Genomic DNA, 259,765 nt, shown 5'->3' with positions numbered 1-259,765 from the left:
ATGACTGGCCTCGGAGGGCAGGGCCAGGGCTCTTATCAGAACGAGGTAAGCTTCCTTTTCTCTTAAAGGTGAGAAAAGCTTCCTACCACACCCAGCCTCCTAACAGGAATAGGCTGCCCTGCAGGGATGAGTTCTCCATCCCAGGAGGCATTCAAGCAGAAGTTTGAATCTGCTTGAATCTGGGTGACAATAATAGCAAACTCTCATTCAGGGTTCATTGGGTACCAGGCACTGTTCTAAGCTTCGCATCTATTAACACATTTAAATCTCACCTCTGTGTGGTGTCTTCCTGTGGGGTCGGTAGTGTCAGCACCTTCATTTTATAGATGAAGAAACTGAGACACAGAGAGGCTGCATAACTTGTCCATCATCACACAGCTAATAAACTAGGGGAGGGGTTATTCTTTGAATCCAGGCAAGCGGGCTCCAAAGTTGTAATGGTGACTACTTTGACATTGCTAGAGGTTCTCCAGGCTATTTGAAAATCTGACCTTCAATGACAGTTTTTAAGAACTCATCCCTCTCGCGCTCTCTCCCACATCCAGCTCCTTGGTCTGTGCTGGGCGCTGCTGGGCAAAAATCCACAGAAGAAAGGTTTAAAATTATCCAAATTGCTTAAAAATTATCCAAATTGCCAAGATGCTTAAAAAGTGGGAAGCAGGACGCTGGGACTAAATCCTACAGAGCAGGAGTCTGGAAGTGATAGGGAAAGGGGACTCCGTTATATCTATACGTTTTTAAAAATTGTAGTAAAATATACATAACAAAATGTACCATCTTAGCCATGTTTAAGTGTATAGTTCTGTGGCATTAATACAGTCATAATACTGCACCACCATCACCGCCATCCACCTCCAGAATTTTTTCATCTCTCCAAATTGAAATTCTGTGCCCACAAAACACGAACTCCCCAATCTCCCCTCCCCCTGGCCCCTGCAGCCACCAAGCTACTTTCTGTCTCTATAAATTTGACTACTCTAGGAACCTCATATGAGAAGATGCATACAATATTTGTCCTTTTGCGTCTGGTTTATTTCATTTAGCATAATGTCCTCAAAGTTCAACCACTTTGTAGCATGTGTCAGAATTTTCTTCTTTTTTAAGACGGGATAATATTCCATTGTATGGATATGCCTCATCCAGTCATCCATAGATGGACACTTGGGTTGTTTCCACCTTTTGGTTATTGTGAGTAATACTGCCATAAACAGGGGTGTACAATTGTCTTTTTGAGTCCCTGCTTTTAATTCTTTGGGTTACAGATGAGAAGTGGAATTGCTGTTTCGTATTATACTCATACTTTGGAAGTCCCAGTGCTGGAGGCTGGGGCAGGAACAAAGGATAATGTTTCCTGGCTTCAGGTGGGTCCTGAGGCAAGGGGGTGCTGGGGAGGAGGGATGGGATCAGGTGTTGCCCCCAAGAAAGGCCTGGGCTGAACCCTAAGCTGGAAAGGAAGGGGCGGAGTGCTAATGTCTTGAGTGAGGAGGGCATATCCTGCTCCTTTCTGAGCCTCTTCTAGAACTTGGGTTAGAGATCTAGCTCTGGCACAAATAGTGCTGTGTGACATTCCTTTATTAAGCACCCCTCTCTGGTCCTGATGCCTGTGAAAAGAGGGAGCTGGGCCAGAACAGTAGGTTTGGCTTGTTTGTTTTTAGTCTGAGATGCGTTGTTTGTTTCAGGGCCTTGGGACTCTTCCTTCAAACAGATATCAAAATGCTGGTTGTCCCCATGTCTCTTCCTCGACACCCCTCCTCTGTGAGGCAGCAGAACACGAGCCCACCCTGTTTCACGGTCCTGCCCCTCTGCCCTGTTAGGGGAACGTGGAAGGGAGTCTGCCTCACCCCAGCCCACACTGGCCTGGCCCTCTGGGGCTGCTGGACCCACACTGGCAGTGTCTCCCCGCCCAGACCCTCAGGTGTGTCCTTGGAGGCCACAGGGTCCGTGGAACAGAGCTCACCAGACTCCTCACTCTGCCAATGGGAACACTGTTTCCGAGTCCAGGTTCTTCTGACACCACCTGACAAAACTCACCCAGCCCAGGAGACCCCACTGGGTAGTCACCTGGAGCTCAGCTGCTCTGAGTGACCCTGTCGGAGAGAGTAATTTGAAGCTGGGACATAGCATACAGGGGGTCATGGCAGGAAGGGCTGACTGGGGCAAAGCCAAGCCCATGGGGCCCTCTTGTCCATGGGGTGGGAAGAGCAGGGTGGTGTGGATTCTCACAACTGCCTCTCAGGTGAGCCCTAGGTGGTGGGGGCTCAGTGCATCCAAGGATGGCCAGGTAACCAACTCAGGGGAAGTAGATGCAGAGGCTGCCAGGTATGAAAGGCCTAGTTGGGGTAGGAGCCCTGACTTTGGGACCTCGCTCACTTGCGTTCAAATCCTGGCTGCGAGGACAGTGTCCCTGTGCTTCACTTTCCTCCCTGTAACAACAGGATGCTAGCTGCTCCCTAGGCTGTCGTAACAATGAAATGAAATCTGTAAAAATGCTCAGCGTGGTGCCTGCACAGTGGGCAATGGTGCATGACGGGGGTGTGATTATTACGGGTGTAAAGACAGAGCCAGCAGATAGGCCAGAGGAATTCAGGTTCCACTGTTGATGTTCCAGCTTCTCTGCAGTGTGACTTGGGCCTCTGGAAGGACCACTGCCTTAGTGAGGGAGGAGAGCTGCTCCAGGGCTGGGGTCCTAAAACTCCCCCCTTTAGAAAGGGCTCTAGAGGCACTATGTTATCACCACCAGGAACTGAAATAGCCAGAGCCTAATGGCCCAAGTCCCATCTCTCTCTGTCTTTGATTTTCCTAAAAGGAAATGGCTCCCTGGATGGTCTGAGAATTCTCTCTCCACCTCCCACCATGCTAGCATAACTTCTTGTAGTTCATTTCCCGTCCTCAGTGGATGTTTCCTGGAAGAACTCTGTTGTGCTTATTTGATGGCTGTTCTGTTTCTGCCTGTTCTGTTCTTTTCCTGTCTCCTCTGGGGGCACTGGTTCATCTCGCGCAAGGTTTAAAAATTCATGATTCTTGCGGAAGATGAAACGAGATGGAGCAAAAAACAAGCCCAGCCCTCCAATGGGATGGAGATATTCTTGGCAGTGATCAGCAAGAAAGCTAGGGCATGGGGTCAAGAGAGTGTGTTCTGGACGCACCGAGATCTGGGTTCGAATCTGCAGCCCTACCTTTACGAGGTCGGTAGTCCCAGAATTCCTTAACTTCTCGAAGCCTGTTTCCTTAGCTGTGTGATGTGATCACAGCAGAAGTGAAGTTAGGCTGAGGATTCAGAAAAGACAATATTTACATATTTAGTACCCAGCTTGGCATAGAGAAAGCAGTCATAAGTATGTATGATGATTTTACATTTCTCAGCCTGTCTTGCAGTTAGAGGACTGTGTGGCCAGTTCTGGGCAATAAGCTGTGTGAGAAATTGAGGAGCAGTACTCCCAGTCTGGGGCATTGGGCGTAGCTGTGGGTTTTCCATTCTCAGTGGGTGGGGACCCCGTGTTGGGATGGAAGAACCAAAAGGTGGAAGCAGTCTGGATCACTGAGTCACCACATGGACATCAGCTGCCCTGAAGAGCTGCCTTTCCTTCATCAGACAGGGATGTGCTCGAGAGAGAAACCTTGCTGCTTCAAGCCCCTAGAGTCTGGGAGTTTGTCTGTTAACGCAGAACTGAAGATGTGAGGACTTCTTGGGAAAGAGGTTTGGATGTGATTCTCCAGTCAGGGCTCTCCAGAGAAACAGAACCAATAGAGAGAGAGAGAGAGAGAGAGAGAGAGAGAGAGAGAGAGAGAGAGAGAGAGAAAGAGAGATTCATTATAAGGAATTGGCTTATGTCATTATAGAGGCGGGCAAGTCCCAAGATCTGCAGGGTGAGTCAGTAAGCTGGAGACCCAGAAGAGCTGATGGTTTAATTCTAGTCTGTGTCTGAAGGCCTGAGAACCAGGAGAGCTGATGGTATAGAGCCCGTCTGAAGATAAATAGGCTTGAGACCCAGGAAGAGCCAACATTTCAGTATGAATCCAAAGGAAGGAAAAGAGCCAACGACTCAATTTGAAATCATGCAGGCAGGAAGAATTCTCTCGTATTTGGGGAAGGGTCAGTCTTTTTGTTTTATTCAGGCCCTCAACTGACTGGATGAGACCCACGCACTTTAGGAAGGGCAACCTCCTTTACTCAGTCTACTGATTTAAATGTTCATCTCATCCAAAAATACCCTCACAGAAACACCCAGAATAATGTTTGACCAAATATCTGAGCACCCTGTGGCCCAGTCAAGGTGACACATAAAATTAACCATTACATTCCATCATATGGAAAGCAGATAGATAAGAGACCTACTGAAGTTTTGAGAGAATAGTATTGCCAGAGAAACCATGAGCCTGGTTTCTAAAAAGCTTGCAGCTGAATGGAAAATGGATTAAAAACTTAAATGTAAGTCCTAAAACTATAAAACTCCTAGAAGAAAACATAGGGGAAAAGCTCCCCATCATTGATGTTGGCAATGATTTTGTGGATGTGACATCAAAAGGGCAAGCAATAAAAGCAAAACTAAACAAGTGGGACTAGATCAAACAACAACAACAACAAAAGCTTCTGCGCAGCAAGAGAAGCAATCAACAAAATGAAAAGCCAACCTATGGAATGGGAAAAGAATATTTGCAAATCATGTATCAGAGAAGGGGTTCATATCCAAAATATCTAAGGAACTCATACAACTCAATAGCAAAAAGACAAATAGCCCAGTTTAAAAATGGGCGAAGGATGTTAATAGACATTTCCCCAAAGAATATATATACAAATGGCCAACAGGTACATGAAAAGGTGCTCAACATCCCTAATCGTCATCAGGAAAATGCAAATCAAACCCACAGTGAGGAATCACGTCTTATCTGTTAGCACGTCTATTATCAAAAAGATAAGAGATAAGCAGAGGATGTGGAGAAAAGGGAACCCCTGTGCACAGTTGGTGGGAATATAAATTTGTGCAGCCACGATGGAAAACAGTATGGAGGTTCCTCAAAACATTAAAAATAGAACTACCATATGATCCAACAATCCCACTTCTGTGTATATGTCCAAAGGAAATGAAATCACCGTCTTGAAGAGATACCTGCACTCCCACATTCATTGCAGCATTGTTCACAATAGCCAAGACATGGAAACAACCTAAGTGTTTGTTGATGGATGAATGGATAAAGCAGTATATTTTGGAATGGAATATTATTCAGTCATAAAAAGAAGGAAATCCTGCCAATTGCAACAACATGGGTGAACCTTGAGGGCATTATGCTAAGTGAAATAAGTTAGAAAGAGAAAGACAAATATTATATGGTCTCATTTATATGTGGAATTAAAAAAATAATGAAATTCATAGAAACAGAGTCAATTGGTAGTGGCCAGAGGTGGGGGTGGGGTGGGGGGATGGGTGAAGGTGGTCAAAGGGTACAAACTTCCAGTTATAAGATAAGTAAGTTCTGGGATCTAATGTACAGCAGGGTGACTATAGTTAACAATACCGTGTTGTATACTTGAAAGTTGCTAAGAGAGGAGATCTTAAAAATTCTCACTAAACACACACACACACACACACACACACACACACACACACACAGGTATCTACGTGAGATGATGGATGTATTAACTAACTGTACCGTAGTAATCATTTTGCAATATAGACATATATCAAATCATGTTGTACCCCATAAACTTACACAATGTTTTATGTCATTTATATCTCAATAAAGCTGAAAAAAGAGAAGCAAAAAAATTTTAATTTAAAAATTAAAATCTGGAAAAAGAAACAAAAAGGCCTGTGACTATTTGAGACTGGAAACTTCCACAAGCAGGAAGTAGGCTGAGAAATCCACACAACCCCAATGTGAGCAAGAAATACATTTGTGCTGTTTGGATCCACCGAGATCTGGGGCGAGTTGTTATCGCAGCACAACTTTGCCCACTCTAACTTTTAAGCCTTATCATTTTTAAACATCATTATATTATTTTATTTCAAAATTGAGTGCAAAAGTCTCAACATGACAGAAAATCTGCCATCCTCCCTTCCGAGCCTCACCTCTAACGCTTTCCCCCAGGTGCCCTGTGCTCCAGCCTTACCAGTCAACCATTTGAGACTCTCGGGACAAGCCCCGCCTGTACTGTCCCACCTCCTGGCATTTGCCCAGGCACTTCCCCCTGCCTGGAATGCCTTTTCCCAGCCGCAGCTCAGATCTGAATAAGTCACGAAATGCCTCAAGGAGCTCATTCGCAAGCTGAAGCAGAGGGTTTTGTTTTCACAGATGAAGGCCATTTTATTCAGCGGTATCTTGTGTGTTACCACAACCAGAGAGCAAGACAGATAACGAGGGCTAGTTGTGTGTGTGTAAGGGAGGGCGTGCAGAGGGGAAAGAGAGATCAGAGTCTGCGGCTGCTGCACTCTGGCAGTGGCCCAGAGGAAGAGGTGATTTGGAGGACTGGCAGGAGGCCCCAAAGTGCCGTGTATGGTCCCCAAAGGGGGCACATCCCTGATGTTTTAGGAGGGATGTAAACACACAGGTGTTTAGCAATCTGTGTGCTTAAATGATTTAGTGATGGAAACAGTACATTTCTTATGCTAAGGCAATACTGCAGCGGGCCTGGGAGGACCGGTGTGGAACCGGGCTGCCTGGCTTCTTGTCCCACCTCCCCCACTCACCAGCTGAATGACCTGAGGCAAGTGGCATAGCTTTTTGGCACCCCAGCTCCCCAGTTAAAATGGGATGATCAAAGTGCTTCTACCTTTCTTTATGACAAGTAAATGAGCTAAATTAGACGTGCCTCGCCCATAAGCTCATGAGTCTATTATTAGTCTCAGGATAAACCTAAAAGAAACGGTTTTGGCTGTCTTCCTGACACTGACCAGGGCACCAAGCACCTGACCACGAGAACCTCCTGCCACATGGCCAACGGACAGCGTTGGTGGTAGAGATCACGGGTGTGGGTGTTCACACACATGTCGACACAACAAACATTCCTTCTGGATGTTGACAACCATTTTTTATGTGACGAACTGATAAATAATTATATCAGAGAAATCAGTTAAAATCTTTTGCTCTCTCCACCTACATACATATGGCTGTTGGCATTCTCAATGCTGGATAATATCACAGTTTTAAAAAAGAATTGCTTTTTGATGGAGGACTTCGTCTTCATTTCAGATATAAATGACATTAAACCAAACATCCTTTCACGACAGACTAGTCCTAACCAGTTCCATTTTTCTCAGTGAGGAATTTACTTTTAAATATGAATTTGTGTAACTCAATTAGAATACTTGTATTTGAACTTAATCTTCATTTAAATATTTTACTTATAATTTTTAAAATTTAATAACATTGTTGTTTTGTTTGTTTCCACAGTTACAGATGTAATTTTTGACAAAAACACCACAGCAATACAATGGAAAAAGATGTATTTTTAATAAATGGTGATGGAATAACCAGGTATCTACATGGGAAAAACAAAGAACTTCAAACCTTACCTCACATCATACCTAAAAATTAATTAAAGATATAAAGATACCTTCATGACTTGAAAATAAAGTCTTCTTAAACAGGTCACAAAAAGAAATAACCTTTTTTTTTTTAAAAGCTTGGAAATTGAACTTCACCAAAATTAAAACTTCAGCTCTTCAAAAGATACCGTTAAGAAAATGAATACACAAACCATAGACTGGGTAAAGATATTTTCAAACATTTGTCTGGCAAAGGACTGGTATGCAGGATATATAAAGAACTCCTACAATTAATAATAAAATGACAACCAAATTTTAAAATGGGCAAAAGACTTGAACAGCTATTCCACAAAAGAAGATATATGAATGGCCAATAGGCACATGAAAAAATATTCAACATCATTAATCATCAGGGAAATGCAAATTAAAACCACAGTGAGGCACTGTACATACCCACCAGACTGACTAAAATTTGGACTGACAACACCAAATGCTGACAAGGTTGTGGGTCAACTAGATCTCTCCTACATTGGTGGTGGGAATGTAATTGGTACATCTACTTTGGAAAACGTTCTGGCAGTTGCTTTCAAACTAGACATATACCTACCTGTGAACTCGGACTAATCCTATTTCTAGGTATTTGCTAAGAGAAATAAAAACATTTGTTCACAAAAAGACTTGTTTGCAGTATCTTCATTCATAATAGCCCAATACTGGAAACAGCTCAGGTGCCCATCAATAATAGGAGAATGGATAGAGGAAATGTGGTAGAGTTATACAATGGAATAAGCAATAAATAGGCACACATACTGATGTGTGCAATGATGTGAATTAATCTCAAAAAACATTATGCTGAGCGAAAGCAGGCACACACAAAAAAGTACATACGATATGATTCCATTTACATGAAATTCTAGAACAGACAAAATTAATCTATGGTGGGAAAAAAAAAATCAGAGATATGGTTGCCTGGGCATGTGGGGCAGTGTATTATGGGGAGGGACTGGAATGGAGCACGAGGGAACTTTCTAGGGTGATGGTAATTTCTGGATCTTGATAGGAATTTGGTTGTCAAAGTGTACATCTTTTTGGTCAAAAATCAGCAAACGTGCACTTTCTACACCTGAAACTAATATAATATTGTATGTCAATTGTAATTGAAAAATAAAATAAAAATGTTTTTCAAATATGTGTGCATTTCATTTTATGTACATTTTAGAGCAAAAGAAAAAAGCTTTATATAAATATCAAACTCTAGTTAATGACTTCTGAAGTACTTAGGTGAAACATTCTGATGTCTAATTTTCTTTAAAATGCATCAAAAAGAAGATGGATTGATGGGTGGAGAGAAGGATGGAAAGATGGACAGATATGCAACAAATCAAAGAAAGTAACAAATTAAGTGGTGGATATAAGGTTGTTCACTAAAACTTGACATAGTTGTATGTTTGAAATTTCTGATCATAAAACATTAGAAAAAATTCAGTAGCATTCTATGTATTTGTTTTTATAGTTACCTTTTTAATTTTGGCAAGTGACACTATTGATACAATTTTTCCATTTATAGTGGTGGTGAAAAGTTTCCTTTTAAAATTCATTTGTTTAAGTAAAAAAGGGACTCAGCTTAAGGAAGACAGTAAGTAAATATCAGTATAGATGGCACATGAATATGGCAAAGTTCACGATGACAGGAAGTAAACGGGATTGGTCTGGGACAAGTGGGTGTTGGAAATACCCAAGTTCTAAGGGAACCCGGACTTAAACCTAGTCTTGCTGCTTCCTAGCTGTGTGAGCGTGGCAAGGCTCTCTGGATTTCAGTTTCCTCATGTAGAAATGGGATAATGCAGCCTCCTCTGAAGGGAGGTGAGTATGAATGAGACAGAGCAGGGAAAGCACAGCTTATTGGGTGGTCACAGTAAGTGTTACCTCCCTCCTTGCACATGAGAAAGGCAGAGAACATTGCTATTTGGGACAACAGTCTGAGGACACAGTGGGGCAGGGAGCGTGTGTGCGTGTGTTGGGGAGAGACTCTAAGAAGGCCACCAGGGGAGAAAGCAGAGAGAGAGCTGGTATGGAGCGCCCACACGGACACAATTCCGTGATTGCTGCTTCTGCAGCCCATCTTCCTTGTGGGAAACGAGAAGCTTACCCTCCGCCGTGGTGGGTGGACTTTTGGGTCCATTTCCTGAAGAACGCCTGGGTTTGGGACTTTGCTGCTTTTAACATCCCAGGTCTTCCAGAGGCCTGGGCAGAGAACCAAGAGCTCTCCATTTTCCACATTTTCCACAGTGAGACAGACCTAATTCATTAAAACCTGGCTCCCTCATCCAAGGGCATCCAGCCACCTGGAAAGCTGGGGACCAATCCTTCAAGCACTCTGAACTGTTGGGATTGGGGTGAGGGGATGATCTCAGCACAGCAGGAGGCCCAAGAAACCTCTGATTCCTGCAGACCCACAGTTCTTGCTGTTGGGAAGTTGTGCTTTGAGCTCTGCAATCGAATTGACGTATCAATTTTTATTTTTACTCATCTCTTCAATAATTAGCAACACCTTGTGTGCGCCAAGCAACGTGCCAGGCGCTAGGGATATAAAGGTGAACAAAAAATAGATCTAGTCCTCGTCCTCATGGTGAGTCCAGTGGGGAGACAGGCATTAATCAGAGAATCACCAGATGGATTTGAAATGGAGAGGTTAGGGAAGGCTTCTCTGAGGAACTGGCCACCTGAGCTGAGATATGAAAGACAATGGGGTAAAGAGAGAAAGGGAGGAAAGAGCATTGTAGGCAGAGGGAACCACAAGTGCAAAGGCCCTGGGGTGAGAGGCGTTGTGGAGAGGACGAGGTTAAACGGCATCGTAGAGGTTGGAGCACAGAAGCCAAGAGTTTGCCCAAGGTGTTTTCTTTGTACTGCAGTAAGATGCACTGGTGATACAAGACGCGCGACTCAGGATAGAATTGGCCAGGATGAAGAACTGAATAAGGCATGAAATGCCCCCGTCTTGACACAGTAAAGATTCATGTCTCACTGACACAGTTTGAAAGAGTTTAGGTGACCGTCCTCCTTTGTGTAGCCACCCCATCAGGAACATGTGGCTTGGACATCGGGAGCAGGGTAACCGCAGGCTGGGGATCGCTTAGGATGTTTCTAAGTACTAGGCCTAAAAGTGGCTTTCGTTACGTTCGCGCACATTCTGCTGGCCAGTCTCAATCACACAGCACCAGCCTTATTACAAGGGATGCTGTCCTCCCACAGGCTCAGGAAGAACCGGTGTGGCGGGCAGATGCTATTGTCGCTGTCACTCCACCCTTCCGTTTGCCAAACCAGCAAGTGTTTCTTCTCACTCATGGTACACACCGTCCTCAAGGGACACCATCCAAAGTCCTGTCCAGCCCTGCATCTGGCTCAAAGCCCGGGGTCTCTGGGGACCCTGGTGCCGCAGTCTCTTCTCATCCAATGAGGCTCTTCTTGAACTAGTTCATGAGAGGCTCCCTCATGAACTAAAAAGACAAGGAAGGTGCACCCCTCGCCCCGCCCCATGCAGCCGTGGAACGGGAGAGAACTGCAGGGAACCTCCTTCATGGACTCTGGTTCTGCTCCCAGGAGAGACTGTCCCATCCGCTTTCACCCTGGCCCTGGCTCTTCTCTCCAGGAGCTTCCCCCTTGGCCATCTTTGGCCACATCTGAAATGGGCATGGCAGAGCATGCCCTCCTTGGGGGTGGCACACGCTCCCTCCTGCTGGTGGGCGGTTGGAGGTCCAAAGGTTGTTTTATAGTTGAAAACTGTCGAGGACTTTAATTTGTGAGGGGGAGGGGAGCCCCGGCTCCTGGTTCCCTTGGCAATGCAATTCTTTGCAGACTTAGTTGGCTTCTAACCGATTTGTTTCTAGTCAGTTCTATGTGCCACTAGCCACGCCACCCAAAGTCTCTTCCTAGACATAATTCCTGAGCCTAACTTGTTTTGCTGGTTCTCCTCCATACTTCTCCCTTTCTCCTTCATGGCTATTTAGAAAAATAAATAGGAGGCATGCCTTTTGAGGGTCCTATGTCAGTTTCTTTGTTCACTTCTGCCCAACTGCTAAGCCAGTGTCACCATACGGGAGTTACTCAATTTCTTCATTGACAAAATGAAGATAACAGTACAACCTGCTTCATGGGACTGCCGTAGAAACTGAGCGAGTCGATGCATGTACAGTGTTAGCCCAATGTGTGTCTAGAATAAGCACTGAGTAAATGTTAGCTGTTAACGGCCGCTGTTCAAATAGTGGAAGAGGAATTACATGTGTCCATATGAGACTGATATACTAAGTTCACAAGAGTCTGAGATGCTAAGCAGCCACATTTTTAAAAACATTAAAGTGAGAGGTTCACCTGTCCAAGAGACAGAGGACTCACTTGTACTGGCCAGTTATTATTATTTTTCTCTGTAAGCAAACCTACCTGGGAAAGCCCAATTACCATCTGTATCAGTTATCAATTGCTACAATAATGCTGCCTAACAAATCATCCCAAAACTCGGTGGCTTAAAATAATAAGCATTTATCTAGCTTACGAGTCTGGGTTTGCAATTTGGACTGGGCTTGGCTGGGTTATTCTTCTGGTCTTGACTGGGCTCACTTACCTGTCAGCTGCCCGTGGCTGAGGTGCCCGGGGTAACTTGGACATATGTCTCTCATCCTCCTGAAGGCTAACCTGGGCAGGTTTTCAGGTGGGGGCAAAGGTACGAGAGCTAGGGCAAGCCCAGGTGTGCAAGCGCTTTTCAAGGCTCTGTTTGCTTCGTGATTACTGACAGCCCATTGGCCAAACCAGGTCCTTGGTTCACCCCAGAGTCACAGGGGAGGACCCTGAAAAGTTACATAGCAAAGGGCGTGGATACAGGAACTAAGAATCTACCAGAGAATCATAAGGTTGGTTGGTGAGGGTGAATTCAGGACAAGGTAAACTGTTTCTAAGATATTAAACTAGGTGTCTCAGAGCTCCATGGCCCTCCTGTGGGGACAGGCCTGCCACAAGGCTGGATGTCCTGCATCCTGCACTTGGGTCAGTGCCTGGGCTACACCGACCAATGTCATTTCTCTTCTCTTCACTTATCCCTCCTTCAGAGGCCCTTCGGGACACGGGCTATATCCCATTCATCTCTGTGTCTCTTGGCACTGGGCCTAGCACATAATGTTAGTATAGACAACCTCTGCTTGTGACTCAATGAAGTCAAGAGTGAAAGAATAAACAATGAATTCCTCAAGGACAGACAAGACACATGCTTCTCTGATCCCCATATCTGGTGAAGACCATTACAGTGTATCTTTCAAATTAGATTTCTGAGTACCACTTTTCCTATTTCGACCAAGCTGACTGCCTGTTTCTACTTGTGTTAGAAGCACAGTATCTAGTGCAACATACACTGAAACCTCTTCCCTCTGGGTGACTGACAAGTGGGTGGGAGCTCAGAGAAACAGGGAAGTGAGGGCCTCTTCACAAGGAGCCTGGCATCAGAGCCTCTGTCTTGTCAGCAAAATGCTGGAGCCAGTGGCTGCGACACAGGTTGGGCAACTCATCCTGGGCCACTGGAATGGGCTTCCCAGAGCCTTCCCGAACAGCTCCACCCAGCTCTCAGAGCCAGCCTTCAACATGGAGGGAAAGGACAGACCGTGATGGGAGAGCCAGGAAGCCTCCAACCTCATCTCTGTGGCTCAGGGTAAGAACGAAACCCTTGAAGCAGGACATAGTTGGAGCCCTGCCATTTGGCTCTCCTCACCCAACCCCAAATCCAAAGGAAGTCTCTCTGAACTCTATCACCTGAAGAGATAGGTTCCACTTGTCCTGCTTGGAGGGTTCAGGTGGTTAAGGCTGGGGCTGGTGGTTAAGATGGTGACATCATCTCTGTGAGGATGGTCCTAGGGGTCCTACAGGGGACCAAGAGAGGGTCTCTGCAAAGTCCTCCACACGGTGGCTCTCCATGGACCAAGAAAATGTCCAGGATGAGAAGTCAGTGGCAGAATAATGACGATGGCTCCCACGTTTTGAGGCAGGGTAGCATATGTTGCCTAAGCACTGCCTGGCTCCTAGTTGCACCCCTTCCCATCTGTGACTTAGAGCAAGTAGCTGACTCTCAGCAAGCCTCACTTTCCTCCTCTGTGGAAGGGGAATGATCATTGGGCCCATCCCCTTTTCCGGTTGTGAGCACTGAATGACACAATCCATGTAAAGCTCAGTGCAGGGCACACCATAAGCAAACACTGTTAACCATTGTTACCACCGAGTGTTAATAGGGCGCTGAGCACTTTACACGCATGACTTCACTTAGCCCTTACACCCACACGAGGTGAGGTGCTTTTTCTTTCCGATGCAGATGAGACACAGCAGTGTGGAGAGATTAAATAATGTGACCAAGGTCACCCTGCTGACCAATGGTGGAGCCAGGAATCTAACGTTGGTCTGATTCCCAAGCAGCGCCCTTAATTGCTCTGTCCACATGTGGGGCATATGTCCCAGGGCATCACCAAACGTGAACATTTCACATGGTAACTAACTAAACTGAAATCCACTGGGAAATAAAATGTGTATCTTGATGTTATAATTTGCTTTTTAAAGTGACGTGCTGTGATGGGTAGATGTGTTCAATTGCCCTTTCTAAAGAGAACAGTCTCCTCCTTGGCAGGAGTATCTGGATTCAGGCAAGACGTGGGACCCAGCAGGAGACTTGGACTCTCCTTCTGTGGTTATAGGCTACACGGTGGTCGGTTTCTCTACACGTCTTCTCCTCTGAAGCCTGATGTTACCTTGGATAGCTTCCGCTTTTCTGCCGTCCATCCGAAGATGTCTGACTGCTAATAGACATTTGTTTCTTAAGCGCAAAAAGCACTATTTGCCTTAGGCTACCTGTCCCAATGCCATTTTACCCAAGTGGGGAAGAGTGTGACACCACTCAGAGGGTTCACTGGGAAAGTGAGGTGTCACAAGGTGGCTTAACTGGAATTTGATCAGCATCAACTTGACAGCTGCAGGATGGCAAGTCCACCATCCTCTGACGCGACAGGCTGTGCTAAGAGGGCTGTCAGCTCAGTCTCCCAGACCCATTTACGGCTGCTCAAGCTTCCGTATCGTGGAATCTTCCTGTCTAGCCACAATAGCAGCAGATGGACTGAAGGATAAAAGTGAGACTCAGCTTTCCCAGAGGAACTCTTTTCCCTGGTGATGTTGAAAATAGGAGCCAGGTTTGTTGCGGTGCTGCCCTGGCTGGAGCTGGAGAGACAGGCCAGATGACGTCCAGATAATGCCCAAAGCCCACAAGCGGTGCCTCTACAATGACCCGCAACAGACACGCTCCATCGAATGCACAGAGCTCGGGCAAAAGGTATTGGATTTATGGATTTTGAAGACTTAAAATGGTTTAAGTGAGGAAACGATGGGAAGAGAGTGGCTTTTACTAACCCAGTTTGATGCATCACATGGGAGCCTGGAGATAGCATTCTTGAGACCACTTCAGCTGGGTCAGGGCAGGGCCAGATGCTCACCCGCCTGGCAGCGGCTCTGAATGAGGTCAGTGAGCTGGGAGGTGTCCAACCGAGAGGAATCCATCTAGCTTCTGCCCATCACGGGCCCTTGGGGGGCTGCTGGCCCTTGCTATATGTTTATTAATTTTTTTTTTTAAATGCACTGTGGCCGGCCTAGTTTTTCTTAATGCCTAACAAAGGGAAAAACTGTTCACATAGCACCCCTGGGTCTGACACTGAGCAGCTGAAGTTAGCACGATTCTTCACTTTCAGAGATGACACAAGCCAGCAGCCTGGGAAGAAAACAATTCCTTTAGAAGCATGCCATCCCCAGGTGAAAGTGGCAGCAGTTGAACATTATGTTAAATAAAACAAAAATCAGCTTAAGGAGAGATCAAACCCCAGGGGGACTAAAATCCTAACTGCATACTTGGCTACTGGGGTTTGTTGCATAAGTGTCTAGGATGGATGAGCAAGCCGCTGCCCAATTCATGCACCCTTCTTACAGTCCAGATATATCTCTCTCTATAAACTCTGCCTGTTTAACATCCGCCCCACGGTACATCAAATGAGGCCCCCTGAGAGAACGGCCAGTCTGCGGTAAGCTCCCAGGGTGACATCTATCTTCTCGTCTGACCTGGTTCTGCCTTCTAAATCCCATTCCCATTGCTTGCTTAGGTGAATGCCATAGATTTTGCCATCAAAGGTCTCATCACCAGTGTCTTTCCTCTCGTCTTCACTGGCTGGTAAGACACCCTGTGGTTCTTTCATAGGCTCGGCTTTTCATCTGCAGACGAGACTGCCCTGCACATAGCTCTGGTGACCTTCCTGAGACACCAGGCAATTTGCTGGGAGACAGGTTTTAAGTCTCAGACTGAGGCCATGACCAAACGCTGACATCTACTATCTCCTGAGAGCTTGCTGTGTGCTGGGGACCATGTGAGAACTTCGCATACTTTATCCCTTCTCAGCTGATTCTCGCAGTTGGGTAAGACAGGGAGTGTCACTCATTTTATAGATGAGGAAACTGAGGCTCAGGCCAATTCACTTATCCAGCAAGTAAGAGGCAGGGCTAGGATTTGAACCTGTAACTAGTGCCTGTACTGCTTCCTCACTCACGAGAGCGACCCTGCATGACCGAGTGCTTACTTGGGGAAGCATTTGGCAGCTCCCTCCCTGCCTGCTATGAGATGCACAGGTCATATCTCAGAGCTGTCAAGTTTCTTTGCTGTAACTTTTCAAAGCATAGATTTATACTAAGTTTCCACCAGTAAGGTAGCGTGTTCCAGGAGAAAGTGCACAAGCTGTGGAGGCAGATTGAACTAAACAAGATTCTGGCTTTTTGACAGAATAGCTACTTGACCTTGGACAAGTGACTCTCTGTGCCCTCCTTTCTCATCTACAAAATAGGCATAACACCACGTGTCTGCAGGACTGCTGTGAAGCTTTAATGAGATCATGTAAGTAAAGGCTGGCCCTTGTGTCTTTTCTCCTTAGCCAGAGACACTCAAGAGCAGGCAGAGCCATGAGGAGATGCCATGGGAACCCCACAACACTGGAAACACTGGAAACATGGACTTCCTCCCTGCATGCTGCTGTTACAATCACCAGCCATCTGCTTATCAGTTCTGGCCTGCCTGCCTCAGGTCAACACCTGTAGATGGTGCCGGCCACTCTGGGTGATGGCCATTCTGACAGGACACAGCTCCGAGGGCAAACGCTCTCCATTGAGGCCGCCCCAGCAACACAGAAGTCTTCTAGCCCTAGAGCTAAACACTTTCAACTAATTCATTCTAACGTTGTATTTCTTATGCTATTTTGTCAACAAAAATAATTGTGAAAACTGTAGAAATACAGAAAACGTTTGCTACAGTACTGCATGGAAATAAAACTTATGATGGTAACCTTGTAAAACTCTATAATATTATAAACATATGACTATGGATCATACAAACAGACAAAATTAAATAATTGTGTGAGGGTTGAGAAATTGCGATTCTCCTTTTTAAAGCATGCTTTAATATTCAATTATTGTTCAGTTTACAAAGTGAACATTTCGGAGAAACTCTGATGAGGAGGATGCTGACTCTCAAGCGGATACACATATCATTACTAACTGCTGCCCTTACTCTGCCTGCCGTGCCATTGAGCGATTCCATTCAGGGGGCTTAGATCAGTTTCGTTGGCAGAAAGAACCCTCCCGGGCTGGCGGGGGGAATTCCACTTGGACAAAGCCCTGAGCCGCTCGGGAAGCTTTCCACACAGCACCCACAGCAGGCTGCCTCTATTGACGAGGCCGCTTCTGGCTGCAGCAATGAGTGAGGCCAGTCGCTTCCCCGCAGTGCCCTCCTGTGGCAGAGGCCTGCCAGAGAGACAGCCAGGCTACTGACAAACGCTTCTGAGGCCTAGAATTGAACAAAAGTGTCAGAATGAGACACAATGAACATTTACATGGCCCAGGGGAGAGGTGGGCCCATCATTTGAGGCAGGACAAATGGTCCGGGTGGGCTGAATGTCTAAGGAAAGGCAGGAATTCAAGGTCAGCATCCATCATAAGCAGGTAGGGTCCACGGACCGAACCCCCATGGCAGGCAGTGGTGCACAGCTCAACGTGGCTTTTCAAAGAGGTATTCGAGATCTGGGGCACGCAGTCGCTGCTCTTTGTTTTTGTTTTTAGCGAAGTCTCTCAGTAGTGCCATTACTTCATTTTCAAATATTTCTGGGGCTGGTTTTGCTTCTGTGAGAGAAGAATTGGCAGAAAGAATTATGTCAGTCAGTCAATAGCCAGACATAAGGATCTTGAAACCCGAAACTCTGGCCTTGGCTAAGAGCCTCAGTAGATAATACAGATGGTCTCCATTCTTCCTCTAAATATACACGATAGCCCATACCCGGAGGGGGCAAACGACGGCAGCCTGTACCTGCAAATCGTTTTACTGGAACAGCTGCTCCCACTGGTTTACATCTCATCCATGGCTGCTTTTGTGCTATGATGGCAGAGCTGAGCAGGTGCAGCAAAGACCATATGGCAGCAAGACTAGAATATTTACAGAATGTCTCTTTTTACTAGAATATTTATAGAATATCTGGTCTTTTATGAACAGGTTTGCTGACTTCTAGCCTGTCCGATCTTAGCTGTACTACTTTGCTCTGCTTTTGGAATTTCAGTTGTTTTCTGGGTATTGTGTTTCCTCTTCTAATCTATAAAGTTCCTAAGGCAAAGGCCCTTGGTTGTAAGTGAGAGGAACTAATAACTCTAGTAAACTTAAGCAAAAAGGAATGTATTGGAAGGCTGCTAGAGGCACACAAAAGTGACATGAAGCTGGAGAACCAGATCTGAAGGGACAAGGACACCAAAAGGACAGAAGAGAGAATGCTAGACCCAGTCTAGTAGCAGAGTCTGACAGTATGCTGCTCACCTCCAACCTCTCTTTTCACCCTGAGACATTCACTCAAGACTCAAATTACAAGCAGGGCCTCCCACTGGGAAAGCTTAGGTCATGTGCTCTGGAATTACCCTCCTATCAAGACTAAATACAACGGTAGGAGAGGAACTCTTCTAAACAAAGTTTGATTCCCCCTCACTCAGCATAGGACTTAGCAGCCAGTGGGCCTACCATTTGTTTTGTGGTGATCATCAAAATAAGGGGAAGGAGATTCAGGCTTCTGTCTGGGAGGCGGAAAGTTGAAAAGCACACTGCACTCATCCTAACAACACAAAGCCAGTTAAACTACAAACACCATGAGTTTCCTTGAAGTCATCAGAGAGCCGAGGTCACACAGCAAACTAGACTAAAACCGAAGGAAAGAGAGGTCTCTCAAGGGGGAAATTGCACATGAGCACTTGCTCACCTGAGACAGGGCATGGGAAAAAGAGACACTGGGCACCATACAAGCAGGTAAGAAGAATACAGTTAAAATTTTTAATGAACTGCTAAAAGCCAAGTGTGGGCTAGCCACAGACACAGGGGAGTTCACACCCGCCTACAGGTTCTTCTCAACAAACCACGACTGAATATGCCCCACACAAAGACTGGGTTCAGCGCAGAAGGCGGAGAAAGCCTCCCTCAGTGATGCAGGCCAGGAGAAGGGGAGTAGCCAGACTGGACAGAAAGCATAAAGCCCAGCCTGGCCCTGCCCTCTACAGAACAAAAGCCTCAAGTGACTGGGAGTAGATCAGCAAATCCTGTCTCCTACAGGGCACACGAGGTCCCACTTGGGCTGATGAGAGGGTAAAAGAAAAAAAAAAAATCCTCTCCCCTGGGGGATGAGCAGGGTCACTGAGAAAGCCCACCTACAGCGCCAAGGGCCACAGGGACTGAAGCTGGATCAGGATAATGAAGAAGGCCCTCCCAACCTCCCCGCCCCCAAACTAACTAGCACTTTCTGGTAGAAAGCAACCAGAATCTACCACTGGGAGAGGGCAAACACAAGAAAAGAGATTCCCTTTGAGGTACAGAAATACGGAGAAGGCTAAAGCTGAGGGTAAAACAAGAACATTGAGAAATACCCTCTGGAAACTCAGCCCCCACCCTAAGCACATGGCAACAGTAAAGGCTGGTGGTGCACTGAAGGGAACCAAAGCAGTAACAAATCCAAGGTGAGCTTAATTCCTAACTAGATTGACTTGATCCCCACACTAACAGCCTAGCAGAAACATGCCCTTTCCTAGGCATAAATACTATTTAGCTAGCCCTTATTGTCATACTCATGATGTCTAACATTCAATCAAAAATTATGAGACACACATACATAAAAGAAGAAAAAAAACCCCAACACACTGTGAAGGGACAAAGCAATCAACAGAAATAGATGAAAAAATGACCCAGATGTCAGAACTATTTGGGAATTTAAAGTAACTATGACTAATGTTAAAGACTCTAACAGAAAAACTAGATGAAATGTATGAACAGATGAGGAATTCCAGCAGAGTTAGAAACTGTAAAAGTCAAATGGAAATATTAAAAATAAATACAGTGGCAAATAAGCAGAATGATGACCTTTCAACAGGCCCATCATGAGATCTGACAAAGTCAAGGAAAGAATTAGTGAACTGAAGGTAGGGCAACAGATATTACCCAACACAAATTACTCAAACTGATACATTAAAAGAGTGAAAGACACAAAACAGAGAATCCAAAAGCTGTAAAAAAAATTAACAGTCTAATCTAAGTGTAATTGGATCCAACATGCCCAGAGAACTCCAAGCAGGGTAAATACCAAAAATAAACATCTAGACACATCATATTCAAACAACTAAACACCAAAGATGAAATGTTGAAAACATTCAGAAAGAAAAGATACATTACAGACAAAGGAACAAAGATGCAACAAAGCTGAGAGAATTTATAATAGCAGAACTGCACTGCAAGAAACATTAAAGGAAATTTTTCAGGCAGAAGGAATATGATACCAGATAGAAACATGTATCTACATAAAGACATGAAGATCTCCAAAGGCATTAAAAATGAAGGTAAATATAAAATACAATGTACTTAGTACATTATAATACAAATGTTATATATTATGTTATACACATTTATATATACTGTATATTTACAAATATAGTTTTTTTCTTATTTTAAATTGCTCTAAAGATAACTGTCTAAAGTAAAACTATACAAATGTAATATAGGCTCACAGCTTACGTAAAAATAAAAAGTATGATAATAGCACAAAAATTGGGAGGAAGGAACTGGAGTATACTATTATAAAGTTCTTACATAATACATGAAGCAGTATAATATTACTTGAAGGTAGACTGTGATTAATTAAAGATGTATACTGCAAACCCTGGGGCAGTCACTAAAACAATTATAAAGAGAGGTATAAATAATAAACTAATAGTGGAGGTAAAATGAAATTTAAAATACTCAATTAAAAACCCATGGAAATAGAGGAGTAAAGGAACAAAGAACAGATGGAAGAAATAGGAAACAAATAAAAAGATGATAGATTTTAATGTGACCACATTGATAATTAATTCTTTGTAAATGGTCAAAACACATCAATGAAAAGATAGACTGTAAGATTGGATCAAGAAAAAATAAAGACTACATGTGCTGTCTACAAGAAGTTCAATTTAAAGACAGGTTGAAATTAAAGAACGGTGTGGTAGGCAGACCTCTAAGTTGGCCCCAGTGTATCCCCCTCCCCGCTGTACAAGCCTTGTATAATCCTCAGGACTGTGAATATGATGGTTTTCACTCCCATGATTAGGCTATGTTATCTGACACAGTTGGCCTTTGGACAGGGAAATTATCCAGGTGTTTCTGACCTACTTATAAAAGCAGTGCTTTCTCCAGCAGATGACAGAAGGGGAAATGAGAGAGATTTCAAGCACAAGAAGAATCCCACGTCAGGGAGGAGCCCCAGTGCTGAGACAGAGCGAGCCACATGGCAAGGGTCTGAGGGCTTCTGGGAGCTGAAAGAGATCGCAGCGAGCAAGGCAATGGAGTTCTCCGTCTTACAGCTGTAAGGAAATGAGTTTTCCTAACCGCCTGAATGAGCTTCCAGACAGAAAAGTAGACAGCTGACTCTGATTTCAGACTGAGATCTGGTCATATCTTCTGACCTACAGAGCAATGAGCTAATAAAAGGGTGTTTAAAGTCACTAAGTTTGTGGTTATTTATTCCATAATTATAGAAAAGTAAAATAGATGGAAAAACACATACCATGCAAACACTAACTGAAAGAAAGTTGGAGTGTCTAAATTACTATCAGACACTTCGGAACAAGGAATATTATCAGCAATGAAGATTGACATTATATGATGATAAAGGAATCAATTAATTAAGAAGATAAATAACTCTAAATATGTCTTCATATAATAGTAGAGCTTTAAAATATAATAAGCAAAAACTGAAAGAATTGAAAGGGGTAATAAACAAATCCACAATCACAGTTGGAGAATTCAACACTCTCTTATTAATTGACAGAGCAAGCACAGGGAATATCAGTCGGAATGTAGAAAACATAAAGAACAATATTAACCAATTTGATTTGTATTTGATCTGTTGACATTTATAAAACACTTTACCCACAAGTTATGTTCAAATAAATGCACATAGAACATTTATTAAGATATCCAAATTTCAGGCCATAAAACAAATTTTGAGAAATTTAGGAGAACTAAAATTATACAACATATATTCTGTGCTGACAAGGGAATCAATAATAGAAAAATATCTGGAAAGTCTGGAAATATTTGAAACTTAAACATACTTCTAAATAACTCATGGGTCAAAGAAATTTCTCACAAGAGAAATTAGAAAGTATTCTGAATTGAATGAAAAGGAAAGCATCACACAACCAAATTTACAACATGAAGCTAAAGCAGTGCTTAGAGGGGAAATTTAAATGCTTATAGAGAAAACAAAGAAGGTTTCAAGTCAATCAGATCAGCTTCCACCTTAAAAACTAGAGAAAGAATAAATTAAGCCCAACACAAGCTGAAGAAAGGAAATAATAAAGAGCACAAGTTAACGCACTTGAAAACAGAAAGAGAAAATCAATGAAACCAAAAGCTGCTTCTTTGAAAAGATAAATAAAATTGATAAACTTCTGGTCAGATTGATCAAGAAAAAAAAAGAGGAGTGACCAGTTAGCTCAGTTGGGTAGAGCATGGTGCTAACACCTAACACCAAGGTTGCCAGTTTGATCCCCGCATGAGCTGTGCATTCCTTTAAAAAAAAAAAAAAAAAAAAAAAAAAAAAAAAAGAGCCCTACAGTTTATCAATATTAGAAATAAAGGAGGGAACCTCACCCCAGCTCTTCAGACATTAAAATAAAAAGGGCATGGTACAAACAACTTTATGTCCAGATTCAACAACTTACGTGATATGGGCAAATTTATTGAATGACACAAGCTAACAAATCTCATCCAAGAAAAAATAGATAACTTGAATTGTTCCACATCTATTAAAAGCTTTATTTGACTTTACAGTTAAAAACTTCCAACAAAAAAATGTCCCAGATCCAAATGGCTTCAGTAGAAAATTCTGTCAAATATTTAAGGAAGAAATAATACCAATTCTCTACAAACTCTTCCTGAAAATGGAAGAGGAGAGAGCACTTCACAACTCATTTTATGAAGCCAGCATTACCCCGATCAAAACCAGAACCAGATGATAATATTCCAAGAAAACTGCACACCAATAACACCCTCAAGAAGACAAATACAAGATCTTCTCCAAAATATTAGTTAGAATCAAATCAAGCAACACATATCATGACCATGTGGTGCTTATCCTAAAAATGCAAGGTTGGCTCAATATTTGAAAATCAATCAATCAAAAACTCATTATATCAATAAATCAAGGGGGGAAAAAATCACATCAAGGGGGAAAAATCACATCACTAAAGAAATTGTTATCTCTAGAGATTCCTAAAAAGCACTTGACAAAATTCTACATCTATTTATTATTAAACACTCAACATACTAGAAACAGAAAGAAATTTTCTCAACCTGGTAAAAGGTATTTACAACTTACCTACAGCTAACTTTACATTTAATGGTACAAGACTGAGTACTTCTCCCCAATACTGGGAACAAGGCAAGGATGTCTGCTCTCACTGCTGCTATTCAACATTATACAGGAAGTCCTAGACAGTGTAATAAGGCAAGAAAAAGATTTAAAGGCATACATACTGGAAAAGAAAAAACCACCTGTGTTCACAGACGACACAACTGTCTACATAGAAAATCTCAGAGAATCCATAAAAAAGCTTCTAAAACTAAGTGAGTTTAGCCAGGTCACAGTATACAAAGTCAATACAGAAAAATCAATTGCACTTCTGCATTCTACCAACAATGGGAAATTGAAAAAAATTTTTTAAGTACTATTGACAATAGCACCAAAATATTTAAAATACCTAGGTATAAATCTAGCAAAATATGCTGAAAATTATAAAATGCTGATTGTAGCAGGCTGACTTCTAGGATGGCCAATAATCTCCACCTCCTGCAATCACGCCTTGGGTGAGTCCCTCTCTGACTCAGGCTGGACCTAATGACTTGATTCTAACCAACAGTATATGGCAAAGATGATGGAATGTCACTGAGGTGCTTAGGTTACAAAACACATCTTGCGGGTAAACTCTATTGCCTTCTTGGTTTGTACATTTTGAGAAGCAAGCTGCCATGTGGGAGAGGCCCTTGTGACAAAGAACAGCAGGCAGTCTCTAGGCAACAGCCAGTAAGGACTGAAGAGCCCATGAGGAACTAACACCAGAGAGCTTGAAGCAGATCCTCCCCTAGTTGAGCCTTCAGATGAGACCCATACCCTGGGCTGACACCTTCATTACAACCTCGTGACAGACTGAAGCACACAGGAGCCAGCTAAGCCATGTCTGGATTCTAGAAACACAGAAACTATGAGATAATAAATGTGGGTTGTATTAGCCAGTAAGTTTTGGGGTAATCTGTTATGCAGCAATAGACAATACACTGATGAAAGAAAGAAGACCTAAATAAATGGAGATATAACACGTTCCTAGATTAGACAATTCTAAATTGCTAAAAGAATCTTCCCAAATTCATCTATTGATTTAATACAACTCCAATCAAAATCCAAGTAGGATTTCTTTTCTTGAGAAACTGAACAGCTGATTCTAAAACTACAAAATTCCTAGAACAAAACAGAAAAAAATCTTTGTGACTTTAGATCACGCAACTTCTTAGATACAATACCAAAAGCACAATCCATTATCACATTTTGTAGCTGGAACCTACAGAATGGCTTCTACTTTATCATACAGATATTGAGTGGAAACAGAAAAATAGAAGACCCAGAGAGTGTGACAGAAATAGATGAGATATCCCCTAATATACATTCTCTCATTTTTCCTTAATAACAGAATCTTCAATTTAGACACATAGAATAGACTATATTATTTCTTCTTTATGGTGAGGTGTAGCCATGTGACTAAACCGTAGCTAGTGGGAAATGAGTGGAAGTATGATGTTTAGCTTCCTGAGAAGGACCCATAAAGAATAGGGTGTGCTCTTCTATACACTTTTTTCTTGGCTGAAATATGGATATAGCAGATGGGGTTTTGGGGTAATCTGTTATGCAGCAATAGATGGGGCAGAGGTTCAGCAGACATCTTGGACCAGGAGGTAGACAACACATGCTGAGGATGAAGGAGCAGCAAGGTTTCTGAAACCCCTCTACACGCCTACCCTGGACTTCTATTATGAGAAAGAGAAATATAGTTTTGTCTTGCTTAAGCCATTATTGTCTTGGATTTTTTTGTTACTCACAGCCAAAGCTAATCCTAACTATACATAGTGAGTATTCATTCCTCAAAGGCAGTGTCAGAATGAGACTACTGAAGAACTCTTGCTCTGCAGACTATAGAGCTGTCTATAATGGGTTCCACTCCATTCCCAGCCTAGTTTTTCTTCAATCTTCTCTCCGAGACTGTGAGCTTCCCATACAATTTCACTAAATTCCCTTTTTGCTCAAGTTACACAGAATAGGTTTCTCTTGCTTGCAAACAAAGAACCTTAACTAATAAAACAAATTTTGCACACTTTGGAAAAATTTGATGAGTGTTTGGGTTAAGGGTCTACTGTATGAATAAAAGAAAAAAATTGCCTAGGATATAATTTTAGACTCAAAATAGGCCCACGTCATCCTACTTTTCCCATTATGCTGCTTATCATGCCCAGTACCTGTAGCCCAGTAGTAAATATCCCAGTCATTGCTAGGCTCATTAATCAGGCGATCATAGAGGTTCAGCTGTTTCTCTGTCATGTGGTGCAGATATTCTTTAGCAAAGAGGCTAAAAACAAGAAAGAGAAAGAAGTTGAAATGCTGTCTCTAGTCAAAGAGAAGTGTCACCAACACCCCTGTCCCCTACCTAAGCAGAATGCAGTTTTCCAGCATTCCCCTCTTTCTGCTCTCATAGAGCAGGCGGGCTCTTTTGGTTTCTATGGATTCATCATTTCGCTCCTGCCATGGAGGCAAAGGGATTTCAATCATATCTTTTTGGGAATCTGTTGGGCTGTCACCTTTGCAGAAGCGTCTGAATGATGTCATGCTGAGCAAAGGAGACACTGGGTGGCGCCTGGACAGAGCAAGCATCTGAAACAAAGCACAAACATCTTTTTAACAACAACAAATAACATCATTGTCATTCACTCAACACATTAGATGCTAAATGCATTCGATCTCATTTAGTCTGTAAGAACTTACGCTGCTACTGACTCCACTCTACAGTTTAGGAAGTTGGAAGCTCAGGGAAGTTAAAAAACTTGTCACCCAAATAGTAACTGCAGTTAGGATCAAAACCTAGCTAAAATTACAAACGTGTTCTTAATCAGTGACCTTCCAGAAATAATCCAGCAGAAATATTTTCTCCTTCCTTTGCAGTCCCTTAAAATTTTTACAGTATGGTTTGTATTCTAGTCACTAGCCTGTGTCAAAATCTGAGCATACAGTGATGGTATGGGTCCTAATCCCTCAAGGACTCCTAGAGAAAGGCAAAAACTATCAAGATGTGATGAGAAGGTGGTGATACAAGCAAGACGACAGAGCAGGAAGCACCACATTCTCCTTCACCCACAGAGACACCAACTCCACAATATACTCGGGACACTATAGAAGCCTGGGGGCTGAGAACAGAGCTGGAAGGCTTGTGGCACCTTGAGAAGCTGCAGTAGTACAGACGCCAGAAGGAGTAAGAATTTATGAGCTCCCGACAAAAGAAGCCAGCAAATTCCTCTAATTAGGAATTGACATGCACAAATCCAGAGAAGACATATCTACTCAAAAGAATTGGGAAGCCCCCAGAATCTCTAGCAGGGCTGCCTGGTGAAGATCTTCCTTTGAATAAAGCCAGTCCAAAAACACTAGGAGAGGTGGCTGTTTTATCAAATGCGTGGATCCCAACAAAAAATTGTACAGGACACAAAGAAACAAGGAAACATGGCCTAATCAAAGGAACAAAACAAATCTCCAGAAATCGACCCTAAAGAAACAGAGGTATATGAATTACCTGACAAAGAATTCAAAATAACTGCCATCAAGATGTTCAATGAGGTCAGAAAAACAATGCATGAACAAAATGAAAATACCAATAAAGGTAAATATTAAAAAGAACCCAATGGAAAATATGAACTGAAGAATACAATAACTGAATTTAAAAATTCACTATTGGGGTTAAACAGCAGACTTGATCAAGCAGAAGAAAGAATGAGTGAACTCGAAGACAAGTCATTTGAAATTACCCATCAGAAGAAGGAAAAGAAAAAAGAATGAAAAACAGTGAAATACACCCAAGAGACTTATGGGACATCATCAAGCACACACTACACACATTCTGGGAGTCCTAGAAGAAGAGAGAGAAAGGAGCAGAAAGCTCATTTGACGAAATAATGGCCCAAACTTCCCAAATCGAGGGAAATGAGTGGAAATTAAAATTCAAGACGCCCAAAGGACCTAAAGCATATTAGACAGCAACACAAAAGCATATAAAAGCATAAAGCTCACTGGTAAAGGTAAATATGACAAATATAGAATACTGTAATATTGTAACAATGGTGCATAAATCACTTTTAATTCTGGTATAGAAGTTAAAACACAAAGACTTTTTAAAAAAACACACCTATAAAATGTTAATGGATACACAATATAAAAATATGTAATTGTGATATCAATAACATAAAGTGAGAAGGAGTAAAAGAGCAGAGTTTTTGTATGAGATTGAAGTTAAACGGTTATCAGCTTAAAATAGTTATTATGTTGTATGTAAGCCCCACAGTAACCACAAAGGAAATACCTATACAAGATACACAATAGAAAGTCAGAAAGGAATCAAAGTATGCTTCTACCAAAAAAAAAAAAAATCAACGAAACACAAGAAATCACATCAAGGGAGGAAAAGAGGGACACAAGCTCCAAGACATGAAGAAAACAATTAACAAAATGGCAACAGTAAGTCCTTTCCTACCAGTAATTATTTTAAATGTAAATATATTAAACTCCCCAACCAAAATAGAGTGGCTCAATAGACAAAACAAAAAACAAAAACAAGATTCAAGTATATGCTGTTAAAAGAGACTCACTTGAGCTGTACGGCTACACACAGGTTGAAAGTGAAAGGATGAAAAAAGATATTCCATGCAAATGGTAACCAACAGTGAGCAGATGCCTCTACTCATATCAGGCTTTCAGTCAAAAACTGTTACAAGAGATAAAGAAGGATATTATGTAATAATTAAAGGGTCAATCAGCCAAGAAGATATAACAATTATAAATATATATGCAACCAATATCAGAGCACCCAAATATATGAAGCAAACACTGACAGAACTGAAGAGAGAAATGGCAACACAATAATAGATTTCAATACCTAATTTCAACAATGGATAGAACATCCAGACAGAAGATCAGTAAGGAAATAGAGAACTTGAACAACACTATAGATCCAATGAACCAAACAGATATATACAGAACATTCCACCCAACAGCAGCGAGAATATACATTATTCTCAAGCACACTGGGAACATCCTCCAGGATAGATCACATGTTAGGTTATACAACAAGTTTAAGAATATCGAAATTGTATGAGATCTTTTCTGACTACAACGGAATGAAACTAGAAGTCAACAGCAGAAGGCAAATGGGAAAATTCACAAATATGTGAAAATTAAACAACACGCTCACAAACAACCAATGGTTCAAATGAACCAAAGAAGAAATCAAAAGGGACATTGGAAAATATCTTGAGACAATAGACACAACATGCAAAATAGCATGAGAAGCAGCAAAAAGCAATAGTAAGAAAAGTTTACAGTAGTAAACACCTACATTTAAAAAAAAAAGGAAAAGAAAGAAAGATCTTATGATGCGATGGGAACTCATGATAGGTATTAGAGAAGATTTAAGAGGAGGCTGACTTAAAAACAGACAGAAGAGGCGCCCAGAGGCGGTGGGGCCAGCTCCACCCGGGAAACAGGTGAAATCCGTACTGGTTCTTACAGGAAGACTGATCGTTCCACGATACTACAATACAGGCAGCTAGTGGGCTCTGGAAAGGGTGAAAGCGACTTGAATCTCCTAATTTGCAAGCTCGACCTCTCCTTGGGTCTGTCCTTGCCTTAGGCTGTCAGGCAGTTGGACCGCTCCTCGCGGTCTCCAGGACTGCGGAGGAAGACGAGACTCAGTTCCCACTGTGACCCGCCCAGGACCCTACGACATCCATTCTCACCCGCGCCAGAGTCGGGAATCCGAGCGCCACTGCCATTTTTCCCGACCTGTACCGGAAGCCTGCGGCCCAGCCACTTCCGGGATCTCCCGGACGCCGACCCTGCGGAAGATACGCCCTAAGCCGGAAGATGCGTGCCTGCGTAGGGCGGAAGTGGCTTTGCGTGTGACGCCAGTGGCGGGGTAGGGGGGAAGGCGGGACCTGGGGGCCGAGAGCGGTTCGCGCGCTTCGGGCCTAGTTCGGACTCGCCGCCTCCGCCGCCATATTCCCGGTAACGGGGGCGCGCGGCCGGGGGCCGGCTGGGCCGGAAGAGGGCTCGGGGCCGGCGCTGAGGCGGGGAGGGGGTCGGTTGAGTTTGGGGCAGCCGGAGTCGGCGGGCGGGGGTTGGCGCGGGCCTTTGTGGGAGGGGGCCGAGGGCGCTGGGCCGGGTCTGTGGGGAGGGAGCGGGGCGGGCCTAGCTGGGGGCGAGGACTGGGCTTGGATGTGGAACAGGATCTCCGGGACTCGCGGGGATTCTAGCCGGGGCCGCCCCGGGGCCTAGGCAGGTGCGTTGGGCTGGGGTTGCGGGCTTCGCCTCGGGCGTTCTTAACGACGCGGTGCGAGGGCCTCTAGGAGCAGAGGCCTGGGGTTTCCCGTCGCGCCACGGCCCCAGCGGCGTAGCTCGGGTCGGGCCCGAGGGTGATGGGCAGCGAGCCCCGCGAGCCCCGGCGGCCTGGGAGAGCGAGGGGCGGCGCGAGCCGGGGGCGGGGCGGAGCGGGTGGGGCAGAGCTTGGGCTGCCGGGGAGGCTGCGTCTCTGGAGACGGGAGGTTGGCGACCATTGCCCTCCTTCCAACCCGGGCCCTTCATGCCATCTAACTCTTGCCTCTCCGCAGTGGCATCTTTCTTACGTTGTCCGTTCTCCGGGCCCGCGATCTGCCTTCCGGAGCCATGTCAGAAGGAGTGGACTTGATTGATATATATGCCGACGAGGAGTTCAATCAGGTGAGGGGTCATCGGGAGTATTGGGATTTTCCAGGATCAGCCAAGGAATCACTTCCAGCAGACTTGCAGTGGTTCCCAGCTATGCTAGCTAGCCCGTGAGGATTTGCTAGGCCTGAACACGCCTCATCGGGTCTAAAATTGTTCCTCTAGTACAGATTTTCAAGACTTCTGACCATTCCGCTTTATGTTACTATAAGCCTCCAGGCTTAATTTTAAAGGCTTTGATTTAAGAGCAAATAAAAATCAGGTTTAATAGAATGGTGAATCAACCTGTGGAGCTTGCTGCCCCAGGAAGCCAGAGTTGGATGTTTGTCTCCTCAAAAACTAACCACACTTAAAAATCAGAAATATGTTTGCTGTGGTTGTCACGAGGATAAGGTTGATACCTGTTGCTTTGTGATTCTGTCAAACTGCGGCTGGAAAAATGTAGTCAGTCCCCTCTCCCATTAGATAGTGCGAAGTCACACTGTAAAAGATACTTTAACGTTTAATTTTAGCTCCATTACAATTGTTTTGCATTTTCCTTTGATAAGTAGCTTAAGTCCAGTCTTAAGTCCATAGGCATTTTGGTATAATGCATTGTATTGATGAATCTAATTGGGCGTTGTGAGGAGAGGTAAAGGTTTTGGACAAACCAGTTAAAAAGCAGGTATAGGGGTGGCTGGTTAGCTCAGTTGGTTAGAGTGTGGTGCTACTAACACCAAAGTTGCTGGTTCAATCCCCACATGGGCCACTGTGAGCTGCACCCTCCTTAAAAAAAAAAAAGCAGGTACAGATCCACTCACATACCCTGAAATGGATCTGTTGGTCCCTTTGTGTTATGTCAAGGAATGTTATACAGTGATTTCCCTTGAAACAATAATCTCATATACAATTCAATTCTGAGTTCTTGTCAAATCTCAAGAATGTTTCAAAGTTTCTATTTAAACTGATTAATGTCTTGCCTGGATTGTTTTCAACACTGTTCTACTTGAGTAAGCTGGTTTTTCCCATTGGCATCTTTTATTGGGTACCCATAAGGACCTGCAAAGAGGATAAAAAGAATAAAGAAGAAAAGAGCACTGTTCGGACCCTGACTTTGATCTGAGGCAACAGAGGAGGTTGAAATACATGTAATTTTTTTTCACTTGGCATAAGTTTACATTTAAAAAGATTTTTAATACATTATGCCTTTTTAACATGGAATTTTTAAAACATGATAATAGCGAGAGTAGTGTCAAGACCTTGTACCCATTATACAGCTTCACTAGTTATACTTTTTTTTTTTAAGTTCTTTTTTTTTAATTGGGGAAGGGGAACAGGACTTTATTCAGGAACAGTGTGTACTTCCAGGACTTTTTTCCAAGTCAACTTGTCGTCCTTTCAATCTTACTTGTGGAGGGTGCTGTTCAGCTTCAGGTTGTCGTCTTTTCAGTCTTAGTTGTGGAGGGCACAGCCCAGCCCCAGGTCCAGCTGCTGTTGCTAGTCGCCAGGGGTGCAGCCCACCATCCCCTGCGGGAGTCGAACTCGGCAACCTTGTGGTTGAGAGCCTACTGGCCCATGTGGGAATCGAACCGTCAGCCTTTGGAATTAGGAGCAAGGAGCTCCAACCGCCTGAGCCATCGCGCTGGCCCCACCAGTAATACTTTTTAATAGTCATTTTCCCATGTTTCCTCAGGTAAACTGAAGTCACCTACATGTGGCTGCTGATTGGTTTAAAAATAGGAATTTTTTTTTTTTTTTTTTTAAAGATTTTACTGGGGAAGGGGAACAGGACTTTATTGGGGAACAGTGTGCACTTTCAGGACTTTTCTCCAAGTCAAGTTGTTGTCCTTTCAATCTTAGTTGTGGAGGGTTCTGTTCAGCTTCAAGTTGTTCTTTCAGTCTTAGTTGTGGAGGGCGCAGCTCAGCTCCAGGTCCAGTTGCCGTTGCTAGTTGCAGGGGGCGCAGCCCACCATCCCTTGCGGGAGTCGAACCGTCAACCTTGTGGTTGAGAGGATGCGCTCCAACCAACTGAGCCATCTGGGAGCTCAGCGGCAGCTCAGCTCAAGGTGCCGTGTTCAATTTTAGTTGCAGGGGGCGCTGCCCACCATCCCTTGCGGGAGTCGAGGCATTGAACTGGCAACCTTGTGGTTGAGAGCCCACGCTCCAACCAACTGAGCCATCCGGGAGGCAGCTCAGCTCAAGGTGCCGTGTTCAATCTTAGTTGCAGGGGCAGAGCCTACCATCCCTTGCGGGACTCGAGGAATTGAACTGGCAACCTTGTGGTTGGGAGCCCACTGGCCCATGTGGGAATCGAACCGGCAGCCTTCGGAGTTAGGAACACGGAGCTCTAACAGCCTGAGCCACCGGGCTGGCCCAAAATAGGAAATTTTTTTATTTTTAATTTCAAAGAAGTCAGATAATCACTTATGGATAAAAAGAAAGGTTTAGTATATTAGTTACAAACCATTGCTTTCCTCAGTTACTTTGAATCAAACTTGTACTACTTTTAACAAGTTATGGTTTGTTTTTTAAATACAAGATAACAAGGAAAGAGGAAGGCTCCCTTTATGGAGGAGTCAGAGTGGAGTTGGCTCTCTTCCGTGGGTGGATAACAGTGCTGCTGTGTCCATGGGGAAATGAGCAGAACAAAGCCCTTAACCACAGGAATAGTTACATTTGGTCTGAGAAAATGAGATTTCATAACTTCTCGAGCAGTGTAAGTTGTAGGTCATCGACAAGACACAGGCCTTGTCCAGTGGTCCCTGCTGTGTCAGTAGAAGTCATTGGCCTCAACAGTTTTTGTTCTCTGGTCACTTTTGTTAAAAAGGACTTTTTAAAGGGAGGCCAAAGATGGTGTGAGAGAACTAGTAGATATGTGTGCCAAACAGTATTTGATGCTTGGCAGGTTGAAGAAAGTGTAGATTTTGAATGTCATGTCTTGTGGATGGTCAAGGTGGGGTGTTTTTTCCTCCCATAAATAAGTTAATTTTTGGCAAAGCTGGTTTTAATGTAATTTGGGAGCTGCTAAAGAAATAAAAACTCTGTCTGGCTAGGATTGTTAGAAGCAGACTTAGACTGAAGGCGACCAGTGCGGATAGTGTTTCTGAATGTTTTAAGAATGTTATTGATTCACCCCAAGCTGACCCACGCACAAAAACTCTGTCACATGTACTTTGCTCCCCAGGGAAAATGAACAGAGTTCCTAGATGGGACCCTATGGTGCTGACGCCCTGGTCTCTTCCAGCGTGGGCTGCAAAAGCCTCTTTTGCACAGCTGCTTCACTTCTGCGGCATTGGGAGTCTTGAGACTCACAGCTGCTCTCATGGGCTGGGGAAAACTCTGGGAAAATGACTGAGAGCTGCCTTTCTCCTGAGTGTTTTGTCTCTGTTCCTTGTATGAAGACAGGCAGGCGCTTTGCACAGTATACTCAGTTCTCTTCCTTACTTCCATCAACAAACATTTATTGAGCTACTTCTGTTAGCTAGGCACCATGTTGGGACTAGTGAGGTAACAGGGAAGATAAAAAACCAAATGGGAATCCCTGTGCTCAAAAGAGGTGGTGTTCCTGGTGGTTGAGGGCAATGAGCAGTGACAGGAAAGGAGGAGATGAGCTGACAGTTGTGGAAATGGTGATTATAAAGCCAAAAATTGTTAGCTTTGGTTACAGTTAAGACAATGGTATCAAGTAGGTTGCTTTGAGAAAAGTAAATCCTAGGCTTTATTACTCCCCTCAGATATCAGGGAAAGGGGTTTGGAATGTGGGAACATTGAGCATACAGGTGAGGAAGTTCTTATTTAAATTTAAAATTCTGCAAGTTCTTTTTTGTTAACCAAGAAGTTTCATAAGACAAGCGCAGTTCTCCCTATACTACTAAACGCAAAATTCTTCCTGAGATGTTCATACAGTATTAGATACGTACTTCCTTTTTTTGCTTCCTGGAGTGTAACCTACAATGCATGTAAAACATTGTATTATTCACTTAATGTATAGAATTAGGTTGTGCTTTAAACTAATCCATCACTGCATAAATCATCAGCTTATTTGGTTAATCAGAGAAACCTCAGGCCCTTATCTGTTTTTCTGTTTCACCAGCTGAAGAAGTAAAATGAATTGTTGTTGCTAGCAGATTTAAATCCAAAGACAACTTGATACATTGTTTCTTCAGTAGAGTCCTCAGCAGGCCTCCCCTGTGTATCAGAACAGTTCCCACCAAGGACTGTGAACTGAGGTTCTATGGCCCAGAGAAACCGTTTGAATATTATGACAGTTTTGAACTCTTTGAATCCTTTTGTGTTTCTTAAAATGATAAGGTAATCCATACAACAGGGTCTTCCAGGATTGAGTCTGTCATTCTCTAAGGTACCCTGAAGAAGCCAGTTGTTCGTCTAGGCTCACAGTGCGGGGGATTTCCTGCTGGTAGTATCTGTTCGCTGAGCTGTCCACATTTGCATGTTAGTTCATTACCCAATTATCAATAGTAATTTTTGTACAACTTTTAGACACACATCTCTGAATCACTGATACTGCATGGAAGGAATCCCAATTTGGTTCCATTGACTATCCAAGGTGGTGTGTTTCTTTATTCCCTTTAAGTTCCACTTCAAAATCCTTGATTTAAAAAACAAACAAAAAACTTGGTGTGAAGTAGGATTAAAGCATTGGACAGGATCAAGTGGTTTCTAAGCTGTTTCTCTATCTTGAACCACGAGGGCAAATCACCATAGCTAGTACACAAATAAATAAATAAGCGACTTATCTAGAATTGGGGCTGTTTGAAACGTTAGGGCTATGAAATTTTACACACAAAATGTCACGTTACTAACCCTAGCTGTCTTCACCTTATTCAGTTTATTAGCTACCCTGCACTCTGCAATGTTAGCTTCTCTCCCTGTTCTTCACACACACACACACACACCCACACCCACACCCATTTTTGTGCAATACCCTTATTTATATATTTGCCTACCTAGAACAGTGTCCCTGTGCTTATTTGCCTCACTGATTCCTTTTCTTGATTTGAAGTTACCCCTAAAACGTTTACTCTCTTTTGCAATTCTCTTTCTGTTATTTTTACAAGGTTTAAACTCCTCTCCTGTGGGGTTTCTTAGCATATTCGTGATATTTGAAATATTTACATGCCTCAGGAAGTGGAATCCTTCCCCTCAAACAATCTAAAAGTGTTATCTTTGTGTGACTTCTTCCATTGTACTTCAGATAAGCTGAGAAAGTAAAAGATTGTTTCCAAAAGTTTGTAATGGTATGTACATCTAAGAATGAATTTTGTAGTGTACCTCGTCTAGTCTCCCTTCACTCAGCAGTTCTTGGGATGGTGTTTCAGGGAGAAAGTCATAGGAGCTTCCTGTCCTGACTTGCATTAGGGGAAGTGCCTCTCTGTCTTCAGGGAACTAGATATAAGTTACCTGACATAGGTTCTTCCTTTATTCACCTTTGTAAGAAGACAGCGGTGACCTGAATGAGCTGTAGTTCGTTCAGCTAAAACACTTTAAACTTTTCCCTGTATCTGTCATTTTGGCAGCAGCATCCTTAGCACAGTTTGAATGTTAGAATTGTTACCTGAAAAAAAATACTTGTCTAAGATAATGACATTGTAAAATCTGAAACACTGAGGTCTCTTGATAGTAGTTCTTGTGGTGTTAGGATTTTGGTATATAGTGTTAGCTTGGGCTGCTATAACAAAACACCAAAAACGGAGTGGCTTATGAACAACAAATTTATTTCTCATAGTTCTGGAGGCTGGAAGGCTGAAGGCAGGTTTGGATTCTGATGAGGGCCCTCGTCCGGGTTGTAGATCACTAACTTCTTTTGTCCGTACATGCTGGAGAGCGGAGCAGAGCACACACATTGCGGGGTAGGGTGGGGATGGGGAACCCACAGACATTCAGTTCATAACAGTAATACATCACGTGGGTAAAAAGTATGTTTTGCATATCATCCAGAATACACATTTATATTGTAAATGCTTACTGTGACACAGCTTATGAAATAGGTGATTCTCCTGTTTTCTGACCCTTATATTTTAGAGAACTTTCCATTGTTTTTGTGTATCGTTGAATGTCTGTGGCATTGCTCAAAGATGTCTCTTACATGGGTGTCATGGTAATGTATTGGATCTGCGTGTCACTTGAGAAATAGAACTTATTAAGGGAAAATCCCCGAGAGTTATTCCCTTCCCTTTTTTTCTTTATGTTTCTTTGATGGTTATTAGAAAAATGGAATTGTGTACCATGAGTTTTAGAGCTTCCCTAAATCATTTGTGTGAATCAAATAATTTAAACCAAAACCAGTAACTCCCATTCTTTTATGCATTTTGATTCCCATTTTAACATGCTTTCCCCCTGCTTTCTATTTCTAAATAAATATACCCTGTTTTTTATTAAGTAGAATAGTAAGTTTTGTGTAACTCGATTTTGAAAATAGCGTAAGACGTTGAAGTTAAATTTTCGTTAATGGATCTTAGTCTTTTGAAGCTCACCTCGTTGAGAACAATAGCAAGTGCATCTCTGTGTTCCTAGTTTGCATTGTTTAATCATTGTGTACCTTTTAATTCTCACAGGTGGCTAGAGCTAGAAACATTGGTAGACAATTAACAGCATCTAGGGAGAAAAACCTACATAAGCATAATTAAGTGAAATAGTTTTAAATGAGGAAGTTTTCTTGCCTAGTTTCCTAGAGTAGGACAAAGAAATTTTGTACGTTGTTTTATACAGTGTTTAACTGGATTCTAAGTGAACTAGAGCGAACTAAAATGAACAAAATGAAAGGTTTGCAAACCCACCTCTGCCAACCCCTCATTTCTTAGGACCCAGAGTTCAACAATACAGATCAGATTGACCTGTATGATGACGTGTTGACAGCCACCTCACAGCCCTCTGATGACAGAAGCAGCAGCACTGAGCCACCTCCTCCTGTGCGCCAGGAGCCATCTCCCAAGCCCAATAACAAGACCCCTGCAATTCTATACACCTACAGTGGCCTGCGTAATAGGCGCGCTGCTGTTTATGTGGGCAGCTTCTCCTGGGTGAGCAGGGGCAGCCACAAAGGTCTGTGGGTGGGCTGGAGGGAGAGCGCTGGGAGGTGATGGCATTTTCAGAAACCACTGTTGCACTGTTTTGTGCTCTGATGGGGTTGGATTTCTTTTTCCTGGGATCAGGTTGGATTGATCTCTGAAAGAGAACTATCCTGAGGACGATCTGATGCCGAAGAAAGCAATGATTAAGTGGGTAGTTGCTTTTTCTGCCATCTTGTTACCACCCCTGACCCTGGGGCTTTATGTCTAGCAGGGTCATCTGTGGGATGAGATTTCAGAGTGAACACCTTGAACTCTTGGTGGTCATTAGATGGTCCTGTGATAATGATGGGTGACAGGGATCAAAGACCTTGATAGCTCTAGTACTTGGGGTAGGTGGTGATTGTTGTTCTGCAAGTTATTGTGTGACATGTTTTTGGGCTGGTGGTGGGAGGTTTTTCCAAATTAGGAAATGTATATACTGAGGGGAGAGTTTCTGACATTGGGCAACTCTAGTCTATGAGATCTGTAATTAAAAGGTGCTGGTGTTTGAACTGATGACCAGCTGGCCCAAATGGCAAAGTTAAAATAGATTTTAGTCTTCTCAATCTCTAAAGATGGAGTTTGGGTCAGGGGGTGGATGGTTTGGAATTCTGTATGGGTGAGGACAATAAGAAAAGCCTGTACTAATTGAAATATTGATGGGCTTTTGGGTTTCCTGTGGGAGGTTATGGGTATGATTAGAATCCTAGGTTTGGGACATTCTGGGCTGGGGGGAGGGGTTGCTCTTGACATTTCTTCCTTTTCCATCTTGCCGGCCCCAGTGGACCACAGACCAGCAGCTGATCCAGGCTATTCGCTCTATAGGAGTCTATGACGTGGTGGAATTGAAATTTGCAGAGAATCGAGCAAATGGCCAGTCCAAAGGGTGAGGTCTGGATTTGAGAACCCCTTTTAGTTTGTAACAGAGCTGCACTGTATTTTGGCCCTAGATTTTAATCCCTCCCGCCCCTGGCCCAGTTGACTGCTTTGGTTTATGCCAACTGCCTTAGAATGGGGACCTAGCTGCAGTATAGTAGAACAAGATCCCCTGAGGGCAAAGAAAGCTGATTTCTAATTCCAAATTAATAGGAAGATTATAGGCTGACACCTTTTTGTTGGTAGGTGTGTGTGTGTGTTTAATAATAGCAAGATAGCTTTTGCTTTGCCAGTTTTCACTAACAGTGGAAGAGAATTTCTTTGTTCCTCTCTCAGTTGTCTAGATCTCACTTGTTTTTTTCTTCTTCAAGGTACGCTGAGGTGGTGGTAGCCTCTGAAAACTCTGTCCACAAGTTGTTGGAACTCCTGCCAGGAAAAGTTCTTAATGGGGAAAAAGTGGACGTGAGGCCAGCCACCAGGCAGAACCTGTCACAGTTTGAGGCACAGGCTCGGAAACGTGAGTGCGTCCGAGTCCCAAGAGGGGGTACGTGGAGACCATCTGTATGAAGGGGGGAAGGTGTGGGTTTGTGTTCTGTGGTGTAGGCACAGCCTACAATGTGGAGGAGGTGGAGGGAGGGTGTTGGTGGCAGCTCGGTCAATAGGTTGGTCACAAAATGAGGCTCGTGTACAAGAAAGAGCACTGTGCTGGGAGTCAGGTAGGTTCCGGTTATAGTTGGGTTCTGCCACTAAGTCGTATAACCTGGGGCAAGTGGCTTTACTGCTTAGGGCTTATTTCCTCATCTGAGCAAGATATATGATGTTCAAAGTTTCTGGCAACTCTAAATTGTGTTTCTATCTAAAAAATCAGTGTATAGTGAATGGGCTTAATTGTAAGACATGCTTCTCTAAAATTATAAGCAGCCACCCTAAAATGTAAGTAAGGTGTGTAAAGATGGCTGTAATTTTGTCATAAACATAGATTGGAAAGGTGCTCTGTGAAGAGTTGACCAAAAGGAGTGCTGGAGAAGAAGAATTTAAGTGTTTCTCCCGCATTGTCCAGGGTGCCCTTTCAACCACTGGATATTTTAGTCTACTCGGCAGGTATTTCTCAGTAGTAAAGAAAGTTGCACCGGACTACCTTAGCTCCACGATAGGATCCTTTAAGGTCACCTTCCTCCCTTTATTCTGACTCTACTCACCAAGCCATCTTCTGATACTGATTTGGTTTCCCAACTAGGCTCTCCTACTGGGAAGAGAATGCACTGACCAGCTGACACAAGTTTTCCGTCTGCTTGGCAGTTATGTTTCTCATTGTAAATTAATAAATTGGCATTCTGGTTTATGAATCAGTCTCTTGTGAGTTTGGTTAGCATGAATCAATTTCCTAAGGTTTGATCACCCTGGATAAACTGTTAAAATTGAGTTTCTGAACCTGTAAAACCTGAGGACCAGACCTTGGATTGTCCTGACCTCACAAGGTGCAGCCACTCTGCAGCGCCCTGCCTGAAACAGCCAACTGCCTTTCCTCTTCTTTTACTACAGGGGGGGTGTCGGGGGGTGGCAAACGTCCTGCTCTCAAAATAGTGCCTTGTATTGATTGGGTGGTCCACTGGGACCTTGTATTGATTGATTGAAGGTGGAAATATGGCCACTTCTCTCTTGCATAGGAACAGCTATTCCTTTAACTAGATTGAGAGCCTAGATGGATGTGGTGTGAGCTCCCATTGCTCTGGGTTAGAACGTACACTTCTTCCTTGACAACTTGAATTTTGAAGTCCCTTCTGTTTCAGAATCTTGCTATAATTCAGCCCTCTTCAGACTTTCCTAAGGTGCATAATTTTACCGTTGCATCAGGGGTGACATTCCTAACTCCATTCCTTGCTGAAATGGTGGTGACTGAGTGGTGTTTTTCTGCTATGTCATGTTGATGGACTTGGCCTCTGTTAATTCACGAAGTACCGCTGGTGGGCTTCCCTTTGCTTAAAAATGGTTGCTACTCTTGGGATGTGTAGCCATAGATACAAAATAGAAGCCTTGTAGATGTGGGAACAGTAGCCAGGAAGGGGCTAACTTTCGTAGATCACACTTGTTAATTGTTTTTCCTTCAATTTGAGAGATCCTGGAGGAAAGCAAGTTGCCATGTGTTTGAGACATGAAAAGCAAGAGAAGTGCTGTGATACACACTGGTGATACACTACGGTAGAGAAACTCGTTGCCAGGGTGATTCAGTCCACCTTATATTTTAGTCAGGAGTTGGGGTTTGCTAACAAGTTTTAGTTTAAGGAGCACTCCTCTCTCTCTACATTTGCCTACTGACAGCATCTTTCTGCCTCCAAGACTCCCCAGGCTGTGTGATCATGTTCTTTTGTTGGGTTCCACATTAACCAGGTTTAGAGGAGACTGTGAAATTGGAGAGAGGGAACAAATTTAACCAAGTGACGAGTGTCAGAGCCCTGTTCCCAGCTGTGCACAAACGTGTTTGGAGTCCCTGTTGGCAGAACAAACACCGTGCCGGTTTGCTGTGATGCTGTTCCTGGTGTTCTGCCCTAGGGGGTTGAGCATTGGGGCCATTGAAATGTAGTGGGAGTTCCCAGATTGGCGGCATGTTTTGTACCAAGCTCTGGCTAGGAGTCCCTGCTGTCAGCTGTGTGCCATCTGCTCATTTCTGTAGGCAGATCTTTTCTTGGCTTATCTCCCATTTTCTCTTTACCTCTCAACCTACAATCTTCTACTCTTTCTTGTGTACCTCTTCTCTGTCCCAGTTAACCAGTTTTGGTATGTGAGTGGAGGAAGTGTCATCCATCCCCTGCCCTTCCCTCTCGTCCCCCAAATTCCCTACCCAAAGTGCCTTGGCCAGGAGAAAATTCCAAGTGTACAGCAGGATAGAGACGGTCACCTGGTACCCGTCTGAGGAGAGAGACCCTGAGCGCTTATCGGGGGACATGGGATTTCAGATGCGCATGAATCCTGCTGAACATTAGTGAACGTACTTCAACACTGTCATTTCTCTTGGGTTATTAGGATCCTTTTGCACTGAAAAATAGAAAAGAAATCTGAGAGTAAATAAAACTCTGAAGCACAGAGTTCTGGATAAAGAGTGTTCTTTGACATACAGAATTTAGGGTGGTACTGCTTTCTGGGTTTGTGTCTTAACTAAGTTGCCTCTGACCTTTTTCTCTGAGGCCAAAGAAAAGATGGTTTTACCTTCTTTTTCAGCCGCCTGTCACCTTCCTCAGTATGGTGTCAGATGACTTACTGAAGGATGAGCTGGTCCTGTGGGTATGTCTAAAGCCTGGGCGGTAACAGCAGTTCCTTTTTGCTTCATAGGAATACCTCCACGGGCCCACTCCCGAGATTCTAGTGATTCTGCTGATGGACGGGCCACACCCTCTGAGAACCTTGTATCCTCATCTTCCCGTGTGGATAAGCCCCCCAGTGTGCTGCCCTACTTCAATCGCCCTCCTTCAGCCCTTCCCTTGATGGGCCTGCCCCCACCCCCAATTCCACCACCTCCACCTCTCTCCTCAAGCTTTGGGGTCCCTCCTCCTCCTCCTGGCATTCACTACCAGCATCTCATGCCCCCTCCTCCTCGATTACCTCCTCATCTGGCTGTACCTCCCCCTGGGGCCATCCCACCTGCCCTTCACCTCAATCCAGCCTTCTTCCCTCCACCAAATGCTACAGTGGGGCCTCCACCAGATACATACATGAAGGCCTCAGCACCCTATAACCACCATGGAAGGTAAGAACTATCTTGTTCCTTTCAGATCTGAGCCAGGTATAGTAGGGTAGACAGCGTAAAGCATTTTGTTCACCCGAGGAAGTGAGCGAGCACTGAATTCTTATATTTTCCCTGTGGAAATTATTTGCCATAGTGTTGAGTCCTGGGAAATACTTATCTGTTAGATGATATTTTTATTTGGTGTCTTGTTTGCATCTCAACCTCTTGACCCAAACCATATCCATATATCCCTTTGTAAGGAGCTTGATTAAATTGAGTGCCATAGTGGCTGTTAGGGAGCCTGTAAGTGACTAGCAGCGTTGGGTCATGCCAAAATTAAATACAGGAGAAATTCTGTCCTTGCAGAGAACATGAACACATAAAACGTGAACAGGCTAAGAACCACTTAAGGCATCACACAGGAGAGCGTAATTAAATAGCAGGGTATTATAGAGTATGGTAAAGACAATAGGGTGTGGGCAATCAGGAACGATATTATCTCTCTGCAGCCGAGATTCGGGCCCTCCGCCATCTACAGTGAGTGAAGCAGAGTTTGAAGAGATCATGAAGCGAAACAGAGCGATTTCCAGCAGTGCCATTTCCAAAGCGGTATCTGGAGCCAGTGCAGGTAACTCACCCTTACCTTTGTTACCTTTTCCTTGCCTTTAGTTTTTACATTTTTCCGTGTTTTGCCATTTCCATTGGCAAAAAATCCAACAAGATAAAATTGGAGCACTGTTCGATTTTCAAGAGTGGCATGTTTTTAAAAACAATATGTAACCTAATTTCTTGGCTTATGGGATGCTCTAGTGCTGTTATTTAGACTGTGTCTACACCTGCCCCATGAAAGCCAACTTAGTGCCTAGAATATAAAGAACTAATACCATCTTATTGTAGTATTTATTGTAGAATGAAATTCCTGCCTCATGGAGATCTTGACCTCAGTGGGGCTAGTGTCTGTGCAGTGGATCCAGTGCCACATGTAGACTCTGGGTTTTTAGGACTAATGACTCAAATAGATGATGGTTTGACATGGAATCTAGTTGCATTTGGGGGTCTAGGGAGAGCTGGTGGCCTCGTGTGGCTTATCCTAGAAAGAGGCAAGTCTGTTGGCGTCATCTTAAGGCATAATATGCTTTTACAGCTAACTTTTGCCCGGCTGTCAGTGTTAAGTGGACATAACCAGAAGCCATGACTCTTGACAGCCCCGAGCACAGAATCTTTGGTTCCTGAGAGAAGAAAATAAAGGAAGCTGCAGGGTTCTCGTCCAAATTTCACATCATGACATTAATCATTCACTTACTTTCCATGAGTTTCCCACGTAAATGTAAATATAGATTGTCAGGTCTCCTAAGAAATAAGGTAACCCTGAGTATGATCATCTTTTTTCCGTAATTTCCCATCTTTGACTATAAAATTTGAACCCACAAGGTAGGTTAAAGATAGGAAGTGTGTATATTCTCTTTTTTTTCCTTTAGAAAACCTTCACTGGCATCTGAATAAGTCTTTTTTAAATTAAAAGGCAATCTGTGCTCATTATAAGAAGTCAAATACATAGCGGACTATAATGAAAATAATCACTGTTCCTCACCAATTCCTTCACACTGAGATAATCAAAAACTGAATCTCTATCTCCCTCCATTTTCTTGTTTTAGTCACTCAAACCACAAATGTTTATTGAGTCCTTATACAATAGGCAGAACTTCCCCCGCCGGGAGAGCTGGCATCCTGGTGTTCCTGGACCCACAGGACCGTGGTTCCTCCACAGTTTCTATTTCATTCTTACTGCTTTGCCCAGAAGCAGCTGCCAGTCCTCGTCACTAGACCCTGGTCTGGTGTCATGCTTTCCTTGCGTTATTCTGTCCTTAATGCTTCTGACTTAGCTTAGAAAAGCGTTGTGCAAGTTACCAACCCTGTGGCCACTGTCCCTGGGCCGGCATTGCTCAGGTTACGGAAGGAGGCGCTAGTTCTTGATGGCAGCATAATTTAAATAAACCAAATGTTTAAATATACATATGTGTATGTATATGTATGCTTTGTACACATTTTAGATGTACATTACATATATATACACATCTGATTATAGATTTAAAATAATTTAGATAGAAATATTCAATGTGAATAAATGAAAGGTCCTCTACACATGGACCACCTACAAGTTTACCTTTCACAATTTAGTGTCTATCCAGGTTTTTTTTCTGTGTATATAGCATACGTACAATTTTGATGGCTTTTACAAAAATGAAATACTGTGTTGTATTTCAAAAAAATATTTAAAACATTAATATATTCTGGACATCTATTATATCAGTGTATAATAGCACCTAATGTTGAACACTTACTGTGTGCCTGGCACTGTGCTAAGTGCTTTACATGGATTACTTTGTTTACATACAGATATACCTCATGCTTTTTAACAACCAGATAGTATTCTGTAGAACTAATGTTCTGTAATTTATATAGCCAGACCCTATTGGAGGAACTTGAAGCTGTTTCTAATTCTTTAATACAACAAACCGCTGAAACAAGCACTGTTAAACATACATAGTTGTGAACAGAAGTGTAACATTTTTAGAATTCCTGGGTCAAAAAGTTTGCACATTGTTTGTCTTAATGGATGTTGTCAAATAACTCTCAGATGATGCACCAGTTTATACAGCCACTAGCAATATCTGAAAACATCTGATTCCAGACCATGTAAATATATGTGCATCCCGTTTTAAACCTCCCACTCCTGCCTCCTCCATTTTCCCGTGGTTCTGTGGGGCAGCTAGTTCCTCTTGGTGTGGGTCCTTCTGAGTTCTCCTTTGGTCCAGTTAGTTTACTGCCTCTGCTCATCCTTGGCCTTTCCCATCCATCCCCTGTCAGGGGATTACAGTGACGCGATTGAGACGCTGCTCACAGCCATTGCTGTTATCAAACAGTCCCGGGTCGCCAATGATGAGCGTTGCCGTGTCCTCGTCTCCTCTCTTAAGGACTGTCTTCATGGCATTGAAGCCAAGTCCTACAGTGTGGGTGCCAGCGGGAGCTCGTCCAGGTAAGTTGACTGCTTCAGCAGCCTACCCCCCCTGAGCAGCACTGTTCCGGGATTGGCAGGGTAGGAAAGGAGCCCAGAGTATCTGGCAGAGACCGCGCTGAAAGAGCAGACTTAGCCCTCATGTCTTCAAGGGGAAGAAATTAACCAAACATTTACATTGATACATGTTATAATGTCTGGAATCTGTGTTGGGTGAGGCAGTGGGCTTATTTAACAAGAGACAAACTGGTATAGCTAAGAACATGGGCTTTGGAGCCACACATTCTTGGGTTTGAGTCCCAGTTCTGCTCCTGATTACCTGTATGACCTTGACTATGGAATTACTGAACTTTCCAAGCCTCATTTATCTCATTTTTTAAAAAAGGACAGTGGTAGTACTGATCTTACAGACCTGTTGTAAAGATTAGGTGAGATAATGCACGTAAAGCTCTTAGCACTGTGCCTGATACATTAGTAAGATCCCAACAAATTTAACTGTTCTTATTTTCCCAGAAAAGACTAGTCTGCAGAGCTAACATACTCAGACAGTGGGTCCATGATAGAGTAGTGGAGGGCTGATTTAGACAAATAACTAGAAGACACCAAAACACAACACTTTAGGAAAGAAGGTGATAGGCCCTTTGAGTGTGGCTGAAGGATCTTTCTAATAGGAAAAGACATCGGTCCCGAGAGAGGTCACCTAGCCGGTCCCGAGAGAGCAGCAGGAGGCACCGGGACCTGCTTCACAATGAAGATCGGCATGATGATTATTTCCAAGAAAGGAACCGAGAGCACGAGAGACACCGGGATAGAGAACGGGACCGGCATCACTGAGGAAGGTGGGATGAAGCCCCGTTCCTGGCTGGCGGCTGATCTTTTGTGAAAGAAAAATTACTGATAGTGAAGATTTTTCTCTCTTTTTGAAGCAAATAAAGGGGATGGGAGGACTTTTGATTCAGGAGGGCAGATTTTCTGCTTGTTTGTCAGGATTCTTTCCGTGAGATGGACCTGAGATTAAGCTATTTTTGTTTGTGTCTTGGCTGCTTTCCCCTGGTGTCTGAGACAGCAGGGCACGATGGCTGAGGGCAAGTGCCATGTCTGCAGGCAGTGCCAGTGGGAGTCCAGCCCCTCCAGCTGCACCACTTCTGCTCCTCAGCTCCTCACTTTGTAAACGGGTAATGAAAGCAGCTGTCTCATTAGATGGCTGAGTAGTCAGTGAGATAATCCATAGGCGTTTAGTACTCGTAGTACCTGTCACATAGTAAGTTCTCAGTAAGTGATAGCCACGTGATCATTGTTGTTATATTTTAAACCCACCAGACTTTCAAGTTACAAAGTGAGAAAGTTGACCAAGACAGAAATTGAAGACCATTGCCTAGTTGTTCATTTTCAAGGTGCAACATTAATAATTTTAAGACTTAAAGCTATTAAAAAGATTTTGAAAATCAGGGTGCTTTAGTCAGAGGAGAAGGCTGATCTGAAAAAAAAAAAATCTCTAATAGCATGAGAAACGGTGTGCAGGAAACTTCAATGGAAGGATATATTTGTTTTGGGAAAAAAGCTTATTGACAGCAAATTTATTTATTTTTTTAAAAGCAAAACAAAAGCAGGAGAGTTGTGGGGTGGGGAGCATATTAACTCAGGTAATTGAAAAATTGAGTTAGGCTTTGCTGGATCCAGGGGTTCCAGCTCTATTTTCATTCTCAGACGGGCTCCAGGTTACATCCCACCAGCTCGGCAATCCCAACTGAAAGAAAGCTTCCAGCAGATCTTTCTAGTATGTAAGAAAGCAAGAATGGTTGTTGACTTTGTTTCTATGGAGATCTTTAAGCATAGTCTAGACTCTGGCTAGGACGGTCTGTTTGTGGTTCCTGAAGGGTGCTGTACGATCCAGGTGACTTTGGGGTCTCTTCTCAATTCTGTGGTTTCACATCAAGTGCGTGATGAAGGTGTCCTGGTTATATGCTGATACATCGTAATTGAGAAGGAAGGTGAGGAGTAGGAATGGTTCTGGTTAGTATCTTGGGGGTGGGTAGATGGACGATTGAAGAAGGGAACGGAAACCCTCCCTACCACCTGAAATCCTCGAGCAGTAAGTAGCTGGACTATAAACAGTTGGAAAACTGCAGTATTTTGTTTAGTGACAACCTACTAACAGATAAGAAAGGAGTCTTGCCCTCTACTGTGTTGTTTGGCATTAACTTAAGCAGAATTACAGCTGGGAATTTTGTCATCTTCTGTAGGTGGCAGAAAAGTAGAAAAATGAAAAGTAACATTTTTTACCCGCCTCCCTTCTCTGTTCTTAAACCATTCATTCCACAAAATCTTAGAGTGCTTGATGTTGAAATTTAGGATACCCCACATAAAATCAGTTAGGTTGTGGGTTCTAGATACTTCTTTCTAGATTTTGCAACAGGGTGAGTTTTGGGAGGTGCCCATGTATCAGAAAAGCAGCCCCCACGGGAGGTAGAGCCCACAAACAGCTCTGACCCAATTCAGTCTCGGGAGTGGGCAGGAGGGTAGGCGTTAGAGGGTCTTTGATCTGGTCTCATTCCTTCTGCAGCATAGCAGCATTTCGCTTCTCATGTTGGAGCGAGCGCAGTTGCTAGTGTTGCTTGTGGGTCTGGTGTCACCACCCTTGCCCAGTCCTGCAGTCCACAGTGTGTCCTTTGGAGCTGACGAGGACAAGAGTGACCAGGGAGATGTTACTTGGTCCATGCAGAGCACAAGTTATAGTCTCAGGCCGCATTCACTTTAGTAGTTAGAACACGTAACTGCATGTCACCGTTCCTGGTGGCTTTGCTTGTAACAAACAGCCTTTTGGCAGAAAAATTGTGGGATCCTCTGATCATTAATACCTTGGGGGGACTGAACATGTGAATCTGAGACTTTTGCTGTCATTTTGTTTCATTTCTTCTACCTGTATAATGGGACTGTTTCTTACATTGTGAGGATGATTCAATTTGGATAACTGAAAAATCCTATAACCTAGTACTTCCCAGACAACAGTCGTTTTGGCTGGTGCAGGCCTATGATAAGATGAGGAAGATGAATTGTAAGGCAGGTTTTCCAAGTCCCTAATTTTTCCTATGTTGGTTATTCCATTCAAATAATAATTTTATTCAAAAGAACTGAATCAGACACCCTAAAAATGTCAATTTCTCACATTCTCATCCTAAGGACTCTTAATTCCATCTACAGTTACCAAGTTGTAACTTAGGAGATTTCAAGTTAGGGAGCTGGTGCATGGGCCTCATTTATCTTAAGAGCATTGTAAGCTCTATGTACAATACCTTTCAGTTAGAAAATACTATTCCTATTGTATGAATGAGTGTTCTGTCCAGAGTCAGCAATAGAGATCAGTAATCGTTTTTGTCCACTGTTCCCTCAGGATAGGCACCGCCTCTGGGGCCTGAAGTCTGGTCCACTGTAGGAGCCTTTGGCTTCTGTCTGCATTCAGACTTTACCACAAAATGTAGCCAGAACCTTTAAGAATTGGGTGCTATAGTTTATTTCTTTTGATGCACTAGTTATCCTCTGTGTTTTTGTCTTAGGACCAGTTCCCAAAGTACAACTCTTTCAGGGTATGTGCACGTGTGCTTTGGAGTTTGAGGGTATTCTTAAATAATTGGTGGTTTTTACTTTTTGTAGTTCTTGGCTATTGTCTCATTATTTTATGATCTTACCCTACTTGAAATACAGTCATTCTCAACTTATTCCTAACATCCTGGTCCAATGAAAACTAAGCTTTCTGCTCCCTTTTGATCCAGTGTAAAGATTCAGAACCCTAACTGGTGTGAAATTGAGAAGGCGCTGAGGGCTTCAGTTTTCCTTATAGAAAGTGAGACACATGCCTTCCTGCCTAATAGGTGTTTAGGGAGGCCAGCAGGCAGAGGCCATAACCGAGTCTGAGGATCCCACGCTAATATAATGCCATTCCGGAGTGTGGAAGGATCACACAGCTTTTTCTCTTTTTTTTTTTGGTCTTTTTTCTTGGCTAGCTCCTCCAGGTTACAGAAGTGCATAAATAAAGGGTGAGCATTTGTGTACAGGCTGTATTGCCAGTTTGGGCATTAGTAGAAATCCTAAACCTGTATTTAATCCCCCTTTTCCCATTTAGCTGTTCATTCTATTTTATATGGTCAATCTAACCAAATCACCCCCCACAGATTGATGTTGCAACAATAGAACAAGGGCTGAGTGAACTGGGGACCTTAAGTTGGGTAGAGATGTGACAAGTGGCTTAACAGTGCCTTCTGTTCAGCAAAAGTTCTTAACTGTGCTTTGACCCTGTTTCCCCGAAAATAAGACCTAGCCGGACAATCAGCTCTAATGCGTCTTCACCAGCTTGGTGTTAGGATACTAGGTCCCTCACCCACAGCTGTCATCTGGGAAAGGACTTAAAATCTCTTGAGTTGTAGTATAACTTAGAACATCTCTGGCTCTGTGTGTGTGTGTGCACATACGTGTACTCATAAGAATGCTGTTTGGAATCTGGTTTAACCAGGGCTTCTTTCAAAGAAGAGAAAGGTTTAGGAGTTCCCTGTGTAAGTACATGCTTCCTGCCAGGGCCTCTTGGATATTTTGGGTTAATGGAGTTGGTTACGTACACGTGTTTTCTCACCGTTGTACCTCGCATTTCCAGATTTCCCCCTCCCCTTAAGGTAAGCTACGACTTGTTCAGAATAGATTTTATGAAATAGTATTTAAACTCACCTTGCTCCCTTATAGCAACTTCTCCTGAAATGTTGTAGTTTCCATACTTTTCCAGCCAAAGTCTCCTTTTCAGTCAAACTGCTTTGAGACTTCATTTCATTGTCTGTTTTCCCGCCCTAACGTATGATGTCACTGCTTTTTTCTCTCTGCTCACTGTAGCTTTCCCTCCAACCATTCCCCTCACTACTCACAGTGCCAGACACTCCCAGACAATCCTGCTTTCTTTCTTTTACTTTCCCAGGCTTGTATTCTCTCTCTGTCTACATCCCCTACTTCATAGGTTATACTTTAGAAAATGCCAGTGTAATTCATTTAAGCCCCTGTTAACCAGAAAGTAACCTCTAATTTGTATTCTCTTCTTCTCTTCTGATGTTCTCATTACAGGAGTCTGGTTGGAAGCAAATGTTTTTTTAATGGACTTGCATCTCCTCACCTTGATCAGGACTAAAGGACGGAGGCCGCTCCACCCCTTCCCTTTCCTCTAAATCCTTAACCCCCTCCAGACACCCAGGGAATCCCCTCTGCCCTATAGGATTGAAGACTTCTTGGCAGCCCTCCCTACCCCACACCTCCGTTTGCCAGAGGAAAGAACCTAAAGACTTCGTGTGGTGGTGGTGGGGGTGGGTAGCAGACAGGAAGAAAATTTGTCCAGGCCCCTGGTCTCCAGAGAGAATGGTGCTTTGTCCAAGGAAACGTATATGAGTTTCTGATTCACCAGGAGCAGTTCAGTGGTGAGGATGATGGGAAGATTTCCTTCCCAAAGAAAATGGATCCTCTGTTTGAGATCTATCTAGGAGAAAGACTGGGTGTGCCAAAATATGCCCAGGGTCCTGCCCGCAGCACTAGGTTTGATGGGGCGAAGAGGGTCCAAACCCCTTGCTAACATACCACTTCTTTGTTTAACTCCTTTACCTTCCCAGCCCTTTGAGGGGGGACCGCGAGAAAAGAAATTACCTTACGAAAAGCTTCTGTTATTCTTGCTTTTCCCTCTTACATATTGACGGTTAGTTTCCCTGACCTCCCAGAGGGCTGAACCCTTCCAGCTCTCTGCCGCCCAGTTGCCTCAGTGGGCTTGCCCCTCCTAAGCAGAGAAGGCCTGTGAAGTTGCTTTCTGCTGGGGAGCCCGGCAGAGCCAGTTACCACCCTCTGCTGCTTCGTGCTTGGTTGCCTCTTGCAATAACCAGCTCTACTAGGTGTTCCTTTTCCCTGGGGCTTTGCCGTTTCACAAGTGGAGTCCTTCCCCCAAGGAGGCTGCTTCCTTGTTTTAGAGGAAGGTAGTGCCATTGGGAGGGTGGGGACATAGGACCTCAGCACTGAAGAACCCTTGTGAAGTACCAGGACTAGGGAAGGAGGCAAGTTGGGCAGGATACAACCTACTTCCATAGGCTTTTCTTCTTTCAGGTTTGATGTAAGCGTGGGCTTGCATCCCCCAGGTACATACTTTTACTTATTGTGGGATAACCTAGCACTAGTAGTAGATGTAAAAGTCACAAATTTGGTGTCTTTCCACCTTTTGACTATTGACTTAATAGCTCCCTTGCTCTGCCTGGAGGTACTTTCTGCCTCTGATAAGGAGCAGGGAAGAAGTGGAGTCGGACTTGAATGAGCTCAACTCAGAGTTCTAAGGACCACCACTCTGGGGGCCATTTTCCACACAGGCATATGGAATTGCTTTTCCCGTAACCCACATTGTGATGTGGTTGTTGCTGAAGGAAGAAGCAGCAACAGGTCCTGCAGTACGCATGGGGCAATGGGTGCTGCTTGTGCATTCATCACAGGGCATGTGACAGCTAATGTGAGAAGAGACGTGGCATGTGAGGTGAGACTTGTCAGATGTAGGGTCGTTGGAGACCCTTCTGGCTCAGCGGGGAGACACTGAGTTGGACTGAACCCTTCCTCTGTTTCCTGCACGTTTCTGACATTGCCCTCAATTAGTCACTGAGGGAGTTCCCCCAGGGTTGGAGAGGCACATTCCCTTGGGACAGAGGCTATGGGTTTGTAGCTCTTCCCCTGTCCCCAACCCCATCCCCACCTCCACTTCAAAATGGCACCCTGCCCAACCGGCCAAGTGTTAAGTGATGTGCTTACCCTCGAGAGCAGCTCCGGGTGTCTTTTTAAAATGTAGAGAAAACCAAGTAAGGTGACAGTTTAAGGGAAAAATATATATAGAATACCAGAAAAGCCGTTTACCTGGAGAATTTTTTTCTCCCCATTTTTGTTTTGTTTTTACTCAATGACACATTTTTAGTTTTATTTCCTGATAGCAAAAGGAAAAAACCCACCCCCCAAAAAGGCCAAGGTCCTGTCCCCCTGTTGTCGGTGATTTGTTTGTCTTTCTGATAGGTTGAAAATTGTGTAATAAACTTGATGACGCTGTCAATCTTTTATACTGCATTGTATTTTTTTCCTTTTGTAACAAAATATTTTTAAATAATAAATGGGGTGTGAGCTATTTTATGGATTCTGCATTGAATAGATTTGTTGAGGTGTCTGGGGCATGGGCATGGGCTCATGATGCAGAGGCTGCGGGATGGTAGTGAAACCCGGAGCTCTTCGCTGGATGTGCACAAAGGACATGTACCTATGGAACACCTAGGAGACCTCTAGTGCAAACCTTTAGAAGTGCCCCTTGAGGTTTAGCTTTTCTCCTTAGCTACCTAAACAGCCTGGTTCAAGAATTCCAAGTCATCCTTTACTCGTCAAGATTCTTAAGATTTCTTCTCAGAATGAATGTCCTACCTTGTACAGTTCAGTTCCAATGCCATGAGTTGAAGAAGGGAAGAATCCTCTGCTAGGAGTTAGAAGATGCTGCTGCTGCCTGCCTACTTCCATCAATCCATCGAACCATGACGAGCCAGCAGAACCTCAGTCTCTCTCATCTGTGAGATGACAGTGGTAGCTGTTCTGCCTTCCACACAGGGATGTTTTAAGAACATTTTAAGAGAGAAATGTGAACATGTTTTGGAAACTGAACTATCTAGATATGAGGGAGTACAGAATAGAAAACAGAAGTGATCTTGGGACTCCAGAAAGCTGACTTAACAAGGTGAACAAAAAGTTACCTGATAAAAAGATGAACCAGAGACTAGATATAAAATGTGTATTGGGACCAGTAAAGGCAAAATTAGTGTAAAAAGAACCTTTAGTAGAAGGGAAATTCCCTAGAGTGGGTCTATGATGGTGTGAAACTTGAAGGGAAAAAAAATAGTTGGGAGTGCCTCACAATTTCCATCGGTGTCTAAAGTTGAGGTCCATGGTCACCTGTATCTCGTTTATCGGCCATACGTGCTAAAATGCCTGTTCTGTGCTGCATCAATGTCTGAAAAGTCTAGAAATCTACTTTGTATGCCCCAGATGATGTATAGAGTGTGAGGACTACTTCAGAAAAGTAAATACAGTCTAGTTTCCTCTAGGAGGTACCATAGTGGTGTGGAAAGGGACTAACTGGGATACCTCTAGGTTCAAACCCCATCTCGTAACTAAGCTGAATGCCTTTGGACACATGAGTTGATTAACATCCGAGTCAATTTTCTTCTGCCTCAGGATCATGTGGATTAAATATACTCTGCCAGGTACTGGATGAACATTAGCCTACAGCAGGGGTGTCCAAATGTTTTTCAACGTTTTTCACCAAGGGCCATATGCGGTAAAATACACAAACAGCCGGGCCACTCACTCGGGGTGAAGTACATATTGCCTCACCTGGTTTATTTAAGTAACCTAAATATATTTTTGGAATTTGCTGCGGGCCAATTAATGGATCATGGGCCGCAGTTGGCCCGCGGGCCGCAGTTTGGACACCACTGGCCTACAAGTTGTTGCCATGGTACAGAGCCAGAAACCTGAATCTGTGTCCTAAGTGCTTCCTGTGGAGGGCCAGACCTCAGCCACCAGAGTTGGCCATACAGTCAGTTGGCAACTCTAGCCATGAGTGTGAATATCTGAGCAGGCCTCTGCCAGCTCGTGTGACCAGGGCCTGCTCCTTTGCGCGGTCCTTTCCACTGCCCAGAATGCTGGTGCCTGCAGGTCTGAGCTATGAAGTGCCTTCCCATGGCACGCAGTGAGTACAGCCTCCGACCACGTTAACACGGGCAGACTAACCACAGATTCTCCTCCTCTGCTGCCTCAGTTTCTGTTGCATGATATTCTGCTCTGGTGTAGCTGACTGCATCTGCACACGTGGCTCCAATAAGCATCAGGGAGAAGAAACATGGAGTCATCCACAGGAAACAATGCCTTAAGCTTCCAGATAACCATGAAGTAAGTGCGAGCACTTATGTTCTAATCTCCCCATTTTTAACCATTCTCATCAAGTGGTACCTGTTTAGGAATGAAATTAACTTAATCCAGACTGACTCATAAGACAAGGTTTCTAGTTCCAACTGTTAGTAACCAGTTGTATACTTGGCTATGTTACTTCCTCCTTTCTAAGCCTGCAAAGTGGAGAGTGAGATTTAAGGTGATCTCTAAGGTCCCTTTGAATTATAAGCCACCTCTAAACTTCCAGCGGAGCTTTCCATTCATCTGTGTTGCTGGGAGGGTGACCTTAACCACTGAACATCTAAATGAAAAATGGAGGCCATGGAGAATGGGTTCCTTTCCAGTTTAATGCCAGTGATTTCTTTAAAGCAGGGTTACAGAAAGAAGCAGTGCGAGAAGCAACAAAAATAGCGTATTAATGAGGTTTGTGATTGAAATATCAGGGACATTCCTATTGGAGTTTTTGATACTGTTTCATGATTGATTAGACCCGTCTATGGTTTTTGGGTAGACCCCCCCGAAAGCAGGTAGGAGGCAAGGACACAAAAGGGATAGAAAACAAGGAAGAGCATCATTGCATCAGACAATGGAGACCTGCCTAGGACGAGGATAAGCCTGATCAGAGGAAATAAGCAGTTAAAAACAGCATGGAATGCTTAAAGGCCAATTACTTTTTGACTAAGAGCACATACTCTAGGATTCTCCTGACAGAAGGGCCATATGATTCAAGGTTTCCTAAAGTGGATTCTGTCATGGCTCCTGGTGGCTTCTTGGGGCTAAAAAAGGGGCCACTGACAAGGAAGATGAGAAAGTTTTAAAGATGGTTACTTGAAGAAGGCAATATACTCATCTAGGGCAACATTTCTCCCGCTTAAAAAAAAAAAAGTATGTGTTCCTTTCATGTTGAGAAATTTTAAATGACCAACAAATATTGGTAAGTTTAGAATATGCTGCTTCTAATTACACCTCACCCTGGAAAGGGGCTGTAGGAGGAATTACCTGTAAAAGGAACAAGGGACAAGATGCTGGCTTTGGGGCAGAGGTGAAGAATATAAGCAGTCTTTGCAGAATGACAGACCTGAAGAAGTTACAGAAGCTGGCAGTGCCTTTAGGAATTAATTCATGCTGGAACTGGGGGAAGAAAACCAGTGGGACACCTTCATTGCTGTCTTTGTGTCCCATACTGGATCACTAAGCACAGCCCGAGAACAAACCGCTGGGATAGTCTCTACCTTCTCTCGGAGTGGATGCATTTCCAGGGACAAGTGCCATAAGGAAAAGGCTGCACAACAGAAAATACATATTTATTATAAAATAATGTTTGTTTCATGATGAGAGTAGAAAAATAACACTACGAGCTACTAAAAAAGTTCTGGAGCTCAGTCTCTGGAGAATGGGATAAGAGGCTTCTGCATCACCCGGAGCACACCATCCTGGGGCTCTCCGTGCTTGTGTGACAGGTGTGGCACAGCACGTACAGGAGTATGTGGCTCAGGTCCTGCCGGAAGCCCAAGGAGCCTACATGGTCCACGCAAGATGATCTGGCCACGATGATCAGAGTGGAGAACTTGAGGTCAGCAGGGAATTGGTTCTGAGAAGGGCCAGGAAGGGACAGCCTTGCCCCTCCCTATACTGACATACAGAAGAATCTCTCAGGCTGATGGTCCTGTTTAGAAGATGGTGCCCAGGGGCCTTTGCTCAGTTTGTTGCCCAAATGTCTGTGCTGAGGAAAAGCTGCAACTTTTCCCAGGACAACTTGACCCACCATTTCTCACTGGTGTGGCCAAAGTACCAGAAGTGTGAGTGGTCTCAGCCATGAGGGCTGCTGGCTGAAATTTTTGTACTTCAAATCCTGTCCATACTGATGGCAGAAAGAAAGAAAGAAAGAAAATGTTAAAAGACCAGTAAATAAGAGCAGCTGGCCTGAATTGTTCTATATTCCAAGCCTCCTGGCCCCAAAGAACAAGGAGAATATCTTCCCTAAGTGGGTAACTGTCTACCCTAAATGGGAAAGGCAGTCCCACAGACACCCTTTTCCCCCTTGAAAGTCCTCCAGACCCCTGTGTCTTCAGAAGAACAATGACTCCCTCCCTGGGTTGGGACAGGAACCCAACCCTCAAGTGACGGTAGCAGCAGCAGTACCTGGAGAAAGCGGCCAGGGCAAGCACGTCAAGCAGCAGCTCTGAGCCACAAAAGAAGAGCAAGATGCCGTTCATGATGGCTTCCAGGTGGAGCACGTAGGTCTGCAGCAGCAGGTAATAGGAGGCCATCATGGCAGATGGGAAGGTCAAGGCCACACTAATAGCAAGTGGCATCTTTCGCTGGCAGAGGTTTCCCTTTGTACCTGTCAGACACAGCCCATGGAGTAACCTCCAAGTGGCCTGCTTTCCCTGGCCTCAGAGGACAGGTGGGTGAGATGTCACGGACTGGCAAGGCAGAGCAAATGATTCTGAATGGGGGTGTGCAGATTGGCACGTGGGGTCCCCCTGTGCTCAAAGTTAGAGGCTTTGGAGGAGTTTAGGATTGGAGTCATTCACTCCAAAGATTCTGCTTCCAGTCTGGCTCCCATTCAAGGGACGATGGGATCTTTACTGCGGGTGGGGGAGTTTTTTAATTATAAAAATAATATATCATCACTGAAAACTTTTCAACCAACATGTAGAAAATAATTTTAGAAAATATAAACTGAAAAACCCATGTTCAACCCCTGGAGATAACTATTATAAGATGTATATTGTTTCAGCTTTTTAATGCGTATACTCACATATTACTATTTGTTATTACAAAAATGGAATCATAACTGTAATACTGTTTTGCAACTTACTTTTTCCCATTTAATGTAAGTTAGACATCTTTCCACATATAACTACCCTATTCTTTTTTAATGGCGACAAACGATTTCACTGAACCAATATACCATAATTTATTTAATTAATCCTGTATTGATAGATGTCTACGTTGTCTCTAATGTTTCAGTGTTACAAAATATGTGCAAATAAACATTCTCACATAGATACCTTTGCATATCTGCAGATTTTTTTTCAGTTTTAGAAGTGAAATTGTTAGGTCTAAGAATACAAATTTTACATGGTAAAACAATTAGCAAAAAAGATGTACCGTGGTACCTCGGTTTTCGAACGTAATCCACTCTGGAAGACCGTTTGAGTTCTGAAATATTCGAAAACAGCTGACAGCTAGGCCTCAGGATCTTGCATTCAGCGGAAGCCAGGCGACATGTTCGACTTCTGAGGCGTGTTCGAAAACCGAAGCATTTACTTCCAGGTTTACGGTGTTCGTAAAAAATGTTCGTCAACAGAGACGTTCGAAAACCGAGGTACTACTGTACTAATTTATATTCCCAAAGAATCTGGGAATATAAATACCCACAGGAGTGTGGGACTATAGAGACCTGTTCCTCATGCCCATTCTCATACTGGGTATTGAAAATATTTTTAATCTGATGGGTGAAAGTGTTCTCTTGTTGTTTCAACTTACTTTTTATTAGTGAGTTTGTGCATTTTGTCATGTATATTGGTCCTCTGTAATTATTCTTACGTGAACTGCCTATTAGTGTCCTTTACAAATTTTTAAAATTAAGTTGTTTTTCCTTAATGATTTATGTGAGCCTGCTTTATTTTATCCTTTGTCATATGTGTTGCAAGTATTATTTTTGTTTCTTTTTAGTTTCAGGTGTACAAAACAATGTAATAGTTAGACATTTACACCCCTCACAAAGGGATAACCCCCTTCCCTAATCTACTACCCCTCTGATATCGTATGTAGCTGTTACAATTCCATTGACTTTATTCCCTATGCTGTGCTCCACAAAAATATGGAATGCTTCATGAATTTGCGTGTCATCCTTGCGTAGGGACCATGCTAATCTTCTCTGTATCATTCCAATTTTAGTATATGTGCTGCCGAAGCGAGCACTTCTGTTTGTTTTAACACTGTTCTCAGAGATGAGATAGTCTAACTCATGAGAGATTTGCTCTGTATTTCTGGAGATATACGAGTAAAACTTGTCCTAAAGAAATCCTTGTGTGGAGGAGACCTTAGTACTGATTTGTGCAGGCTTATACTGTCCTGGACATGGAGTTCCAACTGAACCTATTCTGCCAAGCAAACCACTGAGAGGAAGCAGCCACTCTTGTAGTAGTTAGGTAACTGGAAAGAAACTATCTAATATCTCATGCTACTGCCCACCTCTAGCCCTACAGAGCAACACACAGGTAAATCTACAGCAGTTGGAAACTTCAGAAAGGGAGTAACGGGATATGCCACCAGATCCAATCTCTTATTGTCAGCCTAGGTTATATACTTTCTCTTGTTAATCAAGTTACAGATACCAGCTCATCTCATAAGAAATAGAAATAGTCTGTGGACAACACTCACCAAAAAATAGTCGAATTGCTTCAACTCCAAGATACAGGAGGAGCATCACCACGTCCAGAACTAGATTGGCTGTTGGATATGGTAGCAGGAGACCTGTCAAAACAAAAGCATCAGTTTGCAAACAACCTATATCAGCACCCACAAGAACTCCCACACACTTGGGAATAAAGAGGACAAGACTCTTATCAGCTTTCCATGAGCTGGTTCGTAAGACGTGAGCAGGATCCGTTAACCTGCTGCAGGATACCTTAACTCAGAGTGCGACTCCCATGTCTGTTAGAGGCAGGCTTATTATTATGGGCGTTTACTCCTAACTACGAAAGTCTGTGGAGACTCCATTCTCCAAAATGGTCAGATGTACACGGGTACACAGGCTGAATGGTTCTGAGGGTCACCAATGGGCTTAAAGTAGAGTTCACAAAGAGAGTTGACAGGGGAGAAGCCCACATTTCCCAAACTCAAGAAAGTCTTGCTGAGAGGCTTCCTACTGAATCCTTCTCAAGGAAGCCATCTGATGAGAGACTTCCACCTTGCAGTGAAGAGGAGCTGCAGAAAAGAATGAAAACTAGGAAGACTCCTGGTGGGAGCTGCCTCTTGCCTGAAGTGAGGAAGGGTGGGGGTGGGGGGCCGCAAGGGTAGTCAAGCTTACCTTTATAAAGAAATATGAAGAGCTCCAGCAGGAAATAGGTGGCATAATACCACCCGTTCAGAAAGAAGAGGATTTCCAGGGGGGTGGAGGACAACCGTTTACCTGAAAGGATGAGCACAGAAAACAGGAATGGGCAGGAGAGCAGTTCAATCTCTGTTCTTTGAATGGTTCTGTGTCTGTTCTGGGGAATACACGAGGTCGCAGCCAGTGGGAAGGGCCACTTGGGGCTTTTCTGGTTGCTGATAATGAGGGTGTGTGTGTGTGTGTGTGTGTGTGTGATGTGGCGAGGGCTTCCTTCAATTCTCTCTCCCCGGAATCACCATCACACTTGACTCAGCTTAGGAGGTGAAAGTCAAGGCCCCTCTAAGATGTAACCCCGTTACTATTGGGAAGAGAAATTGGGGCACAGAGACTAACACTGGCTTCTTCGAGGTTACACAGCAAATTCATCTTTGAACCGGCCTAGAAGAGGCCCAGCCAAGGATTTGAGGGTATCTGAGATCCTCACCTCCAGACCTTCAGGCACTCAGGGTAAGTGGGACTGCAAAACCCCGCTTTGGACAGTGAGAGGTCATGTCCCTAACACCCGAGAATGGAGGGTTTAGATCGAGCTCTGGGAGAGAGGGGAGAAGGGGGGCTGAAGGGATCAGGACCAGCGACTCACACACCTCCGGAATCTCACCTCGCGGCGCCATCTTCAGTCCCCATGGAAACTGCATACGCGGCTACAGCCGCTCCCGGAGCAACGAGGTGCTACCGGAAGCGGGGACAGAGCGGCTTCGGCTTCCGGCCGCTCTGCCCGCCCGCGGCACTCAATGGTTAGTGGGGCCGGAGCTGTCTCGGTGCCGTTCACGCGTGCGCAAGAAGGGAAGCGGGCCGCAAACGCCCTTCGCTGGGATTTTGGCTCACCTAGACTTGGGGAGCACGGTTGCCGTCGCCCACAGTGTCGCCCGCAGGACCCCGGGGCAAGGGAGGCTCTCGGGCTCCCCCACCCCCAGGTTACAATGCATTGGCAGAAGTGGCCAGTTGTGGCAATGTGACCGCAAGATTGGCAAATAGGCCCTAGCCCCACGATTCTCTTCTGACAATGGTCTGAAAATGAGAAACGGTGCGCGCGACAGTGTTCTGCAAGTGCGGGGTGGGGTTTAGGGGTCATTTCTCTAGTAGGCCGTCTTTTAGGGGGGTTGGGGATTTCTGTGCTTTGGTGTTAGGTAGTTAGAAGGCACCAAATCAAGGTGCGAAGATGAAACGTGATCCACACGTGACCCGTAACAGGCTGGGGGAGTTCAGAGAACAAAGTACTCCTGGAGGGAATTGAGACAACTTTCCAAGAGATGGTCTGTACACTGGATTTTGAAGCCTGAATACGACTTGGGGCAATAAACGTGTGTTGCTGCCCGCAGGGGAGTAGAAGGAAAAAGGGTTTTGCGTGGCCTTAGGCTGTCTTGAATGTTAGCCCATTGTCAGTCAGAGGAGGACAGGAAACAGATGGCACACTCAAACCAGATAATTTGAGTAGGTGACCAACCTTTAAGGATAGTGCTGTGTGCGCCTAGCTAGTTGGGGTGGAGGTGGAGCAGTACTTGTTACTTCTAGGCATAAACGGGAGGGAGCAGAAGCAATTCCTTGAACCTGGAGAAAGTAACTTACATGTGTCTTCTCAGTTGGGGGAAAGGTGATGATGCCACTTTTAAGAAGGATAGATATATCTTGTTGGTAGGAATTTAACTACTAGGGAAGTTCAAATATGTGTAGAACAGTGCATATGAAAGCTGAGTAGCCAAAAAGGTGGATGGACTCTGTTACCTATTTTTTGCCTCTTAGCTCCACATTCACCCTTCAGTCCCTGTTCTGCGATAATGGACTGGACTAGGAGCATGTCTCCCTTGCCTTGAGCATGATGGCGAGCTTTGTCAGTAGAGGGCACTGGAGGGACATGGAAGGAAAGGACTTGTCTTCCAGGCTCCAGTGAGTTCTGGTTTGCTTTTCCTTGCTCCAGCACCATATCTATCAGCAGTGCACGGGGACATTGGGGACCTCAGGTGTTGCTCCAGCTGCACACCAAGAGCAGACATTCCCTCGGCAACCTTACAGACCTGGACCACTTTGCTGTGGCCCTCCTGTCATGGATACTGATACTCTAGGCCTTGCACCCGTGGCAACTCCCTAACTCTGTGCACCTGCCCCCTCAGCTTTGTTTACCTATGCCCTGGACATTTTTCCCTAAAGCCCTCCAGGCATGGGCACCGGGTACCCACAGCAGTGCCCCAGCTCCCCCCAGGGTCTGCGCATCAATCTTGGCTCTTCTCCCCAGAGGGTTGATTCCCATAGCCCTCTGTACCCTGTGTGGACATCACACTCTCCAGGTGTCATGCACACAGGGCACTCCAACTCTCTTGGTACCCCTACCCACATGCCTTGGTTCACCTGTGCCCTGGAGAGTCTTAATGTGGGGAGTGTGTGCTCTGGGCCTGGTGCCTGTAGGTGGTGTCTCTACACTCCTGCGCACCTGCCCAACAGCCTCTGTTTGCCTGCCTCCCAGAAGGCTGTTTCTTGCCTGGCAACTGCCTGGCAGACCAGCAAACTTGTCCACCACCCCATCGGATACCGTGAGGTCTGAACCCCAGCCTTGGGGTAGTGGACCCTGCCAAATTTGTCCTTCCTCAGGTACTCTCCCTCAGCCCTCGTGTACCTTTTTAGAGTACACCTTGTAGTTCCTCTCATAATAATTTAATGATTTTTTTAATTAAATGTGCCATGTTTAAATTACTGTGTAGTTTGTCTCCTGGTGGGACCTAGACTGAACCACCTAGCTATTTTATTATTACTGATTTCTCAATTCTGTTGTCAAAGAACATACTCTTTATTCTTTTACATTTATTTAAGTTTATTTTTAAGTTTGGTGAGAATTGTTTTATGGCCCAACATATATATATATATGGGTCAGTATTCTGTGTGCTTGAAAAAAAATTTGCATTCTACATTCATATGTATTATAAAGACATTATTAATAGGAGAAAAAGAAAAAATTAAAAATAGTCTTTATATTTACCCAGATACGATTTCTGATGTGCTCTATTCCTTTCTGAGGATCTGAATTTCGATCTCTTATCATTTCCTTTCACATCAAAGAATCCCTTTAGCATTTCTTGTAGTGCAGGATTGTTGGCAACTAATTTTTAGTTTTCTTTTATCTGAAATGTCTTTATTTCAATTTCATTCTTGAAGTATATTTTTGGTGGATATAGAATTCTGAGTTGACCTTTTTCTTTTAGCATTTTACAGGTGTTGTTTTACTCTCTTACGGCCTCTACTTTCTAGTGAGAGTCAGCTGTTAATTGTTGTCCCTCTGTGTGTGGTGTGTTGTTTTTCTCTTGCTGCTTTCATGAGTTGCTCTTCATCTTTAGCTTTCAATAATTTGACAATGATGTGCCTATGTGTGGCCTTTCTTTGTTTATCAAGGTGGGTTTGTGGAGTGTCTTAAATCTGTGAATTTCTGTCTTTCATCAAACTTGTGGCTATTGTTTCTTCAAATATTTTTTTCTGCCCTGTTTGTTCTCTTTGCTTTCTAGGACTCCAATTACATGTATGTTAGACTGATATTATTTAACTAGTCATGAGACTTTTTCAAAATCTTTTTTCCCCCTCTGTTCTCCAGCTTGGGTAATTTCTGTTGGTCTTAACTTGTTCTATTATCTCCTCTTTTGGTGTTAAATCCATCCATTTAAAATTGTTCAGCTATTGTAATTTTTATTTCTGGGGTTTCTGTTTTTCCAAAGTAATTTGTTTGTACACTGAGGTTGCCTATCTTTTTATTCACTGAGAACATATTTTCACTGCTGCCTTAACATCCTGTCTGTTAATACCAATATCGGGATCACCTCAGTGTTAGTGCCAGTTTTGAATGATAAATTGTGGAGACTCTGGTTTCTATTGTTTGTCTCCCAAGAGTGAAGGTTCTTTTATTAGGTTGGTGCAAAAGTAATTGCAATTATTTTTACCCTTTTAACCCGCAATTACTTTTGCACCAACCTAACATTTTATCAGGCAGTTAGCTTGGTTGCATACACAACGCAAACCACTTACTGGATGGCAGCTCCAGTCTGTCTTTAGCTGAGTTACCTTGAGGCTGAATTGCACGTGTGTTCCAGAACTTGGGCAGAGATGTGGGCACACAGACTTTGGGGATCCCACCCTCTCTGGCTCTTTCCTTTCTGAGATTCTCAGCCTTCTCTCCAGTGGCATGAGTTGTCCTGGCTCAGTAATCTGGTGCTGTGATTTCCCACCAGCATAGCCTACATACCACTTTGTCTGCCTGCTACCAAATTAGAAACAACAAAAAACGGGGAACTTTGTCTGCAGGATTCTCCTCTTGTTGAGTGTGGACTTCCAGCAAACTTTTGCTTTGCTTCATTCTCCAGTGTCTTCAAGTAGCTGGGGTATTTTTGTATTATGTCCAGATTTTACAGTGGTTATTTGTGGAGGACGCATTCCCATAGGATGTAATGCAGCCATTATTAGAAATCCCTAGGTAAATTTTAAGTATTTTATCTTAATTCCTGCATATTTCCTTCTGTTTCTTGAGCACATCAATCACACTTTAAACTCCTTGTCTGCTTTCTCCAATATTTGGATCACCTGTTTCTATTTTCTACTTTTACTCTAGTTTCAAATAATGTGGACCTATCTCTTGACTTGCTAGTGATTTTTATTAGATTCAGAAATTGTATATAAGAAGTTGTAGTCTTTCTAGATTTATTTTTTTCCCACTCTTGCCTCTGCTAGGCAGACGGAATGGTCTCATCATCTTTATCCACTCAGGGACTAGATGGTTTGAAGCTGCACTGAGATTTTGATAAGCCTCGGCTAAACTGTTTCATCTTGTTCCTAAAAAGGGGCCCTCCTGAGCTTTCAACTGAAAGTTCTGTGTGCTCATGAGTCCCCACACCCCTGGCGGGTCCTGAATTTTAATCATCAGCACCATTCCTACAATTCCATTTTGCTTTTCAGAGATTTGAGGCTTAGCTTTTTATAGCCTCTGTCCCTACATAGCTTCAGAATTTGGTAAACATCTTGAGAAGAAAATGAGTTCTGTGTTTAAAGCTCCTCTGGTTCCCAACTTTGTTCCTCCAACGTATAAGACCATTAAGCTCTTTTCCCTACCTGCAACCCACTGGGCAATGCTTGGATTCTTAGCCTCTTGCTCAAGTCCAGAATCAGCAAATACCCCAGGGAAAAAGCTGCTGCAAATTGTCAGCTCACCCTGTTAGGATCCTCCCTCCTTTAGAATTTTATGTCCTCCCATCTGCTTTTACTTCAGCAATTCTCTGAAGTAAAAAGATGGCTTTTATATTTTATCTTGGTTTTCGAATCCCGACTGGAGACTTGACCCAGAAGCAACTCTATCCTACCAAGTTTCTAAGCACTTTTAAAGTGTTTGTTTCCTTCCTCTGAACTTTAAAAGGGACTCTACCCAAGGGATCAATTTATATATCTTAAAAGCGTATTCCTACTGCTAAATGATAATAAAAGCAAACTGTTTTATGGCACAAACTATTTTATATCACGACTTCGTATAAAATATACATCGACAGTCAGCCCTAGGCTGGGGATTATGTGAAATGGCATAGTATTTGCATATAATTTACACAATCTTCCCATATACTTTAGATCATCTCCAGATTACTTATAATATCTAATATCTATACATGTAAATAGTTATACTGTATTGTTTAGGAATTTTGACACAAAAAAAATCTGTATGCCTTCAGTACAGACAACCATTTTAGACCTAACTACATAGTACACGTCGGCAACAATGTAATATATTTCTTTTTGAATATTTTTGATCCACAGTTGGTTGAATCTGTGAATGCAGATCCCGTGAATATGGAGAACTGACTGTATTTGAGGATTTGAAATAAATGAGCGGGGTAGGATTATGGTAACTTTTTTGGTAATGTTTCTGAAGTATTACATTGTCTATAAGAAGTATATAAATGGAGAGTGTCAAGGAGGGAAGGCAGAAGGCACTCAGTGGCTGTGAGATTCAGTAGTGGGGAGATAAACTCATAAATCTTTTTATAACTTGAATTTTGTACAATGTGAATGTATTAACTATTAAGGAAAATGTACATACACACACACATCTCAGAGACTCATAGGGCCACAGAGTGCCATCAATACTGTGAGGAAACGCATTTGGTTGTACTCATTAGCTGCAGACAGCAGAGAATATTGTAGCCCTGACTCAGTTGAGGGCACAGAAAATTGCCTGTCTTTCAGGGATTGTAATGAGCAAAGAAGATTACATTACTCCTGTGAGAGCTTCTAGGAAGATTCAAAATTGGGCTATTGTTTTTTTTTTACAAATGAAGGTATAGTGGGGTAGATGGTGACTTTGTTAGGACGTTTTCGATCACTTGTGCTGATGATAGGATATGGGGCCTTCGGCGTTCCATTTAAACATTGTACTTTTCTTTTTAAATGTCTGTTAAAATCTTGACAACATAGCTGATTACCTATAGTCTCTCTTTCCCCAGAACTTTTAGGCTTCTAAACCAGGGGTCAACATACTGAGGCATGGGGCAAATCTAGTTTGTTTTTGTGCCTTGGCTGGAATTAGCTTAGCTTTGTATCCTGAAGCTAAGAATAGATTTACATTTTTATATCATTGAAAAGAAAATTATGACACATGAAAATATGAAATTCAAATTTCAGTGTCCTAAAACAATTTTATTGGAACACAGCTGTGTTCATTCATTTACTTATCATCTATGGCTGCTTTCATACTATCACGTCGAGTTGAGTAGTTGCAACAGAGATCAGATGGCCCTCAAAATCTGAAATATTTATTATCTGGCCCTTCATAGAAAACGTTTGCCAGCGCCTGTGCTCAAATGTCTCTGAATAACAAGTTTTATAGAGCAGCTTTCCGGTGGGGCAGACTGACAAGTAATGACCTTCCTGGTACCCGTGCCTTTTGCCAGGAAACTTTGTGGTGCTTCCCCACTCTGACACTGGGTGCAGTCACATGACCTGCTTTGCCCAATGGGAGGCTAAGACAATACAAGCAGAGGCTTGAAATGGGATTACATACTGGTGCTTGTTGTCCTGCTCCTTGGCCACTGTCATGTGCACAGACCCAGGCTAGTCACGGATGTGTCATATGAACCAGGGCTGAGCAGCTCAGTCATTCCAGCTGAGGCCAGCCTCGGTTAGCCAAGAGCCAAGGATCCCAAGACCATCCCAGTTGCCTGGCTGACCCACAGCTGACCACGGACACATGAGCAAGCCCAGCAGAAATCCCCTCAACCCCAAGACTCAAGAGCCACGTACCTGTTTATTGTCATATGCCACTGAAGTCTGGTGGTGCTTTGTTACTCATTATTCTGGCAATAGAAAACTGATGCTATGGGCACATGAATTTAAAACTGTTCTTTTGCCAAAACAGGCTACGGAACATTTTTATTTTGACTCTTCTGGGGACAGTTTAGGGCTCTGACATGGGGACGGAGTCTGAATAAAGCACAGAAGTCTGGAACTCCAGGGGTGGGGGTGGGGCATCAGATTATATCTTGAATTTTTGCAAAAATATCTTAGTACTCGTAATGGGATTCAATAAATATCTGTACTTGCTCTGCAGCTCCATCTGCCCACTAGACCAAGGAGATGCTAAGGCTAGGCCCTGGCATGCCTCGTAACCATGAAGAGAGACAGCTAGACAGATAGACTCCACCATTTATGGAAAAGAATTCAATTTATTTCCTGTTTATAAAATGTTAAAAAAAATGCCGTGGGTACAAAATCTAAATGTCCGGTGTGTGATCAGTCAGGAGCACAGAAATATCCCTCTTTGTATCGTTCGGTCATCCGTGTGTATTGCAAAGAAAGCAGGTGCTGGGAGCTCCTCCTGTACCAGACTAAGTGGGAACTCTCCAAAGGTAATGCCACAGAGCCCGTGAGGAAGGGGGGACAGAAAGGAGGGGGCAGAACTGAGGTAAGAAGCCAGGAAGGGATTATGTACGTACTGCAGTCTGTATTGGGAACACTTTAATTTACAAGAGGGAGGATCTTCCTTTTTGGCTGCTGAACACAACTGGCCTGAGCCTGTCCTAGGAAAGTCAAGCTGCTTCCTGTGCATGGGGCCCAGCACGCCCCCTGCACATGTGGCTTCTGTCAGGAAGGAAAGGCATCCATCAGTGTGGCACAAAGCGGTCACCTTCGGACTTGCATGAACTCCTTGCGCAGCCAGAGAGAGTCCTGGTAGAAACGAGGGTCGCCCAGTCTCACCGCCGTCCGTTTGTACAGGTAATAGTAGAACACTGCCGCTGTGGGTAACGAGCAGACAGGAAGCCTCAGAGACGCTCCGAGTACCCGTGTGAGGTATGAGCATAACCTGAGGAGGCTGGGGGCCCTACCTCATGCCTTCCCAGTGACTCCCAACAACAGCAGAGGGCAGTAACCTCTCCTGCTCTTGGTGTGGCTGTTCCACCCAGCCCATGCCAGCAAGCCGGGCTCAAGGCCCTCACTGCCAGAGCCAGAGGTGGGCCCAAAGTGAGGCCTGAGGTTCTCTGGTCCTTACCTAGTCTCTGGAATACAAATAGCGTTTGAAGTCCATCTGTCCAGACAAAGCGGTTCGAGTCTTTCCAGCGTAAGTTCTGAAGGAGACACAAGTAGACAGGGAGGTGTTACGTAATGGCCCTGTAAGGTCCTGACGTCTCCCACTTGGTTAGCTGCGCAGATGCCACCTGGTTTAAAATCAGGCTAATCTCACCCTCTTTCTTTCCACAGCCCCAAGTCGTGTTTCTCAGAGGTACCTGAAGATCCTTTTGCTGCAAAGGGAATATCCTTTTAGCCCTGATGGAGGAAGTTTGAACTAAGCTATTTATTCCCTTTCACTCCACAGCCTTGGCCAAAGAGAAATGATATACATCCTCTCAGAAGTTCAGCCTGGTCACTGTCTTGCCTTGCAAATCTCAGGCTCAGCTCCTATCAGACAAAGGCTCAGGGTTTAATCAGATTAACGACTTTATAGCACAAAGCCAGGACCTAGTCTGGCTCCAGGAACCAGAGCAGAGACAGTCTTCCTCGGGAAGCACCTAGAGACTTCAGCACTGCTCTGCTTGTTTCCTGAGAGCTCTGCTTCTCTCCGTGGAATCACAAGGGCAACCCCATAGAAGGTTCAGTCTGAGAAGATGCCTGTAGTATAGGAATGACCAGAGAACCCTAAGGTGTCAACGTGTTCCATCAAAATGAGTACTGAAGACACACGTGAGACACCCAAAGAGATGGAAGAATTTGCGAAGCAGAAGAATTCTGAAACATGAAAACTGGATCTGCTCGGAAGCCTATCTCAGAACCAAAGGGAGGCATCTTGTAGGTTGGTTCTCCTTGTGTAAGTGACGGGCCGCAGCAGAGGGCATGAAGCACTAAAAGGCAAGCAGCCCTCTTGCTTGGCTATTTCCCCTGGGACACTGATTCCTAAAAATACCCTGGATTAACACCCACCTTCCCAAACAGCTAATGAAACAGATTTAACTTCCTGTTTTAGCCCGGGCAGACCTGTTTGGGGCAAAGATGATTTGAATGTTCCAGAAGTGTCCCTTGACTCTTGGATAAGGCTGTTCTTCAAACATAAGAGTAGGCAAAGTGCCCTATGAAACTCCCACGTACCTACTTGGCTCCAGGCCAGACCACATTTGTTTCACCTTTTCTCATCAAGGATTCTGTGAGATGTAAAATAACGATGCTGGGTTCCCAGAGAAAAGATATTTCTAGTCCTTTATGGATTCAACAATTCAGAGCTGCACTCTTACCATGACCCAGACATGAAGGGAGATGCTGAGGGCGAAGTACGTAGCTGTCAGGATGATGGTGCCTTTGAACTTATGGAACAGGAGGCTGACCAGGCCGGCCTGGAAGACGAAGGTGTTGAAGAACATGAGGAAAATGATGATGACGTTGAAGAGGACCGCAATGTCCTGGATGCTGCAGACATAAAACAAAGTACGGCCAAACGGAGGCCTGAGTAAGGACCCAAGAGCTGGCCTAAGTCCTAAAGGCTAAGGGACGCCGTGAGGTCTGTCCTTCCCTGGGATATAGTCCTCTGAAACTCCCCCAGAGGGAGCATAAGCTTTGGGCCCATCAGGTGAGTTGCAGTCCACAGACAAGGCTTTCCTGCTCTGACACTCTTAACAAACCTCCTAGAACTTGTGCGGGGAAGTTAATTTCCTCCCTACGTCCAGAAAATGCCAGCCCCATCTGTCGCATAACCTGGTCCTATCATTTTCATCTAACAAGACAGCAATGCCCTTTCCCTGATCTGTGCATGGCTGGTGCCTTAGTGCCATTCAAATCTCAGTTCAATTGTCCCCTTTCCAGAAAGACTTTAGCCCCGCTATCTAAAGTAGCCCTTCCCTACCCCTGCTACTTTATATCCATTGTATGACATTTATTACTATTTGAAATGACCGTTGTGTTTTTTTTAAATGTATTCATTATCTCCACTAGAATGGAAACCCCATGAGAGCAGGAACTTGTCAGACTTACCACTGCAACTAGAACACTGTCACTGGCAGGCCAGTGAATACTTGTTGAATGAAGGAAAACCGTATCTAAGACTGTGGTTTTCTGTTTGGAACATGCCTCATGAAATCTATAAATCATTGTGAAGGAAAAATGCCAACAGCTTCCATCTTATGGGATTCATACATGTTGTTAATATGATTACCCTTTTAACCTGCTTTTACCCTGCTATTGTATAATGCTCATGTATGACAGTAGTTTTACTTGCAGATGTAGGAAATGACTGGGGCAGCAGTCTGACCCTCATTTTCTATGTGAACTGCTCCCCGTGTCCCAAACCCTTGTCAGATGTATATGAAAACCGGACATGGAACGTGTATGTACCATGGAGTACTTAGGACAATGTGACATTTTTTCTCACTGATATTTCTCTATTAATAACTCTAAAATGTTAAATCACGATTGCCAGGGCCTTCAAACTGCGTGGGTTCAGCTCTCCAGCCCCACCCACTGAACTCACATGAAGAGCACCAGCTGGATGACGGGAGCCATTCGGAGTAGCTCCGAGAAGGAATTGACAAAGAGGTCATAGGACAGCAGCAGGAACTGCAGGGAGAGCACCAGGCTATAGTTACTGGTCTGAAGCATCTTCCTTTTGCTCTCTTGAGCCGCCAAGGGCACATCCCACAGTTCCCCAGAATACAGCTCCTGGCTTTTTCCCCAGCACCGAGAGAGAAGTGTCTAGTTGCTCAGAATCAGAGCTGTTTCGCTTGCTCTAAGATAAGGGCCTGTTGAGGCAAAAAAAAAAAAAAGAAGAAAAAAAAAAAGGTGGTTAGAAATTCATTAATACAAAAAACATTTACTGAGGACCTACTTGCTATGTGCCAGGCACCATTCTAGGTGCTTGGGATACATCAACGAACCAAACCACCAACAACAAAAAACCCCCGCTAGTCACTCCTAGGGACCCTTACCCTCAAATCTTTCTCCATGCCTGGAAACTTCTAAACACAGAGCTCTTTCTAACTATGTTTGATTCCAAAGGAGTCCAAGGGTACTACAAAGAGTGACTGTCTGATCATGTAATAATTCTAATTCTAATACTAATTACGCCAGCAAACTTTATATATCATTTATAATACAATGTGCAGGGGACTATTCAAAGCACTGACATTATTTAAATCTCACAATAACCCCATGAGGTAGAAGATATACTATTACTGTCCCCATTTTACAGATGGGACAATTGAGGTCCAGAGAGGTGAAATAATTTGTCCAAGGTCACATCGCTAGTAAGTGGCAGAACTGGGATTCAGATCCAGGCAGTTTGAGTCTAGAGTCTGTGCTCTTAACTACTGCACAAAGCTGCCTCTTACATAACTGATAGGCTGGTATGTTACTAGGCAGGGAAAATGTTGGCATAGGAGAAGTGGGAAGTGATGTAGGCGGAAAAAGCTGAGAGAAAATAGTGCTCTCCTGAAAAATTTTATGTTTAAGGTTATGGTAGCAATACAGTGGCACCAGATAAAGGGAGATGGGCCCTTTATTTTCATATACTGCAAGGCCCAGTTGCTCTGGGGGTGTCCTGTGACCCTCGCCTCCAGCTGGATTAAATTTACAAAGAAATTTCAAAATGCTTTGAAGTGTTAGACATTGAGATTAACATCTGTAAAATGTTTTACAATTTACAAACTTTTCATATTTATTACTTTAATCCTACAGCCATCTTAAAAAGTACCTGTTATTATGTATATAATTCCCATTTTACACAGAAGCTCTAGAGGTTAAGAAACCTTGCCCACTTCACCTGGTGGAGAAGTCGCACTTTGGTGGATGTATGAACGTGGTTTCTCAGCCTAGTTTCTTCCTTCATCAAATAATACTGATAGCTATCACCTACATACCAGCACCGTGATAAACTTGTAAACCAAGATACTTTCCTCTAATCCTCGCAACTACTCTGCAAAGTGGGAAAAAAACTATCGCAATTTTACAGGCAAGGGCACAGGGTCAGAGTTCAAGCCATCCCTTCAGGTCGCGGGTGAGCAGAGCCGGGATTCACTAGGTATGACACCCACGCCCGTGGTCTTAACCACTACTTCGCAGGCCACCTGAGGGCTGTTGCGAGAATCCGTTGTATAGAACGACCCACCGCGCTCTGCGGGAAGGACCAGCATCTCCGCGAGTTTAGGGCAGCGGTATTTCGCAAGGTAATGAAGCAGTGTTCAGTTTACCCACCGCTCCCTGCCGGGCTCCCTTTGTCTCCAGGGCAGTTTTCCTCACCCTTCCCAACCTACTTTAAAATGGGGCTGCCTCGGCAAGAAACCAAAACCTAAACAATAGCAACAAAAATTCCGACTTCTGCACACATTAACCTACTCCCCATCAAGCGCTCTCACCTCCACGCCTCAACGTCGGTTGTCATGGGGACACCCGTTCCGACTTCCGGAAACCGATGGTAAGTTCCGGAAGTAGCCGAGGCGGGTTCCGTCTGCGCCGTGCTGCCCGCTAGTCCTCAGCTTTCTCTCCGGGCTCTATGGGCAGCCCGGACGCCACTTTAGAGACCCCCGCTTTCTTGGGCCCGTCCCTCCCCGAGCCTTCCCAACATCGTCGCCCCCGTCTTCTGGGCCTCGCAGCCGCTGCCCAAGTCCTGCCTGGGCCGCGCGTAGCCTTGCAGAGGGCCAGCCCTTCGCGAGAGGCCTCGTGTCGGCCCGAACATCTCCTCTTCCACGGGATGGGGGATGAGGGACAGGGCCGACCCTTGACGGCGTTGTTGGCCCCTAGAACCCGGGGCTTGAGGGGAAATTGCTCGCGGTGGAAGTGCAGTTGGGATCGGCGGCTCGGCGCATTGGAAGCAGGAGACCCAGCGGTCCGGACTTCATTTCCCAGGCAGCCACGCGCGCAACCGGAAGTGTTGCGAGCTTATAAAGGGCGAGGTGGTCCAGCCTGCCCCTCCTAGGGCGGCGGTGGCAGGTGCGTGCTGGTGTCCCTTGGAGTCCCTGGACTTCAGTCCCTAGGAGCCTCGGGAACGGCGGCGGGCGCCGGGTGGCGAGAGGCGGGTCTTGGAGACCCCAAACCCAACTGCATCCCACTGTGGTTCGGGGGTGAGAAATAGCCTGGGCTGGGAGTTCAAGGACCTGGGTTCGAGTGCTCGCTCCGCTGCCACCTCGCTTCGCACTCTCGCGACCCCTCCCCCGGCCTCAGTTTTCTCTTTTAGGAAATGAACGCGGCTCTCCGTGCGATTCCTTCCACCGCGAGCGTGGTGGTTGTGAAGGGACGAAAGCTCTTCAGAAGTCGCAGTCAGCAGGCAGAGCCCCCCGCCTTAATTTGCACCCAAGGTTAGCTGGGACCTCCTTGGTCCCAGGCAGAGGAGTCAGGGATCTGCCCTGGGGCTCCTGAAACGGTTCTCCCCGGACACCTGAGCCAGACCAGAGCAGAGTCCGAAGGCGAGTCTGTAATAGTGCTAGTGCTAACGAAGTCTGCTTATCTACCTCCTTACTGGAATTTAGGGCCCCTCACTCCTCTAAGAACTGACTTTACAGAAGCTACGCTTGGAAGTGAGGGGTCCTTGGAGCTGAGGGGAAGTGAACTTAGGTTCCTGTACCAGCTCTGCTACTCGCCTGGGCCAAGTCACAGTCTTTCTTTGAGCCCCAGTATTTTTAACCTGTAAAATAAGAGTTTAGGATGAGAGTCCTAAGTTTCAGGATTCCCAAAGCTCCCATCATTCATTTGGGACCGGGGAGCAACAAAATGACTTTTCTTTCTGTTTCTTCATCTATCTGTAGTTCTGAAATATAAAAGTTGTAAGAGTTTGAAATAGAGCCTTTTCCTAAGACTAAGGGCTGAATGGGAAATACAGGCATACCTCCCTTTATTGCACCTTGCTTTATTGCGCTTCACCGCTTTTGAGTTGTTTACAAATGAAGGCAGGATCCTCCACCAGCAAAAAGATAACAACTGACTTTGTTGTGACACTCGCTTTATTGCGGTGGTCTGGAACCAAATCCGCAATATCTCTGAGGTTTGCCTGTCCCCATTTCTTACCCCGGGGCCTGATCTGTTTCCATGGAGCTTGGGAGAATCCCTTCTGCAGAGGGATTGAGGAGGGTATTACATTGGAGAGTGGACCCCTTAGATCAGGGTCAACAAACCATAACCCACAGACCAAATTTAACTCGCTTGCATGGTTTTTACTTTTTTTAAAAAAAAGATTTTATTGGGGAAGGGGAACAGGACTTTATTGGGGAACAGTGTGTACTTCCAGGACTTTTTCCAAGTCACGTTGTCCTTTCAGTCTCAGTTGTGGAGGGCGCAGCTCAGCTTCAGGTCCAGTTGCTGGTACTAGTTGCAGGGGGCGCTGCCCACCATCCCTTGCAGGAGTCGAGGAGTCGAACCGGCAACCTTGTGGTTGAGAGCCCACTGGCCCATGTGGGAATCAAATCAGCAGCCTTCGGCGTTAGGAGCACGGAGCTCCAACTGCCTGAGCCACTGGGCTGGCCTGGTTTTTACATTTTTTAAGCAATTGAAAATGAAAAGTGATATTTCGTGACATGAAAATGATATGAAATTGAAATTTCAGTGTCTATAAATAAAGTTCTGGAACACAGCTGTGTTCATCTGTGAAGGTGTTGTCTATAATTGCTCTTGCACTATATCAGCAGAGTTGACATAGTTGTGACACAGACCATGTGGCCGGCAAAGCCTAAAGTATATTTACCATTCTGGCCCTTCACAGAAGAGTGCTGACTTCTATCTTAGAATGGGGCTCCACAAAGTGAGGGTAGAAAAGGAGAACACACCCGTAGTAGGCATATCCTGAAATCATAGCACAGCCTGCTGTCTTAGAGTAAATGAGAAGACATTAGCATTTGGAAATTAGCAGATATTAGAAGATAGTAGCAATTTTCACTGCTTTCTTCCTTTTTCTCTGCTTTTGCTGTATTTCAGGCAGAGGGACGGCTCTGTATACTGTGAACAGTATAACATTGCAGCCCTCTGTTAGGAAGGTGCCCATTGTCTATTCCAAGTCTGTTCTAGAGCAGTAATCCAGGACCTCTTCCTGGGGGGACGGGGTGGGGCAGGCGGGGAGGGTGAATACAGTCCCTTTTGGATTATATTTACTTCCTCCCTTTAACAAAGGAAAAACTGAAAGTAGATATTGTTTGGTGGATAGAGCCTACTGACCTTCATGCTGACATAAAACTTCACTGGGCGGTGACTGAAACTTCCTCTGCTCTTGCAGGAACTAACGGGACAGCTCATGCTGGGTAGCAAATCTCTGAGCTCAATAGTTAAATCATGAAGCTTCTAGGAAGCTGGTGGCATGATTTTCTCCTTCCAGCCCCATGGAAGCTTGTCCCCCCCAAACCCCTGACCTTAGATGACCCTTCCTCAGAGATTATTGCCAACTTGGATCACCTTGTGAGAGCTCAGTGTCTGTTCTGGTTAGGTGGACACCTGGCACGGAGAGAGATGGCATGGCATGGAATCAGGGCTATTTAGAGGCCTGGGCAGGCACGGGGGCCATGAGCTTCAGGTTTTTGTTAATAGGATGAAATGCTGTGACAATACTAAGAAAAGTATAATACTTGACTCGCACAATGTCCTTACATACATTTTCTCACTTGACCTTATGACAACCTGTGGTCGAGGGAAAAACACGGGCCTGAAGCCAAACAGATAAGGGTTTGGAACTCCCTGCCCACTCACTGGGTTCTAATGCTGGCTACTTCATCTTCCTGAGCCTCAGTTTCCTTATCGGAAATGGGGATGATAACTCTGCACAGAGTTGTCAAGAGAAAATGGGATCATGCGTGTAAGGTTCCAGTACAGTGTCCGTGCGTAGCTGCCTTTCAGTAAATTATATTATTGCCATGCCTTTCTTCCAGATGAGGGGACTGAGTCATACAGATGTTCAGTGACTTGCTTAAGGTACCTCACTTCATAAGAGTTAGAGCCCAGGCTACCACTCCGTCAGCCTGCCACCAGGTCTAAAGGTAAGGAACCAAGTGTTTTATCTCTGGGAGCTCTTGGCTATTTTAGGGGCCTCTTCTTTCTGTTAGCTGGTTCAGATCCACGGACCTCAACTACAGGCATCCACAGTGTCACCTTCTTGGTGTGAGTCCCTGGAATGTTGTAACTGCCTGGAGAGCTGGACCCATGCAGCCTACTCATTAGCTGAAAGCAGGGGCAGTCAGTCCTGTGACTGCACTTGCTGCTAACCCACACGCCCACTCGCCTGGCTTTTAAGAGCAGCGGCTCAGGGGCCTGGGCATTCTCCATGTCTGAAACCAGAGTTGGTTTCTGCGTTTATCAAGCACATGTAGAAATCTCAAAGTACGTACCGCAGGTTGTCAATAATTTTGTTGCATTCAACGTCGATGAGCTGCCATCGGAGCTTAACTCTTATTTATATCAATTAGCCTGTGGTAAAACTGGTCTCATTATACATCATTTCACCACAGTCCCACGAACCCATCGACGACAGTAAGGGAGGATGTACTGTAAGCTCTTGCTTTCTAGACCATGAGATCTTACTTCCTCTTTTGTCCTCTGGACTTTCCCCAGAGGAAGAAAAAGCACAAGTCGCAGGCCTGGGGACAGCTGAGGGCCCGCGCCCGATTTCAGGTGTAGAGTGTGGGGACGCTGGTGTGAAGGCCTGAGCTCACCTTCTCAGTGGGAGGATTCGCCCCACAGAGTTCACTCTCTGGGGAAGAACTTTTCTGTAGAAGTGGGATCCCATAGGACCTCCTCCCAGCCAGCCTAATAGTACTGTGTTTGCCCCTTGTTGGCTGTGATTTTGCCTCCTGAGGTTAGACCCGAGGGCCTGGGCGTTTGTGTGATTTAGCCTGGATTTTGATTCCTGTGCCTCCGTGTCTGTGGGGAGGTAATTCCGGTCCTGTGAGGGGAGATGCCTCCCAGGGCTCTGGGCCCAGAGCTGTGGCATGAGCCGCAGCGGAGGAGCCACCTCTCCAGGGCCAGCCGCAGGCCTGGCTGGCTGCACTCTGCACTGCCGGGTGCTGGAGTGGGGCCTCAGTCACTGTCCCTAACCAGACATCAGGCCCGCCCAGCCACCAAGGCCTCATCGGGTCGTGTCCAGGCTGATGGCAGGGGAACTGAAGCAAAAAGTGTCCACCCTTCGGCCCGAGAGCAAGGTCTTTAGCTGGTGTGCAGGGTGTACCCGAGCCGGCAGGGACGTGTGATTTCTGCTGCTTCCAGGGGTGCCTGGTGAGGATGGCTGTGCGATGGTTTTACCTGTCTGTCCTGGCACTGTCGTCCCTGGGCTTGATGTGCATCTTCTTCACCGTCTATTGGATGCAGAGCTGGCACGGTGGCTTTGCCTGGGATGGCACCATATTCACATTCAACTGTCACCCGGTGCTCATGGTCACTGGGATGGTGGTGCTCTACAGTGCTGGTGAGTACGGGGTGGCAGGGCGGACGCGCTCTAGCCCAGGCCTGGTGGGCCAGCGCTCTCCCTCTCAGGGCTGGCCTTTGTCACTGTTGGGTTCAGGGCTATGGAGGTTGGGTGAGTTGGTCTGTCCCTGCGCCCAGGTGTCATTTGGAAGAAGTAGTGAGAATGGGGGCATCTGAGAAGGGCAGCTTCATGGATACACTAGAGCAGGGGTTGGCAAACTTTTTCTATAAAGGACCGGGTAGTAAATATTTGAGGCTTTGCAGGCTATACGATCTGTGTTGCAGTGACTCAGCCCTGCTATTGTATTGAGAGAGTAGCCGTAGACAACAGGAAAATACATGCATGGCTATGTTCTAGTAAAACTTTATTCACAGAAGTAGGTGGTGGGCTGGATTTGGCCTGTGAGCTATAATTTGCCAACCCTATTGTAGGGAGCAGGAGGTTGAAGCCTCTCATGGCATCGTGGGTCCTTACGTACGGGATGTGCTTACTTCTGCCAGAGCCGTGTTTGCCCCTTGCATTCAGACCTGGGCCTCGGGGCCCCGGAGAGCCTCATTTTCCCCACTTATAACATTGGAATGATGGTGACATTGATAATAACAGCTTCCCCTGTGTACTTCAGATACCGCATCCCATTTTGTTCTCACAGGAAGCTTGTGAGGTGGGCTCTATTGTTATCCCCACTCTACAGATGAGGAAACAGATTTAGAAAGAAGATGCCAAATAGCAAAGAAGCAGAGTCAGGATTTGGGCCTAGGTTATCTAACCTTACAGCCTATGTTCTTGGTAACTAACCTCAGTTATCCAGTGAGAATTTAGTTAGATGACGTAATGAATGTGACATTGTTTTCTAACTTGCAAGACTTCATACAAACTACCTTCATTATTGTAATGATAGAAGGGCAGATCCAAGGGCCAGCCCGGTGGCTCAGGCGGTTGGAGCTCCGTGCTCCTAACGCTGAAGGCTGCCAGTTCGATTCCCACATGGGCCAGTGGGCTCTCAACCACAAGGTTGCCGGTTCAACTCCTCGACTCCTGCAAGGGATGGTGGGCAGCGCCCCCTGCAACTAACAATGGCAACTGGACCTGGAGCTGAGCTGCGCCCTCCACAACTAAGATTGAAAGGACAACAACTTGACTTGGAAAAAGTCCTGGAAGTACACACTGTTCCCCAATAAAGTCCTGTTCCCCTTCCCTAATAATAAAAATCTTTAAAAAAAAGAAAAGAAAGAAAAAGAAGGGCAGATCCAAGAAAGTTGCTCCTCCCTTTTCATCACTGTCCCTTCTCTCCCGCCTTCACGGCTGACTGTTATCTCAGAAATGATGCGAGGATAGAAGACGCTGAGGAGTTGATACCAATGTGCTAGCATTTCCTTCTTCCCTCGTTGGGAGGCTCTGTGCGACCCTGTCAGGGTAATTCCCTTAATGTGTGGTGGGCATGAGGGGAAGAGGCTGAGCCCTGGACTGCTCTCTCCTGCAGCGTCGCTGGTGTATCGCCTGCCCCAATCATGGGTGGGGTCCAAGCTGCCCTGGAAAATTGCCCACGCAGCCCTGCAGCTGATGGCCTTCATCCTGACCGTGCTGGGGCTGGTGGCCGTCTTTAAATATCACAACCATGCAAATATTGCCAACCTCTACTCCCTGCACAGCTGGCTGGGCATCACCACCGTCTTCCTCTTCGCCTGCCAGGTGGGTGCTCTCTACCCTCCTTTGGGTTCCCACTGCTGGATGGCAGCCACGGGCTCTGCTTGGGGCTTCACTTGCATAAGCATAAATATTCCCTCTGCTCATCATTGTCTGGAGATGGCCTTGCAGGGCACGTCCTATAGAATGGGCAGTTTAAAGGGCTGTAAGAGATGGGTGGTTCCTGCTCTTACCCATCACACTGCCCGTTGTCATCCAGAGTGCTCTGCGCTAACTTTGTCATAGCATGTGCCATGTTGACTCTAAATCATCTTTTCCTCCTTCCCCACTCCCACCTTTCTGTGAACCAGAAGTAATTCTACAAGTGGTTTCCGTGTTCTGATGTCAGTGCTGTATAAGGGAGGAGTTTTATGAGCCAGGACTGGAGGGAAACAAACAAGGATGGCTGGGTTTGCAGGAGAGTGGGGTTGTAGTTAAGCATTTCATGAAACGTTATTGTTTGTGTAAGAGAAACAAACTATGTTGGGGAAGCTCGGTGTGGTGCTGGGGCAATGCCTGGTGGGAGGTTTGAAGTGGGGAAGGAGGACGAAGGTTCACTGACAGGTAGGAGGCGTGACCTGGGACACCTTTGGTATGGTCAGGCACTTCCTCCCTGTGTCCACAGTGGTTCCTGGGCTTTGCCGTCTTCCTGCTGCCCTGGGCGTCCATGTGGCTGCGCAGCCTCCTTAAACCCGTCCACGTCTTCTTCGGAGCCTCCATCCTCTCTCTGGCCATTGCATCTGTCATTTCCGGCATTAATGAGAAGCTTTTCTTCAGTTTGTGAGTAGTATGGGGTCCCAACTCTACGGTAGAGGGGATAGAATAGGGTCTTCAAAAGATGTGCCCTGTGATCATAGAACCCACCGAAGGGAGGGGGCTGTTGGGATCGGGCTCGTTCCCGACCGGGAAGCAAATGGTCTTGCTTTAGGTTGAGATTGGTAAATCGGTCAGCAGGTGTTTATCCAGCATCAAATTGACTGAGCACCTACTGTGTGTCAGAAACTTCTGAGCAACTAAATCGAATCCTCTGCTTGTCCCACAACTTCAGTACTGTCGTCATTGCCACTTAGAGACGGGTTCCGAGGCACAGAGTTCCCTCACAGATAAAAAGAATTTTGCAGGTGTTCGTTGTGGCAGGAACTTAGAAAGTACGTCAGCCGTCTGAGTCACAGCTGGGCCTGGGGAGCTTTCTCACCAGGACCCAGTGGCACTGATTCTCCCACTGGGCAGAAACGGGTAGGAAAGTCTCTCAAGGGCCCATGTTTCATCATGTCCAGGAAAAATGCCACCAAGCCGTACTCCAGCCTGCCTGGTGAGGCGGTCTTTGCCAACAGCACGGGGATGCTGGTGGTGGTCTTCGGGCTGCTCGTGCTCTACATCCTCCAGGCTTCATCCTGGAAACGCCCAGAGGCAGGGGTCGTGACTGAAAGACAGGTATGGGGTCCTGGTCTCCTGTGCCAGGTTGGGGTAGGGCAGGGTCGAGAGAAGGGTCACCCAGGAAAGGCCTGGGCCTTCTCGGGGAGACCAACCCAGTACCACGGTGGGAAACCAAGTGGCTGGAAGGTGGGGGTAGGTTAGCTGTTGGGGAGCACCATGTCAGGCCAGCACATCCCAGCCATCGTAGCAGAGGGCTGCTGAGGCTCAGGGGTTCCTGGGGGCCTGTCCACTGGGAGAGGGCAGGGATACTCCCTTCCCCAAATTCCTGTGCTTTCACGAGGGGAAGCGTGGCCTTACTTTCCCCACGGAAGGACCTGAGCGTGATGAGTGGTGTCATTTCTACTTCTCCAGCTTTGGGGCTGGTCCAGTGGGACGGGAGCCCTATCTAGAAGGCGCTTGGTGACAAGCTGAGCGCTTGGGCAGGTTTCGCCCGTTCTTGGCCAGGGCCAGGATGCGGTGAGGTGAGGTGTGCCTCATGCTGAGGGACTTGGAGGCTTCCCTGAAAGATGTGGTGGCTTGAGCGGAGACTGCTCTGCAGCTTGGGGGGGTGGTGCGTCCTGGAGGTCAGGGGCCTTTTCGATATTATGTCATTAACCGCTGTGTGTCTGCCTGTCTTTCCAGCCCCTGATGCATGAAAGGGAGTGAAGCGGGAAGGGGCTCCCAGGAGCAGTTGGTGGCACGCTCTGGACTCTCCAGCTCTCATCTACCTGGGGCTCCCCCCTGGTTTCGGCAACAGACTTGCTTTGGGCTCTGGCCCCAAACCTCTCCTTTACTCCGTATTGGGCCTGCTCTCTCCACCAACTTGCTGCCCACCGCTTTTCTTGGTAACTTTGACTTCTGCACCCCTTCTTGGCATCGACTTCTGAGGTCCCCATTTATACAGGCCCTCCTGGCCCTGGCTGCTCACACCGCTCCTGCTGTCTGTCTGAAGTCAAGCTGATTTCCCCTTTAGATCCCTCAGGATGTGGTAGGAAATCCGAAAGCTCAGATGAGCTGGGACTCAAGTGCAATCTGTAATGTGGGAAGTGAGGGAGTGGTACCCGGCAGCTTTTCCCATGAAATTGTGCGTTTCATTTAGGGGCTCGCCATGGGCAGGCTTCTTCTGCTGTGACCTCCATCCTGCCCACCTGGACGTGAGGCTGGGCAGGACCATTGTGAGGTGATGGAAGGAGACGGGAAAATGGTTGTAGGGCAGCTTCTGCAGAGGAACAACTGAGGCCCTGACTGCTGTCTGCTGTTGTCTCACGTCACTGTACTGTCTGCATCCATTGTGACCGTGTGGCTCTACGTCTTCTAGCTGCTGCTACAGCTGGTGCCTGGATCCCAGCCTGTCCCTGTGACTTACGTGCCTGTCACTGTTGGGCAGCCCTATCAACTCTGGTAATGCACTCTCCCAAGTAGAGACAACCTGTCCCCAGCTGCCCCAACAGGGATATGAGTAGCAGGGGTGCCTCAGACTTCCTCTCCCTCGCCAGCTTGGGGCTGCCCTGCCTGTCCCTGGGCAGGTTCAGTCAAACTTGCTCTCTTGGCAGGGCCCTTGCCCCGCTGATTTTCACACTCCAGCCCCCCCCACAACACATGCCAAACTTGTGGTGCATTGTGCCAGCAGAGCCTGGGAGCCACGGCCACCTCCAAGGGAGTTCTGGCTGAGCGTCCAAGTGCCTCACCCGTCAGTGTCGTGTGTCATGCCAGAATGAGAGCTGTCGCTCTTCTCCGGGGAGAAACTGGTGGGGAGGGAGGAGTCTGGCTGGCTCCTCTCCTACCTATTGGTATTGGCATTGATGCTGTGGCTTTTCCTGCCCCCTCCAAACAAACCCTGCTGGGTCCTGATGCCACACTGCTGTGCTTAGATGCCAAGCAGCGTGAGGCTTGGGCTTCAGAGTGCGCTACTCCCTGGCCAGTGGCAGTGAGGCCGATTGCCCACCCCAACCCCACATGGCCAGATGCCAGCTTAGACGGAACCTAAGTGGCTGAAGCCTGCAAAGCCATTGGGATGACTGCCAGGCAACTTGGTCACATGACCAGTCCCCTCCTTCCATATGTATAGGCATTTCACCTGTTTATGAAGACTGATTTTCATTAAACGTATTTTTAAGAATCAAATCCTTCTCTGCTGAAATGTCATTGTGGTTAAATGAGCTCTGCGCAACTTGTAAAAGCCTCAGGACAGTTGTGACTCTGAGACCCGGGGAGTGACAAACTAGCAACTAGAAGGCACCAAAAATCCACGACTGTCCCCGGAGTCGCATGGGGCTCCTGACACGTATGGATGTCCTTAATAGTGAATGGCTTTTGAGCCCTTGGTTGCCTCATGAGGAAGGAAATGTTTCCCATTTTACAGTCCGGGACACAAAAGGATTAGTGACTTGCCCGAGGTTACCCAGCCAGGAAATGGCACAGTTGGCATTCACAGGCCAGATGTCTGATGCCAGATTCTCCTCCCAGCTGCTGGGTGTGTGCGTCTGCGCAGATAACTGCGCCTTGTGGTGGGGACGCTGGGCAGAGAAGCCCAGGGATTGAGGGAGCCTGCAGCCAGGTTTGGGCAAAGTGAATGCCAGGGGCCCCCCGCCCAGTGTGCCCAGCCGCAGATGCCGCCGGGCAGTGGAAAGAATGACCTGGAAGGAGCTGGATGCAGACACCAGTGATAACAGGAACTCCCTGTGAGGGACCCCTCACCATCAGCTCATTGGAATCCTTTCCCACATCCCTACAAGGCAGGCACCATTCTGATTGTACAGATTCCGAGAGGCTAAACCGTAGGCCCGAGTTTTTGGGGCTGCTGTGAAGCAGAACCAGGATCCAGTCATGTCTGTGTGAGTCCATGGCAACGCCTCCAGCCGCTCCGCCACACCGAGTACGGGCCAGGTGAGCGCTGCCCCGTCCACTGCACCACACTCGGCAGTGCCATCAGTCATGGCTCTAGAGCAAGCGGGGGCGGCTTGGGTGCAGCTTCTGTTCCACCACTGAGCCTTACAATATGATTTCTTGTCCTCCTGGTGTCCCATTTGCCCATTTGATTCCTGAAGAATCAGTGGGTTCTCTTAGTTTACTGCTGAGAAAAGCACACCCTCAGGTGTGGTATGTGTATTAGGAAGACAGGAATGGGGATCCCAGTGGAGCCAGCCCAGCCGCGCAGACCCGGTCTTTGCAGCTCAGGTGGTAGGAGATGGGGCATGATCCTCTCCACCAGGAGCCGAGGTCTCTGTCACTGGGGCAGCAGTGGGGCCACTGCTCACAAGCCTGGAAAAAGGTCCCTCAGAAGAAATAGGAACTCTGTTGCCTCAGCATGGTTTATTAGCTTGCTTTTCCACTCTGGCTCAGGTTCGGCTACAGAGAAGCCTTTCACAGGGAGTCTTAAAACCAAATTAGCATTGACTAATGTTAAAGGCTCTACTGCCTCTGCTAAAGCCCAGAGTTGGCTGGGGGCAGACTGGGGTGGCCCTGGGACCCCACCCTCCCTGAGGAGGGATAGGGCAGTGCTGAAGAGGCATGTGACCCACTCGGCCTGCAGTCTGCAGTGGAATAGTTCTGGAGGCTGGTAGGGGATTCCCTGCCAAACTCAGGACAGGCCTGAGGGGTGAGGGGTGAGGGAGGGTGACAGCTGGAAGATAGAAGTGACAATGGCCACCTCGGCACAGCAGTGAGAGTTACTGAGGTCCAGGGAGGCATTCACACACCCTGGCTCTGCAAGACCTCCAGGATGGCTCGGAGAATGGCCGCGGCCGCCACTGCCCCAGGGTCCGGCTGATCCAGCCGTGCAGAACTGATATAACTGGCTCTTCCTGCTCCAGCTTCCATGTTCTTGGTGGCCTGGGCTGCGGCTTCTGCACTCTGAGGGGGTGGGGGAGGAGGTTGAAGGATGAGCCACCAGGCCTCCTTCCTGCCATGGAGCCTGGAGGACCCTTCTGTCCCAGCTCTGCCAGCACCCTCTGTACTGTCGCCAGGTAGAAAGGTCACCTCCCACCTGCCTCTTAGCAGGACAGGCGGCCACCATTTCTGAGGACTGTTGTGTCCCAGATACCATGCTGGGGCTCTACACATCTCGTTAGCCTCACAACACCCTCCGAGACTAGTCATCTCTCTCTTTTTTTTTTTCTTTCCCCTTCTTCTGTCCCCCCCCACACACACACACATACACACTCCGGTTCAAGCCGTTGTTTCTCAGTCTAGTTGTGTAGGACACAGCTCCCTGGCCCGTGCTGGTGTTACGAGCCTTACGCTCCCCACGGCTGAGGTGGTCGGTCGCCAGTCGTTGGTTGGCCACTCAAAGCAGCTTACGGCAGCTCATGCCGGCTGCTGGCCACTTATGCTGGCTGCCGGCCACTCACGCAGCCCACCAGCCGTTCCTGGTCACCCACGGTAGCACATAGCAGCCCATGCCGACCTCCTCTGGCTGCTCTCGGAAGCTCAGCTCCAGGGAGAGCCATTTTTCACAATCTTAGCTGTAGAGCGCGCAGCTCACTGGCCCATGTGGGAATCGAACTGGCAACTTCAGCATTAGGAGAAGGGTGCTCCAACCACCTGAGCCACCGGGCTGGTCCCCATCTCCATTTTTAGGGGAGGAAACTGAGGCATAGGAAGGTCATTAACTTGCTCCGAGTCCACCTCCCTGTATGGCTGGACCCAGCCTTACTCACCTTGACTGCTTTGGTCAGGATTTGGAACAGATCAGCCCCTGGACTTTTCCAGGCTTGGAGCTCCTGCCCTGCTGCCCACAGAGAATCCAGCTGGACAAGGTGAGAAAGAGGGGGCTGAGGACAGGCCCTGCCACTCAGGGTGGCCTTCAGGGCTTCTGTAATCAAAGGGGCAAGGGCGAGGCTGGGTACACACCATAGTCCTGTCCCCTGGGGCAGCCTTTCCATACCTGGCGGGAAAGAGAGCAAATGAGGCTCACTAGGGAATCACTTTGGGAGTGGGGACAGGGCCTGGCTGGGAGCAGGTGACATCAACCAGCTCCCTGAGCCCAGCCCTGATCTAAGGCTCAGGGCTCTGACTCACTTCTGCATGGCCTCCAGGCCGGCATCCATGGCAGCAGACCAGGCTGGGAGGTCAGTCTTGGCCTTGAGCGGCTGGGCTGCTGCAGTCAGGAACAGGCCATACAGCTGGGGAGGATCAGAATGCTGAGCACTCGGCTGGCCTGGGCCTCAGCCATCCTGGCACCCCGCGTGTCCTCTGTCCGCCCTGGGGGCTGCCGGCACTCACTGCCCCAGATGAGCCTCCCATCTTCTCCAGGAGCAGGAGGGACAATTTGGAGAGTAGCTGGGCAGGGCTGGCAGGGGGTGGGCCTTCCTTCAGCCATTCCTGGATCGCTGCAGGCAGAGAGGTGGCGAGGAATTCAGAGACCCTCCCTCCCATCTGCCTGAACCCCAACAAGTACCCAGGCCCCACTGCCAGGCAGCAGGAACGGGCCCTGGAAGAGGCGGAGGGAACCCACACGAAAAGAGTACGACTCCCTTTCTATATCCAGCGTGCAGTCTGGAGGGGTGGGAAACGGTGACTGACAGGGAACTCGGCAGTCACCAGCAGGTGAGGCCTGCCTGGATAACCTCCCCTGACATTCCATAGCTCACTTCCCTATTTCGTTTCTTCAGTTTTCTCCTCAGCCCTTTGCACTACCATCCTCTATCTTTTACTGATGGTTATTGTTTGTCTCCCCACCAGAACACAAGCCATGAGAGCAGTGATTTTGATCTATTTGCTCACTACGGTATCCACAGGGTCGGGAGCAGAGCCTGGCCTGTGGTAGGGTCTAGACACATTTTTCTTGACCGAACGATGGTGGACAATGAACAACTGTTCACTAGCCCAGGTTAGTCAAGAAAAACAAGGACAATAGAATGAATTCGCCTTGAATCTAAAGTTATTATTCGTTGCAAAATGTTGCATTTGGTTCTGTGATAATTACCATCCCACACTTGTAGTGTTAGAGGGCCTTGTCTCTCCGAAAACAGGTGGGAGGGTGCGAGGTTTGTGAATGGCCGTGCTTGGCAAAATAAAAGTTGGCAACCCACTCCAAATGTTGTTGAAATTGTCCTGGTTCATGAAATGCCGAACTCTCAGAACCAAGTGCCACCAGCCCCTTCCTGACCCCAGCGGGGCCCCGGCACCAACCTCTGGCAGCGCGGCTGTGGGTGGTACCACAGTCCCCGTCACCGGCAGCACGGTCCAGGGCGTTGAGCTGTTCCTCCAGGCCCAGGAGGCTGGTGCACACCCGTTCCAGCACAAGTACCATCCGCTTTGAGCCTAAGCCTGGACAGGGAGGATGGCGGGAAGAGGCGTGCCTGACCCTTCTCACAGCTGAACGTGACGGTATGTGTGGTATGGGACCCTGCACACCCTACACCCCTCAGGGCTCAGGCCAGTGCCCTGGGCCACCTGCCCCAACAGCAGGGCTGGGTACCTCCTGCAGCAGTGGAATCAGGGGCGTCCAGGGGCTTGGCAGGGGCTGCCCGGCTCCGCTTCCGCCCAGTCACAGAGACCTTGGGCATGTTGGGCCAGGCCAATGCCATGGTTTCAGCATCTAGTGACAGCAGGAAGACGCTCTTAGACACAGGCTGGCCAGTCAGGCATTAAGTGGGGCCTGGATTCCCCACGTGCTGGCTAGCCACCTCCACCTCAAAGAGCAAGTCCTGAGAACCTACTTTTACAAGGGAAGGCGGCGGTGTCCCTAGGGATGTTCCTAATACCAACGCCCCCACAGCCATGTGAGAGGTGGAGAAGGCCGGAGAAGTCAGCAAGGGCCTCTCCACGGGGCCTGAATGTCATGGTGGGCCCTGATGAGGTCTCTCCAAGTCCCCCTGGGTCCTGGCTTCAGTGACCCCATGTTCCAGTCTCACCTATTAGTTTCAGGAGGGGCTCATCCACCAGCAGAAGGGTGAGAGAAAGGCCAGGCATCTCTAGAGCTGACATGAAGGTACCCACGAGGGCACGGGCAATCTTCACCCCGCGGTCCTCTGCAACAGCAAAGCATGGACGTCCGCGATGGAAGGGGGGAAGGGCGATATTCCACCCCCCACCACCCACTGGAGCATCAGAGAAAGAAACAGAGTAAGAGAAAAACAGGGACTGTGGAAGCTGGGGCCCTGAGGTGAGACCTGCTCAGGGCATTCCTCCATAATGCCCTAAATTATCATGTTCCCCAGAGAGGTCCTTTCTGTAGGGGCAGATGGGTAATTATAGGTCTCATTTACCGAACTCTTACAGGTACTAGGCACTATAATAAGTGTGTTACATATGTGTAATCTAATTTAATCCTCACAAGCACCCTATGAGGCAGGTACTATTATTGTTACCCCCTGTCTGCAGACAAACAACAGGCTCAAGGCTCACAGCAATTAGGTGGCAGAGTGACGATCTAACTCGGGCTTGTCTGACTGCACAGCCCACGCTCTTAGCCATCACAAGACCCTATGTCAGCTGCTTTTCTTATGTCCAGTTTCAGAGGGCAGGAGAGAAGAAGCTCCGGGGGTGGGGAGATCCCCTCCCAGGGTGGGACTCACCCAAACAGCGGACAGCAGCATCGGCGATGATGCCCAGTTCCAGGAATGACAGGCCACCCAGGTTGTTGACCATCAGCGCCACCGAGGAGCCTGTGGGCAGACATGACACCCTGCTGAGACTCTCTGGGCTCCCCTACCCAGGAGGGAGGAAGGGCTGGGAGACTGAAGGCAGGACAGCCCCTCACCAGCCTGCACAGGCACATGCGACACATTGGAAGGGTTGGTCATGTGGTCGAGCATGAGTGTCACAATCTCGTCGGCGGTTGCCATCTGCCAGAGGGAGCCAGGAATGAGCTATGTCCCAGGCCTTGGCCACTCACCCACTCATCCACCTACCCACCCACTCACCCATTCACTCGTCCATCCGTCTGTGCATCCACCCTGGGCCAGGGAGTCCACCTACCTTTATGCGGCGCACACCAGCTTCCCCGTGGATCCCTGTGGACAGATGCAGTCATTGCTGACTCACTCAGGCCTGGAGATTCGCTCATCGTTTTTTTGTTTTTTTTTAATTAAGGATTTACTAAGTGCTCAGCACTTGGCTAGGTGCTGTGTACGTGGGAAGTGGGGGTGCAAATGGGCAGAATAATAAAAAATGCACAGTCTCTGCTCTCCAGGAGCTATGGCTTGGTGGTGGAGAGAGCCAAGAACTTAACTTTTAACTAGTTCAGTAGCTTTAACTAGAGGCAGTCACAGTGAGGCCACGTGATGCTTCTGCCCGTCACTTTGGAAGCACAAGGGAGGAAGAGGGGAAGCTTTGCAGCTAGGGTGGCCTTGGAATGGCCCTTGAAAGAAGAGCTGCATTTTGACAGGACCTGGGAATGGTGTGAGCAAAGGCAGGGAGGTAGGCTGTGTATAGAGCCTCATGTGGCTAGAGTCTGGGGTGTAGGTGGCAAAGCAGGTAGAAATCAAGTAGGTTGGGCCAGAAGAGCCTCAGGTAGCCATTTAAAAATACCAAGACCATCTAGGTGACAGCTCCAGGTAAGCTGAGAGGACCAGGTAGATGGCTCTCAGGGCATAAGACATGGGCAGAACCCAGGGAGCAGGCATTGGCTGGGACAAGGGTGGCCACAAGCTTACCCAGGCCGAGCTCTACCTCATCAGCTGCAAGTTCAAAGGTGGGTCTGGAACCAGGGACACTGCAAGAGGACAAGCTCACCCCCAGGGTTCCTGTGAAAAGCGAAGTGTGAAGGGGATGACTGCTCTGCTCTTGGCATCAGTCAGGGCACCAGGCATTGGGCAGGGCAGCAACTGGCAGCCCTGCCCACAGGCAGCCTCTTCACTGAGACAGGCTGCCAGACTCTTCATCTCAGACGAAAGAGAAACCCAGCTCCGGGACCCCAGAAGCTGCCGCAGGGAGACGGTCCCTGAGCTCCGGGGAATAACCTGGGAGCCCTCCTGTGCGGCTGCTGGGAACCCGCTCCTAGTCCCAAGGCAAGCTTCCACCTCCTCCCTCCCCCTTCCCAACCCCTGCGCTGGCACTCACCCATGGCCTTGGCGACCACGCTCACCCGCTCTGTGATCTCCTCCAGCCCCACACCTGCCTCAGCCAGGGCACCTGCCACCTGCACCCACACAGAGAGAAGGAGGGAGGAGTCAGGGAAGCACTTGGGTGCAGAAGACAGGCTGGGGCTGAGTTTCTAGTTGGGCAGGGGGGCTGAGCACTGCCACACCAGCCTGGCCCCTTGTTTCAGGCAGACGAGTGTATCCCCCCGTTCACAATGCACCTATCAGCAATCTTCAAGAATCCCAGTCTGTTGGAGCCAGAAGGGACTTTACAAATGGAGAAATGGGCCCAAAGAGAGGAAATAACTTATCCAACGTGACACAGCCAGTTGGTGGTGTTTCCTGATTCCTAGTCTAGAGTTCTTCCTCCAGGGCATATAGTCTGTGGCTCACTTTACCCACCCACCCACTCACCCACCTACCCATCTACGCACTGATCCATACATCCATCCACCGGTCCACCCACCCACTTTTTGCCAAGCATCTAGTATGTGCTGAAACTAAAAAGAAGGAAAGGTGACTAAGTCACAGTCCTTTCTTGAAGGAACTCAGTCTGGGGAGGGACTGGGGGAGCAGACACACACCAACTGAACATTTAATGCGAGGTGGTCAATGCAATGGTAGAGTTCATGACAGGATGTGACGGGCGCTCTGAGGGGCTCCTAACCCACTCGGTGCAGCGGGCGGGAAACCTCCCAGACGGGGAGACTCAGAGCTGGCACTGGACTGGAACAGTTGGAGTTAGCCAGGCCAAACGGGCTGGATGGGGAAAGGACTTTCGAGGTTGTAGACACAGCATCAGAAAAGGCCCAGAGGTGGACTGCAGCCCCGTGGTACAGGGAACTGGTATTGATGGAGCGGAAGAGGATGGTAGGTATGATGGCAGATGACATTGGAATGTCAGGGAGGAGGGGCAAGAGTGTGGTGGGTGCTTGACCAAGGAGCCTGGGCTTTCAGCAGGTGAGCCGCCTGGTCAGACACCTCTGGGGGAGCGTGGAAACAGATCGGCCAGGTAGGCAGGACGCAGGCAGAGGAGCCTAGTGAGGACGTGGCTGGATGTGGGGAATGGAGAGGGAAGGGCCTGGGAGAATGCTTCCATGCTGGACTTAGGGAGTGGAGGGGATATGGGGCCTTCCTGGATCAGGGAGCGCTGGGGAAGGCGTGGCTGCCTAGGGGGTGGAGTAGCTGGAAATGTCCAGGTACCAGGTACTGCAGGAGACAGCAGGCTGGGAGGGGCTGGCTAGCCCACGTCCTGGGGGCAGGGGGCCCTCACCTTGTGTATGAGCACGGTGCCACACAGCCCCCGCCTGCCCGCCTTCTTCAGGACGGTGAAGGCGCTGTCGTCCCCAATGACCACCATCTCCACAGGGATGCCCTCCGCCCGGGCCTGCTCGCGGGCCAGGCCGAAGTTGAGCCGATCCCCAGTGTAGTTCTTCACGATGAGGAGGGTCCCCACTGCAAGGGTAGCCAGCAGGGCCCCATCAGGGCTTGCCCTCACCTTTCCCCAGCCGGCCCTCCTGGCAGCAGCCCCTCCCGCAAGCCAGGCTTACCTGTGCCTGCCTGGGCCACTGCCCTGATGGCTGCCAGGATGCTGCCCACTGGCGGGGAGGTGAACACAGCTCCTGCGATGACCCCCGTCAGCATCCCCTTCCCTATGAAACCTGGAGACGGGAGCGGAGGGGAGAGGATGCCGGCTGGGCCTGGGCCTGCTGTCTGGGCCTTCTGCTCATACTCCTGGGCTTCAGGTGTGGGGGGCCCTACTGTGCGCTGGACGGCAGAAGAGCACCTGGGTTGCTCTCCACAGATCTTCATTCAGCAGTTAGCTCCTTGGAGAGGTCTTCCTTGACCACCTCAACTGAGGCTGTCACCCACCCCAGCCCCATGGCTCGCTGTTCCTTTCCCTGCTCTCGTCTTCACAACCACACTTACACACTCTGGAATGATCTCTTTCACTTATGTGCATACCTGGTTACTGTCTGTCTCCCCAGAGGAGAACAGAGGCCCCACGAGGGCAGGCACCATATCTGTCTGGTTCACTGTTGCATCCTTAGTGCCCAGAACAGTCCAGGCACACAGTGGGTACTCATTAATGTCGCTGAAAGGATGGATGGATTTGCCAAAGGGAGACAGGAAAGGTACGGAGCATGCAAAGCCTGGTCCCTGCCCCCAGGAGCTCTCCAGGAGAGCTCACATGCCTGGCACTGAAACAATCCAGGACTGTCCATGTTGGATGTGAAAACGCAGGGTGTGAATTCAGAGAAGGGATGTTGCTCTGGGCCGGAAGAGTCAGGAAGGCTTCATGGAGGAGGGGATGGGTCAGCTGGGGCGGGAAGGCAGGAGGACTCACAGAAGCACTGACTCACAGAGCTGGAAGGGCCGAGAAATCATCTGGCCCAACCTCCTACTTTTGTAAGATATGGAGACTGAAGCCCAGAGGGAGGCCATGACTGGCCCCAAATCACAGTCTGAGGAAGCAGGACAGCAGGAACCAGGACCCGGTTCTGGGCTGGGCTCTGGGCTGGGCTCTGTCCTGACCCTCCGAGCAGCACTGACGACCTCCCCGGGGCCCCCATCCACTCTGCCCAGCACCTGCCCCCACCTCTGGCCCAGGGTCCTCACCGGCGTGGGCAGGCTCATGGCCGGAGCCCCCACCCGACAGCAGTGCCACTCGGCCCTTGAGGCTGTCCAGGTCAGAACGGAGGGCCACCCGGTGGCCCTGCAGGAGCTGCAGGTTGGGGTTGCAGGCCACCAGGCCAGCAAGGGCATCATCAGCACAGCTTGCCACCGAGTTGACCAGCTTCTTGGAGGTCTGTGAGAGAGGAACAAGGATGCGGTTCTGGGTGCGGTCTGCCCCCCACCCCACCCGGCCACACTGCTATGGCCAAGACCCCTCTTCCAAGCCCACTCAGGAACTCCAGGGGCACACAGAATTGAGTGTCATTTTATCAGGTGGATATTTTTGGGAGTTCTTAATTTGTCACTTTTTATCCTTTGCCTAATTATTTACATTAAGTATTTTGAACTATGGCTTAAATTTATCCCGAAGAATGGTTTCAATACAAAGAACATGGGGGAACTGGAGTCCTGAGTATAAAACAATATAAAATTGTGGCCCAACAGCCTTCTTCTGTCAAAGGAGGAGACACCCAGGGTGAGGCTCCTGTGCCAGGGGAAGAGGTCACACAGGCCCCTCTCCCATTTGCTGTTCCAACTGAGCCATTGATGAGGGCAAACAACACTTCCCGAGCCTCATAGTGCCAGGCCCAGTGTCAGGCACTGTGAGTAAGGAGAACAGAATGCTGGTCCTACCCGATGGAAGCACAGAGACCGTTTCCACGTGCTGCGGGAAGTGCTATACAAGAGGAATGTACACGCACCGCGGGGGCACAGGGAACGGACCTCAGCCTCCCTAGAGGACCCCGGCAGCTTCTGAAGGGTGAGGAGGAGTTAGGTAGGTAGGAGGGAGTGAGGGGCACCCGGGCAGGGAAAAGGGAGGATGTTCCAGGCAGAGGGATAATATATGCCAAGATCTGGAGGTGTGAAATAATATGGTGGACAGGCCAGGAAGCAAGTTAGAATGACCTGAGCTACCAATGACTGCCAGGGAGAGGTGGGCAGGGCCTCAGAAGCAGATGAAGGAAGTTGGGCACCCAGAGCTTCAGGTGGGAGGGTCGTGGGCAGGCAGAAGCGGATGGCATGGGGGCAAGAGCCGTGAAGGGTTTGGGTTCTGCAGGCACGGGCACCTGGACTCAAATCCCTCATCTGCCTCCATCAGCTGTGAGAACTCAGTGAAGACACCTCAGTGTTTGGAGCTTTAAGTCCCTCTGCAAAATGGGGATTAATACAATATATGCCTGTTATACAGTAAAATGGAATAAAAAGGAGCTACTCCCTTTTTCACACAGGCTCTAAGAAGCTAGAGCTAGCTGCAGACCGGGTGCAGCTTGTACTTTTGTCCCAGAGAGAGAGAGACTGGGGCCCGGCTCGCAGTGCCACCTGGTGGCCAGCGGGGCCCAGCCTGCAGCTGAGGCAGGTCCTGCCGAGGTGCACCTCCTGGAGGCTCCTCCCTCAAGCCTGTGGGCAGCGGCTTCCTTTGTGCAAACTTTGGCCTTTCCTAGGTCTGGCAGGGGCCACCTGTTTCAGCACAAGGACAGCAGCCCAGGTCAGTAGGGAGAGAGCAGAAGAGTAGGATTGGCTCCATTCCCGAGCAGTGACTGAGAGCCAGGTGGGTTCTAAGCGCTTTTGAGAGGTCTCATTTAATCTTCCCACAAACCCTATGGAGGAAAGATTAGCTTGGTGACGAAACTGAGGCACAGTTAAATGTCTTTGCCCAAGGTCACACATCCAGCAAGTGTCCAGGTCTGCCTGGCTCCCAAGCTGTTTCCATTTTGGCCTTATCATGCTGCTTTCCCCAGGGGCTGAAGGGAGGCTGAGTGGCAGAGGTCTTGCCCTCTGGAAGGAACCGGCTAGTAGCTCCCCGAGCCTGCCAGGGACTGGAATATACAATGAAGCTGTGAGTTGCTCTCAAGTCCAAGCCCAGCCTTCAGTGCTACCACCCTCCAAGAAGGTACCCCTCGCCATCCCTGACAGCCTGTCCTGCCTGGGATTTGCAACCATTCCAGAGACAGAGAAGGGCTTGGGACCAATGCCATCCCTGGTTCCCAGTGGCCTGACAGGACAGAAAAGGAAATGAAGTTGATTAGGTGCTGTGCAAGGCCCCAGGACTCTGGTCTGATAAACACCTCATAGCCACTTGAAGGCAGGCCTTAATCTGCTTCATACTGCAGATGAGGAGAAAGAGGCTCAGAGAGGTCAAGTGTTCTGTAAAGGTCACACAGCTGGCAGGCTGAAATGTGAACCTAGGTCTGTCCAAGGTCTGCTTTGGTTCACATCAGTTTCTAGAGTGGGAGTGGAGCAATGCTCCGCAATGCCAAGCTTCCCGTACTGTAGATCCCACCCCTGGGACCAGCCCACACATGCTCAGGCTCAGGAATAGGCACCAGATCCTTCATGGCTCCTTCTGTGACTGGTACAGTGTCTACCACAGAGTAGGTAACTGTTAATGTTCTGATCTAAAGCTATGACCCAGACTGGGGGCAGAAGGGCCCCGGAGAGACTCAGAGGCTGCAGCCCCAGGCCTGGCTGGGACCAGCTGGGAAATGGAGGGAAGAAGGGATCAGGCCCGGAGAGGGACCCTCTCTCCTAACCTCTGAATCTCAGGAGGCAGCAGCATTTCTTGGTCACAGCGTAAGGAACTCCGGGGTGCCCAGGGCTGCCCTTCTCCCCGCCCCCCACACACCCCCACTGCTCCAAGCCCACAGTGTCCTTCCCCTGCCCTGGCCCTCATGAGACTCACCATGGTGCAGAGGCTCTGAAGCAAGCTGAGTTCACACCTTTGCACTGAGCTGTTGGAGGACGGGCAATCCTGTGGGCACTACCTGGTTCTGGGCACAGTGAGGGCAGCAGCGCCTGCAGGAGGATAAAGAATCTGGGCTACCGGAAGCACTCAAAGCCTACTGGTACAACCACGGTTCCAGGGCCCTAGTCATTAGGGAGCTCCCCAGACTTTGATCCAAGTCTAAACTCCAGAATGTGTGCCAGGGATGGAGAGGAGAGTGGGGCTGACCAAGGTTCACACCTGCACTTGGCTGCCAGAAGACAGGTCTATCCATGTTTGGAACAGGGCTGCCTTTAAGCCCTGGAGCAGCACCTACGTCATCTCCAAGGGGTGAAATGACCCCCAGAGGAACTTCGTCTCTTACATGGGCTCATATGTAATGAATAAGTTTACAAACATCTTCACACATCTTGCTCTTGTTGGTGTTGGTACTAAGCCAGGAGGGAGGCAACCGAGTTAGTGACCAAATTTTACTTCTAAGAAACTGACTCAGGGAGCTCTAGTGACTTGTCCAAGGTCATACTAGTAAGAGTCAGTACTGAAACCTTAAATCCATGTCTAGTGTTTCTACAAAGACTGTGTTCTTTCTACTGATCATTCAGTGCCTTTAAAATCAGGCAGAGTCCCTGGCGTGGGAAACCACACAGGCAAACCACAAGGACGTTTTAGCTCCTCTCAGTTCAGCCTGGTTCAACAGTGTCTTGGGGTCATTTAGGGTCTTGGGCTCACTGTATGTGTCTGCGATAGAATTCACAGCTGGCTCTGCACCTAGCTCTGCCTCTGACTTGCTGGGGGATCTTAGGTAAACCAACTCCCCTGAGCCTCAGCTTCCTCATGGGTAAAATGGGGGTTGCATCTTCTGTGCCAGTCTGCATGTGCTCCTACTTGCAGAGCCTGTCTGATGTGGCGTGGCCTTGAAGTTGTGGGGCTAAGGGACTGCTTTTCTGGATCATTAAGGTTTTCTCACCAGGGAAATTCTGGTTTTGTGTTTGAGATCGGAGTTCGTACAGCAATAGAGGCACTAATAATGCTGGGCAAGTGGCCTGGTGGGCCCTTCAAAGTCTGAAGAATAAAACACAGTTCCAAGAGGAGAGGTGACCTTCCCCCGCAGGGGAGGAGGGGTGACAGGCCATTCGAGGGTCAGGGGAGGGTACCCGCTGGGTTTGGAGGAACTGGGAGGGCTAAGCGGAAGAAGGTAAGGACCTTCGTTCTAGTCTGGGACGTGCACAAATTACCGTCACCTTCCTTCCCTCCTCTACGCCTCTGCAGTTCCTCCGGTCCCAAAAGAATGAGAAAGCCGGAGGGCTCTGGAGCAATGGAAGTGGGAGAGGACCGGGCAAGGGGCAGGGCAAGGGGCGCGGACAGCAGTTGAGGTCAGCGGGTCAGCTCCTAGGGTCGGGGAGGCGTCAGCGCAACTTCCCCACCCGCTCACGCCCGCATCAGGCACCTCCGTAGCAGCCGCCGTTTTACAAGGATCCTCAACAGGCGCCCTCATCCGGGTACTCCGGGCTGTAGCTGTAAGCGACGGGGCGGGGCCTTCGGGGCGGGGCCTCCTTTGGTTGGCTGCCTCGGGAGCCGTGAGTCCTCCAAGAGGCCAGGTGAGGCCGTCCCGTGATGCCCCGCGTCTCGGCCGCTCTGGGCTGCAACGTGTCTGCGGGGCGGAGGCAGCGGCAGTGGAGTTCGCCGCGAGGATCGGGTCCCCTGTCTCTTCGCTGGTGTCCATCTCTCAGTCGTTGCGGTCGAGTCCCGACGGGCCGCCTTAGGCCCTCGACATGTCGTACAACTACGTGGTAACGGCACAGAAGCCCACCGCCGTGAACGGCTGCGTGACCGGTGAGGCTGCCAGGGCCGGAGACCCCGGGGAAGGAGGGAGCTGGGGGGATCCGAGGCCTAGGGAGGCCCGCGGCCCCTGGAGCGGCCGGGCGGGACCGGGCCCGGGGTATGGAAGGCACTGGCGGCCGAGGAACCTCCGCTGTCCACGACTTCAAAGGAGATGTCTCCGCACGCGCCTTTTGGGGGGAGGAGGGGCTTAAAAAGCTGCGTTCGAGAGTCCCCTGTCGTTCCTCGGGAGGTCACTTTTCTTCGAGGACAAGGACGGGCCAGAGAGCGAAGTGTGAGTTGACGGTGCGGTGTTGCTTGGGCCCGGAGGTGGACCTCGTGTGGTCAGGGGATGGGGCGGTGGTGATGGCGACTTACGGGTTCGAATTTTCTTGTGGGAGAGCCTGGGGGCGCAGGAGGTGGAGGGACGCGAGGAATGCCCGCACTCCCCCAAAGCAGGAGAAGAGTCCTCTTTGCCCGGGGCTGTTGTTTACATGAGGGAGCTGCAGGAAAAGAAGATATGGACGCCCCAACCCAGTGCTGACTTTGCCTTGGGTTGCCTTGGACGTAGATGTCCAGAATCCGGAAATAATCATCTTGAACAGTGTTTTCAGCAAAATATGAAAACCTCAGACTTGTGTGTTTATGTAAATCTAATTGTGATTCCAAAACAAATGTTTGGGGAGTTGGAGGTGGTGGAAGAATGTGGACCAGAGTATTGGTAGACAACTGGGAGGGCGAGAGATGTGGACAAAACAGTGTTTTAATACAAAGCTCTGAGACTTGTCTTCATTTGGCCTGGTCTGTTTGGTAATGATTTTGTGAAATTTTAGATGAGGTCTGAATAGAGGTGAACACTTTCTTTAGCGTCCCTTAATTAGGAAATAATCTGCCACTGCAATAGGAAAAAATTTGAGGGCACAGAGCCATCTGAAAGGTTTCACAGTCATTGTCAGTTGAAGGACTTATGCTGGTCTTAGGCCCGGTCCAGTTGTCTTAGTCTGATTGGAGAAGTAGCTTTTGTGAATGTACGAAGTGAGACTCTGAGGTGCTGGCTTGGTGAGAAGGGAGTGAATGGAGGGAGCCACCGAAATACATGAATTAAATGAGAATTGTGGAGACATTAGGTAGAAGTGATAGGGTTATTTACATACTTCTATGGCTTCAAAAGTTAGAGGATCTGTTCTTTCAGGACACTTTACTTCAGCTGAAGACTTGAACCTGCTGATTGCCAAAAACACGAGATTAGAGATCTATGTGGTCACCGCTGAGGGGCTTCGGCCCGTTAAAGAGGTGGGCATGTATGGGAAGATCGCTGTCATGGAGCTTTTCAGGCCCAAGGTGAGTGATCTAGGTTGGGCCCAGCTACAAAGACTTTTACGTTGTTTTACATCATTGATTAAGATGGGAGGAATGAGGCTTAGGAGAGAAACTACAGTTTTTGAATGGCGGACTTTATATTCTTAGAAGCGGGAGAGATTGACTAGGGAAAAGTTGATCAAGTTGACTTCTTTAGAAGGGGAAATTAAAGCAGTTTGAAATGTGGGTCACCATACTTTGGGTCGTCATGGTGATTCAGAGCATTGGCTCTACAGTAGGGCAGTCCTGGCTTCATTCCTTATGAATTCTAACTTTGGGTGTCACTTAACCTTTCAGAGCCGTATTCCCCTATCTGCAAAACGGGGAGAACAGTATCCAATCCGTTGGATTAGTGTGAAGAGTAAATGATTTAATAACACAGGGCCTAGCACAAGCGTTCACTGTTAACAATTATACTCACATTATTATCATCATTATTGTAATTCAAATGTTTCCATTCAACTAGCCACCACATTGCTTCATTATATCGTAACTGAATCTGACAAGAAAGCAATGGATTCAACATTTTAATGATAACCTTTTGAACAAAATACGTTTTGGGGTTCTGTGTTAATAGTAAGGAAGACTTTGTGGATCCATTTCAGCTCCCATTGCCATTCACATTTTTTCCCTTTTCAAATACTTGGAGAGGATTAGAGGATTCATTACATTCATCTTTTAGAATTTGAATGGAATGATTGAGGTTAGCTTGATTTGGAAATAGATGAAGACATTGTATATAGAGCAGAGAGATGGAGAATCATGAAAACGAGGACTGGATGTTTACCAGCTTCAGTTCTGGCCCTTAGAGTGTGTGTGCACTTACGTGTGTTATATGCTCACCGTGGATTTTCTCAGAGAGGAACAAAAAGTTCTTAAGGAACTTGGCATGCTTCAAGGATGAATCTTACAGGCTGGACAGGTATTCCTGTTTTAAAAAGCGCCTCCTTTGATAGCATAATGTTGGTTTCAGGGGGAGAGCAAGGACCTCCTGTTTATCCTGACAGCTAAATACAATGCCTGCATCCTGGAGTACAAGCAGAGTGGGGAGAGCATTGACATCATCACGCGAGCCCATGGCAACGTCCAGGTGAGGTGGCTGCTTCAGGCTGATGAGAGTTTTCCAGGTAGGGCCGTCATGATTTGGTGAAGACATTTGAAGTGCTGGGGCAGCTCTCTGTATGACCAGAGAAACCAGGGGACATCACTAAGGGTTTTGAGCTTTTATGGAGAAAGGACTTCCATAGTTTACTCAGAGTCCAAGGGACAGGGTAAGTAATTTATTGCAGTTCAGTATTTTGCAAAAAGGAATACACTGACATTTGGGCTCCCTGACATGTCAAGCAGACGCCACTTTCCTGGGAAAGTGGTGCCCTGTGTCCTCTGTTACTCTGGGTGTTGAGGTTCTCCCCTAACCCCCGTTTTACTTCTCAGGACCGAATCGGCCGCCCCTCGGAAACCGGCATTATTGGCATCATTGATCCCGAGTGCCGGATGATTGGCCTGCGACTCTATGATGGCCTTTTCAAGGTTATTCCACTCGACCGGGACAATAAAGAGCTCAAGGCCTTTAACATCCGCCTGGAGGAGTTGCACGTCATCGACGTCAAGTTCCTATATGGTTGCCAAGCCCCTACTATATGTTTTGTCTACCAGGTACTACAGCGGGAGGACAGGGAGAAGCGGTGTGGTTTGGCGTAGTAGGAGTTCATTTTTGCTAATTGAAATGCCCTGATTTCATAGTAGGATAGGCAGAAGTGTTTAATGTGTTTTGAAAGATTTTGAACGATGTGATTAATGTGGGTCAGATTTTGGTTGCGTCTCAAATGCAGTAGTACTTACTGTGAAGGCAGGAGGCTCTGTGGGTCTTGTAGCAGCTTTTAATCCTGAGATTACAGTCTGGTTGTGGGCCTTGGAGATTTTATAGGGTGACCCAGTTTATTCTTTGACTCTTACTGGCATGCTAGGGGATTATTAAATCTTAGCTGCAGAGAAATGATCTGGAAATTGCCTTTACAAGCTAAGAGAAAAATGTCTCGGTGATGCTTTATATATGTCTTCTAAGAAGAGGTTGGCATTTTATTCAGCACTCACTTTCTGGTGACTTCTATTTTAGTCTGTGCCTAAAACTTGAGCAGAGCTGATTGTAGGCAGCTGTTCTCTGGGCCAGATCTGTTAAGGGGGGTGCAGAATGCAGAGCACTAGACTAACATGCCTGTATCTTGGTAAAATCTGAGCCTTTGAACAAAGGGCCACACAGCATGAGGTCATTTCACTAGCTTGTTGTTGAATAAATGACAGAAGGAAGCATAGTCCAAGTCCATGTGCTGTGTGCAGGCATGAAAACACTTGGAGAGCTGTGTTAAGTACTGTAAGTACTGATTTATATTTGGAGATTTCTTTGTTGTGTCACCATGAGTTACACTTCTGAGGCTGGTTGGATTTCGGATGAATAAGGTTGAAAGTATTTCGGAGATTTTGTTTGATCTTTTTTACAGTGCACTATCAGAGCTGAGATAAAAACAGAATTTCTCTCCCTTCAGTTTTGTAAACACCAGGTCATTAAAACACTGATGTTGGTTATTCAGACTCTGTTCCCCGCCTTAGGGCTGCCAGTGTGCACGGTCTTTCATTTCTGTGTATGTGTCACAAGAGGCTCAAATCCAAACCCCAGCTAGAACTTTTGTGAAGTTGAGTCTTACCCTAGTCATTGATGGGAAAAACCTTTTCCTCAACTGAAAGTTACTTTACTCCTGTTTTTGTTTTTTGTTTTTTGCTAAAAATTCAATTTGACAAATATTTACCATGTAAAAGGTAGTTATGCTAAGTGTTTCTGGAAATGTAACAGTGATTAAGGTGTGGTCCCTGCCCTGAAACACATGTTGAATTCCTTTCATAACTTATACTCTGGTCTGGCTTTTGTTGAGGCCACCATCCTCCACTGGCTGAATGTAGCCTTTTCCTGACTCTTTAGCTCCTAAAGGTGACGGACAGCTCCAGGGTGAAGTGAGTCATGATTCAGAAAAAGGCAGGGAAAAGGTTGTTGACAATGGCAGGACTCGAGGTTTTGACTAACTTTAGGGGAACAATATGTGTCCTCTCTACAATCATCCCATCAGGATGCTTTTAAGAATTGTATCAAACAATACTTTTAAAATTTAGATATACTTAGCTTCTCAATGTGTTTGTTGTTTTCTCTTTTGCTATTTTGTATGTTCCTTGAGGCCAAGGAAGGTAGACTATATTCTTTGTATGTGTAGACATTTACATTGTATCTTACAGTGGTTAGTGTAGTAACACATTCATTTTTCTAATTCTTAAACCTTTCAGTGGTTGGAAGCAATAGGCCTGAGTAGCAGTCTGCCAGTCACAGGCTCAGCTGGTGGCTGTCAGCCTGCTGATGGGTAAGGATGGGAAGGCTGACATGACAGGATTGTCAGATACTGGGTAGTGGTGGCCTGGCCCTTTCAGGGCCCCTCTCCAGTCCAAGGTTCACCTTTCCTAAGGGCTAATCGTTTCACTTTTCCCCACCTAGGACCCTCAGGGGCGGCACGTAAAAACGTACGAGGTGTCTCTCCGAGAGAAGGAGTTCAATAAGGGCCCTTGGAAACAGGAAAATGTAGAAGCTGAAGCTTCCATGGTCATCGCAGGTTGGTTGGGGGTTTTAGGAAATTTGCCTTTGACCCAGGTCTGGGCCAGTTTCCTGCCCTTCCTCACCTTCTCTGCCCCTGCGTCTCAGTGCTCAAGTGCCATTGAGCGCATGTGTTGTTCAGAACTCCCTGTCTCCTCTCCCTAAATGTGCTTTCCTCGGTTCTTTCCGTTTCTGTCTTTGGGATTGTCTTGTTTACTCCTCCCCTCCCCCGCAAAAGTATAGGTTTCCTCACTGGGGTGGAGGGGTTAGTATAAAACACTAAGATTGATTTGCACAGTGGCATATGGAAATTGGCGTCATTATTTTATTGTTGGGCATAACATTTAAGAAACTGAGAAGGACCAGTAGAGTTTATCTAATCTGACTCGTTTATTTCATAGATGAAGAAACAGGGCCGGAGGGGCTTGTCCGTGCCTGTGCCTCCTTGACAAACCTGGGCTGCATTCCAGGCCTGTTTGTGCCTTATCTACTCTCTGGCCCAAGCACTATGTTGTGTGTCCCACTTTTGTAGAGAAATTTTAAAACTCTTAAGTGCAAATTAACTGTTCTAAATAGTGGCCGTGATAATGGGGGAAATAAGGCTAAGGAACAAGGGAAAAAGTAAAAGTTTTTAGCTGAAGTTTAGGAGAGAAAATGAGAAGAATGCATGTGGAAGAACACCAAGAAGGCTCTACCCTAGGAGCTCGGAAACAATAAATTATTACCAGGATTAGATATTGCCAGCCTAAAATTTCTAAGACAGGAATCTCAGAAGAAGACTGTCATGCTCTCTGGGCTTTGGTGTCTTAAAAATAACGATTATGTTAAAGTTTGCCTCAGATAACTGGATCAGTGCCCTTGCTGTGTCAGGGTGTGGCAGGTCCAAGGTGCGGACCATTCTAATGTCCTTTCTCCTGCAGTGCCGGAGCCTTTTGGAGGGGCCATCATCATTGGGCAGGAATCAATCACCTATCACAATGGTGACAAATACCTGGCCATTGCACCGCCTATCATCAAGGTGAGCAGCTTTCTTTTACTTTTTCCTTCCTTCCTTTTTTTCCCTTGTTCTTACCCTGTTCCTTTCTCCCCATTTGTTAAAAGGAGATTCACAGATTTCTGTTGTACTCTTCACTAAGTATATAATATACTGTGTTGGTCATTGGGAATACATAGAGAGATTGGCCTGGTTTTGCTTACACAGACCTTGCTTGTGCACTAAGAGAGAAATAATCAAAATAGGTTTACCCTTTGGTGCAGCCACTATGGAAAACGGTATGGAGATTCCTCAAAAAATTAATAGGGCTGCCATGTGACCCAGCAAGACATACCACTTCTGGATATTTATCTGAAGAAAACAAAAACACTAATTCGAAAAGATATATGCACCCCTGTGTTCAATGCAGCACTATTTACAATAGCCAATATGTGGCAGCAACCTAGTGTCCATCGATAGATGAATGGATAAAGAAGAGGTGTGCGTGTGTGTGTGTGTGTGTGTGTGTGTGTATACATTCTATATACACACACATATACAATGGAATATTATTCAGCAATAAAAAGTGAAATCTTGCCACTTATGACAACATAATCCTAGAGAGGATTATGCTAAGTGAAATAAGCCAGACAAAGATATACTGTATGGTTCTACTTACATGTGGAATCTAAAAAAGTAAAATGAATAAACAAAGCAGAAACAGGCCTAGAGATACATGGAACAAGTTGATGGTTGCCAAAGGGGAGGGCGGGTGAGGAGATGCATGAAAAGAAAAAAATGTGCAGTGCATATCTGTCCAGTAAGTGATTCTAGTCATAATAAAAATGGCATACACTAAAAAAAAAAAAAAATGTTTACCCTTTCCATTGACTAGGGCAACTTTAAGAAGAAAAATTTTGCAAATTCTATTGAATGGTTTTAAGGCTCAAGTCGTAAAGTAATATAGTGGTAAATTATATAGACTTTAAAAAATTAGTCATAAAGATTTCAAACCTTAAAATTTCAAGTCATAAAAATTAAGCCTTAAGAATAAATAACAAAATCTATGATAACGTTAGTGGTAGTGGGTAATTAGTGGTAATGAGGATAAATAACAAACTTTGTGCATTTACAGTCCAGTGAATACTTACAGCTGCTTGCTGTTCTACATATATTTCTATTTTCCGGTAGAATAATATGTGAATAAACATTCAAGGTATATTGAGCACCTCAAAATTATCTTTGAAATAAAAATGTCATTTTTAATCATACATGTGATGTTACCTGAGTGGATTCCTTGCTTGAGATGGTTCGGTTTGGTAAAGGGAGTGGTTTGCTCTCATCTCTAACGACTGTGTCTTCCCTCTTGGCAGCAAAGCACCATTGTGTGTCACAATCGCGTGGACCCCAATGGTTCCCGTTATCTGCTGGGAGACATGGAAGGACGGCTCTTCATGCTGCTTTTGGAGAAGGAGGAGCAGATGGACGGCACCGTCACTCTCAAGGATCTCCGTGTGGAACTCCTCGGAGAGGTAGGGCTTGTTCCTGCTCTGCTGCGTTCTCCTAGGGACCTAGTGACCTGAGATGTGTGGTCCCACACCATGACTGCGAAGTAGATAACCCAGCAACAAATGGTCACTACTGCAGTGGAGGTTGGTTTTTGAACGAGTTAGATGTTGGAGAATCTCACAGGAAGCCAGGCACTACCTCAAGCATAAAAAGAAAGAGAAACAAAGGATACAAGCTAGAATGAAAGACTAATGTAATGCTGATATTCAATTCTGGGAGGAGAGTCCCAAAAAAGTTTAAGAATTATGCAGCGGATTGTGGAGATTTCTGATTATTTCGAGGGGACTGAAGTTCTTAGGATTAACACGATCATTTGGAGCAGGCACCTGCAAGATAAATTACGGAGTTTTCTGACTATAGGGAGTTTCCTGACTTATAGGGATGTGATAAGTAGAGAGTTAAAAATTTCAGAGATTTAGGAACATTTGCTTAGTGTGACCTGGGATTTGAAATGGAGAATTGTTTTGGGAATCATGGCTGCGGTTGTGCATTTTCTCAGCAGAGGTCTGAGAGGTGGGTAGGACGGTGTCTGAATCCCCCGTGGAGACCATTTTGATGACTTTCATGGTGTTGACTTTCTCCTAGACTTCCATTGCTGAATGCTTGACATACCTCGATAATGGCGTTGTATTTGTTGGGTCTCGCCTTGGTGACTCTCAGCTTGTGAAGGTGAGAAGACGTTTTCTTCTTTCTAGCTTCTTTTCACTGTCTTCGCTGCTGCTTCGTCAGGTTTCGCCTGTGTTTAGTGCCTCTCAGAATTTCTTCAGCTCATCTGTATCCCTGCCATCCAGCTGTCTACTTGGTTGATTTAACATCCTACCCCAAGGAGCTCTTTATCACCCAGCAAACGTGCCAGGCTGGGTGTTGGGTGCCGTAGACAATGATGAACAAGACACAGCTCCTGTCTTCAAAAGGTCATAGTCTAATGTACTGGATTCCCTCAAGAATTGAAAACTTTTGACCTTCTCTGCAGAAAAATACATGTAAACATTTTACATTTCCAAACTGCTTCATTAGAAACCTCTGGCTGCTTAGTGGGTCACCTGTAAGACAACCAGGTTCCTTAGGCAGCAGCCCCCCGTAGAAGCCTGCAGTGGAGCACAAGAAGGGCAGATGCAGTAGGACTGAGCGTTTCTTTTGGATGAAGGCCATCTCCTTAGGGGTGGGTCTGTTAGAGGACTAACGTTACAGGACTAACATTGTTTTTCTTCTCAGCTCAATGTCGACAGCAATGAACAAGGCTCCTATGTAGTGGCCATGGAAACCTTTACCAATTTAGGACCCATCGTGGACATGTGTGTGGTGGACCTGGAGAGGCAGGGGCAGGGACAGGTAAGGGGCTCATCGTGGAAATGGGTAGGGGATGTGCCCACTCAAACATTGTCCTCCTAGGTTTGCCATTCTTGAATGGGGCGTATGCACTGACGATAACTTTCTTTTTTAATTGAAGTTTATTCGGGTGACAATTGTTAGTAAAGGTACATAGGTTTCAGGTGTACAATTCTGTATTACATCGTCTATATATCACATTGTGTGTTCACCACCCAGAGTCAGTTCTCCTTCCATCACCAAATATGTGATCCCCACTATTAATAACTTTTAAGAGCTTCACACTAATCCCAGTGATAGAAGGATAATTACCATTTATTGACTGCCTATCTTGGTCTGCCAGGCACTTTATATATTAGGTTGGTGCAAAAGTAATTGCGGTTTAAAAGGTTAAAAATAATTGCAAAAACCGCGGTTACTTTTGCACCAACCTAATATGTTATCTATAATCACACGAGCACCCTGTTAGATGGGGATTCTTGACCACTTCAGAAGTGAGGACTAACTTTAAGGCTGACAAAGGTTAACTTGTCCGAGATCACAGAATTATTAAATGGCAGGTGTGTCTGACTCCAGATGTTGTGATCTTTCTGGTAAACTAGGTTCCAAGGGTGGGAGCAAGCTTGCTAGGAGCTTTTTGCTTCTTGGACTAGGACGTCCTGTCTGCTTGGTAACCTTGAGAGACTTTGAGATCATGCTCTGCAAAGTGTGCATCCTCAAACCCAGCTCCGCAATAAGGCTCCTTGGACTTAGGTATAGCCAGATGACTTTCTGGGCATCAGCATGATGGCCCCAGGCTCTGGAGGAGGTTATTTAGAAACCTTTTCTCTCCTTGCAGCTGGTCACTTGCTCTGGGGCTTTCAAGGAAGGTTCCTTGCGGATCATCCGGAATGGAATTGGAATCCACGAGCATGCCAGCATTGACTTACCAGGCATCAAAGGTAGCCTTCTGGTGGACGTAGGACCTAGATCTTACTTGCGAGACCTTGGCCTTTGGCTTCGTTACATGGCATGAAGGCACTTGAGTGGGAGCTACAGGAAAGCAGATCAAATGAAGAGTAAAGAAAGTCATGATGACAAATAAGTGATAGAAGCTTAAACATACTTAAAACTACAAAAGTTAACTTAAAAAAAGAATACTATTAACTAAAATTGGATATTGGAGTGGAGGAATGGGGGCGGAAAGGATTACAAGTTAAATTTAATGTTGTTTGTAGGGAACTGATAGAATCCCTAAAGAAAGTAAGGACTGAGGATATCATATAAAGGTCTAAGTATAAAGGTAACTTCTAGAACAAAAACGCAAATCTTCCTAAATTCCAGGAGAACTATGATAATCAAAAAGATCAAAGAAAGACTGTATAGTGAAAGAGTTTTACAGTACAGAAACAGTAAATGTAACGTAAAGTATGACAGAACTGGTATCAAACATCTGTATGAGTATCTCTATCTGATACATCAGATACCTGGGACCATATCAGTAAATGCAAATGGGCGAAACTCGCCTATTATAAGAAAAGGATGATCAGATTGAACCATAAAGCAAAACCAGTTCAAAGTTGTATGTAGGAGGCACATCTAAAATAAAGTAATTCAGAATATAAAAAAATGAAAGGATGAGAACAGAAAAGAAATACAGGTTGATGATTAGAAAGGAAGAGATCATGTAACTACAAAACCCAAGAGAGTCAACTGAAGAACTGTAGACAATGAGAATTCATTAAGGTAGCAGGATATAAAATTAATGTACTGACGTCAACAACTTTTATGTAAAAACAATTAGAAGGTACAGTAGGGGAAAAGAGGCAATTTACAACAGCAATGAAAAGATAAAATACCGGGGCGGCTAGTTAGCTCAGTTGGTTAGAGCGTGGTGCTTTTAACAAGGTTGCTGGTTCAATCCCCACATGGGCCACTGTGAGCTGCGCCATGGGCCACAACTAGATTGAAACAACTACTTGACTTGGAGCTGATTGGTCCTGGAAAAACACACTTAAATAAAAGTTTAAGAAAAAAAGAAAAGGAAGAAAAGATAAAACACCAAGGAATAAATTTAACAACTATGCAAAATCTATACAAGGAAATCTTTAAAATATTCTTGAAGGATTAAAAGGATAGATTGATCAAATGAAAAAGACATACTAAGGTCTTATAACTCAACATTAAAAAGCTGTTTTCTCTTTAATTTTTTATATTTAATGTATCTCAATAAAAATGCCAGTAGGGCTTTTTTCCTTGACCTAAACAAGTCAAAGTCCAAATGGAAAAAGGAAGAAACAAGAAAAGCCAGCAAAACTAAAAGTGTGGTTTTGTTGCACGAATAGGCAGACTCAAACGTCCAGAAGTAGACACAGCTTTATGTGGGAGTTTAGTATATAATGGTGGTATTTCAATTCAGTGAGATAAAGATGATTATTTTTAATAAATGGTGTTAGAATAACAGTCATTTGGGAAAGGATATGGTTGGACACATACTGCACAGTGTATACCTTGCTAGAACCTAAATGGATCAAAGACTTAATGTACAAAATGAAGCCATACAAAAGCTAAAAGACAAAGCTGGTAAATTCTTTTCTAATTTTGGAGTGGGGAAGGTCTTTTAAACTATGACTCACAATACAGAAACCAAAAAGACTGATAAATAAAACACTTCTGCATGGTAAAAACAACACTAAATTAAGTTAGAAGAAATGGCAAACTGGATAAACACATGTTCAACTTCTAGACAAAAGCCTAATCTCCCTAATTTATAAAAAAAATTTCTGGAAAGAAGATCACTAAATATCTTGTCCCCAAATTGGCAAAGGACATGACTGGACAGGTAACAGGCCTCACTTGTATTAAGAGAAATGCAAAACAAAATAGTAATATTCTTTACCACATGACCAAAATCCGAAAGTTTGACAACACATTGTGTTGGTGAGGCTCTAGGGAAATCAGCATGCTCATTGACAATACCTATTAAACTGCAGCTGCATTTAGCGGTTTACCTGGCCACTCCAATTCTGGGCTTCTGCCCCCTAGACCTTCATGATGTGAATATAAGGTTATTTGTTGTGGTAATGTGTATTACTAACGAACTGGTATGTCCATAAAATTAAATACTGTGCAGGTGTCCAAACGGGACTGCTCTGTTCTGCTGAGGACTCGGGCGTGTAGTGAGTGAAAAAGCAGGGTGCAGAACAGCATGTGATAGGCTACTTTATGTTTATAGTGCTGGTAATACAGGGTTGGCCTGTTTCCTTCAATTAAAATAAATTGGATTAAATTAAAAAATGGAAGGACAAACTGGAAACTATTCTTGGCAATTAATTTGAGGGATAGGTTGGAGGGAGAGGTGGAGAAGCGACACTTCTGTGTTTGACGTTGAGTCATGGAAATGTATTATCCCCTCTGAAAGCCAATGGAAAACCTTCAAATATCAGGCTCAAACAGTTTTTAGCATATCCAGCTTCTTCAGTCTTATTTCCAGGGAGGAACAGAGTAGAGTGTATTATTCAGCTGAGGACTGACTCCAAATTTCCTGCCCTCCTGTGGCGTAGGCCGGCCCATCCTTAGATGTGTTGGTCTGTTCTGTGCAGCTTACTTCTTGATGTTTGTTCCAGGCCTGTGGCCACTGCGGTCTGATCCTCACCGGGAGACTGATGACACTTTGGTGCTCTCTTTTGTGGGCCAGACAAGGTAGGATGAGTCTGCTGCCAGCTGCAGTTGCTCGTGTGCAGGTTGCAAGGTGGGGAAGCTGGTCCGACTGACCCAGGCCTTCCTTTCTGCTGCAGAGTCCTCATGTTAAACGGAGAAGAGGTGGAAGAAACTGAGCTGATGGGTTTCGTGGATGATCAGCAGACGTTCTTCTGTGGCAACGTGGCTCATCAGCAACTTATCCAGGTAACTACTGAGAAGCGGGCCGGCCCTGTGTATGAATTTGACCTAGAGTGCAGTACAGAGCACCACTGGATTTTAGAATGGTCCGTTTTTATGGCTCTAAAAGTAATGTTAAAGGGCCAGAAAGAAAATTGAAATTATTTAAATGATAATCCACTACTCAGAGATAACATATTAAATCTATCTGCGATACGGTGGTCAGATAGCCTTTTGGCACTTGTTAGCCACGAGAGCCTGATTTCTGAGCAACTCCCACCCCTCAGCAATCTTTTTATCGTTGGCCTGACCCTGATGCTCTTTGGTTTTTGTACACCCTCCTCACCTTTGAGCTGTTCTTCATCCTGGCCAGAGTCAGTGTTTGCCAGCAGTAGGTGCAGCACTTGAGTGCCTGAGGATTATTGAACTGTCTCCATCTTTTTATCCACTTGGTCTTTTTTGTACCCAACAGGCAGTGGTGGATTTGGTAAAAACTAGAGGCAAGAAGGTTCTGTCACTTTGTGGACCGAGTGTGGGAGGGGCTAATACTGACATTGTTTTCTCATAATTTCCTAACTAAGTGGCCTGAAGACTGGCACAGTTCATGTATCTATTATTAGAGGGCTTTCCTCCTTAAATATAAACTCAATTTTAATTGGTAAGATGAATCGATACAGAACAATGTCATCAACCTGCTTTTTGTTTTATTTCAGTGATGAAATAAATTTATAAGACATTTCAATACAGTTTTGTTGCCTTTACTAAAGAATTTGAAATCATTTTAATGATTTGCACAGTAAAGAAGTTGGATGTTTTAGCGGTCTCATTTTTGGGTTGAGAAAAACTGCTAGATTGATGGTCGCAGGGTCTTACCCCACTGATTCCTTTCCATGGGATGTGGTTTGAGTTACCAAAGCCTTAGTCAAAAGCCTAATGAAGCAGGCCCTTTTTTTTTTTTTTCTGGCTGTAGGTATGCAAGCTGTAAGCTCCTCTAAGCCGGCCTTCAGGGCTTCAGCTAAACATGACGTAATTAATCATTGCAGGATTTGGGGAAAAAAAATATTTATGGCAGAAGAGGACTTTCGTCGCTTATTCTTGGGGCTCCACTAGGGTAGCTGTTAGCACTTTCCCACTCCTGTACAGATCCCTGCAGGTACTTGTAGACATTGCTCTTCTTTCTAGATCACTTCCGCATCCGTGAGGTTGGTGTCTCAAGAACCTAAAGCTCTCGTCAGTGAATGGAAGGAGCCCCAAGGCAAGAACATCAGTGTGGCCTCCTGCAACAGCAGCCAGGTAGTCGTCGCCGTGGGAAGGGCCCTCTACTACCTGCAGATCCATCCTCAGGAGCTCCAGCAGATCAGGTGTGTGTTTATCTGTCTGCACTGTTCCCCGCCCCTGTTCTCTGGGACTTCTTTCATGCTTGGTTTCCTTCCTCTGCCATATTCCTCTTTGTTCAGCCACACAGAGATGGAACACGAAGTGGCCTGCTTGGACATCACCCCCTTAGGGGACAGCAATGGGCTGTCCCCTCTTTGTGCCATTGGCCTCTGGACAGACATCTCGGCCCGTATCTTGAAGCTGCCCTCTTTTGAACTGCTGCACAAAGAGATGCTGGGTGGAGGTGCGGATCCTTTAAGGCCCTGGGTTGGGATCAGAGTTGGAAAGTGGAACAAGAACTGAATGTGCCCTTTTCACACAGAGATCATCCCTCGTTCCATCCTGATGACCACCTTTGAGAGTAGCCACTACCTCCTTTGTGCCTTGGGAGACGGAGCACTTTTCTACTTTGGGCTCAATATTGAGACAGGTGAGAAGAGCTTTTTTTGAGTGGGGGGCTCTTTGGAAAATACGGAGGATTGGAGTTGCAGCGTTCTTAGTCCCAGGGTGCTGCTTTTGAACCTTCACAATCCAGCTGTTTGTGCTGTTCCGTCTTCCCTCGGATGCCGTTCCTTCTGCAGGCCTGTTGAGCGATCGGAAGAAGGTGACTCTGGGCACCCAGCCTACGGTGTTGAGGACCTTCCGCTCACTCTCCACCACCAACGTCTTCGCTTGCTCCGACCGCCCCACCGTCATCTACAGCAGCAACCACAAACTCGTCTTCTCCAATGTCAACCTCAAGGAGGTGAACTACATGTGTCCCCTCAACTCAGATGGCTATCCGGACAGGTGAGCCTCTTTTTCCTTCCTTCGGAAGAGCCATGGATTGAGGGCATCGTGATGTTTTCCTCCAACCCCTTCGCTCCAGCCTTTTCCCGGTGTCACAGTCAGTAAAAAGCTGAGATGGCACATATAGAGCAGAGCTTCTCAAATCTGGCCACCCATGGAAATAGCTGGGAAACTATTTTAAAAGGACAGCTTTTTTTTTGACTCCTCAGATTCTGATTCAGTAGATCTGAAGTTGGGCCCTAGAATCTGTATTTTCAGAAAACCACTCGGGTGATTCAAATGCTTAAACTCCAATTGGGAGATCGTTATGTATCCCCCAGGGCAGGAGTTCTCTGCACTACCTGGGAACTCCTTAGAAATGGTAAATTTTTGTGGGGAGCAATCTGATTTAACAAGCCCTTCAGATGCTTCTGAAAGTTTGCTAGTTGTGATTGACAGGCTCTGTTCTAGTAGATTCTAACGCTGCACATTAGCATGACATTGAAAGCTGTTAAACCTCAGCCTGGGCCCACTCAGACCAATTAAATAAGAAAATCTTGGGGTGGGACCAGTTATCAGAATTTTGCAGTCTCCCCAGATGGTTTTTAGCATAAAATCAGAATTGAGAACCACTGCCTTGGAATGAGCTACTAGTGTAATTCTGCCTTGTTTTTCTTCCTCTGTGGAGTTGCCTCCTTGGGTCTACTCAGTCTAAACCCAGACCCTTCTTTCCAGCCTGGCACTGGCCAACAACAGCACCCTCACCATCGGCACCATCGACGAGATCCAGAAGCTGCACATTCGCACGGTTCCCCTCTACGAGTCTCCCAGGTGAGGCCAGGTTCAGGGAGCTGCCTGGGTGCTCTGTGAGGTGGGGGACTTTTTCTGAGGCTCTGTTGTTTCTGTGCTTGTGCTACAGGAAGATCTGCTACCAGGAAGTGTCCCAGTGCTTTGGGGTCCTCTCCAGCCGCATTGAAGTTCAGGACACAAGTGGGGGCACAACTGCTTTGAGGCCCAGTGCCAGCACCCAGGTGAGGGCAGTGGACAAAGAAAGATGGCATTAGAGCAGGGGCAAACTTTCCTGTAAAGGGTCAGATAGTAAATATTTTCCGCTTTGCAGGCCATATAGTCTCAGTCACTACTCAGCTCTGCCATTACAAAAGCAGCCGTGGACAACAGGTGAGCACAGCTTTACTTATAAAAACAGGCAGGAGTTGGATTTGGCCCCCTCATTAGAGGGTTAAGAAGAATTTGGGATAGGTGAGGCAGTCCGTGGTTTTGCTGCCAGGTAGCCTCGCAGGATGAATGATGCCTTTTCCCGTAGCAGTTTGGGTACTTTGTAAGGGTGCGCGTAATTGGCAACAGCGTAGCATAGCCGGTAAGAGCATGGCATTTGGAGCCTGACAGAATTAGCGACAAGGTTTATTGCTAGCTGTGTGACCTTGGCAAATCTAAAGTTCAATTTTCTCATCTGCAAATGATAATGACAGGACAGTCTAGAGCCGACCATGATAGGCTCAGTGGAGACATTAGCGGAGCATTTTATTCCATGGATTCTCTGCCTTTCTTGTTCCCAACATCTGTGATAGGACTTTTTCCCTAACCTGGAGTAGAAGGTCTTTTTTCTTTTTGTTTGAAGTGCTCCCTGCTCTTTCTGTGGATTTAGAGTCTGTCCCTTTATTAGGTATCCTGCGTTTCTCCTTAGCTTGGCTTGATTGACGTGGCATCACTAGTACCAGGTTCTTTAATGACGCTCACGTTGTGGTGTTTGGGCTGCTGTGTCGGTTCCCTACAGAACTGGGCTCCTTATCCTCGGTCTCCATGTCTCTCTGAAGCCCTGTGCTCTTCAGGCTCCACTCGAGCTGCCAACCTTCCGAGTTTTGCTCGTTCAGCCTCAGCCTCTGTTCTCTGATCCTGTCTGATCCCCTCACTGACGTTCCCAGCGCCCGTTCTGCCACTGAGAGGGGTCTTGAGTGTTCTTTCTGTTCTCAGGCCCTGTCCAGCAGCGTCAGCTCCAGCAAGCTGTTCTCCAGCAGCACCGCCCCTCACGAGACCTCCTTCGGAGAAGAGGTGGAGGTGCACAACCTCCTGATCATTGACCAGCACACCTTCGAAGGTGCACATGAGCTCTTGCTATCATTTTGTCCCTAGGTCCTCCCTACACTAGGCTCTTCTGGGTTCCGATCTATTCCAGAATTCCATAGCCACTGACAGATACCCTGGGAGGGGTGGGACCTCTGAGTTGGCCGTGAGTTCCGAGTGCTGGGCCTCCTCAGGTCAGCATAGGCTGGTGAGGGACAGTCTGAGAGACAGGAGCAGAAGGCGTGTGTTCTGCTTGGAGCCGAGTGGTGGCCTGTAAGTGCAGGGTTACACGTGCTGGGGGTCATCAGCCAGTCACCCCTCTCTACTCTCCTTCTAGTGCTTCATGCCCACCAGTTTCTGCAGAACGAGTATGCCCTCAGCCTGGTCTCCTGCAAGCTGGGCAAAGATCCCAACACGTACTTCATTGTGGGCACGGCCATGGTGTACCCGGAAGAGGCGGAGCCCAAGCAGGGCCGGATTGTGGTCTTTCAGTATTCGGATGGTGAGTGGGCACAGTCTCCAGCTTTTGAGATACTTGAAATTCTGGGAAAGCAAGCATGGGTTTTAGGTTTCAGAGCTTCAGTTAAGCAACAGAACTACTTGGATTAATTGTTATGACACAAGGTATTCTGTTCCTTTCTCTCAAGCTGTTGATGGTCTGAATGCATTTTGGAGTAGGCGAGCAGAGGCACATATAATCTAGCATATGTTCCTTTCTTTTCTACTCTTTGAAAGGCAGAAAAAAGGGGAGAGGTGACTGATGGGTAAGAGGACCTAGTGGCCAGAGTAAGTGTCAGGAATCTTGGATTTGTTTTTCACTTGGTTGCTCAGCCATATGGTCCTCTTTCCAACTTCAGCACTTTTTCATTTCTGTGTCTTTTCTCATCTCCCCTGCCCAGTGTGGTTCTAAAGACTCGCTGTCAGCACAGATATCTCAGATCAGATGGCCAAGATGGAATTGGTCTCCATCTTGAAGATAGATCTGGAGTTTCAGGGTGGAGACAGGGCTTGGACACTGTTTGGAATCACTGCACATTACCTTGGGGCCCAACTTCCGGTCGTGGTTAAGCCCAGTCTACACTGACTCTGTCTTTCCTGCTTTCAGATGCGTGGCTTTGGGGCAGGAGTTAGAGCCAAGGGGAAATCGGAGGATTCTTCTGATTAATTAAAATGTAGGCTCGTAAAAGAGACTCAGGAGTATCTCCCCCCCCCCCCCCAGGAAAACTACAGACTGTGGCTGAAAAGGAAGTGAAAGGGGCCGTGTATTCTATGGTGGAGTTTAACGGGAAGCTGTTGGCCAGCATCAATAGCACGGTAAGGCCCATGCCACTTGGTACCCTTCATACCTTAGGTAGCACACAGAGACGTTGTCCACATAGCACGTCTCCCTTCTCCCTTCTGGCAGCGTGTGTGTCCAGTTTTAAGGAGAACCAAGTAGTGGGATGGAGGGGGAGCTGGGAATCTGGGAGGCTCGCCTGGCACCGGAGAGCGGACTTGGTTATGTAAACCCCCATGCGGATCAGATCCCAAGTGCTTGTGGGGAACATGAGAAGGGTAAGAGCTATGGCTCCTGCTCCAGAAGGGTCCTGAGTGCAGGAGCTCCTGACCTTGTGGTTGGGATGTGCCACCCTTCCAGTCTACCAACCTGAGAGCTCTTTGAACCCCAGAGTTTAGGGATGTTTACGAAGACTTCGTCACGTAGTCACGATGGAATATTAACTCAGTCTCCAGCCCCTTCCCCTCCCCAGGATGGGTGGGGCTGAAAGTTTCAAGCTTCTAATCCTTGCTTGGTCTTTCTGGTGACCAGCCCCCATCCTGAAGCTATCCAGGAGTCACCAAGAGTGGCCTCATTAGAACAAAAGACACTCCTATCTATCACCCAGGAAATTCCAAGGGATTTAGGAGCTCTGTGTAAGACTCTTCTATTATCTATATCACTAAGGAAGTTACAAGGTTTTAGGAGCTCTAGGTCTGGAACTGGGGCCAGAGGCCAAATATATTTGTCTTACTACGTCATAGTGAGGATACTAGAGGTTTGGTTTTGGACATGCTAAGTTTCAGTGGTCATCATAGTGAAGCTTTCAGGTAGGTAGCTGGTTGACGGAGGCATGGAATTCAGGCAAGATGTAGGGTGGAGATAGCCACGTGGCCGTTGTTAGGAGGCATTTAAAGCTAAAAGTCTGGATGAGATCACCTGAGATGAGGAGGGACTTGATGAACTGCAAGTCCTGCTTGTGGCAGGGAACGTAAGGCTTAAAAATTGGCCATTGTTTTAGCAGCGTGGAAGTCGGTGGCGAACTTGACCAGAGAGCTCTTTTGGTTGAGTGGTAGAGACGGAAGGAAACTTGATTGAAGAGGGTTCAACTGGGCCTAGGGGAGGACAGCTAGTATTAGAAAACCCTTCCGAGGAGTTGGGTAGTAAAGGAGAAGAGAGTAATGGGGTAACTACAGGGGAACGTCAGAAGGAGAGTTTTAACTTAAGTTTGGAAACATTGGTGCACGTTTCTATGCTGATGAGAACAGTCTGTTAAAGAATTGCTGGAGCCACTTTTTGAATAGGCAAGAGGGAGGTGTGGGATCAAGTACATAGTGTTACCTCAGATGATGGAAGCGTTGGATATCCTCGTTTGGTTGTATCCGTCTGTTAAGTAGCTGAGAGGAAAGAGGAGGTATTAGAGGCTTGAGGAGAGTTGAGGGATGAACTCCTTTCAGGACCTGAGGAGTAATGGACTAGGGAAATGCACAATTACTGAGAAGTGTAGGAGCCCACTTTCCGGGAGTGGTCTTGGATTTAAAATGAGACCAGTCGTCCTGGTTGGTTGGTTTTTCTCAGCTGTAGTTGAAGATCAGAATCTCAGCAAAGTTGGGTTTTGTTGGGTGAGCGTGATCAAGGGAGAGCGGGGCGAGGGAGTTGAGCATCTGGAGGGGAAGGGTCATGGTCATGGCCTCTGGGCAGCTGAGAAAAGGTGAAACTGAGCCCACGACATTCTGGAGTTACTTTTAATGACAGGACCTTCGGGGTGACCATGGAATGGAAAAGATAAGTGGGGAAATGCGGGGGTGGGGGGTCCAAAAAGGTTAGAGATCAGGATATTGGAAGGCTCTTCCTTGTGTGAATATTAACGCCACCAAGAATTACAGGACGTCGTGTGGGAAAGAGTGATGGGAAGGGGGTGGTGGGAGGAGTCTGATGGTGTGACCTTCAGAGCTGGCCCCTTAGAGGGGAGGTGGCATAAAAGGTAAAAGGGCAGGCAGGGAGGTGCGCGGAAGGCCGTCCTTCATCCAGTCCCGTGGCACGAGGGACAGCAGGAGAGGAAATAGCCCAGGGCCCTCATTTCCATTAGAGTAACCAGGGACAGGTTGCCCGTGACTAGTGACAGTGTTCCAGAGGGTACAGTGAACTGCTGCCAGGATAGGGAGGGGTCAGATGTGAGGTCAGATTAGGAGACGTCTAATCCGTGGCTGTCTAACAAATATCATAGGAGCCACATGAGTAATTTTAAACTTTCTAGTAGCCACATGAATAAAAGCAAAAAGAAGCAGGTGAGATTTTAGCAATGTATTTTATTTAATAGATCTAAGATATTGCTTTAATGCGTAATCAATATAAAAATTATTTGAACATGTAATCAATATAAAAATTATTTTACTTTTTGTTCATACGAAGACTTCAAAATCTGGTGTGTGTTTTACGCTTACAGCACATCTGCATTTGGCCTAGCTACATTTCAGGTGTTTTGTAGCCACGAGTGGACAGTGGAGGTCTAGAACCTGTTGAGTTGAGAGTGGGAGTCTTGAGGTTTTGGTGGTGTCTGACCTGGTCTTGACCATCTCCATGGCAGCTAGGGAGGCCGGGCATGTGGAGAGGGAGAGGGGGGTGGTGTAGCCAGGAGTGTGGAGAGCTCTTGACTCCGTTGGAGACGTGGGAGGCCAGCCTTGCTGGGCTTCCCCAAAGGTGGGCTGTTCTGAGCACCCTTGACCCTGCCGATAGAGGTGTGGCAGCCATTGTAATGACTATGAATGACTCTTGAAGTGGAGTGAGGTTAGGGTTCTTTGGACACACCTCGGTAAGTCATGGCTTAATGTATTCTGTCCAGGAGTTTCTGTACGTGCTCAGGCCGTGGGTGGGGCCACCTGGCCCTGACGGGGCTGTCAGGGCAGGCTTCCCCCCCGGGGGTTGAGTCTGTCTCCCTTGAACTGTGCTGTACCAAATTCCTGTTCATCTGTCTGCCGATTATAAAGCATCTTCGTTCTTTCGGAGATGTGGTTGTAACTGAAAAAACACTGCAGTGGAGAAGAAAAATACTTTTTTGGGGGAGGTGGAGGACCAGTGCTTTAGAGTCCTTTGTTATGTGACAGCATTTCTGTTGGACTTTCCCATTCACTTTCTCTGCTCATTGCTCACATCAAAGGTTCCAGGAACGAACAAGTCTGAGAAGGGTTTGGAAAAGATGGTTTGTTGGGAGGCGACCCTGTTCCCTTCTGATCAGGAAATTGGAGATGGATCTTCTCTTTCCAGAGATATTTCTGTAGGTCCGTCACCAAACTTGGTCACGAGAAGACATCTTTGGTCATACCCACAGTATTGCTTGTATCACTAGTGACTTAGTGTTTGTCTTTACACTGACCCCTTTTCTTATATAAAAGAAAACTTTGTAGTATTAGTTTGATGTCCTCACTCTATTTTCATGGCTCATGAATATCTAATAGTGGAGTAAAAGATGTTCATGCAAGCACCGCCTCAGGCCCTTTCACAGCCCACACTGCATCTGGTGGCTGGGGCTGCAGGTGGGGGTGGAGCCCGGGGCCGTCGTGCTGAGAGGACCCGGGCCCCGCAGCTTGAGAGGAACGCCATGCCCTCCCTCCCCAGGTGCGGCTTTATGAGTGGACGACAGAGAAGGAGCTCCGCACCGAGTGTAATCACTACAACAACATCATGGCGCTCTACCTGAAGACCAAGGGTGACTTCATCCTGGTGGGCGACCTCATGCGCTCCGTGCTGCTGCTCGCCTACAAGCCCATGGAGGGAAACTTCGAAGAGGTAGTGGGGGTGGCGCAGGCCGCTCGCTCAGCCTTGACTCCTGCCAGTGTTTCTCTGCTGCTGAGGGCCAGTCCGGCCAGCAGGGGCAGAAATGTTTCCCGGGAGCATACGTTCTGCATCGATTGAGTCTTTTTACAGACCCCCAACCTGAACTCAGCAGCCTCCATTTCTGGATAATTGCAACCAAATGGGCTGTGTTTGCCAGAGACTGGGGGAGAATCTGTCCAGAGTGGCTGTTGTTAAACCCAGGGCTGGATCTCCTCAGGGCAGACGCTTGGCTTCTGGCTAACAGAAGATAGGCCCCAGAACTGCTGTCTCATGCAAACTGCTGATTGTACTTTCTTATTTGCACCTTGTTTGTTTTAAGATCGCTCGAGACTTTAACCCCAACTGGATGAGTGCTGTGGAAATCTTGGATGATGACAATTTCCTGGGGGCTGAAAATGCCTTTAACTTGTTTGTGTGTCAGAAGGATAGGTGAGTGACCAGCTGTGGGAATGACGGGGGGCCGGAGGGGCGGCTGGAGCCCCGGGTCCATGGTGGATGAGGACATTGCGTCCCCCCTCTCAGGCTCGGCTGCTCCTCTTCACAGAGGTTGGGTTTTTTCATGAGAGAATCAAGACCACAAAAATGAGCCTCTTCAGACGGCTCGTCTGCTGTGGGGTGTGTGGGCTCATCAGGGAAGCTCGGCACACGGTGTCCACAGTGCGTGGTCCCTGTGGGGGCAGGAGGTTCGGGTAGTGAGTCTGTCACACCGCCTTTCAGCGCTGCCACCACTGATGAGGAGCGACAACACCTTCAGGAGGTGGGTCTCTTCCACCTGGGCGAATTTGTCAATGTCTTCTGCCACGGCTCCCTGGTTATGCAGAATCTGGGCGAGACTTCCACCCCCACGCAGGGCTCAGTGCTCTTCGGCACCGTGAATGGCATGATTGGTAAGGGTCACCCCTGCGGGGCACGGTCCCGCACAGCCCCCTTCTTGAGGTCACCATTCTGAGTGACGAGGGAGAGCAGGCTGGGCCCTCCTCGTGCTGCTTTCCTGGGCCGCCCGTGGTGGGACTTGCTCGCTGTGGGCTCCGGAGCTCTCTGCAGCCATTGCTCCCTTTACTTCTTCAGGGCTGGTGACCTCACTGTCAGAGAGCTGGTACAACCTCCTGTTGGATATGCAGAATCGACTCAATAAAGTCATCAAAAGTGTGGGCAAGATTGAGCACTCCTTATATCCTTCCCAGACGGGTCCCCTCGTCGGGCAGCATGTCCTGGCACAGGCAGAGCTGCGGGCCCCTGAGCTACTTCTGCAAACTGCCGTCTGTTTAAGAAATGTCTTACCTAGGTTCCTGGGGTGAACAGGCTTTTTTCTTCTTTTCAACTTACAGAAAAATCCAAACCTAATAGTAGAGAGAATATACAGTGAGGCCCCGTGTACTTATCACCAGCTTCAACTGGTTTGTCTTGGAAATATACATTTATGTTCCCAAAATGTGTCTGCCTCTGGCCTTCCTGGTGTTGCATGTCCTTCAGTCAGTTTAGATGACAACACATGAACGTCCTTTCAGAGATCTCATTGTGGTAGCAGTGTCTGAAGACTCGCGCTAGAGAGGCTGACAGGAGAGGAGGAAAGTGACGAAGCTAAACACCCCCGAAGTCCAAGGGTCAGCCCCCCCCCGGGACACCCGGGATTCAAGTACTAGTGGAAGCTTGCTTCTTGTGGGAGACTTGTAGGGCGCTCCTGAGGGGCTCAGGCCGTGAGTGTGAGGTTGGTCACCTGTTACAGGCAGTACGGCCCAGCGCTAACCCGCGCGGAGGAGACGGGCTGCGGTGTTGGGTTTTGCTGAGCAGTGGGCATTCCTCTGTCTTGCTGAGAGGATTCTGGCTAGACTCAGAAGACTGCTTCTTCCCAGGCGGTCTCATCCCCTTCACCGGGGGCCTGGCACAAAATGCCCACACCCTGCAAAGCCCGACACGCAAAGTCTGACCTGTACTTTTAAAAACATTGTTTTGAACGTCACCCCTGTTGGAGGGGGAAGTAGTTTTTTGTGTGTCTTTCAATTCCAAAACCATCCAAAGAGCAATGTGAGTTTCAGTTGAATCTATTGTTTCGTGTTCTCATGCTGATCGCTTCCGATCATGGTCTTATGCAGAGGTGGGATGAGGGAGAGTAAGGGCGTCTCTACACAATCGCACGCTCCTTAACCAGCCCGCCCACTTGGAGATCCTTTCATACGGAGCGAAAGACAGAACCAGCCACCGGCTTCATCGACGGGGACTTGATTGAGAGCTTCCTGGATATTAGCCGGCCCAAGATGCAGGAGGTTGTGGCAAACCTACAGGTGAGCTGTGTGGAGTTCAGCCCGGGGCTAGTTACATGCCAGGAGCCTGTCACAACTCCGCTGCCTCCCTTCCTCTCTTCCCAGAGGCCAGCGGCCCCTTTCAGTATCTCCTGCCGCCAGGGACAGTGGAGTCTGAGGGCGAGGAGATGTAGCCAAGGCTCGAGGCTCGTGGGTACCCACCAGGCGCCTGGCACTGTACTAGCAACTTGACCCATGTGACCCCTGTACTTTAGCAACAAGGGCATGTGTGGGAGGGCAGTCCCACAGGAGGGCAGCAGGGTCAGGTCCGGCCGGGAAGAGAAATTGCCTCAGTGCTGGAGTTTGGGGTATTGCTCACTGGAGATGGTACCTCTGAAGGGCATCCTGGAAGAGAGAAATGTACGCCAGGTGGCAGCCTCTGAGCCAGCTTTGCCCTCAGTAGACCTTGCTGACCTGTACCCCCAAGGGGACGTGTGGACTTCTGATGGGAACTTCTTCCCTGCCTTGGCGGTGGTGGAGCCAGGGCCCTCCCTCGCTATGGGCATCCCTTTCCCCAGCGGGGAGTCCTCGGTCCTCACAGCCCTTTCCCTTTCCTTGCAGTATGATGATGGCAGCGGGATGAAGCGAGAGGCCACCGCGGACGACCTGATCAAGGTTGTGGAGGAGCTGACGCGGATCCACTAGCCACGGGCAGTGGTCCCCTTTCCCAGACCCTCCCCGAAGGCTTTGCCCTCCTGCCTCCCCTCCCCCACCACTGTCTTCTCGGCCATGGGAAACCTCTCCCTAAGCCAGCTGCCCCAGAAGCCACGGTCACCTGTGTGCAAATGGGGATTTCTTAGAACTAAAACCAGTTCACTAGAGACCTGGGAATGGGCTGAAGGTGAAATATTTTTTCCCTGGATTTTTACGAGTCTCACATGATTCCAACCATCACCTTGGGCCACCAAGCCTTGATTGGTGTTGCCCGTGGTCCTCCTTCCAGGGAGGGATTTTGCAGCTCTTTGGCTGAAAGGAAGCTCTGTGTGTGTGTCTCGCACACTCATGCGCTGTCCTCTACTATCTTTTTATTTAGGTTGGGGGTGTGGGGAGGTGGGTAGAAGGGAAGAGGGGCGGGAAGGGTTCATTGTCTTTGAAGTGAGGGCTTCCTTTTACTTTCTTCTGTTGCCTCTGAGAGCTTTGGGTCTGGAGGCCTGACTGCCAGGCCACGGGCTGCCTGAGTATAAAACCTGGAGATGGTGGATGATTGCCAAGCCACAGCCTTTTTGTCTCTGGGGAACTGCCTTCTTCAGAGAGAAGGAGGTGGGTGGACGTGAATTGGTGGTTAGTTTCTGAGTTTTACCAAATAAAGTAGAATCTAAGAAGAAAGATCCATTTGTTTCTGCTTTTCTTCCGCTGCCCGGCACTCCAGCATCCAGGTCATACTGTGCCCAATTTTCTGCAAAATCATTTCCCTCTTTCATATCAGCTGCTGCAGTCACTTGTCTTTGCTGCTGGAACAAGTCCTGTCAAGTAGTGAGATGACGTCTGTACCTCTCCTTTGCCGTGTGACCGTTTTTGGTAGGATCCCAAGGGTGATGGACATCAGGTTTTTGAAATTCCCTGGTCTTTGGTTGCCCTCGCCGAGGCACCGTTGGATGCCTAGTGGCCTCTGCCAGTCACCTGCCGGCCTGGGGGCTGCTTGGGCTGCCTTCCCTGTGTCATCCTGGTTTTACAGCCAGCCAGCCCCCAGGCGCTGCTCCACGGCCTCACACGCAGCTCCTGGTGCATTGCCCTGCTTCCTGTTGTCACATGCCCTTCGGATTCTGGCTTTATTTCCTCTGGTTTTAATCCAGTAAACGTTTGGTGCCTTTGGTTTGAAAATACAAGAGTAGGGCACATTTGGGCTCACCTTTCTGTGCAGCAAACAGAGCCTGTCTTCTTTCAGCTCAGTGGGTCAGAGTGTCTGGGCCCACATTTCCACCAGTGACCCAGTGGGAATAAAGGCTGCTCTGTCCCAACAGTAGAGTCGGGTAGATCCCAGGCATATTGGCTGGCTCCTTTAAGACCAGCCTTTGATATAGTGTCAGGAAAGTTGTGGTTTCAAGTTCAAACAGTGGTTTTGAGAGATTCTAGCTTAAAAGGAAAAGGGCAAAGCATCTCTGCTTTGGGGGTCTTCTGGAGTGAGTCTCCTTCCCTGGAGGCATTCCTTGTGTTTCATTACGGTTCTTTTTCCCTTACTCTCCTGGGATTTCTGAGGGTGGAGGTTAAGGGTCTTAAGGGAAAAAATAATCAGCATCTCTTAAAAACCACAATTTAACTTGAAACACAACACTGTGATTTGAATTCTTAAAGTCATGGTTTGAATTGAAAAGGCCTGCCCCCATGCCAGATAACAGCTGTAATGAGACAGGCGAGCAACAGTCTCCAGCCTGTGATTATTTAAAAAATGTAATCATAGACGGGAGGGTGGGCTACAAGGTGCCAAGGTCAGGAAGACGGACTGTAGCGTGATGTGTTCCGGTGCTTTCTAACCGTCTGACCTGCAGCCCCAGAGATGTGCTACATTGAGGAGAAGGTTATGTAGCAGTGGCTTCAGTCTTGACGTTGGAAGCTGTGGACTCCTTTCGGTTTTTGTTTCCTATGATCTTGGATATATTCATTCACGACTGAATTCCAGCAATCTTTTGGAAAGTGACATTCTGTTGCCACACTCCCCCATCCCCCTTTAAAACCATGAATCACCACTCCAGGGGCAAAGGGTTGCCTATGGGGCTTTGCTGCAGCCAGCTGGAATGGCTCCTTTCCATGTAGGCGCTGATGAGCTAGCCTCACTCCAGGCCTCTGCACGAATGACCTTTGGGAGAATCATCGAAACTCTGACTCATCACATGACCCTTTGGAAGGGTCACAAGCCAGAGGCCTTCTTTCTGCAGCCAACAACAACTTGGATCCTCCGCCCTCGGTGGAGGGTCCCTTTTGTTACTCAAATCACAAGCCACAGAAGTGGGGAGGAAACACAAGAGCTGTAACTAAGGGATATGCCCAAACTAGTCCTTGAAGATGACCAATACTAAGAGATTCTCAGGGTCAAACTTTGAGCCTCAGGTCAAACAAACCAAAAAACAAGATAAAGAAAATAGCAAAAAGCAAACTAAAGAAGCAAACTGTTGATAAGGGCATCAAGATAAATGCCATAAGGTCAAAGAAACTGGGGAAATGTCAGGGGCTGTTTACAAAGTTGTTTCTTTCGAAATGTGCCAGTAGGAATTTACGACTCTTAAATACCCTTGAGTTCCTCCTGAGGGTGGATGAGGATTTTCTTTAAGCACAAAGTTGCCTCTCAGCTGTTCACTGACCAGTATGGAGCAGACCCTGCCAGGTTCAGGGCTGCGCTGGGGGGCGGGGCTCCATGAAGCAGTGGTGCTCAGAAGTGCGCTGAGTGTGGGAGGAGCTAGCACGAGGTGCGACAGGTGTGTAAAAGGAAACTTGTCCCGTGCAAATGAGTGTGGGTAGCTTCTGGGGCCAGGAAGAAGGAACACCTATTTGACATTGAGTGGCGGGCCAGGTAGAAATAATAAGGACCGTGGTGGAATAGATTTTGGGAGCCCAAGGGAAGGAAGGGCTTTATTTATGTTGAATCCCTAGTTTTGAATAATTTAGGGCTAGATATGTGAGAATGTGGACAGTGAAGTAACGGAAGAATACACTGTGAGGGGTGGAGGGAGAAAGTACCTTCGGTTGAGGCAAAAAGGAAAGATGCTCTAGAAGCCTGCGGGTCCTTAGGACACAGAATGGACAAACATACGGAAGCTGCATTCATCTTAGGATACAAGAATATTTCGGCAACCTACTTGCTGAGAATTTGTTACTTAGTTTAGAAAATGGATCAAAACTAACCAGGTGAAGTAACAGGCCTAAAATACATCATCTGCCAAAACTCAACCACACAGGTTCAGGTAGAGAGACGGTTTAATAGGCAACAACATAAAAAATGACAACAAAAAACACCTGAGGTTTTCCTTTGCTGTAAACTGTGTTATGAACTAACGGCATCATGGGGTTGCCCCCAAAGCCAAGTAATATTAGGCTGTGTTAATACAAGTATGGTATCTGGAAGGCAGGAGGCCAGAGTCCAGGCCACTGTTGGCACACTGTTCATTTTGGCCACCAATGTTAAGGACCTCAGCGACAGGCTGTGGTAGCCAGTGTGAAGGCCACTGTGAGGCAGGACCAAAGGAACTGGGGTTATTTAGGTGGGAAGTAAAATCACTTCCTAACAAATGTAGTGATTCACTACCTTTTGACAGGTAGTGACTTCCTTATCCCTGGAAGTATGTAAGCAAACCTAGCCTAATTGTGTCCAGGTGGCTGGGAGACTCCTGCAGAAAACAGAAGGTAGAATTTCAGCTTTCGGGTCACCCCTGCAGCTTTCTCCCAGCTGGGTGAGCCTGCCTACCACTCTCTGACTGGCCTGGGGCAAAGAGTAGCCTGTGTGTTCAATACCACCTAGTAACCCCTGACTAGGGGCAAGTGGGCCACTGACCCCTGCACCCAGGATTAGGGTGCAGACCTGCTGGCAGACTTGGGGCCGGCCTAGAACTGCCCAGCAGCGAAAGGACCCCGAGTCCTGGGCACGAATTGATTTCCATTTTTCCCACCTTCTGATGACACAGGCATCTTGGGCTCCACTGAGACCAGCAATGCCAGGGACTCGCCGCCTCCAGCGCCAGCCTTGTTCCCAAAGTCTCTTTCCTCCCTGGGCCTCAGTCTGACGCCCACAGCACTTCTCAGGGAGCCGACTCCCAAACCCCGGCAAGGGGTGTGGGCCTAGGGCGAAACCCCGCCCCCAGGGGTCCCTGATCTTTGACCCCGCCCGGGGCTCAGTGCTTCCCCGAGAGGACCAGCGGCGGGCGTCGCTGCCTTTTGTGTTTCGCTCAGAGGTGCCAGAGACCACCCCCCAACGCGGTGCCCCGCGTCCCCTGGCGGCCCCCTGCCCCTCCTCTCGGCGTCTCCAGCCCCCCTGCTCTGCTCCGCGTGCCAGCTCGGGGCTCGCTGGTTTGTTCCCCGTGGCGCCAGGAGGAGGGGCGAGGGCCGGCAGCCCCCTCCTCCGAGCGCCGAGCGGGAACCCAGCGGAGCCGGGGGGGACGCACCGCCGCCGGTCATGTGGGCCGGACTGCTCCTCAGGGCCGCCTGCGTTGCGCTCCTGCTGCTGGGGGTCCCGGCCCGCACCTACACCGGGAGGAAGCCGCCCGGGCACTTCATGACGGAGAGGTAAGCGCTACGCGCCACTCCCCTACCCCGCGGCTGGGGCGCTCCCGGCGTGGAGCGGGGAGGCGCGGAGCAGCGCCGGGAGCCGTCGGCAGCCGTGGATTGGGGCTCCACTCTGGGGCTCTGTCCATGCGCGGGCGCAGCCCTTGGGGGCTGGACAAAGAGACAGCAGCTTGTGCCTCTGGGCGGGTGCCTGTTCTGCGCCCCTGTCCGGGGCTGTACTGGCTGAGACGTGGGGGAGTGGAGATCCAGGCGCTGGGTTAGCCCATCTGAGCCTGCCCTGGAGCGTGGACTCTGAGCGAAGGAAGGCAGGGAAGTGCCACCTGGTCTTCAGACTGGCTGGCTTCGCTGGAGAACGTGCCAGTGGCTCTGCCTTGGCAGGGCCTGCCTCCCCCCGTGGCGCCGGCCACTTCGGGGCTGGGTGGGGGGTAGGCTCTCCCTGTGTTTAAGCTCCGCGCACGTCGTGGACCTTGGCACTGCCGGGGTCTCTCTAGGTTATGTTTCGGTTTCCGCCTGTGTGTGCGCGGACGGGTGGGGGTGGGTGACGTTTGTCCCTTTGCTCTTTCCCGATGGATGCCGCCCTCCCTTCGGGTCTCCTGGCGGAGGCCGGCAGCAGCGGCTGAGCGCGTGTGTGCGTGATGCTCCCAGCGAGGGAACACGGTGTCAGCGGGCGGCCTGGCCCGCGGCCACTGGCTCGGGGGGCGCTCAGGGGGCGGCCCCGCCAGGCTCGCAGCTCGCACGAGTGTTCCGCCACCTCCGCCAGTTCCTGCTCAGATCGGCTGGCTCCGCGGCGTTTCAGAGCTTTCCTGCCACCTGTCTCCCCACCTTGGCCTGACCTAGGAGACCCCTTGGGGCGCTCGGTCCCTGCCCACCTGAGGGTGTGGCTTCACCAGCCTGCCAGGCATCTTAACATCTGCCACTTTGGTGGCACCCCTGTCCCTTTCAGACCCCCGTCTGAGGAGCTGTAGCCGCCGGCTCTTTCCTAGACTGTTGCCACAATGGCTCCAGCAACGGCAGTGGGTGAGACTTCATTGCCAGTTCCCCCACCCAGGGCCCCCTCTTTTTCTGTGATGACTTCAGAGACCAAATAGGCCCTCTTTGGGGGCTCTAGGGCCTTTTTCTGCAGACGTTTCTGTACTGCCCTGTGCCCGAGCTTTCCTTTCCACACTGCTTGCCACATTTGGCAGGATTATTCCGCCCAAGAGTGGGGTGGGTCTGTCTTGTCCATCCATGTCCCCAGCCCTGCTGCTGTGCCTGGCACACGGTGGGTGCGCTAAGACTGCCTGACAGGCAGAACGTTCCCATCACCTCCCCACGGTGGAGCGCAGGTGGGGAGGGGTTTCTCGTCCCTATTGTATTGCATGGGAATTCCCAGTTGAAACCAGGCAGGACTGCATCTCCCTCTGCCCAGCCCATCACAGCACGAGTTCCAGTCGTTTTCTCCATCCCCCTGCAGGCCCGTGCCCTGTGCTGCCTCTGCCTGGAGCACCCTCTCCCCTCCTGCACTCCCACCGGCTACCCCTGCTCCTCTCCCCTGCCTCAGCCCAGATGCTGTCCTTCCAGGAAACCTCCCCGGACTCTGCAGAGCTCATAGCCAATCCCTTGTAGCACAGCCGTGCTGTTGTTACTGCCCAGCCTCCCTGAAGGCGGGGAGGTGGCTTGTTGGTGGCTGTGCTGCAGTGCCTCACCCAGCATCTGGCACACTGGGTTCTCCTTCACTCCTTTAGGTAGCTCACTGGCGTCCCCAGCTCTACTCCAGAGATGTCACCTCGGGAGTGACATCTCTCTAGCCCCTCTGTGGCGGCCGTCCTCCTTCCTCTTTTCTGCTGGCTTCCCTTCTCAACTCTCCCCTCGACAGCCATACCGAGCACCTACTATGTGTTAGGCACTGCTCTTGGTGCAGAAGTGAATGAAAAAGATGAAGCCCTTGTGCTCAGGGAATGGTAGGGGAGACAGACAATGAACAAAGCGACAAATTAGTAAGTAATGTCCTAGGAAGCGAATGGTATTAAGAAGAATAAAACAAGGTAAGGGTGCACAAGTAAGGGCCTCTCTGAGAAGCTGACAGGTGCAGAGAGACCTGGGTAAAAGGAATGAACTGGATGAGTATCTGAGGATGAACCTTCATGAGAGGGAAGTGCAAGTGCAAAGGCCCTGAGGCAGCCATCCCTTGGGCTCTTCATCCATTGCCGTCTTTCCTCCTCAGTGTTGAGGGCCCCTCTGAGGCCCCTTTCTCCTGGCCACTCTTTGCCCTGTGGCAGGTACCTGTAGGACACTGGTAACTTTGTCCTTGTCCTGTCTTCAGAGAGGCTGTCAGGGTCATTTTTCTTTGGGAAACTTCCCACTGCCCCTCCAGAGGGTCTCAAGAACTGTTTGTTGACTGACTTCCAGACTGGCTGGGAGGCTTTCACTGCTCTGTAGACCAATCAGAACATGGAAGGTGCTCTCTCCTCTCTTGCAGACGCCGGCTGGGCCCCCACGTCTGCCTCTCGGGGTTCGGGAGTGGCTGCTGCCCTGGCTGGGCACCCTCCATGGGCAGTGGGCACTGCACCCTTCGTAAGTGCCTGTCCCTGTGCCCCAAACATCCTCCCGGGCAGGGCATTCATTCCCTGGGCTGGCCTGAGGGGCAGATTGGGGGCTCCAGCCCCCACTCCCTCACCTGCATTTCTCCTCTTAGCCCTCTGCTCCTTTGGCTGTGGGAGTGGCATCTGCATCGCTCCCAACGTCTGTTCCTGCCAGGATGGAGAACAAGGGGCCACCTGCCCAGGTAACGGGTGGACCAGGGCTGATGGGAAGAACTCTGTTAACACTGAGATTATGTGCTAGACACCGGGCACTTGTGTCCTATCGTATCATCTTCAAACAATGCTGTTAGGCAGACATTCTCATCCCTATTTTATAGATGAGGAAACTGAGGCACAGAAGTTAGTGGCTCACCCAGGGTGACATGGCTAGTAAGTGGCAGAGCTGGATTTAAACTCAGGCCTGTCTGCCTCCAGAGGCACCTTTCTCACAGAATTCAGGAAGAACCCCGGTGAGGTGGGGGTGGCCAAGACGTCAGCGTGGTGCATGCTCATGTGGGTGGTGCATTTCAGACGCCCACGGACCCTGTGGGGAGTACGGCTGTGACCTCACCTGTAACCACGGTGGCTGTCAGGAGGTGGCCCGAGTGTGCCCCGTGGGCTTCTCAATGACAGAGACAGCTGTCGGCATCAGGTGTACCGGTGAGAGCCCTGGGAGCAGTGGGGGAGGGTGGGTGGGAATTATGCCCCTTCCTGTCCTGCTAAGATGGTCTTCAGAGAGATGATGCCCGAGCAGAGCTGAGCCAGGATGAGCTCTGCAGTTTGAGAGTGGGCAGGGAGGCATGTAAACCAAAGGAATAGGTCCCTTCTGCTATTTCACAAATATTTATAGAGCACCTCTTATGGGCCAGGAACTGAGCTGGGGGGCGGGGGGCCTAGACATAACAGTCCCATGTGATGGGACCATAACTGGTGAAGTACAAGGTGAGACTGGAGATGGGTTGGCCATGGAGAAAGTGACATTTGGGAAAGTGACATTGGAAAGATGAGGGAAGCGAAACTCAGAATTATTTTGTAAAAGTATTATTTGTTCGTGACTTTAAAAAGTTCCTGCCCCGGCAACATCTGTTACCTTCCCCAGAGGCAGCCACTGTGACCAGTTTCTTGCATCTCTTTCCAGAGAGGTGAAAGCCCCCTTTTGAGGTTTGATGTTGTAAAACTCATGTTTCTTCCCCAGCATACAAAAGTAAAAGATAACTCATTATGGAACATTTGGAAAGTAAAAGAAGGCTAGAAAGGTGAAAAAAACCCCAGCATGTCCTGGAAGGTCCTACCCAGAGTATTTGTTACAAAAATGAAGTTACTTTTTCTGCCCTTTTCCTTGGGGTGGGGGTGGGGGTGTTTGAGTGTGTACCTGTGTATAAATGTGTATTATGCATGCATATCTTTCTAATGTTTTATAAAATTGGATCACATCTTATCTATAGTTTTTGCTCATTATTTTTCTCACTAAACTTTATATTGTGAGTACGAAATAGTCCTTACAACATAATTTTAAACAGCTGCATATGTGGCTACTGTAATTCAAGTACCTAGTTCTCTGTTACCCCTCATTTAGCTGATCTGCAGTGTTCACCACTATAAATAATGCTGCAATAAAGCGCTTCTTGTTGGCGTCTCTGATTATTCCCAGAGGGAGAACTGTTGGGGTGAAGTGTCTCATGAAAGGGGTCTTGGTGCTGGGGGCTCGATGAAGTCGTTTGTCCTCTCTAAATGTCTTTCCTGAAGAGTGCTTCCTGCACTTCTTGTTGCAGAGGCAAACTGGACCAAGGAAAAGGCAGAGGACAATGGCAAAGTGAGCGCAGGGCAGGAGGCACTGGCCACAGCCACGTGCGAGCCCAGTGGAATGGGTTTAGTCAGGGTACTCATCTTAGAAGTGAGGGGCGTGGTCCGAGGGGGCGTGGTCCGAGGGGGCGTGGTCCCGAGGGCGTGGTCCCGAGGGGCCTGCCCCTGGGAACAGCGAGTAAGGAGAACGGAGGTGTCCAGAGGGGATGGGGGCCAGGGGTGGGAGACTCAGGTGCAGACTGCAGTAGGCAGAGCTGGTCTTGTAGGTCCTTCAGAGCCATGATTCTTAGATGAGGGAGAAATGCCACGGGGCAGGGCTGGGGTTGTCTCTCCCAGCCCCCTGACCCTTCAGGCCTGAACCGCCCTAAAGCACTACAAGGATCCAGTCTCCCCATCCTGGGCAGGAGCCTTGGGGATTCCTTGGTGCTCCACAGTGGAGCCTTAAGCCAGCTCTGCAGCCCTGCCTCCCACTTCCCGACAGGAACCCAAGCTTCAGCCAGACTGCGCCCCAGGTGTTTCCTGTGCTGCCCAAGCCCCTCCGACTCTCTCCATTTGGGGGCCCCCTCCTCCTGATGCCTCCTGGTCCTCTCAGCCCATCTGTCCTCCAGCACACTCCTGCTGTGGCTGGGCGTTCCCTGGTGGGGCATATATCACCCAGCCACGTGTGGTCTCGTGGGTGTGTGCCGTGGCTCCGACATTATCAGACTGTAACCATCTGGAGAGTCACCACTGTGCCTTGTGTACTCAGTGGCTCTCCGCCAGGCCTGCTGCATACAGGCGGTGCTCAATAAACATTTCAGGGGATTTAATCAGCCTTCCTGCCCACTGTCTGCCCTAGTGTGGATGCGCTGCATGTGGGGCCATCAGAGACAGTTCTGTCTCAGCCATCCTCTCTGTCATCTGGTCTGCATGGGTCACAGAGGAGGGGCCTGACCCCTTGGCCTCTTCTCTCTGGGGTTTCCCTTGTAGCAGGATGACTTTCCCTGTGCCTGGTCTTGCTTCCCTTGGGTGGTGGTGGAGGTGGGGGTTCCACCCTGCTGAGGGCAGGCCAGTGTGGGCACAGGGTCTACGTGAGGCAGATTTTTCTCCCTGCACCTCAACCACGTTGAGAGTGGGCTGTGCAAAGGTGTTTTCTCTCTCCCCAGACATTGATGAATGTTTAAGCTCCTCTTGCGAGGACCACTGTGTGAACACGGAAGGCGGGTTTGTGTGCGAGTGTGGGCCGGGCATGCAGCTGTCCGCCGACCGCCACAGCTGCCAAGGTGAGCGGCTCAGGGAGGGGTAATGATGCCGTCACTGCTGCTGCTGGGCTCCGATTTTGACCTCGTGGCCCTGCCAGGCACAACATGTGCTCCACCTGCGATGGTTTATGTGACCACTACGGTCTTCTGAGGGAGATACTGTTATCATCCCCACTTTACCGAGGGGGAAACTGAGGCTCACCCAAGGTCATTCTGCTAGTAATGGTCTAACTCTAGGGCCCTGGCTTTGAACCAGGACTCCCTAGAAACAGCTGCTGCCATCATTGCAGGGTGGAGGGAAGAGGGTGAAGGAGAGGCCCCAGGGAGAGCCAGGGGCAGGGCAGAGCGGACAAACCAGAGGAAGGAGGCCACTGCAGTGAGACAAGGCTGACGGGGGGGGGGGGCGAGGGCTCAGGACTGTGAGCACAGCTGTGTGTGTGTGGTGGAGAGGTGGGGTGGGGGTGGCAGCGTTCATTTGTTCCAGCAGCCCCAGTCTGGTGGGGAGCAAAACAACAGGGTTGAGACTATGGATTAATGCTGTGGGGACCCAGGGAAGAGAAGGAATCTCCCTTCCTAAGTGAGTAGGATGAGAGAGATCTTTTAAAATAACTACTCATTCTTTTAAGATGACTTTTATTTACAGAAGTTAGGTAAGGAAATACTCTCTCTTAAACAAAGGCAGCTAAGACAAAGGTTCCCCCTTGATATTGCAATATTATTTTCTGTGTATTTGAAATTTTCATAAATTGTAAAAAAAAATTTTTTAAAGTCGCTAGCTCCAGGCTGTCTCTCCCACTCCTGTGCTCTGCGGTCCCTAGAGAATAACCCTGGTGTCATAGGACACTATAGCAGGCCACTATACCAAAATACCACAGACTGGAGCCTTAAACAACAGAAACGTATCCTCAGTTCTGGAGGCTGGAAGTCCAAGATCAAGGTGCCAGACCATTCAGTTCCTGGTGAGGGTCCTCTTCCTGGATTACAGGTGGCTGCTTTCTAGCTGTGTCCTCACGTGGCAGAGAGAGAGCTCTGGCGTCTCTTCTTCTAAGGGCACAAATCCCATCATGAGGGCCTCACTATTCAGAACTCATCTAAACCTAATCACCTCCCAAGGCCACCTCCTAACACCATCACATTGGAATTAGGGCTTCAACATACGAATTGGGGGGTGGTGGTGGTGGACAATTCATTCCTAACACCTGGTTATCAATCTGCTGAGTGCCCTGCCCGCCTCTCCCCAGTACATGTACACACACACACACACTCACTCACTCACTCACACTCACAGAGATGATAAGAGATGAGCAGTTCATAGTCCTGAACTATTGTACCTGGGCACTCTGCTAAGCACTACAGAAGCATGCCTTCATTTCATCAAAATTATCTTATGAAGTTGGTACTGTTTATTTCCATTTTCCTAATAGGAACACTGAGACTTAAAGAAATTACATAACCTGCCCAAGATCGTGTTAGAGCTGGAGTTCGAACTCAGTCATTCCTCTACTTGCTTTTTCCCCCCTCAGCAATCTGGCTTGGAGATCTTTCCACATCAGGGTCAACAGACCTGTCTTATTCCTTTCAAACTGCTGCTTGGTACTCTGCAGTGCAAACATTCCATAGTCTCTACTATGTTTTCTCTTACTGATGAGCATGTAGATTATTTCCAGTGTTTCACAATATCAAATACCGACATGGGGAAGCTTTGGCAGAGGAGGTGTTATAGAAGCTGAGTTTTGAGGGATGAGTATGAGCTTTCCAGCCAGACAAGATGGAAAGGCAGTGCAAGTGGACAAGAGAACACGGGCAAAGGGGGAGGCCCACAGAAGCATGGGGAACTTGGGAGATGGCAAGAATTTAAACCGGGGCCAAGGTCAGGGGCAGGGAAGGAGGTGGGAAAGGCAGCCCAGGGTTCCTGAGCTTTGGTGCTGTATTGGTGCTTGTGCGAGCCATGGAGGGGCAGTGGCTGGGTCAGAGGTGCCCTTTGGTCAGCATACCCTTGAGGCTGTGTGGAGATGGCTGGGGAGGAGCACAGGTAGAGCCGTGGAGATGCATGAGGCTGTTGCTCTTCTCCAGAGTAGAGACAGAGGTGGTCTGGGCTCGGGTACGACAGTGGGCGTGGAGAGAAGTGGGCAGTGATACACTGAATGAGAATTAAGTTGGTCCCCCACGCCTCGAGTGGGGCAGGAGATGGTGATGAGAGATAAGAGGGGACCATATATCTCCCAAACTCCATGGAACAAGAGCTCCAGCCTTGTCCTGTTCCCTTCTAGACACTGACGAATGCCTGGGGACCCCCTGTCAGCAGAGATGTAAAAACAGCATTGGCAGCTACAGGTGTTCCTGTAGAACTGGCTTCCATCTCCATGGCAACCGGCACTCCTGTGTAGGTAAGGTCAGGAGGACCCTATTGTCTTCACACTTGGACTGCCAATCAGGAAGATGGACAGGGTGAGCCCAGGGACAGGGGAAGGTCAGCAGTCTGGACCTCCTGGTCCCCTGGAGCCTGTAAGCTCTCGAGCCTTTGCTCAGAGCCTGCCTTTCGCTGGGGTTGGCACGGCTCCTCATGGAAGACCCTGTCTTGGACTTTTCCTGGCCACATGCCACTTTCATCCTGTTATGTTTGTCTTCCACCCCTCTCCCAGATACACCCCAGGGATTCCTCTCTGCTCACCCATTTTCTTGGCTGCCTTTGCTCCCCTTGGTAAATAAAGCACGTTATGTCTTGGTTCCTCTGGTGTAGAAGGAGACCCCTGTTTTCTCAACCCATTAGCAGAAATTTCCAGAAAGGGATTGCCATGTTTGGCTTGAGCTTGGCTCATGGGTTGAAGGTGGGGTCCCGTGGGCCTGAAAAAAGACCTTGTTCTAGCAGAGTTTGGTGTTTGTCCTGAAGCGGACCTTGAGCAGTGCAGTGATTTTTGAGACTCTTTTTTTAGAAGGGGCCACACCAGCCGACACCCAACACGTGGGATGGTGGAAGGTTTGGAGATGAGATTCCCAGCAGGGCTCGTCCCCTCCAGCCAGCACTTACTCATTGCTGCAGTGCATCCATTAAATACCTACTGGATGTATGAACCTTCCAAGGAGACTAGCATAGATTTCAGCCCCACTCCCAGACGTCCGAGTCACATTCCACACCGTGGGGCAGGGATGGACCCTGTAAGAACATGGCAAGGAGACTCCCCCAGCCTTTTGGGCTCAAGGATGGTGGAAACAAGGCTCATTGCCCCGACAAGGCAGCTGTGGGCACAGCAAGGCTCTCCTGCAGATGTAAACGAATGTCGGAGGCCGTTGGAGAGGCGAGTCTGTCACCATTCCTGCCATAACACTGTGGGCAGCTTCCTGTGCACATGCCGACCTGGCTTCAGGCTGCGAGCTGACCGAGTGTCCTGTGAAGGTGAGCGTCCAGCCCCGCCTCCTGGGTCCCGGCCCCGCCCTCCTCGAACCAGGCACCGCCCACCCAGAGCCTGACCCTCTTCCGTCACTGGCTGGTTTTGATTCATCTTTCCAAAACTTCACTTTCTTTCCTGCTTCCTCCTTCCACTGCATTATCCATTCTTACTCCCTTTGCACATTGTTTCCCTAACCCTTCCGTTTTCCCCCAAATGGTAAAAAGAAAGAAAAAATGAGTGTGACAAAGAGCCCCAGTAATCTGGGCTCCCAGGGACAGACGCTTCGCACAGTGGTTAGACCACTCTGCCGTGCTTTACCAGCGTGCCTGTAAGACATGTATCTATATGTCATATAGATCCTGAGGTACTCTTTCTAGTCCGTGGCAAGTTCCCCCAAGCACGTCAGCATGGATGGGAGGCAGGGGACACACTCTCAACCTGTCACCTCGGTCTGCTCATTTGGTACTTTTCCATCAGTCTTGCATGATCGTCTGTCTGCACGCCCCAGCAGTTCAGGGTCGAACCGGCAGTATTAGACCTATTATGTTGGTGAGGAAACCGGCCTGAGACATTCAGTGACTAGTGCTGGAGCTGAGTCCAGGTCCCTAGTCCTGCCTCCTGCCCTTGCTGCCTCCCTCAGGACGCCCTTGTGCTTCCGTTTCAGCTTTCCCGAAAGCCGTGCTGGCCCCTTCTGCCATCCTGCAGCCCCTGCAGCACCCTCCTAAGATGCTACTGCTGCTTCCGGAGGCGGGCCGGCCTGCCCTCTCCCCAGGACACAGCCCTCCTTCCGGGGCTCCTGGGCCTCCAGCCGGAGTCAGGACCACCCGCCTGCCGTTACCCACCCCTGCCCTACCCACACCTTCCCCGTCTGCCCCCATGAGGCTGCTGTCCACCCCGATGGCCACCCCAGTGCCTAGTGCCCCCTTACTGGGGACTCTCAGACCTCCCTCACAATTCCTGGAAAAGGCGGTAGTGACGCCTTCCTTGCCCAGGGGCCCCACAGCCCTGTGGCCTGAACCAGGGCCGTCTGCCTGCTGGCACCTGGGAGCCATGTATGAGTTGGGGAGCCGCTGGACCGAGCCGGGGTGTTCCCAGTGCTGGTGCGAGGTGGGTGTGAGGCGTCCTTGGGGCTGCCCTGATCTGGTGTCGGGCCTTGTGGTGATTGGCACTCCTGCTTCTGCTTCCAGGATGGGGAGGTGACCTGTGAAAAGGTGACGTGTGAAGCTGCTTGTTCCCACCCGATTCCTTCTGGAGATGGGGGATGCTGCCCGTCGTGTACAGGTGGGAGCTGGTCCAGTGGAGGCTGTGAGTTCCCCGTATGGTCCCACCTCTTCTCTCCCCCAGCCCTTCTGCAGCTGAAAGGCTGTTCTCCAACTCTTGTGTGCATTTCAATCACTTGCAGGGTGATCCCTGGGCCCTGCCCCCAGAGCTTCTGATTTAGCTCTGGGGCAGGGCCTGGGAATTTCCATTTCTAACATGTTTCCCGGTGATGCTGATGGGTGATGAGGCAGCATCAGCATCACCGGGGAACACGTTAGAAATGCCAATTCCCAGGCTCAAACTGTGGTTTGAGAACCACTGGTCTATGCTGTGATATCCCTCAAGGGGAACTTCTCATCTTCTGGGGATCCCTTCTGAGCTTGATTCATTCATTTATTTATTCCTTCATTCAATGAGTTTCTCCAAATCTACTCTGCAGTCCCCTTCCTCTTGCCTAACTCTGCTCCTACATCCGGAGGAGTAATTGTAAATTCTGCTATTTCCGATTCCCTCCCACTTGTAATCTGCTTACAATTTTCATTTGCTTCCCGTGGCTGTGGGGATAAAGACCCCACATTTTAATAAGTCCTTCAACAGATCTTCTCAAAACTCACCAGGCACATGCATCGCTGGGGGTCTTGTTAAAATGCAGATTCTCATTCATTGGGTCTGGGGAGGGGCCTGAGCTTTGGCATTTCTACATGACAAGATGCCCAGGCTGCTGTACTTTCAGCAGCAGTGAAAAAGTCTTCCTAAGGGTTAGAGTGAAAATGCACTTCCTGATTTTCTGAAGGATGATTGTGACCTTTTACTGTGTCCCTACTATGTACTGAGCCCTGAATGTAAAGTGCTGGGTACTTTACATCTGAGGTGGTGGATCCTTCCAAGTCCCCTTCAGGATACTTGGTGGCATTTCCATTTTATGGTAAAGAAAATGGAGTCCCAGAGAGATTGAATGACATGTCCAAGGCCACTCAAGTAACTGAACAAGCAGGCCAGGTTTTTGAACCCAGGGCCGTCTGGCTGCCTTTCCTGTCTTATGGGAATAAAATGGCATGCTCTCAACACAGTTCTGGGTTTATCAGACATGAATGGCACCCTCCTGGGGCTTCCTCTGGAGGTGTCTCCTGAGAGTTCTCCAGGGGTCCTAGGACCACATAGTTTTGGTACCTGGGTCTGCCACTCCTGGGGCACCCCGGCCAGTGAGAGAAGGTTCCAGGTACATTATGCCTGGAAAAGTAATGAGACCACAAGCTTCCTCTGCTTTGAAGAAGTCTGATGCCTCCTACACTCCTGTTTGTCTTTCAAAGGCTGTTTTCACAGTGGCGTCATACGAGCCGAAGGGGATGTGTTTTCACCTCCCACGGAGAACTGCACCGTCTGTGTCTGCTTGGTGAGCATCACAAGATCTCCAAAGCCTCGTGGGTGTTTTCTTAACCTTTGGGGGTTTTAGAGGAAGGGGGAAAGACCGGACGTTAGAGGTGAGCTCACTGAGTGGAGGGAGAGTTCTCAGGTCATGGGTTTTGGTTGGAACCCGTCGAGTTAAAAAGCTTGGGAGAGATGTGAAACCTGTAAGTCTGTGGAGTCAGGGAGGCTTCTGCTGAGCAGGAAAGAGCCAACAGGCAAACAGGGTCCATCTGTCTAGGAAGGGGAGGGGATGAAAGTTCCTTGGAAACTTCCCACCAGGGAGACCGTTTTTCTCTCCAGGCAAAATATTTTCCAGCATAATAAAGGTATCTGCATTTGGGAGGGAGAAGGTTCATTACCAATTCAGCTTGTTGAGAGTATTTTGCATTAGGCAAATTTATGCCTCCAAGAATAGTTATTAAGCACCTACTACGTGCCAAACACTGCCAGATGCGGTCACATGGATTCAATTATGAGCACCCAGTGTGTACCAGGTGCAGGCGTTGGTGCTTTTCACCTGTTTCCTCACCTGAGGCTCCTGGCAGCTCTTCAAGGTCAGTTGTACTGTCCCAGTTCTACAGATGAAAAGACTGAGGCTGGCAGGGAACAGAGCTGGGATCTGAGCCGAGGTCTGTCTGCGTCCAAAGCCCAGGCTCTGTCCACCAATCCTCGCTGCCACCTGTGACCCTCTAAAAGCAGCCCCTAGTCTGGCAGTGATGGTGGAAGCTGCACTGTAAGGTGGGAGGTGGGACATGTAGACAGCCACCACCACCCTTTGTTGAGCTCTTTCTGGGTGCCACACATGTGCCGTGGCCAGCGCGTTTGTGGATGACCTCATTTCATGCTGTCCTCAGCATCCCCCAACAGATAGGAAGACCAAGGTTCAGAGAGCTGAGGTACTTTGCCCAAAGTCACACAGCTCGATAGTGGAGGAGCAGACACTGGAACTCAGGTCTGGCTGACTCCAACGCCAGGGGCATTTTTGTCTTAACTTCCAGTTTTTTAAATTTAATTTTAGATCTGATTCTTTGAACAGATTTGAATAGATCTGGTTCAAAAACTCAGATGCACAGGAAGGTGTCTGTGATCGCCTCTGCTCCCTGCTTCCTCAGCACCCTTCCACAGCTGCCCTTGGCCGTGGGAGGGAATGCTATGGGAGGCGAGGCGCGGCATTGTTACAGGGAAGGCAGCGTGCTCTGCTCTCTGGTCTGGCCCTCATCTTGGAAAGGGAGATATTCTAAAACACCCCATAATAAATGCCGGGAACTGGGTCCCTGCAGAATGTCCTTGTCGTGACCACAGTGGCTTCCTTTTTGATGCTTTTACATTGGGCAGGAAACCTGAGGTGTGATGTGACGTGGGTGGGAGATGAGCTGGTTCTTGATGGGCCTGAAGGTGCATCAGAGCCTGGCTCTCTTCCTCTCCCCTCCCCCCACCAACCCCCATCTCTTGCCTCCGCAGGCTGGAAATGTGTCCTGCATCTCCCGCGAGTGTCCTCCTGGCCCCTGTCAGACCTCCCTGAAGTCCGACTGCTGTACTTGTGTTCCAGGTAAGTGACTCTTTGGGTGGGGGGAGGGGCGGAAGCATTTAGCTTTTTTGTGTGTTGGGGGAGGGGTGTCTTTTGAGTATGCTTTTGTGGGGTGAGGTAAGTGGATGAAAGAAGGAGATTCATTTTTGCTTTAGAAACTCAGATCAATTAAAGCATTTCAAAGTGTCTGTATTAATTGGGCACCTACTATGTGCACAGTAGTTTGGATGCTAAACTGGGCTCCTAGCCCGGCCTGCCCCCTGCCCTGGGAGACACCTTCAGCACAAGCAGCAGTGAGTTGGAGTCCACTCTTGGGCATTGCTCTTTCTCAAGCCAGGGAGGAGGCCTCCCTTTCGCCACTAATAAGTTGGTCCTTTGTTAAAAGTGTGATTCTCTTTCCTGAGATGACCTCATCATTGTCACAAATATTTCTTGCCAGCTCTGTGCCGTTGTTGTGCAAGGTACATGCCAGCCCTTGATCTTAGTGAATCCATATGACACTGCCCTGAGGGAGTACTATTCATAGCCCCATTTTATAGATGAGGAAACTGAGGCTCAGAGAGGTCAAGTCACTGCCCAAAGACACACAACCAGTTAGTACATGAGCAAAACTTGAACTCAAGTCCACCTGATTTCAAAGCTGGTGTCCTTTTAAAATTTCTCTTCTTAACTTTAAATGTTATATTTTAATTAAAAATATTTTTGAATAGGCAATATACCATGTTTTCCCGAAAATAAGACCTAGCCGGACAATCAGCTCTAATGCATCTTTTGGAGCAAAAATTAATATAAGACCCAGTCTTATATTATAATTATATTATATTAAAGACCCAGTCTTATATTGTAGTAAAATAAGACTGGGTTTTATATTAATTTTTGCTCCAAAAGATGCGTTAGAGCTGATTGTCCGACGAGGTTTTATTTTCAGGGAAACACAGTGGTCCCTTCTAGTTAGGAACTGTTATCAACTCCATTGTACAGATAAAAACACCGAGGCTTAACAAGCTTGAGTATGGTGCCCAAAGTCACTGCCTAGAGAGTTACATAGGTGGGAATGAACGCAGGGCAGTCTGACTAATGCTAAGTGGGCCTGCACAGGTTTGTAGGCTGTTTTTACCTGTGGAGCATCTTCGGATGAGAGGCTCTCACTGCATCCTCCCAGCCTCCCCTGAGGGCATGGTTCCCAGAGCTGTCTTAAGTGTCTGGGGCAGTCTTTTTCCATTTCTTCTTTTCTCTTCCTCTTTAGTTATTCTGGGCTTCCCCTACCTTTTTGGTTAAAGACCTTATTTTACACATGATTCATTTTTTGTCAGTTTTTAAGTATAGTGTATTTTCTTGTTGGGAGTTTGGAGGGGAGAAATGTGTGGGTTGCTGGGCGTGGGCTGTGCTGTGGAGTGCCATGGGAGTGTGTGAGCTTCCTCAGGGCCCCCCTACCCATTTCTTCCCCCTTTTCTTCAGCTGCCTTCTAACCCCCCCCCCCCAAGCCCCCCAAAGACCTTGAGCTCCTTCTCCCTTTTCTCTCTGCAGTGAGATGCTTTTTCCATGGCCGGTGGTATGCAGACGGGGCTGTGTTCAGTGGGGGTGGTGACGAGTGTACCACCTGTATCTGCCAGGTAAGGACTGAATTGGTGGGTGACGGGGAGAGGACAGGGCACTGGACTTTCCCAGGATCCCTTGGCTGGGAGAAGAGGGGCTGCCATGCAGCAAAAGGGAAACTGAGGCAGCAAAGGGACTAAAGTGACCTGCACTCACCAAGGCCTTCCCGCAGGCTCCTTGAAGTTCATCCTTCAGCAGTGCTATTTATAGAGCACCTACTATGTGCGTGGAGCAATGCTGAGTGCTAAGGACACTGCTAAGCACATGGCAGCCCCAGTTCCCTCTGTGAGGGGCCCCACAGCCTAGGTGGGCAATGGATAGGTTGCCAGAGTGCCTAGCCAGACTGCAGACTTCAGGGGAGCCTTCTTGGCGGGAGGGATGCTAAGGCAAGACCGAAAGGATGCCTAGCCCCCAGCACCAATCAGGTGAGACGCTGAGGCCAGTGTGCCTGGCAGCGGGCACTGCATGAGCAGACTGCAGGAGTCAAGAGAGAGCGTGACGTACATCCATTCTGGCTGGAGCGCAGAACGCTCGGCACACTGGAGTCAGGCAAGAGCGGAGGCTGCAGGCAGGGATGGCGTTTGGGTTGGATTCCAAGAAGCAGAGCCTGGGGTCGGATTCTTGTGTAAGTGATTTTCCAAGGGAGTGCTCTCAGGAGAAACTGGGTGAGAGAAACAGGAGGGGCTGGGGAAGGAGCCAAGTGAGGAAGGGGCTCAGGCTGATATCCTGGGGAACTGGGGAGTGAATTGCACTGCTGAGATGGGCGTGTCCTGAGGCTGAGTTGCTGGGCTCTTACCCACTCCCAGCAGCAGTCAGTTGTGTAGACTCCCTTTCTCCCTAGGGAGTCGAACCATCCAGGTACCTGGAAGACACAGCCCCCACTGGCCAAGGGTAGTACTTTAGGGGAAGGGGCCTGGGGGTGTTGGTGACAGCCTCTGCCCCAGACTCAGTCGTGAAAGGCTGTGCCAGCCAGGCGGAGGGCTTTGGACTTGGCAGAGCTGCTGAAGGGCTTTAAGTGGTGGAGTGATGTGATCAGATTGGTGCATGAGAAAGTTCTCTGGCTGCAGAGTGAGAGTAGATTGGAGTGAAAACAGAAAGCAGGGAGCCTGCACAGAGGCTGTTTTGCAGAAGTGAGGGGAAGAGATGTGGGCACTGCAACTAGGGCAGGCAGGGGTACCCTCCAGACAAACAGCTGGCACATTCTCAGGACCCCCAGCCTCACCCCAGCTGTCAGTGAAGGACTCTTCCCTTCCTCCCCCTCCTGCTCCCTGGAGACTTCTTTGTCACTTTTAGGAGGGAGATGGCTGCCCACCAGCCCCCTCTTTAGCCCTCAGATGGCCCAGCGTTGGGGAGCTGCCCTCACTGGCCTGTGACCTTTGGCTTTCTTCCAGAATGGAGAAGTGGAATGTTCCTTCACACCATGCCCAGAACTGGACTGCCCCCGTGAGGAGTGGTGGCTGGGCCCTGGACAGTGCTGCTTCACCTGCCGGGAGCCCACGCCCATGACAGGTGAGGGCCCCAGCCCTGTGTCCCAGGGCTGCGCCCCACACAGGCCAGGATGCCCTCCAGGAGGGAGCCTGCGCTGTACCTGCTGAGACTGTACACTGAGTCTGAGTGTGTAAGTTGGTGTGTGTCTATGTATAGTGCTTCCTCTGTGTGTGACTGTGTTTCTGAATGCGTATGGAAGCGTTTGTTTGTGTGAGCAGCCTGTGTATACCAGGTGCATGTTTGGAGGGAAAACTTAATGAGGGAGCTGGGCGGGCCGCCGTGGGCAGCCCCTGGGTTGAGGGTACCCCCTGGGAGCTGTCTACACACAGCATGAGTGAGCAGAAGCGTCTGTCCCTGGTGGGTGGTGCTGTAGGTCCAGTGGGCATTCAGGGCCATCCTCGCCATTTCTGCCCACTTGTCCCTTCTTCCTCGCTGTCCTCTGGCCAGGCTGCTCTCTCGATGACAACGGGGTTGAGTTTCCGATTGGACAGATCTGGTCTCCTGGTGATCCCTGTGAGTTATGCATCTGCCAGGTGACTGACAACCTGCGCGCCTTCAGCTGCTTCTCCCACTGCCCCCCACCCACCCACGCCTCACGACCCTGACCAGGGTCTTCATGGGCCAGGCAGCCCCGAACCCTCCAGAAGCTGGGCCATGTCAAGCTGCCCTCAGGCTTGCTCCCATGCTATCAAGTTCCATTTTTACAGAAAGGATTGGGACCCAGTTTATTCTGTCCTCGGTAGACCTTTCAGGCCACCGGAGCTTGGCAGTCTGCCTTAAGAATGGTGTGTGACATACTGTGCTTGTGAAGGGAGCTGCTGGCATAAGGAGATGGAATTAGAAGTCCTAATAGCAGGTTTTCGCTGGGCACAGAAACCGAGGGAACTGGGGTGGCCCGTTGTTGAGGCCTTTTCTGTGAAACTGCAGCGTTTCCTTCCTTAACGTGAGTCCTGTGACCTCATCACCTCAGAAGTGGATAAGGAGAGGGTGCCTGAGTTTCAGCGTCAGATTGGCAGAAATGCACACAGCTGCTTACCAACAAACACAGTTGTTTCAGCTCATTAAGTACATGTCGGCTTCCCTTTCTACTTTAAGAAAGGTTTTTAGTCCCTTTGGCTTTATTTCCCAAATGAGGCCCCTGCACCGGTGGTATCGTGAGTGTCACCTGGAGCCTGGTAGACACACAGACTCTCAAGGCTGCTGGGAGCTCCCAACTCAGAATCTGCGTTTTACTGCCAGGTGACATGTGCGCACATCAGCGCGTGAGAAGCACAGCCATCAGGTCCCTTTGATGTGGCATTTGTTAAAAAGCCTTAGTCCCTGACAAGACTTGGAAACGGTTCACTGGAACTAGAGTTGGGAGGAAAGTACACCGGCTGCCTTTTTTCTCCTTTATGACTGATTTAGGGCACTCAGGTTATAAGAAGCTAGCACAAAAGCTTCATGAGCATTCAGATTCTTAGAAACAAAAGACAGTTTATGTGGCGCTTTGTCTTCTGGAACAGACATTTTAGGTGGAATAGTTTTCTATAAAAACAGGATTTGATTGTACGCCATAGGTTTGGGGTGAGCCAGGTTTCAGGGAAACCCTGAAAGCAGAATTGGGCTGGGGTGATGGTGCAGCCTTGGCTGCTGCAGGAGAGAGACAAGAAGCCGAGGACACCAGACCCCGGCTCTGACCTTCCCTCTCCTTGGATACGGGAGCCTTCTGGAGGGCTCACATCCCTTCCCTAAGTAGCTGGTCCTCTTTGTGGGGGACCTGCCACCTCCCACTGCATCACAGTACCTTTAGGACAACCCTCGGGCAGTTTGCCAGCATTGCCCCTTTTCAGGGGGGACTGGGAGGGTGGAGTAGGGTGTGGAGGCGGGGACTGGTGTCACAGGTGGGGTCCTGGTGAAGTTCCTCCTTCCTTCAGGCAGATGGCTCAGTGAGCTGCAAGAGGACAGACTGTGTGGACTCCTGCCCTCACCCAATTCGGATCCCTGGACAGTGCTGCCCGGACTGTTCGGCAGGTAAGTCTCTGCCTGTGTGTGTGGGAGGCTGCATTGCACCCTCCTGGCCCCCATCGCATGCAGGCTCAGCCTGCACCAGGCTCCCTCGTGTGTAGTACCACACAGGCTTCATCTGGGGTCATCCTCACAACCACCCCATGGGGAAACCCCATTTTACAGCAGTAGAAACAGGCTCTGAGCCATAAAGCAGTTTGCCCAGGGCCAGCCCTGCCTGGGTGCTGGAAGCAGATGTGAAGGTGTGCAGAGTCTAGCCTGGGAGGGGTGACAAAGGAACCAGACCTGTAAAACAATGAGAGAAGAGTGAGGGAAAGTAAAAGTGATACTTTATTTTCTATGGTACTTTTTACCTTTTCCATTGTTTCAAAAGTAACTTTTTATTGTAGAACATTTAGAAGATACAGGAAGCAAAAATTAAAAAAAATTTTTTAAAGGGCCCACTGCCACATTTAACCTCATGGTTTTATCTTTCTAGTCTCTTTTCGTGATATAATATCTATATCTATATCTAACATATCTGTCATATATATATATATATATATATATACACACACACACACACACACATACACATATGTATATTATATATTTTTCTTATAAACTATTTCCCTACTGTTCATCACCTGCTTTTATACTTGCTGGTATATGATAAGTATCATCAGGTGGCATCATGCAGATTGGGCCTCTGCAGGTATTGACTGGGAAGCAGAGAAGGGAGAGGTGTAGGGGAATGTTCTGGAAGGTGGGGTTTGGGTTTGGCTGAGTGAGGAGGAGCAGAGAGGATGACTGTGGTGCCAGGTGCCCAGGTTGTGTCTCCTTGTCCCTCTGCCCTGGGCCTACCTGGTGATGGGTAGAGGAGGAAATGCTTTACGCTGGGGACAGCAGGGAGGTGTCGGGAAACCCTGAGGTGAAGACACTCTGACCCCTCTGATGAATCCCGCTCAAAAAAGTCAGCACCCAATCCAGACGTGTGTTCTATCCCATCCCCAACCCCTGGGGTGACTGCCCCAGGAGTGGTTGGCCTGACCTTTGCTACCCAGATAAGCCTGGGGCCTTCGCCCTGTCACCGACCATGGCCCCATGGCCCTGGCTGGCACGCACCCTGTGCTTTCTCTGGCAGGCTGCACCTACACAGGCAGGATCTTCCACAACAACCAGACATTTCCATCTGTGCTGGACCCGTGTCTGAGCTGCATCTGCCTGGTACGGCCACCCAGACCTGACCCATGTCTGCGGAAACTCCCCAGGGACTGCCACCAGCTCCTGAACCCTGGAGGCAAAGTCCAGAGACCTCCAAGAGAAAGGTCACTTCTGGGTTATGGTGACAGTTGGGCCCTCCAGCCCTGCCCAGGGTGAATCTTTACCTGGGGCTAGAGAACTGTTTTCACCCTTCCCGGCTAATGTACTCTTCTTCTCATGACCAGGGAGGGTTTTGGGGGCCTGTCCTTACAGTGTGAAGTGTGGCCCAGGGGTTCTTGCTGAGGGTGCAGGTGAGGGAGTCCAGCCCACGGTTCTGTCCCGGAATCTTGAACATACGCACATTCTCCAGCTCTTGCCGTGTGCCAGCCCTGCTGTCAGCCCTGTATACCATGACCTCAGTTAGTCCTTGGGAGAATCCTAGGAGGTAGACAGCACTATCATCTCCATCTGCTAGGTGGGGAAACCGAGGCACAATGAGACAAGTCCTTTGCTTCCGATCCCACTGGTAGTCAGTTAAAGTGCCAAGAATGGAATCCTTGTACTCTGAACTGGTGCTCCAAACCCCAAACCATACTGCCTCTCAGTCTGAAAAAGCGTGTTCTTTAGTAATATCACTTAGTATTTGGAACATGGAGAAAAACTCCTGATTGTTTGTCATGCTGAGAATGTTTAATGCCCACGGAGCTTCTTTGCTGGTGGTAGGTGCAGACACAGTGTGGAAAGGCACAGAGTCTATAGAAACATTGAGAAACTCGGGGTAAACATCTCTGGCCTCTGAGTGGCCTTGTTCATTCACAGCCATGTGCTTCGGGCAGCTTTGGTTTCTGGGACCTTCTTCCTCTTGGGGTTTTGGTGCTTATCTTGCTTGGGCAGGTATGGATTTGTTCAACAGGTATTTGTTGACAGATGTGCTCTGTGGCCAAGGCCCGGTCCTTGGCCTGCGGGGCTTGCGTTCTAGGAGGAAGACAGACTCTGAGTGAACAACCCCCCTCCCCTGCCCCCACCATGGACCTTGGTGGACTGATGGGCACTCAGGGGCTGTGTTACCTGTCCTTCCTGAGTGTCCCATCAGCTGCCCAGAACGAAGGGCCTTGTGCGTTTTCTGTGTCCTGCAGCTGGGCTCAGTGGCCTGCTCACCTGTGGACTGCCCCATCACCTGCACCTACCCTTTCCACCCTGACGGGGAGTGCTGCCCGGTGTGTGTAGGTGAGTGGGACCAGCCACCCCATGTCTGAAGCTCCTGAGTGGGCCTTGGCTCTCATGGGCCTGTGTCTCCCTCTCCTGCAGACTGTAACTACGAGGGAAGGAAGGTGGTGAACGGCCAGGTGTTCACTTTAGACGATGAGCCCTGTACCCAATGCATGTGCCAGGTGAGCTGGGAACCCAGGAGCTGCCCAGGCAGGAGCTGCTTCTTGCCTTTTGTCCCTTTGCAAAACTCGGAGCCCCTTAGCCAGCATAAGTCCAGCTTCTTCCTGCCTTTCTTCAACTTGAATTAGCTACCAGAATACCTTTGGATTTGACAGTATTCTCCCTCTTTGTGGTTTTCTTAAGGCAGCCCTGCTGTGTTTGGCTTCACCTGTCGTTCAGGTGAGGGCCAGGCACTAGAGCCTCTGTCCCTGGATCTTTCCTTGGGTCCTGCTGCTGGTGCAAGTGGCCCTTGGGGGTGCTGCTGTGGGTGGTGAGAAGCTCTAGGCGTACTCACTTACGTCCTGCTGCTTCCCTAGCTGGGAGAGGTGAGCTGTGAGAGGGCCCCCTGCCAGCGGGCCTGCTGGGACCCTGCCATGCCTCCTGGGGACTGCTGCTCCTCCTGCCCAGGTAAGTGTGTCCTGGAGTTTCTCCACTGGGCTGGATGTGAGGAACGCAGGCTCAGAGAGGGAACGTAGCTTGCTCAAGGTCACACAGCCAGCCCTTGGTGAGCTGAAACCTGGGTCTGGGCTTTCCTACCCTCACCTGTGCTCCTCATGCCACACCATGATGTGCTGTGTGACAAGTTTGTTTGTTTACGGTGCCTTTTTCTTCTCCATTATCTTCTTCCTTAATTCTCCTCCTCTGCTTTCTTCCTTTGTGAGAAATTGGAATTTAGGAACTGAATCAGCTTTGCAGAAGAGTAATCGCTAATACCTATTAAGCACTCATGAAGTGTCGGGGAATCAGATATCTTATTTCATTCCCTTTTCACAGCAACTCTTTGAGATAGGTACTATTATCATCCCCATTTTCCAGGTGAGGAAGCTGAGGTGCAGAGAGGTGAAGTGACATGCTCAAGGTCACACAGCTGAATGGCCAGGAACTGAGCCCAGAGTCAATGCTTTTAGCGTCTACGCTGTCTTGACTCCTGAATATTATTCCCGTCTGTTTGTCTTTCTCTGTCATTAATGCTCGTCCCCGTGGATCATGTTACAGAGGTATGAACAGGACACAGACAACCTGCTGTAACACACAGTTTCAAAGTATTGATGTGGCCCACAGCTGGTCATGTAAAAATCTCCCAAATATTCTGGTTTGCTTACCCCTGTCTTTTTGATTGACATTTAGGTGGTTCCTTTCTTTCTTTTTCATTCTGTCCATAATGGACCTACTGTGAGAAATCTTTGGTCAGACTACTTTTTTCCAAGTTTTGCGAGTTGTGTTTGGACCTTGTGGTTAATAGGCGGAGGAACTGGGTCGTTGCATGTCGGCATTGTTTGGTAACTGGTACACGGTGACGACGGCACATTACCAGATGGAGTCCTAGAGAAAGAGAAAACTTACCATCATGTAGCTGGTTCCCTATATGCCCACCAACTGTACCCTGTATGTTTTGAATTTAATTTTTCCAATTTAACATGTCTGTAAAGTACCTCAAATGTGGCTCTTTTACATTTTTTAAACTTCCAGGAAGACAGTGAATTTTTCCGCTGATTTGTGGCCTGGATTTCCTCATGTATAAAATATCTTTTAATGCCTTTGGGCTTTTGAAGAGGATGTTCTATACTTAAGGCAGCTCTTTAGATCTGCGGATAAAGAGCTGCTGTCAGGATTGGGGGGCTGGGGATATCCTGAGCCCCAACAACCATTACTTGGGGAACCATCGAGTGCTTTATAGAGTCTTCTTCAGTTTAAGCACTGCCAACTCCTCTGCAAGCTGACAGATATTATTGCCCCTGTGGTCTAGGGACTATTCGTTCACTAAGGTGCCAGGCAGTGTATGGAGCATTGTACCTGTATGATCTCATTTCAGTCTTTCTGGGAATATTCGAGAGTGATTGTTGCTGTCATTCATCTTCCCCATCTTTGCAGATAGGGAAGCAGAGGCTCAGAAAAGTTAAGTGTCTGTCTTAAGACTGCGCTCAAGTGGAGGGTGTCAGATTCAGGGCCACGTCTCTCTGATCCCTTACCCCCTGCTCTTTCCCACTCTGCTTTCCTGCCTCCACATGGAGAAACTGAGGCGCAAAGAAGTGAGGTACAGAGCCGGCTCCTTCTGGAACATAGCACTGCCTCAGCTTTGTTCTCTGCATGTCTCTTCTTAACAAGAATTCTTTCTAAGGAGAAACCACTGTTTATTGAAATAGAATATGAATTAGCTTTCTTTTGACAATTAAAAAAAATAACTTTTTTGAGGTATAATTTATATGCCATATAATTCCCGCACTCCAAGTATACAAGTCAGTGGGTTTGGATATATTCACAGAGCTGTGCGACTGTCCTCTGATGATTTTTAAGGTGTAATTGGTCCAGTTTTTTAATATTTTGACCACATCTGCCTCTTCCCTGATCATGCCCTTATCCAATGCTCTTTCTTCTTGGGCTTCATCACTCTCCGTGTTCTTCTTGCCTCCCCTCTTTCTTCCTTTACTTCTCCCTCCCGCCCCTCCCGTGTATTAGGCCCTCATGATGTGCCAGGCTCCAGGCCGAGACTTTTTTTAAAAAAAAATGTTTTCTCAGTGGACTTCATGTTTTTAGAGCAGTTTTAGGTTCACAGCAAAATTGAGTGGAAGGTACAGAGAGCTCTGGGGCAGAAGAGAACCCCACCTCCACACACGCACAGCCTCCCCACTAGCAACACCCCACAGCAGAGGGGACATCTGTTACCACTGGTGAACCTACACTGACACAGGATTATCACCCAAAGTCATAGTTTACATTTGGGTTTAGGCTGAGACTTTCCACATACCGTTTCATTCAGTCCTCAGAGCGGCCCTGGGCAATCCTTACTGTGACGCCCATCTTACAGATGAGGAAACAGAGGCCTCGCACGACGTCACACAGCCAATGCCTGGCAGAGCCGCTTTGGTGAACTGCATCCCTCCATTCATGTTTTGTTGGTCTCCTCTCCCTGGAGGCAGGAGCCGGCTGGTCCTCACCTCTGTCCCCAGTGCAGCTCATCTTGGGCCTCTGTCCCCAGTGCAGCTCGTCCCAGAGCTGCCTCAGCCACTGGGGAGAACCACTGTGCCTCTTGTTCCCCCCACCTCTCTCTAGATTCCCTGGAAGAAAGGCGGGGACTCTCCCTTCAGGGAGACGTGGAGTTCGGCAACTTGGCTCGGAGCCCCCGTGGAGACACGGAGGCCCCTGACAACTGTAGCTCCTGCCCGGGGACTCCAGCAGCATTGCGTCAGAGGCCAGAGCTCCGTGTCCTCCAGCTCCTCTTAAGAACAAACTTGTCTTATGTGCAGACTTTACCCATGAGCCCCTCAGGAGCCCCGGCCTCACCCTCAGCCCCTTTGGGGCCTAGGGGCACGCTATCAGGGGAGCCCGGGGCCTCCCAGCCCCCTCCTCGATCCTCACCAGGGCCATCAGTTTCTCCAGGAGCCTCCACTCTACCTCCAGCCTCTCTCGGGGCTCCTGGGCCACCTCCTGTTACTCCAGAGCCTTCGTCCTCAGCCTCTGGGGCCCACACAGCGTCCAGACAGCCCTCCCTGCCTGCCACCGTTCTGACTGATGCTTCAGCCGTTTCCACAACGGGCCCCAGTCCCCCAGAGACCCCCGTCGCCTTCCTCAGGCCTCGCAGACTCTCTCCCACCACCTCCAGACTCTCTGCAGCCCTTGTGGCTCCCAGCAGCCCCGCCCCCCAGCAGCCCACAACAGGGACCTCAAGTGAGGAGGAGTCCACCGGGTAAGGGCCTCCACTTCAGGGCCATGCTGACAGGTACTGGACAGATGAAGCTGCCAGTGGTCTCGGGGGGCCAACGGGGTGCACTCCTGCAGGGCTTCTGGCGGGATGGAGAACTCCCAGGGCTGATGTCGCCTTGCTCCCCAGAACCACTCAGAATGCGCAGTGAGAACTGAGCAGCGCCTTCTCCAGGGGCTGCACCCGCCCTGGACACTGCGCCCTCTTGTCTTTCGAGGAAGGTTGGGCTGCTGAGCTCCTTCCTGCGGAGGAGGAGGGTGAGAGAGGGCCTGGGATTCCACCAGGATTGTGCCACCAGCCCTCACTGTCCTCACCTGAGGTTTCCTGATTAAAGACTGTCTCAGTCTCCCCCAGGCTGCCCTGCTCATTCACTTCTGACTTTGAAAAGGTGGGAACACTTCACGCTATGCCCATGCTGGTAAAGTGTATCCCACCTCAACCCCCAGCTTGGGAGAAAAGCCTGCCCCAAATGGGGGCTGGGTTGGGGAGGGGTCTTGTGTAAGTAAACACCTGGTGGCTTTTGATGCTGGGAGACTTCTAAAGTGAGAAGGAAAAAGACGAATGGAGAGGGCTTTGCAGGTTGGGTTCTCTGGACAGGAACCTCTGACGGGAAGTAGCAGGCAGTTCCTTAGGGCGCACTCCTGTCATCAACACCTGTGGGCTAGAGACAGGGAGAAGTCAGGCTCCCCTGAGGCCCAAGGCCGCAGCCAGCCCCTTCTGGGAGCTCTGAGGCTGGATGGCCCTTTAGAGTTGTCCTGAGGTGGGGCATAGGGTCAGGGCTTTGTGTACCCAGGTTGACCAGTAATTCTATCTGGGCTGCCCCAGGAAAGCGGTGTGACCTTGGGCAAGGCAACTCCCTTCCGCCAAGGCAATTCCTTATGAGGGTTGATGGCCGAGAGCTGTCAGCCAACAACCTTCCCAGCAGCTAGAGGACTAAATCTGTCAATCCTGAAGGGGGTGTCTGCGCAGTGCAGCCTAGTTTCCATGATGGAAAGAGGACAGTGCTATCATTCATGGAGGGAAGTGAGATGGGGGTGGAAGACAGAGAACAATGCTGTCACCATGTCACCAACCTGCTACCACTGAAAACCAAGGGAGCTGTAGAATAAACTGCAGCCCCCACTGCACAGACACCACCCACATTTGCCCAGGCTACCCTTCCCTTGGCTCTTCTCTGACCTGCTGCTCACCACATATCCCAGGTGCAGACGTCTGCAGTGGTTCCTGGCTGCAAAGGCCACCTGGAGTATCCAGCCCAGCTGTTAGTGTCGTAATGGGGTCCTAACCTGAGTATGGTGGCAGGTATAGTGAATTTGGAGTTAGGAGCATGGAAAACAGACCTAAGAGTTATGAAGGACTTGGAGATCATTTTGTCTGGTTAGACACAAAGGGTAGTGATTAAGAGTGATGTCTGGACAGCCGGATGGCTCAGTTGGTTAGAGCGCGAGCTCTTAACTACAAGGTTGCTGGTTCGATTCCCCCGTGGGCCAATAAGCTGCACCCTCCACAACTAGATTGAAGACAATGAGCTGTTGGTGGGACGGCCAGATGGCTCAGTTGGTTAGAGCAGGTGCTCTGAACAACAAGGTTGCCGGTTCAATTCCCGCATGGGATGGTGGACTGCGCCCCCTGCAACTAAGATTGAAAACAGCGACTGGACTTCGAGCTGAGTTGCGCCTTCCACAACTAGATTGAAGGACAACGACTTGACTTGGAGCCGATGGGCCCTGGAAGAACACACTGTTCCCCAATACTCCCCAATAAAAAAATCGTAAAACAAAAACCTCCTGATTTTGGAGGTTCTTAGATGAACGGGCCTGAAGACAAACCACAGTAGGTTGCGAGTGAGGATAAACTTTCAGAGGTTTAAAAGTATCTTTCATTAACTTATTTTGAATGTGCAGTACGTCCACATCCTTAGAAATAAGAATATGTAAAATTGTGTTCAGTGAGACGTCTCCCCCTTCCCACATATACCCAGTTGCTCCCCTTCTCTTTTCTGTGGTCTCTGGTTCCTGTGTGCCCTTTCTCAGTTCCTTTGTGTATATGGAAGCAAATGTTTCTTTATAATCCAGATGTTACATAGTGTAAGCCCTGTTGTCTCCTGTTGTTTGTTGTTTGTTTTCACCTAACAATTTCTTGGCAAGATCTTTCTCCCCCAGTACCTAGCAAGCGTACTCACTTCTTCCTTTTCACAGCTGCGCAGTGGCTCCTTGGACACACACACCATAAGTTGTTTAACTATTCCCTGTGGGTAGACATTTGGGTCATTTCGAATTTTGCTCTTACAAAAGATGCTACAAAGAATAACCTTGTACTTACATCATTTTGTACGTGTACAAGTGTATTTTCAAGATGAATTCCCAGAAGTGAAGTTACTGGGCCAAAAGGTATGTGCATTTCTAATTTTGATGGATGTTGCCAAATGGCTCTCCTTAGGGGTTCTACCAATTTGCAGTCCGACCAGCAATGTGAGAGAATCTGCATTCAGAGAGGGTTTGGGTTCTGTAGATGAGTGGAGCAGAGGCCTATGAGATGAAAATAACACTCCTGGACAAGTGTGAATGGAAAGGCTGGCTCCAGCTGAGCTTAGACCCCTGAGGCCCTCGGGAAATGGAGAAAGATGAATGGAGGTGAGGCCTGAGACTGGAGAAAAGGAACGTGAGTGAATCCATCTTCTCTTGTGGAGCAAAGTGGGAAGTGTCAGGTCAGATATATGAGTGCAGAGTTTTCCTGTTGAAATGATCTGTTTGACAGGGACACTTCTAAGATTCTGTCCGGATCCAGGAATCCCAGGGTGAGGGAACGGAAGCAGGGCTGGGAGGGAGAGGCTGAGCTGCAGCTGGTGGGGCTGAGAAGAAGGACAGATGTGGCCAGCGGCAGAACAGGAAGGGTCCAGGAAGACCTGCCCGCGTCCCCAGAGCCTAGGACCCGGACTGGCGCATAGGAGGTGCATGGGAAATGTCAGAAACACAAACAGCAAAGGAGGCAGGACACCGTGAAATTCCTCCCTAGAAACCTGAGAAGTCCACCTGTTGGTCTCATAACCAAATATGACTGGGACAGAATGCCAGTGGGGGTGGGAGCAGACCCATCTGTTGTCTTAAACATGGCCTCAGTCAAATCAGACCCACTCTGTCGTCCTATCCTTGTACCCTTTTAAAAAGTCATCTCGAATTCGTCACTCAGGCAACAAGTATTTATTGAGCATCTACTGTGTGCCAGGCCCTGCTCTTGCTGCTGGGAATTCAACAGTTACATGTTGAATGGGCAGTCCTTTCCCTGGGGGCTCTGAAACAAGCAGTCCCACAAATGCATGCTGACTGCTTGTGTCCAGTGCCATAAAGGAAAGGAGGGCTGGGCTCCATGAGAAACTAGTCAGGGAAGGCTTCCCAGGGAATTGGTGTTTAAGTTGAGACCTGCAGGATGCTAGACAGGGCAAGAAAAAGGGAACAGCAACCCAGGCAAAGGGAACAGTGTGTACAAAAGTCGGAGGTGGGGAAGAAGTTTGGGTATTTGTGGAGGTGGAAGAAAGCCAAGCTGATGGGAACTCAGGGTAAGAGGGATCCAGGTGAGGCAGGGAAGGCACATAGGGACCGGAACATGCAGGACCTCAAGGCCACGCCAGGATTTACAGGCTCATTCCAAGTGCAATTGCAAGGCAGTAATTAAAGGCTTTAAGCAAGGAAGGGATGTGATCACATTTGTGTTTCAAAAAGATCGTTCAGCTGTCCCTTCCTAGAAGTCAATATCTTATATTGGTGTGAGTGATAAATGACAAAGTGCAGGATGACGTGACAAGACCGTATCCAAAGCCATCTTGTTCTGGTCACCCCAAAGTCTCTGCCCCTCAGCAGAGAGGCCCAGTTCTAGCCCTCAGGCCAGTGTCTCCAGCGAACAGTCTGGAATCCAGCCGTCAGCAGAGGCAGGAGCTGTGGGAATTTTTCCAACGTGCGTGCAGAGGAGCACAGGACTATAATAGGTTTACTAGCAAAAGAGGAACTGGGCTCAAGCTAAGCTGAGTTAAAGTGAAACAGAGCACTTTGCAGCAGGACGTCTCAGAGCCTTTGACTGGGGTGTGTGCCTTGTGAACCTCGAAGAAGGGCCTAGAATGCATGTTCCATACTTATTTTGAAACTTTGGTTTTCATTGAATGTTTTGCTACCAAAACACTCTGAGAAATGCTAGTCTGTTTTCTGTTTGCATTTCTAGGGCCTGTTTGCTAATGAGCATGCTCAGTTCCTGCTCTCTAAGCTTTCTTCAGGGAACTGGAAAACCATGCTCTTTCCTGATGGGGAAATGCATCAGTTCAGGGTCTTGTACCCTGTACCCAGAGTGTGAAGGGGTCCTCAATTGTTAGTCTGGAGAAAACAGCGAATCACAGAGAGCAGCCTGGTAGATTGTGGGGTGTCAGCTTCTGTCACTGCGCTAGCCCGTGTCTTACAGATAATACCACCCTGCCTGGCCTACGAGGAATGTCACCATCAGTGGCCACCTGTCCTCGATCTCGCTCCTTTTCTTGTTATCTACTGGCTTTGGGAGAAACAACAAATTAATTCCCTTAACCAAGAATTAGGCACTCTGTTCCCCGAGAAGGCAATGGCCCGGCATTTTTTGTCCCCAAGGCTTTTTAATTTTATTTTACTTTTTTAAATGGAGGTGTAAATGACTCCCAACTCATTATATGATGCTCCCAGCAGGACCTGCTGAGGCCCATTTGTCTTCCTGGCTCTAATAGGAAGTGTGTGGTGCCACTGTCACTGTGTTTGGGGCTATCCGAGTGGACCTAGTCCTTTCTGTCCCCCTGCCCTGGTGTTCGGACCCTGGCGATGTGAGGAGAAATACCAATGAAGAGAAGCAACTCCACAAAACATTTTTCAGGAGGTCATGTTTTTATTCTACATTATCAGGATGACAGGGAAGAGGGCCAAGATTCCACCTTCCCAATCCCCCAGGAAGAAGAGTTTGGGAGAATTAGATACACGTAGAGTGGGCTCAGGACTCGGGCTGGGTCTTCCTGGGAGGAGGCTGGGAAAACTCAGGCTTAGGCCACGGGAGCCAGACCCACCTGGTTGTTCCCCCTGTCAAAGACGGTGAAGTACTGGCGAATGAAGACGTCGCCCAGGATCCAGAGCTCTCCGGAGTCGGTGGGAATGTCCATGCCCTGGAAGCCGCTGGTGCAGCCCTGCTGGCTCTGGAGAAAAGGAGATCAACCCGGAAATGGGACATAGACTCAGCAGTGACCGGCGCCGGGGACTAAGCATCAAGGGCCGTGGTCAGCTGCAAGGCACGTGCAAGGAGGAGCTTCCTGGCTCGTGTCCGGGGACTTGGCTCTTCTTGGCCTGGCGTCTGCCTGCATAAGCTGTTCACTGCACTATTGGTTTCCAGGGATTACTAGACACTATCCAGCATTTCTGGCAGATGCACAAACCCTGACATCAGCATCGGAGCTAAGGGGTTTAGGGAGGACTCAGCTGCCGGGAAGGATTTTGGAAGCCCTGATGTCACAGCCTCTTGTCATTATTCTGATCCCATTCAGTGACAAGCCAGGTCAGCTGTGAGCCCTTTTCAGGCACCGAGGCACTGGGCCACGGCCGTAGGTGCACAGTAGAATCACCTGGGGAGCTTTGCAAAAGCCCCTTTGCTCCGGCCTCACGCTCACCCTTACTCATTAATCAGCATCACGTGGGAGCAGCCGGGACATCAGTCCTTCCTGTGGAATAGCATCGACCCACTGGGCGAACCTAGTTCCCCGCCTGGCATTTCAGAGAAGACAAAGCGTTTTCCTGGGGCTCATTTGACTGAAGACTTGTTACTCGGTAGAGATAGTAGGTGCGTAGCAGCCCTCACTCTATGTGAGTTATGATTTCCCTTTGCTCAACCCCGTAGCTTTGATGTGGTCGATCTCCCCTAAGCACACTGAGCATCCACGGGCTAGTAATTGAGATGCAGGGCTTGGACTAGAAATCCTCTTTTCATCCTCTTTGGGGTTTTTTTGCCTCATTTTTTCTCGTAGGGGCGGGGGCTGCATCCAAATTCTCATTCATGCATTTATTTTTAATGTAGCCTTTTTCTCCGGAGGTTGTCCAGAGCAGATGTCAGCCGCAGCTTGTGGGAGTGGGCTTTCCCCTATGCGAAGCAGGAGGGTGTGGCCACATTCTAGGCAAGCCCACCTAGGTGGAAGGCCCAGAGCCCCCTTACCTGTAGGACGTAGGCACTGGGGGGCAGAGGGTACTGGACGCCATTGATGGTGAAGACGATATTGGGCAGGTTGTTGATGGCGGAGCAGCTGACCACCATCTGGAAAGAGGAAGGGTCAGAAGGGCTGCATTCCTTCTGCGTGGCAGACCCAGCACCTGGGTCTAGGACAGGGCTGTCAGCGCTGGGCTCACCTCGCCGTTCGCGTTCTGTTTGGCTCCAATGTAGCCCTGGATGCTGGCAATGGCATTGGTGGGGCCAGACAGCAGAGAGGTGCCGGTGTCCACAATGGCCTGGCAGCTCCCACTGCAAGCGATGGCCTGTCCGTTCATGGTGATGCTGAGGGCGAGATGCAAGGGTCTCTTTAGCCCCCAGGGGGTACATCTCCCCAAGGAGGAACCGGGTGGCCCCAGAGGGTCCCTCCTCTCCATCCATTGGCCAATACATAAAATTTCAGCTTCTCTCATTCACATACTCGTTCATTCATGCATTCATTTACTCCACAAATAGTCACTGAGTGCCTACTCTATATGAGGCATGGGAGATGCAAAGACAAACAAGACCAGCCACGCCGTGTCTGGCTACAAGGAGTTCACAGTCTAGCTGGAAAGATACGTTACAGTCGAGAAAGAGCAGGATGAGCAGGGGGACAGAGCCACGATCCAGGGTGAGGGGGGTGGGGAGGTGGGGCACACCCAGGGGAGGCTTCTCCGGGAAGCAGACAACCACAGGTTGCCAAGGAGGTGAAGAGCTGGAGGAGGACATACAGGACGATGGGATGCAGGTGGGGAGTGATGGAGGCAAGAGGAGCACGTGTGGGAGTCGGAGGAACTGATGAAGGTTTAGCACGGCTGGAGCAGACTTAGTGACCAGCGCATGCTGGTCTGCCCAGGGCTGTCCTGGTTTTAGTTGAAAGTTCTCACGTCCCAGGAAACTGCTCACTCCTGGGTAAACCTGGATGCTTGGTCACCCTAGCAGGCCAGCCGGGGAAAGAACAGCTGCGGAATGAGGCTGCATGGGGGACGGGGAGGCCCTGATGGGGAAGGTGGGAAGGAATGGCCTGAAACGACTTCTCAGCCATTTTGCCCTGTCCCTAGACTAAAAATGACATTTTCCCTAGAATGATAGGAGTGTGTGCCAGTTCACAGGTCCCCTAAATGCTGAGATATGTGGACAGCCGGTCCTCCAGCTCTCCCCGGGGATGCTGGGAGATTGTCCTGCCTTGGTGACCAGATGGAAAGTGGCTGTCTTATCCTTGCAGAGGGTCTCGGGGTCTCAGACAGCTCTTGTCTTCCAGTGAGGTGCCTTTCCCGGGTTCTCTCTGGCTTGGCCAACTTCCCCCTTCTCCTCCTGGGGCACATTTCCCTGTGCTGGCTGTTGCAGGGGGATTCTGGGAAACTAAGTAGACTATGAGTCTGTAAAGAAATGGGAGCTGGGGCGCATGCCAGGAAGTTGCCCATCCACAGTGACCTCACCTGTCCACGGTGATCTGCCAGTAAGTCTCAGAAGAAAGAGGCACCCAGTTCAGGTTTCCAGTGAAATAAGAAGAATCGATGCCACCAAACATCACCACGCTGCCACCCTGGTCATTGCTATGGAAAGGGGGTGGGAAAGAGAGGAATTCATTCCTTCATTCCTTCACGCATTCAGCGGAACATAAGGTATGTGCATTCTAAGAGCTGCCTTTCTCATTGTTTGGCTATGGGACGTTGGCCTCTATTTTAAGGATTCACTTCGATTAGGCTCTTGCCAGTGCCAGGAGCTGTGCCAAGTGTGTGACAGACACAGTTTCTTTTCATCTTCACACCAAGGCCCATGCCATGGTCACTATGATTATTATTATTTCCACTTTACAGAGAAGAAACGGAGGCACAGAGAGGTGAGGCAACTTGCCCAAGGTCACACAGTCAAAGAGTGGCAAAACCCAGATAGAACCTGTGTCCTTCCACTTCCAAAGTGTGTAGTTTCCCCCGTGTACTCTCATTGCCGTGGGGACCTCAAGAGAAGTGAATACATGACAGTGTTTGCTCTTAAGGACTTGACTGTGTAGTTCTTGTTCATAGCCAGGGGTGGTTTTGCCCCCAGGGGACCTATGCCAATGTCTGAAGACGTTTTTTTGATTGTCATGTTGGGTGGGGATAGGGGTGTTACTGGCATCTATTGGGTAGAGGCCAGGGAGCTTGCTAAACATCCTACAATGCACAGGACGGCCCCCAACAAAAGGAATTATCTGGTCTAAAACGTTAATAGTGCCGAGATCGAGAAATTCTGATCTAATCTGAGCGATAAGAACCCTGCACAAAATATCTAAGTACCTGTAAAAGTAAGTTATGTTTAATAGCTGACTTGAGTACTAAGTGGGCCATGAGGAAAAAGGATAAAAGGGCCTTCCTGTTGTAAATTGCAGGGGTCCTTGTTAACTGGAATATCCGTTGTCTGAGTCTCTGTACATGTGGGTTAGATACGGAAGCAAATGTAGATGATGGTAGGAATTAATCACCAAAGAACTGGCCACAGGTAAACCCCACCCTGCCTTTGCTGTAAACACCTGACAGGACCTGTGACACAATGAGATGATAGGGAAAGAGTTAACAAATGAAGAGAAACATCACACTGACAAATCCGTCAAAAAAGAAGATTGTGAATGTCTCGGGAAAGTTGATGACACTCAGATATTCTTGCATAAACTTCTACTCAGCTAAAACTAATACGTGGTTTATTCTTTATTCATTCTAAGAATGAACTCAGAGTCACAATGGGAACTTAGATTTTAACTAATAGAAGAAACTTGTTCTCATCATTTAAAAGTTTCACTGTTCAAAATAGAAGTAAGTCCCACTCAAATCTTTTTCTTTTCTCATTTTTCGTTATGGAATTTTGGCTCCTATTTTAAGTGGATTCACTTTAAATGGTGGTCTTTTGGGGACATCCCCCCAGTGATGAGGGGACTGGTGCTGGAGAGTGAATGGTTAATGACAGCGGAGTTGTGTAAGTCAAGGTGACAAAGACTCAGGCTGCTCAAAATAGGATGAATGAAGACAGATCTTGTCAGAGAGGAATTTAGTGCAGTTCTCGCCAAAGATACACCTCTCAAGTCTTAGACCCTGACCTTTCAAATCTCTTGCTTGCTGAGCCCCTCTCCACCCCACCCCCGCCCTGGACAGCACCCTGCTGGGCCAGGCAACTGTGACCGCCCCCCCCCCCCCCCCCCCCACTTACGAGCTCAAGTAGACAGAGAAGAGATCTTGGGAAACCAGACCCTGGTTCCAGATGTTGTCAAAGACGGGTGTGGCCCCCGAGGAGGAAATGCTGGGGTAGGCCAGGCCCAGAATGCCATCGAAGGGCGCGTAGTACAGGAAGGAGCCGGGCTCTGTCTCGCTCAGGCCAAAGATCTGGTTGGTGTCCGTGATGCCTCCAACCTGGGTGGGGGGACCAAGTTGTTCAGCTTGTGGGGACAGAGCCCTGCAGGGCGCCAGCCTATGGTCCCGAGCACCCTGGTTCATTCTGTGTAGGACTCGGCTTCTAGGCAGTCAGGCAGCAAGGAGGGGGAAGGGATTGTCCCCAGGAATGCTTGTTATTCTGCTGGAGGTAACCATCGCGGCGGACCTCCAGATGGCCACAGTCTGCAGCTTGGTGTGAGAATTTGCTGCAGAACAGATGGTCACCGTGTGCGTGTGTGTCTGAGGATGGGATGCAAAGCAGACTCCAGGCAAATCAGAGCCCTTGACCCCTGCTGTGCCCTGGGCAGGGGAGCTGGTGCAACGTTTGTGACTGGGTAGGGGAGGCTGCAGTGGGGGTGCGGGGAAGGAAGAGGAGGAGGTGCTAAGAGAACTGAACCTTTTCTTACCTTCTCCACCCTGGCCCCCACATAGCACTCAGCTTGGGTGGGAGTGAGGTTAGCTTGTGGCCCCAGGCACCACCCCCTTACTCACTACTGCCCCACCTAGAAATGTCTGTGACATCTCTGCTACTCCCCCCTTCCCATCTCCCAGTTAGCTTACTCTTATGATCACTGAGACCCGTATTGCTTGAATGAGCTGCTTCTGGGGGAGCTGGTCCTGGGTGGCACCCAAGGTCCCAGGAAGCTGGCCCGAGGGTTGGGCAGGATGAAGTGGCCAGCCAGCAAGTGTTTACCTGGACTGTGTCATATCCGAGGATGCCTGTCATGCTGCCGGTGCCGTAGGCAACCGAGAGCTTCCGGTTGGTGCCCCGGTAGGTGGAGGACTGCTGAGGGTTGAAGCGGTTGTGGTTGGCTGTGAGGACAAGAAGTGACATCGTCAATCTCCAAAAGCTGAGTGAGAATCATGGGCTGTGGATGTCTTTCTGGGTGGGTGCCTGAGTCCAGGGGTGCGGGTGGGGCTTTGAAGGAGAAGGGTAACATTTACCCTAGACTTTGGAAACCAAGCATTCCCCAGTTTCATTCCGGTCTGGTTGGACCAAGTTGGGAGCATCTCACTGATGGAAGGTCCCCAGCCGACCCCACAGTCCCCCTGAAGATGCCCCAGGAAAACACTGAAAGGTGCAGGCCCATGGCTGCCCATGGTGAAGGGCACCATCACACTTCTTTCTGCCATTGGACTGAACTTCTTGAGGGCAGGGACCATGTGTGATTCACCCCTTCATTCCCCAGGGCACATAGTAGGTTTGGCACATAGTAGGTGCTCAGTAAATGCCTGTTGAGTGAATTCTTGAGTGGCTCCAATTCTTGAGTGCAATTGGACCAATCTGAAACCCCTGAGTGTTCAGGGCTCCCAGGTCAGTTGGTGCTGGGGGCCCGGGTACTCACAGCAGGCGGGACTGGAGCAGTAGACCGAGGGCACCCACAGGTTGGAAGAGCCCGTGTCAAAGATGACGGTGAACTCCTGAGGGGGGGTTCCGATGCCGATGGTGCCGAAGTACTCCATCTGCCAGGTGGGGACAGCAAGGTTCACGGACTGGGGACTCTCCCCCGCCCCCCCATGGCCTCTCCAGGGACTGTCTCTGGGTGGGCCCCTCAGCCCACTTCCCACCTTTCTCTTTACTGTTCTACTTGGCTTTCTCTCCCTGTCTTATGCATCCATCCTTCAAGACCCAGCCTGAACGCCCCCTCCTTGAAGTCTTCCCAGATTTCTCCCATTTCCCTCTGATTGTTCTCTGCTAAGCACCATTAACACCTAATGATAATCGCGTCTTGTTTGTTTTAGTTTTGCCATCCTAGAGAATGCATGTTCTTAGAGGACAGGGTGGAAACTTAAAGCACTCAGCAGAGGAAACTTTAAATGCTGGTTCATTGAATTGTCGATCCGGAGATAAACAAGTCTCCGAAAGATGGAAACCCCCAGAGATATCTTCTTGATAAATCTAGGTGTGTATAGCAGGTTTCAAGAAAGGGCATTGTCAGGATTTTTATTCTTAGTACCAGCACTTTCTCCCTTGCCAGCTGTTCCAGCCACGTTTGTCTTGCTATTCTTTGATGATGACAAGCTCATTCCCTTCCCAGGGCCTTTTCACTTGCTATTTTTTTGCTTGGAAAATGTTTATTTTAGATCTTTCGTTGGCTGACTCCTTATCATCAATCATTCAGAGCTCTCGTCAAATGTCACCTCCTCCAGGAGGCCCTCTCTGATCACATTATCTAAATCTGCCCCCTCATTATTCTTCTTTCCCTTACTCTAATTAATTTTTCTCTGTTATTACCTGAAATTATCTTACATACTTATTTATTTGTCTCTTATTTGTCTTCTCTAGAATAAGCTCCAGGAACTTAGCTTATTCACTATTGTTTCCTCAGCTCCTTGCATAACCCACAGCACATGGTAGGTGCTTCATAAATATTTAAGTGAATAAATGGGCTAGCTTTCCCAAGCTGTTACTAGGGGACAGACTCTGTGTTAAGTACTTCAAAAAACAGTATTGCACTAATTACTCGTAACGACCTTCTGATGGTAGATATTAGTGGTTCTGTTTCACAGAGAAGGAAACTCAGTATAAATGACTTGCCCAAGGTCACACGGCTGGGAAGCATTAAAGCCTAGATTGGCACCAGGTCTGGTAGGTTTCCTAGGCTGAGCTCTGAATGACAGGCAACACTGCTTTGTTTCCTTGGCCCTGTGACATTCACCCAGGGGCAGAGTATTTACTGAAGGGCAAGGCATTGTCCTTGCGTCCCAAATTAAATAGTCAGAGTGATCTTCCCGTAACTCCAATCTGAGCATGTCAACCAGCCTGTAAGATGATTCAGTGGCAGGTTGGATACAGATCCTTATCAGAGAATCTGCCTGGCTCCTCCCATTGACCCCTCGGCCTCACTTGGCACGTACCTGCCTCCCTCACTCTGTCTCTGCTCTTCACACACTGGCTACCTTTCCTCAAATATGCTCTGCTCCCCGCTGTCACAGGGTCTGGCACAAGCCCTCCTGCTCTCTGGGACTCTCTCCTGTCCTCTCGGAACACTGGCTCTTCCTTCACTGCCCCCGGGAGAGGTCCCTGCCTGCCACACTGGCACAGTATGTCACCTTCACTGTAGCCCTCGCCCAGTTGTACTTCTCGTGGTTTGTGAGGTTCATGGATTATTGTCTGTCTCTCCCTACTAGACGGTGAGCTCCATGAGGGCCGGGGCTGTGCCTGGTTTTGTTCACTGCTACGTGCCCCCACACCCAGCGCAGAGCCTGACACATGACGAGGTGCTCCATCCACAGAAACACTGGATGAAAGGATGAACGAATGAGAGCAACAGTCTGACTATGAGCTTTCCTGCCCTCCTTGTGTCTCCGAGGTCCAAGGAGCAGACCCGTGGGTTACTGCCTGGGGGCTCAGAGTCCCGGCCCATCTTCCAAGACCACTGGGACTCCCTCTCTCCTTCTGGCCAAGACCTCGGAGCTGCCCCTGCCGCCTGCCCATGCACTCACATCCATGTAGTTCTCCAGGGGCTGGGTGGCCATCATGGAGGCGGCCTCATTGAGGTACTTGCTGGCTGGGTTAATGCTGTGTGTCTTCAGGTAGTCGTTCAGAAGGCCATGCTCGATCAGGTTCTTCCTCAAGGACTTCTTTTTGACAAGGGGAATCCTGGGGCGGGCATTTGCAAGCAGATGGTTTGGAGGAGGAAGAGTAATTAGGCAAGGAGTCTGCTCATGGGGTGCTATGGCAGTCCTGGAAGGAAAAGGAGGCTGGCCCCAGAGAGGACGGAGGAAGGCAGTCAAGAGAGGAGACGCTCCCATTTTGGGCACAATAATACAAAGAGGTTAAGTGGTTGTCCAAAGTCGCCTGGCCCAGGGACGCAGCTGGGAAGCAAACCCAGCTGCCCGTGAGGGCCTCGGCTGTTCACCACGTCTACAGTGCTGGCTCCCTAAAAGGGCACAGAGAGAAATAAAGAAGGAGACTTGAGATGGTCAAGAAAGAGAGAGAGGGGCGGCCAGATGGCTCAGTTGGTTAGAGTGTGAGCTCTCAACAACAAGGGTGCTGGTTCAATTCCCTCATGGGATGGTGGACTGCGCCCCCTGCAACTAAAGATGGAAAATGGCGACTGGACTTGGAGCTGAGTTGCGCCCTCCACTACTGGATTGAAGGACAACGACTGGGAGCTGATGGGCCCTGGAGAGGCACACTGTTCCCAATATTCCCCAAATAAAAAAAAAAAAAAAAAAAAAAAAAAAAGAAAACGAAAGAGAGAGAGGAGATGTATGACGGAAGAAGAAAAATACGGAGGAAAGGCAGGCAATGTGACAGGCAGCAAAGGGAACGAGCCCCTTGGGAGCAACCCCAGACTCACTTGTAGATGTTACACTCAGAGAGTGCCACCAAGCTGAGCAGCAGCAGCCACTTCATGGTTCTTCCTGGGTCCCAAGTCTCCAGAGAAGGGAAGTTGGGTGGAAAGCGTACAGCAGCAAGTTGTTTCTGCTCCTTATATACAGCCCAGGTGCTTCGGAGTCTATCTTATCAGCCTTCGAATGCCACCCATTTTCCTAACCCAAACAGGAACTTTCCTGATAAGATTGTCCCGGCTCCTGAGCCACGTCCTGAGAAGTTTCCAGGTTGAGTAGCTTTCCATTGTAACCATGTCCCCCGGTTGGGATGGACCTGCCGAGAGCGGGTGAAGGAGTGAAGGCTTATCTCTTAAATACTGAAATTCATTAAAACTTGACAAGCTGACTATTTTGACAAAGTTGGGCTAAAGTACATTTCATACGGAACAGATGTCAAAGGAGCTCAGTGGACCCTGATTTGTCCTGGTGGGACAGATGGCTGGGGTTCTTGAAGAGCAGCTCCCCACTTCGTGATGGGCCATGTTCCTGTTGTTGCAACTCCCAACCACATTCATAGGTCGATGGTTTGGGCCTCAAGACACATTTCCCTATAGTAATGTCATTATATGGGGTTGTTGAGCGTCTAACTAGTCTATAAGCCTTATTATGCTCTTGTCACTCATGACCATTGGGTCGAGCCATTGGAAAGTGGTGCATGCAGTACAGAGGAAGAGGAGGGAGTGGAGCACGTGGAAGAATGCTGCCTTCCTTGAAACAGATCGGGGTTCTCTTTGGCATCTGTGCCCCTCATGTCTGAACCTCTTCTCTTCCTATTGTTTCTCTCCGACCTTCTCAGGTTGCTCGAAGCCTCCATCTTTGAGATCCCACTGGGTCTGACTCTCCCATGTTCTCCATGCTTAAAACTCGTCTGAATCAGCTGCAGGGGAGCAAAGCAATCTGGGAAAATTCATACTAGTGTGTGAATGACTTAGAAAGTTCTCTTCTTAAAAGAGGATGCTTCGCAACCCAATGGATTCTCTACTTCATGGGGTTTATTTAGTAGACAAAGTGGAAGGAAGATTTTGATTCAGGGATTGTGAGGGAGGTGAATATCCGGGAGGGGCGTCACCAGTAGACAGTGAGCCTTATCTGCAGGTCTTGTTCTGAAATCAGACTGCCTGGGCCATCCCTGGGTTTTCCAGCATCAGGAGACATAGATTCTGAAGAACAGTCCAAATTTCCCCCAATGCCTCTGGGTGAGTATGGAAGGGTGGGCAGCGCGGATCAAGTTCAGGGCCAGCGGCGGTTAGTACAAAGCACATTTGTATTTCAAAATCACCAGTGAAGACATCCTCATGTCCCAACTGTGGATCCTTGACCCGTTTTTTCCACTTGCTCATCTTTTGGTGCCTGCTTCCTCTCCTCTGTCTTTTCCTCCCCCTAAAGCCTTTCTTTTTTCATCTACACTCTCACCTTTGGGCTGATCTCAGCACTTACCTGGCGGAGCTGATGGTCCTGAGATGCCTGCCTAAGTCCTGGGTGCACCAGATGAAGGTGCCACTGGGTGAAGGCGACACTAGGAAGGAAGAAGGGAGAGAGGAAGGGATGGAGGGAGGGAGGGGGGAGGGGTATGTGCTGGGAGCGGGGGTGCTCAGCAGGGTCTTCAAAGGAAATTGGTGTCTTGTGCTGGGCAGTGGATACATAGGTCCTCACCATTATTCTTTATACTTTACGTATATGTTTTACATATGTAAAACTGTTCATACTAATTGTTTTTTATAAAAGAAAAAGAAAGAAGGACTGAGTCTTTCATGCACACTTTCAACTTGGAAATGAAGGGAACTGTGGTTGGGTGGTAGGAGGGTGAGTCGGGAGCTCTCAGGGTTGAGATGTGGGGAATGAACCGTGAAGAACATTGCGTGTGTTGTATTTATCTTTCAGTTTCCTCAGCAAATTATGTGATGCATGGAAGTGTTCACCACTTTTTAATGAATCCCATGTAATGACGGCCATTCAGGTAACTTTCACAGAGTGACATGGTTTGTGTTTCTCTTCCTTAGTGGTGACAGGACACAGGGGAGCTCAGGTCTACTGACCTCTTACTCTTAGCTCAATGTGGTAAGTAATGGTAAGTAATGTTATCATCCACATCTTACAGAAGAGGAAACTGAGGCACAGAGAAGTTGTGCCACTTGCCTGAGAAGTGACTGAGCAAGGATGAGAATCCAGGCCTCTGTGATCTAGTCCTGTGCCTGCTCCCTTACTCCACTGACTGGGTTTCCTGCGAGCCATGGAAGAATCTTAGGAAGAGCCCTGGCTCCAGGGTCTGAATCCCAACCCAGCCTCTGAATTGCTGTAAACCTGGGGTTGGTGATCCAGTCTTTCCGAGACTCAGTTTCCTCATCTGTGAAATGGGTCTAATGGCACCACCCATTCCACAAGACAGTTGTGAGGATTAAATATTGAGTGTGAAGTAGCAGGACACTCAGAGCGACTGAAATGGAAATAACTGTAAACACCCAGCACGGAGGAGGAGGCTGAGTGGTGGGATTTACCCACGTTGCAGGTGGGGATGCAAGTTGGTACAGTGGCTTGGGAAAGCAGTTTAGCCGTTCCTTATAAAGTCAATGGGCACTTGACCCAGCAATCCCCCTCCTGGGTATTTACTCAAAAGAAATGAAAAACACATGTCCCCACAAAGACCTGTGCACAATGTTTACAACAGCTTTTTTCATAATTGCCAAAAACTGGAAACAACTCTAATATCCATCAGGTGGTCCCTGGATAACAAAGAGTGATTTGTAGCCTCATGATGGAAGAACACTCGGCAATGAACAATTCACCTACAGGATGAATCTCCCAAGCATTGTGTTGAGTGAAAGACGCCAGACTCAAAAGGCTACATTTGTAAGATTCTAATTATATGACATTCTGGAAAAGGCAAAATAAAGGGGACAGAAAGCCGGTCAAGGGCTGGGGGAGGAGATTCACTACAAAGGGGCGTGGGGGGTCTCTGGTGTGATGGAAATATTCTCTCTCTAGATTGTACACCCGAAAAGGCAAATTTCATTTTATGACAATTGTCCTGAAGCAACTGACTTTACAACAGGCGACGCGCTCGGTCAGTGACAGCCCCACGGTGGGAAGTGGAGGGAACGCTGGGGACTAAGCTGTGCCTGGGGACACACCTTAGAGGGGACACATTGGATTCACTTCAGATAAGCTGTCGTAATACCACTAAAGGACATGAAAAAGACAAGGACACCCCACTCATCACCGCTGCTTCCATTTTGGTCCTTGGGAACCATGAGTAGACCTGTCCACGGTCTGGGTTTCTCTGCCACATTGAAGGGTCAGAGTGATAAAGTTAGCAGGCTGCCGTGAAGGTCCGAGAAGCTGAGTGTGAACATTTCTGAGACCACCCCCTACCACCCACACTGGGTGCTGGGCCCTCTAGACCAGTTTTCAGGTCAACTTGGGGGTAGGGGAGAGGGTGAGTGGCCAGAGTCCATCTAGGAGGAGTAGATCGTGTCCAGGCTTCCCTGTACATCCTGGAGCTGGTTTGCTGGGCTTGGAGTGCAAGGATGGGCATCGATTTTGGGGGCACAGCTTGTCTGTGGGACCCACATGGGGATTTTGGACGGAGAGCAAATATGTTTGGGAAGCAGAAGGAAGACTCATCAGGTGGTAACCTGCAGGACCCAGTCACACGTTCATTTTTACGACGCACCTGCTTCATGCTGGGGAGACATGTTCTAGTTGGTGGGGGTACATCCATGAGCAAGATGGAAATAGGCTGTACCTTCAAGGAGTTTGTGGTTGGCTCAAGAGAGGGCAGGAGGGGGCAGCCGGTTAGCTCAGTTGGTTAGAGCAAGGTGCTCACAGCACCAAGATTGCCGATTCGATCCCCACATGGGCCACTGTGAGCTGCGCCCTCCACAACTAGACTGAAACAACTACTTGACTTGGAGCTGATGGGTCCTGGAAAAACACACTGAGAGAGAGAGAGAGAGAGAGAGAGAGAGAGAGAGAGAGAGAGAGAGAGAGGAAGGAGGGGAGGCTTCTTTTCTTCCCACTTGGATGGGTCTTGGGATTACACTGAAGGGAAGCTCTTAAATTGGTAAAGATAATTCAACCTTCCGTATTAGAGATTTTAACACCTGGGGGAGGCTGCCATGCTTCGTGGCACCAACTCCGGGCTATGGCAGACTTTATGACGGCCTCCAGTTATCCTGGCCTCCTGGTATTCATGCCCCTTGTAATCCTCTCTCCTTGAGCATGTGACTTGCTGCTAGCCAATAGGTTATGGCAAAGCAGATGGGATGTCACTTTTGTGATTACATTATATGAGGTGGTCACGTTTGTCATGCTAGCTGACTTTTTGTACAGACGCTCTTGCTTGCTGGCTCTGATGAAGCAACTGCCATGTGGAGAGGCCTACATGACAAGGAACAGAGGGTAACTCCAGCCAACAGCCAGCAAGGAACTGCGGCCCCCAGTCTAACAACCCACACAGAACTGAGTTCCGCCACGTGAACTTGGAAGTGGACCCTCCTCCATTGGGGTCTCAGATGACATCACGTGCCTGGGTGACACCTTGACCACAGCCTGTGAGAGGCCATGAAGCACAGGACCCAGCCAGATTGAGCCTGGATTCCTGAGCCACAGGAACTGTGAGATGATGTGAGTTGCGGTAAGGTGCTACATTTGTGTTAATTCATCACCAGCGATAGAAAATGAGTACAGAAACCTCATAGAAAACTCCACAAAGATCCACCTGGCTGCCTCCATTTGGGGGCATTTCAGTGCCAAGCAAGGCCGCCTTCTGCTCAGGCAATGTCAGCGATTCAAGAAGGAGGGGGTCGACACCGTGATCCACTTACCTGCAAACTGCCATTGCTACAGCAAGGCTTACATTTCCGGAGCTGTCACGCTTTTCGGAGTGCTTGAAGATACATGAGTTTTAAAACAATTATTATTATTCCTGCAAATCCCCACTGACACAATGCAGAGGATTTCAGTGACCAGCTCAGGTTCATATAACTAAGTAGTGACCTGGGCAGGACTGGCATTTGGGTCCCAGAAGGCTCTGGTCCTGGGAGGCTCTTGTTTCAGGCCAGGCTCTGCGCCCACACATGTCCACCTGGTTTCTGTCCATTGTATGGTGGACACTCTGTGATGGCAGCAGCCTTCATCCCAGGGACACTCAGAGAAGCCATTCTACTCAGTCCCCAGAGGAACTCTTGGGAGGGAGAGTGGAATCCTAGGACGGCATGTTCTCCACCAGGGCAATGGTCAGGCAGGGTGGATGGGTGGCTGCCAGCAGGGGAGCCGCAGAATCTGATCGGGCCAGACCAGCCTGGCAGAAAGATTAGACAACGTTTACTCTGCCATTAGCCCTGCCTGGCACTCAGCTTTGAGGGCACCAGGAACTTCACCCCCCGCTAAGGGCACAGGTGTTCAGAAATGTTCTGTGAACATATCAAATCAAGCAATGGCATGAAATCTAAAGAACCCGATCATGGCAAGACCGAGATGAAGCATTTACACACGATAAGTGTTATCAAGCCGTCTGTCTGATAGGCCTCGGGACGGCGGGTCCCCTGGGGACGGCTGGCTCCTTAGGAGCTTTCCATCAAGGTCCCACCCTAGGCGAGCAGTCTTCCAACAACACCGAGAACACGTTTCCACTCCCCAGTGCCAGACCTGTGGAGTTTCTCTAGAGATGGGCACAGGTTTTTAAATTGATTGGAACATTTTTATTTTGGGCTGAAGTGTACCAACAATGCATGTTCACTGTAGATTATTTGCAGGTAAATAAAAATTTAAAAAGACTCAACTCCACTGCCCAGAACTATCCACTATTGATGTTGCGTGTGAATATATTTATTTACCTACAAAATCAGGGCCATACAGTACAGCACACACTGTTTTGCAACCTGCTTTTAAAAGGAAAATTACGTGTTCATGTATTTTCCAAGTGATTTCTTGTAAGTCTACGTCATCATTTTTAAAACTTTTCTTGAAATAGAATATGAACACAGGAAGATGCGTGTGGAAGGGAACAGCTTGATGAATTTGCACAAACCACACATATCCCTGTAACCGCTTTCAGATCAAGAAACAACGTTACAAGGACCCCAAAAGCTCCCTCAGGCTTCCTTCCAATTATGAATCCACACCCCAAACCAAGCGTAATCACTGCTCTAACTTCAAACAGCAAAGATTAATCTGGCTTGTTCCTGTACTTTAGATAAACGGCACCACATAATGAGCACGCTTCTGCGTCTAGCTTTTTTGTTCAAAATTTACGTGTGTGGGATACACCCCAGCCTTGCGTGTAGTTGCAAATCGGTTGTTTTCATTGCTGTATATCATCCCATTGTGTAAAGAGGCATTTTATTGCCCTCTTCTCTGGTCAATGGGCATTTGGGTGGGCCCTGGGGTCGGCTCTTAGGATCAGTGCTGCTATGAATATTCTAGTCCGTGCCCTTTGGTGAATATATGTACACATTTCTGTGGAGTGGAATTGCTGGATCATCGGGCAGACACAAAGTTGGCGTTGGTAGAAACTGCTGAGCAGTTTTCCAGAGTGGTGGTATCATTGTGTGCTCCCCCAGCAGCGTCTGTGAGTGCCAGTGGCTCCACGTCCTCGTCACACTCAGTCTGTCAGTCATTTCAATTTCAGCCGTTCTAGTGGGTGTGAGGAGGTATTCTCTTGTAGTTTTACTTTGCATTTCCTGATGAATAAGAACATTGAGCACTTTATCATGTGCATGAGGGCCATTTGTATGTCTTTTTTGAGGAAGTGCCTGCTCACGTCTTTTGCTCACTAAAAATATTAGGTTGTTTGTATTTTGTTACAATTTGCAGGAGTTTGCATCAGTCGTTTAAATTTTTTTAGGAGCAAAAACCATCTTTGCACACATGCAATGCCGTTATAGAAAAGAACAGCGGAGTTGCTCGGGCAGCCAAGGGGATAAAGACCCACCAGCCCCACAAGGCATTTCTATGGAACCCCTGGGAATCAAAGGAACACGGTTTGAAAACCCCCTGAAATAGATGCTCTTCAAACCCTTCTCTCCTGTGTGTCTAATCTACATTGCAGTTTTGCAGTTTTGGGGCGCAGAGGTCAGAGCCCCCTTCCTCCTCTCTCCAAGAAAATTTCCCCCCTCTAGCTGTCCCCACCCAAATGAATGAGAATAACTGCTTGCCGATGTCCAGGACGTACAGGGGCCAGGCCAGGGATCTATGTGTTCCTTCCTCGTGAGATAGATACAGGACTATATGGCACCATTTTACAGGTTTACAGCTGGTAAACTGAGGCTCAGAGAGGTTCCTCAGCTTGTTTAGAGTGCAGAGCAGCGAGAGGCAGAGCGGGTGTCCTTCCCTCCTCTGTCCTAGGCCGCTGCTCAGAGGCTCATGGTGCGCACTGTGCCTGTCTCACGGGGCCCGAGGGATTCTTGCGAGAAATGGGGGTGAAATATCTCTTGAATGGAGACATGTGAGAGGCTTCCAGGGGCTGGCCTGGTTGGGGTTACTTGTGTGTTTTATGATAATGTGTTAAATTGTATATTTATACTTGAAGCATATTTTTACATGTTTGTTATGCTTCACAATTGAAAAAATAGAAGAGCAGATAGTCCTTTCATTCTGGCTCTGGCTCCTGCTTCTTCACTAAGGCAAGTGACTTTCTGATTGGGCCTGGCTTCCAGACCTCCAGGGGCTGGCAAGTGGCACATGGGTGAGAGGACGCTTGTCCCAGCACCGTCCATCTCCCTGGGGCAGGTGGGACCAAGCCCCTTCCATCCAGACAAGTCACCAGGACAAGGAGGCAGATCAGAGCCAATGACAATAAAGCACAGAGGCCTGTGAGCAAGATAATGGCTCACATGGACAAGGCAGGTGTGTTATGTGAATTAAATCTCATTTCGACAGTGCTGTGAGGTAGTTACTCCTCTTATTCATGTTTCACTGACGGGGTGCGGAGGGGTTCAGGAACTTGTTCAGGGTTACACCACTGGCAGGGGGCAGAGCTGGGGTTCCAAGCTAGGCTGTCTGGACGCTGAGTCCACACTTGTCAGCATTTACTGCCTTTTAGAATGTGGTGAAAGCTCAGGGCGCCCTTCCCTGGAAGATGCACATAGACACGTACCCCATCTCAGAGCTCCCCAAGTCCTTCCCTGGGGCCCAGAGAGGGGAAGAGGTTCTGCTCAAGAAAAGGAAGGTGTTAACTGTGGATAAGGTAGTGAGCTCGGCTCCAAGGTCGGTATGTCAGCAGAAGCTGGGGTGCCTTCTGGCAGCTGGTGCAGAATAGACGTTCCATACAGATTAAGTGAATGAATAAATGAATGAATGAATGAATGAATGAATGAATGAATGAATGAGTTGCCCCAAGGGACAGGGGGAGCCCAGTTGGCTTGGAGGATGGGGAGGAAGAACCATGTTGGACCCTGATAGCCCCACCTCTGTGGGCCCTTGAACAGGGAGGGCACTGGGTGCTGTGGTCCGAGCTCTTGAGGACAGTGAGGAAGCAGACAGGTGGCAGGGATCAGGGAGGTGCTCGTGGGGAGTCCCTGGAAGGCAGAGCATGGCCCAGAGCCCCAACCCCAGCCCCCAGCCTCCCACGACCAGGCTGGTCAACCCTCAGAAAGGGTTCTCTGACACCTGCTTTGGATAAAAGGCAAGAGAAGGGTTTGGGGGCGGCAGACACTCAGAACAGGGCAGAGCAGGGGTTAACTGGAAGCAGACGAGGAAATGTCTGAAACCTGGGAGTGGGCTGGCAGAGGACAGAGATATTAACCAGGGTGTGAAAAATTCCCAGGAACTGGAGCGTAACCAAGGAACTGGCCCACAGTCCCACAGCAGGGACAAAGGGATTCTCAGAAGGCCCCCTCTGCCCCTCACAGCCCCCACTTCCTCCTTTGTGGCAGCTCTCCTGAGCTGGGCCTGCCCTGGGGCCACAGCATGAACCCACTGGAGCTGGTGGCCTGGGGTGAACCCCACTTGTGGACTAATGGAGGTCAAGGTCCCCCTGATAATGGGTCCCGCCCCAGTGGGTCCCAGCTCCTTTGTCCTCCATATCTCTAACGCCACATTACTCCCTGGGCCTGACCCTCTCTGCCTTTTCTGATCCAATCTGATCCAATCTAGGTCCTGTTCCTTCTGGCGGTGCCCTGGGTCCTGGCTTCTGACCTGCGACTTTATCATGTTTGGTTAAAGCTGAGGGAGCGGGGGTGTGGCTGGAAGGTGTTTAAAACCCTGTCTTGGGGCTTCCTGCTCCAGATGGACAAAGCCATTTGAAAGCAGCTGGGGCACCCAGCCTTCCCTGCCCAAAGGAGCTGCAACAGCCGCTGCTTCTGGGTCTTCATGCTTTGGCGTGGGGTGGGGGGGAGCAAGCCCGCAAATCCAAGTGAAAGGCTGTGCCCCCTTATGCCCTCTCCCTGCGTTACACCACTCACCTTGGCTGGGTTCCTGAGCACCCAGACTAGAGCAGGATATGGAAGGAGACCAAGTGCTTTGGATCATTTAGAAAAGAGAGCTCAGGGTGGCCGGATGGCTTAGCTGGTTGGAGCGAGGGCTGTTGGCGACGGGGTCACCAGTTCGGTTCCCACGTGCGATAGTGGGCTGCGCCCCCTGTAGCTAGGATTGGGGAGGGCAACTGGCTTGGAGCTGAGCTGCACCCTCCACCACTGGATTGGGGGGCGGCGACTTGGAGCTGGTGGGCCCTGGAGGGACGCGCTGTTCCCCAATATTGCCCGCCCAATAAATAAAACAAACAACAAGTTGTCCCTATCTTAAGAAAAAAAGAAAAAGAAAGAAAAGACAGCTCACTTCCAGGGAACATCTGGGAGTCTGTCGCGGAGGAAGAGGTATTTGAGCTGTCTTAGTAATATTTAAATTGGAAGTTGAAATCAGCCTCAGAGTGTGATTTCCCCCTTCCCAGGGGGAGTCACATTTTTACAGGAATCAGAACCTGGCACAGAGTAGATGTTGAGCGAGTGGTTGAGCACTGAGCACCCCGCTGGCCCTTGGGGTGAGGTTTTGATGCTAGGATAGGTAGAGGAGGCTTCTGAGCCTGGCTGGAGGCTCTGAAATCACACTGCTGCTGAGGCAACACCAGCCATGCCCCTTGTCCTTCTCAGCAGGAGGCTGCCTGAGTTTCGGGGAGCAGAGCCCTGGGCCTGCCCCATCTGCCCCATCCACGGCCCCCGTGCTGGCTCAGGTAAGGTTGTAGGTAGCCCTCAGCTAGTGGATCATACAGGTGGGGTGGAAGTAGGGACACAGCTCCCCCATTTCAATGCCGAGGGCTGTGACTTGTCTGACGCTGCTTGCATTCTGTCCTCCAGCCACCGTGGGCCATTTGAATTCTCCCAGCAGGCCGTGCCCTCCCTTGCCTCTGGGCCTTGGCATATGCTGTTCCCTCTGAATGAGCTTCTCTCTCATCACCTGGTGTATCAGTCAGAATCCTTGCAAGAAAGAAATGCAGAGGTTTGATCGAAGAGGCCCAGTGAAGGGGCTATGTGCAGAGAGTCACAGGAGTAAAGGACCTAAAGAGAGATATTGAGGCACAGGAGCCAGCAGCAGTGGGAAGTGGAGGGGACAGCACTGCCTGAACCTGGCAAGAGAGCCAGGCTGAAGGCAGAGGGAGGCAGGGGCTGGGAGCAGGGAGAGCACAGGGGAGAGAGCGCCCCGTGCCCTCCCTGCCTTTGGATCCTCCCCATCTCTGATCTCTGCTAGGGTTTTGTAGGTTGCCCCAACTTGAGGGCAGAGGTCTGTGGTCAGCCTCCTGGGCTCTAAGCAGGCAGATCTCAAAAAAAGAATCTGGAGGAATCTGGAAGGCCGAGGAAGAAGTGAGCCCCCTGGTAGGGCCTGTCTACCTTCATGTCTCAGCACCATCCCCTCCTCTGCGGTCCAAACAGATGAAGCCTGATTGCCCATGATGGGCTGTGTTCCCTGGACAGGGACAGAGTCTTACTCATCCTTTCAGTGCAACGCCTACCCCGGCATGGCCCAGAGCACAGAGAACTCAGTCCGTAAAATTAGCAAGAAGAATTGATAAACAGGAGTCAGGCCTGGGTTCAACTCCGGCCTCCACATCAGTGACCTCAAATAACCTTTCTGTGAGTCTCAGTGGTCTCATTTATAAAACAGGGCATTATTACCTAACATGTTGGGTCATGGATGGGATAAAATAGGTCCATAGTAGGCGACCGAAAAATGTAGGGCCCTTCTCTCCTCACTTTTGTTGTGGGAAGCAAAAAAAGGTGATCTTGTTTATTGTCAAAGCCCTATTGCAACATTACGAGAAATGAAATCATGCATAAATTTTCCTTCCTAGTATAGTTTCATTTTTGAGTATTCCCTTCATATTTTTGTGGTCATGAAATGTTTAAAAACGTTTTAAACTTTTTATCTTGAAAACATTTCAAATCTACAGAAAAATTGTAATAGTACAATAAGCTCCTATATGACTTCACCCAGATTCACCCATTCATAACATTTTACCATATTTACTCTGTTTCCGTGTGCGTGCACACACTTATTATTTTGGTTGAATAATTTGGGTCAGCTGCAGACATCATGACCCTTCACTCCTAAATCTTTAGTGTGTGTCTCCAAAGAACAAAGACATTCGCTTATATAACCACAGTACAATGAACATATTCAGGAAATTTAACATTGATACAATATTATTATCTACACAAAATATTCAAATTTCACCAGTTATCCTAACACTGTCCCTTTTAGTGATTTTTTTTTCCCATCCAGGATTCAATCCAGGATCATGCAGTATTTTTGGTCCTTTCAGTCTTGAATAGCCGCTCAGCCTGGCTTTGTTTGTCATGACGTTGACCTTTGAAGAGTACAGGCCAGTTTTGCAGAATGTCCCTTGGTGGGTTTGTTTGATGTTTTGTTATGTTCAGATGCAGGTAATGTGTTATTTAGCAAGAATATCTTAGGAGCGATGCTGTGTCCTCCGTGCATCATATCAGGAGGCACGTGGTGTTGATTTGTCCCATGACTGGTGACCTCCACTTTGATTACTTGGTTGAAGTGGGGTCTGCTGCTGAGATTCTCCACTGCAGTCCTTGTGTCGTGGTTATTAAGGTTTTCTGCAGGGAGATACTTTGAGATTGTGTAAATAACCCGTTTCCCATCAAAGCTTCACCCAAAGTTTAAGCATCCTTTGAAGATTCATGCCTGAATTAATTATTAAAATGATGGCTGCAGAGTGGTAATTTTCTAACCCTATCATTTTTTTTTACATTTTTTACTTGGTGTTCTATGGTAAGGAAGAACTTTTCTTTCATCCTATGTATTTATGTATCTGTTGGTATTTATTGGTCAGTATAGACTCATAGATTCTTGTTTTATTCAATGAGTTATAATCCCTTATTATCATTATTTTCATGCTTAAATTGTCCTGGACTTGGCCTCTTTAAGCTGACTTCTGTATTCTTTTGACGTTTCCCAACACTCTTTGTGTTTATTGGTGTAATGGGCTGAATTATGTCCCCCGCCCCATTCATATGTTGAAGTCCTAACCCCCAGTACCTCTGAAGGTGACTATATTTGGAGATAGGGTCCTTAAAGAGATGGTTGAGATTAAATGAATAGGATGGGCCCTCATCCAATCTGACTGATGTTCTTATAAGAAAAGGAGATTAAGATACAGATACACACAGAGGAAAGACCATGTGAAGACACGGGAAGAAGACAGTCATCTACAAGCCAAGGAGAGAGACCTCAGAAGAAGTGCCCTGCAGACACCTGGATCTCGGACTTCCAGCCTCCAGAACTGTGAGGAATAAATTTCTGTTGTTGAAGCCGTCCCATCTGTGGTATTTGTTATGGTGGCCTGAGCACACTGATACAGTTGGCAATGGCCACATTTCTTGCTTTTGCAGAATTGTAGTCAGTGTGAACCTACGACATGGTGTTTTCTTTTCTTAACATTGATTTCACAAGACATTCATCCCCCAAATCTTTACTGAGAATTTATTATGTTTCAGGCCCTAATTTAGACAGTGGGGATCCATCAAGGAACAAGACAGATCCCTGATGAATTTACACTACAGGGCAGGAGACAGGTAATCACAGGATAAATAAATAAATTATATAGTGTGTGAAATGGTGATGTTTGGAAGGAAGTGAAAGCAAGGCAGGGGACAGCTTGTGTCAGCGAGGGTTGACATTTTAGATAGAGGGACCAGAGAAGGCCCTTTGGAGGAGGGATGATTAGAGTATAGATCTGAAGGAGGTAAGGGAGGAAGTGTGTATGCTTTTGGTCTCATGTCAGATGTCAGGCGGTCAGGGTGACCGCTACCGGATGGTCCAGGAGATGGGTGCCGGAGGTCCAATCACATCCAGTGATGATGTCAGGTGGTCGGGGCCCATGAGCCCTACAGGGGTATTTGGAGGGTTACCTGGAGGGCTGGTATATGTCCAGAAGTATAGCCAGGCATTGACACAGGACTGGAACGTTCAAAACACTTTTACGTTTCCAGGCTAGTTAGAATAAGAATGGAATATTTCCTCATGCCTCAGCCTTCATAATGTTAATAATTTTAGCAGCTTGGTTAAAGTGACTCCATTTTGTATATTCCCTATCTTCACTCGATGCTCAGCAGACATCGTCCACATTTATCACTTTAAGAGCCAGGAGCAGATTCCTTACTGGTGATAATGCCCCTGATGTTAGGAACTAGGGTTGTCTCCAACTTTTACTAATATAAATAGATTCCCTGGGAAAATATTTATAGCTAATATAATAATTTATAGCTAAATATCTATTTGTCAAAGTGGAATTAGTAGGTATAAAGGTGGGAGAGTTGATGTGACAGTGGTTTCATGTTGTCAAATAGCCCTAACCCTTCAAGTACATGGAACCAATGGGCAAGTCCACCATGGTAAGACCTTGTGGCGTGTGCACGTAATACCCACCTTGGCCACTAGGTGTCAGACCTTCGCCGTCTGTTCCCAGATGGATTTTTCTAGAGGAATCGATTTGCTCTAGCTGCAACCCCAGCCAAAGATATGGTCCTCTTTCTGCAGGAAACCTCTGTCTTTTATAGAATAGTGCTTAGCTTTCCCTTGATCTTAAAAGCCATCACCGAAAAAAGTAAGAAACATAAGATGAGTGTGGGGACAGAGTCCCAGAGAGCAGTTTCCAGGCTCTCGGCCTCACGTGGAAAGGTACTGGCTCGGGTAGTAGATGGCCATCAGCTGTAATTAGTTGGCCATCACCTGTAACCAGTTAGCCATTGGCCACTGATATAACTGCCGTGGCTAAGCAAGCAAGGGTGGATTGCAGGTAGCAAGTGAGGTTGGTTGGCAGAGAAGGGAATGGCAGGTTGTGGATCGTGTGGCTCCTGCTTCCTGTGTCTCCAACCCAGCCGCCAGCGAGAATATACTGGTATGACTCCCCCATCTATGGCTCCGTGGGTGTTTCTTTTTGGCCTCACCATATCCTGCGTTCTTGTGCGGGGAGCGGGACCATAGACCCCGCATGACACCCTGCATGACAATGAGAGGAAAAATTGCCCATAGTGCTGCCTCCTGGGTATACCCACCATTATATACTTTTGGTCTTTTTCTGTTGTATGTGTAAAGTAGTAATAGCTCATACTACTCTGTGACAGATACTGTCCCAAAGGTTTTCTATAGGTGAATTCATTTTCTCTTCACTACAGGCCAGGAAGGTAGGGACAATTCTTTCCTGTTATCATTTTAGTTATATATTTGTACAGCCTGATTGAGATATATTTCACATATCATAAATTCTACCATTTAAGGTGTACAGTTTAGTATTTTTTTAGCATACAGCCATCCCATAACTTAATTTTAGAACATTTTCGATATCCCAAAAAGAAATGCCAAACACATGAGCCGTCAGTCCCCATTCCCAGCCCTGCCCTTCCCCCATCTGGAAGGGATTACGTATTCTTTTTGATGATTAATTAATTAATTTTATTGTAGTAAGAATATTTAACATGAGATGTACCCTCTTAACAAAATTTTAAGTGCACAATACAGTATTGGTAACTAAGCACAATGTTGTTTAACAGATCTCTGTAACTTACTCATCTTGCATGACTGACACTTCATACCTGTCGAATAGTGACTCTCCAATCCTCCATTCCCCCGCCCCTGACAACCACCACTCTATTCTCTGCTTCTATGAATTTGATTACTTTCAATACCTCAGATGCGTGGAATCACACAGTACACGTCTTTCTGTGACTGGTTTATTTCACTTACCATACTGTCCTCAAGGTTCATTCCTGTTATTGCAAATGGTAGGATTTTCATCTTCTTTTTTTAAATGACTGAATAATATTCCATTGTGTGTATAGACCACATATTCTTTTTCTTCTGTCAATGGACATTTAGATGGTTTCCACATCTTGGCTGTTGTGAATAATGCTGTAATGAACATGACAGTACAGATATCTCTTCGAGATCCTAATTTTAATCTTTTTGTATAAATACCTAGAAGTGGGATTGCTGGGTCATGTAATAATTCTATTTTTAACTTTTTGAAGACCTCCATACTGTTTTCCACAGGTAGCTGCACCATTTTAAGTTCCAGCTAACAGTGTACGGGCTTCCATATCCTCGCCAACACTTGCTACCTTTTGTTTTTTTTGATAGCGACCATCCTAACAGGTGTGAGGTGATAACTCATTGTCGTTTTGATTTGCTTTTCCCTGATGAAGGAGAAACTATTTTTATCTCAAAACTACAGAAAAGAAAACTGATGTCCAGAGATGAACTTACCCAAGATCACATGACCGGTACGTGTGTAGGAGCTGGGATTTGAACCCAGACGGAAAAGCTCCAGAACATTCATGCCTGGCTAGTATGTGGCCCTGTCTTCCAGGTATTCAGCAATCCTGTAATCATGCTGTTTTGTATTCTGTTCTTTTCTCTTAATGTCACATTAGAATGATTTCTCATAACATTAACTATTATTTTAAAATAGGATTTTAGGCAGGATGGTCTAGCTATGCTGTGGACACTCTGTGTTCAGTGGATACTGGGCCGCCCCAGGTTTTCCCTTTTGTAAGATATTCTGTGGATTACCTCCTTGCTTGTTCATGTTTGCGGACGTTTCTGATCATTGCCTTAGCATAAATCTTAGAAGCAAAATTGCTGGGACAAAGGCCATACATAGTTAAGGACAGGCCATCTCCAAAAAGAGTGTACCAATTTACACTCTTACAAGAAGTGCTCAAAGCTATCTTTTCCCTTTTCTTCATATTCCCTCTCAACAAAGGCTATAAATCTCTTTGGTCTGCAATTGGTAAAGGATAAAAGTGGAGGGTGGGGGAGATTTTTTCTTTGACGATCGGAATTTAGCCTCATGTTGGTGGCACAGGCTACAAATATAGAGCCTCAGGAACAGTTTGGCTCATTAATAGACACAGCTTCAGCCCCAGCCACGGGCTTGTTTATGGGAGTAAAGTCTAACCTTTTACAGTTGATATAATAGCAGTCAGCCATGCTGCCACTATGGATGTCTCCTGCCATAGATGCAGCAGTGTGCTCTAGTGGGAACACTTACTAATTCCTCCATTTATTTAGCCCACATGTACATTCAGTGCTGGAACCAGAAGATGGGAGGAGACTTCCCTCATCTGTAAGTGGGGGCAATGTTACCTGCCTTGCAGGGGGTCACAGGGAAGACAGTGAGATGGCATAGGTAATCAACTGGAGCTATTAATATTGCTTATTGTAATAATAGGTGGGGTAAGTCTAGTTTCTGCCCAACAGAGATGCTGCTTATGGTTTCATGAAGACCTGCTTAAAAATGAGTTTTACAAACAGTTTACTTGAGTCTCCCTTAAGCCCAGTCCATGATATGTACTGTTTGCTTAAAAACGATACCGATTCTGATCTCACCCTTTCCTTGCCCTTCATCAGCTCTGCTTCCAGCCGCCTTTGCCTTCCCTTATGTTGATCATAACCCTATGCCACCCCAAAGGGACTGAGTACACATAACCATGGACATACAGTAGATTTGCACACAGATGGTGACTGCAGGGTTTGAGGGTGTGGTGGCAAGATCAAGGTCAATGTCATTGTCCCAACACCCTTGGAAACCTTTCCCTGGCTTTCTGAAGAGAAAGCCCATTATTCATTTGGCCTCCTATCCAATGTTGCTGTTGTTGCCTCCATCTGGCACCCATTGTTATTGTTATAATTTGTCTCTTTATATTTCTTCATAACTCAATGGTAGGTTCCTAATCCAGCCCTCTACCTCACGTGTCCACCATAGTGCCCGGCACATAGTAGGGGCTCAGTAAATACGTGTCGAATGAAAAGGTGATGAAGGAAGGAAGACATCACTTTTGCTGATGTTTGTCTCACCCGAGTAAAGGGCAGTACTTTGCATTGAGATGGGGCACTGTTTTCCACCTTTATTCTTTCTTACTCTTTCTTCTGTCTGGGCCCCCTCCCTCTGCCTTCTGACCCCTGCAGCTACCATCCTTGGCCTCTGCTTGGGTCTCCAGGTGGGAAGACGTGATGCCCCCACTTCAAACTTGCCAAACCATGGCAGCTCAAACCAAATGGTTTTGGAGCTATCCCCCTGGAGGAAACTTAGGATGGTATTCTCTGGAAGGCTGAAGGCTTTGTGCACCCTGGGTCCCCCTTTATATGAGAGTCTACCTCCCCAAGACAGGTAGAGGCCAAGGGAAGGGCCATGCTGGGAGTCTGAGGAGTAGGAATGGTCCAGGCATCCACATGGGCCCATCATCGGGGGAGCAGGACTGGAAAGGACATTGCAGGCATGGGTGGCAAAGAACTGATGACGGGGTCTTTGCCTTCCTTGCGTGTGTGTTGGGGAGACAGAGTGGAACCACCCCAGTTTGAAGGACCTCACCCAGAGCCCCCTGGAGCAGAAGGTCACTGCCAAACATCCTTTGAGACGGGAAGAATACAATCTATTTTTATTATCCCTTACCATTCCTCTGAATGAGAGGGTGGCGGAGTTTGTGGAGTAGTCACAAACTCTTCTGTTGTCTAGAACATTCCTCTGCCACTTCTTCTGGAGACCATTTCTCCCCAGCTTCAGCCAGTGGTTCTGGAGGAAACTGTCTATCATCATTCACAGCACAGGCAGGCCATGTGACCAAGTAGAGCCAATCATAGTGTCCCATGACCCGGCCGCAATGATTGGTCTAGGGCTGGACACATGACCTGAGGTGGACCAATCAGAACCCTCCCTGGTACTCTGCTCTTTTCTGGGCTTCTCTCCTTCCCTGTTAGATACCTTAAGGATGTGAGAAACTGAGGCAGGCATGCAGCAGCAAAGTCCTTCACCATGTATAGAAGCCTGACCAAAGAAAGCTGTCAAGTGAAGAGGATCAAAGATGAGAGGAGGAAAAGAGGGGGAGAGAGAGAGAGTGAGCTGATGGCTTTTGATTTCTTGGGTCCAATCACTGAGCTCTTTGGACCTGCTCTGGTCCCTGCATCCTGGACCCCAGTATCCTTCTAATAAGTTTCCCTTTCTGATTAAGCCAGCTGGAGTTGGGCTCCTTTCATTTGTGGTCCAGACTAGATTTTAGAGTCCTGCCTGATTCTGATGTACCTCTCAGATCCAAAGAGAGGCACCCATTCATATTAGCACCCTTGAAAATGAGATCCTTTATTTTCTACTGAAAATAGGGTTTGCAGAGGACCAGACATAGTTCAAGCCAGCACACCTGGATGGGGACACCCTGAATGTATGAGTGCATGTGTTTGGGGTGGGCCTGGCTGCTTCCTGGAGCAGTGCCAGCATTTACACTGACACTACAGGAGCCAGGCCAATCCTGTCATTGGGTCTATCGAAAACGGTGAAATACAGCCTGAGGAAGACATCACCCAGGACCCAGAGATCCACGTTGAGTGAGGTGCTTTCAAAGTTGCTGTAGCAGATGTCAGAGTCAACCTGGAGGAGACGGAAACACACAACAGTCAGCCTGAGCCCTCACCTACCGCCCCCTTCAATATTCAGAGCCGGCAACTTCTCAGTTCTGTTTCCCTCCTTTCCTATGAGCCAAGTGGCTCTTTCTGCAGTGGCAGAAATGGGGCGCCCACCCAGGAACTGAAACTGCCTGTAGTTCCCCTCACACTCTGCTGTGTCTTTCCCTGGGACCCATGCTCAGGCTGTTCCCTCTGCAGAGAATGCCTTTCCTTCTCCCCTTCAGCCCCACTCATTCTTGAAGACTGAGCTCAGCCCCCCCTGAACAGCCTTCCTGGACCCACGCCCACCCTCCTTGGCCACTCCTGCCTGGGTGGGGTGATTTCCCTGGAGCTCCCTGTGTGTTTAGCCCTCATCACGCCCAGGCGCCCCTTTGCATAGCTCTCTGGGGTGCCATTTGCATGGAACCTAGTGTAGACCTGCCTTGACCCAGGCAGGCCTTCTCTGTGCCTCCATGAGGCTGGGGGCTTAGAATTATTTAAATCCCTCTCGTCCTCAAAGACTTCTTTGAACCCATGCAAGCCTCCGCTGAACTCCCACGGGGAACTGATGTTTATTAAGCCTCAACTATGTGCCAGGTGCCGTGTGGTCACTGTGCATCCCTTATTCATGACAGCATCTAACCACCCCCACAAAGGGAAGGGTTGGTATCCCATCTCACAGAGGGGAAATCGGGCTTAGGCAAGGGAAGTTGTGACCGAGGACTGGGGTGCCTATATGATTCATCATCCAAACCATGACACTTTCGAGATGGGAGGGGAGCACTGTTAATAACTGTGGTAGGACAGCACACTGGCACTGTCCCCAGCCAACCCCACCTCTCCCTAATTCCTTTGGCCTAGTCCCGCGATTGCTTCAGCTGACTTCCCATGCTCATCTGAGTGCCCTGGCTGCACTGAAGCTCTTTGAGGTCAGAGGCGCTTAGTGTTCTCCTCTCCTTCTACCTAGCACAGTGCCAGCATAGGATGGCTGCTCCGAGATGATGGATGCCCCAGACTGCCCTTTGCTGTCAAGCCGCTTGTTTTGTGGGAGGTGCCAGCCCAGCCTGGGGTGCTCGGCAGTGTCTGCAATGACTCAGCTTGGCCTCCAGGGGGCCTCTTCCAGCCACAGCCCAGTGTGACATGCGAGTCCCAGATTTGAGAACCAGCCCCAAGGATGGCCCCTCACCTCCTGGATGTAGGCTCTGGCTGGCAAGGGGTACTGGGAGCCATTGATGATGAAGACGATATCAGGCAGGGTGTTGATGGTGTTATAGTCGATGATGTGCTATTGGAGAAAGAGGGAGAGAGAAGTTCGGCCCAGCTGATCCTTCCGTGTGTGGAGAGCCCCAGAGGGACCCTGTGGCATGACCCTTCACTTCGTTAGTGTCAGTGTCCTCTGCGTTGATCTTCAGGATGTTGAGGATAGGGTCTTTTGGGCCAATCAGCAATGCGGTCCCAGTATCGACGACAGCCTGGCAGCCGCCATCATAAGTAATAACCTTCCCGTTCACAGAGATACTGTGAGACAGGGGAACAAAGCAGGCACCAGGATCACTCTGCAGCCTCCCCCCACCATTACCCCTCCCTGGCTGTCTCTAGAACAGTCCTTCAGCTCATGCCCTCCTCTGTTTCCCTTTTTTCTGGTCACACTGACCTTTGACTTCCCTTCAGTCCTTGAATACACCAAGCTCTTTCATGCCTCAGGGCCTTTGCACAAACTAGAACCACCCCATCCGTTTGTCTGGCTAATTTCTCTTATGCTCCAGGTTCCAGCTTAATTGTCACTTTTTCAGGGAAGTCTTCCTAGGCTGGCTCAGGCTGCTCTCTTAGTCACTCTCGGAATGCCCTTCCTCATTTCTAGCATGTATCAGAATGGTAATTCATTATTTGTGTGACTCGATCTTTCATGTATGTCTGCCCTACTAGGTGGTGAGGTCTGTAAGAGCAAGTTGTATCCTCAGTGCCTCCTTCAAGTGCCCAGCACACAGCGGATACTCAATGTATGTTTGCTGAATGAATGAGTGAATGAATGAGGGTCAACTGGAGATGTGTATCTGGTGTCTGACAAGTTATGAAAGCCACACAGTGAAGATGGAGGTTCTCCTGGGTATCAGATGCTCAGAGTGGCAGGAAAGGGGTTGTGTGTTGTTTACCCCCTTCCTCATCTCCACCCCAGACACTGAGGCACCTGGCCAGACAATGCCTGGGCAAGCCCAGGGCAGGATGTGAGCCTCCGAAGGACATTTTAAACTTTATCTGATGGCATTACACAGAATCCCATCAATTATTGCCCCTTGTTCTCAGGCCACTCCTGAATCTCCACCTTCCTGATTCTCTCTGTCACAAACCCTGTCCCACTCCCGGATGGGAGTGGGGTGGGGGTTTCCCTTTGTATGATTGGCTTTCAGGTCTCCAGAATAAAGCCGACATCTCTCCACTGCTGGGTGGTCAGCCTTCCAGGTTTGTCCAGGACTTTCCCTGTTTTCATACTGGCAGCCGCGTGTGTGGGGATCGCCTTCAATCCCGGTGACCTGGGACAGTTAATGACCTTATATGACCCTGTTCAGACTAGTGACAGTCTCCTTGATCTCCTTTCACCGCAGCCTGCCCCTTAGCATGGTGGGTACAGCCTTCTCACGCTGCGTGAGCCTCTGTTCCCAGAGAGTTCAGCCCCCAGGCCTGTCCCCTCTCATCCTGCTCCATGACGTAGGCCCAATCCAGCTTCTCAGCTCAGGACCCTGGTCAGGAGGCCTGGGGGGATTATGAACCCATGTCGGTGTGTGTGTCAGTGGGTGGCTATGTGTGATTGTGGCTATGTGTGTGTCTGCCTGTGCATGTCTATGTGTGTCTGTGTGTGTGTTCATGTCTGCTTGTGTCTGTGTGTGTCTTTGTGTCCATCTGAGTCTGTGTGATTGTGTGTAGCTGTGTGTGTCCGTCCGAGTCTGTATGTGTATCTGTGTGTGCATCTGTGTACACGTGCATGTGTAGGGACATCATTGGGGTGGTCCTCAGCGGGAGGGGCTTACCTGTCCATGGATATCTGCCAGCAGTCAGGTTTGGTCACCGCACCCACTTCAGGTCTCCCTTGTAGTAGGAGGGGTCCACCCCGACGACCATCACCACACTGCCCTACTCGTTGCTGAGTGGGGAGTTAGACAGAGGGCTCACTGTGAGGGGAGAGTAATGGGTGGCTTTTCCCAAGCTCAGCACCATGCCAGGAGCTAAGGGCTGCGTTAGTCAGTGATCACTTATCCACACATCACCCAGCCCACCTACTCCCTCACCCAGTGGAGTAGCACTACTATGATCTCGATTTTCCAGATGGGGAAGTTGAGGCACAGAAGGGTTGACTACTTGCCCAAGGTCGGTCACTCATTGCCCATGGCTCATGAGTGGCAAAGCTGAGGTTTGATCTCGGACAGTCTGGCTTGGCTCCGACCAGCCCCCTCTTCTGAAGACAGCCAGGTCCCCTCCAGCGACCAGAGTGCTCAAAGACGCTGCTGGGAGAGGCCGTGCCGCTGGAGACTGGCCTCCCCCTCATCTAGTCTGTCATTTTTCAGAAAAGCTGAGGCCGTTGGGAAGCTATGGGCTGTGGTTCAAGTTCACGAGTGGCTGGCTTCACAGGCCTGCGACATGTGCGGTCCACAGGGCCCACGCTCATCAGATTCCTGCACCTTTGCTGTCCGTCTTGAAATTCCTAATACGTTTTGAACAAGAGGCCCCACATTTTCATTTTGTGCTGACTCCTGCAAATTATGTAGCTGGTCCTGGGCTCACGGTAAAATGTTAGTGAGGGAGAAAACATCCCTGCCCACCCTTATTCCTGCTGCATCAAACCTATCAGCAGATCTGTTGCCTTTTCCTCCTATACAGTACATATACCCTGACTTCCTCTGCTCTCTTCCTCTTCCCTCCACTTCCCTGAACCAAGCTGCCACCCTCTCTGTCCTACAGAGGCTGCATTGCTTCTTCTCTGGGCCTCCTGCCTCCTCTTCGGTCCATTATTCTCCAGCATGCACACAGGGTGAGCTTTCAAGCATGTAGATCGGATCATGTGTTTTCCCTGCCTAAGCCCTCTACTCCCACCTAGAACACAACCCTGGGGCGGCCTCGCCCTGCCTCTCCCACCCCCGAAGTTCTTCCCCTCCCCCTCTCCCAGCCTCCCTCCCTGTGCTCCGGCCACACTGGCCCCTGGCTGGTCTTCTGATGCACCTTGGGACCTTTGCACTTGTTTCCTGCATCTGTCCCCTCACCCGTACCCCCCCACCAGAACTCTGCCTCTCTCCCATCACAAGGTCTCAGTTCAGAGAGACCTTGGCCACTGCGCATCTAAAACCACATCCCATCACTGTCCACTATCACTGTTTTATTGCTGTCCCAGAATTGGTTACTATCTGGAGTTATCCTTTCCCTTTGTTTATTTACTTATTTCTTGTCTGCCTTTTCTCCCTCTTGTCTGTCTCCTTTGCGTGCACAGAGCAGTACCCAGCACACAGTAGGTGCTCAATAAATATTTGTTGACTGAGTCATCTTCTTTGATTGGGTACAAGTATCCCAGAGGCTTAGGGAGGATAAATAATTTGCTTCAGTTCATGCTATAAAGCTGGGAACTCAGAGCCCACAGCCTCATCCATACTCTCTGCCTCCTACTCAAATCTGGGAGGACAACCTCTGCCTTTGGTGGAAAAATAATCTGTCAACAGGGTCCTTCTCTAGTCTGTGCTTCTCTCCACCACCACCCTCCCCACAGACCCTCAACCAGCAGGGACTTCAGCTTTTCCTGCTACCGAGCCCAGTGACTGGAGACCTGCCGATGGCTTGACCACCCACTGTGGAGGATAGTTCCGGGGGCCGAGATCGAGTCCTCCACTACCAGTACCTGCCTGGGCAATTTTGTGCAAAGCTCTTCTCTGAGCCTCGATTCCCCCATCTATCAAAGGAAGGAATTGAACTACAGCGGTTGGCAAACTTTTTAAAAGGCTAGATGGTCATTATTTTAGGTTCTATAGGCTGCATGATCTGTATTGCAACTTCACGATGCTGCCGTTGTAGAGCAAAGCAACCATAGACGGGATGTAACTGAATGAGCAGGGCTGCATTCCAATAAAACTTTATTTATAAAAACAGGTGGTCAGGAGGCCAGATGGCTCAGTTGGTTAGAGCGGGAGCGCTCAACAACAAGGTTGCCGGTTCAATTCCTGCAGGGGATGGTGGGCTGCGCCCCCTGCAACTAAGATTGAAAACGGTGACTGGACTTGGAGCTGAGCAGCGCCCTCCACAACTAGATTGAAGGACAACGACTTGGAGCTGATGGGCCCTGGAGAAATAACACTGCTCCTCTATATTCCCCCAATAAAATTTAGAAAAAACCCCGAAACAAACAAAACAAACAAACAAAAAAACTGTATGATGAAGGGTCAAGGGGAAGTTTGTAATAGACAAATGAGGTTGGCAGTGTCAGGACCCACAGATCAATCTCAGTGTCTATGGAAGTGGGGCAACTAGAAATTATGCGCTTCTTGAAGTGATGTAATAAGAAATATATGGAACTACCTACAAAGTATACCAATACCAATTTTTGAACGTGAGTCTAGCTCTAACCACCAGTTTTCAGGAAATACGTAGATAAAGGAACCAGAAAGCAATCACCCAAACCCAATACTTGAGACATTCTGTAGGACAAAAGAACGCATCTGCTTCCACTTTTTGAACAAATACATGGCATAAAAAGGGAAGAGACTGTTATTTATGAAAAGTCTTAAGAAACAGCAACAAAATGCAACATATGTGTATATTCTCTAGATCCTGATTCTTGATTTAATTAAATAAACTGTTGAAAAGGCATTTTTTTTTTTTTTGGAGAATCAGAGAAATTTGAACATGGACTGGATATTAAGTAATATTAAAGTTGTTAATTTTGTTTGGAACAAAATAGCATTGTGGTTGTATATATTTTGTGAAATGGTAATCTCTGCCTTAAAATACTCCAGCAAAAATGAATAAATTATAAAAGAGTTTTAAATGAGGGTCTAGAGAAAACAAAGATTTTCGTAGTTACTGTGGATTTAATTGTGTCCACCTTCAAATTCGTACGTTGGCGGCCTAAATCTCTGGTGTTCGGAGATGAGACCTTTGGGACGTAATCAGGTTTAGATGAGGTTATGAGGGTGCCTGCTCCCGTCTCCACCAGCACCGCAATGTGAAGACACAGTGAGAAGACAGCTGTCTGCAAGCCAAGAAGAGGGTCCCCAAGAACCGAATTGGCTGGCACCTTGAGCTTGGACTGCTAGCCTCCAGTCTATTGCAGCTGGGCTGCCTGAGACAGTAATGTGATTCTTGATGCTGAATGATGGAATAAAACATTCATGATACTATTCGTTTTTATTCTTGTTATGTTTGAATTTTTCTTTCTTTCTTTTTTTTTTTCTTTTCTTTTTTTTTTTTTGTAATAAGAAGTTTTAAACACTTCCATTTTGAAGTCAGCAGCGCTGCCCGGAGGGTCCCAAAAAAAGCAGGCCTGGGCAGGCCCCCACGGGCTGAGTCACAGGAGCTTAACCTGCTCATTATTCCAGCTCCTCTCTTGCGAACTGCCAACCCCCCCACCCCCACTCCCACCCCCAGGTCTGCTTTGCCCAGTGTGAGAATTCAAGGAGCCACATCAGGGCCTGGAGGTGGAAGGAATGAGGAAATTTTTAGGAAAACAAACTGGGAACCCCCTTCCTGGCTTCCTCTTTGGTGCCATCTGCAGGGTAAGAGATAAGGCCTGGGTAGGAAGCGAGCCAAGGAGTGAGGCCAGGGGATATTTTGAAGAGAAGGGAGGAGGAATTCACAACTGAGCGACAGAGAAGAGCAGCTTGTGCAGGACCCAGGAGGTACTGGGATAGGGAAGAAGGCCTGGGAAAGGAAGGGTACCTACCAGGGCACTGGTCTTACTTCGGTCTTCTGATACACTGTCCTGGAGGTCACAACCTTGCTGCCAGAATTCCTGCTCTGGATACAGAGGTGATAGAGTGATACTCGCTGCTAGTGAGCCACAGGAAAGAGGGATGGCCAAATCCAGTGGCCTTTTTTTTTAAAAAAAAAACACCACTTAATTATTTTAAGTGTGTTTTTCCAGGACCCATCAGCTCGAAGTCAAGTACTTGTTTCAATCTAGTTGTGGAGGGCGCAGCTCACACTGGCCCATGCAGGGATCGAACCGGCAGCCTTGTTGTTAAGAGCACCGCACTCTAACCAACTGAGCTAACCGGCTGCCCTTCCAGTGGCCTTTTGATGACTCTCTAGCTGTTGGCATCAATTCAAGCTCGACAACAAAAGGGCTGATGATTCAAAGCATTTAAAATAATGTCTCGTTCATCTTACTTTCCTGGCATGTCTTTTACCCGGAGTTCCTTTACTGGTATTAATTCCTTTGGGAAAGGTGATCCCTCCGCCTAGCTTGGGTTTCTGTTGAAGAATTCACAACCCCCTGGTCAGTAACCTCTGCCTTATAACTACTTGATTTCAGCCCCCCAAATCCACACGGCAGAATGTTCCACTGGGCAGAGCCCAAAAGTCCTCCAGCTCATGGAGGGCAGTTACGTGGCACCTGGTCTGCCACTCCCCATTCTGAGTCCAGGGCAGACATAGCCAGGCAGTCAGAGAACCCCTGACCACTGGATGTGGCCTCAGCCACTTTTTCCACTAGTCATCATTGGTACTCAGTCTGATACGACTACCGTGTTTCCCCGAAAATAAGACCTATCCCGAAAATAAGCCCCAGTTAAGATTGTCAGCCAGGCTGGCACATTTAGGATGTTATGACGATGTTCCAGAAGAAGATGGCATAACTGTATTTGAATAAATGTAGATTGTTGTACATGAAAAAATAAGACATCCCCTGAAAATACACCCTAATGCATCTTTTGGAGCAAAAATTAATATAAGACCCAGTCTTATTTTCGGGGAAACACGGTACTATTCCCGAACAATTCTAATCTCCTCATCCTAGAGATGAGGAAACTCAGGGCTGGGGTGTGTAACTAACCAAAAGGTTGCAAGGTAAGTTAGCAAAGTTCTGAAATCAGCTCTGGTTCTCAGGCTGGGAGAACTCTGAGGAGGGAAAGGTCAGAGAAGTCTCAGCCGAATCCACTGTTGCTCAGCTTCTGTGGGCAACTAACTCTCAGAGGTCTGCAGGTGGCAGAGCTGAAGTGCTTTCCCTTCCTCCTCAAGTCTGTAATGCCAGACCTGCGGTCTCATAGCAGCAGGAAGCAATATTGGGAGCTGGTTCTCCCAGGTGCCAGGCACAGTGGGGCAGCCACAGCTGGAGTGCTACCAGGAGGCAGGTGGCAGTCGTACAGAGAGCAGCTGACTGGTGCCCAGCTTGGCAGTGCCACGGCTCCCCCTCGCCATTCATACAACACCAACCCTCCCAGGATTGCGTGGCACTGGCCTGCATTTAGAGCAGTGAGCATTTTCTGCTCAGCCTTTGGCAGCTGAGAGCCAGTGTCTTACTTGTTCTTTGGGGAATGCTGGGCTGAGTCAGGAGACTTGGACAAGTCTGGATTCAAGGAACTTGTCGCCTCTTTGATGCTCAAGAATGACCTTGAAGTTTCGAAGACCGTGGTCGGGGATGAAACCATTCATGCTCTATGGGGAATTGGACTTATGGTCTGGATGGAAAAAAAGGGCAGTCCAGGGCAGACGCATGGGGAAAGGCTGGCCATTACCTGGGTCCCAACTAATGGCAAGTTGAGTTCCAGGCACCAGACCTCAGGGTCAGGTGCTCGTGGTGATACCCTGTGGCCACCTTTTGAGAAGGAATGGAGGAGCCAGCTTTTGCCAAGGGAGTGACCACTTCTTGGGTCCCCACGATCACACAGCGAAGATTAGATAGGAGTGTTTACTTTTCTCTTGGCCCTGTCGGTGTATTGGAGGTTTCACCCAGGAGTACAAGCAAACAGAGAGGGTCAGTCTTTAGTGGTGACCCACTGTGCCTCCGGGGACTCGGTGGAGCTGCCGATAGCCAGGTATCCACACAGCCCCTGGCCCAGAGCCAACTCGGCTCTATTGACAGCTCTGGTCTTCATGCTTCAGGCTGCACACAACCCCAGAGGTTGCTATTCTGGGGAGGGGGGTAACGGCTCATTGCAGGTAACTCACTAGTCAAGTGTGTGATGAGGTCACGATGGGTGACTTGTGGCCTAGATGTTCCCTCATGGACAATGGTGTGTCCAAGTGTGGAAGGAAGACTGGAGGTGGAACAGTAGCAATTTACTGACCTTGGTTACCTTGGGCCTTTGCAATTGGTATTCCCCCTGTCTGGAATGTTCTTCTCCCAGCTCTTTGCACAGCTGGCTCCTTCTCCACATTCAGCTGTCAACTCCACTGCTCCCTCCTCAGTGAGGTCTTTCTTGACCTCTCCAGTCTCCCAGGCACAGAGCCTGATTCATTTGAGGAGCCTTATACACATTGAATGCATTTCCCCACATGCTTTTCAGGGAGCCCTATGGACTTGAGAGTGTTCCCAATTTACAGGTGAGGAAACTGAGGCTGGGAGGTATTAAGAAACTCCCTTGAGGACATACGGCTAGTGAGTGGTAGAGTCAAGATTTGAACGCAGGTCTGTCTGACTGCAAATTTCATGCTCTGTCCGGGGCTGCTTTGACTGTCCTTTCACTGTGACATCCAGCTGCTCCTAGGGGTTGAGGAGATTTTTTTGACTTCCTGGGGCCTTATCACAGTCAATGAGGATGAAAGAGGGAGGAGCTACAATGAGACACGAAAGGCTTAATGCTCCTGGGGATCCGAGCTAGAGAGGATCCTGGCCTGTCTTGGCTGAGCACTTCATCAGCAGTCACAGCACTTCCCGCATCTTGCTCTGGGCGTAGGTGTGGGGATTTAAATGCTTTGGGCACCACTGGGGTGAAATGGACTCCTGCTCCAGCTGCTAGCACCTCCTCAGTTCACCAGAAATGGCTTCCCCCCTATAATTAGGGTGTCTTTGCCTCTAGTGGCAAGAAGGGGCTCTTCCTGAAGCCTTGGCGTGATGCCTGATGTGATGCTGGAGAGAGCAGAGGGGGTGCGGGCCACCTCCTCGTTATCTGAGGTTGCATTTCCTCTGGGCTTTTGTGTGCTTCTTGTGAAATCTGTGACTTGTCTTTGGAGGATCTAATAGGCACCGGGTGGCCCCAGCCGGTGGCTGTGAGGCACCTGTGGGAGTGTGAGAGCCTAGCGCCCTTGCCTGGGGTTTGGTGCTTTTCAGGTTTGAGTTATAATATTCCAGAGTTCCCTGTGGAACTTTCCCAAAGTCACACCTGAGCTGGACCTCATCCCTTCCCTGTCTTGCTTCCTCCGCTCTCTCACTAATTTCTCTAGGAGCAACTTTGAAATAAATCCCTTGTACATGAAACCTCGTCTCATGGCTGCTTCTGGGAAGCCTGGCCTAAGACCACCCCCTTCTTTAGCAATGGACTGGTTTTATGTTCCCCTCCCATGTGTTCCTGGAGCACCTTGAAGTTTCCCTGGCATGTGGTTTTGCCCTGGCTTGATTTTCTGAAACCCCTGTGAAAGTAACCACTATCACTATGGTGTCTGGATGCCCTCCCCTGTTTCTGGAGGGCAGGGGTCTCACTTGATTCATTCATAAGGAAGTCAATATGGTCTCCATCCATCACACTCTAATTGTCAAGACAAGGCTACCACACAGGTTACATGTTAGGTTCCAGGTATTAGGTTCCAGGCCCAACTGCTATAACCAAAGCTTAATTAACAGAGACTTAAACAAAATACAATTTTATTTCTCTCTCATGTAACAGTCCAGGTGGCTCCACCGTGATGGGGACCCAAATTCTTTCTTGCTGCTTTTCCATCTTCAACATGGGGTAACCGTCTCTTGGTCTAATGTGGCTACTCCAGCACCTGCCATTCCATCTGCATTCCAGCTAGAAGGAACTAGAGAAAGGGAAGCAGGATATGCCCCTTTCCTTAAAGGGTATAACCAGAAATTGTAAATAATTCTTCTACTAATATCTCATTGGCTAGAAGGCAGTCACAAGGGCACTATTAAGTGAACAAGAAGATAGGAAATGTACTTTCTAGCTGGGTGGCCCTAGACGAGGGGTTTGATTACTAAAAGAAGAAGGAGACAATTAGCAGCGCCTGTTACATGCTCCTGCATCAGTGAAGATATGCTGGTTACACTCTGAAGTCATACAATCCCAAATCTCAGTAGTTCAGTACAACTAAGGTTTAGTTCTCACTCACACCCGCCACAGGTGGGCACGGAGCCCTGCTCATCATAGTCACCGAGGGAGAAAAGCTGACGGATACTTCCTCATGATGCAGGGGAAGGGGATGTGTGGCAAATTAGACTTTGGTGCTGAAAGACTTCCACCTGGAAGCGACACACCACCCCTGCTCACATGCCATGTGCCAAAGTATCCATGGTCTTGGCAAACCAGGTGGGGGCAGACTGAAGGGGGCGGGAAAGTGTGATCCTGTTCCAGAATATTTATGACAAGCAACATGGCCACCACCCTTTATTCATATGCCTATACTTTATTCTTCTTTGGTCCCTCTCACCCTGCCCCTCAGCCTCTTTTAGTCAGTGGATACAGATTTGGCTAAGATTATATAAGAAGACGTACACAAGGCTGTTAATAAATGGGGAAACCAAGTAAAAAAAAGGAAGAAAAAAATCCAAAAGCTGTAAGAAAGCGTGTTTATAATCACAATTTTGCATTTATACAAGAATATGTATATGTGTGGGTTGTGCATAAATTTAATAAAATAATAAAGGAAAGAAATTCATAAAATATATATTTACCAAACCCAACAAAATAATAACAAAGCTATTATATATATATATATATATATATATATATATATATATATATATATATATATACATATATACATATATATATAAACATATGTTTTGTTACTTGTTTTATTGATGAAGAGATTTTTTTGTTTGTTTTGTTTTTTAATTTTATTGGGGAATATTGGGGAACAGTGTGTTTCTCCAGGGTTCATCAGCTCCAAGTTGTTTTCCTTCAAGCTAGTTGTGGAGGACGCAGCCCAGCTCCAAGTCCAGTTGCCATTTTCAATCTTTAGTTGCAAGGGGCACAGCCCACCATCCCATGCAGGAATTGAACCAGCAACCTTGTTGTTGAGAGCTCGTGCTCTAACCAACTGAGCCATCTGGCCGCATAAAGCTATAATATATTAATCACATAGTATTATGTTGATGCAAAAGTAATTGTCATTTTTGCAATTATTTTTAACCTTTTAAACCACAATTACTTTTGCACCAACCTAATAATATCAGGTTTAAGTTTGTGTGTACATTATGAAAAGCCTAAAAGAACCATAACTTAAGATAGAACTTGATATTTTTCTCTCACTTAAAACAGATCTGGAGGTAGGCCAACCAGGGCTTGAATGGTTTCTTTTTCCAAGGTCACCTCATGGTCCAATACAACTGCAGGAATTCTGGCCATCACATCTAAAACCTAGATAGCATTTAAGGAGAGGGAGGTGAAAAGACTCACCTCTAAGCTGGATCAGCTCCTTTAAAGCATCCTTCCAAGAAATCCCTCTCAATACTTCTGCTTATATCACAGAGTCACTCAGTCATAACTAACAGCAAAGAAGGTTGAAAAATGCAGTCATAGAGCTACTGGGCACATTGCTGTATAATAAAATATAGTCTGCTTTTAAGGAAAACCAGAGAATGGATAATTTTGTAGGTAACTACCAGCCACTGCCTCAGAGGCACAATTCTTTTCTGGCTGAACTGTTGCACACAGTGTGGGAGCCAGAAGGAAGGAGTGAAAATGGAAATGAGAAATCAGCTTGACGATCTGACTTCCAACTTCAGGAAACACACACAAACACACACGTACACACACACAGTCGTCACTGAAGAGCTCTTGAAGAATAAATTGGGGATTATACATACCACATGGCTAAACTTCCTTTAAAAAATGCTTTTCTAACCCAGTTCCCAAATCTTCCTCACTACCTCAGCTTCTCAAACATCTTGTCTGTGACCTCAAACTCTGACATACCTGTCTAGCCTTCTTCATTTCGCGTTACATCATTTCTCCATCTAGTCAACCAGAATCACAAGATCCAGTGCCAAGGAGCTAAACAAACAAACAAACAAACAAACCTTTGTAAAAAAGGGTAGGGAGGAAGCATAACGAAAATTTTCTACTTTAATACATTTTGTTCCTGATCAAGTTCATCTGAAGGACTGAGATATCTTGGGATATCTTAGGATAGGAAGATCTGTTTTCTCTCAAATCTCAACCAAGAATGTGACTCTTTTGAGGTTGGAAATGGTATTTGTTCATGTTTGTATCCACAGGTCTTAGCAGTACAGGTATTCAGTGAACACGTGGAACGAATGAATGTCTCTCCATCTGTCTGTCTCTCTCTTCATGTATTAGAGCCACTCTGAATATGAATAAAAATTGGGTGTAATTGAGGCCTGTTATATGGTGACATAGGTGCAAGTGATAGGAGACCAGGACCAGGGGGGTGGGGGTACAGCCAGGGGAATCTGAAAAAAGCCAGAAGTGGAAAACAGAAGGAAAAAAGGCAGGAAGAACACATTTTTCCAGTGCCACCTGCCTCAGGTGACTCGAATTTCCTGCCAATTTCTCGTCCTCCCTACTTTGCCCTAAATTCTCTACCTTTGGTTATTCAGGAAGGCCAGCTGTCCCCCACCCCTGCCACCCGCTATCAAGGAGATCTTGGCAATGACCCATTTGATGTAGAGCATATAGCAGTTGGTCATTTCACCTCAACATCCTCAGTAGACTTATTGTAGGCACAAGTTACTATTTAGACTACTACTAGACAGAAGTCACATTTACAAGTTACTATTGTAATTGTCATTGTTCTCGCATCTATGTAAAATGATGTAAAAAATAGTCTCTTTCGGGCCTTACAGAAGTTACTATCCGGGGGAGTGAATGATTATAGTAAATGCTATGAAAAGAAAATATGTGGGGTGTTTGAAGAACATACAGGGTGTGGGCACTCATCTAGTCTTGGGGATGCAAAAGGGGCATTCCAGAAATGGAGTTTAAGACCTGAAGGGTGTGAGTGACAGAAAATACTAAGTAGTTTATTTCCCTCTCCTGTGACGGTCCAGCAGTGGGCATCCAGTAGTAACCACGGTGGTCCGTGGTATCAGGACTCAGGCTTCTTCTATTTTGTTGTGCTGCCAGGTATAGCCTCTATTTCCATGGTCACTTCACAGTTCAAGATGACTACTGTGGGGACAGAGCCCCAGAGAGTAGTTTACAGGCTCTCGGCCTCATGTGGAAAGGTGCTGGCTCGGCTGTGGCTGATTGGCCGTAGGCTGTGGCCGGTTAGCCGATTGGCTGCTGGTATAACTGCTGCAGCTACGGAGGAGAGCCGAGGACTGCCGAGGATTGCCGAAGAGCCGAGCAGAGCCGAGGAGAGTGGAAGAGGAGAGCCGAAGAGAGCGGAAGAGAGGAAAGGAACAGAGTCGAGGAGAGTGGAGGAGAGTCGTCGGTCGGCTGGAGGAAAGGCAGACGGCAGGTCGCGCGTCCGGTGGGCCCAGCCTCCAGTGAGACCATAGTGGTATGACTCCCCTACCTATGGCCCTGTGGGTGTTCCTTTCTGGCCTCACCATATCCTGCGTTCTTGTGTGGGGAGCGGGAGCAGAGACCCCGCAGGCCGCCCCGCCTGAAAAATGGCGCGGTGAGCAGGCCTCCGCCCACGACACTACTCTAGCTCCAGCTATCACGTCCACATTCCATATGTCAACAAATTACTTGTGAGTGAAAGGCTTGTTGAATATAAACTCAAGCTAACCTATCAATAATGTTTTCTAATCCCTCCCCCCAATTAATATATGTACAGGATGAAAAATTATATAGCACAAAAGGGCTTAGGACAAAAAGTTAAGGTCTTCTGCTTTGGTCCTCCCTACCCCACAGAAGCAGTTTCAATCCAGCTTGCTGGTGGCTGCTGTTAATGCAAGACATGCCGACATTATGTTCAATGTGAAATGTTTGCAAAACCAGCCCTGGCATCCCTCAAATGAGTCACTGGGGTCTCAGAAAGATCAGTAGCTGAGATTGCCTTCTTTACTGAGCTCTACTGCGCCCTAAGGGGTGACCACTGATTGGTGAAGGGTTATCACCTGACCCAAGGATCATTAATCCAGAGGCTACCTGATAACCTATGAGGTGGAAAGAAAGGGAAAGCTCTGTCCAATAGGGGCAATGGTGATTATCTTAGCCAATCAGATACATTCTCTTTAGTATTTGAAATAGATATCTTGCGACTATCTGCTGAATGGAAAGGGTGATAACACAAAAGAGAAAGAACAGAGTCAAACGAGGATGGAGGCCACTGCCCATCCTTCCAAAGAAAAATACTGACTACAGCCCTGGGCTTTATGTTTATGTGATCCAATAATTCCCCTTTTGCGGAAGCTGGTTTGCGTTGGGTTTCTGTCACTAGCAATGATGGTCTTAATTCAGCACCTAAGAAGGTTTTGAATTTGAGGTGTCATGGTTTCCTTGGTCTAAGAAACTCTCCTCCTGGGGTACCTATTTTTACAAAGCTGCAATTATGGACATTGCTAAGAGGCAAAACGGGATGAGATTCACCTCTAGGCCTGGTCGTCCAATACCAGCGCCTGGGGAAGACACCACACATAAGGACGTCTGTAATTTTTAAAGCACTACCCACACAGAATGGACTAAACGTGTATGTAATACAGGGCCTTGGGAAACAGGTTACTTTTGGGGAAACTACTCAGAGTTGTTTTCTGGAGCCTGCCAGTCAGTTCCAGACCGATAGACACTGCTCTTTGCCAGGGGACAGGTTGGTCTGCTGCCACTCCATTCATGGGGCCAAACGGTGTCACAGAAGAGAGCATTTGGTTGGCGTGGGGATGCCGCAGTCTGAGCTCGGCTCATCTACGTGTTGGGATTCCATTAGTTTCCTTTCGGGCTCTTTCTTTGGCGGCTTTGAGGAACCGCCCCTTAGCCGAGCCCTGCCTAACAGCAGCCCCCTCGCCCACCCAAGAAGCCGGGGGAGGCTTTGCGCAGGCGCACTCGCCCAAGGCGTCCAGGTCTGGCCTCAAGGGCGGTGCCCTCCTGGGGGCGGGGCCGGAGGCCCGCGGGGGGCGGGGCCGGGAGTCCGCTTCGCGGGCGGGGTCTTTTGGGCCTGCCCATGGGGAAGGTCCCGGGTGCCGCGAGTGCATCTGGTGGAGGGCCGGTGTCGTAACTCAGAGGCCCACAGGGCGGCCAACGTGATAGCAGGACGAGTAGTGTGAGCCGCGTTTCCAGACCCGGACGTTAGAAGGGGTGTCACATCCGGCAGGCGGGGGCGGGCCTCACGGCCCCCGGAAGTGTCAGTGTGGGCTGTGGTTTAACCCGCGGCGGCTGTGGCGGCGGCAGCGGTGGTGGCCCCGGCAGGTGAGCGGGGCCCGGGGAGGGGCGAGGACGAGGATGGGGGTGGTGCTGCAATGGCCGCCGGCGCGCCCCCTCCTGCTTGCCTCACTCTGGTAGACGCCGGTGATTGGGCGCGAGGGGCGCGTGACTGCCGCCGAGGGCCGGCGCCCCTGCCCTTCGCAGTGGGAGGGAGTGAGTGAGGGGAGGGCGCGAGGCGCTGCCGGGGCTACCTCCGCGGGTCGCGCCTCCCCGCGCCTTACCGCCACCCTTCATTTTCCATCTCATATTTGAGCATTTTGCTGCTCACAGCTCGAGTGACGTTAGAGCCACTTTGCCCATTGTACAGGTGGGGAAACAGGCCTAAGAGTGGGGTCTCACTTGCCAGAGGACACAAGGGAGGCCGTTGGCAGAGTGGGGTCGGGGGAACTGGTGTTTGACTCCCCTGGTCTGTGCCCTTTCCCCAGGGCAGTGAGAGGATGAGGCTGTCGGCGTTGGCTCTGTTCTTATCCTTTCTTCTGGACCCAGACTTGGACCGCCCAGCATCACTGACCAGTCCCTATCCCTAGACCTGCTGGGTACAAAGGGCATTGGGGTGTGTATGTGTGTGTGTGTGTGTAGGGGGGGAGGGGGCGAAGCTAAAAAAATAGTACTTTTCCCCTCACCTAAGTTATAGCTGGGCTAATAATCAAATTAACAGAGATAGATTAACAGGAGAAAGTCAAATTTTGTATGTGCACACAGGGGATTCACATAAGCCATGAAAACTCCAAAGACAGTGAGGTAAAATTTGAGATCTAGTGGGGGTGCCAAAAAAATATATACACATGACTTGAATACATCTTTTGTTATCAGTATATATTATTACAATTTTAATACAGTGTTTTCCTTTCTTAAAATGTGATACATTTTTTGGGGCACCCTCTGTATATCTCCAGAGGTGAGAAAAAAATGTGAATGCTGCTGCTGAGTGCCATCCAACAGAAAGACGGGGATCTTCAATACTGGAGGCAGCACATCAAACCTTAGTAACAGTGTGTGACAAGTTTCATCTTGTTCTGGTGTAGTTAGTTGGGTGTGAGCTACGGTTGAGAGAAGGTATGTTTTCAAGTATGCCGTAAATCATGGATCACGAACAACACATGAACATAAAATGGACAAACAGTTTTTACCTTCATCATGACAACAGTCCCTGTCACACATCGCTTCTGGTACGGCAATTTCTGTCAAATAAAAACATTACGGTGTGTCCTCATCCTCCTTATTCATTGGATCTGGCACCGTGTCACCTCTGACTCTTCCCCCAAAGTCAAAATGACCATGAAAGGTAAATGTTTTGAATCGGTTCATGACATCAGGGCAGCCATGACAGCAGAACTAAAGACACTCACGAAAGAGGACTTCCGTTACTGCTTTAGAAAGTGGCAAGAATGATGGGATAAGTATGTTTGAAACCAGGGGGAGTATTTTGAGGGGGATTAATGGCAATGTGTCTTCTGTAATAATTTTTTTAATTTAAACATTCACTGTAGTTTGTGATCACACCTCGTGTACGTATATACGATATATATGATATATATGTGAGGTGTAATTGGATATAATATATATGGTATGAGGTAAAATTGGATATATGTATCGTATATATAATTATATATATATTATTTTGGACAAAGGAGAAGTTGGGGAATGGGATCTTAGATTTTAAAAGTGAGAATGGGCAATTTGCAGGTAAGTGAGGAATAATAGAACACACTTGGCAGGTAAATTTTTTCTAGGCAACCCAGAAAACAATTTGGGGGAGGGATTTAGTCAACAAGCTCATGCTTGGAGTCTTCCTGTCTGATGCTAAGGTGATTATGTTAAGGTTCCTGTCCTAAAGCAGGTTTTTCCATCTGAATCTCTTAGGCAGAAAGGAGGGAAGGTCAGAGGGTCATTCTGAGTCTTTTGTTTCTTAACCAGTTTAAAATTGATATCCCAAAAGGCAAAAACTTTGGTCCCCTGGTCGAAAAAACATCCAGCCTAAGAGAAGGGTTGTAAGAGTTTATTTGAGCCAAACTGATGACAGTTGCTGGGAAGCAAAATCTCAGTGGATTGAGAAAATGCTGTGCAAAATGGTGGTTTGCAGTCTATTTTATATATAGAATTAAAGGAGGACGGTTACATGAAATCCATTGGTGGTAGATTAAGGGGGTGGGAAAAAGCAAAGCAGGAAATCTCTGGGATTGGATAAAAGAAAATTGGAAAGACAGGTACTTTCACATAGGTGGGTACAGGAGAGTTAATAGTTCACTTCTTACACCACATAGAGATGGTAATCGGGACAAGAAAAATAACAAGAGGTTCTGTAGTTTCCTACTCTGGTCCGGAAAAAAGGATTACTGACATTCCAAGGGCATGTTATCCTAGATGCAAAAAGACAGTAGACAGGCTGACTTAAGGTAAAGATTGACCTTTATCAAGGAAGCCACAGGCTAGATGTGACTTCCCGCCATGGTCCACCTTAGGAATTTTATGTTTATGCCATCTTACGTTGTTATTTTCAGGCTCCTTAGCTTGTCAAGTTTAACCTCTGGCCCCTTTTCTGTCCACACCCTTCAGTGTGTATCCATGTCCAGTATGTACCTGGTTCCTCCAGAGTGCAAAGGGCAATGGTGTGTGTGTGTGTGTATATATGTATACACAGTATATATATATATATATATATATATATATATATATATATATATATATATATACACACACACACAAATGCTCCTCAACTTACAATGGGGTTATGTCTAGATAAACCCATGGTAAATTGAAAATATCATAAATCGAAAATTTAATACACCTAACCATATTGAACATCATAGCTTAGCCTCCCTAAAACGTGCCCAGAACACTTACATTAGCCTACAGTTGGACAAAATCATTTAATACAAAGCCTATTTTAGAATAGTATTGAATATCTCATGTAGTTTATATGCATATCACTTTTGCACCGTCATAAAGTCAGAAAAGCGTGACTTTGAACCATCAGAAGCCAGAACTGTCTGTATATCTTCAATAGGTGCCTGGTTCCTCCTTTTTTCCTCCCCACAGCCAGTAATGCCCACCTTCAGCTCTGCAAACGTCACAGAGTCACTTCCCTTTGCTTCAGCAGTATCCCAGTAATTCTGTTACTGACTCAGCCCTTTTCCACTCCCTTCATTGGTTCCCTGCCTCTTCTTCAGGAGTCCCGTTTCCTACTAGTGTCTGCAAGATGCTGCCACCTGACTCTCAGTCTGTGACTGTCAGCTCTGGCGCTGGAGGTGATGGTGACAGAGGGATTTGGGAAGGAGTGCCTTTCTTTGGCTGTTGTCCAAAGCTGCAACCCTGCACAGGCCTGAACTCTGGTTCTGGATGGGAGTGAGGACTTGGGCAGAATACTGGACCCTGCAGTGAGAGTCATTCTTGGCAGCCACAGCGCCCAGAAAAGCCTTTTTTGCTATATTTCCTGGTTTGGTGCCTTTGTAATTTCCATTAGATAGGAAATTTGCATTGTATACTTCATTGGGGCAGTTTCTGGTGGCTGTTGTTTAGATAGCAACAGCTCTGATTTCTTGCTTGGCTGCCATGTGCTCTTCACACTGTTCGAGGGGCTTTGTGAACATACTGAACTCAGAACATTTTAAAGTAGATCGTGATCTCATTTTACAGAGGAAAACAGAGTCGTGGACATGGTAGAAAATTTGGCTAGGATCACACAGCCAGTAAGTGGCTGAGTTGGGATTTTTAACCTGTTAGTCTCATCTCAAAGCTAATGTGTACTTCCTGGACCTAAAAATCATCTGTGGTGCTTGTTAAAAATCCACCTCTGGAGAATTTCGCTTAGACTGTCTGATGGGGTCCCAGGACTCTGTATTTTTAATATGTGCACTGGGTGATTCTTCTTGTAAGACAAGTTTGGGAAGCACTGCCTAAAGGAGTTTGTAGATTTGCTGAGCTTGGAAGTGAGATTATTTCTAAGGAATCTTGTTTTCCTTTTGCTTATTGATGTGAAATTGGCTATTCTGACCTAATCTACCATTTAAAGGGCATTGGAATAACTAGTTGTGCCTCATGAATCATCTCCAGATGCTGTTGGCCAGTACTAGTAGGGTTTTTCCAGACTGACATAATCAGGTCATGGAAGACCTGGTTTTAATTTGATTAGATCTCTGTTGTTTGGAAATTCTGTTAGTTTCTGCTCAGGATCTGGAGTTTTTAGAAGGTTCGGATTTGTTCCAGCATGGTTGCCCCCTGTCAGAGAAAGCTCTGTAATGGCAACAGTCTGAGGTTTGGGGAACTTTAAAGGCATGTTTGCTTAGCAGGTGCTTCTTCCACTGCATTATTTTCCCTTTCACCACTCATAGGTTTTCCCTTTTCACAAGTTTATGTGCAAGACTTGAGCAAGTATCAAACAGGTTTGTCCTGAATTGGCTGGGGCTGACAAATGGTGCCCCTGGGGCTTAGGATGGGCTGGAGAGGAGAGAAGAGAGGAGATACTCAACCTTGTGGGTAAACAGGCAACCCATCAGGTATGCGTAGCACTGAAGACATATGAGTACTTTTTGTCCCACTGCTAATTTAACTGCTCCCTCTGCAGGATTACAAGTAGTAAAAAAGTCAAAGTCAACATTATAGTTATTACTTTATTCTCTTTCTGTCCAGTAAACATTGATTTTTAATTTAATTTCTTTGTAAATGGAGGATATACTTTGTATGATTTGAAGTGATTTGATTTACTGTGATTGTTTTATGGCCCAGACTGTGGTCTACTTTGGTAAATGTTCTGTGAACACTTGTGAACAATGTATTTTTTGCTGTCATTAAGTGGAGTGTTTTGCGTATAAATGTCTATTAAGTTAAGTTGGTTGGTAGTTCTGGTTCTGTTCCAAGTCTTCTATGTCCTTAATTGCTTTTCTATATACTTGTTCTATCAGTTATTGAAAGAGGGGCATTGAAACTAACAATTGTAATTGTGGATTTGTCCTTTTCTCTTTGTAGTTTCATCAGTTTTTGCTTCATGGTTTGCATCTCTGTTATTAAGTACATAAACATTTTGGAGTGTTACGTCCCTTTGATGAATTGATCTCCCTTATCATGAAATGACTCTTTTAATCCCTGGTAATGTTCTTTGCCCTGAAATCTACTTTGTCTCTATTAATATGCCGGTTTTTAAAAAGTTAGTGTTAATGGATTGATATCCAGAATATATAAAGAACTCCTACAGTTCAACAACAACCAAAAAAACCCTGATTAAAATGGGCAAAGGACTTGAATAGACATTTCTCCAAGGAAGGTACACAAATGACCAATAAGCACATGAAGATGCACAACATCAGTAGTCATTAGGGAAATGCAAATAAAAATGACAACGAGATACCACTTTACACCATTTCGGATGGCTATTATCAAAAAAACCAGAAGTGTTGGCTAGGCGGTGGGGAAATTGGAACACTTATTTGTGGCTGGTGGGAATGTAAAATACGCACCTGCTGGGGAAAACAGTATGGCAATTCCTCAAAATATTAAATGTAGAATTGCCACGTGATCCAGTAATTCCATTTCTGGGTATATGTCCTAAAGAAATATAAGCAGAGACTCAAACATATTTGCACACCCATGTTCATGGCAGCATTATTCACAATAGCCAAGAGGGGGAAGCAACCCAGCTGTCTACTGACAGAAGAATGGGTAAACAATGTGGTATATGCACACAATAGAATATAATTCAACTTTAAAAAGAAAGAAAATTTTGACACATGCTACAGCATGGATGAAACTTGAAGAAATAATGCTAAGTAAAACAAGCCAGTCACAAAAGGAGAAATACTGGGTGATTCCTCTTATATAATGCTCCTAGAATAGTTAAATTCATAGAGACAGAAAGAAGAATGATGGTTTCAGGGACTGGGGGAAAGGAGGAATGGAGAGTTAATGTTTAATGGGTACAGAGTTTTCATTTTGGGATAATGAAAAAGTTCTGGAGGTGGGTGGTGGTGATGGTCGTACAACAGTGTGAATGTACCTAATGTCACAAAACTGTACACTTAAAAATGGTTAAAATGGTAAATTTTATATATATTTTACCACAATTAAAACAATGGATACGGATTTAAAAAAATTAGTGTTAGCATGATGTATTCCTTTACATCCTTTTACTTTTAAACTATTTGTGTCTTTATATTCAAAGTAGGCAGCATGTAGATGGGTTTTGCATTTGTAAAAATCCAATTTTACAGTCTCTGCCTTTTAATTGGGATGTTTAGACCATTTACATTTAATATCATATTAGTATATTTGGGTTTAACTCTTATCATCTTGCTGTATTTTTTTCTCAGTCTGTTCCTTGTTCTTTCTTCCCATTTCCCTTTTTTTCTTGACCTCTTTGGGACTAATTTTTATGATTCCATTTTGTTTCCTTTGTTGGTTTATTAGTTATAACTCTTTTGTATGCGTGTGGTGCTTTAAGACTCATAGTATGCGTCTTTAACTTGTCACAGTCTATCATCAAGTACAAGAACCTTCACATATAGTACAAGAACCTTACAATAGTATACTCTCATTTCCTCCTTTCTGGCCTTTATACTGTTGTTGTCACACATTTCATTGTACATTTTTCTTTTTGCCATTTTTCATCTTTTTTTTTAAAGTTTATTGGGGTGACAATTATTAGTAAAGTTACATAGGTTTCAGGTGTACAATTCTGTAATATATCATCTATATATCACATTGTGTGTTCACCACCCAGAGTCAGTTCTCTTTTCATCACCATATATTTGATCCCTTTTACCCCTATCTACCACCTGCCTCCCCTCTTACCCTCTGGTAACCACTAAACTGTTGTCTGTGTCTATGAGTTTTTGTTTCTTCATTTGTTTGTCTTGTTCTTTTGTTGTTTTCAGTTTTACATACCACGTATCAGTGAAATCATATGGATGGTTCTCGACTTTTTCTGTCTGACTTATTTCGCTTAGCATAATAATCTCAAGATCCATCCATGTTGTCGTAAATGGCACTATTTCATCTTTTCCTATGGCAGAATAGTATTCCATTGTAGATATATATATACCACATCTTCTTTATCCAGTCATCTATTGAAGGGCACTTTGGTTGTTTCCATGTCTTGACCACTGTAAATAAAGCTGCAGTGAACATTGGAGCACATACGTCTTTATAGATAAATGTTTTCAGATTGTTTTGGGTAGATACCCAGGAGAGGGATTGCTGGGTCATATGGTAATTCTATTCTTAATTTTTTGAGGAACCTCCACACTTCCTTCTGTAGCGGCTGCACCAGTCTGCATTCCCACCAACAGAGTATGAGGGTTCCTTTTTCTCCACAGCCTCTCCAACACTTGTTATTATTTCTTTTGTTGATGATAGCCATTCTAACTGGTATCTCATTGTGGCTTTTATTTGCATTTCTCAGATGATTAGTGATGTTGAGCATTTTTTCTTATATCTATTGGTCATTTGTGTGTCCTTTTGGAGAAATGTCCATTCAGGTCCTCTGCCCATTTTTTAATCGGATTGTTTATTTTTTTGTTGTTGAGTTGTATGAGTTCCTCATATATTTTGGATATTAGCCCCTTATCGGAGGCGTTGTTTGAAAAAATCTTCTTGCGTTCGGTTGGTTGCCTCTTTATTTTGTTGATGGGTTCTTTTGCTGTACAGAAGCTTTTTAGTTTGATATAGTCCCATTCATTTATTTCAGCTTTTACTTCCCTTGCCTTTGAAGTCAAATTCATAAAATCATCTTTGAACCCAAGGTTCATAAGTTTAGTACCTATGTTTTCTTCTATGCAGTTTATTGTTTCAAGTCTTAACGTTTAGTTCTTTGATCCATTTTGAGTTAATTTTGGTACATGGTGACAGATAGCAGTCTAGTTTCATTCTTTTGCATGTGGCTTTCCAATTCTCCCAGCACCATTTATTGAAGAGGCTGTCTTTTCTCCATTGTATGTTTTCGGCTTCTTTGTCGAAAATTGAAGAAATGGACAAGTATTGAATTTGATGGCATACAGTCCTTCATAGTATTTTTGGATGATCCTTTATTTCTGTGGCATCTATGGTAACTTCCCCTCTTTCATTTCTGATTTTGTTTATTTGTGTCTTTTCTCTTTTTATCTTAGTGAGTCTAGCCAAGGGTTTGTCAATTTTATTAATCTTTTCAAAGAACCAGTTCTTTGTTGCATTAATTTTTTTCTATTGTCTCTTTGTTCTCTCTTTCATTGAGTTCTGCTCTGATTTTTATTATTTCCTTCCTTCTGCTGACTTTGGGTTTCATTTGTTCTTTTTCTAGTTGTTTAAGGTATAATGTGAGGATATTTATTTGGGATTTTTCTTCTTTCTTGAGATAGGCCTGTAATGGTACAAATTTCCCTCTTAAAACTGCTTTCGCTACATCCCAAAAATTTTGGTAGGATGTATTTTCATTCTCATTTGTTTCTATGTATCTTTTGATTTCTCCTCTTATTTCTTCTTTGACCTGGTCGTTCTTCAAAAGTATGTTGTTTAATCTCCACAAAGATGTGGTTTTTTCCTGCTTTCTTTTTGCAGTTGATATCTAATTTCAAAGCCTTGTGATCAGAGAATATGCTTGGTAGGATTTCAATCTTCTTAAATTTGCTGAGGCTAGTTTTATGTCCCAATGTATATGTGGTCTATCCTTGAGAATGTTCCATGTACACTAGAAAAAAATGTATAGTCTGATGTTCTAGGATGAAGTGCTCCATAAATGTCCATTATGTCCATTTCATCTAATGTGTCATTTAGGACTGATATTTATTTATTTTCTGATTGGATGATCTATCCATAGCTGTCCGTGATGTATTTAGGTTCCCTGCTGTAATTGTGTTTTGGTCAATTTCTCCCTTTAGTTCTGTTAGTAGTTGCTTGGTATATTTCCGTGCTCCCTGATTGGGAGCATAAATATTGATGATTGTTATGTCTTCTTGTTGTATAGTCCCCTTTATCATTATGAAATGTCCATCTTTGTCTCTTGTTACCTTTTTTATCCTGAAGTGTTTCATCTGATATCACTATAGCTACACCTGGTTTTCTCTGAATACCATTTGCTTGGAGTGTGAATTTCCACCCTTTCACTTTGAGTCTATATTTGTCCTTGTAGCTGAGATGTGTCTCTGGGAGGCTGCATATGGTTGGGTTTAGTTCTTTGATCCAATATGCTACTCTGTGCCTTTTTCTTTCTCTCAAAGATCAAGCTTTAATAAAATTAATCATTGTAACTGCTCCATCAAGACATTCCTAAGTGAAAGTGGATTTTCTTTGTTCGGCAAGTGTGTGGCAGTAAAGATACAAGAGCTGCTAGTGCAATGCAGGACCACGGCCTGGCCAACACTTTCACCTACCACTGGTTTCCACCCTCAGTGTAAATGTCAACACAGTGGAAAGGGCAGGTAAAGTTTCAATAGTATTATTATGAAAACAGTTTTACTTTGCAGAACTCTCCGAAAGGGTCTCCGGGAACCCTAAGGGCCTGCAGAGTATGCTTTAAAAAACACTGCTGTAAATTAAGAAGCTGACCAGAGAAAATTTATACAGGAATCGCTTTTTAAGGACAGGAATATAAATTTGGGCTTCCCAAACAAATCAGTTAAAAAGTGTCCCAAGGGTTGCTTGTGTTAAGAGCCAACGGTGACAGAGAAAAGAAAAGCAGCAGTCTTAACCTCCTAAGCAACCAGACTTTTTAGGGGTCTTTTTTAACCTCCTATATAACAAATGCTTCTGCTACCATTTCTTCCTCTGCCTGAGAAAACACTTGCTCTAGAGCCCCGAATTCGGCTATGATCCCTATTACTCCTGAACCACCACTGTGGGATCTTAGTTTATCAACTCATCTCCCTTTTCCCTTCCATTCCAGAGACTGTAAGTAAGTAGATCAGTATCTGAGATGCATACCTCAGGGCGCTGTCACTCCCCCAAAACTTTCTGTGACTCTCCACTGACTAACTGCAGTTTTCTCATAGGGTCCCCAGAGACATTTTTGCCTTTAAAAATTATCCATATATTACCTAAATTTGATACGTGCTGTTGTATAAAGTACAAAATCGACTGTTAACATTCAAAGCCTTAGAATTTGGTTGGTCCTCAACTGAATTTCTTGCACTATGGCCCATTGATCCTTTTTCCCTATGGTTCTCAAACCTGGCTGTTCATCAGAATCTACTTTGTGCCTTTTTATTGGTGAGTTCTGTCTATTTACATTTAGGGTGATTATTGATATATGAGGATTTCCTATCATTCTGTCTCTGGTTTTCTGGTAGAACAGTGTCTGCACTGTTTTTTGCCTTTTTGTTGCTGTCTATTATTTCAGTGTGGTGGTATTCTATGATTTTTCCCTCTGTTTCTTCTTTTTTTATGTTATATATTGCAATTCTGGATTTTTTTTGAGTGGTTACAATTAAGTTCATGTAAAAGAAAGTTTCATATTTAGAGTATTCCGTTTTCTTCAGCATGCTTACTTTCTCCATTCCCTTGTGCTGACTCAGATCTTTACTCTCTCCCCTTTTATGTTTTTGTTGTCACAAATTATCCCTATTTATGCTGTGAGTTGATATCTGTGCTGCAGTAGCAAGTTGTCTTTTTCCTCTCTCTCTCTCTCTCTCTCTCTGTTATTTTAAGTGTTTTTTTCCTTCTTTACCCTGTATGGTATGTTTAAGTGTATAGTGTCCTATTTGGTGTAGGGGTTGTCATTTCCTGCTTCTGTCTGTTGGAAATACTACTCATGGTTTTGTATTCTTTTGCTTTTTTTGTTTCAGGTTGAATAGCCTCCTTCAGTATTTCTTCTAGTTCAGGTCGTGTGTTAGAAAATTCCCTCAGCTTCTGTATGTCTGGAAAGGTCTTTATTCCTCCTTCATATCTAAAGGATATCTTTGCTGGATATATTATTCTTGGCTCATAATTTCTCTCTTTTAATACTTTGAATATTTGGTTCCACTCTCTCCTGGCTTGTAGAGTTTCTGCTGAAAAACCTGAAGATAATCTAATGGGCTTTCCTTTGTAGGTTACCTTCTTCTTTTCCCTGGTTGCCTTGAGGATTCTTTCTTTGTCGTTAATTTTTGACAGCTTCAATACAATGTAACTTGGAGAAGGCCAGGTGGGTTGTAAGAGGTGGCTCAGAGCAATGGCTGTGACCACCAGTATAGCTAATCCTGCACCCAAGGTTCCCTCCCCTTTGCTGGAACTAGTTGGGCTGTGAATAAGTGGCTATGGGCTGGCTGCAGTTCTCAGAACTGCAAATATTCTGTTCTTTTGATCTGACACCGCTACTGTTCCACTTCTAGCACTGGGAAGGTGGGGTTGAGGTGAGCTCTGGGAGGGTCAGGAGGGGTCAGCTAGGCTCGGTGCCTGTGCCTTCTGTCCTCTGCCCGGCAGTAAGGGCTTAAACCACTGTTCTCACCCTTCTTCCCTCAGTCTTTCCTCGAGGTCTCTGCTGTGAGTGTTGGGTTCAGCTGTGTTACATGCTGATCCCTCAGGTGGGACTGTGGGCCATAAGGGGAGCACTAGCAGTCCAAATTCTTCCCATTCCCATGGCTGCAGTAGCTCTGGAATGCAGGGCGCTGGGAGCCCCAAGCTCCGGTCTGCATCCTGTGTCCTGCACGTCCCACGTCTCCGCACTTCCCCCTTCCCTCCTCCCCTGTTCACCGAATTTGCCCACCTTTAGATGATTTCAATCACGCGTCTCTCAGTCTTGCCTGTGTACTGCGCAGGGAGTCCTTTGTGGAGTTATAGCTGTTTAATTTGTTGTAAATTTCAGGGGAAGTTTCAAGAGGCTCACCTCATGCTGCCATTTGTATGATGTCATCCTCATAGCTACATTTTTTATAATACATTGTTGTTATTTTTGCTTTCTTACATGTTTATCATGGTTATCATTTCTGGTGCTCTTCATTCCTCCATATAGATCCAGATTTTCATTTTGTTTTAGTTCTGACTTGAGGACTTTCCGTAGTATTTCTTGTAATGCTGGTCTGTTGGTGACGCATTCTTTCACGTTTTAGATGTCTGAGGAGTCTTATTTTTAAAGCCATTGTTTTTGAAAGTTATTTTCCCTGGATATAGAATTCTAGGTTATATTTTTCTTTCAACATTTTAAGAAGTGGTTCCAGTGTCTTCTGGCTTACGTTGTTTCATATGAGTAACCCTCTGTCATTCTTATTTTTGTTCTGTTCATAATGTGTCTTTTTCTCTTCTGGCTGTTTTTCTTTTATCACTGTTTTTAAACAACTTAATTATGCTATGCCTTGCATTGGTGTAATTTCTTCATGTTTCTTGTTTTTGGGTTAATTGAGGTTTTTGGATCTGTGGGTTTTTAGCCTTTATGAAATTTGGATTTTTTTTGTCCATAGTTCTTCAGATGTGTTCTCTACTTTCCTTTCTCTCTCTTCCTTGGAAAACTCCAGTTATATGTATATTAGGGTGCTTGAAGTTGTTTCACAGCTCTCTGATGCTCTATTCATGTTTTCCCCAGTGTTTTTTTTTTCTCTTTGTGGTTTGTTTTGGATAGTTTCTATCACTTTTTCTTCAGGTTCACTGATCTCTTCTTCTGCAGTGTGTAATCTGCTGTTATTTCCATTTGGTATACTTTTTATCTGAGACATTTTAGTTTCCGTATCTAGAGATTTGATTTGGGTCTTTCTTGTATTTTCGATGTCTCTATTTAATGTGCTCCATCTTTGCTTCAGCTTCTTGAATATATGGAATATGATTGTAGTAACCATGTTAATGTCCTTGCTTGCTAATTCTGTTATCTGTATTTCTGAGTCTGTTTCTACTGATTGATTTTCTCCCCTCATTATGGATCATTTTTCTTGCTTCTTTGTATGTCTGATAATTTTTTATTGGATGTCAAATGTTGTGAATATTACCCTATCGGGTGCTGAATATTTTTGTATTTCTATGACTATTCTTGGCATTGTTTTGGGACACTGTTAAGTTACTTGGAAACAGTTTGATCCTTTAAACGCTTGTCCTTAAAGTTTTGTTAGCTGGGATCAAAACAGCCTTTCGACCAGAGTTAATTTTTCTCACTAACAAGGCCATACCCTCTTCAGTGCTTTACCGATGTTCTGTGAATTTTGAGGTTTTCCCACTCTGACTAGTGGGGACACAAATTATTTTTGGCTCAATTTGAGGTCCAAGCATTGTTACCTGTAATCCTGATCTGTACTGTTTGTACTCAGGTGAAAACTGGAGGGGGACCCTCTGCAAATTTCCAGAGTTCTCTCTTTGTGTAGCCCTCTCCTTTCTGGTATTCAGCCCTGTGAACTCTGGCTCCCTGGGCTTCCTGGACTCCCAGCTCCCTCTCCCCAACTTGGGGAGACTGTCAGGCTCCACTTGGGTACCTCCTCTCTGTGCCATGGCCTGCAAACTCTCTCCAGGCAGTAAGTTGGGGCAGTCATAGGGGCTCATCTTGCAATCCCTCATGCACTGCCTGATACCCATTGTCTGAAACTGTCGTTTCAGTTGTTTGAGGAAGGAGAGTTAATCTGGCCCCTGTTCCTCTGTGTTTGCCGAAAGTGAAAATCTCTGTCTAGTTAGCAGTCACTGAGCGCCTTGCGTGTGCCAGGCATTGATGTAGGTGCTGGGACGCAGGCATGGGGAGACGTGGTTGTGCCCTTGAGGAGCTCTCATTCTTGCTGGATCAACGTGCTGACTCCTACGTCATAAGTGCTACATGGTGCTTACCTGGGAGGGCAGGATGAATTCTGGGGGAGAAGGAGCAAGCAGCGCTTCCCAGAGGAGCTGACATTTGAAGGATGGGCAGGCATTTTTAAGCTGGAGAAAGCATAGGAAAGAAATCCCAAGAGGAGGGGACAGCAAGAGCAAAGGCAGACGGCAGAGCTGGGGACTCCGTGAGGGCCAGGCCCGTTTATATGGCTGTGGAATATTTGCCCACTGATTAGAAGCCTGTTGTTTATTCTGGGCAGCAGGTAGAACAGACGGAGTTGGGGTGGGGTGAGCAGCCCACAGGTAGTGAAGGAAGATCTAACTGGAAAGGGTGGCTCGGGGTCAGCTGATGCAGGGCCTGTTTACCAAGCCAAGGAGCACAAGGTTTTGAATGTAATACCAGAGCACTGGGAGCTATGGAAGGCTTGAAGCAGGGACGTTGTGATTACTAGGGTGCGTGGGTGAGGGCTGGAGAGGGTTGAGACTGTTTGAACGAGGCGGCAGCTGTGGAGAGGCTGGCTCAGAGCGATGTTCTGCACGAGGATGAAAACGAGCTCAGACCTCAGTGCAGCCCTGGCGTTGCCACCTTTTGCACATTTGCTGATGGCCTTCGTGGATTCAGCCTGAGTGCAGAGCAGATATGAGGAGCCTCTGACCTGGTTTCTCCTTTTCTGTGGCTACATGATTGCCCTCAGCACACCTGCCTGCCTCTGCTGGCCCCAGAAGTTCCCAGCGTCAGACACCCCCGACAAGGGTAGGGTCTAGAGCTGTCCCGCCTTACACCAGCCTAAGGTGGCCCCACATGAGAACAGGGAGTCTCATCACCTTGGACTTGACACGTACACCTTGAGTGACCCCGTACAGACTCCTCGATATTTGTCCTGAGTGTGTCTTTGCCTTGACCTTAGTCTTGATCCTTCCCAAAGGGATGGTTGAACCTGCTAGCCTCGCTTGCTCTGTGTGAGGTGGGCGCGAGGACAGACAACTGCAGATGGAGAGCCTGTCCTAGTCATCTGAACAGGTGGAACAAAGAGAAGCAAAAGCAGTGTGGTGTGAAGTAGCTTAGGATGGTTTTCTTTTCTAGTCGGAGCCATGGACCAGAGAGGGAAGAGGCTTCGCCAAATGGCTGGGTTTTGTTTCGCTGTCAGGAAGTTTCAAGAATGGGCTCTCTATTAAATAACCTGTTTCTTGGCCATCATATTGACTGACACCGAATGCTATTGATCTGTGTTACATCAGCCACTGGAGTTCTGTCCCTCTGTTGACTGATGCCGTCTCTGGAGGAATCTTAAGTTCTTTCTCCTTGGTGTTCAATTGGAAAGTGCTTGAGTTGCAGAGGTAGAAGTGAATAGTTTGAGTGTGTGATGAAAATCATGACCATTTACTGAGCCCAGCCTGAAAGCTGGGCGTTACTTCCAGGCACTAACTCGTTTCATCCTTATAAAAGCCCTGCCTTCTGGAAGAAACTGAGGTATGAAGAGATTGAGTAACCTGCCCAAACTCCCCAGCTGGTAGTGACCCAGAGTGCACGCCTGTCTGCTTTCTAGGTTCTGAGCCTTTAATCATTGGGCTTCCCCTGCAGGCCCAGGTGGGCAGGAGGTGCTGTTCCTGGTGCCATCGGGAGATCTGGGGCTCCAGTGCCCTGTGCGCCAGCCGAGGCGTTTGGCTGGGGAAGGAGAGTAGGTCCCACACTGGTATTTGTTGAGGACAGAGCTGTTCTGAGTTCTGAACATCAACAGGTGCTATTCTTTAGGAGTTTAGTTGAAAGACAGAGGTAATATCGGCCTTTTATTAAGTGTGTACCCACAACTGGGCACTGTGTTTCATGGGCATGGGCTTAACTGAGAGGCGGCACAGGGCTGTGGTGGAGTGTGGGCCCCGAAGCTAGACTGCCGTGGGTGAAATTCAGGCTCTACAACTTCTCTTTGGCCTTCTCTTCAACTTCTCTTTGCCTTCTCTTTCCATCATCTGTCAAATGAGGAAAACCAAGGGATAAACAGTGGCAAAGGCCTGTTGTGAGAATCACGTGAGTTGCTAGGTGTAGAGCGCCCAGGACGGTGCTCTGTGTGTAGTAAAGTGCTCCACACGTTAGCTGTGGTGACTGGCATCTTTGCCCTTTTTACTGGTGGGACATTAAGGCTTGGAGAGGAGAACAGTAGGTGGTAAACTTCGTTCCACCCCTGCCCTCAAGGAGTCCCCAGCTTGGCCTCCCTCCTCTGCTCTTGCCTTCCCTCTGCCTGGAGGCCTCTTTCCTACTCAGGAAAGTGCCTGTTCATCCTTGAGGCATCAGCTCCTCTGTGATGCTTCCTTGCTCCTTCTCCCAAGACTTCATCCTGCCCTCCCACATGCTCTGTAAGTTCCAGGTAGCTTTTACTGTGCAGAGCCCTTCCTTTCTCTGTCCTGCGGGTGAGACATCACAGCTGACAGGGAGTGGAGGAGGGGGCTTGAGCAGGGGCCAGGCAGGGAGGGTTGGGATCAGCAGAGGTGAGGAGGTAGGGCATTATTCCCTCTCAGAATACTCCCTCTCGCTTCGAACACACTCATCCTATCGTTCTTGCCACTTTCCACAGCAGTTCTGGAAGTCCTCTTCCGTGAGGACTTTAGTTGCGCTGTCACAGCTGCCTTGATGTCCTGAATCAATTCAAAATGTTTACCTTTCTTGGTCATTTTGATTTTGCAGAAGAGTCAGAAGTCTCACGGTGCCAGATCCGGTGAATAAGGTGGATGAGGACACACTGTAATGTTTTATTTTGTGTGACATGAAGCCTTTCTGTTGTGATCACAAAATACAGTGAATGCTGCTGCCAAGTGCCATCCAATGGAAAGGCCGGGATCTTCAATACAGGAAGAGATGTGTTGAACCTTAGTATCAATGTGTGACAACTTTCAGCTTGTTCTGTGCAGTCAGTTGGCTGTGAGCTACGGTTGAGAGAAGGTGTGTTTTAAAGGGTGCCATAAATCATCCTCCATCATGACAATGCTCCCGTGTACACATCGCTTCTGGTATACGACAATTTCTGTCAAATAAAAATATGACGGTGTGTCCTCATCCACCTTATTCACTGGATCTAGCAGCGTGCGACTTCTGGCTCTTCCCCAAAGTCAAAATGAATCAGGACATCGAGGCAGCCACGACAGCGCAACTAAAGACACGAAAGAGGACTTCCAGAACCGCTTCAGAAAGTGGCAAGAACGATGGGATAAGCGTGTTCGAAGTGAGGGGGTATTTTGAGGAGGATTAATGGCAATGTGTCTTCTACTGTGATAATTTTTTTAAAATGTAAACATTCATCGTATTGTTTGATCAGACCTTGTTTGTACACCAGGCAAGTGGGAGAAGAGGATGGAGGCGCCATATCCTGACAGTGTTGCCCGACCACTCCAGCCGGAGGCAGGGTGGGTGGGAGGTAAAGGGAGGAGGGAGGGAAGAGATGACTAACTTTAGGGAAGGCAGAGGGAGCAGGAAAAAGAGTTTAAAAAAGTGAATCCAGATAGTTGTAAGGAAGAGACACTGGAGGTGGGAAGCCCCATTTGGAGTTTGCAGAAGGATGAGGATGGATGCATTTAAAAGACTTTGAATATATGGTGATGGAAGGAGAACTGACTCAGGGTGTTGAACACACAATGGGATTTATAGATGACGTATTACAGAATTGTACACCTGAAATCTATGTAATTTTACTAACCATTGTCACTCCAATAAATTAGAAAAAAAAAAGACTTTGGAGCAATGACTAGATAAAGCCTGGTGGCTGTATATCAGGGGGAGGCCTGTGCCTTCGGGATGGCCTGGAGGATTGGAAGTGAGGGTGCTGATGGAAATGGAGGTTGTTTGGGAGGGGAGTCTAGTTTGGGGAGAAAAAAAGAGGTGATGAGAGTAACCTCTGCATTTGGCATGGTGACTGAGCTCATCATTCCAGGGTCTTCTCATTTGGGGGCCTGACTTTGGGAAAAGAGGGCTCAGATGGAATTTTTCAGTGGACTAGAGAAGCATTCTGTCAGTCGTTATGTAAATATTTATGTACAGATGACAATTTTCTGCAAAAGCCTTGTCCTAAGAGACTGGATAATCCTGCCCTCCCACTCCCCCAGGTGTAGGGGCTCGCTTATGTTTGAGGACCTCTGTTCAGATTGGTTTGGAGCCTGTTTCAGAAAGCCACACCTATGCTTTCCTCTGGGACCGGCTCTTTCAGAGCCCAGCCTAACTGGCTGCCTGGCAAGGTTATCAGGCATTTTACACAATAAGGTGTGAGTTAATACTACCTAACACCTGCTTGGTACTTTTGCTAGCACCTCCAGAGGTTCACTTGTTTAATTTTCCTTAAATTCTTAAAACAACCCCATGATGTTGGTGAGATTAGCCTCATTTTACCAATGAGAAACAGAATAAGAAAGACTGAATAATTTGCCCAAGGTCAAATAGCTAGTAAAAGGTCAAGCTGGGATTTAAATCCAGGGACATTCACCTCTAAAGACCTGAACTCTTTCCATTATCTTTCACACTATCTTAACTGTTTAGCATTGGGGGTGGGGAGGGATCTCCAACTCTAACCCTAACTCCAGAAATTCCTTAGAAAGAGTAAAAACTGAAAAGGTGTCCCTTTGGGGGCTTACACACTAACTTTTCAAATTGTGGGACCAATTCGATAATGTTTTGGGCCAGGTGAGAGGAGCATGGTGGTTTGATTTGTTATCACCTCCTGTGGGAAGTCAGGTGACTCAACAGTCTGATACTTGGGTGTGTGGCTGGACTCATTCTAGATCAGATTGGGTCAACAAATATTTCCTCATTAAGTAGCAGTAGATTAGGAAGGTTTCTAAGTAGCCCTCTTGACATGAGGGGTGGGATGGGGCCAGTTTCCTGTAACACTTGCAGTTTGAACTGTGCAGGTTGCCATGGTAATGACTTCTTAGTATGTTACCATAGGTGGATATGGGAAATTTACAAGAATCTCCTTGCAGTGTGATTTCAGGCTTGAATTAGCTGGCAAGGAAGTGTTTTCTGTTAACGGTCAGGAGGATAGTGATTGCAGCCAGGGAAAACAGAAGTGCCTGCCCAGTTGCAGTTCCGTGTTATGATTCAATAATAGCAGTCATTTTGCTTGACTCAATATTGAGCCCCAGGGGTGTCAGGAGTAGCTTTTTCCCCTCATTAAGGGCAGATCTGGAAGGCTGCCCTGAATTTGAGCCCTTCCCAGCATCTCCTCTCCTTGGGGACATTTTGCAGCCCCACCCCCACATACTCACTCTTCCTCGCCCCCCAGTGGCCAGAAAGGGCACCACCTCTGGCCTGAATCCACCGGGGTGTATGTAGTGTGGTTGCCTTTGGGCCTCATATCTTCCACTAAATCATGTTCTCTGTGTTCAGGGCACGTGAGATTGATTCAGTCACGACACAAAGTAATGGAAAGAAGGTGAGACCCGGAGATACAAGCAGCACGGGCCAGGGCCCAGAAACTTTGTTTTCCCCTCATCACAGTGTGTGGATTGCAAAGGCCCAGGGGCCGTGAGCCCCTGTGGAATCCAGGACTCCTGTAAAATGTGTCACCCCACCCCGCTGCCCTCCCTCCGTTTCTGTGGACTCTGGCCACATAGCAGCTGTCTCTCTTAGAGGACATGTGGATTTGGGTTGCAAACCACAGTCTCCCCAGGATTTCTGACAACTTTGAATTGGTTACTGCAGCTTAAAAATGGGGAGGTGTCACATAGATCTGCATTTCTAGCTTCCTTTGGAGATCTGGCAGGTCTGGCAAAGCTGGGCCTGCCCTCCTACCTGCAGGAGGCCCTGAGCTGGGCTGGAGCACGTGCTTTCCAGAGGGACACACTCCCCACCCAGTGGCTTGGCCTCTGGTGTGCCTGCCTGTCCCTGTAGGCGGAGGGTTTGTGAATTTGTGATCTCTGGTGGAGGTGAAAACTGTAGAGGAGATAAAACAAATCCAAAAAAGGTGAGGGAGGGGCGGAGAGAGAGGGAGAAAAAAAGAGAAAGAAAAGAAAGCTTTTTTCCTTCTCTGGGGTTGTTAGTGAGGAAACAGTGACATTTTCCTCTCCTGGTGGCGGGAACACAAATTAGCCCTTGCGTTGCCATCCACCTTGTTCCCAGTCTGCTCTCCTTTGAGTTGATGGTGTCGCCCCCCAAAGAGGTACTGTCTCGCTGTACCTGTGAATGCAAACAGACCCTGCCTTCCTCACCAGCCTCGCCTCCCACCTCCCGGCCATGCCCCCACAGTGGCTCCTACGAGGCCCTGTGGTCACCTGCTCCGACCCTCTGACTACTGTCCCAGCATAAGCAGCCCCCTTCATGAGGCCCTGCGGGCTCCTCGCACCCCCACTCCTGAGCACTGTCCACCCCTCTAATCCTTACTCCCTGGTCCCCACCTCTGTCATGGCCCCTCTCACCTGTATTCACCGTGATTCATTGTGAACTTTTTTGCCTTTTAAAACCAAACTGAATAGCTGGAGAATTAGCATCAGTTTTCACATTTTAAGGCTGTGTCTGGCACATCGTAAGCACTCCATACAGATTTATTTACATCCCTCTGCCCCCACGTATCCTTCCGTCCTTTCTTTGCGTTCTTATACAGTAATTGGCATGTGTGGGTAGTCATTAATAAACACTAAATGCTTTTTCAGTAAAGGCATGAAGAAAGGAAGGCAGGAATGAAAAAGTGGGAGAAGCCCTGTTTTCACATCCCCTGTCTTGGGTGACTCGGCCGCCCGCTGACTGACTGGGTGGGTGGCCCCCTCCCTGCTTCTGTCCGTTTTTCTGCAGACATTGTTGTGAGCTATCTGTGTGCCGCTGGGAATACAAAAGTGAACAAGACGTTCTCCTTCCCTTCAAGGGGCTTGCCTCTTCTCACCTCACTCTTCTGTCCTGTCCCCTTCCCCCAAAAAGCAGACTCCAGACACTGCCCCCCCCCGAAATACCCAGCATCCTCCTGGGTACCTTGGTAAGTGGAAGGGGGCTGGCTTAGGCCTGGGTGCCACGGGGTGGGGGAGGTAATTGGACTTTCAGGCCCTCCAGAAACAAAAGCCCAAGAACTCTGGGTCCCCAGATAACTTCTCAGGAACCCCCCAGTTCTCTGCTTTGTGACATCCCTGCTGGTTGTGGCCACTCTGAGAAGTGCTGGTTTGGGTTTTTCTGCCACACTGGGTGACTGGGAGGCTGAACGCTGCCGGCAGCAAGAACGAGGCTTCAGCGGCTCCTGCTTTGTGGGCCTTGTTCTTTCCTCCTCTTCCAAATTAAGGACTCAGAGAAGTGTTCGCCACTCTCAGTCTCACTGGGTGGCCCTGAGGACCAGGTGATGCCTCTCTGACTTTTGAAAGAAAGGCACTAGTAGCTTCCACGGGCAGGTGATGCCGTGATAAATCTCCCAGGACAGGCATTTGCCTGCTGGGGCTTGAGATGTTGTCAGACGGCGAGGGTGGGGCAGTTGGCAGGGCTCAGGGGCCTGGGGCTTTTGTGCACCCGTAATCTGCCATCTGGGAGTGTCCTCCTGGCTCCCCTGGGAGGGGAGAGGGAGTACATGGGGCATTGGTGCTTGTGAAATTCAAATACCAACAGCTTGGCTTATGGGACCTTTGGAAATACCCTTGATTTCTTTCTGGGCTTCTTTTCATCCCTGAGATAGGGGTGATTAAGCCTTGTGTTCACTTGACTTACTGGAGTAAGTTAGTGGGAGGCTTTGCAAAGGGCTTTGATCTCAGAAGCAAGGGCCACGTGACCATTGCCGCTTCTTCACCCGTTTTATACGTAAGGAAAAGGAGTCCCTAGAAAAGACAATGTTGGGCGTATGTGGTGGGAGTCTGAGCGCCCCTCATTCCAGAAGAGTCCTTTGTGAGGCGCTGTGAGAGGAGGCGCCTGGGGAGGAGCAGCAGGCCAGCGTCAGGGCTCCTAGGTCAAGTGTCCCCTCCTTTGTCACCACAGGCAAGTCACATACCATTCTGCCTTAATTTCACCACCTGTGAAATGGGCATGGTAGACGTGAGAGGGATGTCGAATGAGAAACCAGAGAAGGTGGAATTAGAAGAAAGTGCTACAGCCCACACCCCACTGTGGCCAATCACATCTCAGCTGAAAACTTGCTGCATTCCCACCAGTGTCAAGAACACCAGAATATGCAGGCAGACCATGAGAGGTCATTTTGATGGGGTGGACCTGTCTGTGAAATGGAGGCTTTCCATACCTGAAACATACCTGGAGTCCTTGAGGCATTTAAGATGCATGGCCTGCAGGAGAGAGGCTTTTTATGGCCACGGGCCTGAGCTGTTTCTTTTCTGAATTTGGGGGTGGTCATCTTTCCCAATCAGGGAGTGCCGGAAATAGTTATCACAGACAGCAGCTAGGACCCCTGTTCTAGAAGACGCATCCCTGGAGTGGGGGCAGCACATCCCCCACACAGAATGGAATCCTCTTCCCCAACAAGGCCCACGCTCTGGGGGCCTGCTGCCAGGCACAGGGTGGGCTAGTTAGGAGAACTGTGTGTTTCGGTCGTTGTCCACTTTGGGAAGACTTCTCGCTGTCTCAAAGACAATGTGATTCTTTGGATCAGCAGGAAAATGTTACAGGGATATTTGCCAGAGGAAGTTCAGGGCAATCAAACAGTCAGCTGTCGGAACATTAGATTGCAGGGGAATATGATCATTTGGGATGGTGGCTGGAGGGGAACGGATCTCAGGGGTCCGCGTGTAATGAATGGTGGGCTGCACACTTCAGCTCACCCCAGAATTGTCTGGGGTGCTCACTTGCTCACTGACTTCTTGATTGGCCTTTCTTTATTTAACCCAGGAAAGTCTCCTTTCTTGCTAAATATCTACAGTCACTTATTACCAAACTTTGGTGACAGTTACATCCTCAGTGCTGCTGCTGTCGTCTCTGTCCCTTGTACAAGCAGCAGCGGCAGCAGCAGCCTCACACAGGTTTCAGCAGCATCGCCCTTTGGGTGACCTGGGGCTTTCAAACCCATGGGTAGGGGGTTTGGCACCTTGGCTTTGACAGACTCATCCATCGAACGCCCACGTTCACTACAAGTTCAAGAAGGATGGACATACACACTAGGCCCACAGAGGTTCATAATGTCAGCCCCGGGGGGAAAACAGTTCAGAATGCGTGGAATACTTGAATGTTTTACAGAGATTTTGTTTTGCTGACGTTCCTATAATGAAAACATACCTTTTCTGGGGGGAAAAAGTGGCCAGGGTACTAAATGGGTGCCTCCTCTCAGGTAAGCTCCCACTGCCTGTCCGGTCCCACCTATGCCAAGACGGAGGCATTGAAGGGACATACATTCAGGGTCCTGGCAGAGACTCAGTAGAAACAACGCAGGGGTTGAGCCCCTGCTTTCCCATCCTGCCTCTCGCTGCAGGGACTGGTTGACAAGTCCCATCCTTTCCCAGGTCTTTGCTTTTCCTCCGTCAGATGAGGCCACGCCCACCTGAGTTCCCTTCATTTCTGGAGGAGGGGAAAGTCAGACCATAGACAACTTCATTAAAATGACAACTTCATTAAAAATTAGATTAAGAACCCTGGAGATTCTCAAGTTCTGCGTCTGGAGGAAGACGTAGGACTCGGGGTTCCTGTAAGGACTCCGGGTGAATCTGATGCACGTGGTGCGAAAGCCCCCTGGGTGGTGATGGCACTGCCATCTCGCTGCGTGTCCTTGGGCGGGATACCTCCCTCTCTCAGCCTCATCTGACGTTGGGTCCCAGCGATACTGTACAAGGTGGTTGTGAGGGTCCTAGCAACGGCAAATACTGAGGCACTGCTGACGGTTACAGGCACGGCTGTTCTAACAGAGGAGAAAGTAAGGCACTAGCGGTGAAACAGCGAGGCTGGTAAGGGGCAGGGGGGATTCAAACCCGGGCAGTCTTGCTCCTGAATTGATTCTCCTAAGTGTGGTTCTCAAAATCCCTGGGGGTTCCCGGGCTGTCATGAGGTCAGAACACTTTTCATAATCTAAGACATTATTTTCCTTTTTACTCTTCTTGCTTGCGTGAGGATACAGTGGAGTTTTCAGAGGCTACATGGCACATGATCACGTCACCCTTCTGGCTGTCAGTGTGTGTGCTTGTGAATTCTTGTGTTGTGAAAATCTCACACTTTTCATTTTGAATATAGTCAATACTGATAGCTAAAATCCACATAAATGAAGACTCTTTGGGATCTTCTGTAATGTTAGGAGTGAAAGGTGTCCTGAGACAGACTGTGCAGTCTACTGCTGCCTTAGGTGTGGTACTGGCTGAGCGAGGAGCGCGGCACCTCCTGTGTGTGGCAAGTGGTCAACGGGGAGAGCGGTGCCCACCCTAAGGAACTGCGGCTCTGCCTGGGGCTCTGCTGTGCTGTGTGTGTGTGGTTGACCAGCTGCCCAGGCTGGGGCTTCCATTCTCGTCCCGGGGTATCTCGGTGCTCAGCCTGGCGCCTGTGGCAGGTCCCTCCCTGGGTGGAGTAGGGCTGGGCCCTGCTGCTTCGGGGGCCCCACAAGTTCTCGGCTGGGCCGTCATGGAGGCCTTAGGAATAAATGAGTTCTGTGGTGCTGAATTCTTTCACCAGCACTTGTTCTAGGCCAGGCCTCACGCTGAGCCAGTGCTCTGCCTGTTATCTCATCGAACCTCGCACCAACCCATTGTACAGATGAAGAACCTGAGGCTCAGGGAGGTTCCATTTAGGTGAGGTCCCGCAGCTGGTTAGTGGCAGGGCCCAGGACTCAGACCAGGTCTGTGACCGAGCCCTCGCCCCTGGCGTGTTTCAGATCTTCAGGATGTTGCTCCGCTAGTCCAGTTCCTGGCAGATGGCGCAGTGTGCCGTGTACGAGTACCATGCCCGGAGTTTGGTTGCTGCTGTGGGCCCGTGCGGTCTGCTGTACCAGGCCCCAGCTTTTAGACCACAGGTTCAGGAGCAGCAGGGTGAGCTGTGGATAGAGGGCAGATTTGAATTTTGACTGTGGCATCTGGCAGTGGGACGGTTGTCGCCACCTTGCAGGATTAGGGATAGCGCATGTAAAGCTTGAGCAGCGGTGCTCAGTAACCAGGAGCCTCTGTGTCACATGACTAGCAAGGAGCTGTTGTCTTTCTCACAGTCTGGCCCCGGGTCGGCTGCATCAGCATCTCCTGAGAGGGGCTGGATTTCTGGGCCCCTCCCTGACGTAACTGACACAGAGCTCCGTGGGTAGGGCTGGGGCACCTGTGTTTTCAGTGAGTGTCTCCTGGGGTTCCGGTGCACACCAAAGCTTGGCATTCCTTCCTGTGAGGTTGGGGGCTCCGTACATCCCTCAGTGGATGGCAGGCTGTGGAGGTGACCCTGTGTGGATAGCTCTTATCGGTAAAGTGGCTGTATACAGGCGTATGTCACCTGGCTGTGGTTCACCAGTGGGGGTGCATGTTTTTTGCAAATTGAAGGCAAGATCCCCCCACCAGCAAGATTGCCATTCACTTTATTTGCGACACTCGCTTGTTTGTGGTGGTCTGGAACCGAACCACAGTATCTGAGGCCTGCCTGTTAGTCGTCTAACCTGGAACACTTTTGAATATGAAAGGGGGCACCATTAATAGCTATGTTGTGATGTGAGGAGTAGAGCAGGACTTTCCTGGAAAATGGAGGCGTGTGGTCAGTATTCGTTTCTCTTTCCACCTTTCTGATGACTCTAGGAGATGCCTTTCCCTTCCTGTCACAGGTGGGGAAACAGAGACCCAGAGAAGGTTTCTTCTGGCTGTAACCTTGTTCCTTGATTCCAAAACACGTCCCTGGCCAGGTAGTAGGTACTGCTCAGGGGAGCACGGGGAGTGGGGGACTCCAGATTGCCCGTGGTGTTGGAATTTTTAGAAAATGAACATAACCTTTGTCAATGAAAAAACCAACATTAAGGCTATAAAACGCGTATCTAGAAAAGATAAAACACAGACACAGGATCCTGTCAGCAGAAGGAAGCCAGCACTTGGTGTGTATTCGTGTGTTTATGCTTCCTCTTCTTCTTGGCCCCTGGGGCCTGGCTGAGACCCCTTGTCACACAGACAATCTCTCAGTGTCCCTCTGGGCAGAATGACAGAGGGAGAGGACTGCTGAAACCAGCTTTTTCTCAAAGTAGACATTCCATTCGGGTCTGTCAATTTTTTTCCCTCCTGATTGCCGTAGAGGCCAATTGGTGATTTTTTTTCCCCTGTTAGGATGGGGATGCGAATATGACAGTCCATTTTTGTGGCATGTGGCTTGGACTGCAGTTGCAGAGAACACTTGAGGGGACCCAAGATTGTGGGTCCCCTAAATATAATAAGCAGCGACGCACTTGAGCCTGTGATGCTAGCCCGCAAGGCCCCTGCGTGTGAAGGTTGGGTGTATTTCTGGTTCAGATGGAAATAGACACCTACCAGAGGGCCTGCTGGCATCAGGGCTCACAGGCTGCCTTGGGCCAATTTTGTCTCCGTCCCTGGCTGCCTGGCTGTCTTCTGCCTTTTCCATCTGCTCCTTGTGGAGCTTCATCTGTGTTTTCTCTCCGGCTGCTGGGTGCTTCCACATACCCTGCTGTTCATGGTTTGGGGGGGGAGGAATGGCTCCTTGGTCTCTGGGGAGAGGGGCTGGGCAGGGCGGCAGGAATACACTCAATGGGACCTTCCCTCCCTTGAGCCTCCCTGTGGAGCGGAAGCGTCCTCGGGAAACTCACGTAGCAGATAAGATGTGTGGGCTCTGGGATCTCTTCCATCAGTGTTATCCTGTGTTCACAGGCAAAGATGGACACGCTGAAAGACAAGACCCTGGAAGAGCTGGAGGAGATGCAGAATGACCCGGAGGCCATTGACCGGCTGGCCCAGGAGTCCCCTGAGGTAGAGGACGCCACCCTGGGCCCAAAGAAAGGCCAGCAGAGGGGACTGAGGCCCTCCTTAAAGCCGCTGGCTTGTTCATCTCCCTATTCTGTGGCCTTCCCCCTGGGTTGGGACCCAGCCAGAGACACCCCTGAGGTGTCAGCCCAGTTCCTGGTGACTCTGGGAGTTCTGGGGGGCAGTGCCGGCGAGTGTAGGGTCCGTGCGTGAACCTGCCCCAGGAGTCCTTGCCCCCGGAGTCCCGCACTGTTGCCGCAGCCTGACTGCAGGCAGTTTCCGAAAGCACTGCTATGTCCTGTAGCTGCCTCGCCCCGGGCCCCTGAGGCCCTGCAGCTCAGGAGGATCCATGCTCCGGCTGGGCTGTGGGCTCACCTGCCGGTCAGATCCTGTTTCCTGCCACTGGCAGCCAAGCCTCTCAGCCCCTCATCACATTCCTCATGGGAATGAAAACTCTTCTGTCAGTGCAGAGCTTTACACTTTTATAAAGGGCTTTCCCTCCCTCCCGCCTTCCCTCCCGTCTCCACAACCCTGTTGACTCCCCTGCAAGGTAAGAGAGGCCGGTGATGGGATGTGGTCACAGAGCTGGATACACGCAGTTATGCCTTGAGTGGCTGCAGCCTGTTCACTGTACCGGAAGCCACTGCCTGCTGCTCCTAATGCAAGGGAGGGACAAACAAATCTGCCAAACTCCCTTGGTTAGCATTTGGAGAGTGTGTGTGTGTGTGTATTTTTTTTTCCTGATGCACAGGTGTGGTGTGTCTCTTCTGTGAATTCATATGTTCACCAAAACAAGGAAGCCACCCCATCCAGCCCCTCCTTGCGTCCGCTTCCCAGAGCACTTCCCTCTCTGTAAGGGGATGCACAGTGTGGACGTGTTTTCGCTGCTGGCTGTGCTGTACTTTCACTGCCCCCACCCACCCACCCAAATTAGCAAACTTCACTGGGGCTGGAGGGGCGGAGTGTGAGGAGAGGTCTGGGGACTCGACGTGGCCCGCCCTGCCACCCTGAGCTCATTCAGCGGGGACATGAAGCAAGGCTTGTCTTGGTGAAATGCCACAGGTGGCTCCCGTGGTTCATTAGGCTGTGAGCACTGCCAGGGCCTGGCTCTGCGCTGGCACGGTGCAGGTCTCCACTCCTCCACATTCACTTCTTCGTCAGTCGCATTAAGCACCAAGGAAATCTTGAGTCTCCCATGAGCGCCGTGTTACAGGAATTCCAAGGCCGGCTCTAAAGCGCACACTTCGTAGAAGCAACCCTTTACACAATTAGAATTAACTGACACCCAAGCTGGACAGGCCGATAGAATCTGTGGCAGAATCACGGAAAATGTAAGCAGAAACCCCTCTTGGGCAGACGGCAACTTGAATTCTGTGGCGTGCAACCATGCCCGACGATGTAATCAATTTGGATTTTCTGAAGAGAAGAACATTCACAGGATCAAGGGGAACGAAGGAGGGTGGGTTTCTTAGACTTCCAGAGCCCCTCGGACTAGCTTTCTGCCACGGACCGTAGAATAGAACAGTAGTTGAGTCGTGTGGGACTGTGAAGACAGAGATGGGAGCCGTTTAGTTTGGGATGTGGACATTGCTTGGAGGAAAGGGAGTGAGTAGGGGACATCTCTTCACGTAGAAGAGTGTGAATGAGGGTTCGAAACATGGCAGGTGGGCCCCTTAGGGCAGGGTTAGAACTGTTTCGCTGGCCTCTGATAAATGACGGGTGGGGGGCTTCATAGTTAACCCCAGTGGAGAAAGATCTGGGGGGCTGTGGAGAGAGGGACAGAAATGGGTAGGACAAGGTCTGGGGGAAATGAAACAGCAGAGATTTATTGGTTAAGACCCAGGGAAAAGACAGTGGACATCCATGGGGCCCCCTAAGGGGTGGCTGAGCAGAGGGCCTCAGGCCACGTAAGGCTCTTAGTAACAATGAGATTGAAACTCACCGGTGTCATTGTCCCTGAGTCAGTGTACTTGACGAGTGACTTAAGGCAGTATTTGTGGCAGCAAACCAGACTGCCTAGTTATGGGGCACTTGCCATCATGGGCAGACCCCACCCTCCCTGGGTCACATCCTTGGAGGGAAGGTTGCTTTGATGTCCCTCTTTCCAGTGTGTTCTCAGGGCCCTCTGATGGGATTGGCAGGAGGGCAGGCCTCCCAGAAGTCCCCACTTCCAGGACGCCTGTGACCTCCTGTGTCTGGTGGGCGATGAGCCAATCCGGCTTGGCTCCTCACGCGCTGCCTACGGCTGAGAAGCTGCCCTGGTGGCTGCTGTGGGGAAGCTCGTCTTAACCCGGCTGCGTACTGAGTCCTCTCTCCTGGTGCCACGTGGTGCTGTGGGTCCCACTGTCTCAGGGGTGGTGCGTCTGACTCTCTGCCCTCCTCTCAGTAAAGATGACTCCCTGATAAATGGACGGGGCTTCAGGCCATAGCAGGTCTGGGAAGGGTTCCCGTGGCTGCCACTGTCGCAGCTGGTGGCAACAAAGGACCTGGCTGAGGGACAAAGCACTGCTCCGCTTGTGGAAGTGCTTTAAGGGGGCACATCCAGGTGCAAAGGTTGGCATTAGGGCCTCAGGTGGCCACAGGTCACCTTGTGTTGGTGGGAGTCCTCTGCTGGCTGTGGGGACTCCCCTCTAGTTCTCGGGGCCCCTCGATTAGCTCATTCGCACAGCTTCTCTGCAGAACACACATGTGGCCTATTATGCAGGGACAAGTCTCCTGAATCAGTGTCACAGCCTGGCCTTGGCTTTCTCACCCCTCAGAGTAACTTTACTTTGGAGCCTTACTGCATATCTGGCTTGTGGTCTGGCCTGGGCCACCTCAGTCCACCTCAGTAGGTCACTCGACTCTGAATCTTGTGGGTACATGGTTGAGACTTTGGGTCCCTCCCCTGCTAGAAAGCCTGTGACTTTCTCATATAAATTGGTCCACCTCCTCCCTGGAGCTCTGCACAGCCTGTGGCGGGCCTGGCTCCTGCTCACCGTGTGGTCTCGGGCAAGCTGTTAACTTTCAGTGTCAGTTTTCCACGTGTATCTACCACACCGGCTGTTGGATAAAGATGCAGCGAGGTGCCTGGGTCAGAGTGCTCGGTCGGGGTTTGAACGCAGGTCCATCTGGCGCGCGCTGAGGGCTGAATATTGTGGTTCCCCCACCACAATGTGTCCCAGAAGCCCCTGGTCCAGCCTGCCACGCGGTGGGCGCTGGTGGTGACTCTTGTGGTCAAGTGTCCTGTTCTTGTAGGTCCAGGACCTGCAGCTGGAACGGGAGATGGCACTGGCCACCAACCGGAGCCTGGCTGAGCAGAACCTGGAGTTCCAAGGTCCCCTGGAGATCAGCCGCTCAAACCTCTCGGACAAGTACCAGGAGCTCCGGAAACTTGTGGAACGGTGCCAGGAGCAGAAGGCAAAACTGGGTAGGGGTGGCCGGATCCTGGGAGTGTGCTCTGGGGGGCTCTTCTATTAACTCAGAGTCCCGTGCAAGTTGAACTGCTGGAAGAGCATGGAAGACTAGATGCCCTCTCCCTTCCCCAGGACAGGAAAGGGCCAGCACTTACTGAGGGTCACCATGTCCCAGCCCTGTGCTCAGCGCTTTCCAAACATTTTTTCACAACAGCATCTAAGGGTAGGTTCTGCTGTTACTCTCATTTCGTAGATGAGAAAAAGGAGGCTCAGCGAGATTCAAGAACTTGGCCAGGGTTACACAGCTAGTTAGAGGGGGACTTGGGACTCAAATCAGAGCCTGCGCTGCGTGCGGCTGTCACCGCAGCCAGCTCAGCTCTACAGAGCTGGTCCCGCTCATCATCTCTGAAGGTGGGAGGGGCTGTCCCTGGCTGGATGGTGAAGAACTCGGTGCTCAGACAGGTGAAGTCAGCCCCTTGGAGGCAGAGCAGGGTTGGGGGTGGTCGGTGGGCTCCGAAGCCGGGGTCTTGGCTTCCCAGGCTGGCGTTGGGGAGGGTGGTTAGCCAAGGTCTGGGCTGGGCTCTGTTGAGCTCCTCTCTGCTCAGGAAGGTGACCTAAGGGAACTGGACCAAAAGGGGCTCTGCTCCAGGGTGGGGGGGCCTCCCGCAGACAGGACACTCTGCAAGCCTTTGCTGAAACCTCAGCCTCCAACACTAAATACATAGGCACTTATGAACTGTTGAACTTTCTGCCCTCCTTTCCAGAGAAATTCTCTTCAGCTCTGCAGCCAGGGACCTTGTTAGACCTTCTGCAGATTGAAGGCATGAAGATTGAAGAAGAGTCTGAGGTGAGATGGCCGTTGACACCCTCTCTCCCTTGAAGGGTGTCAGCACCTGGAGCAGGAGCCCTTGTATGCTGGGTGTCTGCAGCGGGGGTGGGGTGGGGGGTGGACATGGGGCTTCAGTAGGTGGCAAAGATGAGTGACACCTTTAGTTCCATTGGAAGCCCTTTTGGACGCAGAGAGCAGGAACCCAGTCTCATGGCTGAAGCAGAAAAGGGCGACTGATCGCCAGGTCATGGGCAACTGGCAGGCCTGGATGGGAGGGCGGTGCTGCAGGAGCCCCAAGGACTGGCGCCAGGCCTGCAGCCCCTCCCACCCAGGCTGCCCGCTCTCCTTTCTGCTGCCCTCTGAGCCTCTCTCGGTCTCTGGGCAGGCTGGCTCCCTCCACTTCTCCATGCACTGGGTGGGAGAAGCTGCCTGGGCCTCCCAGCCCCTGGGCTGGCCTGCACTAGTGACCGAGCAACTGGTATTCATCTAGTTATTCAACACATACATGCAATAGCCACTGGGAGCCTGGCACAGGGCCAGAGGCAGGGGACAGTGTTGACCATGACAGATAGCCCCTGCCCTCCAGGAGCTGACATTCTGCTGAGGGAGACAGAAAACAAGTGAGCTCTTTATGTCAGCAGTGATCAGGGCCAGAAGGAGAAATCCCCAAATGGGGGCCAGAGAAGGTAGGGAGTTCCTGAGGAGGCTGAGCTGGGGATGGGGGGCGCGGCTGACCTTTGTCCTGGGAGTCAGGGGTGGCCTTGTTCCCAGGAGGCCCCTGTTGTCACCAGACCTCTGTCTTCCAGACCATGGCTGAGAAGTTCCTGGAGGGTGAGGTGCCCTTGGAAACGTTTCTGGAGAACTTTTCCGCCATGAGGATGCTGTCCCACCTGCGCCGGGTTCGTGTGGAGAAGCTCCAGGAGGTGGTGAGGAAGCCGAGCGCTTCCCAGGAGCCCGCCGGCGATGCCCCTCCTCTCTGCCCGGTCCTGCCTCCCCGCCCGGTGCCCCAGGCCACGCCCCCTGTGGCTGAAGAGCAGCCCGCCCCGCCACTGCAGCCCTCGGCAGTGCCCCCCTACCCTTTGCCCTACAGCCCGTCCCCCGGCATGCCTGTGGGCCCCAGCGCCCACGGCGAGCTCCAGCCGGCCCCGTTCGCCGTGGTGTCCCAGCCCTCCTTTCCTTACAGTGGGCCTGTGGGCTCCCCTTACCCGTCAGCCCAGCCGGGACCCAGGGCTGCTGCGGGCTACTCCTGGGCCCCACACAGGAGCACGCCACCCCGGCCTGGCTATCCCGGGGCCCCCACTGGTACCCCTGGCCCTGGGTACCCCTTGGCGGGGGGCCGGACACCCAATCCTGGTTATCCTCAACAGCCCCCCTACCTCTCCACAGGAAGAAAACCTCCCTACCCAACACAGCCCCAACTCCCGGGCTTCCCAGGCCAGCCTCCGTCCTCAGGCCCCCCGCAGCCCCCCTACCCCACTGGGCCTGCCCCTCCCTATGGGTTTCCACCACCTCAGGGTCCCGCCTGGCCTGGGTATTAGACACCTTTCTGGCCCTCGGCCCTTCCCTGCTTCCACCTGTACCACAACCTTTGGCCCACCTACTGCTGAGATTCGAGGTGAAATTGGAAGTGGAGTTAGCACTCCCCGTGGACTGGGGGGGACCTAGCAGGGAGCCTGCAGACCCCCGCCAGGCACTGGGCAGTGTGACCGGCTTGGAGGCACCAGCAGCAGTGAGTCACAGGCCTTTCCTTCCCAGGGAAGCGGTGCCTCCTCTCAGTGGCTGGGTTTCACCTGCCTGGTGCTTCCAGGCTGGAGATAAGCCCTGTCTGTGGGTGTCTGTCAGCGAGCCACGCATTTGTGAACACCTTGTGCTCACACTCTCAGACACCTGAACCCAGTGCAGTTACCTCCGTGACGGGCTGGCGACTTCGGCCCCCGCTCAGCCCCCTCCCCTGGGATTTGGCATATTCAACGTGGTGCCCACACCAAGGGATGCAGTGCTGTGTGTTTCTTTGGTCCATTCAGGGATGGCCTGCCCCACGCACCATGGCTAGGGCTGGATCAGAGGGAGAGAAGAGTTAGGAAAAACACTCCATGATTTCTAAGTTCCATAAAGCCATAACTGAACTCGGATGTGCTGATGACAGATAAGCTTGACCTATGTGCTGGTTTGAGTGACAGCAGCAGGGCCAGTGCAGCAAGAACAGGGTTGTGAAGGTGGACCCCAGACCTTGCTCGCACTGGTTAGAAAATCCAGGGGGCTGCCTTGGACCTTCTGGCTGGAGGAGAGTGGGCAGCTCGGGCCCAGGAGATTGTGGTCACATTGGGGCTCGTGTAGGAGTGAAGGGCCCGGTCACCTCCCCAGCCACCCCCTCTTCTCTGGGCCTTCCTCTGGGCCCTCTGCTTCCGGTTGACTTTTCCTGAGGCCCGCCCCTTCTGCCCACTCCTTTAGTGCCTTGAATCTCATTTGCAGCAGCCCCTTCCTTCATCCCCGTCCTCTGGCTTCCCTGATGTAACTCTCCCCCAGCCCCAATATCCCTCCTAAGACAGACATCAAAAGATGCCCTAACAGTAACCTCCCAAATGGTGCTTTCTAAAACACCATCACTATGCTGGAGTCCATTTCTTTGCATCTCTCTTGTTTTCAGAATGTAAAGGGCAAGGATTGTGACTCCGTGCCACATGCAGCCCTCAACACATTGGGGGTTTTAAGCATATTCAGTCATAAAACTGACAATAGACCAAAGGGGGTGTGATGAGCAAAGCATTAACTTGGTTGTCCCAGGTGTGAGCCAGGTCTCAAGGGCAGACCCTGGAGCTGCTATGGGTTAGGAAGTCATATGTGCCTTGAAATGTCCACTACACGAGTCCCCAGCATCTGGTGGCCTGGGGTGCTGGGGGCCAATGAGGAAACTCGACCTGGTGCCTGCCCCCGCCCGCCTGCGTGCCACAAGCGGGTGCACAGACGAGATGCTCCATGGGCACCATCGGTTCCCTGCCAATTGTGCTCGCTTCTAAGTTATTTATAAAGAGAAGTCACTAATGGACTCTACTGGTTGTGCTTCGGAACTGGATGAACAACTGCCTGTATGTTGTATAAATAATTGCCATAATAAATGTCGAGGCGTTCCATGCAGTGTTGTGGCTCCCGTGGGTTTGAGAAGTGGAGAGGTGGCTGCTTGGGACAGCAGGGAGGGGCAGGCATTGATTTCTTCCGCAGTCTGCAGGATCAGCTCTGCTGAAAGGCCCCTGATTCGCACCCACAAAGCCTCATCTACTTGGGTCTCCTCATTTGGGCTGCTGCCCTCATGCGCCTTCACCCCCGGGCCTGTGTTACAGCATTTCCCTTTCCTGTTCTAGTTTTCCATGTTAGGCACTGTCATGCAGGAGCCTGCACGTTTGCCTCTTCCTGGGCAGACAGCTTGGGCCCTGCGAGGCCACGGCCCCTGCTAGATGCTGTGCAGCGAGCACACTCCTGCCACCTGCTGGGCTGACGGGCACCTCTGCTGCCAGCCTGCGCCTTCCCGTCCGGTTTCTGTACTGGGATGGAGGGGCAGCAGGCTCATCAACTGGCTAAGGAGCCTAGCGGTCTCCTGCCATCGCCCAGCTTGCCTCCCTTGCTAGCTCCCCAAACCCAGCTGGTTCTCATGAGGCCTGGGAGGAGCTTGTGCTTTCAGCAGGAAGGGCAGCTTTGGGGGAGTCAGCAGACCAGGTTTCTGATGGACCTTCAAGTCAGCCCTTGTGCTTTTTCTTCCCTGCAAGGTGACAAGGGTAGGCTGCCTGAACGATGCCCGGAGATGCCAAGTCACCAATATTGCAAATGGCCACGTGTGGTTCCCTGATCAGGGCACACCCCCTAGAGGGACGGGCTGGGTCTTCCACCTGGCTCTGTCTGACCTGGCTGCAGGGGCTCCTCTCATGGCTTTGTGGTACCAGACGTCGTCAGGCTTCGAGAAGCCACAATCCTGAGAAAAGCTGGGGGCATCTGAACCCACATTTGAGAGCCCCTGGGCTCCGCCGAAATGTTTACTGCCCTTTGCCCCCTCCTGAACTCTGCCCTTATCTTGAATGTGTCCAGGACACCCAGGAGAACTAGAAGACAACCTGGCTTTGTAGGAAGAGGATGAAAATCTCACCCAGGGAGCACAATCCTGTCACTTGATTTGGGTTGGTCCCAGAGTGGTGGCAGGGTGCACAGAAGGGCTGAAGCGAGGGAGTGCCATCTTCTAAGAAAGGACTTGGTTCAGATGCTTCAGCTGGTCACCCACTGCGTGGCACCCCTGCTGGTTCTTGCTCTCCCTTCTCCCCAGGCCCTCCACACCTCAGATCTAGCACATCCTGGCTCTCAGACACTCCCTCGCCCCCTCCCCACCCAGCATTCACCTGGTGAAATCAGATCACCTGGCACCCTCTGCCAGACCACAGTGGGCCTCTTGCTACAGAGTGGGCTGCATGGGGGACTGACCCTAAGTGTCAAAAGCCTCAGAGATCCCTAGCTTAGTGAGGACAGTTTGCTGAGTGATCTGGGGGTAGGCCATCTGACGTATCCTTTCAGCTGTCAGGTTCATTTAGTCCCACTCAGTGCTCCCCGAGCCAAATGCTTGACAACTCCGAAGCCACACTTGTGGCTGGGGTCACAGTGAGCTTTCCTTTTGGGTCTTCACGGTCCGTGACTTAACGTGAGGAGAATGTGCTAGAATCAGGTTGCACACTCAACCACCTCTGAGGGTCAGGTGAATAACAATTTAGGGGAATGGGCTGGGGTGGGAGACAGGTGAGCGCTGCCCTCTGGCTGAGGGGCAGCCCCTGCTCTGCTCTGGCAGGTTGCTGTTTGGCAGGAATGTGGACTAAGAGGTCGCCCAGGTCCCATCGTAGCATCTTGTAGGGCTGAGGGAGTGGCCTGGAGAACTCACTGCAGGAGCCGCACTAACCGTCAGCCTGTGGGCTCTCCCCGCCAAGGCTGGACTTTGGTAAAGGCGCCTCCAAGGCTGAGATCATTCCCACTCTGTTGCTTAACCAGACCTTTTTGGAATGCATCTGCCACCATATAGGAAATGTCTTCTAAAGAGACATTTGCGTGCAAGCAGCGTTTTTTGTGGGAGAGCTGTTCTTAAAGTAGGCTGTGGTTGCCCTGAGGCCCCTGTGTGGTGGTCAAGCCAGACATGAAAGAGCTTTTATGGAGAAAGGCTCTGGTAGGGGACTCCTGGTGCGTCACGTTTTCTGCCCCCGTTAACAGAAGCTTCTGAGCTCCCTTTTGAGGACCCCCCTGCCAAGCACAGGATGGTAACTGGTTGTCCCTGTTTCTGGGTCCCCGGCATAGTCAGGGGCAGATCCGTGCCCTGGGCTGGGCCACTGGGCTCTTGTAGGACTTGAGTCCTGAGCAGGGGGAGAGCGGGGAGCCAAGTTGGAGGGTGTTGGTGGGGGCAGAGGGCTGACCAGGCTCTTCTGGCATGCTAGTGCCCCCAGCTCCCTGATTCTGAGAGCACCCCCTGCCCCCAGTGTCCTTGTAGTAACCCCCCTGCTGCTCTCTCAGAGTGGCTTCTGTGGCTGGGACCATGGATGTCCCTTGCTCCTGGTGGATACAGTGACCAGTCATGTGGGGAAAGGCCCCAGACCCGAGACGTGATCTCACGCTCCTTCGTCTTCTTAGGGAACCCGTGAGGCCCGGCACAGCCTCTGCCTTCACCAGACCCTCAGTTCTCACTTAGACCTCCTCCTCGTGCATGTAGTTAGGGAAACCCGGGCACCGCAGGATTTGATGTGTGTCTGGGCTCCCCGACTAGTGGAGGAGACTGTTTCCATTGAGGGAGTTATTTAACCCACAGGAACTTTCAGCCCTTTTCTCTGACGCTCCCTTTTCTCGGAAGCTTAACTGTGATCAGTTGAAACCCCTTTAGCTTTGGACTTTTAACTGCTGTATGAAGCAAAATGCCAAATCGACTAGGATTTACAAGCCGCCCCCCCTCCTTTGTGGAGGGCCCTGAGGTGGCACTGGAACCCTGTGGCCTTGACAGCCAAAGGTCCTGCTCTCTGTTAGGAAATCTTGAAGTGAGAGGCTGTGGGGGAGGGGTGGTGATGGGACTCTGGGTCAGGCGGCCACGTGAAGCCTGGGCGCCCACACGAAACCCTTGCTAGCAGCTCCTGTGACGTGTTAAGCTGTCTTTGTGTCAGGTGTGCAGCCCTCGTGGTCCCACAACAGGCATCCCTTCCCTTGGGCACCCCCAGGAGGATCCAGAGGGTGGACCCTAGACTGAGGAGGCCGGGCACTTAGTTCTCAGGAAGTAAAAAAAGCGTTATTTACAAAGAACATATTAAAAATACACTAGCAAACTCCGCCCCCACATTTCCCCCAGTTGTGAGCTTCCCCACAATGCTCTCTGGGATCTGAGTGAGGCGACAGCCCATTCTCCTCCGGTGCTGCTTCAAACACACGGGGTGGGGGCCCGGCCTGGCCCCCACAGTCTCTGCTTGGGGGGTACTTGTTTGTTGGTTCTGCCTTTTCACAGTTCCCACACTTGAGGGGCCAGCCAAGCTGTTTGGGGGGCTTCACTGGGCCAGGCTCCCGCAGGACGTGTCAGAGCTGGCCTGCAACTGCAGGGCAGTAGGACATGTTGGAAAGGCCTTTCCCTCCATCCTTGTTCTGGCGGGGATGTCATTTCCAAGCGGTGAAGGCAGTGTTCTCAGGACAAAAGGTCTGACTCTGGATGTTTGTTCCTGGTTCCCAGTTCTGTGGGGCAAGAGGGAAACGTCAGAGGAAGAAACCTCACACCTGGAGCTGGGGGACAGACCCCAATGTCAGGGACAGCTCTGGGTCAGGGGCTTCTTTTTCCTGCTGGCAGCTTTTTGGGGGTGTAAGTCCATCAGGAAACTCCTAGGGGCTGTTTTGGGTGATCTTCTGAAGTGATGTTTAAAAGGTCGGTGATTCCTCTGCTTTAATTACCAAATCAGTTCCCATCACCCAAATCATTGATGCTTATTGTTTCCCCTTCTGTGAGTTAAGACGCTTGGAGTCCCCTATTCGTGGGTGGGTAGGGTGGGCAGGCGGTGAGTAGCAGTGGCTGGCGCTCATCCCCAGGGCTGTGTGGGACGCCCGGGTGCCCAGCGCCGGGCTCACCTTTCACAGCCTCTGAGTCCCATGCAGGTCGTAGTCACTATCAGAGGAGTTATCGGGCTGGGTGGAGACACGGTGCAGGGCCCCTTCCAGAGCTGCAGAGAGAAAGGAAAGAAACCACTTGCAGCGGGCTTATCCCACCAGGCTACGCAGAGACAGCCCCTCGGAGCCCAGAGCCCAGCGGGGGTCGGAGGTCAAAGGGGCTTTCGGAGCTGGTGGCTTGACAGCCCTGGATCTGGATCAAATCAGCCACGTGTTCACGGATGATGCTGAACTCTAGGCTCCCTGGGGCTTAATTGTTAGTGCCAGTCAGGGAGCGTGATACTGGGTCCCTGCAGGCCACCGGGTGGCTCTGCTCTGCCTTGCTTACCATCCAGCCTGCAAGGCCCTGCAGTGAAGCAGGCCTGTGAGGTCATGGCCATGCCGGGGTTAATGGCGTCCCAGTGCCTCTTCTCTCTAGTTGAGTGGCCTGTTAAGGCTGCATCCCTTCCACACCCTGCTGTGACTGTCGGTTTGATCCCCACTCTCCCTGGGGCCCCCATTCTCCCTTTGGGTGATCACACGATCTCCGCTCCAGGCCTGCTGTCACTCCTAGGAGCACGCGCCCGCTGGTGCTTACCTGGGTAAGCTGAGACTTGGGAGTTCCTGGGAGGCTGACTGTACTCGTTCTCCACGTGTGAGGCTATGGGGTTCTCAACCTGGGACCGGCGGACAGTTGCCGTGTGGTTTCGATGGAAAGACACTGAGCAGATAGATGCAGGAGGCAGTGTCATTAGACCTGCTGCTGTGACTCCTCCTCCCCCTTCCCAACAGGGGCCCAGACTTTAATTTCCTGTTCCCACTGTGCCATGGGGACGAGGGCAAGGGCACCCACAGCTCCTTCAATGTGCCCCTCTTTGCCTTTCTTCTGGGACAGGTTCATACCAGCAGGGGTCAGACTTAGAGTAGCTTTGGGTTGGTCAGCAAGCTGATTGGCTGGTGGGCCTCCAGTAGGTCAGTTAGTCAAGCATCAAGCATTTATGAAGCAGGGGATTGAAACACAAGGGATAGGGCAGGTGTACTCCCTGCCTTCCCAGAGCTGAGGGCCTTTATAAAAAAGACAACAATGTGGAACCTTCTTGGGGGATTTGGCCCTTGATTTTGTAAAGGGGGTAAGAATGTGCAGTGGGAGGGAGAAGAAGGTCTGTGGTTCCATCCACGAGGGTGGGCTTAGCTGTGGCTAGGAGCGAGGAGGAAGGCTCGGGGGTGGGGTTAGGCTGGCTGCATGAAACGATTTTAAAACTGACCTTTTAAAGTTATTTCATTATAAAGACATTCCATGATAAAACTAGCTTGGACAACCCTACTTAATGGGGACATTAAAAGATGGGGACAACCCAACTCTTTGGAGATGAACTATGCAAAAATGCCCATTAAGGTTCTAGTAAGTCCCGAAACAAAGAGCCCTGCCTAGCTTTCCTTAAGTCATGGATTTCCAAATTGATTTGATCGTGGAGTCCTCCTTTGTGAGTACCACCTGTTAACACCTGTTGGCACAGTCACACCTTGGACGAGCACGGTGGAGCTCAGAGGCTTCAAGCTCCTTCCTGAGTCTGGTGGACACTGGCTGGGGCCAAGGGAGGATCCTGCCTCTGGGGACACTTACTGTTCTGGTTCATTCCCGTTGGGCCAATCCACTGGCGCTGCTTCCTTTGGCGGACTGGGGGACAGAAAAGGCACATCAGAGTGGGGGCAGGTGGGGGGGGGAGTGTGGGAGGAGGCGGCAGGTGCAGCTGAAGGGGGGCACTGTTGGACTGTGTCCCCTGAAGTCTTTGGGGGCCTCAGTTTTCTGACTCTCCTGGGCCAGAACTGGACCCATCTAGTGCTAAAGGAGCAAGTGTGCTGAAGAGGCTGGTTCTCCAAGAGAAATGACTGTTTAGAACCAGAATTAAGACCTAGGAGGACGCTAGGGACCAGCCAACATTGTCCGCCTCTGGGCCTTCTCTTTTCAGCCCCTCTAATCTCACTTCCTTGTCTCTGAATAATTTTCTCCTGAGTTCTGCAAGATAAGGCTAACAGCCTGCTACAGACACTAGGTGACTAATCGCCCATTTGGTAGATGAGGAAACTGAGACTCAGAGAGTTAGGGGCTCAGTTAGCATCATGTCCAACTGGTAAATGGTAGACCTGGGTCTGGGATGTGTGTCTCCTGAGGTCAGAGGCCGTGCTGATGACCCGCTGGGCCCATCACTGTCTAAAAACTGGCCCTGTCCTCCCTTTGGCCTGGAGTGGGTCTCAGCTGGGCCCCAGGAACGGGTGAGTCCGCGACTATGATGTTCCTCACTTTCTGTTTCTGTTACTTTGGGCAGAACAAGGCCAGCAGGCAGGAGAGGGGTGGGGCTGGGTGATGCAGCAGAGGTGCTGGAGGCGGAGCCCCCCCTCCAGGGGACGAGTGCAGCCCTCCCATCTCCCCACACAGGGGCTTGAAAGGAAGGTGGTTTGGGGCACCTGTACCTACATTTCTTCACCAGCTTCTTGTAAGCGAGAGGGCCGCACATGACCAGCAGCACTGCCAGCAGCACGAGGGCCAGGATGATGCTGGCCACGGCGGCTGCACCCAGGCCTGCCGGGTTTGGGTCCTGGCCTGGGGGAGGCAGAGGAGTGAGGTCAGTCTCACCCCCTGGGTATCAAAACCACCCATTCAAGATGGAAGATGCTGGCTGGCTTCCCCAGTAATTCACCAGCATGTGTGGAGGGCAGTTATCTCTCTGGCTGTCTCTCTACCCAGCTGTAGAATTCTCTGCTGCACATTCACCCATCTACCATTTATCTTCTAACAAGTCACCATCCCGCTATGACTTGCCACTCTTGTAATCAGCTATTTAACTTTCTACCATTTGCCATTTATAAGGGATCGCCCTGCCATCATATATGGCACTGATGTGTGATCATATACCAATAGCTAGCCATCCATCCCTCCATTTCTGTCTTTACTGCGCTATTCAGTTACCGTGAGTGTAGCAAACACGTAGCGTGTACCCCTTGCTTTTCTATCCTCCATCCTGGAAGAGTAGATGATAGAATGGGGTTCTGTCACTCATTAGCTGCCTGACAGTTATGACCAGTCCCCTCTTTATGGCTCACACTCCTTGCTGCCTGAGTACTCTTGCTCTCTCATCCCCCATGTGCCATCTCTCCATCCTTTTTGGGGGGTCGTGAGGCTCTCTGTCTAGCTCTTGGGGCCTAGTCTTCAAAAACATGCTCACTGACTGGGTCTTAGAGGGAAAATCCACAACTGCCCTCCGCCCACCGTGGGCTGTGGCCAACTCACATGTGACAAACACCCTCTTGCAGGGTCTGTGGTCCTGAAGCTGGTGGCACTGGGACAGCTTCTCTTGTTTACAGATGAGCCCCTGGGCGGTCTTCTCACCAGTACCCAGCACCTGGTAGGAGCTGACATTGCCGCACTGCTGCTCCCGGCACACTTCCTCCCACCGCACTGCTGCCTTGGCCGAGCGGCTGTTACTGCACAGGGCTTTCCACTGCTTGCCCTGGCGCACCTCCACGGTGCCTGAACACATGCCGCTGCCTCCCACCAGTCGGCTCTGCACCTTGGGCTGGAAATCTGGAGAAGCAATGGAAGATGAGGTGACAGGCACGGAGAAACCTCCCTCAGCCCCGAGCCTGCATGCCTAGCCACTGGGGCCCCATGACACTGGCAGAGTGTGGGCCATGGCAGGGGCCAGCTCGTAGGGGGTTAGACACCATGTGGGACAACCTTCCTTTCTGTCCTTCCCTTTTTCTGGCATTCTTTCTGGCACTTCCCCTGTCTCTGGGCAGCTGTCAGCAGCTGTCCTGAGACACCACAGCATGGGTACTTTCAGTGAAGAAGCTGGCAGCCACCAGCAGGGCGTGGCCCCTGCCCAAGTGGAGCTAAGAGAAGAGCAATGGGAAATAGGCTCCACTTTCCTCTTAGAATGATTCTGTCATTCCCTTGCTGCTCCTTGGGAGGCAAGAGGGCTTTTCAGAAAGGAAAACTGAGGCCCAGGAAAGGGAAACACCTCCGCTCCATTATGGGTATATGCCTGTAATCACCAACACACTCTAGCTCAGTGGCCAGAGCCATGCTTCCTAGCTTTGCACATATGAAGCCTGGACCTTGCTGAAATGCAGATCCTGACTCAGGAGGGCGGGGTGAGGCCTGAGAGTCTGCATTTCTACCCAGCCCCCGAGGGCGCCATTGCTGCTGGTCCGGGACCACACTGTGAGTAGCCAAAGCTTAGACAACAGGCTCTAGAGTGACCCCGCGAGAGTGGAAATCTCAGCTAGTGCTCTATGATATTGGGCAAGAAATGTAACCTCTCCAAGCCTCAGCTTCCTCATCTGTAAAGTGGGGATAATAGTAATACCACCTCCGAAGGCACTTGTGAAAATGAAAGAACGTCCTGGATTGGTCGCTGGCAGGACGTATGACTCCTTAAAGTCTGGACTCCACCAGAACACTCCAGCTGATAGGAGCCCACTCCGTCCCAAGGCAGGCTGATTATTCTTCTGCATTTTGAACTGTGGTCTCTTTCCCCTCAGATTCTCCATTGATCCTGGTTTTGGGGTCCCACAGACCAGCCTCATCGGCCTCCTCCCCTCAACCACACCAGCATCGCCAGTCTCTGCCTGTGGTCGGGAAGCCTGTGCAGGAGGCCCTCTGGGGGACCTGCTCTGGTCTCCCTCTGCCTGCTGTGCCCCAGGGACCTCCCACCTCTCACCATCACTACAACCTCACCGGATTTATAAACTCCCCTCCTGCAAGGCTTGCCCCCCACAAGTGCTCCATCCTGCTCGGGCCCTTGGCACAAGCCATGATTCCCGCCTAGAAACTTTCTCTCCTTTGCTCCGCTGAACCCATGCCCCTCTCCTCCTTCAAAACCCAGTGGGAGACTTTGCTTTCTCCTGGAAGCTCTGCTGAGCCCACGTCCCCATGTGGTAGCCCAGCCAGAGGTGCATTCGGGCTTGTTCAAGTTGCTTTGCAGAGACTCCCGAGGAATGAGGTGTGAGTGCCCCTCCTCACCCCACCCTGCCCCCTACATTCCTCCCCTTGCGTTCTCCATAGTGCCTGGTGCCCCCGCTACACAGGGGCTTTGCGGTGACTGCCCATTGGGGGCGCCCATGGGTCTTGGTCCGGCTCACTCACCAGAACAGACGAGGGCGAGAGTTTGGTCGCCCTCCAAGGGCTGGACTTTTCTGAAGCACTGCTCCAGGGAGGCACAGCTTGCATTCTGGATCTTCCACCGAATTGGCAAGGGCTCGCTCTCCCCTGGGGCTTGTGGCCTGGTTGCCTCGTCGGCCTCCGTCAGGTGCCGTAGAAAGGTGCCACACTGGAGGGCCGCACAGATGCGGTTCCCCAGGTCCTGGGTCCAGTCCTGGTCCTTGTAGCTGATGGTGCCACCCAGGCTGCCATGGTAGAACATCAGGATGCCCGCACACCGCAGGCCCCTGGGCCCTGGCAGCAGCTGCAGCCTGGGAGGAGCTGGGGGCAGAGAGGGGATGGGGTGTGAGTCAGCGCAGACAGCCTGCAGTGGGGCCCTCCTTGCTCCGGGCTCTTTGGCTCCAACATATGGGCAAATGACTGACTGGCTGATGGCGCTGGGAAGTGGTGAGGTTCCCAAATATTGCATGGGATAAATCTTCCACTAAAACTTTCTATGTTTACCTGAAATTCAAACGTAACTGGGCATCCTGTGCTTTGTTTTTCTTTTTTTTCCTCCTTCTTCCCCCCCTCCCCCCGCCCCGTTCAAGCCGTTGTTTCTCAGTCTAGTTGTGTAGGACACAGCACCCTGACTCATGCTGGTGTTATAAGCCTTGCGCTCCCCCCAGCTGAGGCAGTCAGTCGCCAGTCGTCAGTGGGCCGCTCAAAGCAGCTCACGGCAGCTCTTGCTGGCTGCCAGCCACTCACACTGGCTGCCGGTCACTCACTCCAGCTGCCGGCCACTCACATTGGCCACCGGCTGCTCCTGGCAGCACATGGTAGCCCACGGCACCTCACGCCAACCTCTGGCTGCTGGTGGCAGCCCAGCTCCAGGGAGAGCTATTATTCACATTCTTAGCTGTAGAGGGCGCAGCTCTCTGGCCCAAGTGGGAACCGAACCGGCGACCTCGGCACCGTGCTCCAACCATCTGAGCCATCAGGCCAGCCCGTATCCTGCGTTTTTAATCGCTAAACCTGACACCCTACCCTCAGGAGACCTCAGAATCCTCTTACCTGTGGGCTCCATAGTGGTTGTGGGCGATGGGCTTGTGGGAGGAGGGGTCGTCTTCGGGGGCTCTGCAATGAGACACTCTGGTGAGGAAGGAGCAAGGGACCCCCGGAGGGAGAAGGAGTGGGGAGAAGGGAAGAATGGAGGGTGTGGAGAAGGCGGGGGCAACCAGCAGTGTTGAGAAGGACCTGGAACTCATGATGTAAGTACCACTTGCCCCTGAAACCCACTTTACCCACACATTGTCTCTAAGCCTCCTGTGAGGTGGGCAGGACCAGCCATTTTACAGTTGGGAAAATGAGGTTAAGAGGAGACAATGAAGTTAGCAGCTGGCAGAACCAGGTCCATGACCCTTGCCAGCCTGCCAGACAAGTACCAGCACCCTCTCAGCCTTCCCCTCCAGTTCCGCACTGGTGTATGGTTTGGGGAGATGTAGTTGTAAATCAGGGAACCCCTTCTCTTTGCCCGCTCACGCCCCAGCTCACAGGCCGTGGGCAGCCTCCTCGGGTGTGGTGCCCAGGCCAGGGAACCCATGTGGCCAGCTGGTTACCCACCTAAGCAGATCAGGCCCAGAGGGTGTGTGCTATGGTTTGCCTTGCTGGCGTTGCAGTGCTGGAAGGTCGCCAGTTGTCCGTAGCAGGTGACCTGGTTCTGGGGACTGTTGAAGGAAGGGAAGTGGGCGAGGGCCAAGGCCTCCCCACAGTTCAGCTTCTGGCAGAGAGCAGAGGCTTGCTTGAGATCCCGCTGGCTGTCCTGGCTTTGGCTGTCAACCGTGTGCCACATGCCACGGAAGTAGATCTCCAGCTGGCCTTGACACGGAGAGTTGGAGCCTCCTAGTCTCACCTGGAACACTAGGGGTCAAAGAGGTGGTGGAGGCAGGGTCAGTCTGGGAAGGGCCCTCCGTGAGGGCCCCCCACTGCAGCCCCATCTCTGTGTGGGCCCCCACACCCAGCCAGGTTCCCTTCGGCCCCACAGGCTACCTGCCTTGACCTTGCTCCTGTGAGTTCCTCCTTTGGGACACTGCACGGACATCTCAGAAACTCAAGGTGGGGCTGCTCCTGACCCAGACAGCCCCCTGATGCTGGGCTAGGAGGATGGGGCTCAGACCTCAGAGCCCATGGGAAGTTGGAGCAGAGGGCAGGGGTCATCAGCACCCACTGTCCAGCAGAATCTCCCCACTCCTGGAAATTCTGTCTCAATGGATCCAAGATAGGGCCTGGCGCCTGTTTCTTTTTCTCTCTCTAACTTTTAAAATCAATTTTATTGAGGTCCAATTTACATACAGTGAAATGCACTCTTTTTAAGGTTATTTGTTCAATGGAATTGGACAAATGTGTATATGCCTGTAATCACCAACACACTCTAGATATGGAATATTTCCATCACCCGGAAAGTTCCCTGAATCCAGCCTCAGGCAGCCATTGATCCACTTTATGTCATTAAACATTAGTTTTGCCTGTTCTAAAATGTCACAGAAGTGGACTCATTCAGCATTTTTTCTTTTTTTTTTTTTTTTCCTCCAGTCTGGCTTCTTTGGCTCAGCATTTGAGGTTTTTCCTGTTGCTGGACATAGCAGCAGTTCCTTCCTTTTGATCGCTGAATACGGTTTCATTGTGTGGACAGGCTACAATTGGTTCATCCATTAAGCATTTGGGTGCTTCCAGGGTTTGGCTACTATGAACATTCATGTACTTTGTCTTGGTGTGGGTGCCATGTTCCCATTTCTCTTGGGAGAATACCTAGATGCGGAATTGCTGGGTCACAGGTAGAGACACAACTTGTGTGATTTCCTAAAGCTCCAAGAAGGAAAAACTAAGCATATGTATTTGTATTTGCATAAAGAGATTCTGGAAGGATATGCAAGAAACGAATAAACGTGGTTATTACCTGGGGTGTTAGGGTGGAGGAAGGACTGAGCAGATGGAGGATAGAGATGGAAATGAGATTCTTCATTGTAGATCTTTTTGTATGTTTAAAGTTTTAAGCCAGGCAACTGTGTTACTTATTCAAGAAAAAAAAAAAATTGTTTTGAATGTGAAAAAGTCTTCCAAGTGATTCTGAGGTGGAGGTTTTCCCTGATTGGGAATTTGTTGGTCAGGCTGCTTTTTTTTCTTCCCACAGATGAGGCATTTGGGGACCAGTGCACAGGGCTTGAGCTGGGCAAGGTCACCTTGCCAGTTAGAGCCAAAGAGCCAGGGGAGGGGGCTAGTCCCCACGCCTGATATTGGCATTTTGTAGCTTTCCTTCCAGCAAACTGACTCACTGAATTCTCACCAGGGAAGAGATTTTCTCCCCATTCTACAGGTGGAGGAAATTGGGGCTCAGAGGCCAAGCCACCTGCTAGAGCCCAGATGCCATTGCAGGGTTCCAGGGCCCGGTTCAGGGCCTTCCAAGGCCTCTGTGGCTCTGTGTTTGCACAGTGACTTCATGAGAGCCTCCAGCCACATTTCTCCCCAAATGCACTCAGCCTGATATTATCTCAGGAAATATGAAAAAGAGAGGTCTGTGGTGAAATGAGTCTGGGAAGTGCTGAGCTAAATATTTAACAGGTTTCTTTGCTGCAGGACTTCTCAGAGCCTTTACTAGGCCAGTGTACACTGTCAGTCTCCGGTGGGTGATGTGTTATTGCCTACACTTTGTCCAACGTGTCCCATGGGACCCTGTTCGGGAAACATTAGCCTCTAGGATTAAAGTCCAACTTTAAAGGCAGGACATTCAAGACATTTTACAATTGGGTACAGCCTCTCTCTGCAGCCTCAGCTGCGAACATCTTTGACCAGGGAGCATCGGGCAGGACTAGGTAGGAAACAGGACTTTGCAAGGTGCATCTATAGGCCAGTATGTTTTCTGTGCATGATGAGTGAATCATAATGATAATTATCATGAGAACTAGCATTTGTGAGCATCCACGTGCACACGGGCATCGTGAAGGTGTGTGTGTGTGTGTGTGTGTGCGCGCGAGTGTGTGTGCGTTCACATGCACATATGGGGTGGGGTTCTCTCTCTCTGTTGGGTGGGTTCACTCATGTGGAGGGGCCGGTTTCTTAATTGTAGGAATCCCTACAGCCTGACGGAATCACAGCCCTGTTCCCTCTCTCCCCACCTCCACCCCAGGCCTCTGTGCGATTCTTCCTTACCTGAGTCCTCCTGGTTGGACCTTCTGAAGCAGGAAGTGACTGTGGAAAGGAGAGAGCAGTGTCAGGAAGTGAAGTCTCTCTCCCGCTCCCTTCACCCACAGGCTGAGCAATGGCCTTTTCTGCCTCCCCCTGCCCCACAATTGTAGGGTTCAGGGGTAGGAGTTTTCATACTACCTGTCGTAACCCCTACGTGGATCATGAAATCAATTTAGTGGGCTGCAACCATCAATTTTTTTTCTTGTTTTAAAAGTTTACTTTTTAAATGAACATGCAGTAAAAAGGATTTTCCTTTAGTGCACAATTCTGCAACTGTTAATGAACACATAGGTCTGTGTAATCACCATCCCAATCAAGGCATACAATAGTTCCATCACCCTCAAATTTCCCCCTGCTATCTCTTTGTAGTAATATGCAATATTGCAACCATTGACTTTTTAAAAAATATGTAGTGATGCAACCATCAGTTTTTTTAAAAAATGAAATGGTCTAGAATAGGGGATGCCAGAATGCACCATGAGTTGTAAGGCCAAGGGTTACTTTTTGTGTGTTAGGTTGCAAAGTGAAAATGTCCTGTATGTTGCTTCCAGTCAAAAAAGTTTGAACTCCATAGTTCTAGAGAATCAGGAAATGAGCCAGCAAGGGAATCCAAGACGACCTGGCTACTTTTTAGTGTTCCCAAGGCAGGACAAGAACGACAGCAATTTATCTTTCACAGCTCCCAGTTTCTGAGGAGGATATCGAAGGTCAAAGAGATTTTGATTCAAAGCAATGTCAAAGGTAGCACAGCCAGTTGGCAAAGGAGCCAAGGCCACAGCGCCAGCAAACATGGTCTGTAGAGAACTGGCCTTCTGACTGGCATGGCTCCTGCCTGGGCCCAACCAATAGGAATGTGGGTGATTTGGGAAGTCCCACCTCCTCCCAGCCCCACTGTGGGAAGAGGGGCGTCTTTCAGCAGAGCAGCCTGTGGCTACCCTATCTGTGGTGGGGTGGAGGTTTGATCTGGGTGGGAATGGGACGGGGTGGCACGCCTGTGTGTCCTCAGAGCCTACCCTCCACATTCCTCACCCAGCTTTATCAGTCACAGAACAGGTGTTTTGACTGCCATCTGTCTGACGCATTGACTGACTTCTCAATTGGGAGCGGGACAGCACTGGGTCAGGGTAACTACTTTATGTAGTAAATGGCTGGTTTAAGTTGCCTTTGAGAAAATGTTGCTGGGTGTTGACAAAAAACAACAAAGTGTGTTTTAAAAAGCCTGTTCCTGCCTGAGTGTTCTGAACTGGTAGTAGAATTTTAAGGGGAAACCTGCCCCTGCCAGCTCACCTTCTTCTCCAAACCAAGATTCCTGGTAATGAAGTCGTCATTGCCCTGTAGTGTTTCCCCCGTCTTGTCAAGAGACCTTCATGGTTGTCCTGGGAGTCATGGGTCTCACAAGGGGAAGGTATTTCTCACACAGAGGAAGTGTGGGGCCCAGAGCAGTGACCAGAATTCTGGCCTGGGTGGGAGGGGTTTACCAGCTGTCAATCATCTGATCCGTGCAGTGGTCAGCAGACGCCGGAGGACATGGTGGAGATGTCCACGCTGGCGTGGTGAGAGAGGAGGCAGGAGGCCCTTTGCCTTGCCTTCACCTCTGTCTCCTGTCCTCACTCCCACCTCCCTCTGGACCAAGCTTCCCATTGTGAATGGGGCTGTCTACTTTTAGCTAAGACAGGCTAAGCCACGAAGGCTGAGGCAACTTGAAGTGGCACTTATGGGGAGAGGGAACCCAAAGATCCACCCTTGAGTGCTGTATGACACAGAACGGGTTTTCAAGCACTGACGCCTTTCTCTGCTGCCAGCTCTGCCACTTCCTGCTTCTGGGCCCTGAGGAGCAAGTCTCTTAGTCCCTCTGAGCCGTGGTTTCCTCATCCACAGCATGGGGACAAAAATAGGACCAGCTCTATAGTGACGCTGGGAGGATGAGATGACATAATCTATGTAAAGCACTTAGCATGGTGGCTTCCTGGCCCATGTTCAGTGCTCAGAGCTGCTGCTACTGACTGTGGCACCGGTTGGGCCTGGGACAGGTGTGGGTAGGACTGACGCCTGCCGGGAGCTTTCCCATTGGGAAGAATCCCTGTCCAGGACGCTTGGAGAGCCGGCTCATGGGGCTCACACTTCCCTTTCCCACTTGAGACGCTTGTATTCCCAAAGTCACCTCGGTCAACATTCATTATGAACAGAAGCTACCAATTATTGAGCACCTACTGTGTACTTGGTGCCAGGGGTGGTTCCTTACAGACGTCATTGTCAGTCTCTCACACAGCACCACAATATGAGTTGAATATGTTCTAGGAATAGATGCTGGCAGAGGACAAATGTCCCGTCCGGGGCGATGCTGCCAGCAACTGACTAATCCTGGGTTTGCGCCATAAGCCTGCCTCCTAAACCCAAGCTCTTTACTTTCTGCGACCCAATCGCGCCTTCAAAGTGCCACGTTTGGGGATGCAGAGGTGAACATGACCTAGAGCCTGACCCTGAGGTGCTTGGGTTCCGAGACCCTGACGCCCCTGGGGGTAAGGACTGGGCCTGATCGTCCTGGCGGATGTCACACAGAACGGCTCCAGCCCTGCTCAGAGAGCACTCTCAGGAAAGACTGAGCAAGCTGAAGAACCAAGGACAATTCTAGAAAAGAAAATCTCCCACTGAGAACGCCATCTATGCGTTCTGGGGCTCCGCCTTCTTCTGGGTGCCGTCTGTCCTCTGTGGAGCAGCACTTCCTGTCCTGTCCCTCCAGCACCATCATGACTACCACCACTGCCAACACTTTCGTAGTTTGCACCAGGCATGTCTGTATGAGACCTTTCTCACACTTCACCCAGCTCAACGAAGTAGGTGCTATTATTTGGATCCCCGTATTATAGATGAGGACTGAACGAGATTCGCTAACTAAGTAGCTGGTGAGAGCTGGGGTCGGGATCCGAAGTCGGGCCATCTGGCACAGATTTTGTGCTTTTTGACCTCTGGGCCAAGCTACTCTGTTTCACCAATTCTTGCATGTTCTTGGTGTGTAAACCTCATGAAAGGGAATAAACCCGTGATTCTGTTCAGTCAGTGAAACATGCCATGGAGAAGACTTTCCCACGAACTTGTTGTGTGATATTGGCAAGCCATTCAACCTCTCTGGGCTCAGTTTCCTCATCTGTAAAATGAGGAAGTTAGCGTCCACGATCCCTCACCTTCCTCCTGGTGCAAACACCTATGACCTCGAATCTTTAGTTTCTGAGGTATCTCAGGGAACGGCAGGGGGTGGGCAGAGGTGGACAGTGACATGCGTGCCTGGGGGTATCCTGGGTGCTTATTCATTCTGTCTGTTCAGGGAGGCAGTCCGGTTTTGATTGTCCTCAGCTTATTTTCATTCTTTTAACTGCTTTGCTCAGGGTTCGAACCAATGCCGTCCTTCCCCTGAACCTGGCAGACTGTGATTGGGGTCCCTCTGACCCCCTTCCTGCTACAACTTACCCTCTGGCCCCTGCCTGCAGCCCGAGGCCTGAGGATCTGCTGCGGCAGAACCTGAGGACAGAAGCCTGACGACCCTGGAGACCATGAGGGACACGAGACATACAAGCATTATGCCATTTCCTAACCTGCCGTCCACAAGGACACTCCAGCAGCTGGGGCTGGGAACAAGAATTCTCCGAAGACCGCTTCCCTCCCCGGCCAAGCTCCCCTGGAAGCCCCGTAGTGTAGGACTGAGCCTGGCCACGTCCAGGCGAAGCTCAGGGCCAGAAAGCCAGGGAGGGTTAAAGGCCTCTCCTTGAGCACCTCTGTCATTTCTGCATTTGTGGAGATTTAAGCCTTTAGACCTGCCTGCCCCATGAAGTCTGTGTCAGGAGTAGACGGATTCTTGAAGGCAGCTGAGACATTTATATCCTCATCCCTACCTCCCCTCTCCTCTTCCCCACAACATGCCGGGTGGTTCTCACCCTGACTCTGTATGGCAACCCCGCAGGCCTCGATAGGACATGGGTGAGTTTATTTGCTCTGACCAGTGTTTAAAATTTGAGGGGCCGTTTTTAAAAAATATTTTTGTTTTGTTTTGTGTTGTTTTGCTTTATGTAAAAAAATCCCAAGATCCAGATGTTTTTGAAAAATTGGTCGTTCTGTCATCCTAGGCCGTGTCACTGCCAGCCCCAGGCAGTGGCCTGTCCTTTCTGGTCTGCCAGCGCCCCTGAGGCAGCCTCCTGTCACCCTGCCCTGCTTCTGGAGAGCCCCCGGCTTCAAACACAGGATGGTCTCTGCAGCAAAATGTATGAATTTTCACACTGAGCTGGATGCGTCAAGATTATAAATAGCCTCCTATTCACAGGTCAGGGTTTGCATCAAATGTGCTTTCCATTTACATATATTTTTTGGGTTTTGGAATTGCAGATGAGCGTTTGCGGACCTGTGTGATCGGTCCCACTTTACAGTACTCAGCAGAGCCAGGATTTATAAAGCCCAGGCTGGCCTGCCTGCCTGGATCCAAGGGAGCCTGCGTTGGCAGCCCCTACACACTGGGACATGGAGGCCAGGATGTGGCCTGCTGAGGGTCCAGTGGGTACCCAGGTCCAAGACGGTGGGGGGTGGATGGGACATTACTGATGATGACAGCAGCGACAGTGAACGTGGATTGAACGCTTACCCTCCACGGACCCCAGGGCAAGCAGAGGTTTGTCACAGGAGACCCCATTTCAACTCCAACAGCCTCATAGGAGGGGGCTGTCATCACGCTGTTTCCCAGATAAAACAATGGACTGAGTTTGTGTGGGTTGAAGTCAGACGGCCTGTTTGTCAATGATAAAACAACGATCCCCCTAGTCGTCTGTGAATGTCTCATAGATTTACAGCAAATTCCATATGTCTGCCGACCTTTGGGGGCATTCTGGGTTCTCCTTTCTCCTCTGATGACAGGCTGTCCCTGCAGGTCAGAATCCCCTCTTTCCTGAGCCGACACTGGTGAGGGAGCCATGTCTAACCAGCATCTATATCGGGGCGTCTGGGAAACAAAGATCACAAGGGCCTAAATTCTGTTTCTCAGCCAGAGCTCCAGATGAAGTGGTTGCTTTATGATTAGGAGGCTTTTTATGTGCAAAACACTCAGAGAATCATGCTGGGCTAATGCCAGGAGAGCCCCCAGCATGGAGTCCCAGGAAGGAGTCTCTAATTTGGCTCACCCAGGAAAGCGCTCACCCAGGATAGCAAGCAGATTTCGGGCAGAAGGAATGACCTTCACGATTTAGCTGGCTGTTGCTCTCTCTCCCTGGTGGCCTGGTGTGTCTAATTGAATTTGCATGCATTTCATGCTACATGTGTGTCTCCACTAATTGAATTTGCATGTGTTTCATGCTACATGTGTGAGCTACATGTGTGGCTCACAGTAGCAAGCCTTTTGTGTTCAGAGCTTCACATATCCCAAAGCTGTCACACACAGGGGCTCATTCTTTCCACCCACAGCCCTGTGTAGAAGGGACCACGCTCGCCTCCATTTTCAGATTAGGCATCTGAGGTTCAGAGAGGCTGAGTGATTTGCCCAAGGTCACACAGCTCGCTGGTGGTAGAGTCAGGGCAGAAACCCCATCCCAATCACTTGACAGGGCCCCCCATGGGAGTCTACCACTGGGAGACCCCAGAGCCTGCTCACCCTGTGGTACAGATAGGGGAAACTGAGGCAGAGGAGAAGGAGGGCAAACTCCGGAAGCCTCTATGGGAGTCTAGTGGCTCATAGGACCCTTGTAATTTCTGCAAACTGCCACCAGTTTCCTATCCTGTTTCCACCACATCCCTACCAGTTGTGTCTCCCAGGGAGGAGGGAGAATTAGGGTCCCTCTGGGAGCCGTGAGAGCCCAGCTCCGTAAGGGTACAGACTGATGATGATGACAGTAGGGGTGATAATAGAAATTACAGAGGAAGTGGCACAGGGCCACCATCCCTTATTTGGAATTCAAAACCCAAATCAAAAGTCTTTCTAACGCATTTGGCCAGAGGGTATTTGTAGCCTTTAGGGGTCCCTCTGAGTGTGTGAATTCATGCTTCATTGCAGAAGTGGGAATGGGTTTCATTAGGGGGTGTTCCCTGAGACCCCATTGGTGTGTTATGAGCTCAGCACATGCACAATTTACCTTCTACAATCTGAGAAATTCTGAATCCCGGAACTCATCTGGCCCGAGGTTCAAGATAAGGCCTTGTGGACCTGGAGAGGTGAGAGTTACCATTTCTCTCGAGGACACTCTGCACACTTTCTCCTCTGCTCAGTTTAACGGAGAAAAAGCCCCAGTCCTCACAGACGCCCCACAGCCCCCTCCCCACCAGCCTGTGGCCCTCTGCCAGGAGTCCTCCCCAGGCCCACACAGTGTCCTCACTCCCTCACTAGTATTAGCTAGTATTAGCTAGTATTAGACTAGTATTAGCTCAAACATTATCTTTTCGTGTGGCCCACTATCCCCCCAGGTACAGCATGCCCCCCCAGCGCTCCAAATCCCCCAGCCCATACCAATCTTGATGCCAAACACCCATACAATCACTAACCTACCATGTCTCTTATCTGTCTGCCCATCACACCTCGACTATTATGTTGTATCCACCAGGCGGGGGTTTTCATTGCTCACTGCAGTGCCCCCAGCACTTTAGAACGGTGCCTGGCACATAGTGGGTACTCAATATATACTCAATATATAAACGAATGACTGAATTAGATTTAATGACTGCATTGAATGCTATTGTCCTTTGAGGCGGGCACAGTGGTTATCCCCATTTTATACATGGGAAGGCTGAGACTCAGGTGTCCTTGTCATTAGTGAGTGGTCAAGTAGAAATCAGACCCAGATTTGTGCTGCTCCAAACCCCACAGGCCTTCACGCATGTGCACACAACACACATGCACACACGACACACACAGCATGAATGCACACAGCACACACACATGCTCACACATACACTCACATGCACGTACGCACACACAGTAGGTGTTCAGTCAGTTTTGTCAGGTAGAGTTCGAGTTCTTCCCTGGTTGCTGTGTGGAAAACCCCTCTGAACTGCTGGAGCAGAGTAACCAGAAGGGCCAGTGTCGGTCCCTTAGGCCCCTGGTCCCTCCATTCCTCACTGGGGCTGCTGAGGCCTGCCTAGAGCCAGCAAGGGCCTCAGCCTCTGCAGCCAGGGACAGTGGGCTGGGCGGCCTGCTTGCAGCTGGAGCCCCCCGCCTCTGCCACTTGGGCTGGGACAGCCCCTCAGTGAACTCGGTCACTTATCTCAACCATTGCTGTTTCCTTGGTTGCACTTATCACAATATTTGTAAATATTTTGGGCGGTCATTTACTTGTGTTCTCTAATGGGTCTCCTCTGTTAGCCTGGTACACACAGTACCAGATCCATGATGGGAGGGACTCCTGTCTTGTTCATTGCTGTATCCCCAGTGCTTTGCACTGAGCTGAACACATATTAGATGCTCAATAAATACTTGTGGATGAATAAATGAAGGAAGGAACGGCCTGTGCAAGAGTGTTGGGGAACAGGAAGACTGGTGGCTAAGCCAACGTCTGGTAAGGCTCTCCTCCCTACCAGGCCCTACCTCCCCTTATTTCCTGCTGACTCTGATAGTAATTATTATTATTATTAATGCTTATTAAGCACTTACTCTACTGTGTGCCAACATTCTTGCTAAAGCTGTACGTGCATTGGTTCATTTAATCCTTATAAATCTCTGTGAGGCAGGGACCATTACTTTATTCCCATTTTGCAGAGGAGAAAACTGGTTTCCAGATAGGTCCAAGGTCACCCAGCTGGCAAGTGGCAGACTGGAATTCAAACTGCAGAGTCCATGACTTTCTCACACCCCAGTGCTGGCTTCTGGAGTCCCAGTGGCTGGTCTTGCCCCGGCCACGCAGTGGTCAGGGCCGCCTCCCCACCCTACCCCTAGTAGGTGAGCCCCAGGCAGGTTAAGGCTCAGGGCAGTGGCAGAGGGGAGCAGCTATGGGAAGCCATGATCACTGTGACCGCAGGCATGCCATGGACATCTTCTGCCTACAAAGGTCCCCAAGTCACTGGTACAGCGGAAGGCCAGCCAGGAGGCCGCAGCATACCCAGGGCTGTGTTGGCAAGGTGTCTCTTCTTGCAATGGCTGGAAGAGTGCCGGTGCTGTTTGCCTCCATTCCCAGACCTGGCCCTTGATGACCCCCAGTCCTTGGTGGCTGCATATCTGCTTGTAGCGGTTGTGTCTGGAGGCCATTTCCCTGCTTGTGGGAGTGGCTTTGGTGGGTCTTTGCTCTTAGCTAAGGGTACAGAGGGGCCTCCATGAGAGCAGGAGTTCTGGGCTCGTGTCGGCTCTGCTGCTCACTAGCTGCTGTGCCCGGGGCTTGTTACTAGACTTTTCTGGATCTCAGTTTTCCCCACTGTAAAATGGGGACCATGGGACTCCCTACATCATAGGATATTGTGGAGCTTACAGAAGAAAATGGCTTTAAAGGCATTTTGTAAGCTGTGGCCCACTGAGCAGTAGGAATGTTTATTACACATTTAAACACACACACACACACACACACACACACAGAGTGGGAACCACATGCTCCTGGGGTTCCAGATGGTTCCCGTTGTGCTCGGGGTGAAGCCTCTGCCTACAAGTCTTCCTGACTCTGGGCTCTGTTGGGCAAAAGGGCCTGCATGGTCTGGCCAGGAGCCTCACCCCTGATGGGATTCAGGTCTCCCACGGAGCAGGACCTATACCTCCATACCCAGCGGGGAGCGTGGCCAGCCCCCTGACCCAGTGGGGCCAGAGGCCACAGATGAGGGGTAGGAGGGCGGGCGGCAGGTGGAGGTGTTAAGGGCCTGGTCCTAGGACTCCCCAGGGCCAAAGAGGTCACAGCAGCTCCGCAGGAGCGTCCCTGAAGGCGGCCAGGGACCCATCTCTAGGCCTCTGCCCTGGGGACAGAAGGCATTTTGTACCTCCTATTGGTCCACGTAAGAATAGACATATAAATGTGTGCACATGTGCCAATACCACATATATGGGGGACAGTAAGTCTACATCTGGAGGCATGTCCAGCCCATGAAAACACACACACACACACACACACACACACACACACACCTATTTACACACACATTCACACCTACTCACACCTGCACACCAACTTCTCTGCGAAGGACTGAGGGTCCCCGCTGAGACCTTTCCTTCCAAACTGGGAAGGCTCAAACTCCCTCCCGTCCTGGAGTCAAGCACCTCTCTCCCCCGCCACACCTTCCAAACCCTTGAGAGGTTGGTCAGAGCTCATCCAGTTCACCCCTGCATGTTATAAATGGGAGATGGAGGCCCGGAGAGGCTTGGGGACGTATCTGAGGTCACACATGGCCAGGCTTAGAACCCAGGGCTCAGGCCGGAGCACGTACCCTGCCATTCCCTGCTCCCCACCCGTCCTCCTCACTGGCCAGTGTCAGTGATGGCCCCAGCAGCAGGGCTCCGGGCCTGAGCTAGTGTCCCAAGTCCTTGGGGATGGAGGACTGCCAACTTCCACCATCCCACCCCCAGGCCCCAGCAAGCAGAAGGCCCAGATTGTTTCCACAGTGGTCTATGGGGGACAGGTTCGGAAGTCTCTCCTCTGGACCGAGTGTGTGCTCACACCGTGGCTGGCAGGCCTGGCTGGGGCACCGAGACAGAAGCAGAGGGGCTAGGAACTAAGATGTTCTTCTTTGACATCTGCTTAGGTGCGTCCTCAGAGGCCGTCCCCAACCTGCGTCAGCCAATCTGCCCAGAGCATCATTGGAACTGCCCAGGAGATGGCGATTTTCTGGTCTCCAGAGGCATCCAAGTAAAGGCTGGATGCTCATGGGGCAGGGGGACCTGCAGGGGGAAGCCCGCACGAGTGGGGGCTGGACGACTTGATTTCTAGGCTGAGTCTGATTTATCATGGATCTCGCCTGGAACGGTACAGTAAGGCCCTCAGCAGGCCGAGAGAGAAGCAGAGTTGGGGTACTGGGGTGGGACAAGCGGGGCTGAGAGCTGAGCAGGGGCTGTTGGCCCCAACCCCCCCGTGGTGCTCCAGAGAGGTGACAATGTGGACCCCAGAGACAGACCAAGGGAAGAACTGACATTTCTTCCTTGCACCCTGAGCCCAGATACCGTGGCAGACGCCCCAGCGGGGTACTCACCCAGCATCCCCAGCAGGAACAGGGTAGCCAGCGGCGGTTGCTGAGACCCCATGGGTGCAGCCTCCTCCTGCCTCAGTTTCAGCAAGCTTGGCACCGGTGGATGAGGCTGTCTGGCCCCTGGCCCTGTGTCTTCGTCTCAGGGAGGAGGGGAGGAGCAGGCAGGCTCCGGTAGGGGTGGGAGCTAGAAGTGTGGGGCCTGCGTCACCCACGTTTGAAGTTGAACTGTCAACTTCCTCCTGGTAAAACCACCTGTCCCAGTTTGAATGGCAGGCCTGGCTTCTGCCAGCTTCCTGCCCGAGGTGCCCAGGGCTGGTGCAGTGCCCTGACCACGACACACTGGTGCAGGGCTCCTGGGATGGAGGCAGCCTGGCGCCACTGAGGGCAGGCCTGAGGGGATTGAGGGGCGGGGGTCCCACCAAGATGGTGCTGAGCTGTGCTGGGGTGGTGGGAGGTGGAAAGTGGGAGCAAATGATACCCTCCTCTCCCCTTACGGGGATGGGGTGGGAGTTGGAGGTGAATGCCCACCGGTCAGGTGGTATTTAACCAGCAAGCACAGGAGAGGGCTCCTCTAGGAGTGCTGGGCCTTTGTCAGTGTGTGTGTGTGTGTGTGTGTGAGATCTCTGTGCTGATGTTGCTCCCAGAGCAGCTGGAATCAACCTCTGGCCTATTGAGAAAGAGGCAAAGTAGATGGGGGGAGCCTGAGACGGAGGAAGGGCTCCTGCCCTCCAGGGCCTGGGCACATCCTGGCAGGGTAGACTGAGGCCCAGACCCAGGCTCCTTCGGGCTTCTTGTAGTCTGAGCCATTCATGGCAGGCAAGGGGACATGAGGACAGCTGAGTATGAAGGTTGGAGGGCAGGGGTCTGAGCCAGCTCCCAGTGGCATCTCCCACATTCCCCCTCTTCCCATCAGCTCCCGGTGCTCCATGGCTGGTGGGGGATGGTGCTGTCCTTCCGCCGGCCAATCAGATCGTCTCAGCAGCTGCCCAAGATGTCACTTAGCTCCCCAGTGTTCAACATTTCCCAGGCTCACTTACTTGAGGCCTGGAGGATTTCGGGTGCTTGAATCATTTCACCGAAGGAAAGAATTGAGGCCTGGGATCAAGGACCGAGGACTCCCCCAACAGGTGTGATTGGGGGGTCACACCCACCATCTCAGGCAGGATTGTGAGGGGCCTCTTCATCTCCTCAGAGGCACTATTGCCTCAGCCCTTCCAGGCCCTGCCCCTGCCCTCACAGCCATCCCTCCTGTCCTGTGGCTCTGGAATTCCCATACTTTTCATTCATTCGTTCCTTCTTTCATTCATTTATTCATTCATTCAACAAATCTTTGCTCCAAGCCAAGCACCGGGGACACAGAGAGGAATGCTCCCTGCCCTGCGTACACTCCAAAAACCCCTCTGGGTAATTTTTTCCCTAAAGACTGGGTGTTTAGGAAACTTTTCTTGGTCATACTAGCTGAGTGTGTTCAGTGGCCCTTCATCGCCTGTTTCATCACACTCACAGTTCTAAAGGAAGAAAGGATTTCATTGAGCACCTACTGAGCCAGGGGCGTGGCCTCTTTTCATTTTCCCAATCATCATGGGAAGTGGGTGGAGTTTTCCATCGAACAGATGAGGAAATTGAGGCTCAGAAAGAACCAAACTTGGCCTCTGGAGGTCAAAACTGAGATTTGAACCCACGTTTCTCTCAGTTTACAACGCTTGCCACAACCCCCACCCCCACTTAACAAAAGCAAAGAAAACAAACAAAACACTTGGCTTTCTATTTGATCTCAAAGTCTTCATCATAGGCAAGGTTATGGTTTCTAATCTTTTTTGCTTGTTTTTGGGAAATGGAAAGCAGCTCAAGGCTGCCGTCCAGCCCTCTGGGGTGGGCACCTGCCCCCATCCCAGTGTAAGGGGTCCCTGCACTCCCAAAGCCTTCCCCCACTTTCCAGCTGCTGCCCCTAGGCTCCCTCCTCTGCCTCCTGCCCCCCTACCTCCCTGCCCCCACCTCCCATTAGTTACCCCTCTCTTCACCCCTCCCAACCTCTAGGCCCACTGTCCCCCTCGCAGACCCCAGATCCCTGGCGGTAGTTTCCTGTCCTCATCACTCTCATTTTCCATGACACAAGAGGAAGTCAGCTGAGCCGGGCTGGGTTTTCCATGCCGCCCAGCGGGGTGGAGGCCAAAGGTGGGGGCGGGGGAGGGGTTAGCAGCCCCCAGGGCCAGGCATCAGTACCTCCTTGGCCTTCCCTGGAGAGGCACCTGCCTGTTGCTCTGGCCACACCAGGTAACCACGGGGTGTGTGTGCATCTGTCAGTAAGTCAACCCCACGCCGCCTCAGCCTCTCTGGGCTCTTTGACTCCCCAGCACCCCCAGGATTTGTCCTCTTCACCAGGGCAAAGGGGGCACAGCATTCGCTTGGGGAAGGGGGAGGAGCTGAGGGCTGGGAGGGAGGGAGGGGCATCAGGAGGAGAGGAGGGAGGACGGGAAATGTGACTTGTGCTTAGTAGGACCTCAGTGTTGAATGAATAAATGAATGCGTATAAGATGATTCCCAAAGACCAGAGGATGGCCTGGTGGCCAGAGGAGGTGCCTCAGCTCTGAGATGGGAGCCAAGAGCCCTGCAAGTATTTGTTTGTTGAATGACTCAGTGACCTGAATCTTTTGAAACCTGTATTTGGTAGCCTGGAAAGGGGGGACCGTTGAGGAGAGCAGGCTTTGCAGCACCCCCACCCTAGCTCAGAAAATGCATCCCCTCCCCCAGCTTTGTTCCTGCTCAATCATATCATGGGTGGGGGGTGGTGAGAAGGGAGAAGGAGGGACACAAGAATGGGGGCTGGCCCAGGAGGGCACCTGTGTTCCG

The 259,765-nt window shown here is 48.8% G+C and overlaps 11 protein-coding genes and 1 non-coding gene across 20 annotated transcripts; 5 read left to right on the top strand and 7 right to left on the bottom strand.

Moving 5' to 3' along the window:
* Window positions 1-16,970: 16,970 nt before the first annotated feature.
* On the bottom strand, window positions 16,971-29,352 carry SDHAF2 (succinate dehydrogenase complex assembly factor 2). Its single transcript, XM_019754087.2, has 4 exons — window positions 29,194-29,352; window positions 25,842-26,065; window positions 25,654-25,763; window positions 16,971-17,711 (listed from the first exon to the last, which is right to left on the bottom strand). Exons 1-4 carry the CDS (start codon window positions 29,227-29,229, stop codon window positions 17,581-17,583), a joined length of 501 nt encoding a protein of 166 aa, XP_019609646.2. The 5' UTR covers window positions 29,230-29,352; the 3' UTR covers window positions 16,971-17,580.
* CPSF7 (cleavage and polyadenylation specific factor 7) lies at window positions 29,339-51,922 on the top strand. 4 transcript variants are annotated; one of them, XM_074336465.1, is made up of 10 exons: window positions 29,339-29,461; window positions 30,064-30,172; window positions 36,958-37,176; window positions 37,989-38,092; window positions 38,454-38,599; window positions 41,410-41,824; window positions 42,313-42,431; window positions 44,672-44,840; window positions 45,491-45,658; window positions 49,920-51,922. In XM_074336465.1, exons 2-9 carry the CDS (start codon window positions 30,119-30,121, stop codon window positions 45,651-45,653), a joined length of 1,389 nt encoding a protein of 462 aa, XP_074192566.1. In that variant the 5' UTR covers window positions 29,339-29,461; window positions 30,064-30,118; the 3' UTR covers window positions 45,654-45,658; window positions 49,920-51,922. The 4 variants fall into 4 exon arrangements, with proteins under 4 accessions (XP_074192566.1, XP_074192562.1, XP_074192563.1 ...); XM_074336461.1 differs by having other exon boundaries at window positions 38,454-38,626; XM_074336462.1 differs by having other exon boundaries at window positions 29,402-29,534; window positions 38,454-38,626.
* Window positions 51,923-55,084: 3,162 nt separating this feature from the next.
* TMEM216 (transmembrane protein 216) lies at window positions 55,085-59,606 on the bottom strand. The gene is made up of 5 exons (XM_019754035.2): window positions 59,522-59,606; window positions 58,840-58,941; window positions 58,191-58,283; window positions 55,938-56,139; window positions 55,085-55,656 (listed from the first exon to the last, which is right to left on the bottom strand). The coding sequence occupies exons 1-5, from the start codon at window positions 59,556-59,558 to the stop codon at window positions 55,641-55,643; spliced, it is 450 nt and encodes a 149-aa protein (XP_019609594.2). The 5' UTR covers window positions 59,559-59,606; the 3' UTR covers window positions 55,085-55,640.
* LOC141572631 (U6 spliceosomal RNA) lies at window positions 57,622-57,728 on the bottom strand. Its single transcript, XR_012497939.1, has one exon. It is a non-coding gene; the product is annotated as a U6 spliceosomal RNA (small nuclear RNA).
* Window positions 59,607-66,579: 6,973 nt separating the features above from the next.
* On the bottom strand, window positions 66,580-71,902 carry TMEM138 (transmembrane protein 138). Its single transcript, XM_019754071.2, has 5 exons — window positions 71,766-71,902; window positions 69,887-70,154; window positions 68,658-68,829; window positions 67,424-67,499; window positions 66,580-67,169 (listed from the first exon to the last, which is right to left on the bottom strand). Exons 2-5 carry the CDS (start codon window positions 70,012-70,014, stop codon window positions 67,057-67,059), a joined length of 489 nt encoding a protein of 162 aa, XP_019609630.1. The 5' UTR covers window positions 70,015-70,154; window positions 71,766-71,902; the 3' UTR covers window positions 66,580-67,056.
* Window positions 71,903-72,199: 297 nt separating this feature from the next.
* On the top strand, window positions 72,200-82,006 carry CYB561A3 (cytochrome b561 family member A3). 3 transcript variants are annotated; one of them, XM_019754068.2, is made up of 7 exons: window positions 72,200-72,339; window positions 75,255-75,362; window positions 76,585-76,783; window positions 78,264-78,472; window positions 79,092-79,246; window positions 79,744-79,900; window positions 80,525-82,006. In XM_019754068.2, the coding sequence occupies exons 3-7, from the start codon at window positions 76,600-76,602 to the stop codon at window positions 80,546-80,548; spliced, it is 729 nt and encodes a 242-aa protein (XP_019609627.2). In that variant the 5' UTR covers window positions 72,200-72,339; window positions 75,255-75,362; window positions 76,585-76,599; the 3' UTR covers window positions 80,549-82,006. The 3 variants fall into 3 exon arrangements, with proteins under 3 accessions (XP_019609627.2, XP_074192561.1, XP_019609626.2); XM_074336460.1 differs by having other exon boundaries at window positions 81,201-81,435; XM_019754067.2 differs by having other exon boundaries at window positions 72,324-72,470.
* A 1,173-nt stretch (window positions 82,007-83,179) lies between these two features.
* On the bottom strand, window positions 83,180-95,844 carry TKFC (triokinase and FMN cyclase). Of its 2 annotated transcripts, XM_074336459.1 has the most exons (19): window positions 95,754-95,843; window positions 95,274-95,368; window positions 94,265-94,377; window positions 91,528-91,717; window positions 90,459-90,569; window positions 90,182-90,363; window positions 88,889-88,967; window positions 88,483-88,572; window positions 87,806-87,840; window positions 87,588-87,672; window positions 87,403-87,492; window positions 86,740-86,856; window positions 86,304-86,423; window positions 86,015-86,152; window positions 85,106-85,212; window positions 84,902-85,005; window positions 84,734-84,767; window positions 84,541-84,630; window positions 83,180-83,734 (listed from the first exon to the last, which is right to left on the bottom strand). In XM_074336459.1, exons 3-19 carry the CDS (start codon window positions 94,265-94,267, stop codon window positions 83,573-83,575), a joined length of 1,737 nt encoding a protein of 578 aa, XP_074192560.1. In that variant the 5' UTR covers window positions 94,268-94,377; window positions 95,274-95,368; window positions 95,754-95,843; the 3' UTR covers window positions 83,180-83,572. The 2 variants fall into 2 exon arrangements, with proteins under 2 accessions (XP_074192560.1, XP_019609588.2); XM_019754029.2 differs by lacking the exon at window positions 95,274-95,368 and having other exon boundaries at window positions 95,754-95,844.
* A 97-nt stretch (window positions 95,845-95,941) lies between these two features.
* On the top strand, window positions 95,942-121,785 carry DDB1 (damage specific DNA binding protein 1). Its single transcript, XM_019754027.2, has 27 exons — window positions 95,942-96,139; window positions 97,317-97,465; window positions 98,457-98,573; window positions 98,918-99,139; window positions 101,019-101,133; window positions 102,035-102,132; window positions 103,461-103,619; window positions 104,242-104,325; window positions 104,872-104,988; window positions 105,824-105,926; window positions 108,591-108,666; window positions 108,762-108,870; window positions 110,026-110,204; window positions 110,301-110,464; window positions 110,543-110,650; window positions 110,802-111,009; window positions 111,724-111,819; window positions 111,908-112,019; window positions 112,981-113,104; window positions 113,408-113,572; window positions 114,290-114,384; window positions 117,941-118,111; window positions 118,479-118,588; window positions 118,877-119,046; window positions 119,228-119,330; window positions 120,318-120,441; window positions 121,021-121,785. The coding sequence occupies exons 1-27, from the start codon at window positions 96,079-96,081 to the stop codon at window positions 121,102-121,104; spliced, it is 3,423 nt and encodes a 1,140-aa protein (XP_019609586.1). The 5' UTR covers window positions 95,942-96,078; the 3' UTR covers window positions 121,105-121,785.
* Window positions 121,786-124,975: 3,190 nt separating this feature from the next.
* Window positions 124,976-150,608, top strand: VWCE (von Willebrand factor C and EGF domains). Of its 2 annotated transcripts, none has more exons than XM_019754083.2 (20): window positions 124,976-125,670; window positions 128,129-128,223; window positions 128,345-128,434; window positions 128,763-128,891; window positions 131,180-131,296; window positions 133,546-133,662; window positions 134,541-134,669; window positions 135,329-135,771; window positions 135,852-135,945; window positions 137,235-137,317; window positions 138,793-138,880; window positions 140,387-140,472; window positions 141,847-141,964; window positions 142,391-142,456; window positions 143,864-143,956; window positions 145,074-145,156; window positions 146,269-146,359; window positions 146,441-146,523; window positions 146,878-146,968; window positions 149,612-150,608. In XM_019754083.2, the coding sequence occupies exons 1-20, from the start codon at window positions 125,561-125,563 to the stop codon at window positions 150,247-150,249; spliced, it is 2,844 nt and encodes a 947-aa protein (XP_019609642.2). In that variant the 5' UTR covers window positions 124,976-125,560; the 3' UTR covers window positions 150,250-150,608. The 2 variants fall into 2 exon arrangements, with proteins under 2 accessions (XP_019609642.2, XP_019609641.2); XM_019754082.2 differs by having other exon boundaries at window positions 142,391-142,476; window positions 143,860-143,956.
* Window positions 150,609-155,114: 4,506 nt separating this feature from the next.
* Window positions 155,115-164,276, bottom strand: LOC109459502 (pepsin A). The gene is made up of 9 exons (XM_074337169.1): window positions 164,206-164,276; window positions 163,346-163,502; window positions 161,245-161,362; window positions 160,593-160,711; window positions 159,678-159,877; window positions 157,934-158,050; window positions 156,653-156,797; window positions 156,462-156,560; window positions 155,115-155,454 (listed from the first exon to the last, which is right to left on the bottom strand). Exons 1-9 carry the CDS (start codon window positions 164,259-164,261, stop codon window positions 155,305-155,307), a joined length of 1,161 nt encoding a protein of 386 aa, XP_074193270.1. The 5' UTR covers window positions 164,262-164,276; the 3' UTR covers window positions 155,115-155,304.
* Window positions 164,277-199,366: 35,090 nt separating this feature from the next.
* VPS37C (VPS37C subunit of ESCRT-I) lies at window positions 199,367-233,418 on the top strand. 2 transcript variants are annotated; one of them, XM_074336456.1, is made up of 6 exons: window positions 199,447-199,584; window positions 225,967-226,065; window positions 229,297-229,468; window positions 229,587-229,677; window positions 230,219-230,301; window positions 231,090-233,418. In XM_074336456.1, the coding sequence occupies exons 2-6, from the start codon at window positions 226,022-226,024 to the stop codon at window positions 231,819-231,821; spliced, it is 1,122 nt and encodes a 373-aa protein (XP_074192557.1). In that variant the 5' UTR covers window positions 199,447-199,584; window positions 225,967-226,021; the 3' UTR covers window positions 231,822-233,418. The 2 variants fall into 2 exon arrangements, with proteins under 2 accessions (XP_074192558.1, XP_074192557.1); XM_074336457.1 differs by lacking the exon at window positions 229,587-229,677 and having other exon boundaries at window positions 199,367-199,584.
* A 3,135-nt stretch (window positions 233,419-236,553) lies between these two features.
* On the bottom strand, window positions 236,554-257,071 carry CD5 (CD5 molecule). Its single transcript, XM_019753985.2, has 11 exons — window positions 256,919-257,071; window positions 246,761-246,799; window positions 244,178-244,474; window positions 243,629-243,691; window positions 242,561-242,896; window positions 240,704-240,997; window positions 239,891-240,016; window positions 239,039-239,092; window positions 238,013-238,135; window positions 237,397-237,488; window positions 236,554-237,009 (listed from the first exon to the last, which is right to left on the bottom strand). Exons 1-10 carry the CDS (start codon window positions 256,968-256,970, stop codon window positions 237,400-237,402), a joined length of 1,473 nt encoding a protein of 490 aa, XP_019609544.2. The 5' UTR covers window positions 256,971-257,071; the 3' UTR covers window positions 236,554-237,009; window positions 237,397-237,399.
* Window positions 257,072-259,765: the final 2,694 nt, after the last annotated feature.

This window comes from Rhinolophus sinicus, linkage group LG06 (genome assembly GCF_036562045.2).
Source record: "Rhinolophus sinicus isolate RSC01 linkage group LG06, ASM3656204v1, whole genome shotgun sequence".
NCBI classification, from domain to species: Eukaryota; Metazoa; Chordata; class Mammalia; order Chiroptera; family Rhinolophidae; genus Rhinolophus; species Rhinolophus sinicus.
The sequence above is the reverse complement of the archived record's forward strand: the minus strand, read 5'-3'. Positions and strand labels throughout refer to the sequence as shown.

What these genes read in the sequence shown, in the direction of transcription:
- SDHAF2 (XM_019754087.2), bottom strand. Translation starts at nt 29,229, where the DNA reads ATGGCAGTGGCGCTCGGATTCCCGACTCTGGCGCGG. An exon ending in GATTCCCGACTCTGGCGCGG is followed by an intron (nt 26,066 to 29,193) that starts GTGAGAATGGAT and finishes GCTTTGTTTCAG; the next exon opens with ATGCTTGCTCTGTCCAGGCG. An exon ending in TATTTACTACTGGGCTACAG is followed by an intron (nt 17,712 to 25,653) that starts GTACTGGGCATG and finishes CTTCTCTCACAG; the next exon opens with AAGCAAAACCAGCCCCAGAA.
- CPSF7 (XM_074336461.1), top strand. Translation starts at nt 30,119, where the DNA reads ATGTCAGAAGGAGTGGACTTGATTGATATATATGCCGACGAGGAGTTC. An exon ending in ATGTGGGCAGCTTCTCCTGG is followed by an intron (nt 37,177 to 37,988) that starts GTGAGCAGGGGC and finishes TGCCGGCCCCAG; the next exon opens with TGGACCACAGACCAGCAGCT. An exon ending in GCAAATGGCCAGTCCAAAGG is followed by an intron (nt 38,093 to 38,453) that starts GTGAGGTCTGGA and finishes TTCTTCTTCAAG; the next exon opens with GTACGCTGAGGTGGTGGTAG.
- TMEM216 (XM_019754035.2), bottom strand. Translation starts at nt 59,558, where the DNA reads ATGCAGTTTCCATGGGGACTGAAGATGGCGCCGCGAG. An exon ending in ACTGAAGATGGCGCCGCGAG is followed by an intron (nt 58,942 to 59,521) that starts GTGAGATTCCGG and finishes TCATCCTTTCAG; the next exon opens with GTAAACGGTTGTCCTCCACC. An exon ending in CTTCATATTTCTTTATAAAG is followed by an intron (nt 58,284 to 58,839) that starts GTAAGCTTGACT and finishes TTGTTTTGACAG; the next exon opens with GTCTCCTGCTACCATATCCA.
- TMEM138 (XM_019754071.2), bottom strand. Translation starts at nt 70,014, where the DNA reads ATGCTTCAGACCAGTAACTATAGCCTGGTGCTCTCCCTGCAGTTCCTG. An exon ending in ATCCAGCTGGTGCTCTTCAT is followed by an intron (nt 68,830 to 69,886) that starts GTGAGTTCAGTG and finishes TTATGTCTGCAG; the next exon opens with CATCCAGGACATTGCGGTCC. An exon ending in ATTTGTATTCCAGAGACTAG is followed by an intron (nt 67,170 to 67,423) that starts GTAAGGACCAGA and finishes CGTTACCCACAG; the next exon opens with CGGCAGTGTTCTACTATTAC.
- CYB561A3 (XM_074336460.1), top strand. Translation starts at nt 76,600, where the DNA reads ATGGCTGTGCGATGGTTTTACCTGTCTGTCCTGGCACTGTCGTCCCTG. An exon ending in GGTGGTGCTCTACAGTGCTG is followed by an intron (nt 76,784 to 78,263) that starts GTGAGTACGGGG and finishes TCTCTCCTGCAG; the next exon opens with CGTCGCTGGTGTATCGCCTG. An exon ending in TCTTCCTCTTCGCCTGCCAG is followed by an intron (nt 78,473 to 79,091) that starts GTGGGTGCTCTC and finishes CTGTGTCCACAG; the next exon opens with TGGTTCCTGGGCTTTGCCGT.
- TKFC (XM_019754029.2), bottom strand. An exon ending in CCATGAGCCTGCCCACGCCG is followed by an intron (nt 90,570 to 91,527) that starts GTGAGGACCCTG and finishes TCCCGTCTCCAG; the next exon opens with GTTTCATAGGGAAGGGGATG. An exon ending in CCCCAGGGGACAGGACTATG is followed by an intron (nt 84,631 to 84,733) that starts GTGTGTACCCAG and finishes CACCTTGTCCAG; the next exon opens with CTGGATTCTCTGTGGGCAGC.
- DDB1 (XM_019754027.2), top strand. Translation starts at nt 96,079, where the DNA reads ATGTCGTACAACTACGTGGTAACGGCACAGAAGCCCACCGCCGTGAAC. An exon ending in TTTGTGTGTCAGAAGGATAG is followed by an intron (nt 118,589 to 118,876) that starts GTGAGTGACCAG and finishes ACCGCCTTTCAG; the next exon opens with CGCTGCCACCACTGATGAGG. An exon ending in AGGTTGTGGCAAACCTACAG is followed by an intron (nt 120,442 to 121,020) that starts GTGAGCTGTGTG and finishes CTTTCCTTGCAG; the next exon opens with TATGATGATGGCAGCGGGAT.
- VWCE (XM_019754082.2), top strand. Translation starts at nt 125,561, where the DNA reads ATGTGGGCCGGACTGCTCCTCAGGGCCGCCTGCGTTGCGCTCCTGCTG. An exon ending in ACAAGGGGCCACCTGCCCAG is followed by an intron (nt 128,435 to 128,762) that starts GTAACGGGTGGA and finishes GGTGCATTTCAG; the next exon opens with ACGCCCACGGACCCTGTGGG. An exon ending in GTGAGTTATGCATCTGCCAG is followed by an intron (nt 142,477 to 143,859) that starts GTGACTGACAAC and finishes TCCTTCCTTCAG; the next exon opens with GCAGATGGCTCAGTGAGCTG.
- LOC109459502 (XM_074337169.1), bottom strand. Translation starts at nt 164,261, where the DNA reads ATGAAGTGGCTGCTGCTGCTCAGCTTGGTGGCACTCTCTGAGTGTAAC. An exon ending in TTCTCTGTCTACTTGAGCTC is followed by an intron (nt 158,051 to 159,677) that starts GTAAGTGGGGGG and finishes CCCTTTCCATAG; the next exon opens with CAATGACCAGGGTGGCAGCG. An exon ending in CCAGTGCCTACGTCCTACAG is followed by an intron (nt 155,455 to 156,461) that starts GTAAGGGGGCTC and finishes CCTTTTCTCCAG; the next exon opens with AGCCAGCAGGGCTGCACCAG.
- VPS37C (XM_074336456.1), top strand. Translation starts at nt 226,022, where the DNA reads ATGACCCGGAGGCCATTGACCGGCTGGCCCAGGAGTCCCCTGAG. An exon ending in GGAGCAGAAGGCAAAACTGG is followed by an intron (nt 229,469 to 229,586) that starts GTAGGGGTGGCC and finishes TCCCTTCCCCAG; the next exon opens with GACAGGAAAGGGCCAGCACT. An exon ending in TTTCACAACAGCATCTAAGG is followed by an intron (nt 229,678 to 230,218) that starts GTAGGTTCTGCT and finishes CCTCCTTTCCAG; the next exon opens with AGAAATTCTCTTCAGCTCTG.
- CD5 (XM_019753985.2), bottom strand. Translation starts at nt 256,970, where the DNA reads ATGGGGTCTCAGCAACCGCCGCTGGCTACCCTGTTCCTGCTGGGGATG. An exon ending in GTCCAACCAGGAGGACTCAG is followed by an intron (nt 244,475 to 246,760) that starts GTAAGGAAGAAT and finishes TTTGACCCCTAG; the next exon opens with TGTTCCAGGTGAGACTAGGA. An exon ending in TCTCGCCCTCGTCTGTTCTG is followed by an intron (nt 240,998 to 242,560) that starts GTGAGTGAGCCG and finishes TTGCTTCTCCAG; the next exon opens with ATTTCCAGCCCAAGGTGCAG.